This window comes from Clupea harengus, chromosome 15 (genome assembly GCF_900700415.2).
Source record: "Clupea harengus chromosome 15, Ch_v2.0.2, whole genome shotgun sequence".
NCBI lineage: Eukaryota > Metazoa > Chordata > Actinopteri > Clupeiformes > Clupeidae > Clupea > Clupea harengus.
In genome coordinates this window covers 12,507,234-12,767,980 of record NC_045166.1, presented here as the reverse complement: position 1 = coordinate 12,767,980, position 260,747 = coordinate 12,507,234, and the positions used below count along the sequence as shown (strand labels likewise).

Sequence of the window (260,747 nt, the reverse complement as noted above, 5' to 3'; positions counted from 1 at the left end):
CCTAGTGAAGAATTTGGAAGAATAGGGCCCAAGTTAATAAAATCCTTAAGCTTCCCTTACTACGTGAAGGCCTATGATTGTTCACAACACACTGCTCTTTCACCTCAATTATTCACAGTGACTTGCCCTTAAAGAGAGAGGTCAAGTACGATGTTACATTAAGTTGTAAATTGTATTGTTCGCATTGTGATAATGCTTGACAGTGGGCTTGCTCGACATTTGGGGATGTTGATAACGCATACGTTTATAGCGAGATTGACAGGTCAACAACCAATCACACTGCTATGAATTGCTGACCGCTGTGCTAGCAAGCTGTTTACCTTGTGGGCAGTTACCTTGCTAACATGCTAATGTTATATAGATGGCTCAGATGCCTCGCAAATCACCTCAGATGTATATTTTGGTTATAAAAACAGGATTTTTACATTTACATTTAAAATAAAAAAGCCAAAGAAATTACATTTATGTACAGATACAACCATCTACGGACTTTGGTCCGCTATCTTTTTTTTTCAGTCTGTCTTTGGATATTATCATAAACACAATTTAATTGGGTAGCGCATACGCTGGAATATTTGCATAAATGCGATTTGACTGGCTGGCCCCCTGTGTTGCCGCTTGAAAAGTTGAACTTTTCTCAACTTTCTACCACAAGCAAAGCAACGGCAATGTATAACATCACTCCATTCAAAGTGAATGGGAAAAGTCTCCGCGCAGACACACACACCATCACTCCATTCAAAGTGAATGGGAAGCGTCTCCGTTGAAGCTCCCAATGCGTACGTTGCCTATCAGTAGCTGTAGTAAGACTGGCACTGTACAAGTGTTTGTATTACCTTCCTTTTTCTGACCATAACCACTCAAGTGTTCAAGCTAGCTGATAGTGACATGGTAAGTCAAAGATCACACACACACACACACATACACACACACACACACACACACACATTACAATTGCACCCTCTTTTCCTCTTTGCTACCTAACATTCTAATCAAGATTACTCCAGATCTCTCATCTCATCATCTGTTTCCACTCATCACCCAATATCTGGAGCAAGTAATCATGTGTGATGATCTACTGTGCATGACCAATAACAACAGTACATTACAGCACAGAGTACAGTACATTCCAGCTCAGAGTGCTTAGGAATTAGCACAGGCAGTACCAGCGCAGTACCAGTGCACTGTGTCATGGTTTGCTTTGGTTTGTTGTTGGGAAAGATTAAGCTAAGAAACACCTGTGTCTATCCATCTCCACAGGAAAGAACCGGAAGGCGTCACGCTCACGGAACTCCGGTGCGGAGCTGGGTGCCAACTATCCCACGCTGCCCCTGACCCGCTCCACCGAGGCCCTGCAGCAGGAGCGTGCCCGCAAGCACCCCGCCAAGCACTTCCTGTTCCACCCACCAATCAAAGCCCTGCGGGGCCTGGGGCGGGGCATGCGGGATGCCCGGCGCTGTGGGGTCATGATGCCCACCAGCCGCAGCTGCGAGATGCTGGACGGGCCCTTGGAGGCCCCCGACGGGCCCCGCAAGCGATCCCAGTCTCTGGGGGACCTGCTGTGGGAGCAGGGCTTCGACCAGCAGCAGAAGCCTCAAAGGGGAGCCCCTCCTCAGGAGCCAGGGGCCCATGAGGGTCCGAAAAATTGGAAGGAGGAAAGAGGGGGGATGCCCGGGGCACCAGCTGTGCCCGCTCTCCCACCCAGGCCTGCCGCCACCACCACTGCCACGTCTCCCAGCTCCCCTCTAGTATCCCAGAATACATTGTCTCCATTCCGCAAGAGTCCTCCAGTATCCCACGATGCATCTTTCACCTCCCCTTTCAGCTCCCCTCCCACCTCCCCTCCGCTGCGGACTCTGCCCAAGAAGGCACCGGTGCCCCCACCAGTGCCTGTCAAAAAGTCCAGGGAGCGCCTGCCCAACGGCCTACGCCCGCCTCCCCCCGCCCACCTCCTGCCCGCCCTGCCAGTCAAAACCTGCCCCAGCCCTCTTGAGAGTACCACTGTCACCCCCACCCCCATCTCCCCAACCCTCTCTCCAGAGGAGCTGGAGTCAGGCACCCCGCCGTCCGTACCCCCTCCCTGGCTGTCGGACTTGCCCGAGTCTGCTTGCCCGCAGATCCACGGCTCCAGGCCAATGGTGGCACTGAGGAGGGTCTCTAAGCTGGCAGACCTGGAGACACTGCTGGAGGAGAGGCTGGCAGTGGAGGGCATCGACCTCACCGAGGAACCCTACTCTGATAAGGTGAGACACGTCAGAGGGAATAATAATGGAGGGGGGGCAAATTGAAACATTATCTTTTTTTTGTCTTTTTAAAAAAAAATGTTTGTGGTACAAACATTTTTTTTCAGTATAGGTTACTTGCCATAGTGCATACCATACCTTAGTGCAAACAGACAAATAGATGAATGTATACGTGTCCCTTTACTCTTTTTTTCTCTGTGTCTGTCTCTCTCTGGATCTTATCCAAATGCATCATGGGTATGAAACTCATCTACATAGATTTAAACAAAGCAGTGAAAGTAACTTAAACCAGTCATGCTAACAATGCTGCCCACTGTAGCAATGACACTGCATAACCTCCCCAACACAATACTACTTCAATAATATGATATAACATAACATAATATAATATAACAATACATATAATATACAGTCATAGTAAATGCCATTAATCTGCTAAATGATAAAATACTATCAGTGCTAACTTGTGTGAGTACGCGTGTGTGTGTGTGTGTGTGTGTGTGTGTGTGTGTGTGTGTGTGTGTGTGTCAGCATGGGAGGTGTGGTGTGCCAGTGTTACTGGTGCAGAGGTACAGTGAGGAGCTGCAGCGCCCCCCGCAGGCAGTGTCCTCCACGCTGGATGTCATCCGCGTCAAACAGCTGCGCAAGGAGCACCGCATGGCCGTGAGTCAGTTCTTCTCACACGATTCACACACCCTCCTCAAACGATTTACTCACTCTCCTCAAACGATTCACTCACTCTCCTCAAACGATTCACTCACTCTCCTCAAACGATTCACTCACTCTCCACATGCGATTCACTCACTCTCCTCACACGATTCACTCACTCTCCTCAAATGATTCACTCACTCTCCTCACATGATTCACTCACTCTCCTCAAACGATTCACTCACTCTCCTCAAACGATTCACTCACTCTCCACATGCGATTCACTCACTCTCCTCACACGATTCACTCACTCTCCTCACACGATTCACTCACTCTTCTCAAACGATTCACTCACTCTCCTCACACGATTCACTCACTCTCCTCACACGATTCAATTACTCTCCTCACACGATTCCCTCACTCTACATGAACGATTCCCTCACTCTCCTCACACGATTCCCTCACTCTCCTCACACGATTCACTCACTCTGCTCACACTTTCACTCACTCCCCACAAATGATTCACTTTCCCACCACTATGATTCACCCATTCAACATAAGCAATTCACCACAAACGATTCACTCCCTCACCACAAACGATTCACTCCCTCACCACAAACGATTCACTCCCTCACCACAAACGATTCGCTACAAACTATTGACTCCCTCTCTCACTCCTCCTCTCTCCTCAGATCCCGTCAGGCGGGCAAACTGATGCCTGCCGCAAGCCCGCCTCACCATACCGCTCCGTCTCCGTCTCCGATTGGCTGGTGTCCATCGGCCTGCCCATGTACGCCACGCCTCTGGCCTCAGCGGGCTGTGATTCGCTGGTGGGGGTGCGCGCCCTCACGGAGGAGCGACTGCGCCAGGCCGGTGTGCGACAGGACGGCCACCTGCACTGGCTCCTACACGAGGCCCGTCTGCTCTCCTCGTAGCCTGCATCTGCGCCTGCGCCTCTGACTGCGCGTCTGCGTCTGCACAGGCCCACGTAGGTCAAGTCCAGACAAGGGCAAAGAAATGGCATCTCTCCTCTCTGTGTTCTCCTCCTGGCTCCTGCACAAGCTACTCCTCACTGCCCGTGTCTGCACTACTGCATCTACATCTGCGCCTGCGCCTGTACAGCCCTGGGTAGCGCAGCGCAGCGCAGCGCAGCGCAGCATAACCCCAGACTCGGGGTGGAAGGAATGGGGACCTCCTCCCTCTCTTCATCTGCCTTGTTATCATCAGTTATCCCAAGACAAGCTAGCAACCTCCTGTTTCCCATCCTCACTATGCTGGCTCCTTCCATTGGCCCGTCTGGGTCCAGACACACACAGTGGCGGTGACAGACACCATATATGCCGTGGGTGATCGATCAGAGCCAGTGCATCTCTCAGAGTTCATTGACCTGCCTTCTTTACCACATGTCGTGCTATACATACATCTCTGCAGTCGAGGCGCACTAAGGCCCTAACAGAAAGCACAAGCAGACCAAAAGGTGCCTCTGTCAGTGTTTCTTTCTCTTCGTTTGTGCTCAGAGTACATGGTAATTACCTTTTTTCTTCTCTCTTTCTTTCTCTCCCCACTCATCTATCATCTGATTGCCCAGGACAGATCTCTCTGGCCTTGACCTTTGACCCTGAAACACTGCCTTTGAGTGAGCAGCACATCTTCTGTCATTGCATGGGGTCGTATGGAGCCACACACTGCTGTCGCTAAGCACAGAAGCTTTAAAAAAAAAACTGAAACACTCTTTTGTCTCATAGCGGGGGTTAGCCGGGCTTCAGAGCTCAGCTAGTGGCGCAAGATGGCCGGGTCTGGGTAAGATCCTTTTTGGACCCTGCGGTGACGTTGGGGAAGAGATAGACACTGGCACATGTTATCACTGTGGGTTCCCTCCTTGGCGAACTGTGGAACTCAAAACACTCTGCCATCAACTGTTTGTGTGTGTGTTTTTGGTGTGTGTGTGTGTGTGTGTGTGTGTGTGTGTGTGTGTGGTGGTGGCCAGCACATGGCTGCCCAATAAGACAACATTATTCTTATATCAGCATTCAATAGCATTGTGTTTATTTAAAGGAAATAGTGTTATATGCCTTTATTTCAGGGTCTTGTATAAGATGTGTGTGTGTGTCTGTGTGTGTATGCGTGCGTGCGTGCGTGCGTGTGTGTGTGTGTGTGTGTGTGTGTGTGTGTGTGTGTGTGTGTGTGTGTGCGCATGTGTGTGTGTGTTAGAGAGCTTGGGGTTGACATATAGCCATTTCATAAGCTTCTACCTGTTGTCTGGAAGTGCCAAAATGTGCAGCTTTTTTGAGGTTATAATCTAATCTGAACTAATCAAAGATAATCAAATATTATTTCATCTAATCTACTCTAACACTTTCCTGTGTCTAACAGCTCAACACTTCCACTCTCTGGTCAGATGCTAGTTTCTCCACTGCAACAGTATGCTTTCCTATAGCTTCCTCCATATATACAGCAAGATGTGCATTTATATAGTATAACCACACTCAGTCACACACATCGACAGTTATATTATTAGGGTTCCCAGGGATACGATGGATGTCTGTTAGCACAGAGGCTTGCATTATCATTGTTGTTATTGGTTTGTGTGGTGTGTGTGTGTGTGTGTGTGTGTGTGTGTGTGTGTGTTTACTTGTGCGTGTTGAATTCTGCTTAGACTCCAGTGAAAAGCTATGCTATGTTCACTAACATGAAATGTAAGGAGGCAACACCCTTTAGATTCACCACCTTCTAAGACAAAAAAAAACAAAACTTCAGATTAGGAATTCCCATTTGCCAGGGTTTTCTAGACCCTTGAGATATAATGATGCTTGTATCGCAAATTGAGTGTGTAGAAAGAAGTAATTAGGAGAGCACGACACTCTCACAACACAATCTAGTCCACAGTTCTGACTAAGAGGATGAGAAGCTTGAGGTAACTGTCAGAATGTAGGCAAGGCAAAAGAGTGCTCTCGTTGCCATGGACACACAGGAAGTCAGTCGATGCAGGGAGGGATCGGGTCAGATCAGGGTCATGACTGACTGACCGCTGCCAGGAGTTCATTCAGTGTTTCAAGTCTACAAGCGGAATGAACAGCTTAAGCACAGAAGTCTTGCCCTAGTGCACAATCCTGTGTGATGGATGATTGACAGCCAAGTGACCATTAGCTTCTAAAGACTCAGACATCGATGTGTTTACAGAGTTATGGACCACAGCACACAAACAGACATCTGTGTCCATAATCTAATGCACACAGTTTTACAAAACAAAAAATGCTGGGTGGTGTGTGTGTGTGTGTGTGTGTGTACACGCAAGAATGAAGAGGGGGACTCTCAATCTAGTCTCCTTTCATTGATCAATCAAATATCAGAACATGATAGTTGTAAAAAAAAAAAAAAAACATACTGTTACTGTAAAATGCACTTTAGCAATGACATTTTTTTATTGTTTTATATATAAATAAAATGCGCAATTGGCATGAGAATTTGCAGCCCTTTGACAAGCTTTTCATTCTACGTCAGTTAAAGAAAAGAGAAGCTTCCATAGTCAAACTGTCCCTCAACCTCACAGAAAAGGATGTAATTTCCTAGTGCCAAGCCCCGGATGTACAAATTTGTAATTTTGTCATTAATTAACATTTTCCTCATTAATTACTTTCATAAATATTTTGTCTCATTCCCCATTTCTAAAGCCTAATTACATATATGAAATAATTAACATATGTTGCACATTCTGTGTATGTGATTGATATTTAAATAACTTATTTGCTTTTCATATGAATTGTAATTAGTAGTTGTATTATACCTAAAAAACAGCAATACCATTTTTTTTGTTGCATATTGCAGGTGTGAAACTACAGTATCTGCGTACAATACCTGTGTAAATATCATTTTATCTGCATTCAACTTCATGACTGTCTCTCAAGTTTTTTTTTTTTTTTTTTGCTTGTGTATTGAAACAAACAACAAAAATGTTCTAAAAAGTAATTGTCACTGACTATAATAAATCTTTTTCTCTGCTCCGCTGCCTACTGTTCATATCTTGAGATCTTATGAGTGCGAGAGAGAGTGAGAGAGAGCGAGAGAGAGAGAGATAAACCAATAAAGACCTATTTTGTGAAGAATGCTAATACCAATATGCAGGGGCGGTTTTGGGCATGGGCGAAGCGGGCAGCGGAGCGGTTTTCTATTATCTATCATTAGCCTGGGTACCAGACGAACTTAGCCCCGCCCACAACATTTGAGGTCTGGAAGTTCGGTCTGGCATTGCTCCTTTGGGGAGAAAATATGCCTGACCAAAAACTTGACCAGACCAATCAAATTGTCAGGTCGGGCTTTATACGATGATGGACAGATGATCAACCGTAACGTAATCAACCACGTCACTTGGGTTTAATTCGTTTTCAACAAACATGGCTGCCGCTGGAGAGCTGAGATGTAGATGTGTAGATAGAGATGTTTTAGAAGACATCGACAGCGCATTAATTTTGAAAGAGGAACAAAGAAACGTGATCAAGGCATTTGTCGATCGAAAATATGTTCTTGCCGTCCTTCCTACGGGATTCGGTAAAAATTGAATTTATCAGCTGGCCCCGATGACGACTAAGTTGCTCTGATTGGTTGTAGCTCTATCCAATTGAGCGAAGAGGCATTTTTTTCCTGGTTCGGTTGAAACACGCCCCATAATCACAGCCCAATGGAGCAGTATCCAGGGATGCAAACAGCGCGCTTTTCGGCGCCTCCCGCTTTTTTCACGTCAGTTTGGGTGACTTGTGTGAATCGTGCAGATCCCAAGAGTTTTTTTTAAGGGGGGGGGGGGGCTGATTATAATTTTATCAACAGTAATTCTGGATTTCCTCCACCAAACAAGTAAATAAGAAATAAGCAAATCAGCAGAAATTATTTCCCAAATCCTCGAAAGCTGTTGCAATGGAGATTTAACGTTACTTTCTGTTTGAAGATAAGGTAGCAGATAGTGTTGAAGAATGGGTTACTTGAATTGGACGACTTTAAATTAATATATGAAATTGAACAACATAAGCACCTATACAGATAAAATAAATCAACAAGGATAGCAAAACCGATTGATAAGCATAGAATGAGAACGCCAGAAGGGCAGGCAGGACGTCAGAAGACCAGACAGATCGGTGACACAGGCTGTTTTTTTTTCCGTTATATATGAAGGCTGAGATATTCATAACATTTTATTCAGTCTTACTGGTGGTCCTTTTGTAATACCAACAGGTGCACTTCGTTGTGGATAAGTAAAGCCTATGTACTGTTCCCGCTACATGTTTAGCATAACATAGCATAACTAGCTATGTTTCTAGATAACTGTCTAACAGCTGTTGCCTTTCCCACGAGACAAACATTTTAATGATGTCAAAAGTTCAATACTATACTGTGTTCGTTTCCATAACAACAATACAAGCAATATACATTTGCTGACCTGAATAAGCAGAGGGCAGAACAGCCTATTTTTCTACATTTTTGTAGTCCCGTTAATCTTTTGTTTGGCATGTTGGTGAGGTTATTTAGAGGACCATTTCTCAATGGGTTTGTTTCTTAATGAATGTTTGTTTATTAATAACTTATTTTTCAACAAATAACTCAATTATAATTACAAAGAGGGAAATTCGCAACTCTATCGCAACTTCCAATTGCTCCCGCAATTGCATCGCAACAAACACCTAAAAAATACCGCAACTTTTTGGAAAAGCTCCCGCGAAATCAGAACTTTTAGGCCACAACTATCACAAAAAAGGCCTGCGATATCCTGGGGGGACTGCATTGTGAAGTGGTGGGCCCATGTCATGAGTTTGGGGAAATATCCAGCTCGGAGTATGGCTGCAGTGCTACATGCTTGTCTGTGCAAACTTACTTGGCCAATAAACCTGATTCTGATTCTGAAAGTGCCGAGAAGGCCAAGACTACTGCTCTGGCCAAAGAGAGGCAGACACGTCTCAAACATGTTAAGAAAATGAATGCAGCCAGACAGAAGGCCCTGGATACGTTGCAGGAGGTGGCCAGGAAGAAGAATTTTCAGAATTTCATTTTACTCTATGTGCCTATAGGGGTGGGCCGGGGATGTCAGGGGGTTGGTGGCAATGTAAGTATATGGATATTTGCCGCGGGGCGAGGGCTTCAATTACCTCTCTCTTTTTTGACCATACATGTGTTTGCATCCCTGCTTCTTGCTATGATGCTGGCTATGCTTATACAACAATAATTCGGTTTTAACTCAACAAACACGAGATCTAATTTCACCATAAGATTGTGCTTTGCAACAAAACTGTTACAAGTACAGTTCTTATTTATTTCCATCATTTGGGTTAACGTTGGGCCCTGTAATTAGCCAACGGAATGTTCATATCTTCTGTAGGTAGTTTCAAAGACAAACATTTTCCATTTGCTAGAACTCTATTTCGTGACAAAGTATAGTTTACCAATCATAACTTAAAGTGTGCCATGCATAGAATTCGAGGCAGTAACCAAGCAGCTAATTGTTCCTCCCTGAAAGATTTATTTAAGGTTAATTAAGGTTAATATAGCGTCTAATGACAGATATTTAGCATGTAAGGCAGTAAGGGCATGTTTATTTAAATTTGCAATTCATGGATGTTTGGAGGGGGTCTCGCCCGGGGTGTAATTCCATGTAGAACCGCCACTGCCAATATGTGATGTAACCCAAGTAACTTTTGCCGTTCCAAATGTGTCCAGTAGAGGGCACCTGCTGCAAACTGATATTGCAGAGAGCGTCACTTGACTGTGTGTTCTGAATGAGGTTACATATAGGTTACTGATACATTAGCAAAATCAGGCCTATGGTGGCGCTCCAAAATCAAAGTAAATCATTCACAGAATATATCAGGCTTGCTGGAAAAGAGCAAGCCTAGAAGTATCCTAGACCGGGGAAAAAAGTATTTGAAATTCATCCTACTACCTTTAAAAATATATCAAATTCACATACTTTATCATGTTTGATATATTTCCATGCCTGTCTTCATAAATATTTCATGAGATATTGAGGTATTTTGTAACCTTAATAGTTAATTGGGCAATGTTACAAGGCAATGTGAGATATGCATCTGTGCAAGAAATGAGAAACACACACAGACACACCACAATTGTTTTCACTGATAATTAATTATAACACTTAGCCCTAAGGAACACAGTGCTTTATTGTATTTCTGTGTTTATATTCCTGTCTTATCTGCTGCCTGAATAAGTGCTGCGGAACCAGCTTCTCAGTCACCCTGATGGGAGAGGAAGCTGTAAGGACGACGGTTGTCTTCCAGCCACTCTTTATCTCTCTTTTTCTCCCTCTCTGTGTCTCTCATTTCTGTCTGTCTGTTTCCCTTCCTCTCTCTCTCTCTCTCTCTCTCTCTCTCTCGCTGTCTGTATCCTCTTGAGTGTGCTCTGTGTCTTTCTCTGTATCCCTCTCTTTTTCTATATCTCTATCCATTTCTCTCTATCTCTGTCTCCTTTTCGCTCTCTTTCTCTGAGATAGTTCCTTCTCTCTGTCTCCTGGGTAAATATTTAATCTAATGGTTCCTCAGCAGTAATCCTGCTTGACGATTGGCAGTCTGGTTGAAACAGGCTGTATGTGAAACCCTGGTTCAGTAGTGATCCATTCTTAAAGGTGCAGTCTGCAATTCTGATCCCATACACTTTTTTCTCAAATTCAGCTAATTGCTCCTCACAGTCCTAAAGCAGTCTGTTCAGCGTTAGCGGTCAAGAAGCGGTCACCTCTGGTCCTGTAAACAGAAAACATAGTGGCTCGGACAGAGCCATAAATAATCCCAGCCAATCAACACACATGCTTCAGGAGCACGGAGGGGAGAAGTGTAATTTGATTGGCTGTTGAGTTCAAATATCAACAGCCTTTTGTAAAACTGAAACTCAATCGTGGGCCATTAAACATCATATAGGGTTGTTTATAATCATTTTAAAAGTATGTTTTGTAGGTAGCAAGTTTTTTATGGCCCATGGTCCTGTAGAGAAGATATAAACAAATCTGTTGTTCCCAGGTTATGGACTTTGAGTGGTCCTCCATTCTTGTTTTAGTTTTCTCTTGTAAACATATTTCAAGTATGCTTTTTTACTGAGCACTGTCTATATTTGATTCTTCTTCCCACCACAAGCATGCATGCACGCACGCACAGACACACACACACACACACACACACACACACACACACACACACACACACACACACACACACTTCTCCTCACATTCTAATATTAGTTTGTCAATGAACCAACTTATTTCTGAAGAAAATTGCCTCAGAGGGAATGGACAATTAAGTCCTGTTTTGTGCTTGTGTATTGAATCTATGTTCCATTCTTTACACACACACAAACACATTATTCATTGTCAAAACAAAGGGGTGATGCCTCACTTTCCTGGACCAAATCAAAGGGGATAAACACAATGATTAAATTGATGGAAGCAGACACTTATTGGCTATGTGGGACAAAGATGTGGGATTGCATATTTGTATGTGCATATGGGAGTGTGGAATGGTTGTGCATGTGTGATTGCGTATATGTGTGTGCATGTGATTACATGTGTGTGTGTTTCTGGGTAGGTGTGCAAGAACCAAGTGTGAGAGTATATGTGTATGTCGTATATGCAGTCTGTTGCTTTGACACAGACAATGTGTTCGTGTCTATGTTTGTCATCGTATTTACAAGGCAAGTTGAGGACATTAAGGTTCCTAGCGACTAAATTGTAATTGTTTCAAATCACATAACAGGAATGGAAACACTTTACATAGGCACTTAAAGCTTTTTTCGTGAGAGAGAGGGAGAAGAAAAGGTGTGAGTGAATGCACATGTCATGGTGCACCAAATAAAGACCTCTTTTGTAAAGAATGCTAATAGTCTTATCAGACCTCATTGTTGCATTACTATGTGATGTAGCCCAAATAACGTTTGCAGTTGTTTTGGATAAAAGAGTCCAATGCTTACAAAACCATAATTACATGAATCCATATCAGAGAAGGTTTGACCTTGAACAAGACCAATCTTGACCTGTCAAGCCTTTACTCTCTACATGCTTAATAGTTACACACTGTACATAATGTACATACGATACATATGACCTACATGTATCTTCATTTTATTGTGCGGTGTGATGCCCTTATGGAATCCATCTTCCTCTAAGAGACATGCCATGTCAATGTGTATTAGAGACACTGTAAGATCTGATGAGAGCTTTGAGTTTCACTTTGACTCAAACATGTAAGATGAAGGAATCATCCTGATTGATGTGATGCAGGGCTCTGGTACCCACAGGGATGGGGGGTGGTGATGGGGGTGGGAGAACTGAGAACCTGTCAGTACCAGGCATCAGTGGTCCCTTAGTGATTGAATGGGGTATTAGATGGATAGATACACAGAGGTGCTAATTAAAATGACATTTTCACCGTATCAGATGAAATCCTCCTGCTATTCCCTGGCAGATCGTAGGGTCATCCTTCCATATCCACATAGAGAATTAAAATGACGTCACTTGTGTGCGCTGGTTTTATTCCCTTTATTTTGTAAATGACTTTGACTGGCTTTAGCCAAACCTGCTCTACAGCATCTAGAACACCTACAAGTCAAAAGCCCTTATGAAAGATACCCTGCATCTCCAGCAGCTACAGGCCAAAAGCCCTTATGAAAGATACTCTGCATCTCCAGCAGCTACAGGCCAAGATGGGGGAGCCTGGAAAATAGTCTTATCAAATAGGGATCCCTCCCTGGTCTAATTTGTGGCAGTTAAGGTGTCCTTGATATACCAGAGTTTGAGAACCGCTGTGCTAAATAATATTTGAACATGCCAATTACAGTGCTGTTTTTTTTTTACAAGTGTATTCACCTTGAACTAAAAATAAAACTGACATAAACAAAAAGTGAAAGCTGGTTTACACAATGAAACAAATGGCACTAACACAATAGACTGTAGATGAAGCGCTAACGTTAGCCGCGATGCTGTTGCTTGGTTGAGATTCATTAACGTTATCTTCACTCCATAGCGCTCAAAAACGTGACATTCCTGCAAAGTTATTGCATGCAGTATGGACAAATGTTTCGGAGTAATGGTAGTTTCCCCCCCCCCCCCCCCCCCCCCCCCCCCTCTTTGACGAAAGAGACGTTTTGCAAGCACTGCAAGTGGCCCTGTGATCACCTTTTTGCGTGAAATATAACCACACTTTTGAACGCCGATTCCCATCCCTATGAAAGATACCCTGCATCTCCAGCAGCTACAGGCCAAAAGCCCTTATGAAAGATACCCTGCATCTCCAGCAGCTACAGGCCAAACGCCCTTATGAAAGATACCCTGCATCTCCAGCAGCTACAGGCCAAAAGCCCTTATGAAAGATACCCTGCATCTCCAGCAGCTACAGGCCAAAAGCCCTTATGAAAGATACCCTGCATCTCCAGCAGCTACAGGCCAAACGCCCTTATGGGAGGAGCCCTGTGTCTCCAGCAGCCTGCATCCTCAGCATGTGAGGTCAGCACTTTTCCTCAGTGGGAATGCATTTGAAGTGCATTATGTATTCAGTCACATAACACACATACAGTAAGAGCAGCGTGTGCAACCCCCTCTGCGTGTTCTCTCCTGACAGCGGAGAGCCAAGGAGGCCATTAGAGGTGTTATTATCGGCCTTGACATCTTCACAGGGGGATATTGCACAATTACAGCGCCTCGTTTCTCCGGTGGCACCGCAACTCTGCTGGAGAGACAGTTAGACAGGGCTTCAGTCTCTTCATCATCTAAATGCTAGACATTTTTATACATCCTTGCAGAAGGATGGCAAATGGGGATATTTGTGTGAAACTGGCCTAACAGAATTCCTGACTGATGCTACAGGGAAATCATTAGCAGGCTAATTGGCCTCCCTTCACCACAGATGGTGCGAAGAAGAAATGTTTCCTCAATGGAATATCAAAACACCTACAGTGCATACACTAGGTTCCATTAACTGTGTCAAATGACGGGCAACTTAAAGACTCTTCTTTTTGTGTGTGTATATGTTTGTGTTTTGAGTGAAATGAGAACCAGTTGTCAAGAACATGAGGTGTTCACAAAGTTGCTCACAGTGTCAAAGTCATATATATCAGAAATATTGATTTTTGGAGGGTATTTTTGGATATCTAACATGATATAAAATGTGATATTTAATATGATCGGATATTTATTTTAATATGAAATGATCGAAAAGTGCAGGGGGATAGGGCAAGGGAAGCAATAAGCCCATTATCTAGTAATTATTTAGACACAAATGGAAAATAACAGGAAATAACCTGTACAAAGCATGCCTGACAGAGCCATACAAAAGGATTAAACCAAGAATTAACTCTAAATGCTGCCCAGAGCAGCTCTTAAATGTGTCAATAGCACTTTTCTATTTATAGAAGCAGGAGCTCTCAAATATAATGCAAAGATAGATCTATTTGTGAGCTTCTGTTACTCTGTCAATTCTTCAATTAGAAGGAGTCTCCATTCTACGAAAAATTACAAAATTGCTTGTCCTTGTGCACAAAGGCCCATTTTGCATCAAACCTTTCATACCAAGCTAAAGGCCATTGAAGAACAAATATGTAATACAATTACTGTACAAAATCATAAAATGAACATGATATGTCATCAGAGATTAAGGAAACATGCTAAGCTGAAATATTGGCTTCTCCGACAACATTGCTACAGTTAGTAGCTACAGAGCGGAACATCTGTTCGTGTTTTTTTGCCTTGGTGATTCCGCCAACTACCGACACAGATGAAAAGACAATCTACAAGATCATATTTTCAAGTTACTTTATCAGAAACAAAACGGCTACTTGTCTCCCTTTCATACCTGGGGTTCAAGGGTGTCATCATATGAGGCCTTTGGTTTGGTTAGTGTTCATCTTTTCCTCTAGCTCACCTTTGCTCTGACCACTCAATCAAAGGGCCTCAGCAAGTCACCCACACCTAAGGGCCTCCAAAGGCAGAGCACAGAGTTGCTGGGGACGGTCACAGCATGGACTTTCCCACGGTTTAAACACTACTGTACTCACTGTTCTGGAAGGCTTGGTATGCCTTTTATGAAGGCTGTGCTGGAACAGACAAAGACAATGAAGGCATATCCAAGGGGCATAACAACAGCACAGGGCCTCAGGATTGTTTCTTTCAGGGAGGTCTGCCACTGTACCGGTTCATTGCTGGGACCATGAAGGGCTGCTAGAGGTCATAAGCCCCCTACCCTCATCATAGAGGGGCCTCAGTGAGCAGAGCGGATGCTACAGGTCATAAGCCCCCTACCCTCATCATAGAGGGCCTCAGTGAGCAGAGCGGATGCTACAGGTCATAAGCCCCCTACCCTCATCATAGAGGGCCTCAGTGAGCAGAGCGGATGCTACAGGTCATAAGCCCCCTACCCTCATCATAGAGGGGCCTCAGTGAGCAGAGCGGATGAACACTGGCAGGTTTGAACTCACTTAGTGCCCCTGGGCAAACACATACATGGCACTGTTACAGTTAGAAAGCTATGTGCAGGGCAGGTAGAGGTGGGTAAGGCACTGTCCCTTGGGGTGCCCTCCTTGGTTATAAATCTACTGTATGCGCTCAATGGATCGAGGCCATAAGAAATTAATGGACGAGGTCCTTTAAAAAAAAACTCTGCAACACGAGGCAAAGGAGGCATGCCTTGGGTCTCGGCAGTCAGCCTACCACACTGAAAAAATCTGCAGCAGATGTTCAAAAACCATATGGAGAGTTGTCACAGGATCTTAATTTGTACGACTGATTATGCACCTGTATGCAAAGTAAAGAGCACATGTTCTAACGGGGAGAGAAAATAAAAGCCGATATCTTGTTTTTCTTTGTTTATGTTGAAGGATTTCTCTCATTCTCTCATTAGGATCCAGCTTCAACAGTGGAGGGGCTGATGCTGATGCTGCAGGTGATGCAAGATTATCACCATGACAGCGAATTAACATGTGACATATCCTACTGCATGTAATATGATAAAAGCAGTCATAACAGTTACTGATAATGTAACCCTAACACCGCAATATTGTTCAACTCAGACTCTAGAGTTTCTGTAGAATATAGAGTTTCTGTCTGTCCATCACTAAGGATAAGGGGTGATTCAAGTGATTTAAAATGTGTGTAATGCAAGTCCCACACAAAGGCTGAACAGCTGAGAAATTGCCTATAGGTTTGAGAAATGTCAATCCAGCAAGATAATACTTGAGCTTCACAATAATCAACTCTGTGCATACCTTTAGATGTTCGTATTTATGTTCGTATTGGATGTTTGAGTCAAGACACTGAATGCTACCTTTTAGGCCCCCTAATCCACCTTCCACTGTGTGATTATCTATTGATTTTGGTGACCCCATGTCGGTTACATCAGGTGACCTCCAGTCTAATCTAGTGCTTTTGTGACAGGGACATACAATCCATTTGCCATTGGAATTTCTTAGAACATTTTTTTTCTTCTAAATGCTTGTTTGTTCTACGGGGACTGTGTCATTTTTAGAGCTGCCGTGCACAGCACAAGCAGCGCTCACATGCTGGTCCGGGTCTAAGTGGTCTGGAACCGACAGAAAGTACGCGCTGAAGAGCTCGCCTACAAGCAGCACTGATGGCAACAATAACCATCCTTATAATACGGGTAGATGAAATCAAGCATTCTGATTGGTTAAAAGGAGGTCACGGGGTGTACTGTATTGAGCCATAATGTACTGTACAGCTGTTTACATTTACCTGAGCGTTCCATATCAGTGCGCACTCAAAATATACTATCTTAGTTAGAAAAAAAAATGCCGGACCAAATATCCGTAGATCATCGTATTTGTACCTAAAAGTTTTAAGTTTTACTTTTTTTTGCTTAGATTTTTAGAAAGTTACCGAGAAATAGACACTGTACAATATAAAAACCCCATTATTGTAACTGAAAAATACGTCTAAGAGGATTTGCGAGGTGTATTAGCCACCTATCAAAGGTTAGCATGCTACTAGCCGTTAGCGATTAGCAATTCCTCTGTGTTTTTGCAAAGTATCTGCCCCAACTTTCTTTTCCCGACATTTACATTTATCTTGTACATAATCCATCCCCATAAACCGGAGGTTTCAAGAGTAGAGATGCCTTTCAATATGCAGTTGCAGGATGGGTGAACGACACCAAGATATGGCATTTGGAGACAAAAACAATATGTATGAGATCACAGGACATGTATCCTGGATCTTATCAAAGCTAACCGTTCCTGAGCAAGCAAGAGTGCCAATATGGGCTAACGAGTTGTAGCCAAATCGGGCTTCGCGTCGGGCCTAACAACACCCTTGAACAGTACATTATTGACGATACAGTACTGCCTCTCGTACCTTATTGCTTAATTAATCCCTGCTTCTGCGTAGGAAATTAGTTGGTGATTTGCCATATGGACCTGTTTCTCCTCTCACTACAGTGATTCTCATCCCTCCTCTGCACTAACATGCACTGGAGTGTTACGACAGACGTCAGTGCCAATTACATCACTTCACTTGTAAAAGGGTGAAATCTCAATCTTCAATCTTCAAACTTCTTGAAACACCCGTATGAATATTCATAGCCAGTCGTAATCCACAGGGGATATTTAAGTATTATCTAGGGGTTACATTCACACATCAAATCTAGTGATTAGGAAATGCACCGAATGAGTCATTTATGTATACAGTGCCTTGCATAAGTATTCACCCCCTTGAATGTTTTTCCCTTTTATTGCTTTTATAAATCAATCTTGGTCAATATAAATTGGCATTTTTTTTTTTTAAATCACAAAAAATCCCTCTTTAATGTCAAAGTGAAAACAGACTTCTACACAGTTACGTCAATTAAATAAAAATATGTAATGAAAAATAAGTGATTGCATAAGTATTCACCCCCTTTAAAGTCACTGACCTAATTCAACAGAGGTCCAGCCAATTGGTGCTAGAAGTCTCACAATTAGTGAAATGGGGATCAGTGTGCAGTGAATGTGTCTCAAGTAATTGTAGTATAACGACACATGTGTCTGGAAGGTCCATTCACTGGTCAGTATTCAGTAATCAGTATTCCTGGCTACTGTTACACCAGGAAGACTAAAGATCACTCCAAGCAACTCAGAGAAAAAGGTTATTGAAAAGTATAAGTCAGGGGAAGGATAAAAAAAAATGTCCAAGGCACTAAACATCCCCAGGAATTCGGTTAAATCCATCATCAAGAAATGGAAGGAATATGGCACATGTGTAAATCTGGCTAGAGCAGGCCGTCCCCACAAATTGAGTGACCGTGCAAGGAGACTAGTGAGAGAGGCCACCAAGACACCTATATCTACTCTGAAGGAGTTACAAGCTTCAGCAGTTGAGATGGGAGAGACTCTGCATACAACAACTGTTGCCCGGGTTCTTCAACAATCAAAGCTTTATGGAAGAGAGCCACTGTTGAAATCAATAATTAGTATTAGTAAGTATTAGTCGTATTGATCCACGCACAACTGTTTTAAAGCCTAACACTCTAAGACTGCTATTCTTTTCAGATGTTTCATGATATCGCTCATTAGAGACAGAGTAAACAACTAAGACAGTTAATGCAAGTGTAAGGCAACGGAGGTTAGAGCAGATAAGAATGAGCCTTTCACTAATGCAGTGCCCAGATCATTTACCAAGACACACACTGCAGTAAGCATCTCACTCCAAGAGGCACACTGCAGTAGGCATCTCACTCCAAGAGGCACACAGCAGTAAGCACCTCACTCCAAGACACACACTGCAGTAAGCACCAGAAATGTTTCCTCTCCACCTTCTCTTTCACCGCAGCACAAAGGAAGCACAAGTCCCTTCCCACAAACACCCAGACTTACCCTCAAAAGCCAGTAGTGCTCATATGAACATCTGGTCAGAAGAACCCCTCCACACTTGCATCCAAGTCCCTGCGGTCATTGAGCAGCTGTGTCTTACGGTACCACAATCAGTATGGAACCACAATTTATTGAGAGTCAGGGAAGACAAGCAAATCCAGCAATTGCATTGCAACTCAACAATGCTAACCATACAACGACAAGTTATGGTGTTTACCTTATATTTGTGTTTCATATAATTCAGCAATAGAGGCAGTGGTATAGGGAACATGTGCCACACCTAAAGGGGGCCGTTAGTATGGCACAACGTTTTTGATACATCACTTGCCTCAGGTGTACTGTTGGTTTTTATAACATGTTTGCCAGCAGACAGTACAGTTTACCTTTATCTTTCATTAATGCTTGTGGTTGTTAGGAAGAAACTTGGGCCAATAGTTACATTTCAACCGACACCATTCTTTTGTTATCTCCACTGACATATGGTACAACGGGGGGGATACATTTATACAAGAAAAATGGAAGGCAGATCAGTGGTAGGCCTATATGGAAATTTTACAGATTAATGCTTTGCATTCTAATCATCTGCGTTAGAATCACATGTTTTTGTGCTGAATCTATGCAGCATGCGCATCAACCTGCCTGAAGAGCAAGGAAGCAAAGAGTGCCTCATGGACTGATGCTTAATCTCTGCCTGCAGCCACAGCTGTACAGCTGGAGCGCTCATGTGTATTTCATATATAGTCATTCGGTGAAATCCGGAAATCCAGGGATTAACCAACTCTTGAACAGACCCATCCTCCTGCATACTGAGTGCTGGCCACCAGTGTTCTTCCTGCTACTGCCATGTTGATGCTTTTCCAGGGTTGTTGCTACTGTTAGTACTGGTGCTTTTCCAGGGTTGTTGCTACTGTTAGTACTGGTGCTTTTCCACTGCTGTTGCTACTGTTAGTACTGGTGCTTTTCCACTGCTGTTGCTATTGTTAGTACTGGTGCTTTTCCACTGCTGTTGCTATTGTTAGTACTGGTGCTTTTTCACTGTTGTGCTACTGTTAGTACTGGTGCTTTATGCTGTCACAACAGTATCAATTCTTGTGCTTTTTACAGTCGCATACTTCAGAACACTGTGTACCGGTGCAGTACCTCAACAGTAACTTTACACAGACATACTTTGCCATTCTTCCACTGTCTGTTGCCTTCAAAAATGCTTCATGTGACTTTTGTTTATATGATGAATCACACACACACGTGGCACACTTCAGCAGAAGAGCTGTACTCTTCTATGCATGGATGCTCTCCTAAGTGTGAATCCATGACTTCTGTAAAAAAAATACAGAGGCACAAACTGGAACGCATGTGACCTCTCTTGGAACGCCGTGACCTCTCTTGGAATGTTAATTCATTGGATTTTCTTTAAGGATCTGGGATATTTTCATAGGGGTACTGAAGAATGTATTAGTTTGCTTAGGCCAGCTTTGCCAAATCCTCCTCTTTCATCACAGGGGGACACAGAGGCCAGTGAGACAGAACACAGAAAAACGTTCCATGAAATGGGACAAATGTGCAGGTTTACACTGGAGCATGTTAGAAATAATCACAAGTCATTTCCAGTCAGTTGCTCCTAATCTCACCGTGCCAACAGAGATTCAAGATCCACTGATTTTCCACTGAATTCCCCTCTGGACCAATAAAGGCCATCGATCGATCGATCATCTCTCTCTCTCTCTCTCTCTCTCTCTCTCTCTCTCTAAGGCGACTGGGGCAAGGAAAAACTCCCTTTTAACAGGAGGAAACATTGAGCAGAACCCAGCTCATAAAGGGGGACCCATCTGTAGAAGTGAAGGGAGGTGAAGAAGAGAGAAACAGAAGCTATCTATCTATCTATCTCTCTATCCATCTACTTCTCCATCTCCTCTATCAATCTATCTACCATGAGCCACGTTATTTCAATTGTGGACTAGAAAAAAAAAAAAAAAAAACATTTTTGGATTTGGATTGTTTCCAGGTCTCCCTCAAATATTTTTTCCTTTCCTACATGTAATGCTTTGTATACACCCGGAAGCCACCTTACCCAATCACCAGTCCAAATCTTGTTTCTTGGTCACTGCAGTAATCATGCTGAAGGAGTACACAAGGAGTACACGCTCTTTCATCAGCAGATTGCTTTACCGTGCCATGACCCTGAAATGGGGCCCCAAACCATAACAAACGGATATACCTAAGCCACGGTGGGCTGGAAGGGTCGAGCCATAATCCTTGGCTTTTCTGTCACTTTTCCAGTTGTGTTTCTAAAATAAGACAACTGACCTCCAGAGTCCTGAGGAGCTTAGGTAGATTGGTTTGTTATGGTTTGAGGGCTCATTTTATCATCACATGACTGTGAAGTTAAGACTCCATCCTCCACATGAAACCAGCCTCAATTGAGGGCTGCCATGCCAAAACAAACCAGGGCTAGTAAGCTCAACTCCTCCTTCTTTATTCAATTCCTGTGAAAATCGTCTTATCATGGGTCTTTTGTTGATGTCATCTGATAGCAAACACTACAAACACAACAACTATGAAGTGCCTTTCCTTAAAAGTCCTAAGCAATACTTATATACATTTAAATACTCCCTGAACCCATTCAGCAGCCTTTAGTGTGTATTAAAGTGCTCCCTTAATCTGGAAGCGGACCCCCTTAATTTTGCCATCATATGCTGGCAACCCCTTGATTACCTCATTACTGTATGGATAAGTGTGTTTAATCTGCCCCTTGACATGTTTGCAATTAGGGGATTTCTATAACAACTCTGCCCATTCAAACTGTTTCTGTCAACAACTAACGTGTGAGAGGTCTGTCTGCCAGCGTTGCTTGGTGTTTCACATAAATCCCCATGGGCACTTCTCCAGCCTCAAAAGAACATGTGCTTCAAGTAAAAATTTCAAGCCAATGTTTTGCTTTTTTGGGGGATTTTCCCACTGGAACAACCCATTTACCCTGGATGCTTAACATTTTAAAGGGGCCGGATTTTTATTCTGACATTTCATTCAACTCATTTTGAACCCTCTCCCCTTAAGGGAAATCGGCGTCTTGACTGATGACCCAAACACGAAAGCAACTGAAAACCCTGCTGCACAGGTATGAATGCCATTTGCCATATTAAGGATCCCATTTTTATATTCATCACATTGTGTTACTGTAGTACAACAGAAACACATGAGATGCCCCCTGACCATTGAGGACCCTGCTTTGTGAACCTCCCTCAGAGCGTAGCCTGCACAATCCACCTGTTGCTGCAGTTCCAGTGTAACTCAGGGAATCTGGTATGTTTTGTTCTTCACCTGATGACACCTCCTCCTCCTCCTCCTCCTCCTCCTCCTCCTCCTCCACCTCCTCCTCCTCCTTTCCTTCTCACCTGGCTCGCTATCTCGCTCACCATTTCAAAAATTAATCTGAGGGTTTGTTCTGTATGAAAATGGAACAGGAAGGTAGAACATGTTATCCTCCCTTCTCTCCTCCTCTTCTCCCACCTTAACTCCTTATCTATATTCCATTAAATATTCACCCTTCCCGTCTGAAAATACATCGCTATTCAGTATGAATGCAAACAATATAAATATGTATAAATCTATACACATACACAGAATTCTGACACATCTATATGGTTGTGACACCATAGATGGCAGACTCCATTCTATCATTCATTTCAAATGTAACAGTCCACAGCTAGATGATGTCAAAACATATCAGTTAAGTGTGTGTGTGTGTGTGTGTGTACATGGATGTTTGTGTACGAGTGTGTGTGTGTGTGTGTACATGGATGTTTGTGTGCGAGTGTTTGTATGTGTCTGTGTTTGTGTTTGTGTTTGTGTGTGTGTGTGTGTGTGTGTGTGTCTACAGCCCAGTTCATCACTAGCAGTGAATATGTTGTCATCAGCTCTCAGATCAACATCTTTAAATATTGTTGCAGTACAGTGATGTCTGTTTTTCTCTTCTGCTCACGGGTGAGTTACAGTTCTCACAAGTGTGTGTATACATGGTGTACACACGTCTTTAAATATTGTTGCAGTCCAGTTCGTTTTTCTCTTCTGCTCACGGGTGAGTTGAGTTACAGTTCTATCAGGTGTGTGTGTGTAAATAAAAGATTTTGTTTCTGAAAATCACTACAACACAATTCTGGAGGGTTTATTAAACTGATTTGTGCATCATAAATTTAACAGATTAAAAAGGCAATTTAGGGAGTGTGTATTGATGTATTTAAATTAAGGGCAATTACTATAAAAGTACAGTACCAGTCAAAAGTTTGGACACACCTTTAATTTTTTGGAGAAGTGTTTTCTTTACTTTTAGTATTTTCTACATTGTAGATTAAAACTGAAGAAATTTAAACTACGAAGGAACACATATGGAATGATGTACTAAACAAAAAAAAGTGTTATCTACCATGTAGAAAATAATAAAAGTAAAGAAAAAACTTTTCCAAAAATGAGAAGGTGTGTCTAAACGTTTGACTGGTACTGTATATTGCATTGCAGGTACATGTCAAAGAATTTTAACATGTCTTCTATTTTCTAGTGATTCAGATTTGTATCATTCATTTTTTTTCAGCTCTTCATCGTCAGATTTTTGTTATTTCTGTCATTTCCAACATGGTCTGGTAACAGTGTGAAGTGAACAGTCTGCCTTAGTTTGTTTTGAACTTGCTTTCAAGCCGTCTCTAAGTAGGATACAGTGGTTGCTGCTGTGCTGCCGATGTGTTTGTTTATCTTTCTCTTCTGAGATGAGTTACAGTTCTCCCAGGTGCATGTGTAACCGGACAGGTTGAAACGTTAGACCCTTGAATACACAACAATGAATACACAACAATACCAACAATGTGTTTATGAAAAGGTTTTATTGGTATTAACAACGTTTAAAACAGGACTGTCATCCTATAAAATACTAGCAGAGGAAACAACACAAAAAGACAACTCATCAATTCACAATTTGAACAGGGTGGCTAGACTAGGCGCCGACAGTGGGAATGGATATTATCTGCAAACCTGTAAAGAGGGCTATAGCAATCTAACCGACCATGTGGTAACCCTATAGTGGTAAACGTCAAGATGTGCAAACTTTAAGCAGTGATCCCCACTGAGATCAGTCTGTGCAAAACATGCAAACACTACAACACGGCAGTCATTATGAGCAAATTACAAGGAAGGTCAACACTGTAACTGTATGTACAAACATGTAAACAATGACACTGCAAACGTACGTGTCAGCCGTATGGCTGCCTCCTTAAATTTAGGAATGCCCAGGACACAGAAGTACCAACAGTATTTAATTATAAAAAATAGTTTTATTTGTATAAAAGGTTGAAGATATGTATATCTTTAAAAGAAGTCTTTCAATAAGTTAAATGTCCACAAGGGAAACCCAGTAGCGAGCTGGCAGACAGCTGGGGTCCAATTGCAGTCAAATAAAGGTTGACATCTGTCCAGTGTGGATCGCTTGTTGTGCCGTCATGGGCGACGCCCCCCTCAAGACGATGGGCTTCTCCGGGGATTCCCAATGACGTCAGTCACGGCCTCTCGAAGCAAGCAGTCCATGCACCACAGTAAAATAAACAGTTAAAACTCAGCCAATGCAATAAACAGCGCAATGGGGTTTAGATGGAACAAATACTTCCCTTCACGCTGGGTATCGTGAGCGTTGGGATATTCGCCACGTTGGCTTCTCTTGGTTCCGACTTCGGTCATTGGAATCCTTTCGGTCCCAACCCGGAAATGGCCACCAGCAGACCTCGGATAGTCAGGCAAAGGATCAACGTACCACAGGCCACGTACACAGTAATAATGACATATAAAAGTAGGAGGCAAAGCTTACGTTCCTTTGCTCAGGAATTGTGAGCCTTGCTTATTCCAATACAGCTCTCCGTGATGATAGCGTGTGCTGGGTTGCTTCCATCCGTTGCAGCCCAATTCCTTCCTTCCTTCCTTCCGTTCATTCGTTCGTTCGTTCGTCCGTCCGTCCGTCCGTCCGTCCGTCCGTTCGTTCGTTCGTTAGTCTCGGTTTCGCTGTCCCCGCCGGGCCTCCAGTAATCCAGCAGCTCCCTGTTTATATACCCCACCTCCTTGCCCTCGCTCCCGTCGATAGGTAGGTTACTAATGGTCCAGGTATGTGTCCAGGTTCAAGCAATGAAGCAATCAGTGAGCCCCAAGGGGAAGTCTGTGTGGTGAACAGTGTTCTATGCAATTTCACACGGTGCACATTAATGGAGGATCACAATACACACAGTGAATACAAAAAGGGTGATACATTTCATAAGCACTCAAAAAGGCACAGCACACAATAATCACAGCAAGCTAGATACACACTAAACCATTCACCTAGTCCCAATAGGCTGACAATTACCCCCCCCACTTTGAACCTAGTCGTCCCGACTAGCACGGACTATACCGGTCCGGTTTGTTACCTTGAGTGGAACGGGTGGAGCGGCGCAGGGGTAGGTCGTTGGTACCTTGGAGAGCGGCAGCAACCTGGGGTCCGGACAGCCCAGGATCGGCGCTGGCTGGCGCATCTTGGACGGGGCTGTCTGGCCCATAGAGAGGATCGTCAGGTATTGCTGGGGGCTCGGGCTCTCTTGGAGGTACAGGTCTTCGACCATAAAAGGTCAGGGGCCAGTAGGTCCGCCTCTGGTTTATACTAGTGTCACTCTTGCTTGCGGTTTGCCCTGGTGGTGGTTCTGGCTCCGCTGCCATTTTAGGTTCTGGGGGGAAAGTTGAGATATCCGTCACCGCCCCCACCGGTCGTCCCGCTGCGGTGGGGGGTTCTGAAAACCCCTTGAGGGCTGCTGCCGTTTGGAACAATTTCTCTGCACATGACCAGCCTCCCCACAATCCAAGCAGATGGGTCGGCCTTGTGGGTCCCACTGGTACCTCGTCGCATGGCTAGGGCCTGCCTGTGTTGGAGGAGGCATGGAGTGATGTCGTGGTTGTTCCCAGGGGCTGTCCCATGGTCGGCTCTTGGAAACAGCATGTCCCCGCAGCTGCTCTACTAACTGCGTGCCAAGGGCCTTCACTTGCTCGGACAATTCCTGCTGCAGTTCATGGCGCAACTCTTCCTTCCAATCATACATCTGCTTGTGGATCGGTCCAGCCGGTTCTTTCCTCCTTTTCGTTCCGGTTGTTGCACAGGAAGAAGTGGCTCTTGCTGCACTTACCTGGGCTTCCTCGGTTCCACTTCCCAGCTCTTCCTCTAGGGCCCGGGCTTCTGCAGTCACCGCTTTAAACCCTTGCAGAGGCTGTCGACGCAGGTAGCGCTGTAATTCTGTTCTCACCGGACCAGTCTTCATGCCAAGCACGAACTGATCCAGTGGTGCCTCGTCTTCCTCCCCCGCAGCCTGTCGGTCAAGCCGTCGCCACTTTACATGACATTCCCTCAGCCGGAGAATGAAATCCCCCACCTTCTCATCAGGGCTTTGGCGGCACTTGAAAAAGGCTGCTCGTGCTTGCGCTGTGTTGATGGTTTCTCCATAAAGGTCCTTCAGGGCAGAGAGAATGTGGTTGCCGGTGTTGCGTTGTGTTGCATCTAACAATGCCACTTCGTGTCGGGCTTCTCCTTCCAAGGCGCTGAAGATGAAGTCAGCTTGCTGTTCGGCAGAGAGTGGTTGTGCACGCAGCATAGCCTGCACCTGAGCACGCCATTCCCTGAATCGCCGCCGCTCTCCATTGAATTTGGGGAGCCAGGGGGCGCTGTAAAACCAGGGCATAATTAAGGGTGAAGACGGAGTTATAGGTTCACAGACTGGTAGGTCTACTGGGGTACTTGATCTATCGGGCGAGCCCGAGTGGTCTTCTGTGTCACTGGGCATCCTGCCGAGCTACGCCAGAAAAGAGATGTCAGCCGTATGGCTGCCTCCTTAAATTTACGAATGCCCAGGACACAGAAGTACCAACAGTATTTAATTATAAAAAATAGTTTTATTTGTATAAAAGGTTGAAGATATGTATATCTTTAAAAGCAGTCTTTCAATAAGTTAAATGTCCACAAGGGAAACCCAGTAGCGAGCTGGCAGACAGCTGGGGTCCAATTGCAGTCAAATAAAGGTTGACATCTGTCCAGTGTGGATCGCTTGTTGTGCCGTCATGGGCGACGCCCCCCTCAAGACGATGGGCTTCTCCGGGGATTCCCAATGACGTCAGTCACGGCCTCTCGAAGCAAGCAGTCCATGCACCACAGTAAAATAAACAGTTAAAACTCAGCCAATGCAATAAACAGCGCAATGGGGTTTAGATGGAACAAATACTTCCCTTCACGCTGGGTATCGTGAGCGTTGGGATATTCGCCACGTTGGCTTCTCTTGGTTCCGACTTCGGTCATTGGAATCCTTTCGGTCCCAACCCGGAAATGGCCACCAGCAGACCTCGGATAGTCAGGCAAAGGATCAACGTACCACAGGCCACGTACACAGTAATAATGACATATAAAAGTAGGAGGCAAAGCTTACGTTCCTTTGCTCAGGAATTGTGAGCCTTGCTTATTCCAATACAGCTCTCCGTGATGATAGCGTGTGCTGGGTTGCTTCCATCCGTTGCAGCCCAATTCCTTCCTTCCTTCCTTCCGTTCATTCGTTCGTTCGTTCGTCCGTCCGTCCGTCCGTCCGTCCGTCCGTTCGTTCGTTCGTTAGTCTCGGTTTCGCTGTCCCCGCCGGGCCTCCAGTAATCCAGCAGCTCCCTGTTTATATACCCCACCTCCTTGCCCTCGCTCCCGTCGATAGGTAGGTTACTAATGGTCCAGGTATGTGTCCAGGTTCAAGCAATGAAGCAATCAGTGAGCCCCAAGGGGAAGTCTGTGTGGTGAACAGTGTTCTATGCAATTTCACACGGTGCACATTAATGGAGGATCACAATACACACAGTGAATACAAAAAGGGTGATACATTTCATAAGCACTCAAAAAGGCACAGCACACAATAATCACAGCAAGCTAGATACACACTAAACCATTCACCTAGTCCCAATAGGCTGACATACGTGCAAAAATGCAAACAATCTGGCACTATAATAGCATGTGCAACATACAAACAGCTGGAGGCTAAATGAGCCAACAGGTAAGATCACCACATAGTATTATAACACAGAGCCCTAGGTATGAAGATAATCAACATAAATATGGTGACACTGCGGGCAGCCAGTAGAAAGTCTAACCACAATTTAAAATACACAATTCCCTACTCTAACGGGGGAACGGATTCGAAGGCCAATCACCGTTCGACAGTACTCACGGCCCAACCCACGGCCTAGCCAACCGAAGTCCAAGAGGAGGTTGAGGGACAGATGCGAGCCTGTCGGCCACGCCTACGAGGCACTGACGTTGTTCCCCCGTGCGTTAGCAGCCCAGCTCAGGCTGGGGAAGCAGGAAACTATAATCCACACCAACAATAGTTCGTCTCGGAGTAGTCGTCCACACTGCTGATGGCGTCTGCTTCTTCTGTTTGCTGGGGAAGTGCAGGAGGTTTATAATCAAACGCAACAAAATGTAATGATCACGGTTGAAGTTGTTCTTACACACATAAAGCAATAGCGGGGCTACTTCCCTTTATGGCGTGGAGTTGAGTGCGTTGAACAATCTGGTGAGGCTTGGAGGCACCGTGCTGACCGATCATCCAGGACTCGGGGAAGAGGGCGGCTGGCTCCGGATCTCGCCTCCGTGTGTAGAAACCGTTGTGGTCCGTAGTCGGGTGCGAGCCTTGAGAGGAGATCTTGGTTTGTTCTTATGCTTTTACCCAGCCAATCCCGTAGGTGGTCAAATCAGCCCGCAGATAAGGAACACCTGTAGAGAGATGTCACACAAACACAGACACAGCAAATACACAGAACGAGATCGGCTGTCCCGCCCCCAAACATGTGTTCAAATGAATGACATTTACTCCCGTTACACATGTGTGTAAGTGAGAACTCTCATCTCATTAAACTCTCAAACCCTGTTCATCGTGACATTATGAATCTTAGCTGCTGCTGTAAGAACAGCCCATTAGTGAGGACGGCTACTGAAAAAAGGGATGATAGATATAGACGCTCTATAAAGTCACAGCAGGCTCATGTAATGTGATGTAATGACTGTAATAAATAGACCAATAGCCATCTTTATGGATGCTTCGAACATCACAGTCGTTACAGTACCTGTGGTCTCTATTATATGAAAATCATAGCAGAATGGAAACAAGTTGTGAAAACAAAATGAATCAACAACAATTATTAATTTACCCAAAGGAAAATTAATTTCCACATTGTGGGCATTTATTTGATGGGCTGTGAGAGGGTGCCCTCTGGCAATCATCCAGCACCTGCCCCAGTGAGCCTCATAAGGGGCTAGAATTATTCAGACTTTATTGTCACTGCCACTGGCGGAAGAAAAAAAAAAGATAAAGTCCTTGTAGAATTACCTTCAGAGTCCCTCTGGATCAGAGGTGTGTTCAGATTTACATAACTTCTAGCCGTATATACTGTTTACGACACCTCACAGGCTTTCAATGTCAATGAGCAAGGCTTCTAATGCAAACAGGCCTGACAACCTTTTGTTGTTCTGTATGATAATCAGGTTTCTCTGACTCGCTGCCTGCGATGGTTCTCAATGGCCTCATGGATTTCCCATACTATAATTGTTTACAGTTTGCTTCCTGGCCCAGGTGTCTGAACAATACCTGTGTGGGGACCTTTCTTTTGTTACCATGATAAGGTTTTCCCATTGTATGGCATTTTAGGGCAATAGCTTTGTACCTAAAGATAAAAAATCACCATTCTAGGTGTGAATCTGCTAATACCAGTCAACATAAAAAAAAGCCATAGCTACAGGTCTGGTGTGTGTAAAGACTGTGTTGACTGGTATTAGCAGATTCACAGCTAGAATGGTGATTTTTTTTCAATTTTTTATCTTTAGGTACAAAGCCATTGCCCATACAGATTTAGTTGAACTGGACACTAAGTCCATGGTCAGCTTTTCTTTCAGTCCTGCAGCTTCAAGAGGAAATATGGGATCTGTAGACTCTTCCTAAATGACGTCTTGGCATTCATGACTGTGTGTTGGGATACCCTTCCAATATCCATAAGTATGGCAGGCAATTTGGCTTACATTCCTGTCCTCAAGTGAACCTTAGAGTTAATTGGCTCACCTGGAAGGACTGTGGGCCTCGAAAGAAGGCAATTGAGTTCTTATTCCCCTGGAGTCCATTTGAGGAAGGAAAACAGACTTTACGACAAAGTGCCGTGATCCGAATGACTGGAAGTCAGCCCTGTTGTCTGCGTGTGTGTGTGTGGGGGGGGGGGGCAGAGGGCGGGAGGGATCCTCCATGGTTGTGAATGTGAGGAACACATTTCGGTGGATGTAACCTTACCATGAAGAGGTTCTGGAAGACCTTGGAAGGCAGCCAAACTAATCGCTGTCCAAATGACCCTGGCTGGGTTTCACAATAGGCTTAGATATAGAGGGCAAGCCACTGTTCTGTACAGCGAAAGCTACTTCAGAGCTAATTAGAAATTGTGTGAGATTTTGACCCCCCATCTTTAATAAGGGAGGGTGCAAAAGCAATCATGTGCACAAGGAGGTTTGCCACTGACCCAACATCTTTGCTCACACAGCCCAAGGTTTAATCACACATGCTGGGTGTGTGATCATAGGGTGTTCAACATCACCCATCCAAGGGTTAATACAGTGAACACAATGAAGAAAATCACTTCAATTACACTCTGCGCACATGAGTGCAGTGATGGAGCAATCCTCTATTAATAGAGCACCCTCAGTGTGTCTAAAGCAGAGAGACTTTTCTGAGAGACAGTTCATCAGACTTAGAAAGAATAACATTATGGATGTCAAGCCCCCTTTTAGTTGGGTTTAAAGCTTACACACAACAACAACAACCTCTTCTAAGACCTGTATTTGTACACAAAAGGGCAATTAGTGTGTGTGTATGTGTGTGTGTGTGTGTGTGTGTGTGTTAAAAGCACGTTCCTAATCATTTCAGAATTTTTTTGTGTATTAAGTAACAAGCCTCCATGTTCTATTTACATTTGTATTGTAATATTCTACCTTTAGAAAAGCTAACATATTAATTATTACATTTAAATATGATATTGTTTTTATTGATATTGATTCTGGTGTAATGTCTGATTAACTTACTAACATCACGTAGACAAAAACTGAGTGAATTCATCTACTCTACTGATTGCAAACAGTTGTCTCAAAATGGCCGATATCCCAATAGATCTAACAAGCTGGCAGCTTCATAACACAATTGCCATCACGATTACGGTTTCAATGGTCGTGACCAATCACTGGCATCACTGCCAGTGTGATTGCAGAGCTTAACTCTGGAGCACTTCTAAAGGCATTGATGTCATGGATGAAGATCTGTGTCTTCTACCAATACAATTTTTCTCATGGCCGTTATTCTACTGCCATCTGCCATCAGACACTCATGGTTGTGCTAGTCTCATGGCAGTTCAAAGAAGCCAAATATTGATTTAAGTCAACGTGTACATAGTTCCATGATTGCTAGTGAACATTGTGATGTACAAGCATTTATATTTTATTTCTACTTCATTGTATATTTGTTTTCACATGATTATACATGTTATTTTGTCATGTGGTCGATTGGTGTTAGTTAAAACACTGTTTAATTAAAACTTTTAATTTGATGCATTAAGAGGTTTCATGCCAGGTCATAGGGTTCATAGGTTGGGAGGTGATGGCGAACTCGGAAGGGGATAAAACATGTCCGGAAGTATCGTTAAAAGAGAACATGCCTTGGAGATGTGCTTTGGGGAGATGGAGACGGTCTGCGTTTTGGCCACATGCTTGGGAGAGACGCGGAGACGGTCGGTGTTTGTGACACATGCCTAAGACACGCGGAGACGTTCAGCGTTTTGGGCCATAGGCCTTTGAGACACGGAGCCTGCGGCGTTTCATTGGCGCCGGTTTTAATTTCACATATACTGACCGTCAGAGTTTTTGTGCGCTCATACAGACCGTGAGAGTTTTTTTTTATACAACGGTCCAACAGACGGATTTCAGTTTGCCACACGGATTAGAACGTGCTTTGTTTTGAATGGACATAATATCCGGAAAACAGGCTATCGAAATGGACAATGGACAATGGCATATTTGGTGGTCTGTATTATGTTAAAATTGTTGAGATATTTTTGTTTGTTTTGAAAATAGAAACTGTTGAAAAGATGCATTTGAGTTGATACTTTATTTGATGGTAAAATACATAAGGAAAACACGTAACAACATACACACACCTTTGATTGTTGGGTTGGCTTTGCAAAGGGATGTTTATCTAGATGTCTACCCACTGTTATTGTAAAAATCAGCAACCTAGCAACTGTTGGCTTATCATTGGGGATGTTCTCCTCAGCGGTGGTATGTAGCGAGGGTAGGGGTGTAAAGGGGAGGAAAAGGACTGAGTGAGAACAATAATGATCTTGGAGGGAGGGGGCTCCTTAAGGGAAACAACTATTGATTCCTAGGGATCACCCGCTCACTGCCAACACAAGCCAGCCTCCCAATATTTATGTTTACATTTTAGTTCTAATCGACCGGATCTAAATTCCAGCCTACAGCTAATGCTGTGTGTGTGGCTCAAGATCACAAAGACCGCAGAATGAGGTATACAGACGAAATGGATTCCCTTCTCAAGTGTGACAATTCAGAACAAGATTAGTCATTTTGCTTGCATCCTACTTGAACGCTACACGTGAGAAAGAAAGAAACACACACACACACACACACACACACACACACATCATGGCCTCATTTTATGCAGAATGCTTCCACGTGGGGAGAGAAAAAAGCAATCTTTCACATCAGCGGGAGTTTCAAGATCGAACAAAGCACTCTTAAATGCATCTTACATCAGAAGCATTAAATAGGGGTAAAAATCAATGACTGTGTGATGACCTCCTACTGTAAACACACACGCGTGCGCGCACACACTTTTACCCATCTGATGGATAGATGGAACCGCCAACCCTTACAGGAGGACCAGGGAGACGAGCAGTGGCTCAGGTCTCTCACATCCATTCAGCCATCCCCTAACACCCTCCCCCCCACACACACACACCCACGCACACAGGCACACCCTCCCCCACTACCACACAAACGCTGGCCCACACAACACCCATCCTCAGCCACAAATTCACCCAATCCTGCATATCAGAAACGCCTCAATAAATTACACGACTACGAATTGGTCACAGGGGACAGCAATTAACCTCTTTCTCCTTTGTTGTCACATGGCACTGAATTTGGAGCAAGCTCTCCAAGCTCTGGAAGGCTGGAAAGGTCAAGCTGCATCTCAAGAGCAGAGCAATGACAAGATCATGGGTTTGGTGACCCGGAAGAACAAATACAATGACAAAGATGTATATCTGTACACTAAATGACTGTATGACTAAATGGCTGACTGCTGAATGACTAAACTGAAATGTACCAGTGTACCTAACCTCCAAAGAGCGTTTGACCTTCACCGCAATTCTGAGCTGCAATGCTCATCCAGCAAATACAATCCATCGCTGGTAGACCATGATAGCACTTTGCTCAGAGACTGAAAAAATAACAATGACAACTAACCACTTTTAAGTTTTCAGCATTTCACTTCGAGTGAAAATGAAATAAAAACACCCGCTGGTGTACCAAAACAATACTCCGAACTCTATCACAGACCCTCACACAGAGGCTTACATCCTTCAGCCTTCAGCCTTGAACACCAAGGGTTTGAGCAGCTTTTTGTGAAATCCAATGAATTGCTCCTCATGCTTCTCTAACGGTCCTTCCTGTGCCTGCATTCAAAACAAAACTCCGGCATTTCCGGCTCTGTAAATGGGAAACACAAACTGACTCGGGCCAAGCAATGCACAATTCCAGCCAATCAACATGCTGCTGCAGGAGCACAGAAAGAATGGGTATAATTTGATTGGACGTTGAGTTCAAATATTAACAACCTTGCGTCAGAATCGGGTAATGTACCTTCAATTGTCCAATAATAAATAGAGATCTAAATGCACCACAGGAGTGTGGAAACCCCGCTTAAACTGTATACGCAGAGGTAGACAAACCAAGCACACCAACATTGCCTTTCCTGTGTGATATAACTGAGGTTATTAGCAAACTAAACAGTCAACAGAGCTTCATGTTAAATGGCCGTTCATAAAAGATACCTGTACCAGAATCAGTATGTTAGGGGGTCAAAGTTAATTATAAGCCTCAGTGAGTGTAGCATTAATAAAAACCCAACACACACATGACCTTGAATGTTTCCTTTCCATTGAGGAATCACTGAATGATTTCACACACATAACAGTGTGTGTAATCACACACGCACGCACACACACACACAGACACACACACACACACACACACACACACACATCTTCCCTTTCCTCTGACATGGGGCACCTTTTACCCATGATGGGTAATTTATTCCATTTCCCATGGACAGCACTGTTATGCCCTGGTTAACAGCAATTATCATGCCACAATCAGTGGAATGCTTTTGAGGAAAAAGGGCAACACTTTCGGGTTTCCAAGCCAGTATTTTGGCTGTTTGTAACATTTAGTGACACACCTCTCAATTTGAATTATACACAGGAAAATATGTTAAAAACCTTGTGCTATTGGTTGGGGACTTATCACTTATCACAACAACAACAACAAAGCTGCCATCATGAGCATCTACCAACACCCTCTATACTCATAATGGGTTAGGACCTTAAGTAGTCTGCCAGCACCTCAGCCACAACCACTGGCCAGCTTTTTCAGTAGCCTCAGACAACTCCTTTAAAGCTCCTTTGAGTGTCCATCCTCGAAAACCAAAATGACCAACTGAAGAGTTGTGGTTGATTTAGTTACAAAACCTCTAACACCTATTGCCACTGATGTAGTGTGCGCTTGCCAAATTAATTCCCTCACTTCCACCACCAATTCTGAATTCTTTAGCATCTACATAGGGAATTGTTAACTCATTAAAGTAAATGCGCTCACACTCAGAATAAAACACCATGCACACAATTTCAGTTAATCAGGCAAGAAGGTCTTATCAATAGTACTGATAGCCTTGACAATTAATTCTCTAAGCTCTGAAATCTGTCCTCTCAGACTGTCGTTCAACTTGTCGATGGGTACATGAAGTCATTTTTGCCATCGTCATCATGTGATCCATATAAGCTTAGATGGGAGGTAACTGCAGGTATCTTGCAGATTTTCCCTACCAACAACCATTTAGATGTTCTTATAATTACCTCGATTGCCATGGTGAAAGCCAATGGTGAAATGATACATCCAGCCATGATACCAATCTCCATGTGCTGCCAAGATGTGGTGTAGTTACCGGTGTTAAAGCATAACTGAATATCCTCAAAAAAGGTCCTATCGCTGACATCTCAGTGACCTGAAAGTAACTGAATGCCTTCCACAACAGACTGCATGGCACCGATTCAAAGGCACTTGCCAAAGATCCAAAAATACAACATGGAGATCTCTGCAGAGAAACATCCAGAGAAATCTGGGATTCCTGCTTTCTCACAACAAACATGTTTTCAATATGAAAACCACTATTTTAAACCTAGCATAATTTCATAGCTAAAGGTTAGACGACAAGTTGACGAGATGGATATGTGTGAAATGCTATCATACATCATTTGTTTACACAACCCGGGGTGGAACAATCACTTGAAAAGGGAGATTAATCAGTACATAAGCATCATATTACTCAGCATAGATTTCATATGATTTTGATGTGATGGTATCTTTGTCTTTGTTTAGAAAGCATAGGCAGACTCTCAAAGGGTCCAGCCTGTTTTGATGCATTTTTCCTCTTTCTATTGTATTTCCTTCTGAAAGGTTTCAACTTGTGTAATAATGTTGTTGTTGTCATTAACTTCATTCTATTGGTAACCCTACGAGTTGATTCAACTTATTTCTTCATGTTGTGGTTGTCATTATCCTCTTTCTATTTGTAGCTTTACTAAATGTACTTCCAGTGAGTGATTGACAGTGGTTTTTATCTCTGCTCACACATTTCCCACAAATCATTCGTCCTTGTAGCCCTTCATTTTTGTTCAGCCAGAGAAAAGAACAAATTGGAAAGAAATGCAAATGGGAGGGAAGTCACAATATTGATTTGATCTGTGATTTTCTCCCGCTTCCTTCACACGTTGTGAGGCTGGATGCAAAACAAGTTCACTGAGTGTTTTCCAGAAGGGCTGGGAGAAGACGGTCTTTGGTATGAACCCGTTGACCAGGTAATCCACTGAGCTTGTTATACTGCCTGTCTGGCTCTCAGCAGGCCCAGGCAGGACGGGCTTCTCACATCTATACATATAATATTGCCACCATCAACATGTTTCTCTGTTCCTAATCCCCTTACCCCTGTAACAGTAAACCTTTGAGCACAGTGTATACCCACTAAACTGGTCTTGTTTGTATCATGTATTTACCACCGGATGTCTGTATATATATTATGTACACCTACCAAATGCAGGATATGTACAACACCTGTTGTTTCCCATCCCCTTCTGCCACACAACCCTCCCCCATCCCCCCTTCCTATCTCCACCCGGCCGACCTCAAGCAGATGGGTCCCCCCTTATGTGCTGTGGTTCTGCTTAAGGTTCCTTCCTGACTAACAGGGAGTTTTTTCTTGCCCGTGTTGCCAATGTGCTTGCACTAAGGGGGTTCAGGCTCTGGGCTCTGTAAAGCGCCTAGACACAATTGTATTGTTATGGCGCTATATAAATAAAATTGAAATTGAAATTGAAATTGAAATCTGTATGCCGCAGGAGACGCACAGCAACGACGACATTAGACATCAGAACCTCAGGCCTCTCCAATCGGCTCACCGATTCCGGTCCACTGAACTTCTCAGGACTCAGTCGTGGTATCTTTTTATAGTTATTAGGTAGTTGGCTTCGCCAGAGCAAACAAGAGTTAATGGTAGTTATGCTCTCCATAGACAAAGGGTCTCGCAAGAATTACTAACTATTTTCCTCTTCTAACCTGGCCCCATAATCATATAGATTACACGTACGTTGACCTTCAACATAGCCACACACGCAGAGAGAAGACTCAAACTACTCACTTCTAATGGGCTAGTTATTTGTCCTATATCACATGTATGTTAACGACTGTGCACACACATGCGCACAGAACTAACAGAACAAAGAAACACACACCCACATTCTCTCTGGCAGCGTACACTCAAGCACACACGCTTACACACACACACACACACACACACACTCTCCCTCTCCTTCACACACACACACACACACACACACACACTCCTCTTAAGCTCATTAGTTAGGTACATCTAGTTAGATTACATATTGAGTGTTTTACTTCTGATGATTTTGTAAAAAAAAATGCTTTTGATTGTATATGCTGGTTTCATTAATTTAGCACAAGACTGAATGCTGCCAACTTCTTCTATTCAGAACTCCTAAAACCTTTACTAGCTATTGATGAGGTAGTTTGGTTTTAGTTATTCATTTAACCATTAATCACAGTTCTAAACTGACAGATTAGTATATTTTATGAGACCGATTTATGACTGATCTTTATTTTGACCACTATAGTAGATCCTTAGACTTTGTGTGGCGCCCCATGTGATCAACTTGATTGATCTGCTGTTGTGTTGAATGGTTGATACCTATCCAATCAGGGGAAATTGTATTGGTGCTGTTGTCAGGATAGTACCAACATTATCTTGGTGGCCCTCATAAGGAGAGTATTACTATGCATGCACAGTTGCACCCATATTTTTCTGGCGCCCATCCACAAGGTAAGCTACCTACATTATTCTGGTGCCCGTGTGAGGCCTGCACCTATTGTACCGACAACACACACTGTGACAACTGTCAATCAAACCGTGCCGATGTAGTGAACTCTAGTGAACTCCTCTGTACATCACAAAGACTAGACTTATGAGGTGTTTACGAGCCTGAAATACAAATGATTCTTATTCAGTTAGATAGACTTGTCAAAGTTATAGGTTGCCTCTCAGCGTTGGTATTATGTCCCACATTGGCCCACACAAACATACTACTCATCCCACATTTGGTCAGTTTGCATCTGGTCACCCTAACACACGCTACACCAAAAACAACCACTTCCTGTGGTGTTTGTTCATCAAGGAATCTATACACCTCTACAAGTTATGTCATCACTGAGTTCCAATTCCCCAAGCATTTATAGAAGCCTTTGACGACTCCTTCCAGTGTTCTAAGGTTGCCCAGTGACCAGAGGCATCTGAATGACCTCTTTGTACAATTGGTGGTCTCAGCTGCACATCACCAAAAAATTAACAATGTCCCAACACAAAGAGACCAGACTAGCAATGGAATAAGATGATGATGCCTTTGTTAAGCTCTGGTAAAAGGGTTTGACATTGGAGGTCTCTCTCAATATCTCTCGAAGAGCACATGTGCTTTCAGGGGTGTAAATCTATCTTTAAAAGATTCCTCATTTTGAACCTAAAGGGCAGCTGACCATTGCCATGGTGCGCAAAGTGTATGTATGCATGTGTTGGTCATGGCTTCTCATGCACATTAGTGGGGTGGCTGTGTGCCTGTCAAACCAGGTCTCAATCATTCTACAATTCGATCAATGATGATCAAAGATTAACAATGACGCAAAGACTTTGAAGGCCTTGAGTTTTATGCTAGGCCTGACATCAAAAACAGGGCATTCAGGTGCTTTTAAAAAACAGCACAGTTGCAATGTATAGCATGAAATATTTATAACCAAACATAACATGAAAAGGTCTTACGCGTACGAAAGATCAGACAGACAGACAGACAAATGTGGGCATTCTTTACGTTCATTTCATCTGTCCACACCTGCGATAATAATTTTTTCACTTGAGATCAACTCAGCGAAAAGTCTTTGATGTTGTCATAGGAAGATGTGAAGCAGATGATTTGATGATTAATAGTGTACTTTTCATGAGGCTTCAGGCTTAAATTAACTTCAGGAACAGAGAACAGCCTTTTCTATTTGAAAAAAGCAGTGCTGTTAAAAAATAACATTGCGGTGAACACACCACGGTCAAATAATCACCGACTGATGATGGCACCCAGTCTAACTCTAAATGGGTGACATTCTGCCACTTGCCACACCTCTCATTGAAGATGATTATATATAACGCTGACTGTTTTGTATAATCTTTGGGTCACGTTAGAAAATAAAGGGTTTTTCGATTATCAATTTGTCTGTGGATTTCCAATTTCATGGCTGAGTTCATGGGTGCTGTCGGTAGGAAAAACGTATGGCCAGAGAATGTGTATTAAAACCGGATGTCGTCACTTTAATCCGGTCTCTGGTTGGATAAAACTTTTCAACAGAAATGGACAAGGACCTTTGATTTATTCTGTAGGAACCATGCCGATGCCTGACTTTTAATGTTGTGTGACGTTGTTGAAGTTCAAGTTCAACATTAATAGCAATTGAATGAATTACCCTTGTGTCGTGTAATCGCTAGCGGTAAATAAACGTTAATAACTTGAATGACTGATTAAGGATATATGTTACACATCACAAACACATGTAATCGATGGGTTTTGGGGGAAATTAGGTAATTGGTTAGCTTAAATTGCAGTATCTTAGGCGAGCTAATTGACCTGGCTAGCTATAGCGGAATTAACAGTGCTAGCTTTGTGTTTGGTCATATAGCTTCGTAAAAGTTCGGTTAACAAGTCAATTGAGCATTAAGCCACCTGACTATAATGGGTCTATTCATATCAGCATGCTAACGTTAGACTTATTAGCAGCGAGGCTAGCTAGCTACTATGTGTTCCAATGGATTGTTGGTCTAAGCGTTAGCTTCAGTTAAGACCTACGTGTACCACATGAACAACTAAACGAGTCAATGTAGACATATAAAAAGTTGTGTAGATAGCTTTATTCACATAAGCCATATAACTTCACAAAAATAATAATAATTTAAAGAAAACCGATCGTTTGCATGTCAGGCGATCAACACAACTTCTCAACTAAAAAGTAAAGGTCCTTGTCCATTTCTGTTGAAAAGTTTTATCCAACCAGAGACCGGATTAAAGTGACGATATCCGGTTTTAATACACATTCTCTGGCCATACGTTTTTCCTACCGACAGGTGCATTTGTTTTTCTTAACTGAAAGTGACTAGAATTCTGAACACAATCTCTCTGTCTTAGTTCCTGTGGTTGTGGCTCAGGGATGCTATCAGGAAATGAAAGTCTGAAAGATTGTGTATTTCTTAAGAGTTTTTAGCTCCAGAAGCATTTTGTCTTCCAAATAGTGACCTGGGTGAACACACAACTATGCCCCCTTTCCCACCACCCATCACCTCCTAAAACTGCACTGAGGTACAAGTGTGTGTGTATGTGTGTGTGTGTGGGGGGGGGGGTCGCCCTCCTTTAAACATTCAATTCTGGCTGGGGAATCCCCCTGCTGTTAGAATTGCTCACAATCCCAGATTGTTGACTCCTGTGCCACCTTCACCTCTGCTATGATCAGCCAAGTCTCTTTTTATCAGTGTACGATTCAGGAAAGCAGGTTAAACATCTATGCTCAGACAATGCAATCACTACAATGATTAATTATCATATTTTTTATTCTTATAGGAAGAAATTACATGAATAATAGATTTTTGAGGCAGTGCGTGGCATAAATATTGGAAGGAGTTATTAACTGAGTTTGAATCAATGACAGCAGGACTCAAAATTGCTTGCATGATTTCTTCTCTGTACAGCTGAATGCCCCTGTCACACACACACACACGCAGTTTTATGTCTTTGGGGGTTAAGGTAGGACCGTCAAAAATGCTATAATTTCAATGATGTATTACGTTTCCATTTATTTGACCCTGACTGGCAATTCTTGCCAAAACACTCAGGTGTTTTAACTTAAAAATATGAAATAAAACAACTGAGCCATGCTATAAAGAAACAAAAACAAACTGTTTGTCTATATTTGTATTCATATATGCATAAGTGGTTGTGCTAAATCTTATGACCTGTGACCCTAAAAGCAGATTAGATAGGATCTATTGCAGGGGTACTCAATTAGAAACCCAAAAGGTCCACTCGCCAAATTTCCATTCAGTCCAGGGTCCGGAACAGTGACGGTCTAAATCCAAAAACATAACTCCAACAAAAACGTTCAAACTATGCACAAAAGGTGATGTGGTCTGGCTTTATTTGTGTGAAAGGTGACACCTTTTGTGTGCTTAAAACTTGTTTTTGACCATATTCATGGTTGAAAAGGCAGACTCACAACAGTATGTTGAGGTATGCACGCTCTTGTTGTGTGGCTGATCTAACTATTACACTGCATGTTGCTTGGTATGATGATTGCAGATGGTTTCTGGACCTTACCTCAGAGTTCTGGGGGTAATGTTGTTCGAAGTGTGCATGCTATGTTTCATAGTGACGTTTCACGTTACCACTTTTGACAAGGGCAAACGTCTCGTTGCAGATAAAACACATCGGTTTTCTGCTCCCCACTGGCAGCACAAATGCATACTTGTCAGTCCACCCTTTCTTAAATTTGCGATTTTTGGAATCAACTTTTTGTTTTTGTCGGGATTAGAGCACGCCATGATTTTCGTTTGCTGAGAAACAGATACCGTTCACAAATCGATCTGCCTGCGTTGTTGCCATTGACACACACAACCTGCGTGACCCACAGAGCTCGCGGCCAACATTGAGTGAGTTGTCATAGTGATGTTGTTATTACAGCTCCTGATTGGACCTCTGGATTGGACACGGAAGATAGAAACCACATCGAGTAGGAAAAAAATGTATAACGCGAAATCACGCACCAATAAAAACTGGATTGGATCATGATTCAATTAGAATGTTAATTTTGGCTTCGGTCCAAATTTGATTGCGTCTGGGTCCGGATCCGGACCGCGGTCCGCCTATTGAGTATCCCTGATCTATTGAATGACATGATTGAATGCTTTAGATTTCCAAACAAAACAATTAGATCAGAAAAGCACCAGGGTGAATGGAGCTCTTGTCAAGCTGTTACTGGGTTTCAAAATCAAGTAATCAATACTCGAAAATAATTGCTGGTGAACTTTGGAAAAGGTCTTAGGCCTTACATGTAGACTAACCTAACAACTTCTAACAAATCAATATACAGTGATTTATAGCAATATCTACATTTTTATGCGTGCATTTTAACAAAAAATGACTCACAAAATCCACTGACCTTTTCTTTACAACTTTAGCCTGCTGCTGGGAATGTGGAAACTCTTCAAATGGAAAAAAGCCTTCTAAAACCAGATAAACTATTTATCTCAAATTCATTATCAGCTACCCAGAAATGGGCTTATCACTTAATGCAGCATAATATTAACATGGACATCGTACATCAACCAGAGATATGAACAAGTATGAGTTTTCCTGATCTTCTGAACATCTGAAATATAAAAAAAAGATCACATCTGAATTCCAACCCTGTGAGGGAATGGCTATGTATGGAGGGCAAGTTGTCATAAAATGTACTTACAGACCCCCATCATTTTAATTTTAAGAGAATGTCACAGTGATTTACAGTAACAGTTATCTAAGTGTTTGATAGGCGTCCTCATGATAACGATACAGTAGAGCTATACAGCATTCAAATGTATCACAAGAGAGACAAGAGCAAGTACAGAATTGACTGATATGAGTCACAAGTCAAGTCAAACTTGTATAGCGTATTTAAAAACAACAGGAGTTGTACCAACACACACACATATACAGTATATGTAAATATATGTGTGTGTGTGTGTGTGTAAAATGGTTTCAACAAATAAAAATGAAAATAGGGAAGCAAAATCTCAAAGTGATAATAAGAGAATGGATAGGAGAGAGGAAGTATTGAACCTTGTGGGACTCCACACGAGAGGGGTGCTACATTTGAAAATATGCCATAGTTGTCCTACTAGATAAATAAGAGTCACAACTGAAGTGCTTCTCCTTTTACCCCAACTCAATGCCCCATCCGCTCAAGCAACACTGCAAGGTCCACTGTGTCGAAGGCAGCTGGCAGATCTAAGAGAGCCAGAACTAAGCAGCCCTTAGAATGGCCTGAAAGCAGCAGGGTGTGTAAGTGAGTATGAGTGTGCCTGTCTGTCTGAACATGAGTCACAGCAATTCACAATAACTGTGTTTAAGCGTTGTTGAACAACATTTTTCGATAATGAATCTGGTAGGGCCACATGACTAGATTAGGAACAAAAACACATGTTTTCCTCAAAACCATCACTGTTTCTTGAGTGTTAGATGGTGTAGAGACACCAGAAAATTATAGATTATACCAGATTATATCTGCCCACTGAGAGGTAGAGGGCTGCATTTATCTGGCAAAGCATTGCTGCAGTGGTTACATCAGTGATTACTGTCAGTTACATTGTCCTCCAGTCATGGGTAGGAGGTTATGTTGGACATCTTGCGTTGAAGCATTGCATAATGGGAACACATTAAACAGCAATCTTTCAGCAACAAGCGGTGGTATTGTCCTTATCCTCTGACAATCAATCTCTCTCCCTCGGCAGTGATCAGTGTCCCTCTCCTTCTCTTCTCGCTCTCTCATTCTCCGTTTGGGCACTGTACTCTCTTCCTGCCTCCCACACGACACTGAGGACACAAAGGCCTCAATATGGGGCCACTTGAGCACTGAAGCATCTAGAGACAACACTTACAGTGTTTGGAAAATGTTGTGTACGTAAATTAATGTAATCCCGGATGGTGGTTGATATGGCAGAGCAGGGATTCGTCATTGTTGGATCTGATAAGCTTAAAGAAAAATAAAAGACAGATGCAGGACTACAATACCACATGTATGTCAGGCTCCATTTAGCCACCTGCAATACAGAACATGCAATTGTAGAAAACACTGGTGCCATACCACAATCTCCAATGTACGTCATTTAACTACCTGCAATACAAAAATGCAACCATAAAGGACAAAATGGCTTATGTCAAAGCAAGGCATCACTCCCACTACTAAGCTCTACATTTCTTCTTTGTACAGCTGAATGCCCCTGTCACACACACACACACACACACACACGCAGTTTTATGTCTTTGGGGGTTAAGGTAGGACCGTCAAAAATTCTATAATTTCAATGATGTATTACGTTTCCATTTATTTGACCCTGACTGGCAATTCTTGCCAAAACACTCAGGTGTTTTAACTTAAAAATAAGAAATAAAACAACTGAGCCATGCTATAAAGAAACAAAAACAAACTGTTTGTCTATATTTGTATTCATATAGTGGTTGTGCTAAATCTTATGACCTGTGACCCTAAAAGCAGATTGCATAGGATCTATTGAATGACATGATTGAATGCTATAGATTTCCAAACAAAGACACACTCACAAACACATCTGCCTAGCCAATGTGAGTTTAAACAAACTTCAGAATGAGCCAACAGTGGGTGGGTGGGGGGTTTGGGAGGGTAATGCTAATTCCATTCAGGTTTCATATAAATACACTGTGCTCAGCACTGTATTTTTAGCCATAGACAACCACAGAGAGCACAGACCCTTACTTTACCCTTCAGCAGTTACCATGACAGTGGTGGGTTTAAAATGTTGAATGTTAGAATGTAGAATACACTTTATAAATATCTGGGTTCATCAAATGAAGCATGGAATTTTACAATCTTACATTGTTGATTAACGCATTCTTTTATTAGAATGTTCAAAATGACACACACAATCAACACCCAGCCACGGTTCTTCCTTGTAATTAATTTCCGCCCCTTACAAGAGCTGCGCCCAGAATGAAAAATTACTCTGACCTAATTAAAGCTCTGTGTTTCACGGTACACGATGTTCTTTATTGGGCGGACGGAAAATGTGTTGTTGCACTCAGTTTTATAAAAAATGCATCCTCCCTTTGTTCTGTAGCGTGATCAGAGACCAAGCCTTGGTTGGGGTTGTGGTTACTGCAACAGTGAAGGATTAGTGTTAATTCACTTCACTCATACAGAGTATTGCAATTATCAATGCAGAAGAAACTGTTTAAGATGAAGCTTTGAGGTTGGTTCAACCGATTTACTGTCTTACAGTTACTGGTTTACGTGCTTACAATACTGATGTAACTCCACTGCTAAAGTAGGGAGAATACCACTGTTACCCAATATCGTTGTGTATTCTATGCTTCTCATTTTATTGTTTCAAAATGTGTTTGTTTACTTTCTAAAATCATTGGAGCACTCCTTTTTAATCACGTCCGAGTCCGGAAGCTTGCAACATTTAAGGGTTGGTACTGAAATCATGGCATGTGATTAGCTATATATGCATGTGTGTGTGTATACACACACACACACACACACACACACTCCCTCTCTACTTCAGGTGCAGAGCACTCTGAAGATCTAATTTTCCTGGATTTGTCAATGTCAGCCCCTCCTTCTCCAAAGATACTTGAAAGGAGTTTGCTATACGAGCAAGGTAACAATGGAGGAGGGCTGTGACCCCAACCTCTGGGATACAACCTATATATCCCTCCTGCAGGGGCATAACTATAGGGGGTGCAGCAGGTGCACCTGGGCCCGTAGCCGGGCCTAAAGATATACACGCGTCGCGTGAGGGGCCCTCCCACTCCAAGTACAGCGACAGGCGTAGCTCGACGGACCTCTTGCGTCAAATTTTCTCAGATATGCTGGTGTTCAATGTAGCGCTGTTTTTAAATTGGTAGCAGTGTCAAATTCTAGTTATACACTTGAAAAGGCAAACTTATCTCAGTCATGGTTGTTATTATTTTTGGGGAAAAGTAGCAATTTATAACAAAATCATATGCTTATCCTACATACACTATAAAAAACTATCAAAAAACTATTCAATGAAATGAATAAGTTCTTATTTTCTTTAGTATTTTTGTGATTAGCAATGATGATAGCTGGGTAATATGTATGTTGTTGTCCGATGTCAAGTCTCTATTTGATCATGTGACAATACAATACGGGGGAAATTTGGGGAAAAGTAGCAATTTATAACAAAATCATATGCTTATCCTACATACACTATAGAAACTATCAAAAAACTATTCAATGAAATGAATAAGTTCTTATTTTCTTTGGTATTTTTGTGCTTAGCAATGATGATAGCTGGGTAATATGTATGTTGTTGTCCAATGTCAAGTCTCTATTTGATCATGTGACAATACAATACGCTATAGTGAAATCAATTTGAAGGTCTGATTCGAAGGTCGAAGGTCTAGTAGTTCATTGAGCACAGCACAACTTTACTCGTAACAATGCCTTTTAAGCAGTGGAAGTAGAGTGGAAGTAGAAAAGGGCAAGAGAAAAAAGAACAGGAGGAGAAGGCGGCAAAGCTGCCTAAATTAGATTATTTTGGGTTTTTAACTAGCCCGTCAGCCCACGGAGTCAGCAGTGCAGCAGTTCAGCTGGGATCAGCATCGCTGCTTCTGCCCTCAGTGGTGTGACACTCAGCAACAGGGGCGGACTGGCCATCGGGGATACCGGGGGAATCCCCGGTGGGCCGACGGGGTTGGGATTGTCCAAAATACCGGCCCACTGTTTTCTCCAACCGGCCCACCCTCTCAGATCGCCGGGAGAATTTACAGATTCCCTATTACTCAGAACACGTGTAGTTTGCTCTAAAAACTTCACTGTAATAATAGCACTGACTGAAATTTCTAGTCCTCCTCGCGATCTGTATTCACACTCATGGTGCTTATTTTTCGAAAATAATTCTGAAGTGTCTTCTGAAATGTGTTCTTACGGACTTCGGAAGTTTAACGTAAGAAAAGATCTCCACCTTATTAATGTACGCCTGAAAATGGGTTCTTGAAAAAAAATGGGGCACGCAACCGTAGTGAAGTGTGCAGTCAGCCCTAGCCTGATTGAAAACTCTGGGCCATTTACGGCTGTTATTTCGCGTTCTGAAATTCTGGTCTAAATTCAAAACGAATCCCACATGAGAAAACTTTCATGAATGCCCTAAAACATCATTAGTGGAGTTCAAAAGAAAGCTTTACTCATCTAATCTCTTCCGTCAGTCTAACTTTGACATTTAATAACAGAAAACAATCACTCCTACATTTTATTTTATTTATTTTAATTATTTGTGGCCTTTCCTGTTATTGTATATGTAAAGCACATTGACTTCCATAAATAAATACATAAATAAAAGTTACCTTGCCTTGCCTACTCAACACTTGCGTCACTGGCTAGCAGACAAAGTTGTTTTTGAGAGTGAGAGCATGTCATCGGCACCAAAACGCAAAGGTGGCAGGGAGGGAAAAAAAAGGTCTGGAGGAAGGTGCATCAAAATATGCAAAAATCTCTGATTTATTTGGGAAACCACCGACTGTTGACAGTGATAAGAAGGTAAGTGGTTGACTTGGTCAATGTTAGCTTGCTTTTCACAGATGAGGTAACGTTCCCTACAAGCTAGCCTAGCTAACGTTAGGTAGATAAATGTCCAAAATTGAGACCGTTATGATCTGGTAAAATAAGCAAGCTGGCGCTGTTGTCATCATCGAGATTATCTATTTAACATGTTAGCCGTAGTTACTTGCTTACCATCGATGAGCAAGCTATCCATGGTGGTAGTTGTAAAGAGGGAAATCTTATCATTTCTAATAACTTAAGTTAACCAGCTAGCTTGTTATGCTAAAATCACCGTGTTACACACAACACTTACATTATACACAATGTTAATATGTTATCTAGATTGATGATTCTGCTGCTAGAAGCAGCAGCCAGGGGCCCCAGAGCCAAGATAAGACCCAGGGTACAATGTACACCTAAGTTACAGTTTAATATACAAAAATAGTGTATTTCAATTCAGCACATGTATTTAAAGTATATTTATCTAATACACTTTGAGTGTACTAACCAATAGTGGAAAGTTAAGTACAAAAAAGTATACTTAGTACACTTAAATGTAATGTACTTAAGTGTCGGTTTTTTCCCACCTGGGGCACTAATATAGTTTGCTGATAGTGTTGTGTCAATGGTTTAACATACTTACATAATAATCCCTATTTACCACTCATGTAGGCTGAAGATGACAGTGACTTTGACAGATTCCTTAAGGCTTTGTAGTTATACCGTACGTACAGTATAACCATCTGATACTAGCCCAGAGTTAAGCATATTCATCTAGCAAACTATACCTACCTTGGAGTGTTACAATAGCCAGTATCATTTTATTCCATGTGTCCATCCAGGCAAATTGGTGGATCCAAATGTTATTAAAAAACAAACATATATGATGTAATTGCTTTGTAATCATCCAAAATAATGTTAAGTGTATGAGTATTTTTCCAAGTAGGCCACTGCACTGACTGGTCGATACGTGCGATGCATTGAGTGGGCAGCGCGCCGTGTACTGACTGGACAGCGCGCTGTGTACTGACTGGGCAGCGCGCCGTGTATTGAGTGGGCCGGTCTGACAGTAACTCCCGGGCCACTTTTTTCCCCCAGTCCGCCCCTGCTCAGCAACCATGCAACAGGTAACCTACGGCTATTGTGAAAGATATACATTTCAAGACAAGTTATAGCCTACATACATTATGGTAGGGCAGGATTACTATGCTACAGATTGGGTAATTAGTGGTCGCTATTATTATTACTTTCTAACCATTTTTACGGTAAGAAATGTTCCTGCTGAGAGTCAGACAAGACTTAGTTCATTGTGTACATGTCAGCCGTATGACCCCTCCTTAATTGTACGAATGCCCAGGACACAGAAGTACCAACAGTATTTAATTATAAAAATAGTTTTATTTGTATAAAAGGTTGAAGATAATTTATATCTTTAAAAGCAGTCTTCCAATAATTTAAATGTCCACAAGGAAAATCCACTAGCGAGCTGACAGACAGCTGGGGTCCAATTGTAGTCAAATAAAGGCTGAGATCTGTCCAGTGTGGATGGCTTGGTGTGTCGTCATGGGCGACGCCCCCCTCAAGACGATGGGCTTCTCCGGGGATTCCCAATGACGTCAGTCACGGCCTCTCGGAGCAGGCAGTCCATACACCACAATAAAAGAAATAGTTAAAACTCAGCCAATACAATAAACAGCGCAATGGGATTTAGATGGAAACAACTACTTCCCCTAACGCTGGATATCGTGAGCGTTGGAATATTCGCCACGTAGGCTTCTCTTGGTTCCGACTTCTGTCATTGGAATCCTTTCGGTCCCAACCCGGAAATGGCCACCAGCAGACCTCGGATAGTCAGGTAAAGGATCAACGTACCGCAGGCCACGTACACAGTAATAATGTCATGTAAAAATAGGAAGCAAAGCTTACGTTCCTTTGCTCTGGAATTGTGAGCATTGATCATTCAAATACAGCTCCCCGTGACGATAGCGTGTTCTGGGCTGCTTCCATCCGTTGCAGCCCAATTCATTCATTCCTTCATTCCTTCCTTCCTTCCTTCCTTCCTTCCTTCCTTCCTTCCTTCCTTCCGTCCGTCCGTCCGTCCGTCCGTCACGGTTTCGCTGTCCCCGCCGGGCCTGCAGTAATCCAACAGCTCCCTGTTTATATACCCCACCTCCTTGCCCTCGCTCCCGTCAATAGGTAGGTTACTAATGGTCCAGGTATGTGTCCAGGTTCAAGCAATGAAGCAATCAGTGAGCCCCAAGGGGAAGTCTGTGTGGTGAACAGTGTTCTATGCAATTTCACACGGTGCACATTAATGTAAGATCACGCAGTACACACAGTGAATATAAAAGGGTGATACAGTTCATAAGCACAGCACTCAAAAAGGCACAACACACAATAATCACAGCAAGCTAGATACACACTAAACCATTCACCTAGTCCCAATAGGCTGACATACACACCCATCGCTTCTGAAATATGTAAGGTTGATTAATTAGCGTTTTTTTTAGACGCGGTTGCGGAAGTAGGGAACCCACTGCCAGTCTTCATCACAAGCCTGTTGGCCTGAATGGTGCCCATAGTGTATACTGATTTGTTTTCTAATGGAGATCATTTCGAAACACTGTTCATGACTTAAGAATATATTAATCAAGTGCCTTGTATTAATAATGACCTTGTATGAATCATGTGCTTATGTAAGCAGGAACATGGCTTTTCTGTGTTTCTTTGTGTGTGTGTGTGTGTGTGTGTGTGTGTGTGTGTGTGTGTGTGTGTGTGTGTGTGTGTGTGTGTGTGTGTGTGTGTGTTTGTGTGTGTGTGTGTGTGTGTAACTGATGCCACTTAGTCTGCATATATGTAAGAGCATGTTTGGACCAGAGGTGATAAGAATGGTCCAACTGTGCTTCTTTCGACCTTGTGCAAAACCGACATCCTAGCATGACAGAAAGCATAGTAAGATGACCTCGGACGTCAGAGACCAACCACGTGGTTATCCCTGCTGACAAATTGTTGTGGCGTTGGAGAACGCTAACTTCTTAAACCTTGTGTGATGTGTTTAATTTTGCTTCTCAACCACAATTGAAAACATGTCCCGAAATAGCTGAAGCAGGACGCCTGAGCAGGGTCAAGAGACTTGCTGTAATTCTCAAACAAGTTTTTGTTGGGTTTACACCCCGCACTCGACCGGGTGAGCACATGACTATCATCTGGCTTTTTCTTGAATGTCTTTTCTTGATGAATGTCATGGCCAAAAGGCTTCTTTTTCGACACGGATGAGAGTAATAAACATCTACCACCTTTCACTTCGCACTCACATTATAGATTGAAATGCAGGCACTGGAGCACCAGATAACCCAGACCTGCAGAACAGAGAATATGTAGACAATTACAGACAAATGACAGAGATGACTAAGTCTTAAAGTGGGCTGGATGTGCCAGGAAGTCTACATGCAAGCATGAGTGGGTCGTAACACAGAGGAGAGAGAAGGAGAGAGGGTGAAAGGTCAGAGTATTCATTTGCCTCATTACTGGAGTACAAAAGGCTACATGACATAGTAATGAAATTGTATGTGTGAGGATCTGGAATAACAGCTATCTCTATAGCTGGGTTTCCATCTAACTCATTCACATACTACATTTCTCAGCACCATACTAACATGGGTTGTTCATCATGTAGAAAAGCTCCAAATTGTTTGAAGCAGAAGCATGCAGGAATGAACAACATTTTCAAATATGCTTTTGTAGCATTCTAGTTTGAGATCTTCAAATAAATTTTGATAGTATGCGGACATTCATTCGTACTAGCCTCGCACATTTAGTTCCCACACCTGCCCTGTGTAGTTCTGTGGTCGGTGTCAGAAACCCAGCGAAAATGTAAGACAAGCTTTTATCGCCATAACTCCTTACAGCTGCTAACCTAACTGCTATTTTGTTTGTAGTTCCCCGAGGAGGGAAAAAGGGTCTACCAGTGTCAAAGTGCACATCCGGAACCTCACCCCTCTATCTTGTGGTGTCTGCTTTGAAGATCTGAATCACCTCAAAGTTAATTTGCTCTTTGTGAAGTCTGTTGTGACCAGGCAAAGACTAAACAGACCATAGAAAGGACCTGACTCATTATTTGGCTGGTGGCACTGCAACTCCTTCAATACCACCATAAGGAGGCTTGAAGTAGTTGCAATTTAACATCAAGGCTTATTTTCTGAAGTTTTCTGCGCAATTTATGCAAATAAGAAAATATGAAGCAACGCAAAAATTTGGTTAATTGCTGATTTTGTGTTGAATTTGCAAATTGTTGAATTATGAAAATGTGGAGGGACTTATGAAAGCATGATGTGTCCCAGTACACAGACATTGGCTGATGCATGGCATGGCTTTGTGGGTTCCGTGACCACATTACTAATACGCTTCTGTTTGCACGGCACATCCTGAATGACAATCCAATCTGTTTATAAGCGGCCTATGATTTAATAACAACAGTCAGACGGAACACTTTACCCAGTTAATGTGCTTTGAAGTTTCTCTATGAGCTTGGACTGCTGTGGGCCTTGGACCGCTGTGCTGTTTGATGTGTATTGAATAAAAATAAATAAATCACAACTTTCATTGAATTCAGCAAAATTCTCCTCACGCTCCTCTACCTGTCCATTCAGTGTGTGCGCTCAATAAAACGGTGTGTTTATGCACAGTCATGGCTTGGTAGAGGAGAAGCAAAGTGGCTTACACCAAGCAACACTATTCAACATGGTGCTTCAGGAGCATGTAAGGGCTGTTGAGCTCAAATATCAACAATGTGCCGCAAAAAAAACGAATAGCAGACCTCACCTTACACCTTAAACACAACAGGTTGCCTTGGGTACAGCATGCATCAGGTAGGAGAGCTGGTCAGAGTTGCTCTGAACCTCACATTTAGCCTAAACTAAACAATCGAGACATAGTTGCTGTTTTATTGGTCTCTGATCTTTGGTGTGTCTAACTGATATTGATGGATGTTCCAACCATCCAACCAAAACCAACTGTAGGTCAAAAATAATACAAAATCTTTTCATCAAACTGTTAACCAACTATGCAAGTGAGCAATGCCTTCCACACCAGCTGCATTCACCTCGCCTGCGCCAATGTACCGAGCAGCTAGGGCTCCATAGTTGCCTAGATACAAAAGAGTGTTCTGGACCAAGATCTTTTCCAAGGCCTGCCGATTGCTGGTTGATCCAACAGCTTTGACTGGACTGGACACCAAAAGATTGATGGTAATTAGCTAAAGAGGCTATCGGCAAACAAATCTGTCTAAGAGAGCAAATTAGTGACAAACTGCATCACAGGTGTCGCTCTCAAACTCCCTGGTCAAATGTGTGGCCTGCGCCTGAAATGTGAGAAGAACAAAGCTCATTGCACATTCTAGAGCATTTCATCTTACCAACACTTGCAAAGGAGGAATTTATTGCAACCAAACAAGACATGCTAAATACCGTGATCCTGTGTACCATTTGTTGTTTGTTTGTATGAACATATTCCCCCAGATACAGAAGCGTGCTGCTATTATTCTAATTCTTCTTATTTTTATTTCCATAGCAACACAGTAAGGACCATTCATTCTGTTGGTCTTAATGTGATGCCAGGTTGATTATGAAAATCATTAATACAATTTGATTCTGTCTGCCTGCTTTGTCGGACAAAATGAATGAAGACAGTTCACCAACCCAGTTGGTCTTAGAGATATTTTCCCACACCAACCTTTTGTGAACATTCATGCATTTCTACAAATATTTACCCACGCAACCTTTTGTGAACATTCACATTTCACATATTTCATGCACATTGCTTCAAAGCACTTTACAGAGCCCAGTGCCTGAACCACCTAGAGCAAGCACTTAGGTGACAGTGGCAAAGAAAAAATCCCTGTTTAAGAGGATACCGAGGGTGGCCACGCAGACATCAAAAGGGGGGGCAGGGGGGGAAGGGAAGAGAGAATCAGATGCAAGCAGATGAATTCATACATACATCCAAAAGCCAGGACAAAGAGACATGGAGAAGCAGCTTTTAGTTTCTATGCCCCCGTCTTTGGAATACTCTGCCAGAATACCTAAGAATGGCTGAAACGGTGGAAACCTTTAAACGTGCACTTAAGACATATCTCTTTAAATCACTCGCTGTAATGTTTCTGTTTATTTACAGTATCCCTGGAAAATCTGTGTCTCTTTGCATGTGTTTGTAACCCCCCCCCCCTTTCCTTCTGTGAGGCGCATTGTGTTACCTCCTGGTATGAAATGCGCAGTTAAAATAAAGTTTGATTCGATCTGATTTGATACATCAGTCAGGTCGGTATGATGGGTATACAGTGTGCTCATAATTTGTTACTATTATAAGGATGAGCAGAGATATGAAGCGGAAAACTTTATCAGTGATGGTATTCATTAATATTACAGTTAAACAGGCTGTGACAAAATATGTATATAAAAGAAGCAGAGTAGAAATTGTACATAACAGTTTGGTGCGCAGTTGTAAGCAGAGGGCTTCTTCAAGTAGATTAGGCTGCATCCCACAGTGGAGATAGTCTAGAATAGGTTGGGAAGAAAAGAGACAAAGTGAGTGGACAGATCTAGGTTGTCGTTGTTTTGCATTTGTTTGGGCAAGGGAAAATGCAAACAAATACCATATAAATGGAACACGCAAATTGTACAGTGTAATAAACTAAAAAGAAAATGCAATAACGAAATATCTTACTGGGTTACAGTTAGTGATAGCAAGATTGGATTGGATTGGATTGGATTCAATGTATTGTCATTGCACAGAGTACAGGTACAGAGGTAACGAAATGTAAAGAAAGGATGAAAGATTACAGCATAACATGAGGGGAGAGAGGAGAGAAAAACAACCCCCAGACTATGCTCCTAGAGGAGTACAGTGTGGGAACAGGAAAAAAACACACCTCAGCACATAAGCACATACAGTACATTTTAAACACGACTTGCAACTTTACAGTCTATTTAAGTGTGGGATCTAGGTTTTAGTATTTTCATAGTAATTAGGCTTATGTTATATTTCATGGAAATCATAGCCCCTGCTGGATTAATCAAATCAGAGTTCTCTACACGTTGCTGGCTCCATCTCAATCAACATGCTATTATCACAAATTCACGACTCATAATACCCAGCTACCTCAAACACTGCCAATAACCCATGCATTACAGAGAAATAGTCGAAGCGGTGTGCCAAAATTGACCCTTTTCTTGAAGCAGCGGCTCAACAAGGCTTTGGACGTCACAGGTGACGTCATTTCGCCAAAACAACAAAGCCTCAATACAGAGCTATGGTTATGGTTAAGTTATTTTTCAGATACCTTTGTCCAAAGCGACTTACAAAACATTAGCGAACAGTACACCATAAAAATATCAATTTTAAATACAAATTTGAATTTAAAACAATCAATGAATAATAATAATAATAATAATAATAATAATAATAATAAATCCAAGTATTCCAACTAGGTAGGTCAAAGACAACAGACAGTCATCAGAGAAGAAAAGTGGTTCAGAGGGTAAATAGCGCTAAATTATTTACATTTAGTCAAATTATGACATTTAAATAAGCGAGAGTGAGGGACCAGATTCAGATACAAACAGTTAAAAAAAAGTGCAAAAGTGGATGTGCAATGTGCAGTGTGCAATGTAGTGTGTGTTAACATAACACAGGCTTGAGGTGTGGGGGCGGGATAAGTATCCACGTCAGGTGGGGGTCCCGGGCCTTGTTAATAAGGCCAAAGGCAGCCGGGAAGAAGCTGGTTTTGTGGCGTGAGGTTTTGGTCCTGATGGACTGCAGCCTCCTGCCGAAGGGAAGGACCTCGAAGAGTTTGTGACCCGGGTGGGAGGGATCGGCCACAATCTTACCTGCCCGCCTCAGGGTCCTAGAGGCGAACAGGTCCTGTAGAGATGGCAGATTGCAGCCAATCACCTTCTCGGCAGAACGGATGATACGCTGCAGTCTGTCTTCCGTTGTTTTCACTCTGCACTCCACATGGTACCCATCTGAAAGTAAAGCATATCGCATGCCCTTCATAATGCTCATCAGAGTGTTTGCTTTGTATTACATGCTCAGTGAGAGGCAGCCACACATTGCCAGTCAAGCCAGAGCCCTCCCTGTCTGTTTATACACCTGCAGCCAGGTGGTGACCTCCACATGCTTATAGTGTTACGGAGATGCTCACAGAGTCCCCGTTGAGGTAGGTTAGGGTGCTCTGTTCCTGCAGTATTTTCTTATCTGAAATCTGAAGCTGGTTAAATCACCACAGAGCTAAGTCTGCTGATGAACACCTTCCAGTATGTGGGAGACATTTAGGGTGTTGATTGCAATCATTTTGGGCTAATGGCAACCAGCTGTGGGCTGTGAGCTCCTTTTATGGACTCTCAATTGAGACGGACGGAGAATAAATGGCGAAGAGAGAGGGAGGGGGCACACAGCTCAGTGGAAAGGGCACGCAGTTGCGTGAGAAGCTCTAAGCTTCTGTCCTTTAGTCAGTCAATCATTAATCATCATCATTATCAGTCGATCAATAGCTGTGTTTCTTTCCAAAGCTGTTTACTATCTAACTCATACACATGAAACCATAAATTCAAGGAAGTCATGAGGAAGAAACAATCTAGAGGGCACCAAATAATGCCATTTTCTATGCAGAATGCAGATTTCACTCCTAATGATCTGTTCCATCTCCTTCTCTCTGCCCGTCTGCAGAGGGATGGTGCTGGCCACCGATACTGTAGCAGTCAGCTGCTCTGTGGGTTATTCTGAGCTCTCTCCTTTTTCTGTGATCAAAGGATTTATTGTCCGTGTAGGAATGAAGTAATGCAGTGAATAAAGAGGTTTGTGACGTCATGCTAATGCGATGGGTGCGCATTCTTTCTCGCAGTTGATAAATGAGGAAGATTATGACTCCCAAAGCGTTTTTCTGAGACAAGTTTATTCCTGTATTTTGAAATGTGGTGTGAAATACTATGACCGTTTTGCAAGTTTCTAATTTTCCGTTAAATGGTTTTGTAGGTGCCATATGCACATCTAATGATTTTGGGATACAGGCCTCACTATATAATTGTTTATGAAAGGTATTTAGTATTAAGTTCATGATTTGATTATCGTTATTTATATTATTGTATAGTATATGTACTATTTAGTATTCATTCATTTCATGATTTACCTCCATTGATATATTGATTGATAATAGGTGCCTGTAGCTTTAAGGGCATTGTTTTGGTTTAACTGCGCTGCCGTAGCTAGGCAGTATATGACCTGTGGATGGCACGAGAAGTTAAGGAGTCTCACGGTTTTTCTGACCGTGTCGTGTCGTGTCGTGTTGTGACGTGTCGTGTGAACTTGTTAAGATAGTTAGTCAAGGATACATTATAAGTTTTACATTACATTAGGTGGATTATTTAATGTTTGTTAATGTCTTTGCTACAAATAAATATTTAAAATTCATCTACATTGGAAGACACACCTTTTTGGAAAAGAACACGCGTCAGCCATAGGCTCCACTACGAAAATAAGAAGAGTTTTATTGGAAAACCCTACATTCAAGTCAGAAAAACCTTCATCTCCGGGAGGAAAGTGGACTTTGGAAAGGACAAGGCTCGTGGAAACTGGACTGCTTCAGGTTTTCATTAATCATCTTTCAAAAGCAAATGGTCATAGACCTGAGGAGGTGTGGATAAAAGCCATGCTGTTTGCCCCCAGAGGAGGCTTGCATTCTCACCATGCTTTGGAGGCTGGTGAACACCATGCGTTTGGTGCCGGTGCTTGGCACTCACTATTTTACCCTGTATTTTTTAATACTATTTTTGTACATTCTGTGGTCTGTCTCTAATTTATGTTGTGGCTCACGAGCCGGGTCGTAACAACAGGTAATAAGTTATTACTGACTAGTCCAACAGAAAGAAGTTGAGGTGGTGCCATAAAGCATTATTGTTACATAGTGGATTACCAGCAGCAACAGGCATATTGTGGCAGTGGCACAGACGCCATTCTCTGTATTACAAGTCAGTGTACCACCAAAATGATTTTGAAGCTGTTTAAGGTAAAATTGTTGCATAATGTTACTTTAAGGCTTGAACTCAAACCTGCAAGAGACAACTGGCACATGTGTGGCAGTGAGCTGTACAGGGAGCTGCTTGTATCGTGGCCTCATGCCAGACCTCCAGAGACTCTCCGCGCTGCTGTTGAAGGAAGTGGAAATTGATGGTTGCTAAGAGACCTCGTTTCATGTCCATAAGGAGGGGGAGAATGTTAGGGCCGACGACACTAGAAAAGGCATGTCACTTATAACAGTCTTGACTGAGAGCAGAATATTGGAGGGCGGAGGAGGTCCAGGAGTCACTGGTTCAAATATAGGTGACCAGTATCTATAGATGTAATTACAGTGCATTCAACTGTATGACTAGGGATATTAAGAGACACCTTCCATACTCTAATTTGTTTTCTCTTTCTTTTCTTCTTTCCTTCTTCCACTCTTCTTTCCTTCTTCCAATCTTTTTTCCTTCTTTCACTCTTCTTCCTTTCTTCTTTCCTTCTTTCACTCTTCTTTCTTTTCTTCTTTCATTCTACTCTTCTTTCCTTTCTTCACTCTTCTTTCCTTTCTTCTTTCCTTCTTCCACTCTTCTTTCCTTCTTCCACTCTTCTTTCTTTTCTTCTTACCTTCTTCCACTCTTCTTTATTTCTTCTTTCTTTTTTCTTTCCTTCTTCCACTCTTCTTGCCTTTCTTCTTTCCCTTCTTTCTTTTCTTCTTTCCTTCTTCCACTTTTCTTTCCTTCTTTCACTCTTCTTTCTTTTTTCTTTCCTTCTTCCACTCTTCTTTCCTTTCTTCTTTCCCTTCTTTCTTTTCTTCTTTCCTTCTCACTCTTCTTTCCTAGCTTCACTCTTCTTTCCTTTCTTCTTTCTTTTCTTCTATCCTTCTTCCACTCTTCTTTTCTTCTTTCACTCTTCTTCCTTTTCTTCTTCCTTCTTCAACTTTTGCATTTCATGCACTGGTATTTCCTTCAGGAAATGCATTTTCTAGTTACAGTGCATGAAATGCCCTGTATTGTTATTCCTAGGCTTCTTATTACAGTGCATGAAATGCCCTGTATTGTTATTCCTAGGCTTCTTATTACAGTGCATGAAATGCCCTGTATTGTTATTCCTAGGCTTCTTATACTTCTTATTACAGTGCATGAAATGCCCTGTATTGTTATTCCTAGGCTTCTTCTTCTTCTTCTTCTTATTATTCTCTTTACCGACTTCTGCGCTTAATTCAGCTCGAACCGCTTAACTTAAAAACTTCGTTCAAACTTTGGCGCGTAGGTCTTGTAAAGGACACTTATGCTATGTATTTTTCATTTTTCTAAACTTTATACTTTTTAAAATATTAAATAAAAACGAATACAAATTTTCCCATTGACTTACATTGGGCCATTATGACATCATAATAGGGTCATTAAACTGGCTTGCACCTGTGCTTCACTGACACCTGCGCCAAGGTTCCAAGGCTCCTCTTCTCTCTGTCCCTCTCCATTCAACTGTATAACTAGGGAATACTAATAGACACCTTCCATACTCTACTTTTTGTTCTCTCCATCTTTCTCTCTATCCCTCTGTCTACTTTCTCTCAAACTCCATCTCTCACACTCAATTTTCTCTCCTTTCTTCGTTCCTTCTTCCACTCTTCTTTCCTTCTTCCATTCTTCTTTCCTTTCTTCTTTTTTTCTTCCACTCTTCTTTCTTCCACTCTACTTTCCTTTCTTCACTCTTCAATCCTTTCTTCTTTCCTTCTTCCACTCTTCTTTCCTTCTTCCACTCTTCTTTCCTTTCTTCTTTCCTTCTTCCACTCTTTCCTTTCTTCACTCTTCTTTCCTTTCTTCTTTCCTTCTTCCACTCTTCTTTCCTTTCTTCACTCTTCTTTCCTTCTTCCACTCTTCTTTCCTTCTTTTACTCTTCTTTCCTTTCTTCTTTTCTTCTTTCACTCTTCTTCCTTTTCTTCTTCCTTTCCTCAACTTTTGCATTTCATGCACTGGTATTTCCTTCAGGAAATGCATTTTCTAGTTGGACATTAAAGGTACAGTCTGTGATTCTGACGAATGATGGCTAGAATAGTGTTTGACTCGGTCCAAGCCACTTTGTTTCCCAATTACAGAGCCTGTGTATGAACACCAGATAGCTAGACAATTGAGAGAAGCAATGAGCTGAATTTGACAAAACATTTATTGGATTACAATCAAAGACTGCATGTTTCGCACCTTTTTTTTCTACTGCATAACTGAAGAGTAGAATCTGATGCTTCCTAGCTTGTTCTTTGTCTTGTTTGTGTATTGGATTGGAGGTGTATTGGTTTGTTTGGTGTTCAGTGAACTTATGTGCATTATCCGTAAAAACAAGTGTAGTGTACAATAAAACTAGATCTCCAAAGCTCCCACAGACTAGCTCAATTTATTTTGCATGGGGGTCGTGTAAAGGACAGCCGGAAGATCAGTAAAAGGGTTAGAGTTGAAAGCTCATGAAATGCCATAGATCAAAGACAGCGGCGAAAGGCAAGCATCAAAGGGTTCTGTAAAAGACCACTAGCTGAAATAAACACAAAACACAACCAATACCAGATGATTGGCGCGATAAGGGGTGTTGGAAAGGTAATTTAAAAAGTTTTGAAAGTTTTAAAAATGTCCTTGTTTTTTTAAGTTTTCAAGTTTCAAGTCTTTTATTGTCAGATGCACAGAACAAAACAGAGACAGACTGGGCACTGAAATTCTTAAGACAAGACACCGCACAGCAACCTAACATAACATAACATACGTATAAGTACTCTGGACATAGATTACACATATGATAAACATATAATAATCCTACTAAATATACAAAATAAATATACAATACAATATGCTAAACATATAATAACCTATACTAACCTAATAAACCTACACTAACCTAAAGACAAATCAAGTGTGGAAGTAACAGGTAGTGCAATATTACCGGTAGTGCAAACAGTAGTTGAAAGCGACAGTGTGTAAAGTGGCGAGTGAGAAAGTGGCGAGAGTGTATCATTGTCCATTTAGAAGCCTTATGGCCCTTGGAAAGAAACTGTTCTCCAGTCTCGAGGTACGAGACCGAATGCTTCGGTAACGACAACCAGAAGGCAACAGGGTAAAAAGTCTGAAGGATGGGTGGTAGCAGTCTTTTAAAATCCTGCCAGCTTTTCTTAGGCATCGTGTATGGTAAGTATCCTGCAGGGCTGGGAGCTCCTTGCCGATGATGAACTCAGCAGTCCTGACCACACTCCGTAGGACCTTGCGGTCCTTTGCTGTGCAGCTCCCATACCACACTGTGATGCAACCAGTCAGAATGCTCTCTATTGTGCATCTTTAGAAGTTAGTGAGGATGACGGAGTCCATGCCAAGCTTCTTCAGTCTCCTCAGGAAGGTGTTTCCGGGCCACTTTGACCACCTTGTCCGTGTGAGCACACTAGGTGAGATCATTGCTGATGTTGGGGGCTGAGCCACACAGCCCTGGGGGGTGCCTCTGTTGGTGATCACTGTGGATGAGGTGCGGTCACCGATTCAAGATCCACTTGCTTAGTCCCAGGTCTACGAGCTTGGAGACGAGTCTGGAGGGGATGATGGTATTGAATGCTGAACTGTAGTCAATAAACAGCATCCTCACATACGTATTCCCTTTGTCCAGGTGGGAGAGGGCGGTGTGCATAGTCAGGGCGATGGCATCGTCTGTAGACCTGTTGGACCGGTATACAATCTGCATAGGGTCCAGGGTGGGAGGCAGCGAGGAGCAAATGATTGATTTGACTAGCCGCTCGAAGCACTTCATGATGGCAGAGGTCAGTGCTACCTGGCGATTGTCATTCATGCAGTCATTTAGCCCTCTGTGCATGTAAAGGTTCTGTATAAAAGTTCAGATTTCAAGACCCAGTCCAACTGTGAAAACAAACACATCCTCACCACAGCAATTTAGTGCAAACAGTTGTTCACACTGTTTTTTTTTGCTTTTGTCCACTGTAGAATCAACTTGCACTAAAGGTACACATTTCCTGTGTGTGTGTGTGTGTGTGTGATTCCCAGGAATCAAACCCATAACCTTGGTGTTGGGCTAATGAAATAAACCTACTCAGATGTTGATTGGGAGCACCTCCCAGATTCGTATTATTTCAGTAAACAAACAAGGCTGACTTCAGTCAGTTTATTGTGGCACAAACGACACACACGTGCATTTTTAAGTGGGCGCACACACACACACACAGGCCGAGGTCGCAGTGAATTTTTTCTCTGCATTTTTCCCATCCCGGACTGTCCTCAGGAGCAGTGGGCAGCCTTTAGGCGCCCGGGGACCAAGTCAAGTGATCCGTCCGTCTTGGTCAGGGACGGACAGGAGAGTGTTCTGTTCTTCTGCATGTTTTTCTGTTGGGGTTCTTAGTGGAGGAAACCCCTTGTGAACACGGGCAGAACATGCACATGCAACAACTCCACACAGAAAGGCCAGGGAGATAGCCCACCTGAGCACTGAAGGCCTGGGGAGAACCTGCCCCCCAGTACCAACAGCACCCCATGCGGGAAAAGAACCCAGGACCTTCTTGCTGTGAGGCGGCAGTGCAAGCACCGGAGCCACCATGCCACTAATTGATTGCTTTGGGACCAGTGCAGGCAAAGACATTATTTCTGGACAATTTCCCCTCAGCTATTTAATTCATTTGCAAGTGCAAATAATTACCAGGGCTATTAGCATGTAAATGTGATGCATAAGAGAGTTGCCAAAGTGGTAATTAATGATATCATTGGACATAGATATTCTCTTTGTTCTCACTTATCACAGGCTTACTTAAGCAAATGGCCTAAAGTGTGCCATTTTAATTGACTACAGCGTACAACAGCCTGTTTACATGGTCAGGTCATCATTCAAGGTCACATGGAAATAGATGTTTATATATAAATGTTTATGTCCATAGTAGGGCTGTCAATTTTGTGATTAATTAATCTAAATGAATAGCATATATTAATTTGCGGTGAGAAGCATTTACAAATTGACATCGACATAAATTGACTAAATAAAACAAGCCTTGATGTTTACCACACATGCACACAACAAATACTTCAATGAACTCTATTAAATTTACAACACATTTTCTTTATTCCTGATTAACCCATCTGATAGGTTGTCTAAAACTTTCGAGCTAACACATTTAGGTGATGTTAACATCAGACTACACCAACTAAAGCACTGATGAAATCATGCTGGCTTGCAAACTTTTGTCACCCAAAAAAAAACATTTCTTATAACATAGCATTTGACCAAGACGAAGCAATGTTTTTTTTTTTTTTTAAAGGAGTCATTTGTATGCCCATTTTTCCACAAGTTGAGGTCTTAATGAAATGTCTGTATGAGACTTTGGTCAAAATAGGACCAAGCAAAATAGCACACATCTCATCCTGTCAAAAACAGCCCTGTTCAGAGCGACCTGTTTTGAGTGCCTGTTCTTTTAAATGCTAACGAGCCAGCTCACCGGGTCCAGAAAAACCTTGTCGAAGACAAAAACATTTTTTACAGTTTTTTTGTAAATAATCCAATTGCAGTTTTGGACATTTTCACTTTTTAGTATTAATATTATTTTCATTATTATTATTTCATTATATTTATTATGAAGGCCTTTAATAGACAATTGTATTTGTTATTTATGGTTCGCTCGTTGTATAATGGCTGTCTGTATTGTTTGACTTTGTGGAATTTTCGATAAAAGCTTGTAACACTCACAGAAAGTTGGTTTAGCTTTCGCTGGCTTTGCTGTGCATTCTCCCTTGTACTTTGAAAAGTTCACTCTGAATAGCGGCTCACCAGCTGATGTTTTTGCTTGGGGATGCCCAGCAAGTGCAGGGCTGGCAGGTAGTGTCTTTGGAGGAAAAATCATACTTTTATATATGTTGAAGAGCATGTATGTACGTATATATCTGTCATCTGACAGACCATTATCCTTGCACTCCATGCATACAACATGGAGTAAAAGCAAATCAATCTCAAATAAGCATTTGACGAAATGTATCCCATTAGAACTACTATCATACTGTTTCACAAAGTTTAGGTACAGTAACACTTACCCCGCTCTCATTACCCTAAACATCTCAGGATTGACTGCTGTCAGCTCTGCAATCAGAGCTTGATTGATAGTTGTGTTTCGTTCCACCTTCATGCTGATATAGGCATCTGCCTTTGTAGATCCACCTTTGACAGGTTTGAGGACTCATCATGTTATATCTCAAGATTGACTCTTCAGTTCTAACTGAAATAAATGCACAGAGAGATACATGCATGCATGAATAAAAAAAATACAGCACACAACTACCACCAACACCAATACATGAGGTTGAGTTACTTTTAGGGCCTTTTAGGACTGAATCCATTCTAACCTTAAAGGGACATTATGCAGGTTTCTTAACATTTGGAGGCACGTTTTTTAATGGAATTAATTTTCAAAACATCCTCAAATTATTTTTGATTGCATATGGGTATATAACAAACCCACCTGTCGTCACCACCTGCCGCCCAGGCTATTTCCTGTGCAGTTTTGTGTCATGGCCCAATCAAACTGCAAATATGTAAGAACAACATAATACATCAGTTAGCAAGGTAGCTAGCTGTTATTGATGTCTGCAAGGCATGGCTATTTTGTATCTTGGAGTTCCCAAAAGCCCTTACTGTTGCTTTAAATAAACCATTCAATTGAATATGATTATATGTTTATATCAAGTTGTGTGGCATTTTATACATACTATTAGGGTTGCAAAATGGAAACTTTCCATGGGAATTAACAGGAATATACGGGAATTATTTATACTAGGGTTAGTATAGGGACAATGGGCCTCATTCTCGAACATTTTCGTGTCTTCTTAAATATCTTCTTTGAAAGACCAACCTAAGATAAGATCTCCGCCGGATTCATGAATGCCTGGACATTTTTTCTTAAACCGCCAGTGGTCTTATCTGTGCACTGATTCTTAAGTTGAACATATGTTCTCGTACACCTGAATTTGCATATATAAATGCCCTGCCAGCTCCTTATAAGGGCATAGCGACGTGTGCAGAATACACAGAATCCACAGGCAACGAGAAAGAAACTTGGGACTGATCAAAATAATGTCAAAGCGGAAAGCGAACACCAGTCTGTTATGCTGTGTAGTGCATGATGGGTTTTGCGCGAACTTTACTGGAGCGACTTTCAACATGTAACCATCACGTCTACAGCTTGTATGCCTAGTGCATTCTGGGTAATGCAGTTCACTTAATCTTTACATAACATCACACGGATACCTAACTTCACCGGTGCAGAGGTGGAGGTACTGTTGCAGAATATAGATGTGTCCATTCTATTCCACTATGGCTATATCCACGCGATTAAGTTTAGTCTTTATTTATTCATCCACTGCCATTTGCAGTGTTCGTGTAGTGATTTTATTTATTTTAGGACATCACAATGCCTCGTAGAATCATGACTATAAATGTGAAACGTAATTGATTATGATAAAAATATTCTCGTATTCTATTTATTTAAATCCGAGGGTGTCTGTAGAATGGATGTGAACGCAATCACCACGATTTCTCACAAATTCAGCCCTATAGAACATGGCTGCACTCCAATCTGGCTGATTCACAACTGCCATTTAGCGTTATAGGCTAACTTTTGCAAAAACATTTTTTTTCAAAATTTCCCAAATTCCCGAGCTTAACTTCCCATGGAAAGTTTCCGGAAATTTACCGGAAACTTTCCGCCCCTTTGCAACCCTACATACTATACACCTGTAACGTAATAACTTGCATGAATTATATAACCAGCACATACATACAGTACCTCTTCTGAAATCATCAGCCTTTGATATCTTTCTTCTACTTCTTGTCCTTCTTTTTCTTTGGCAAGAGGTCTGACTCTGATGTATCTGAGCTGGAGTGGTTTGAAGTCATTGAAGGCTCAGCTACGAAAGCCTGCTGGGATGCTGTAGGTGTCCGATAAAGTGGCTGTTCAGCAACTTCAGCTTCTGAAGTTCTTAACAGGCACTTTTCTTACATTCTTTTTTTCCTCCAATCGTCACTGTATCAATCATGGTTCAGTTACTGAGTAAGAATTATTTCAGTTAGTATTAATGATTGTTCTAGGATTTATCTCTGATGATGTTGTCTGGCTTTTTTTCTTTTACTTTTTAGGACTTATCACTACAACTGCAATTGTGCATGTTAATAGATGGACTATGTTCTCTATGTCCAATATAAGCAAAAGTTCCAACTCCAAACATTTCGTATGCTACTCCTATGACTAACGCTACCTCTGTCTATGCTATTACGAGTTATATAATTTCAGGATCACATAGCCACACTGTACGTACCACAAGTTGATATTACATTTTATATTTACCTGAGCCAACACTAACTAAATTATAACTGAATTAGCTGAGAAAAGCTCAAGTAACGAACTTAACTGCCAAAGTGCTGGACGGAGCTTGCAACGTTTTCCGTTGGCTTACTTTACCCAAGCCTTGATGAAGTTAACATTGCATTTATAGTGCTAGGCAAACGTTAGCCCGCTAGCACAACCAAATTGAGTAGTAGCAGGTTACTTTACAATGAAAGCCAAGCGCTGTATACATCAGAGCTGTTTTTAGCTGGTCATTTACAAATTCTTCGCTTACTTTTCATTCTTGCTTGCATGGCTTGTCATGACGGTAACAAACGTAACAAGACTGCCTTCTTCACGCACATCTGTCTGGTGCTGTTCTGTCCAGTCTTTCTCATCTGTGCACACAGGCCATACTTTAAGCACAGCCACCCAGAGCACTCCCCTAAACTGAATACGAAGCTTAGGTGGATCTTGTATATCTTCACTGTTGCCAAAACGTCTGACGCAGGGTTGCCAGATTCACTGCTGTCCACTGTTCCTGCTTTTTCTGACGTTAAGGCAAGCACTGAGTTTGTGAGTAAATGAATAAATGTCTTACAGAATAAACAACTTAATAAATGGACAACAACACAGGTAAATAATACATTTGATAAAAAACGTGAAATTGTGTATCTATTTTAAAAAGTAGAATTGAAAGTTGTGTGAATGAGAGGCTACATCACCTGTCTTATTGATAGTCACATTTTTTTTTCAAGAAACCTAGTCTCTTCAGTATAATATTAAATTGGAATGATCACAGGAAGTGCATTGGGTGTTTAAATTCAGTTTAGTGTAAATTTAGACAAAAAACTGGCAACTTTATTGGGACACTTGTGCTACCTCCTGGCCTGATGCTTTGTTGGTCTAGTAGTCAAGCTGAGAACTTCACGCATAGGGATGTTGCTTTTATGCATTATATTTTTCAACATCTTTGTTGAAAAAAGCATGAATTTGACAACAGTGATTACTTTTGGTGATTCAAAACCCAAGAAAGAGGACTACTGCAAGGCTCAGAAAATGGCTTCAGAAAAAAAGGACTGCTAGCAAGAAGGATGAAATGTCAGACCTACAATCAAGATGAAGAAAAAAAGATGATGGAATACATCAGACAGCTTTCAATGGTGGGTTGGGTCTGGTAATCCAGACATAAAAGCCAGAGGAAGAAATTGCAGCAGGTAAAAAGAGGGTCACTCTTTCAGAATTCAAAGATTACCTTGTCCTCATGGATGACATTTATTTATCAGTAAATCTACAGTGTTATCCTTGCAACTACAAAATGCAGTAGGCCATTTGCCATTAATAACAATGTATGTAATTGTTGCTACTAGTAGCAAGTAGGGTTATATGTTATTCCCTTCACTACCAAGTTTGCACCTCAGACAACTTGACATGATGCAAAATGGGATTGCAAGAAGTTCACAAACTCTCTCCAAGATGGCTGCAACTTTAACACATTTTTTTAAACGTACTATGAGTCGGTATAAGAAGAAGACATGGGCAAATGGTTGGAGATGCCAGAGAATTTGCTGCTAATGTCGAAAGCAGCTTATGTCATAAACGTAAGGTGAGCTAAGAGAGGATATTTGAGAGTTGTCTCTATCACCATAGAATATAACCTTTATAATATAAATAGAATAGAATAGATATATAAACCTTTTTTCTGCCGCAGGCAGGTGGGGCTATGCCCTATTTCCCTGTTGCCTGTATCTGTAATTAGATAGATAGATAGACAGATGGATACTTTATTAATCCAGAGGGAAATTTAGGTCATCCAGTAGCTTATACACTTATACACTTATACACCTCACCGACATACATACATAAATCACGTATACATAGGGAGAACATGTTCACATGGAGTAGGGGTGTTCACAGATACAAGAATGGGTCTGACCCTATGGTACAGAATGCAATGGTTGTGACAGTGTCGATGTCCAGGAGCAAAGTGTTCTTGTGCTGCTGGTGTGGATAGTGCAAAAAAAAATAGTGTTCTTGTGCTTGTGTGGATAGTGCAAAGAGCAAAGTGATAGTGCAGAATATATAAGTGGTTAAGTCTGTGCATGGGGCTAGTAGAGCCAGTAAAGGGATGGACAGTGGGTTGGTATATAATGAAATTAGATGAGATGAGAAGGGGAGGGCACACTGAGGTAGACTCATGCAGGGAAGACCACCCCCCCCCCCCCTTCTGCGTGGCGTTATGAAGCTGAATGGCCCTGGGGACAAAGGACCTCCTCAGCCTGTCCGATGAGCATGACAGTGACAGGAGTCTGCCACTGAATATGCTCCTCTGTCCATTGAGAGTTCTGTGTAGTGGGTGGTGGACATTGTCCAAGATAGTTAGCAACCTACTCAGGGTCCTTCTCTCCGCCACTGTTGTGAGGCAGTCCAGTTCAGTGCCAACAACAGCTCCCGCCTTCTTCACCAGCCTGTCCAGTCGCCCCGCATCCCTCTTCTTTATGCTGCCTCCCCAATTACAGTAAGAACAGACATTTAAAAACAACAGGCATACTTAACATGAATGATCTTGTATAACTGTTTATAAAAGTCTGTGTCATTGATCCACATCTTTTTATTAGGGTTCCTCCGTCAGGAGGAAACCTATTGTTATTGTAGGTATTATTAGGGTTCCTCCGTCAGGAGGAAACCTATTGTTATTGTAGGTATTATTATTAGGGTTCCTCCGTCAGGAGGAAACCTATTGTTATTGTAGGTATTATTATTAGGGTTCCTCCGTCAGGAGGAAACCTATTGTTATTGTAGGTATTATTATTATTATTCTTGTGCCATTGAAGTCAATGGCAGCCCCTAGAACCGTATGGTAACTTTTTCTGAAATTTGGCACAGTCATTAAGGACAGTCCCTTCTTCACTGACACCAAGTTTCATGTCTCCCACTAGACCACACTAGCGCCACCAACGGGTCAAAGTTGGACTTTTGTTAACACTGTAACTTTTGAACCGTTTGACCGATTTTCAAAAATGAGGTACCATTGGATTCCTTGGATCAAGACGAATTCAACACACCCTATGGCGTCAATTTCCGGTTATATAGATTTTCCGCAATTTCCGGTTTTATCAAAAACCTTTGAAAGGCCTCCACTCCTACAATTTTTGTCAAATCTTCTTCAAAATCACCAGAGATGATCTTCAGACCAAGCCTCACAACATTTATCCAACGGAATTTTGATCCTCACAACCGTTTGTCCGGTACAGCCACTGAATTCAGCAGAAAAGCCTTCAAACAGGAAGTGAAGTCATATCTCAGCAAATCTTTCAGATATCAACACCAAACTTGGTAAGCACGTGGGAGACACTACAACATGTTCCCATGTGCAAAGGCAACTTCATATCTTCAAAAATGATTGATATAAAGCAAATTGCATTAATCGCTAACGCTAAAACAATGCTTTACACATTTTTCATTCAAAAAGTGATACTCTGATTCAATCACAAGTTCATATGAAGACACTTGAGAATGTTTAGTACACAAATCTGAAAAAAAGTTGACTGTAAGATGAAAAGTAGATTTTTGGTGAATATTTGAAACATGCATGCTTGGCTAATTGCTACCACCATTTCCAGTGTAATGTCTCCCTCTCTCCTCCTTCGCTCCCCGCGCGGCTTGCCCCAGTTCTCACAGACACAAACTTCCACCTGACACACCAAACACTTGGCAAGACGCACACACACCATTTCATGACATTGTGGCCTGACCAAGGCCCCGCCCCCTCCTTAGCTTGAAGCCTTGTGGATCTTGACAGTATTGCATTTCAAATTGAATATCCCATTGGTAAGTCTGCAGCATGGATTTTTCTATACAGTGACAAATTGTGCAGAATATACATTTTTCCCTGGTTCACAAAGTCTCAAGAACCCATAATGTCACCAGCATGGATATTTCTCGACAGTGAAAATTTGTGAATAATTTAAAAAAATGTCTTCAAATCAGCCATTGATCCAATTATCTGCCCAATGTTGTGTACATGTATGAAATACATGTCAGTGTCATGTCAATTTTGTAATGATTGGAATGTTGAGGAGGAACCCGCCATTGCTGCCTGCAGCTATATTTAGGGTTCCTCCGTCAGGAGGAAACCTATTGTTATTGTAGGTATTATTATTATTATTCTTGTGCCATTGAAGTCAATGGCAGCCCCTAGAACCGTATGGTAACTTTTTCTGAAATTTGGCACACTCATTAAGGACAGTCAATTCTCCACTCACACCAAGTTTCATGTCTCCCACTAGACCACACTAGCGCCACCAACAGGTCAAAGTTGGACTTTTGTTAACACTGTAACTTTTGAACCGTTTGACCGATTTTCAAAAATGAGGTACCATTGGATTCCTTGGATCAAGACGAATTCAACACACCCTATGGCGTCAATTTCCGGTTATATAGATTTTCCGCAATTTCCGGTTTTATCAAAAACCTTTGAAAGGCCTCCACTCCTACAATTTTTGTCAAATCTTCTTCAAAATCACCAGAGATGATCTTCAGACCAAGCCTCACAACATTTATCCAACAGAATTTTGATCCTCACAACCGTTTGTCCGGTACAGCCACTGAATTTCAGCAGAAAAGCCATCAAACAGGAAGTGAAGTTATATCTCAGCAAATCTTTCAGATATCAACACCAAACTTGGTATGCACGTGGAAGACACTACAACATGTCCCCATGTGCAAAGGCAACTTCATATCTTCAAAAATGATTGATATAAAGCAAATTGCATTAATCGCTAACGCTAAAATAATGCTTTACACATTTTTCATTCAAAAAGTGATACTCTGATTCAATCACAAGTTCATATGAAGACACTTGAGAATGTTTAGTACACAAATCTGAAAAAAAGTTGACTGTAAGATGAAAAGTAGATTTTTGGTGAATATTTGAAACATGCATGCTTGGCTAATTGCTACCACCATTTCCAGTGTAATGTCTCCCTCTCTCCTCCTTCGCTCCCCGCGCGGCTTGCCCCAGTTCTCACAGACACAAACTTCCACCTGACACACCAAACACTTGTCAAGACGCACACACACCATTTCATGACATTGTGGCCTGACCAAGGCCCCGCCCCCTCCTTAGCTTGAAGCCTTGTGGATCTTGACAGTATTGCATTTCAAATTGAATATCCCATTGGTAAGTCTGCAGCATGGATTTTTCTATACAGTGACAAATTGTGCAGAATATACATTTTTCCCTGGTTCACAAAGTCTCAAGAACCCATAATGTCACCAGCATGGATATTTCTCGACAGTGACAATTTGTGAATAATTTTAAAAAATGTCTTCAAATCAGCCATTGATCCAATTATCTGCCCAATGTTGTGTACATGTATGAAATACATGTCAGTGTCATGTCAATTTTGTAATGATTGGAATGTTGAGGAGGAACCCGCCATTGCTGCCTGCAGCTATATTTAGGGTTCCTCCGTCAGGAGGAAACCTATTGTTATTGTAGGTATTATTATTATTATTCTTGTGCCATTGAAGTCAATGGCAGCCCCTAGAACCGTATGGTAACTTTTTCTGAAATTTGGCACACTCATTAAGGACAGTCCATTCTTCCACTCACACCAAGTTTCATGTCTCCCACTAGACCACACTAGCGCCACCAACGGGTCAAAGTTGGACTTTTGTTAACACTGTAACTTTTGAACCGTTTGACTGATTTTCAAAAATGAGGGTACCATTGGATTCCTTGGATCAAGACGAATTCAACACACCCTATGGCGTCAATTTCCGGTTATATAGATTTTCCGCAATTTCCGGTTTTATCAAAAACCTTTGAAAGGCCTCCACTCCTACAATTTTTGTCAAATCTTCTTCAAAATCACCAGAGATGATCTTCAGACCAAGCCTCACAACATTTATCCAACAGAATTTTGATCCTCACAACCGTTTGTCCGGTACAGCCACTGAATTTCAGCAGAAAAGCCATCAAACAGGAAGTGAAGTCATATCTCAGCAAATCTTTCAGATATCAACGCCAAACTTGGTATGCACGTGGAAGACACTACAACATGTCCCCATGTGCAAAGGCAACTTCATATCTTCAAAAATGATTGATATAAAGCAGATTGCATTAATCGCTAACGCTAAAATAATGCTTTACACATTTTTCATTCAAAAAGTGATACTCTGATTCAATCACAAGTTCATATGAAGACACTTGAGAATGTTTAGTACACAAATCTGAAAAAAAGTTGACTGTAAGATGAAAAGTAGATTTTTGGTGAATATTTGAAACATGCATGCTTGGCTAATTGCTACCACCATTTCCAGTGTAATGTCTCCCTCTCTCCTCCTTCGCTCCCCGCGCGGCTTGCCCCAGTTCTCACAGACACAAACTTCCACCTGACACACCAAACACTTGTCAAGACGCACACACACCATTTCATGACATTGTGGCCTGACCAAGGCCCCGCCCCCTCCTTAGCTTGAAGCCTTGTGGATCTTGACAGTATTGCATTTCAAATTGAATATCCCATTGGTAAGTCTGCAGCATGGATTTTTCTATACAGTGACAAATTGTGCAGAATATACATTTTTCCCTGGTTCACAAAGTCTCAAGAACCCATAATGTCACCAGCATGGATATTTCTCGACAGTGACAATTTGTGAATAATTTTAAAAAATGTCTTCAAATCAGCCATTGATCCAATTATCTGCCCAATGTTGTGTACATGTATGAAATACATGTCAGTGTCATGTCAATTTTGTAATGATTGGAATGTTGAGGAGGAACCCGCCATTGCTGCCTGCAGCTATATTTATTATTATTCTTGTACCATTGAAGTCAATGGCAGGCCCTAGAACCGTATGGTAACTTTTTCTGAAATTTGGCACACTCATTAAGGACAGTCCCTTCTTCACTCACACCAAGTTTCATGTCTCCCACTAGACCACACTAGCGCCACCAACGGGTCAAAGTTGGACTTTTGTTAACACTGTAACTTTTGAACCGTTTGACCAATTTTCAAAAATGAGGTACCATTGGATTCCCTGGATCAAGACGAATTCAACACACCCTATGGCGTCAATTTCCGGTTATATAGATTTTCCGCAATTTCCGGTTTTATCAAAAACCTTTGAAAGGCCTCCACTCCTACAATTTTTGTCAAATCTTCTTCAAAATCACCAGAGATGATCTTCAGACCAAGCCTCACAACATTTATCCAACAGAATTTTGATCCTCACAACCGTTTGTCCGGTACAGCCACTGAATTTCAGCAGAAAAGCCATCAAACAGGAAGTGAAGTGATATCTCAGCAAATATTTCAGATATCAACGCCAAACTTGGTATGCACGTGGAAGACACTACAACATGTCCCCATGTGCAAAGGCAACTTCATATCTTCAAAAATGATTGATATAAAGCAGATTGCATTAATCGCTAACGCTAAAATAATGCTTTACACATTTTTCATTCAAAAAGTGATACTCTGATTCAATCACAAGTTCATATGAAGACACTTGAGAATGTTTAGTACACAAATCTGAAAAAAAGTTGACTGTAAGATGAAAAGTAGATTTTTGGTGAATATTTGAAACATGCATGCTTGGCTAATTGCTACCACCATTTCCAGTGTAATGTCTCCCTCTCTCCTCCTTCGCTCCCCGCGCGGCTTGCCCCAGTTCTCACAGACACAAACTTCCACCTGACACACCAAACACTTGTCAAGACGCACACACACCATTTCATGACATTGTGGCCTGACCAAGGCCCCGCCCCCTCCTTAGCTTGAAGCCTTGTGGATCTTGACAGTATTGCATTTCAAATTGAATATCCCATTGGTAAGTCTGCAGCATGGATTTTTCTATACAGTGACAAATTGTGCAGAATATACATTTTTCCCTGGTTCACAAAGTCTCAAGAACCCATAATGTCACCAGCATGGATATTTCTCGACAGTGACAATTTGTGAATAATTTTAAAAAATGTCTTCAAATCAGCCATTGATCCAATTATCTGCCCAATGTTGTGTACATGTATGAAATACATGTCAGTGTCATGTCAATTTTGTAATGATTGGAATGTTGAGGAGGAACCCGCCATTGCTGCCTGCAGCTATATTTAGGGTTCCTCCGTCAGGAGGAAACCTATTGTTATTGTAGGTATTATTATTATTATTCTTGTGCCATTGAAGTCAATGGCAGCCCCTAGAACCGTATGGTAACTTTTTCTGAAATTTGGCACACTCATTAAGGACAGTCCCTTCTTCACTCACACCAAGTTTCATGTCTCCCACTAGACCACACTAGCGCCACCAACGGGTCAAAGTTGGACTTTTGTTAACACTGTAACTTTTGAACCGTTTGACCGATTTTCAAAAATGAGGTACCATTGGATTCCTGGATCAAGACGAATTCAACACACCCTATGGCGTCAATTTCCGGTTATATAGATTTTCCGCAATTTCCGGTTTTATCAAAAACCTTTGAAAGGCCTCCACTCCTACAATTTTTGTCAAATCTTCTTCAAAATCACCAGAGATGATCTTCAGACCAGGCCTCACAACATTTATCCAACAGAATTTTGATCCTCACAACCGTTTGTCCGGTACAGCCACTGAATTTCAGCAGAAAAGCCATCAAACAGGAAGTGAAGTTATATCTCAGCAAATCTTTCAGATATCAACACCAAACTTGGTATGCACGTGGAAGACACTACAACATGTCCCCATGTGCAAAGGCAACTTCATATCTTCAAAAATGATTGATATAAAGCAAATTGCATTAATCGCTAACGCTAAAACAATGCTTTACACATTTTTCATTCAAAAAGTGATACTCTGATTCAATCACAATTTCATATGAAGACACTTGAGAATGTTTAGTACACAAATCTGAAAAAAAGTTGACTGTAAGATGAAAAGTAGATTTTTGGTTAATATTTGAAACATGCATGCTTGGCTAATTGCTACCACAAGTTCCAATGTAATCTCTCCCTCTCTCCTCCTTCGCTCCCCGCGCGGCTTGCCCCAGTTCTCACAGACACAAGCTTTCACCTGACACACCAAACACTTGGCAAGACGCACACACACCATTTCATGACATTGTGGCCTGACCAAGGCCCCGCTCCCTCCTTAGCTTGAAGCCAAGGCCCTTGTGGATCTTGACAGTATTGCATTTCAAATTGAATATCCCATTGGTAAGTCTGCAGCATGGATTTTTCTATACAGTGACAAATTGTGCAGAATATACATTTTTCCCTGGTTCGCAATCTTTGGAGGAACCCGCCATTGCTGCCTGCAGCTATATTTATTATTATTCTTGTACCATTGAAGTCAATGGCAGGCCCTAGAACCGTATGGTAACTTTTTCTGAAATTTGGCACACTCATTAAGGACAGTCCCTTCTTCACTCACACCAAGTTTCATGTCTCCCACTAGACCACACTAGCGCCACCAACGGGTCAAAGTTGGACTTTTGTTAACACTGTAACTTTTGAACCGTTTGACCAATTTTCAAAAATGAGGTACCATTGGATTCCCTGGATCAAGACGAATTCAACACACCCTATGCCGTCAATTTCCGGTTATATAGATTTTCCGCAATTTCCGGTTTTATCAAAAACCTTTGAAAGGCCTCCACTCCTACAATTTTTGTCAAATCTTCTTCAAAATCACCAGAGATGATCTTCAGACCAAGCCTCACAACATTTATCCAACAGAATTTTGATCCTCACAACCGTTTGTCCGGTACAGCCACTGAATTTCAGCAGAAAAGCCATCAAACAGGAAGTGAAGTGATATCTCAGCAAATCTTTCAGATATCAACGCCAAACTTGGTATGCACGTGGAAGACACTACAACATGTCCCCATGTGCAAAGGCAACTTCATATCTTCAAAAATGATTGATATAAAGCAGATTGCATTAATCGCTAACGCTAAAATAATGCTTTACACATTTTTCATTCAAAAAGTGATACTCTGATTCAATCACAAGTTCATATGAAGACACTTGAGAATGTTTAGTACACAAATCTGAAAAAAAGTTGACTGTAAGATGAAAAGTAGATTTTTGGTGAATATTTGAAACATGCATGCTTGGCTAATTGCTACCACCATTTCCAGTGTAATGTCTCCCTCTCTCCTCCTTCGCTCCCCGCGCGGCTTGCCCCAGTTCTCACAGACACAAACTTCCACCTGACACACCAAACACTTGTCAAGACGCACACACACCATTTCATGACATTGTGGCCTGACCAAGGCCCCGCCCCCTCCTTAGCTTGAAGCCTTGTGGATCTTGACAGTATTGCATTTCAAATTGAATATCCCATTGGTAAGTCTGCAGCATGGATTTTTCTATACAGTGACAAATTGTGCAGAATATACATTTTTACCTGGTTCACAAAGTCTCAAGAACCCATAATGTCACCAGCATGGATATTTCTCGACAGTGACAATTTGTGAATAATTAAAAAAAATGACTTCAAATCAGCCATTGATCCAATTATCTGTCCAATGTTGTGTACATGTATGAAATACATGTCAGTGTCATGTCAATTTTGTAATGATTGGAATGTTGAGGAGGAACCCGCCATTGCTGCCTGCAGCTATATTTTTTTTTATTTTTGCAGATCAGCAGTGTGATATAATTTAACTCTTATTACAGAAGGGCCGAGGGAGGACATCCAGAACATGGACCCGAAAGGAGTGGTTCCTTTGCATACTAGGAGTCAAAAATTGACATATGAACTCACTTTATTAACGCATGATATCAATAGGAAATGATCCATGATGATGGATTTAATTAAGAGTAAAATAATATGTGACTCAGTGTGTTAATCAGATAGACTCCTTATTAATGGTTGACGGTGTCTCAGTTTAGTGTTACAAGAAGCATACAAAATAGGTTTCTGGAGGGAGCATAAGAACCACAGTATTGATTTGTCTGAACGTGTACAAGGAAAACTTCAAAGGGTTCTCCGGTTCTGTGAGGAAAAGGAGGATGTGAAAGAACAGGAAAGGCCACACAGTCACAGCATGTGTATACGCACTAGCCTGCGCATAAGGTATATATACTTCCATGCTTTTTGTTTGTTTGTTTGTTGCGAGCACACATCCGTGTGTCAGCTCTTAAACACAAAAGAAAACTTCCATGTGAGAGGAAGCTGAGCTCTGAAGGTCACAGTATATCACCTAAAGTGTGCCTGTAAGACTCAGAGGTCGAGGTACATGGAAACATATTTGAAACAAAACTCCCGAGACTCACCTGGCAACGTGCTTGAATACTCAGACATTAGGTGCTACAAAGCCTGCCCAGAACATGGAGTATAGTGTTATCTAGTCACACCTGATTTGACAGGAAATGTTGGTGTAGCGTGAAAGATATATATTCATTGGCAGGTTAATTGATTGATTGGACTGTATTTGGAGCTGTCACTGGACCTGGTCTGGTCTGGTCTAAATTCAGCCTTGATATGTCCCTGGTCTGTCTCAGTTCTGCAGTTTCCTCCAATGTAAGCACATAGGCTTTCTGTGAGTGCTGCTCATTTGCAGCTCTTTTGATTACTACCTAGTGCCTTTGGTTCATGAAGTAAATAATAAGGGTGCGGTCATGGTACATTGTAAAATATGCCATGGCCACAGCAGTTGATGGAAGGACACGAAAGGGAGAACATCCTGTGTGCATTCACAGTATATCTCTGACCTTGAGTGAGTGCCCTAATGACTTTAGAGTATTTATTATAAGGCCCTTTACAAAGCTTGCAGAATGCTCTATTGAATGCAAGTAATGCTCTACATTCGGCAAGTACCCCGGAAATTAATTGTAACTTGAAGTCAGAAAGTAACATGCTACGCACCTGAAACTTTAAAGTTGTATTTGTGTGAGGAACTATTTTTTTCTCAGCACAAGCCATGTAATGGCAACCAAATCATTAAAAAATAGACATTAGGCCAGTAACTGTATAATAAGCAGGATAATGTATAGTCTTATTGTGTTGCACATCAGAATCTTAGTTCGTCCTGTCAGAATTTATTTTTCAAGAATGACCGGCAAACTTTACATTATCCATTACTTATTTGTAGGTTTGACCAACAACTTTAGTTATATGCTCAACCATTACTTCCATTTTTTGTCTTTGGCTTCTAACACCTGGATGGTGATATCCAGGGTTTATGTCTATCTTGCTGCTAATATGATGAATAAGCTGCATTGATTAATAGAATATCATAATGTGATCAATAAACAATAGTACACCATAATGCTGTAGTGCATGTGACATGTGTAAAGCCCCAATGCTTGCATAGCATCATGGCTCAAATCCAGTCTGTGTAATTTCTCCGGAGCCATACCGTCACTGTCCTTACTCATTATTCTCTCCTCTGTCTCTCTTTTTCCTGCTCTGTGTAACACCGAGTTAAAAACAGGTTCTGAATTGCATCTGTGAAGAACATTGATAAAGATAAAGGTTGTTGGTCTAAGATTAGTTGACCACAGAAGGACCACAGGTCAAGCCTTCAATATTGACTCAGACTGCAGCTATGAGGGATGAGCTTCTAAAGCCTATGATGGCAAATATAATGAAATTCATGTATCAATAAATCAATAAAGAAAAAACAGGATTATACACTAATGTATTACAGGATGACCTGCTGCAGAACATCAATGCTTGAAAAAACATTTTGTCTGTGAATATTTACAGTTCACCTTTGGTAAACGCAAAGCTGAGCCAACTGGATTCTTGTCAGTGTAGATGTCTGCAGTGCTGACATCAAAAAGCACCCTATTCTTCTCTGCAACCATTTACAGGGCTGTACAGTAAGTGCTCTTTGGTGTCTTTTGGACACATCGGAACACGTGTTGACCACAGACCCGGGCGTGCACATATATGACATTTTTGCTTCTTTAAGCCCTTTTACGCATGTGTTATCGTGTGCTTGTGTGTTTGTCTGTTGGGTATCCTGTGCGTGTTGCATGTGATTGTCTCAGTATCATTTTAAAACATTGCAGACGTGCTCGTGTTGAAAATGTGTCTGTTTCAGTATGGAGTCCCTCTACCTTGTTTCCAGGTTTCCAGGATTAACTCTTTTCACGTTTTTGACAACAAACTGCCCCAGGGCTGGATAATTTGCAGTTGTGATGGCAAAAACACTCACTGTTATGACAGGTCGCAACAGCCGTGACACTCAGCTAAGACGGAGTGCCTGAGAGCTGTTTGTTTTGAAGCTAATTTTCAATTAACATTCATGCACCTCCTCTTCTCATCATAGTCCATTTGGTTGTGGTTTCGTTTCAGCTTGATTCGATGGAAATAATCATATATTGAATGTTAGACTCCCACATTTTCCCCCACAATGTCCTCTGCCACATTTATTACATTTCAGATATTTTGTTGAATGAGAATAGAGCTGACGACAACTGGAGATCCATACATTCACTCAGCTTTACGTGAGGTGGATTCATTGTTAATCAAATTCACTAGTCAAGTACCTATGTTGTGGCTGTATCTGTCTCAAGCTGTTCCACAGGGTGCTCCAATATGTGTACATATACAACACAATACAACTGTAAGGGATACTGAGTGGGGCTTTTGTGTATTTGGGGATAATTAAGATGTGTGACATCCTGCCCACGGTGAGTTCTGCGCAAAGCCCCTACCACCCAGACGAAAGCCCCCCTTGTCCCGATCATGACGTCATTTCCCTTGGAAATGCTCCAATTAACTTTCTGAAATTACCCCCTTCCACCACAGGGATTCCAGAATGTGTCGGTGATGGTAGACACCTTCACCAGATATGCCTGGGCTGTACCAACGCGTGATCAATTCGCAACAACCACAGCAAAAGTATTGTGGGAAAATGTTATTCGTTTTTTCGACTGCCCAAAACAAATGTATGCCGACCAGGGTCCTAATTTCTAAGCAAATGTGATGCAACAGCTCTGCGCCTTGTACGGAGCTAAGAATACTCATACCACTCCCTATCACCCCCAGGGAAATGGGGGTTGTGAACAAATGAACCGCACTCTTTTGCAATTGTTGGGCACCTTGGAAAATGACAAGAAATCACAGTGGCCATCTTACCTCCCAGAATTGATTTTCTTGTATAATAACACTGTACATAGCGCCACAACTCACACGCCCTCTTATCTTCTTCTCGGGTGGCACCCACGGCTTCCACTTGATGTGGCCTTGAACCTCACCCCCAGAGATGTCAGATTCTATACCTGAATGGGTGAGTGCATACCACCGTCGATTGTCTTATGCTCATCATACGGCACAACAGCAGGCAGAAAAGGTCAAAGCACAGCAGAAGAAATTGTATGACACCTGTCCTTTTAATTTGCCTTTACTTCCTGGGGAGAGGGTTTTGTTGAAAAGACGGGGTGTTAGACCTCATGGGAAGCTGACCGATTACTGGGAAGACAAACCATATGTCATAGTTAAACAACCCAATGTTGACATACCCGTTTATGTGGTAAAATCTGAAAAAGGGCAGGGTAGAGAAATGGTGTTACACAGAAATCTAATGAAACCATGCCCTGTATCTGTTAAATCTAACAAACTACCCACTGTACCATCCCCAGTAACCAATGTTGAGCCACTAGGCTTGTTGTGTGGTAATATGTCTTTTGCAGGTCCATCAGCCCTCTTGTCAGGCAACACGATGCCCGATCCAGTGGACAACACCACCACCGCGCCTTGCTGAGTGATGACCGCTCCTCAAATGATCGACCTGCCACATCTGTGTTATTTGGGGATAATAAGATGTGTGTTTATTTACATGTGCGTTACGGGACTTTTAACTTGATATGGCCTCGCGGCATCTATCTTTTAGTTTCCTGCAAACTGCGGTTTGGAACGGAAGTAACAATTAGTCCAGGCAAAATAGCGTTTTAGCGACTAATTGTTAAATTATTTTTTTCAGCATAGATCATTTCTATGAGGTGTCCAGAACAACATACTAAAAGTCCTAAGAAATCGTAGTTGAGGAAATATGTTTAATTCTCATCAATCTGAGATGTTAGCTAATAATGCATGGCAAAAATACACCTCAAAAATTTTATTTTTTCCTTTACTCCTATCAAAATGAAACTTTACACAATGAAAGTACCCATGAAAAGTAACATTTTTGTATTACAAGTTTCTTTTGAAATTAATTTGAAAATTAACATCAGAAGAGGCAAACATGCTGTCTTTACCAATTACAGAAGAAGAAATCAGAGAAAATATCGTAAAACTTAAAAATAATAGATCTCCAGGTAGTGATGGTTTCTCAGGAGAATACTACAAAGCATATGTGAATGAGCTGACCCCAGTTTTATGCAAAGTTTATAACTATGCACTAACAAAGGAGGACCCGTCTGGGTCGTGGTCAGAAGCAATAATAAGTGTCATCCATAAGGATAATAAAGACCCAACCCAATGTGCATCCTATCGTCCAATCAGCCTCTTATGCGTAGATCTTAAAATACTTACCTCAATTATAGCGAAGAACTACATACATAAACTTGTGAAACCAGATCAGACCGGTTTCATTAATAATCGCCAGGGCGTTGATAATGTCAGAAGAGCCCTGAACTTACAAGCAAGTGCAGCCAAAAGGGATACTCCTTCAATGCTTCTCAGCTTAGATGCTGAGAAGGCATTTGATAGGGTTGACTGGACCTTTCTCCAGCAGACCCTCAGATATATGGGCTTCAATAATGCATTTGTCAAGTGGATTGGTATATTTTATAAAAACCCTAGATCCAAAGTCAGAGTAAACGGTCATTGCCCCAACTTCTTCCCCCTGGGGCGTGGTACCCGCCAGGGAGATTCTATGTCCCCCTCTCTATTCGCATTGAGCATTGAGCCACTAGCAGAATGAATAAGAACCAATCCCCTCATACAAGGCATATCCGACGAAGGAATGATTCAACATAAACTAGCTTTATTCGCAGATGGCATACTATTATTCTTAGAACACCCCATGGTCTCTATTCCTGCACTTCTAAATAGCTTAAATCATCGGTTCCCAAACTGGGGTACGCGTACCCCCAGGGGTACGCGAAGTGGTTCAGGGGGTACGCGGGGAGAAAATTTCCACGATAACAGAAAACGGACGGAATTCGCAGAATGTACCGTTTGAAACAGAATTGCAACTTTCAGACGGAAACATAATTTTGTGCATCAAAATCACCCAAATTCCCCTGTATTTTGTCCTGCAAGGCTGTATTTCTTTCTTAAAAACACAACAACGATCGCAACGATGAACAAGCATTAATTAGAAAACAAAACCACTGAGAAAATGTCACGTCTGTGCTGAACTCCGCTCCGGCCACGCCCCCTATTCAACACAGACCTCCGTAGCCTGTCAAATGAATTCTCTGTCTTCTGTTCTGTCGATGGCTGGCAAACAACAACCTTAGAAGGTTTGGGTCAGTTGTGGCACATATTATTCACTCATTTTAAGCCATCAATCTACCTCTGGGTGAACAAAATGAGCCGAAACGGATTAAAACGGAATTAAAATAAAAGGTGAAAAGGAAAACATTTTTTTTTCAACGGGTGGGGTGGGGGGGGGGGGGGTACGCAGCTGGAGATTAAATGTCTGAAGGGGTACGGGACTGTAAAAAGTTTGGGAACCACTGGCTTAAATGATTACAGTGCTGTGTCAGGATATAAGATCAATGCAAACAAATCTGAAGCCATGATGATAACTGGTGAATGGTCTTCACAATTAGATGAGTTGGTCTCTTTCAGGAGATCTAAGCAGGAATTTAGATATGTGGGTGTTATTCTCACTCCAAAACCAACACAACAATAACAGACTGGTTAGAGAGATCAATCAAGATCTTACCAGATGGGATGTATTGCCCTTGTCACTTTTGGGTCGGATAGAGTCGGTGAGAATGAATATCCTACCGAGACTCCTTTTCCTGTTTCAATCTCTGCTTATTGTAGTTCCACAATCCACATTTAAGCTGCTTGAAAAACGTATATCTAAATTCATATGGCAAAACAGGAGGCCCAGAATCCGTCTGAAAATATTGATGACAAGCAAAGAGAAAGGAGGACTGGGTCTACCTAATCTAAAAATGTATTACTGGGCAGCCCAGCTTAGAGCAATAGTGGCGTGGATGGTCAAGGATGAGGAGACTGGGTGGGTATCTATTGAACAGAACTCTTTACCAGGGATATCAATATCTACTCTTCCATTTCTAAGTCAGCAGTCTCAGAAAAAAATCAAAATAGATAACATATGGGTCAAAAACACACTAAAGGTCTGGGACAATGTCCAAAAGCAACTAAAGGGGTCTGTAGCCTTGTCAAGGGCAATGGCCATACTAGGAAACAGAGTTTCTCCCATCTTTGGTTGATAATACCTACAGAAGATGGGCTGAAAAGGACCTAAAAATTATGAATCAATTATTTGATGGAAATACTTTAAAATCTTTTTCACAACTCCAAGACAAATTTTACTTGCCCTCAAGTGACCTATATAGATATCTACAGATACGACACTACATTACAAAGCACACAGACTGGGATAGTATTAAAAGAGACCCTATTAATATTGAGATCCACTTCATACTTAGTTTTCAGCAAACTGTGTCAACAAAACACCAAGTGTCTTGTATGTATAAAAGGTTAATGATAGACACATCAGATAACACTTTACATATTAAAGGACAATGGGAAATGGAACTTAACACAACTATAGATGATGACACATGGGAAGATATTTGTACTGCGTGTCACAAGGGGGTTGGTAGTCAGATGTGGAAAGAATTTGACTGGAAGGTGAAGATAAGATTCTTTAGGACTCCTCTGAAAGTATCAGTGTTTAAAAATAATGCCACTGACAAATGTTGGAGAAATTGTGGTATGGTTGGGGACCATACCCACATATTCTGGGATTGTCCCGTGATACAGACATACTGGAAAGGCATCAAGGAAGAGTTGGAAAAAATCTTTGGGACTGATATTCCCCTGGACCCTTTGTTTTTTTTACTGGACAAAACACAGGAAGAATTGTTTACTAAGGACCAGTGCTATATGTTACATATTTTGTTGATGATTGCTAAAAAATGATTACTATTAACTGGATGAAGCCTAGCCCTCCTACAATAGCTCAATGAATACAAAAAGTCAGACAGGTCAATACAATGGAAAATCTTACTGCTATCCTTCAGCTAAAAGTACCTATATTCGTACGAAGGTGGACACCTGTCATTCTTTACCTGAATTAAGAATATCAATCCGCCTAACGTGTGATGTATCTCTGTAAAATGACCCTACTGTATGTATTCAACGTATGTGATGACTAAAAGCCCAACCGTAAGGTGTTTTGTTTTGTTTTGTGTGTCTTTTTATTTTATGATTGGTGTTGAAAAATTGCCTGTAATGATCATCATGGGCAATAAAGTTAAAAAAAAAAAAAAGGAAGGGAAACTCGGGTGACAGGGCGCTGCTTTTGACTGGGAATTGCGAGAGTCGGGAGAGCAAGCCGGCAAACGCCATTACACCTTGATGGGTGAGCTTGGTATCTGGTAACAGTGGTAACAGTGAAGGGATAGCCTACCGTATGATCCGGGTCGCTGTATTTTGACTAAGTGACAGGCGACGCATAGTCCCGACCCTCGCACTTCCCACCTGGGTAAATGTATTCTTTCTTTTTGTGTTTTCTTTCTGTCTGCTGGCTCTATTTCTAAACGATACGCTGCGTAGCCTGCCACTGCATACACGTCTCCAGCCCACCTCGCTGTACACGTTTGCTGTGTTGTAGCCCAGCTCAGGATATTGTTGTGTGTTATCTGTGTGAAGAGACTGGCTCGTTTAGTTCACATTTTTTTGTTGTGATCTTATTGATGGTTTTCATTTACTTTGCTTTGATTAATTGATTTGATTATTTTCCTTTCACCTTTTGTCTTTGGGCTTGGAGTCAGTTGTCTTTGCTGTCGGTACTGCAAGCAGTGTTTCCTATTTCTATACAATTTTACTATAGGCTTGTTAATACATTCCTTTATTATTGTATTTGCCCCTTCCGCCTGTGTTTATTGGCCACTGAGGTACCAGATCCCTAGAGATAGATTTAACATTGTTACACAATTTGTTTAGATTTAACATTGTTAACATTGTTACACAACATTAGCAGGATTATTTCAGTGAGGTCACCTTTGCCCTACTCCCTACGACCTTGGTAGAGGTAGGTTTACTGCCATGAAGGAGATGCTAAATTAGGGGACATTGGCAGTCATACTGCATTGACAGTTTTACTATGCTGAAATGTAATGATTGATGGATGGATCACCTTTTTCACAGAAATTATCCAACATATTCTATTATAAATTAGTTATTTAGACTTTTGTAATCATTTGTTTTAATTCACCAAGGGAGACAGGAGAGAGAAAGAAACAGACAGTTTATCCTGAAGAGAGAGAGAGAGAGTCAGGAGGAGAGGCGAGGGAGAGAACAGGTAGGGTTTTCCCGAGCAGGTCCTGCTAAATGTATCTCTAACCCCTTTTTCCCGGTGTTCTAACACACTGAGGTCACACTCGTATAGCATAAACAGGATCCTGGGTTTCTAGCTGAATGATGATGTGACTGAAATTCCTGTCTACCAGTTAGAGCTAGAAAGCTCAGAGGTTGATAAATGTAACTATTGTTAACTAGCGTGATGCCTCCACTGAAGAATTACTTAACCAGTGTTCCTGGTAGAAAATATGTAACTCCCCAGAACTATTATTAATGTTTACGTTCCTAAATTAGTGACAGATGCAGCCTATACTAACTAAAGCACTTTACAACCATGTAAGGGACTTTGAACATAACAACATTTATTGTTCCCTTGTTTGTTAACTTGTAGAGGGGGTTTTGGTTGAATATGGATTCAGAAACACAAAAACAAAACATGTATATGGGCCATTCTACCGAATTGGTGCAAAGTCAGGTTGGAAATATTTTGAAAATGTTTATGTTTTATTCCCAAAACTTTGTCCGTTTGTATATTGAACCATATCTAAAGCACACATTTCTAGTAAAAGAACCGTCAATTTTTATGTTGTATTTTCAGAATGTGTTTCCTCTCCCAAAAATTGTCACTACCGAAACATAGTAATACACTATGGTAAAAGAGTATTATTATTAACTTGTTCAGATTGTGTTTCCTTCCCTTCTCTGAAGAGTATTTTTTGGTAGTGACCATTCTTAAGGTTACACACTGATTTTCAGACTTTGGAACACAGTTATATCAAAAGTATGGGATCTAGCTACTTACCATTCAGCCATGAGGGACAGGGATGCAGTATCACTGCCTGGTTATAAATACAGGGGTGTGGCTAAAAACCAGGCTCAGCCAATGGACTAAAACTCCTGTGTTTCGGTAGTGACATGAAAACTATGGACATGATTTTTTGAGCATAGTTTCTTTTTTTTAAATTAAACCCACAATAAATCTAAATCTTCCAAGTTCTGTTTAAACTTAATCATAAAGATCTTTGAAATTAGATCATTGAAAAAAATCAAAAAAAATTAAAAAGCTTTATTTACAGAAATTGAAATTTAGATGTCAGGGTTGGGGACAGCTACTTCCCAATAGAAAGTACCCTATAAATGATGATTTTGTATATATTTAGCTTATCCCTATCTCATTTAATGTCTTGGGTTTAAATAGACCATAACATATTCTTAGTAAATATCTATGTCTAAATACGTAATTGTTTTGTAAAAAGTTTTTCTTGTTGTGGGACCACACTTTGCACCAATTCGGTAGAATGGCCCATATATATACAGTCCAGCGCATTAAACATCAAATGCACACTTCAAATAAGACTTGGTGCAAACCTCTTTCATACACTTCATGAAAATGAATTGAATACTAGATGCTTGATAATTTACAATTAAACACCACAAGTTTATAACCACAACAAGTTCACCAATCAATTACCTTTTTTTTGTCCAAAATAAAATATCGATTTGTCTCTTAAAGGAACACAGTATGCAATAATATATACCAATACCCCATATGTGACAGTTCAAATGAAAACAGAATGACAACTTCTTATCCTAACCAAGCGCTTGGATACTAAATACGTTGGGGCCCAGTCGTCTCGTTGGTGCACATTGTATAATCCAATAGTAGTGAACTGTGTCAGTAGGCTAACCAAATAGTTTGCGCAGGCTGACCAGGTGACCAGACGTCCCCGGTTTCCGGGGACAGTCCCCGTTTTTTGTGGCCTGTCCCCGGAAATGTCCCCGGTTTTCACTATGACCAACAACAGACCCGGGATACAAATAAAAAAAAAGAAAGAAAGAAAACAATGACCAAACGTTTAGTTGCGTAGCCTACACACCATGGGCTCAAGCAAGCCAGCCAGCAGCCAGGGGGACAAGCTCTAGCTCAGAGCTCAAAGATGTTCTAGAATGCCCATCTTTGTAGTATTTTGATTGGTGGAATATGCAGCGCGGTAGAATCTTTACCCTAAGCTTCTACTTTTTTTATTCAGAGAGAGATCGCGTCCATTCATTTATTCATTCAGCCAGCTAGCTCTGGCAAATCGAGTACAGGACAGGATAGCATTGGGATAGGCGATTAGCGAACGGTGTCTATTGTAAGTGTTATTGTTTATCATCTATGTCATATTATTTAACGTATAATATGTATGTAGCCTAAGATCTACAATTTGCAACAATGTGAGTGTTAAGCAGCAGCTATCTGTAGGTCAGGTGTCAGCCACAGCTCTACTTGCTAACTAACTTTGTTAACTTTTTAACATTAGCAGTGATACTAACTACAGTACTATGGCATTTCAGTTTCATTAGTCTGGGTTACTATTGAGAGGTAGTTAGCAACTTGTCAATAAATTAAACCACTTGAAAGCAAGAAAATACTCCTTGAACTCGCTTTCCGTACATCCAGTTGCGCTTCCCGCTTACGTCTGTCTTGTTGTTTGTGTGACAATGACCATAAAGTACTTTGAACTTTGATAGTTCGGTGGAAGCAAAAACAGTCTCACCAGTTCAATTTTAAGCAGTGGGTTTCAATGTGCTAAAATCTTAAAATGAGTCATGTGCTTAGGCTACATAGATAGACAATTACAGGTAGTTTGGAATAATGGTAGGCCTACATTACTTAAAAACAAACACAAAAAAGACACTAATGAAATTTCTTTTCCCCACATTAACTTCACATATTCTTTATCAACAAATATGTCAACTGGTAGTGTGTCACAGAACTTACTATTTTTTAGATTATTCAGATCTCCCTCCCTCACCTTGACATTGCTTGGATTTAATTGCATTTTTGACTGAAATGTATTTTGAATCTTTTTGTTTGTTTGTTTCTTAAATCACTTTTGGTATAGTTATACCGAAAAAACTATTCCAAAGATCCTGGAGTCTATGGGCCTGATCTGTATGTTCATAGTTCCAGCTGATTTTCACACAGAATATAGGAATACAATGCATTCAGTTGCCTCAATGGCCTTAACATTTTCTATGCTGGAAAAACCTACACCACCCATCTGTGTAGACCAGTCACTTATCAGCCAAACACAGAGGTTAGGCCTACTGCAAGGAAGCTTGTGCATGACGTCAACAAAGTTCTTATCACTGATATTGGTTCTTATTATCTGGCAAAAGGTTGTTACCTTTACTACTCTTCATTTCAGCCACTTTGTGTTTAGTTTTAAGAAGAAAACTCTTTGTTTGACATTCCCCTTGCGATTTACAAGAACAAGGGTAAGATAAACTGCTTTTATGAATAAGGGCCCAGTCAGTGTCCCCGTTTTTTGATTACAAAGACAAAAACATGACATGTTTTGGAGGTGTTAACGTGTCTTAACTGAAAATGTCCCCTGATTTTGTCTCAGAAATCTGGTCACCTTATGTTACACAGTCCCGTGTCGCTTTCCTTTCAAAGTCAGATTACTCACGCAACCTCGCGCTGAAGATGGCGAAACTCTCGCCAACGGAAACCATGCAGTAGAATGATGTCCAGTCAAGGCAAACCACGGGTGCAGCAGGCGATGTAGACTACTAGGCAGAGGTGTAAAGTAACAATTACTTTTACTCACGTTACTGTAATTGAGTAGTTTTTTTGTGTACTTTGTAATTTTTAAGTAGTTTTTTAAATCGGTAATTTTACTTTTACTTAAGTAGATTTTGACTGAAGTATTGTACTTCGCTACATTGGAAATTACATCCGTTACTGAGTAAAAAAAAAAAACATAGTTCAAGGCAGGAATCGCGCACCACAATGCTCACTGCAGTGGTGGATGCTGCATAGAGTGGATGATGGAGTCGATGCAAGGCACCAGTACGGTGCCGAGTCACGAGAGATAGATATGGAGGAAGATGATAGTGCGGACTACCAACAAGCTGCGGACCACCAACAAGCTGAAGCACCGAACTTTCCGCCAGTTGAAATTAAAGAAGATGAAGAAAACCCGTGGCCACATCTCAGCAAGCAGTTTGCCTTCCAACGTAAAAGAGGCAACAGCTATATGCTGTGTAAACTGTGCCTAATCCGTCAGTCAGAACTTTCTGCTTATACAAATTAATCTTCAAATCTGCGCAAGCATGTGTTGGTAAGTACAGTATTTGTCCCTTTCCATTTGTAGTTCAGACAGCGTTTTTGTCATTTAGTTAGCTTTGCTCCATTAAGCAAAATATGCGTTTCAGACAGTTGGACAAGTCAATGTGTATGTCGTTATCTGCAATTTATCACGATGTTTAGTCAGATATTGATAACGATAAGTGGTGGCTTTGCAACGTGCACGTCTTTCATGTTCATGCTAAGGGGTCCCGGTTAGCAAGAATTGAGGATTATGAATTGTGATGCATGTAGAAATAGAAAATAATGCTATAATTCTGTATACTGTAGGTCTGTCATCTCAAGTAGCTATTTATAGCTATTTCTGTGTTATGATGCACTCTTGAATCTTGATGGCAGCTCAATACTTAATTGTCAGAAATGTTGTTTGTCATTCTACAGGTCTAGTCTATGTCAGACAACACCTTGACCGGATGTTGGAGGCTGGAGCAAGTTGGACAACATTCATCAGATGAAGATGATTTATTTTCCTCAATGAAGTCCAGAAGGTACAGGGGAGTTAGAAGGGTACCTAGCCTGTGTCTCAGTCAATATGGATCTGCTGAACGCCTTTCAGAATATCAAAAAACTGTCCCTGAAACTCAATACTGGCCTACCTGCCTCGGCCGCCTGCGAGCGACTCTTCAGCTGTGCTGGATTGCTGTTCAATGCAAAGCTAGCCCGGATGAACTCTACTCATCTTGAAAATCAGTCTGCTGCTCAAACTCAACAAGAAGTTTTGTAGACTAATGCTCTAAAGGTGGACACAAGTAAAGTAACCCAAGTTTAAGTGGGGCAGCGGTATTTTAACTTTTTATTTTAGCTGTCATGTCTTGACATGTCCTCCCAAAAGTTCTTAAATGTTGTGTTGACATGTTTTAATGTTTGACATGTTTAATGTCATTTGCACTTATATTTCTAAAGATTCTCCTTTAATAAAAAATAACTAGTTTTTGTATTGGATTTATGACCCCTTGTCCTTTTTTGCACTATATAGGAGCGGCCCCCATCAAGTTGTTGAAAGTAACTAAGTTAACTTTTACTTAAAGTACATTTTAAATGAACTACTTTTTACTTTTACTTGAGTAGATTTTTAGATGGGTAATTTTACTTGTACTTAAGTAAAATTTCATCAAAGTAATTGTACTTTTACTTGAGTACAACATTTCAGTACTTTTTACACCTCTGCTACTAGGCCGCAAGGTGAACCACGAAAAGTCCTTTAGAAAATGAATCCCGCTCCACAGGCGTGCATCTACACAATATTTAGTTCATAAAAAAGAAAGACTCGTGCTTAGCTACCAAAAAAAAGTTCGTCGGCTGACTTTCCAGTCGATTTTTGGTGCGTCTATGTTTTATGCCGAACTAGTTTCTTCGGAGTGTAATAGGATCTTGGTCGCGAGTGCCGGCACGTTTCGACACGTGATCATTGCTACACCAATAAGATAGCTGCTTTTTGTCAAGATGGCGTTCCACCATGCCTTCATCGAGCAGTACGGAAGACGAAGAAAATACACCGGAATGTCTTAATAATTTTAAAAAAACAAACATTGTTTTTGCATATTACTTCAGTCAAGCACGAAGAGGTACATTATTTCACCACTACACGATGGAATACATACAGGACAAGCCTACAAACGTGGCTCAGCTCTGGAGGTGCAGTACCACAAAGGCTGTTATAATCAGTACACCAGAGAAAGAACAGTAAAGTTATTTATTAAATTGCATTTCAAGGAGCTACTAACTTAACATTATATAAGTAAACATTCAATCTGCAATTCTGTTGTATGTGCACACAATCACAACCCTTATTCATTTCTTTCCTTCTCATTTATATGTGTTCTAGGAATGAGCCCACGTTTGATGTCAGCTATAAGTTATTCTGTGAGAGGATCATTCGCCAAAGGCTGCTTGTCAACCAAGCAGGTGCAGAGAATGGGCCAGCTGAGGAAGGCCTTCATTGAACTGGCGAAAGCAAATGAAGGTCTTGATGCTTCAAACTACAGGTAACTGCAATGCATTTTTCTCTCAAGTCTTATTATTTGTCATGTGCAAGTCTAGCTTTACACAACATGTGTGTGACAGACCTGAGAAACTGTTTTTAAGTCTTGCTGTTTGCACAGACATGTTGGCAACAAGGAGAAGGTGTGTGTGTGTGTGTGGTGTGTGTGTGTGTGTGTGTGGTGTGTGTGTGTGTGTGTGTGTGTGTGTGTGTGTGTGTGTGTGTGTGTGTGTGTGTGTGTGTGTGTGTGTGTGTGTGTGTGTGTGTGTGTGTGTGTGTGTGTGTGTGTGTGGTGAGGTTTGTGATGCTATGTGCCTTTGTTGGACATCTTTGGTGTTAAATGTGCTGTATGGCAGATAGGTTCTAGCCTGTAATGTCTTGTACCACCTCCACCACTCTCTGCTTTTCATGATACTCATGTGACTCTTAATTGTCACTGTTTTGTTGTGTTGCAGACAGGATATGTTGAAGAAGAGGCTGACTCGTGATTTCCCCCATCAGTATCAAAAACCTAGAACGGTCATGTATAGAGCTGATGCAGGGTCACAACGCATGCAAATCTTTGGCCCCCAACCCAATGGAAAAAGTTTCTCTCAGAAGGAACAAATAAGGAAGCACTTGCCAAATTCCTGTATGTTGTATGGAAAAATGCAGACCTTACAATAGTGGGCAAAAACCTCTGCTTGCACATACAAATCAATGTCACTGTGTGACTGTTAAGGAGGGTGTACAGTCTGTTTGTGTTGTTGAAGACCTGCAGTGTGATCATGAAGAATGTGACACAAGGGTGTTTTTACATGCACAACATGCTGCACGGGAGCATAAAGCTGTCATTATCAAGAGCTCTGACACTGATGTGGCAGTCATTGCTGTAAGTGTGCAGACAGATTTGCCATGCAGTTTATATGTTTTCACAGGGACTGGCAACAGGACACGTATCATTGACATTACCAAGGTGTCATCAGCTCTCGGAACCAGTGTGTGTTCAGCCTTGATCGGAATTCACACATTCTCTGGGTGTGACTCCACAAGTGCCTTTTATGGCAAAGGAAAAAGAAAGACATTTTCTGTTGCATGTGAGAAAGATGAGTACCTAAAGGCTTTTAAAAGTTTAGGTACTAACTTTAACTTGGAGCAGTCAACATTTGCACTTCTTTGCCAGTATGTATGCCACTTATATGATCAGCCAGCTGCCGATAATGTAAATGAAGCTAGGTACAAGGCTTTCTGTATAGCATCATCAGCCTTGCCAGAATTATGCATTCCCCCTACTGCTGATGCCCTCCATCAGCATTGCAAAAGGGGAAACTACTAGGCTGCAATAATGAGGTCCTGTCTCAAACTAAATATAAGTGCTTCATCACCTGCTGGATATGGTTGGCAAATAGAGGATGGGACCTTGCACATCACCTGGATGACCAGAAACCCTGCCCCTGACTGCGGCTGCAAAGGTGCCTGTGAGACAGGCAGATGTTCCTGTTTTTCTGCAGGATTGTGTTGCACAGACTTATGTCGTTGCTGTAATTGTGCCAACACAAAAGAAACTGAGGAACTGGAAGATAACTGTCCTGACACTGACAGTGAGGACTGAGTGTCCTTAATCTGTTATTTCTTATTTAGTTTTGTACAGTTTTATATATCATATTTCATATTTTTCATAAAGATTGTTTTTATGGTTCATCAGTGTTGTTTTCATTTGTGAATGAATGAACGAACGAACGAACAAATGGTCATTGGTATAAGTACAATTACTGCCTTTTATTGATACAAGGAAGGAGGTTTTTTTGTCACATACATAGAAATACTTACGTAAAGCATGTAGTGAAATTTCGTTTGGTGTTAAGCTTTTTCTGTGCGAGTGTGAAGAAAGAAAGATCAAGAAATATTTTTCATAAATAGCAAGAGGGAGTATAAAGTGCAGTGTGTGTACAGTCCATGTGCAAGTGTGAAAAAAAGTGTAATTGCTGTTTATATAGTCATTGTGTGTGTTCAGGATACGGAATGCTTGAGGAAAGAAGCTCCTTCTCAGTCGCTCTGTTCTGGTCTTGTAGCAGCAGAGACGTTTGCCTGACCTCAGTGTTTAGAAAAGTCCATGGTCAGGATGTTAGGAGTCTTTTACAATACTTTGGGCCCTGGTACGTAGTCTTCTCTTGTAGGTCTGTAGGGAGAGGTGCTCTGATGATGCGGTACTGCTGTCACAGGCTGTACAGTTCCCATACCAAGTGATGATGCTGTCAGGACACACAGCTGATGGGTGCTGATGCTCTGAACTTCCTCAGCTGACGTAGGAAGTACAGTCTTTGCCTTGATTTCTTCAGTGTGTGCTGGGTGTTCACAGTCCATGTTAGATCGTCAGTAAGGTGTATTCCCAGGTATGTCAAGCTTGATCTAAATGACTTAACATAAGCATAACATTATCGTATATTTGCCTCATTGTTCTTCTTGGATGCGGCTATGTATACAGCACTATTTAGAATCCATTTAGCCCACTTTTGAGGATGTTCGGGTGTTTTCCTCTTGATCGGTAACGTTGAATCTAACCACGGGAGCCGCCATCTTGCCATTCTGTTGACAAAAAGCAGCTACCTCATTGGTGTAGAACGATCACGTGTCGAAAAGTGCCAGCACTCGCGACCAAGTTCCTATTACGCTCTGAAGAAACTAGTTCGGCATAAAACATAGACGCACCAAAAATTGACTGGAAAGTCAGCGACAAACTTTTTTTTGGTAGCTAAGCACGACTCGTTCTTTTTTATGAGCTAAAGATTGTGTAGATGCGCGACTGTGGAGCGGGTTGAAACGAAAACAGTGTTCACCTTACGGCCTATACTCTCGCTTTGCGATATTTGTTGTCCTCTCGTCCGGTATTCTTCCGCGGCACACTCACGAGCAGCAGCGTCTTCTAAAGCGTCACAGTCCAGGCTCACAAAGCTAGCAATGCTTTCGAGCAGAACTTAACTATGGCAAAGACCACGCTGTTGGTCGGAAAACCCAGCTTCACCGTCGATGAATACAATTATTACTCTTAGTAATATAGACAAAACAAATATACTGCACATACAATTCCTAACTACTGTATAATATTTGGGCCAACTAAACGTTTAAGTCTCCAAACATTAATGGTTTTAAGCTGAACAGAAACGTAGCTGCATCGTCTCCCGGTCTTAAGAAATTCTGGGATACTTAGCTCTAAAGGGGGAAATAGTATTTTGAAAGAAATGTATAATCTAAGTTCTGATTGACTTACATTCAACCACTATGAATGAAAGAGAAAACAAATTAGTTTTAACATAGAAAGTTTAAAATAATGCATCATAGCTAGAAGCTAAACTAAAGAGTTCTGGGAAACTGAGTCCTGGCACCTGGTTATAGCTTAGTAATGAAAAAGCAGTAGGACTGTCGCAATAAGCACATTTCTAGAGAGCCCTACATATCATTTATCCCTCTTTCCTTTCTGTCATCTTATGTTATATTTCCTTACTAGTCTAACTCTTAAACTCTCTCATTCTCTCTTTCTCTCTCTTTCTCTCACACACGTACATACTCCTGTTTGTAGTAAATAAATTAATTAATTGTTAACCAAACTCACTTGTCAAGTGCCTATGTTGTGGCTGTACCGTTCACAGGCAGACTCCCTTGACCTCTTTATTTTAAAAGTCCTGCCTTTGACTTTTAAGTAGCCTACATGTGGGTCTACTGTCAAGAAGGAGATGCTAACATACATTTTAGAAAATTAGGGGATTCTACGTTGACAATTAAATATTAATAAATGTAATGATGGATGGATAACCTTTTTCATAAACATGGCAAAATAATTCAATTGATGGATTAGTCATTTAGACTTTTGCTATAATTAAAAAACATTTATCCCTATTTTTGTTATGTTATCTTAACTTAACTTCCTTGCTAGTCTACCTCCTTAAAGTTTTTCTTTCTCTCTATCTTTCTCTTTCACACACACACATTGTTTGCACAGTTTATTACCTTGGGAACACGAAAGTATTGCCAGTTAATGCAAAGGTATTCGATTTATTTATTTATTTAAGCCTAGGAAAACACATTGAGGAATAAGACCCTCATTTACAATGGTAATATTGCAAGGGAACACAAACATTGCACATACAAACCATCACCTTAACCCTTAGGGAACTACGTAACGTATTGTAGTCTGCTTGCTGTAATGGTCTCCAAACCCACGTTTTCATTTGGGAGGATCTCCAATTTCCCACAGTAGGCTCTGCAGACCTAAGCACGTCATTTTCTATTTAGATACAGGCGTTCAGAGTCTGAGGGTAGGGTATGTGTGGTCATTTCAGTGAAGCAGACCATCAAGATAAGGACGCAGTGTGATCATCTGAATTGGATTAAAAAGGGGAGAGTACACTCCACCTGGTCCTCTCTGCAGCAGCACTCCGTTTAAGTCAGATGTTTCTGACACAAGCTGCAAGAAAGCGGCGTCTTGAAGCTTCAGTGCGCTTCGGCTTTTTTTAGATTTCTACTTTCGACTTTTACTCATTTGACACAGTTGACAGCCTTTGGGAATTGGCTTTGCGAACTTCATCGCTGCCTTTGGATATTGTATGAACATTTGAATACACAAGGCTGTAGTAGTTATTTCTAATGGATATCTACTCATCAAAATTGTCATATCCATTGGATATCGGAGTTGGCGCTTATCTACTCATCCTTGGTATGTGCAACGTTACTATATCTAAGAGTAGTATTATTATAAATCCATAAGCATAAGATAACGCAGTAAAGGAAGTAAACATATACAACTATGCCATCTGTGAACATGGGTTAGTTCACAGGCTACATTCTTACTTTCGCGCAAATTCCCTGTTCTGGCTTCCCTGGCTAAATTGAGATGGGCAGATTGCTTTTAAATATAAGGTGTTTTATTTAAGACTGCTATTTATCAGGTTAATCAATTTGAATAACTGACATTGCCGCTCACAGCTAAAAGTAATTACCTGGTAGCTTGGTAAGAAGACAGATATAATGAGCGCTGCTGTCATAATGCACAATGCGATCATTAAGAAGAATTTTTAGCTTACAGGTTGTATGAGTACAATTTCCTACTTGCATGCAATTTCTAGGTTGACCAGATGCAAAAATACCAAATGTGGGATGAGCAGTAAGTTTGTGTGGGACAATTTGGGACATTTTTACAACGCTGAGAGGTAACCTAAAACTTTGATATTATGTCTATCTTACTGAATAAGAAACATTTGTATTATGTCTTTCGGATCGTAAACACCTATACTTTGTCTTCTAGTCGATTCCACAGCACAACAGTTAGTCCATAAAAGATACAGGCTACAACTGTTGCTATTATATGAAAGATATGATGAGCACAGTGATGTTTGTCATCCTAAAGACACACTCATTTTGCAACGTAATATGTCTTTATTGGTAGACATCCAGCATGCATCGGCCATTACAGGCTCGTCAAAGGCATCTGTCCTTAAGTAAAGCAGCAGGCATCATGCAGCTCAACCCTGCCGTATTTGAACGGCAGTGCGCACAATGGATCCAAATAGAGACCTTTAAAATAAAAATAAAGTTGGGGGGAAATTAAACACGGGTTTAAACCGAGGCTCTTACAATTGTTCTAAAAGAACGCAAAGAGTTGCCTTCTTATCTACCATAGTTGCAACGTTTGGGTGACATAACAGGATGTTCAACGCACCACCGTTTCCGTGAAAATAACGTTTAGTCGGGGCTAAATTATGCATAAAGGCATAAGGGTCTCATGTGGCGGGTAAGAGAATACGTCCATGTCTGCGGTACATTATTTCAATATGCGGGAAACTGCTGTGGAGTACAAGCGGGATACCTGGTCCCAGCTGTTGGTAGGACATCATTTGGCGAAGAGCGTTATGACACACAATCATTGCATTGCAAGCTGCGTTTTGGTGGGTTAATGGAGAGCCCTGTCGTAACAGCCATCTCCGTCACCAAAGCTGTTTTACACCATGTCCCAGTCCCTCTAGGATCTTGGGAGGGTTTGTTATATACATAATGTAAAGAGTTCTGTACTTCATATATCGGTTTCACTTCATTAAATTGCATCTCTTCGTCAGCTTTGTATCTAGATCTAGATACAAATATCCAAGAACCACAAAGAGCTGCATGTGAAGAAGATATGCCACATTCAGGTGGATCAGAGAGCCATCCATGTCCCATGGCTGAATAAGCCCTTGAAAGACCTCCAAGACCTTTGCTTCAATATCCCCTGTCCTTCTCCTAAAGAACTAAATCCACGCCTGTCCCCACCCCCCTGGAAATCGGTTTCACTTCATTAAATTGCATCTCTTCGTCAGCTTTGTATCTAGATCTAGATACAAAGCTGACGAAGAGATGCAATTTAATGAAGTGAAACCGATTTCCAGGGGGGTGGGGACAGGCGTGGATTTAGTTCTTTAGGAGAAGGACAGGGGATATTGAAGCAAAGGTCTTGGAGGTCTTTCAAGGGCTTATTCAGCCATGGGACATGGATGGCTCTCTGATCCACCTGAATGTGGCATATCTTCTTCACATGCAGCTCTTTGTGGTTCTTGGATATTTGTATCTTGGTGGTGGCCATGGTAACTTAGAGTTCCCTGTGTGTGCTCTCTGATTGACAACAGAATGTCACTTTCTCCATTCTGATCTGAACAACGGCAGAGTTTGGTGGTGAGACTGCTCTTAGCGAGTAAACAACTAAAATAATAGGGGTTTAGCTTCTTAAGGACGAACACAAACAAGGACAAACACAACTAAATTAAGTCATTAAGTAATTTAAAACGTCACCCCTGAGAATAAGCAGAACATAAATAAATCCTGCAGATACAAACACAGAATAAAAAGAAGAAGAAATGTAGATGAGGCTGGGGGAGCTGCACAAGCGGCAGCACCTCAACCATGAATGAGTCCTGAACGCCCGCGTTCGGGCGACTCGGGTTCAAATCCGACTAGGCGGTAATTTCCCGATCCCTCTCTCCATCTAATTTCCTGTCTATCTTCACTCTCTATCTGTTTAAAGGCAAAAAGCCTAAAAATAAATAATAGAAGTAGATGAGGCCGAACCCTCTTGTATTCAGCCTTATACAGCCTGTCATGTATGCATTAACGAGTAAGAATAGTGTGAAAGGTGTAGGTTTAACATTGCTGTCTACATGTCTAAACTGGGCTTTTTAAAATACAGTAAACTGAAGACGCTGGCATTCTGTGCTGGTTGAAATTAAAAGTTTTACCAACCGTCAAAGATTTACAACTGAAATGTATGCTCAGGATAACAACATGACGATGAGAAGACTTCAGCTAGGTTTGTTTTCACGGTTGTTCAAACTGTAAACAAATGATAATAATTAACAGGCAGGGCATAAATAGACACAAATAAACAGTTCTTAGAGCTATAAAAGACGTGACAGTCTGCATAAACAGTTTCCCAGCTGTTGTCTTTACAATTATCCCTCTGTCTCTCTGCCTCCCTACGTTTTCCCCCTCGTTAAACAAACACAAGTCAGAGGTAAGGGTTAAAGTCAAACCAACTCTGCCTTGCTGTGAAAGATTTACAACCACAAATCTAATGTTCAGGATATTAAGAGCTGTCCTGATGACGGAAGACTCAAGAAGAGTTTGTTTTCATTCAAACTGTAGCACAAGCAACTTATAATTATAGACAGGGCCATAAATAAATAACACTGAAAAACTATGAAGAGAAATGCATTCAAATAAAAAGCAGAATGTTCTCAATAAGCTCTCTGTCTTCCTGTCCCTCGGCCACAGCCGTTCTGTCCATCTCGGGGAACCTCCTGGTCCTCATCATGGCGGTCAAGCGCGCCTCACACATGAAGCCAGCGGAACTCCTGAGTGTCAGCCTGGCCATAACGGACCTGGGCGCCGCTGTCTCCATGTACCCGCTGGCGGCCGCCTCGGCCTGGAACCACCACTGGATCGGCGGCGACGTCACGTGCCGCTACTATGCCTTCATGGGCTTCTTCTTTGGCGTGGCCAGCCTGGCAACGCTTACCGTCATGGCTGTCATCCGCTTCATCGTGTCCACCAATCTACAGTCTCCCAGTGAGTAAGCCAGCACAGGGGCGGCCTGCGTACGGAGCTTTTGCCATGAACTGTGATGTGGCCATGAATGCATTCATACTCTACATGTTTTGTTAACATGACCTGTAGGCTCATGAGCTGTACAGAAATGGAAAAGTTGACCTTGGCAAAAGTGTGTGTGCATTATTTTCACCTGTAGAATGAAGCCTACAGGCTCAGTGAGCAGTACAAAGTTGTGCATGAGTAACAAGAAAGCTTGACAACATTGAGGCCACACAAGGGATTGACTATTTGATTCGCACCTGTGGATTCAGCTTTCTGCACATATTGTATTGTTTCTATACTTTTAAGCTTCACACAACACCTCATACCATGGGGTCTCTCCACACCATCCCTTACATTCCTAATCATCTACTTTCAGAACAGTTTGTGCAATGTTTCCAATATCACCCGCTTTTTTACAATTTACATTTAGTAATTTAGCAGACGCTTTTATCCAAGCAACGTAAAAGGGAGAGAACAATCAAGCTACGAGCAATAGATATAGAAACTGCCTTCTGTTGGATGAGTTCTGATTTATGTGTTTCTCAATATTTTGTATCCCAGCTGCATGGAGGGTATTTTGTATCCCAGTCTGCGCAATTTTCTTACCATTTGTTTAGAGGAATGCATCCTTTGGGAATGACTGAATGTCAGTAGATCTGGAAAAAGGCTACAGTTTGAAACTGAAGCTGAAGTGCACACGATAGCCTCTGGTTTTACCTCAAGGTGACCAATTTTGAGCAGAAGAGGGGAAATTACAGAGGGTGTTTGGGTCAGACCACAGTGGTTGTGAGCCCAAACATTTGAACAGTAACAATTGTATATATATATACTGTATATGTATATAAATAATATTAGTGTATGTAATAAATATATAATATATATATATATATATACTACTGTTACTGTTCAAATGTTATATATATATAATATTAGTATACCAGTAATATATAAGGTGTGTGTGCACCTTATTCCAAATCCATGTCCCGTCTTGTGATGTGTTCCCCCCAGAGGAGAGGGTGAGCAAGCGGAACGTGAAAGCTGCTGGTGGTGGGCACGTGGCTCTACGCCTGCTGTGGGCCACCTTCCCGTTCGCTGGCTGGGGGCAAGTACGGGCCGCGAGCCCTTCGGCCTGTCCTGCACGCTGGCCTGGGGCCGACATGCGGAACGTCCCCCACGGTGTCGTCCTTCGTGGTCCAGCATGTTCTCTCATGAACCTGGCCATCCGGCCATCATCATCATCTCCTGCTACGCAGGCATCGTGCTCCGCCTGCGCATGACCTTCAAGTCCGTCAAAAAACTGCAACCACATCCCCAACACTCTCAAGATGCAGAGGAGACTCATATTGTGAGAATCACATTTTTCATTTGTATTTACGTTGAGTTCCTGGGCAGATGCAGCAAAGATGACTCCCCAACACACACGCACACATAACATGTATACACACACAGCACACACACACACACAACCACAAGAGCCTCCTTCACACTGCCTTAAAAGGTACAGGAAATCACGTAGCCTAAAAATAACTCGGCTAGAAATAATTGGGCTAGAAATAATTTGATTTAGCTTAATTGAACATGCATGTAAAAGTGAAGAGAGGCGTGCTGGTTAGTCCCTGTGGCTGCCCATGCTAACACCCCACCCACCAATCCACCACCCCCCCCCCCAGCACACACACACTACACCAGTCAGAGAGGGCAGGAAGGGCAGCTCCACCTTCAATCTTCCCTACACATGGGCTCTGAAGGGGCCATAGGCGAGCATTACCATTAAAAGTAACACAGAGAAAAAGCAATGATGTTCAGTTTTTAAAAATTAATTGACACCCGTAACGCAGGTTGAGAAAAGGCTCTGCGGTGAGCGCTTTCCCCAAGCCCATTTAGACACCACACACACACACACACACACACACACACACACACACACACACACACACACACACACACACACACACACACACACACACACACACACACACACACACACACCAGCATCTTCCACATTGCGTTTTTGTAGTATGCAGAATAGCCTTTACGAGAAAAAACATGAAGAGCTACAAAATAGGCAATGAGATGACCTGAGAAAAACAACTTTATAGATTGCCTGACCATTTCAGACAGTGTTTGTAAATGACATATGGTTGACATGACTACCAACTATGTCTTTTCCCCTGTAAGACAATGCTGCTTATTTCAATTCTGACACCTTACAGACTTTGCAAGCAGTTGACCTGAGTTCAACTCCTGATCACTGCGGGTTGTCTGTGCGTTGCTTTGGATAAATATGTCTGCTAAATACCAGTCTTTTACCTTTATACCACATAACTATTTACTCATATTTACGCATATTCTTTTGCATTACACAACTCTGGTATGGTTGTCATCCTTGAGCCCTGATGATATATGAGTGAGTAAGAAGTGTACTGATTGTGTTGAAATTAGGGCTGTCAATCGATCATTTTTTTTTTACTAATTAATCGCACATTTTTAAATTATTTAATCGCGATTATTCGCGATTAGAAGTTTGTTTTTCTTCTTAAGACTAAATCTTATAAATAAACAAGTAATCACTTCAGACATCGTGTATTTTAGAAACTGTTGTTTAATTGTATTTTTTTTAACACAATGGTGCCCCTCGACGGTAAATCGTAAGAATTTCCCCTGAAGCAATTGAAATCACCTCAATCAGCCCACTGTCCTGATGGGCCGACAGTCACCGGCAACCAAATGGTAACCTTTTCACGGACTGGTCTAGTTATTTTCCTAGAGAAGTCATGGAGTGTGGGTTGGCGATCATCTAACCTGGGACTGCTTTCTGTCGGGTGCTTTGCATTAAGGTGATAACTTCAAGACGAGCTGCTTCTGTGATAGCTAAATTCAGCTTGACAAATGCTACATACAACTTTAGTTTTGTCGATTGTTCCGTCATTTTGGCTCTTAAACAGAGACTTTCCGCCCAACAATCCCTCAGCTCTCTCCATCTTCAACTACCGCAGTGGTTCTCAAACTTTGTCTGTCATTCCCCACTTTGAACAAGGGGGGCTATTCAAGCCTCACCTGTCCCTCATCGCTCCCATAAAGTGGTAGGCCAAGCCCCCTACTTACGGGCTACATTGCCCGAGGGGACACAGGTTCAAGTCTGGCCTGATCCCCACCTCTTCTCCGCCTCGCTTCCTGTCATAACTTCATGTCCTATCCAAATAAAGGCATTTAAAAAAAATATATATTTTATCGCATTTATCGCATAGATTAACGCGTTAACGCTGACAGCCGTTGCAAGAACACGTAAATTAAAAGAAAAAAAAGATTTTCCAGTTAGCACATGTGAATAATGTGAGTGCTTTTGTCATTTTTGCGATGGCTTTTGTCTTCACACAAAGAGCAAGATTTTAATATTGATACAACATACAGACTTGAGCACTATAGTAAAGTCTTGATGGAACTCCATCAAGCTTTTAATTTTTTTGGTCATGCTTTTTTTTCTTCTTTTTATCCCTTATCTACCTACACGGCAATACCCCAACTCTGTCTGTGGAATTAATTTAGAGTGCACTGTGTGCAGTGTGATGGTCTTTTGTCCTCTACTAAGACATTCCAAGGCACCATCAGTCAGAGTTTTGCCTTAAGGCTCATCCTTGGACCGGCTACGCCTTTCTACCACTTATATGAGCATGAGCGTCCATTGTTGAGCAGAAATTGATGTAATTTCCTCGCCACAGCCGGGAGGACTGCTTCAATGGACACCTTACACTTGTGTATTCTGCAGGACCATGCTATTTAATCAAACCGGTGTGTGTGCGTATTCTGCAGGACCATGCTATTTATTCATAACCAGCGTGCGTGCGTGCGTGCCTGCGTGCGTGCGTTTCTCCCACAAACTATTCCTGTGTTAGAAGAAGAGCGAATGTTCAATGCTGTAGCCAAACGACTACGCTGTGTAATTTCGAAATCAGATTTTCCCCTCTTTGTTGTGAAGACCTTCCACTACGCAAATGAAAAGATTAGACCCTTCGTGGTTATAATTACCTTTTCATGTCACACCAGCAGATATTCCTTCTCTTCTCATCATTCTCCCTTTTCTCCCCCTCTCCATTGCTCTCTCCATCTTCCACCCCTCCCCCTACTCCCCCCTTTCTCTCATCTCTCTCTCTGCATCATTCTCTTTTCTCACCCTCTCCATTGCTCTCTCCATCCTCCACCCCTCCCCCCTACTCTTCCCTACCCCTCCCTCTCCTCCACTTCCCTCTCTCCTCCACGCCTTCCCTCTCTCCTCCACTCCTTCTCTCTCTCCATCACTCCTTCCCTGAAGAGTCGACATGTCCAGTGGCTTCAGCTTCAACCCCCCTTAGCCGACAGTGCGCGTATTAGTGGAAATGAGTCTGCTTAGAGTTAATAAACACATGGTGTGACTGTGGTGTGAATCTGAATGCATCCTCATAATCACGTATAGATGTTGTACAGTTACACTTATTTACATTACAAAACGACATACAGTATGATAGATTTTCTTCATCAATGTGTGCTCCTTTAAACTCATGGCTGGGAAGTCCTTCAGATCTGTTCTCCATCAGAGATATTAAGAAAAGCATTTAGCATTGCTGAAATATGCAGTTAATGTGCTTAACGTTCTGGAGACAACTTATTGAACTTTGGACTAGAAGTGTGCGGGAAATGAAAGATAATAAGAATTGAAGTTAAGTTGTTAGTGATTGCTAGACCTTTGTTAGACCTTTCCTAAAAACATTGGCCTCACAGTGAAATGTTACTTTCAGGTTTCTAAGAGGAAGGTGACATCTAATGGTGTTCCTTCCCCCTGCAGATCGCCTTCATCATCAGCATGGGCTTCCTAGGTAGCTGGACACCCTACGGCTTGGTGAGCATGTGGTCAGTGTACCAGGACAGCGCCTCCATCCCACCACTGGTGAGCATGCTGCCCTGCCTGTTCGCCAAGACCTCCACTGTCTACAACCCCCTCATCTACTACGCCTTCAGCAAGACCTTCAAGGCGCAGGTGAGGCAGATGTGCTGCCTGTGTGGGCGGCCCACCGCCTGCCATCCCACCAAGGGCGACAAGGTCACCAACACCATTTACACGGTGCGTGAGTTACGGAAGCCCTCAGAGCCCCAGCCACAGCCCCGCCTGGAGCCCAGCATGGAGGAACAGGTGGAGGAACGGCTGCCCCTGGAGTACAAATAGCGTTTTGGGGATAGTGGTGTTAGGGCCAGCCACCCGGAGGCGAGAGCAAGACAGAAGCCTAGGGCTGGATTAGCAGAACAGGAGAGGGGGCAAAAAATAAATGTGTATTGACATGGAAAGCTTTTCAAATGATCTCCACAGGGGAGTTTCTTTTCTTTCTCTCAGTCCTGTGAAAAGCTGTGAAAAATGGTGTATGAAGTATGAAGTGTATGAAGGACATCTGGATCATTTCTGTTTGTGTGTTTTTTCCATTAATGAGGCCTGCAGCTTTACAAAGGCAGGTGTCCTAGACATGAGGGCAGTTACATCCTAACAGAGGCTTCCTTTGAATGTGAGGGGTAATCAATGACCTTTGGGTCAGTAATTGACAGCAAGGTTGCTGTTGTGTGACACTGCATGCATCCAAAGACTTTTGGGAAGTTAGTGAAGAATATGGTTTCCATAGTTTCATGGGTGACATTGTAAGGTCCAGTTTACACAGATAGAGTCTTTTTCCCCAAAGAATAAGTGCCTAAGTTGAGTGCAGACAGCCTCCTGATGTTGGGCAGAATCTATCTGGAGAGAATTGCCAGCCCAGGAGGTCGAAGCAAGGAGAGAGAGTAGGAGAACAGGGAAAGCACAAGAGGAAAAAAGAGAGAGACTTTTAGGGAATGGAGGGAAAATGGGCAGGACAATCAATCCTACCATAGAAAATGTAGCTACTTTTTGTTTTTGCTTCACAACTTCTCTTCATCAAAGAATCACAATATGACAATATTATTTTTTATTTATTTATTAGATGACTTTATAAACAGGGTGGTACTTTGTTTTGATGCAACGTTATGTAATGGTAAAAAAAAGTGTTTCAAAATACAAATACTTGACAATGTCACTAAATCTAAACTACATCTTGTGATGCTGACCATAACCTAACCTTAACCATACATCCCTCAAAGACCCTTTGATTTGGATTTATAATTATTCATTTTCATTCATTCATTTTGTAAACACAAAGACCCTTTGTTTTGAATTCATAATTATGGTCAGAGTCAAGAGATGGTTTGTTGATTAAAATTAAGTCTTAACAAATACATCCTAACTGGATCGGTTGTGGCCCAGATGGTTGCTGACTCTGGGACACATCCAGCCCTGATTTGGCGCTAATCCCCTGGATTGTAGATTATTGCTCGCAAGCTTTTGTTATATTTTGGTGAGTATTGCTCTGTGTGACAGTATGAGTCATATGAATAAACCTGGGTAAAACTTTATTTAAACCCTGCTTCATAACACTGACAGCCATGTCATAAAGTTGCCAGACGCCCTGTCCTGTCATCATGACAGGTGATGTCCAATGACTTGACTGTGTCGGGTTACTGATTATCGATAACTGTTATGACAGCTCTCAAGATTTGAGATGTAATAACAGCTCATGTCATATGCCACTAAGCTGTCATAACATTATACTGTCATGAAATGTACTGAATATATGGTGACATGACACTGTTCCGTCCCTGAACACTTACTATTATAATTACTTGTGACAGCATAAGACATGTGCTATGACATGGTTATGTCAGTCTTGTAAAGCAGGGTTCAAGCAAAGTGTTACCCAAATCACATTAGCAGCGTCTCATAAATCAAGAGGATAGATGAGACTAGGAGCATGTCTTGCTCTCTCACATTTGAGGAAACAAGCATGGCGAAACTGAATGTTCAATATAACACTGAGTTCTCCAACCATCAAATCTTGCCGCAGTCTGTTTATGTCAAATGCAGTTTATTTCTTTAAACTGAGGTGTACTTTGTGCCCTCAAAGCAAAGCCATAAAATTGGTAGTTCAATTTCGAAGGAGTATTTTATCTATACTCACCGCAGTCAACGTCATCTGTCATTGTTGGTGAAACATGAGTTTTGTTTTACAAAATTTGTTTCCTTTACGTTACAAATTCAGATGGATTGCACAACTACTTCATGATACAGCTACCTCTTGGCTGTAAATTATTTATTTTTTTAAATAAAAAAAATAATCCATCTGACCCACTCATAACTCATGTTTCATGGAAATTAATTATTTAACCTCAGATCACTATTATATTCATGTACTGATCCCCAATATTTGGATTGCCGTCTCATTGGGTTTGGTGAATGAATTGAAGTAACTTCATTTATTATTTTTTTTTAATTCCGCGTGGACGTTTCAGGCCTTCAGCCTGCTTTTCTGGCAGTCATGTCAACACATTGTTTTCTTTATGTTCAGCACTAATAGTGATAGTAATCATTCTATGCATTTGGGTGGATTTTATTTCTGTTTGTGGTTATGGTGTGTGCCATTTTTGGTCAATAGATGTGGCTGACAGTGAGATGTTTATGGCCTATTGCTCTGAGTAATTGTTGCCTCGCTTACAGTATTAGCTCTGACACGATTCATTTTTAAAATCATCTCTCCAGTTATACATCCGGCTGAATTAAGTAATAATGCATGCTACCTGTGTGTTATTATGGTAAGTGGCAGAGATTCATCTATGATGTGGCAGTGCTCATGGCAATGTATACCCATTGCTGTGCATAGTTGTTGCCTGTGTAGTTGTTATACAAAGTGCAACCCTCCCCCCACGAACACTGCTTAACCTGCTGCTCTGCAAGCTGATCAAAGCCAAGGGTTGCCAACTGTCTTGGCAAGAGAAGGAGCACCCCATCCAAAGTGTCAGCAGGTGACACATTGCAGTCAGTTAAAGAAATCATGATAAGACGGTGTGCAACCTGGAAAGGCATCCGGGTTGCAAACAGTGTGGTACTTTTCTGCTCACACGTGGCCCTTTCTGCTCACACGTGGCCCTTTCCTGTAAACACATTTCCTTTAGTTTACTTTCGACAAGATGCCAAAGTCCTGAGAATGAACAGCAGAGCTATGAACATGAAGTATTTTTTTATCTATCAGTATTATCTGAAATCTGCACAATTCAATGCATACCTGCAAAAACCCTACAGCTTTTACTCTCACCATATAAGTAAATATTGAGGTTTTCATATCTTGTTCTTGTTTATCTTGTTCTTCTGTGTTTTTGCCCTTTATGTTGCATTTTTCTTTATTAATAGTTGTTTCATTGGATTACAGGCCAGGAGCTAGACTATATGAAGGGCTCAAAAGCCTTCTCTTCAGACAATAGTAAATATATCATTTAGATTTAAAGGTGAGGTTAACGGTTATAATCCAATACTCTTTTTGTTAAATTCAGCAACTGTTTTTCTCACTGTCCTTTAGCTGTCTGGGCCATACACTATTCCAGCTAATCAATACTTGGCTTCTGGACCACCAAAGGGAGGGGTGTAATTTGATTGGCTGTTAAACTCAAACATCAACAACCTTTCGCCAGAATCGGGGACTGTATATTTAATGATCAGTGAGAAAGGTGTTTAATCTCTGCTGAGTTGAGGTTTGTGAGGTTTTGACTTCAGGATGTAATGTCACTTTTGAACAGGAAGTCAAGCAGTTATTTTGAGCACTCTTATTGCAAGTGCCAAAGCTCCCAAATTGGATTACTATAACTGAACGGATTTGGCATGTGTAAAGTTCCATGAATGCATTGGTCATAGTATTGCCATGGTCATAGTATTGAAGGATTGAAGTTGTCCAAAAGAACTCTAATATAAAATCCTATTTTGTCTAAGTTCTTTGCTTTCAATGTCTTTGAGTTCACTAACGTTGGAATGTGTCTTGTGTTTCACAGGGTTGTTTAAGGAAACGGGTATGTTCTTAGCCTTGTCTCCCCTGAAAGTTTAACATTTTGTAATTCTATTATAAAACATTTCAAATGAATAAATGTGTGTTTCCCCATCCATAGTTTACTAGAATGTTCACCATCATATAAACATACTCAGGATTGTTGGCTTTTTAATTGGTAGTATGTGGTATGAAGACATACTCGTGTGCATTGAGAAACTTGATGCCTCACTGGAGAACTGTGTCGAAAGTGACACTATTCAGATAAACGTTACTGGCAAAACTATTTTTGTTGTGATCAACATGTGCGTTCTGTGTGTTTTAGCAGGTCCAATATTGTACAAATGTTGAATGAACAGAAGTGGCATATTGTTACGGTGTTGCGTTCTGACCCAGTAGGGCACATCAGGCTTGCATGGATTTAGAGAAAATCGCCGGTACTTTCAATCTGGTTCTCCCCATGTCTGTCGAATGTGCTGTTCCAGCGTGTACCAATTTATCCAGACATTTGTAGATAGTGCCAGAACATGATGCGCTACTGTGAACTCTTAATTCTCTTTTGAAAGTAAGTTCCAGTCTTTTCCACATGGTGTGTCCACAAATCTGTGTTTGCAAAATTCCAGTGTGATGTCTGCATCGACCGAAACGTGAATGTCTAATTTGCCGTAAACAAATAAAAACGGTGGATAAACCCCTTGGGTTCCTTGGTGATGTTTGCTTGGAAGTCAATATATCTGGTTAAAACATGTTTTTGTGGATTTTACAGCAAACCAACATACTATTAACCCGTGTGACTAACATGTCTCCTGGTCCTCTGTAGAATGACAAACAAGGAGGCTGTTAAATTATATTGATACTCTAACACAGAGCAACACAGTGTGGACTTTAGACTCATAATTTAATGACTTGAGACTCTCTATACACACGTGAAACAACCTTTGATGAAACATTTTACGTCATTGTATACCGATTTTGACAATGTACAGCCCTACATTTGTACCGTGACAATGGTGACAGAAAAGCTTTTCAAAGTGAAATCACTGTATGCTTCTTGCTTTACAGTAGGCTTGCGGGCTTTTACACGTCAATTATTTTTTTCAAAGCCATTTTTTGTTCCACGCAGAGGTTGTATTTGACTGAGCGCAACAATACCCTCCACCCCCTATTCTAACGAATTCTTGGATTCTGAGTGACTGTAGAGATATTCAATTTTATAAATTTGTTGTCAACAGTTTATCGTTAGCTCTGAAGTATGGCGTCAGTTTAGTGCCAAAACTCACACATGCGAGGAAACGTCTATTCGAGTGAATTTCAGGTTTTCGCAAGCGTGAATTTCTTCTGCGCACTCAATTTTAGCAGCCGCGAGAAGAAATTCAACAACTGCGAGCGCAGAGACTGACATACTCTCTCGCGAAAACTTGGTCTGCTCGCTCGAATTCATCATACGCTCTCGCGAAAACTTTATCTGCTCGCTCGAAAGTATGACTTTTGGCAGTGTGTGGGCGGTTTTGGCAGTGTGTGGGCGGGAACCAAAGGAGAACGGGCTCTTTTCTGATTGGTCTTGCTTTGACAGCAGGAGAGTCATATTCACGACAACCGTTTACCAAACTCTGTTAAGTAGCTACATATGTCTTTGTATGGTGAAGACTGATATTTAACGACATTTTGAATAAATACTAGTGGTGATTGTAGCATTTGACCCACGATCACTTTATTTATTCCTGGAAAAAGAGTCAGTTCTTGTGACATAGTCGCTGTTATGCCAGTAGGTAACATATCTAGCTACTAGCTAGCTTTAGATTCCTGCGCTAGCAAGAAGCCTTTGCTTGCTAACTGTTGAAGCTAGCTCTTGCTGCTGAGTTTTCAAAGTTGACTTCAGTGTTTTAATGTAATTTATTCCATGGTCCGGGTGTTTTCACTGCTTTTAACTGCTAGCTACAACAGGTAGCAGGCAAAGGCTTCTTGCTAGCGCAGGAATCTTCTGAGGCAGTCAGCGGAGCTCTAGAATCTTAGATCAGTAGTAGACTAGCTAGCAGCTAAACAATACAATTTAATAACATGAGAGGACAAGTCACGTTCGCAATTGCAAGTTCTAACTGTAAGAATGATGAACACATTCAATAGAATGAACTTTGTGACTGAAATTACTGTTGTTTACTGTGTAGTGCTCAACACTTAATACTAGCAGCAAGCTTAAAGATAGCTAGTAGCTAACTATGTTACCTACTGGCAGATAACATCGACTGTCACGAGAACTGACTCTTTTTCCTGGAATAAATAAAGTGATCGTGGGTCAAATGCCACAATCACCACTAGTATTTAATCAAAACAGCTTTAATGGGTGCCGTTACTTCGGTTTGTCATTAAATATCAGTTTTCATATGTAGCTAAACAGTTGTGATCGTGATCGTGGGTCAAATGCTACAATCACCACTAGTATTTATTCAAAACGTGTTTAATGGGTACCGTTACTTCGGTTCGTCGTTAAATATCAGTCTTCACCATACAAAGACATATGTAGCTACTTAACGGAGTTTGGTAAACGGTTGTCGTGAATATGACTCTCCTGCTGTCAAAGCAAGACCAATCAGAAAAGAGCCCGTTCTCCTTTGGTTCCCGCCCACACACTGCCAAAACCGCCCACACACTGCCAAAAGTCATACTTTCGAGCGAGCAGATAAAGTTTTCGTGAGAGCGTATGATAAATTCGAGCGAGCAGACCAAGTTTTCACGAGAGAGTATGTCAGTCTCTGCGCTCGCAGTTGTTGAATTTCCTCTCGCGGCTGCTAAAATTGAGTGCGCAGAAGAAATTCACGCTTGCGAAAACCTGAAATTCACTCGAATAGACGTTTCCTCGCATGTGTGAGATTTGGCACTAAACTGACGCCATACTGAAGTTATGCAGTGTTTGGAACTGGTGCAACATTCTTTTTCAGACTACCACGCGCTCCACCTCTCCTATTTATACAGGCCACTGAGTGGCAAAGCACCGAACTTGCTAATCTGAGAGTCAAGTTACAATAAATATTTGAAAGAATTATGATGTTCACATGAAATACGGGCTTTCTTCTATCCACAGTCATACATTTCAAATAACCACAGGCCTTTTGTCTTTTTTCCTTGTGTTCAAATATTTATTCAGATGCATTTTAAGTCATGAAAACAAGACACCTTTGATTTTTTTTTTTTTACAATCTACTCAAAAGTTTTCTCTCACCATCTCTAAATTGGAGTTTTCTTGATATCTCACACTACCAGTGATATTGAATACATTTTAATACAAAGGAAAAAACTTAAACAATCAAATCATGTGGAAAGTTGAGGTGATTAATAATTTCCCTCCTGCAAAGTGAATGAATCATTAACTGATCTGACCAAATCACACACAAACACAGAGAGAGACACACACAGGCTCCAAACCCTTTGAAACCCTCTCTCCCTTCTTCTAAAAAGATTGCCCTCCACATAGTCACACGTAGTCAGAACAGACTCCTTAGGTCTCGCCTAAGAATGAGGAAAATGGAGCCCAGTAGCAAGACTGCTCATGAAGATTCACTAATTTACACAAAATATAGAGCAGACACTCTCCATCTTACTAACACTCCTCTCTCCTTTGAGATGGACAACCTACTTGGGCAGTTAAGTTAAGAAAATAAGGGTCTTTAAAGAAGCTATTATTCTTAACAGTGCATTGTCAGAATACCAATGTTTGTTTCTCCATTAGCTTGTCAATGTGTCTTGATCTTACGGCTTTGTCTGACTTGAGCAACCCTGGCTTTGCCATTCTATCGCAAATCGATACCATAAAGGTTGTTGTAGACAAGTCACATCGATGGGGGTGGGTCTAAGAGCTTTTCAAAGACAGTACAGCACAGGTGGTCAGTAATATTGAAGTCTTAAGTTGTTATTTGATTGATCTTAAATCCCCAAAAGATTCCTTTTTCCTCAATAGTCAGCCACTAAAGATATGTCCCGACATGACCCTTCCGATGTGTCAGGCAGGAGAGTGAGAGAGAAGTGGCAGGTTAGGAAAAAGGCACTGGGAACACTGACACTCCTGACAGCTATCAACATGAGAGGAGTTAGTGCTATTCTAAATAGTTAAACACAAAACACATTAGGGAGGTTGATGCTGAAAGCGGTCGGACTAGACCTGGTGTGGTTCTGGCCTGACACAGATCAGACCCAGATGTTTTAATAGGTGGCGGAAGCCATTGGGTCATGAGGTTCTGAAGAGGAGATGATGGAGGAGGAAGACGAAGACGAAGAAGAAGAAGAAAGGGGGAAAAGTAGTCAATGAATATGACTGACTGAGGCCAGGTCTTGTACAAACAGGACATCAGACTCAGCTGTGGTGTGGGACATCACTGTATTATAAACAGGACATCAGACTCAGCTGTGGTGTGGGACATCACTGTATTATCTTTCCAGGGGTTCCCACAAAGGGGGGCGAGGCACACAGACAAGGAGGAGGAAGAGAGAGAGAGAGAGAGAGAGAGAGAGCGAGCAAGAGAGAGTGTGAGAGAGTTTAAGAAAGTGTGGGGGGGGTCAGAGATGGGAGGGAGGGGGGGCAGACAAACACAAAGCACACAAGTGAGGCAGTTGGTGAGTCAGCCAGACAACGAGCCGGAGGGGAGAGGAAAAGAGAGAGAAAGGAAAGGTGAAAGAGAGGGTGACAGAGCGAGGGAGACGGATAGAGAGAATTGCCTCTCGTTATTACTCACGGCTTTCACCCGCCATTCCCTTCCCCAGACGAGTGGACACACACACAGACATAAGCCAGGAATCACAGGACACAACGACTCCGCGGGGCACTGGTCGTCTCTGCCTAGCCTCCACACAATGATAAAGCGCAGACTCAATTCTTTTTTTAATCTGACCAAAGCAACTCTCTTTCTCCGCAGCGACTGCCCCACTAAACCCACGGCAGAGGGCACCTTCTTATGATCTTATGATCATCATCTGATCTTATGTCAAGTTGCTGTACAAGAAATGTTTTGTTGTGGAGCTGAAGAGAACTGGCCTTAAAGACATGTCTAATTTTGACATCAAACACAGAAAATCCTCAACTGTATCAAAAAGCACTTTCAAGCATAATATTAAGAATTACAAAGAGCAACACCGAGTCTTCATGTATGAGAGAGTTTAGAACAAACAGCATATTCAGTGTATCCTCATGATGACTACAGAGTGTGGATTTGGATCAGTGGAAAGAAGAAAGTTTACAGCAGCCTCAGTATTACTGTTTCATCCCCTGATGTTACATACAAAAAACTCAAACTTTTCCCTAAACACTCGTGTTAAAAGGCCACAGCAAATTCCACCCGTTTAAAAATAGCCCGCTTGTTTACATGGCCTGTCGGTTCTTCTCCAGACTTTTCTCGATGCTGTCGACGACCTCCACAGCTGCCTGCGGGATTCTGGTTCCCGGCCCGAAGATGCAGCACACCCCACTCTCGTACAGGAATTCATAGTCCTAGAGAGAGAGAGAGAGCGAGAAGAATAGGAGCGACAGACAGACAGACAGAGACAGACAGACAGATAGACAGATAGAGACATAGAGAGAGAGAAAAGGTACAAGTTAGAGCTAATGTGGCCAGTACAGTGTATATTTCCTCCTGTTCTCATTCACAGTGAGCTTAGGTCAGTCTTGGTCGCATTGTGTAAGAGGGAATGGCTCTCGTGTCCTCATCCCACCCCTGTAATAGTACGCATATAGATGTAATGACAGCCATCTGGGATGACCATGACATGAATCCTTGGCAGATTTCACATAACATAAGCATAATGGGGGGGGGGGGCAGAGTGGCACACGGTCACGGCCCACAGATTCCGCGTGTGGAGTCTTGATTATTGAGTGTTAGTAGGATGTGTGGAGACACCGACGGAGAGGTGCTAACCTCTGTTTGGCTTTGTGATGGGTGCTGCTTCACAAACTGATTGAGGGCTCATGGGAGGTACAACATCCCACAAATCTTCTAGTTTACCAACATAAATAAAAAGGTCATTTGGAGCTCAGGAGAGAATAAACCCAGTGGATTTCAAGCTGGGAAAACACTGTTTCTGAACGGTGCTGTTGAGCGTTTCACTTGTACATTACAACTCAGTTAAAGGGTGGCTCTAAGAAGGCATCTCGCCCGTCACCGTGGAAACTTCCTCTCCACATCGCATCACTAAACAATGCATATGACTGAGTGGCCTCTCTACTTCCCAAGATGGATTGCCAGAAGCTGTGTCTCAAACACTAAGGGGACAATAAGTACAGCGATTCTGCATCGTTCTAGTTAACACCTCTCCGCCAGTGTCCACACATCCTGCCTTCCTACAAACACTCAATAATCAAGACTCCACGCTATGGGTCTGTGGGTCGTGACCGTGTGCCACCCCCACCCCCCATTATGCTTATGTTAAATCTGCCTAGGATTCGGGTCATTGTCATGGATAGATAAAGAGAGAGAGAGAGAGAGAGAGAGAGAGAGAGAGAGAGAGAGATACAGAGACAGATCAGGGGGTGTTGGTGGAGGACAAGGATGGGAGAGCGATAATGCACACTTGACTGGGCAGGCTGGGAGGGTGATGAGAATGAGAAGTGGGGATGGGGTTACCTGGGGTGGGATGACTCCGCCGCAGATGACCAGGATGTCCGGGCGGCCCATGTTCCTCAGCTCCTTGATGAGCTCGGGGACGAGGGTCTTGTGCCCAGCCGCCAGCGTGCTGACCCCGACACAGTGCACATCAGCGTCCACTGCCTGCTGCGCCACCTCCAAGGGCGTCTGTCGCCACGGCAACAATACGAGGCCAGCAAACAGATCCCAGGGTCCAGAGCAGAGAGCAGACGTGTCCAGACGAGTCGAGCAGGAGAAGACGAGGAGAGAATATAAAAGAGGGAGCGAGAGAATGATGGAGGAAGGGAGGGATGGAGAGAGAGACAGACAAAAAGAAAGACAGAATGAGAGGAAGAGAGATGGAAAAAGAAACAGGAAAGGAAGAGAGAAAAACGGATAAAGAGAGATAAAGTGAAAATAAATTGGATGTGGGGAGAGTGAGAGGGAGAGACAGAAAGGGAGATATTGGTGAGATTGCCAGTCGCATGCGAGTTAAGCTGCAAACAAACAGACTGAAATGTCTTGCTTGATCTTGCTTGTTCCTGCGCGTGGCTGCTGTAGATACTAGGGCTGCCAGATTCCCATGCAGGTGGCATTAGAGATAGATACAGTGGGGAAAATAAGTATTTGAACCCCTGCCGATTTTGCAAGTTTGGCCACTTGCAAAGAAATGTGTGACTATAATTGTAGTAGTAGCTGTATTTTAACAGTGAGAAACAGAATATCAACAAAAAAATCCAGAAAACTGCATTTTATAACATTTATGACTTAATTTGCATTTGATGCAGAAAATAAGTATTTGAACCCCTAGCAAAACATGACTTAGTACTTGGTGGAATAACCCTTGTTGGCAAGCACAGACGTCAGACTTTTCTTGTAGTTGGTCACCAGGTTTACACACATCGCAGGAGGGATTTTGGTCCACTCCTCTTTGCAGATCCTCTCCAAATCCTTAAGGTTGCGTTTTCAATGGGAGGGAATGAGGGAATGAGGTTCAAGCCCAATATTCCACGTTACATGGCCCCATCCATAGTCCCCTCGATGCGGTGGAGTCGTCCTGTACCCTTGGCAGAGAAACAGCCCCAAAGCATAATGTTTCCACCTCCATGCTTGACGGTGGGGATGGTTCTTGGGGTCATATTCAGCATTTTTCCCCCTCCAAACGTGGCAAGTCGAGTTGATGCCAAAGAGCTTGATTTTGGTGTCATCTGACCACATCCTGTCTCTCAATCCTCCTTAGAATCATTCAAGTGTTCAATGGCAAACATCAGACGGCCCTGTACATGTGCTTCCTTGAGCCGGGGGACCTTGCGAGTGCTGCAGTACTTCAAACCATTACAGCGTAGTGTGTTGCCAATGGTTTTCTTGGTGACTGTGCCAGCTGCCTTGAGATCATTCACAAGCTCCCCCTGTGTAGTTCTGGGGTATTTCTGCACCTTTCGGATGATCACCGATACCGCTCAAGGGGATATCTTGCATGGAGCCCCAGACCTAGAGCGATTGACTGTTGTTTGGTGTTGCGTCCATTTACGAATAATCGCACCAATAGTTGTCTGCTTCTCACCAAGCTGCTTGCCGATGGTTTTGTAACCCATTCCAGCCTTGTGCAGGTCTACAATCTTATCTCTGATGTCCTTGGTCAACTCTTTGGTCTTGCCCATGGTGGTGAGGTTGAAGGTGTGAAGTATGATTCTTTGGACAGGTTTCTTTTATACACGTCACCAGTTGAGATCAGGTGTACCTTGTTAGGCCTAATGAGGACTAATCTGTGTGCTTCTTGGGCACATAACTGGTCATTGGGAGCCAGAATTCTTGCTGTTTGCTTGGGGGTTCAAATACTTATTTTCTGCATCAAATACAAATAAAGTCATAAATGTTATAAAATGCAGTTTTCTGGATTTGTTTGTTAATATTCAATTTCTCACTGTTAAAATACACCTACCATTACAATTATAGATTAACATTTCTTTGCAAGTGGCCAAACTTGCGAAATCGGCAGGGGTTCAAATACTTATTTTCCCCACTGTAGATAGATGGATACTTTATTAATCCAGAGGGAAATTTAGGTTGACTTTTTTATAGGGAGAAATAACAGGATCACATTAGGAGAGGGGAGGAGAGAAAACAACCCCCAGACTATGCTCCTAGAGGAGTACAGTGTGGGAACAGGAAAAAAAAGCACATACACTCACAATAACAACATTACAGAAACATGACTTGCAACGGGGAGGGGGTGGGGGATGGAGGTAAACCAGCGCAAACAAGCAGCCATCTGGTCCTGCTGCCATGATAGGCGCACAGACAGCCCCGTCTGTCACACTTGGGGAACGAAGCAGGCGAAGGCGTGGGATGTGGGTTGTGGGGTGGTGAATGCATATCTGTAATGTGTACGTGCGTGTGTATGCATGTAGAAAGTTCGTGTATGAGTAGGCCTGGATTGTCGCCTTCCCCCAGGCCCAATCAGACAGATTCTCAGTTCGCAAGATTGTCGTTGCCATGGAGACAGCCTTGAAAAGGTCCTGGAAAGAGACAACAATCCACAGGTGTCTGTGGAAAAGAAGGGAATGCAAGAGAGTCTCACTGCAGCGATCTTCAGGGGAGTTGTTGTTCCAGCAACGGCCTTGGCCAAGGCCCGTGCTGGTTGAGGGGGCCGAAAGCAGATAAGATTGGGGTTGTTTGGTCTTGGGAGTAGGCGCCAATTTGCTCGTCTACTCCTATTCCGTCCGGTCTCCGAGTTGCTCCAATTTCCTGAATAGGTAGATGTCTTCAATCAATGTCCTCCACGGAAAGGGCCGCCAGGCACACGACTCGCCACTTCTCCCACGCGTCCATCGAGTAGCCAGCTGCGAACGTTCTGGCAGGACAGTCAGGTTCCCCCGAACCCAAGCTTCTCGTCGAGAAGATGAGATGGTGTCAATTGCGTTGAGACCAGTTGATCAAATCCATAGTTTTTAGTTCGAAGAGCGGTGCGGAGAGAGTCTCTCAAGTATAGGACAAGACAAGACGATAGGAGCCAAGCAGGGAAGGTCAGGGGGAGGAGAGGGAGAGAAAAATGTGACCGCCTTCGAAGAGAGCCAAAGAAGATCTTGGAGAAAAATGCGACCGCCTTCGGAGAGAGCCAAAGAAGATCTTAATATATGCTTATCAGAAACATTTTTAAAGAAATGTTCCTGTGTTTACAAACGGCTTACTACTACTGCACTGGCTGCAAATGACAGGGATGCAATAAAATGGCAGACACACGCCATGAAAGCCAATACCACTACCATCTGGTGATATTTTATGTAATTTAGACATAACAGTGCAACTAGGAACCCTTGACTATAAACAATTGTAATACCAAATACAAATTTATATTCGATACAGTTAAAAACGTAAGTGTTTTTTTTTTTTTAAAACAAACTTCATTGACTTAAGTTAGTGGTTAGACGGTCAGAGTTTAGAAAAATGATATAAGCACAAGACCACCCAAACAGCCAATGACACTGGCTCAGAATAGGCTCTGATCTGTCTTGAATCCCATCCGGTTCTTGTCAGCGTCCAGCCTGGGAATCCACCTCTGAAGCACCTGTTTGTACTTCTGCTAAAATAGACAGGTCAAATTCTTTTCTATCTGTTTTAGAATCTATGTCTATCCATCTATCAATCAAATCTACTGATATATATTTGTGCTAAAATGCCATAATAATTACACAGTAATGTCAAAGCTGTACCAGTGATCACATCTACTTCTCTTGTCCCTGATGACTCACCCCTTTAATAACTGAACGGTATTTGAACGGTACAATTGCTTCTGACAGTCACACACATATAGATGGCTATTGAATAGGTACCAGATAGCAGTGGCTTCAACACTCTCTGGCTCTATCATCTCCGTGCCTCAGCTTTTCTGTCGTCTGTCATCTCTGCCCCCAGCTTTTCTGTCGTCTGTCATCTCTGCCTACAGCATTTCTATCTCCCCATGTGTATACCCCATCACTGTCACTCTTATTCCAAGACATATTTGTGCGAGAATTCCATTTTAAATCTCACAATCGTTAATAGGTAGTTTGGGTTACTTCTGCCACCTGTTTACCCACATGTGGGTAACAAGACTGTCAGAAGCAATTCTATGGTTCAAATAGATGCCGTCTCCATCCATCAACCCATTCCATCTCCACATGAACATAACCCCTTTCATGGCAAATCCCCATTTATATTCCACCAGATATTTGCGCTAAACTACCATAATAGTTCATTGTTAATAATCAAAAATAATCTGTCACTATTCCCTTCATCATCGGTTAATTCACACAGACAGTGTGGGATATCACACCCTCGTGTGTCTGCTTGAAGACACCCTTTATCCATGTTTAAAAGGCAGATGACATGTAGTGACGTAGGGAGGCCATGTCTGCCAACATAAGCCACGCCTGCCCCTCAGTTCAAGCCCTCTTCAACTCACTGTGAGCACCTCAACCTTGCACCACCTCTCTAGCTCGCTAGATAGTTTTAAATGTAACAAGTGAGCAATTCCTCTTGAAGCAGTTAAACTGTTCCATTGGGATTTGTTTGATAACATCCTCTATTGGTGTGTCGACTTTCCGCAAAAGGTGCTGTTTTTGAGAGTTATTTGCAATACGTTCGAAGTGTGGCGTGTCTCCAACAAGCTACTGTTTAGTTTGAATACCTGTTGTTTAGAATGAGCTTGCTTCCTACAATTGACCACAACAAACACAGGCGTTCGCCCCGGTCATCAGGGTTGCGTTTTAAACGCCTGCCTTGGTTGCCCAGGAATTATCCACGCTCGAATAAGATTGGTGCAGCCTGATGTGTTTTGTCAATGCTCGACTCACGAACGGCATGCGTGACAAGCTGCCGTTGAGCACAACCCTCTCCTCTCCGAATCCTTAGATACGCCTTGTTCCTCTCCTGCATAACCTTGTATTTTTATTTTCCTAAGCCACTCACCCTTTGAATACTTGAGTGGCATTAGAGCAGCAGAATTCACTGTCATCAACAGTCTTTCAAATTCATTACTTGTGGGTAATGAAAGGCTTCTGCAGCGTATCTCCCCATCTCTGTCCCCAAGCTGTCAACTCCTCAATCACATGCAAAAAGCTTTTCGTTGACAACCGTCATTCTTATTCCATTATATTTATGCTAAAGCATGCAAAGACGATCAACAGTTGCAATGTTTGGACATCCATCTCCAAGGCATCTGGAGGTGTTTTTTTCTTGAGGACTCATTCGTCTCCCCCAAATAGTGTTGAATTCTGCTGGCATCTATTCTACATGCCTCCTGCATTGAAAGGTGCCATTTTAACGTCACATGCTAATTGGTTGACATGTTTAGGTGGTACTAACTACATGTAAAGTGTATAGGAAATGGGAGTCTGAATCAGGCATACTGCAATGTTTTGGCATTACAAAAATAGACCCTAATTGGGCGCTGCTGTCAACCACAGCCATACCCTACAGAAACGCTCTCAAATGAATGTGACACAAATTTTCTATGAACAGTATTTGTACGAGGTGCCATCAAAAGACCTGAATTGTGGCGCGCTGATATTTGGGCGCTCCATCATGACGATGCACATGCTGTTCATGGCCGACTGTCAATCTTCAACCCTTTGTACTCACCTGTCATAACAATTTGGGCATCATCACAAAGGTATTCTTGTAGAGTTCATGGAAGTGCTCCACGACACTAATCTTGTACATTTCAATGCGATATGTGGGTTTTTGATAATGTTTTAATAGACATTTTCTCTGGCTTACACAGTAGTCAAATCGCTTGTTCAGGTCATTTGTCAAGGTGACCAGCTCCTGGGTAACATGAAGGAGTAATCATATGAGAGCGAGTCGTATTTGGAAACATGCAGGGAGGCTTAGCCATGTGAGGAATGTTTGGATTCCCCTGACACCATGGTGTGCCGACAGAGAATGACTACCAGCTTTATCTCAGATGGTCTATCTGTGTGTGTGTGTGTGTGTGTGTGTGTGTGTGTGTGTGCGTATGGAGAGCAAGTCTGGGTGTCTGTTTAGCAGCTCTGAGAATCATACGAAGCACAAAAGATTTTTTTTTTAAAAAGCTAAATCTTTCATTTATGAGAGAACAGTTTGAACTGTTGACACATTTGGTCCACTTTAGTAGGACATGAGGTAAAGAAATGCAGAAATGAAATGCAGAAATGCAGTTAAATGTAACCGTGAGGACGGCCAATAGCAATGCAAATGGGCATGGAAATGCTATTGCTCAGGATCATTTAAGAGCAACCACAGGATTAGAGAACAGTAGTCCAATGCCATGCAATGTTTTGCAGTCTCTCAAACATGGAAGAAAGAAAAATGATGCATCAATGATGCGTTTTGAGAGACAATGCGTTTTTGTTTTGCAGTCTCTCAAACATGGAAGAAAGAAAAATGATGCATCAATGATGCGTTTTGAGAGACAATGCGTTTTGAGAGACAAAAGACTTTACAGAAGTTAATGTAAGACGACCTTGTGAACTGACAAAAAAAGAGGAAAGGTTTCCATAGCAATAAACATCAGCAGGTTCCCCCAACACAGAGGGAGGTTGTGAAGACTGTAAAATGTTTCTTACATCCATTCATTCATTCCTTGCTTAACTGCTCACCTGGAAGAGTGGTCCAATGTCAACATCAAAGCCCAGATCAGCGAATCCCGTGGCGATGACCTTTGCCCCCCGGTCATGGCCGTCCTGCCCCATCTTGGCCACCAGGAGACGCGGGTTTCTGCCCTCGTGGCTTTTGAAGTCCACAACCCTGAGCAGGCATTACAACAGCATTGCCATAAGAATAAAGAAAGCACACAGGAAAACGAACCAACCAAAAAACAAACAAACAAATAAATAAATGAAAATCACTTATGACAGCTCAGTGCTTTGTTATGAGATTTATGAAACAGTACTAATACAAAAATAAAATCAGTTATCTTTCAGTTTGAAGGTGTTGGGTTATCATCTTTCGAACATGGTGTTTTCTTTTTTTTCTGATGAGAAACTAATTTTTGTTTCTTCTATTCTACCATGTATGGTATTTGAATAATATTATTATAGTACATGAATATCAATTATACGACAGTATAATTATTTAGCTTGGCTCCGCTAAGTTTTCGTCGTGATTATAGTCTGGGGGCTAAGTAACAAGACATTGAAGTGAAAAGTTTGTTTGAAATGTAGAACAATTTAAAGCCAGAGCAAGAACAATGTGTAAATGTATTCATCAAGGCTAAATAAAGTCTATTTACCGCCAATGGGGTATGGGAAGAGGCTAATACATCAGCTTGCAACGTTAGTGGCGAAGAAGGAAGTAAAGCAATCCCATAGTGGTCAATGTCGACAGGTTAAATTAACCCGATGTCTACACCCATTAGGATGTAACGTCTGGAAACAATCCCCAATGAAGCGTGGCCAGGCCCAATCTAATCACAAAGTGAATTTGGGTCAGATTATACCAGGCTACTAATTACCCAATGCATACAGGCTTCTAATTACCCAACGCATACAGGCAGAACAGATGGGTGGCAGGTGGCACCGGCTTCAAGTCTCTCTTGGTCTCTCCTGTCCCCATCTCTGTTCAATAGTGGTCAGCACGACCATAACATCACTTCTCACAGCCCACCCTACTAACAGTCCATGCCTCAGGAGCCAGGTTTGGTGTTTTTTTGCAGCTCACATGTTCACAAGAGCAGGCAGGAACGGCACAGACAAATCCATCCCGTGTCCCGATCCACCTACGGGCTTTTTGCAGGCAGGAGAGGAGCTGAATATTACAAAAAAAAGTTTTTCCAGGAACAGGATTGTGACTATAAACTATGCTGATTTTGGGTATGTCTGCACATGATTCGTGAGTGGAATTGTTACGATCTTCTGATTTTCCATTGCCTCTCAGGCCCACCCTGGCCTTTTGTTTCTTTTGGATTTTTTCCCGAGCAGGATTAGGACAAAATGTGAAAGAGGCAAAATGTTACATATTTTTTGTGTAAAAAAGGACTGAGGAATTCCATCCCGTGTGGACCTCTAGCCCCCATCTCTGTCCTTCTACAACCAACATCGCATAAACTCATCTTTTTCCCGGCTAACCCAACTCTCACTCTGAATCTGGCATCAGTGTAAGCTTCTCAAAACACATTTTATATCACTTTCAATCCACTGCCTCGCTCTCAATGCATGCTCTTTTTGAGGCTAGAAAACAGGCCCGCGGCCTTTCTCAGAAGCATTCCATAGTTTACTTAAGAGTTCCCATGCAGGCATGATAAACCGAAAGAAGAGAAAGAATAGTCCTATCCCATCTAAATATTACTTTCTTAGTTTGGTGTCCATGCCAAACTAAATGGGGAAATTCACCAGTCATCAGTTACTAGGGAATCATCAGATCCATGTTAAACAATGTCAATGTGTCCAAATGCCCAATAAACATCTTCTAGATTCACGGGAAAGACTTGGCATTACAAAAATAGACCCTAATTGGGCGCTGCTGTCAACCACAGCCATACCCTACAGAAACGCTCTCAAATGAATGTGACACAAATTTTCTATGAACAGTATTTGTACGAGGTGCCATCAAAAGACCTGAATTGTGGCGCGCTGATATTTGGGCGCTCCATCATGACGATGCACATGCTGTTCATGGCCGACTGTCAATCTTCAACCCTTTGTACTCACCTGTCATAACAATTTGGGCATCATCACAAAGGTATTCTTGTAGAGTTCATGGAAGTGCTCCACGACACTAATCTTGTACATTTCAATGCGATATGTGGGTTTTTGATAATGTTTTAATAGACATTTTCTCTGGCTTACACAGTAGTCAAATCGCTTGTTCAGGTCATTTGTCAAGGTGACCAGCTCCTGGGTAACATGAAGGAGTAATCATATGAGAGCGAGTCGTATTTGGAAACATGCAGGGAGGCTTAGCCATGTGAGGAATGTTTGGATTCCCCTGACACCATGGTGTGCCGACAGAGAATGACTACCAGCTTTATCTCAGATGGTCTATCTGTGTGTGTGTGTGTGTGTGTGTGTGTGTGTGTGTGTGTGTGTGTGTGTGTGTGTGTGTGTGTGTGTGTGTGTGTGTGTGTGTGTGTGCGTATGGAGAGCAAGTCTGGGTGTCTGTTTAGCAGCTCTGAGAATCATACGAAGCACAAAAGATTTTTTTTTTAAAAAGCTAAATCTTTCATTTATGAGAGAACAGTTTGAACTGTTGACACATTTGGTCCACTTTAGTAGGACATGAGGTAAAGAAATGCAGAAATGAAATGCAGAAATGCAGTTAAATGTAACCGTGAGGACGGCCAATAGCAATGCAAATGGGCATGGAAATGCTATTGCTCAGGATCATTTAAGAGCAACCACAGGATTAGAGAACAGTAGTCCAATGCCATGCAATGTTTTGCAGTCTCTCAAACATGGAAGAAAGAAAAATGATGCATCAATGATGCGTTTTGAGAGACAATCACTCACGGACTTTACAGAAGTTAATGTAAGACGACCTTGTGAACTGACAAAAAAAGAGGAAAGGTTTCCATAGCAATAAACATCAGCAGGTTCCCCCAACACAGAGGGAGGTTGTGAAGACTGTAAAATGTTTCTTACATCCATTCATTCATTCCTTGCTTAACTGCTCACCTGGAAGAGTGGTCCAATGTCAACATCAAAGCCCAGATCAGCGAATCCCGTGGCGATGACCTTTGCCCCCCGGTCATGGCCGTCCTGCCCCATCTTGGCCACCAGGAGACGCGGGTTTCTGCCCTCGTGGCTTTTGAAGTCCACAACCCTGAGCAGGCATTACAACAGCATTGCCATAAGAATAAAGAAAGCACACAGGAAAACGAACCAACCAAAAAACAAACAAAAAATAAATGAATGAAAATCACTTATGACAGCTCAGTGCTTTGTTATGAGATTTATGAAACAGTACTAATACAAAAATAAAATCAGTTATCTTTCAGTTTGAAGGTGTTGGGTTATCATCTTTCGAACATGGTGTTTTCTTTTTTTTCTGATGAGAAACTAATTTTTGTTTCTTCTATTCTACCATGTATGGTATTTGAATAATATTATTATAGTACATGAATATCAATTATACGACAGTATAATTATTTAGCTTGGCTCCGCTAAGTTTTCGTCGTGATTATAGTCTGGGGGCTAAGTAACAAGACATTGAAGTGAAAAGTTTGTTTGAAATGTAGAACAATTTAAAGCCAGAGCAAGAACAATGTGTAAATGTATTCATCAAGGCTAAATAAAGTCTATTTACCGCCAATGGGGTATGGGAAGAGGCTAATACATCAGCTTGCAACGTTAGTGGCGAAGAAGGAAGTAAAGCAATCCACATAGTGGTCAATGTCGACAGGTTAAATTAACCCGATGTCTACACCATTAGGATGTAACGTCTGGAACAATCCCCAATGAAGCGTGGCCAGGCCCAATCTAATCACAAAGTGAATTTGGGTCAGATTATACCAGGCTACTAATTACCCAATGCATACAGGCTTCTAATTACCCAACGCATACAGGCAGAACAGATGGGTGGCAGGTGGCACCGGCTTCAAGTCTCTCTTGGTCTCTCCTGTCCCCATCTCTGTTCAATAGTGGTCAGCCACGACCATAACATCACTTCTCACAGCCCACCCTACTAACAGTCCATGCCTCAGGAGCCAGGTTTGGTGTTTTTTGCAGCTCACATGTTCACAAGAGCAGGCAGGACGGCACAGACAAATCCATCCCGTGTCCCGATCCACCTGCGGGCTTTTTGCAGGCAGGAGAGGAGCCTGAATATTACAAAAAAAAGTTTTTCCAGGAACAGGATTGTGACTATAAACTATGCTGATTTTGGGTATGTCTGCACATGATTCGTGAGTGGAATTGTTACGATCTTCTGATTTTCCATTGCCTCTCAGGCCCACCCTGGCCTTTTGTTTCTTTTGGATTTTTCCCGAGCAGGATTAGGACAAAATGTGAAAGAGGCAAAATGTTACATATTTTTTGTGTAAAAAAGGACTGAGGAATTCCATCCCGTGTGGACCTCTAGCCCCCATCTCTGTCCTTCTACAACCAACATCGCATAAACTCATCTTTTCCCGGCTAACCCAACTCTCACTCTGAATCTGGCATCAGTGTAAGCTTCTCAAAACACATTTTATATCACTTTCAATCCACTGCCTCGCTCTCAATGCATGCTCTTTTTGAGGCTAGAAAACAGGCCCGCGGCCTTTCTCAGAAGCATTCCATAGTTTACTTAAGAGTTCCCATGCAGGCATGATAAACCGAAAGAAGAGAAAGAATAGTCCTATCCCATCTAAATATTACTTTCTTAGTTTGGTGTCCATGCCAAACTAAATGGGGAAATTCACCAGTCATCAGTTACTAGGGAATCATCAGATCCATGTTAAACAATGTCAATGTGTCCAAATGCCCAATAAACATCTTCTAGATTCACGGGAAAGACATCCTGCTTGATCCGTTGGCAAAAGGTACGTCTGCATAGCTTTACTGAGCTGTTTCAATATAAGTAATATAGAGTAATTATAGAGTAATTATGAGAGTAATTATCTCCCATTAGAGACCCAGATGTGCTTAATTTATATTTTAATATGAATTGTGTTTTAATAAATATATAATATTATATGATATTATATTTCATATTTTAGCCTTTATGTCAAACAAAAAATATGAGAATAGGAAGAGGAGAACGTGAGTGTGAATCAGGGCAGGGAATTTCACCTGTGGCATGACCGCCATGGCCACTGATTTCTGGCCTTGGTGCCCTTGTGAATATAGCATGTTCCTTGCAACTGTGGCCTTGGTGCCCTTGTGAATATCGCATGTTCCTTGGCAACTGTGGCCTTGGTGCCCTTGTGAATATCGCATGTTCCTTGGCAACTGTGGCCTTGGTGCCCTTGTGAATATAGCATGTTCCTTGGCAACTGTGGGCCTTGGTGCCCTTGTGAATATAGCATGTTCCTTGGCAACTGTGGCCTTGGTGCCCTTGTGAATATCGCATGTTCCTTGGCAACTGTGGCCTTGGTGCCCTTGTGAATATAGCATGTTCCTTGGCAAACTGTGGCCTTGGTGCCCTTGTGAATATAGCATGTTCCTTGGCAACTGTGGCCTTGGTGCCCTTGTGAATATAGGCATGTTCCTTGGCAACTGTGGCCTTGGTGCCCTTGTGAATATCGCATGTTCCTTGGCAACTGCGGCTTTGGTGCACTGCATGTTGTTTTTTTCTTCTTCTGAGAGACCAATATATAACATTAGCAACACTGCCACTGTGAATCTATTCGCTGCACTAAATTGCACAAAAACGCTGTGTTTCCGTCCTTGTTATGCTTTAAATACTGCTACATAGTTAGTCATCTAGGTAGTCAACCCCCAGAGACAGTGACGGAGTTGGCCTACTTGTGTCTAAGTGGCCTCTTACCGTTTGTGGGTTACGGAGATTTCCTCCAGCTCCCCGAACTCGCTGCGGTAGGCTCCGCTCACCATGCGTGTGCTGGCCTTGTGTTCTCCGAATACAGTCTTCATGGCGTCAGTGATCTCTCCCACGGAACACCTGCGGAATGCACAACGTTGTCCTTAATGCAATCCCTCTAAAGGAAGACCTCAAGACCTCTCAAGACTTGACCTCCATCTCAATCCATGACATTGGTTGACTCCTACCAACCTTGTCCGGGCGGCCTCCACAGCCAGCCCCAAGAGGTTGCCATCCTTGGTGCGAGCACATTCCTCGATGGCCGTCAAGCATCTCTTCACAGCCTCAGGGTCACGAGTCTCTCTCACCTGCGCGCGCACACACACACACACACACACACACACACACACACACACACACACACACACACACACACACACACACACACACACACACACACACACACACGTCACAGTGTTTTTAATACTGGAGGGGACGAGGACAGATCTGAGTGACTGAGTGAAATCCGTCCTCTCACATTAACCTGTATGACCTTGTATATTGAACTTATGAGTAGGTCCTGTCCGTTCTACTATTGTCCATATACATTGTGTTAATCAGGCCTACAAAAAAACATGTTTTCATTTAAATGATTTTCTTTGAAAAATGTCCAGGCAGAAATATAGTACAGTATAACAGTATAATATTGTTTTCGATTTCACACCAACATTTCAAAATTCAAAATTTCTATAAGGTGCAGATTACAACAGCACAACAATAGATTATAATTCGGTTACTCTGAAAGTTTGGAGATTAGGGAAATGTATCATCTTGTGTTGCCTACTGTAAACAGCACAAGATCATTGGTCATAATGCTTGTGCTAGATTGCTCAGCTGCGTACTAATGCTAGCTCCTGGGCTAAGCCCCCCAGTGCTGGTGCTGGATGCTGGGCTGTACTGTTGCTGCTTTTGAAACATTTAGCCAGCTGCTTTTAATAGCATATGGAGTAATGACTCAGTGATTACTACAATTACTGCTCATTCCCCATTAATTAAATATATTTGTTTTAATTACTCGCTAATTTAGCCAAGAACGAAGGTGCTTCCACACGCCGACTAGTGTGCGTCAGCCTGAGATTCAACAGTGTATAAATAAAACATGTTCAAGAAAGGTGTGTGTGTGCACGCTTGTGTGTGCGTCTACTGAGCCTACTGATGCACGAGCACAAGTGTTCACCCCTATACAATATTCTGTCAGCTTCCTCTTTTTAATTGTTCTCCCCTTCCTTTTATCCATAACAGAGATAGTCCGCTCGCTTAGATGACACATGCACGCACGCATGCACGCACGCACACACCTTAAGCCATCGGCTGCATACCAGTGTACCTAGAGCTCAGCCTAGGCTATTTTTCCTGGAGTGAAAACAGACCTACAGTGCCACCAGGGGTGTTAATGTCTTTCTGAAATATATTAGGAAATGAAATCCTCATTTTGACCCAGAACAAATTGAATCCCTGGTGAGGAAATCAGCTCACCTTGGGCTAACAGCCACAACCCACTGAGGAAATATGAGCAGCTAGCGTAGCACATACAAGACTGGGTGGGGTGGGGGATGGTAGGGGGATCAACACCTTTCACATCTGGCCATCTACTTTCAAGGAACTACTTTTCAACAGCAAGCAGCAGCTACACCATAATGGACCTGCACGAGATGGTGTTAAAACTTAAAAGACATTAAAGTGTTTGTGGGAGCATCGGTTGCATGACTGTGCGGCCCTTGTCTCTTATTAGATTTGAAACCAGGGTAGTAAATGTGGATTAACATGGTTCAGTGTCAGTTTTATGATGTCCAATCAAAAAACAACCCACATGAAACTAGTGACCTTGTAACTAACTTCAGAAGACGTTACGTTAGCCTTGTGTTTCGCTTAAAGTAACATTAAGTTACAATTCTACCTTAAAATATCAGCTTGAAAAAAATTGGGAAATGACTGCGCTCTGTAGGATTTCTGAAGCCGCCCGGTCCTGGGCGGAAGTACTTGCTTTCTGGCACTAGTCACTATCGGAACAGCTTTTACTCGTTGGCGAGAGCTGAAAGACACATTTGGATACAAATTCGATTCAGAGCTAGCCATCTTTCTGCTGGATTAGTAAGTAGTTTTTTGCTGTCCTGCTTTGTCTTGTCTTGCACTTGCTTGATGTTTGACTGTGTTAGCAAAGTTGTTGACTTGCTAGTTTGTCATAAACGAGGTTTCGCTAGGTTTAGTCGCTAGGGGGAGCTCCAAGCCAAAAACTCTGTTGTGCTGCTTTAAATAGCTCCAGATAGCTAGATCCCTTTCTTCTCCACTACGACAGAATAAGAGAGTCCTTGTCCAAAGCTGAAGTGAACCTCTGGTCCACACTGGCCCAAATAAATCCAAAACTGACAAGGAATGTACCCTTGCCACCCACACTCACTTGGATGCCCTTTTCTGCATTTCTGTTAAGAGAAGTTGTAGTTGAAGTATTTGAACTACGAATTATGGGATAAAATGCTAAATCAAGACATTCCACCTTAAGTCTTGTAAGATAATTCTGGGAGTACACAGGACTGCTTATTAATCTATCTTGCAGGGCAGAACTTCAAATACTTCAACTACAACTTCTCTTAACAGAAATGCAGAAAAGGGCATCCAAGCCCAGATGAACACCATCATAGAGCACAATGTTTTTGCCATAGAGAGGGGAAGTCAACTCAAAATGGCCATGGCATGGCAAACAGATGAAAGATAAAAAAAAGAGAGAATAATAATAATACAATATAAAAACAATCTTGCTGATAATCAAATCAAACTTTTTTTGTACACGCATTTCATACCATGAGGTAACACAATGCGCCCCACAGAAGGCAAAAGGGGGGGGACACAGATTTTCCAGAGATACAAAACAGGAAATGACGTAACTAACCACACTGGCCACACTGGATGGTTGAATACTGACGCCAACTTGAGACCCAGGGGAATCGGGTGGACAATGGACCAGACCAGGCTTTTTAAATTTGATTAAACTGGTTCAATGTTTAGGCAATCCTGGAGATCATCCCTTTAGTTACAACACCAAGACCTTCATATTTCTGACTGTCTTCCAGTGCTTAAATGGAAGACGAAGAGGACCTAATAAAGTGGTAGAGCGATCATACCTTCAGCTTATCAGGGCCAGCTTGTTCACGGGTTGTTGCCGTGCATACACACTAATACCAATCGTGAAAAATTCACTAAATCCCTGACCCAGGTAGGAGGATGGAGATTCATCCAAGACTGAGATCTTGTAAAAGCACCAGTGCCGAGGCGTCAGGGGTCATGCAGGCAATAACCCAGAAGCTCTCATCAAACAGGAAATGAGGATCACTGCCAGGGCATCGCTCAAAGCTTTCGCTTCAATGGCAGCCAAAGGCAAGACTCAAAGCTTTCGCTTCAATGGCAGCCAAAGGCAAGACTCAAAGCGAAGCAGGGCCATTCTTCTTGCTTCATTTTAATGCAGCGCATGTCACGTCCTCATCCATGTACCAGTGTCGCATTTGCATGCTTTTACCAAAGTGACTGTAGCACAGCCATACTTTTTATCGGTACGTGGGCACCCTAGGTTTCGTACCCATGACTTTGGTACCGTTAGCACATTGTCATACAAGCTGTGTTATGATTACTTCATTTATCAGATGTCTTTATTTCAAAGTGTCTACACTACAGCATATGTACATTTCATACCTTATATGCATTTCTCCTGCAGGTCATCGCCAGGATCATGTGAGGTTCTTTCACCTAGCATTTCATAATGCCATAATATATGCACTGGTTCAACAAGTACATTCATATACACAGCTGCTTAACCTTAAGTGACTTCACTGTTCAGTTTAATAGCCAGAAGCACTGCAGAGCATCTCCGCATCACACACACACACACATAACAGCCTTTTTCCTATTTTGTTATATTTGATTTGATTGAGTTATATTTGATTACTGCATGTAGGCAAGCACTTCTGACAAATGGGAAAAAGAACCGGAAAAAAATTGCTACACAAATCAGATCCAAGCTGTCCAGCTCGGTGAGATGTTGCAGATGACTGCATGTGGTTCACTGCACTTTGTGACCCTGTGTTGCTCTTCCCCAAGCAGAAGTACAAGCAGAGCGTGCGGCTACAAGGTGTCCTAAAGAGACCAACACATTAATCTGACAATCTCACGTTTAGCCCCTGTTGTGTGTAACAATGCGTATTCTGAGTAAGAGGGAGAAACATTCAGACTAAATGCATCGTCATTTGCCTTCTTGTCATAAGAGCGGTCACCAATCAGTGAGAACCACACTGACGACAAATTATCACAACGGCAAACATGATTAGAGCTCTATGGGGGGGGGGGGGAAACATCTTGCCTCATGACACCAAGGTAAAGATCCTCTGCTTCGGCCCACTGAAGCAGGGCCCACGGGGCACTAATTAAGTTTTATTACATTACTGAAAAACAATAAAATAAAAATAAAAATCAAGCCTTTAAGAGTCACACTGCTCACTATCTCCAATCTTGAGCATCACATTTTGAGCCCAGAGTGCCTTTTTTCCCCCCCAGCCCGCTCCTGATCTTGGCTGGATAAAGCCAGCACTATGTTCGCTAGCCCGAAGGGCACCCAAAACTAAAAACAGAGATAAATTCTGTCTCTTTTTAGATTAAAGGGCATCTCCCAGGCACCAATGTGGTTTGGAGAGCCTAGATGCATTGTGGTTTGGAGAGGCATTACGGTCCCTAGACACTCCATGATTTTTTTATGTTTTGGGGGGAGGTAATGCATATACACCGCGTTCCACATTATTATGCAAATTACACTTTGCTCAGATTTTCCTAAATAGTAATGCCACAGTCAGTCAGTATAATTTCAAGTCATCAACTGTTAAGAGTATAATTCAAATGTTATTGAACAAACCTCCCAATGATAACAGTATTTTTTTCAAAAATAAAAAACTCAAAATGCAGTGTTTCAAATTATTATGCAGAGTTTCAAGATATTTTATAGGTTGTAAAGAACTAAAAATTGTCATTTGTTGAATTAGCAGCATTAGGTCATATTTACTGAAATCAAAAAAAGTTTTAATCAAAAAACATCTTAACAGGTCAAGTTACATGTTAACATAGTACCCCTTCCTTATTTTGCCTTTGTCTGAACGAAATCGCTTGTGCTGTGAATCGGTGACAAATGTATTCACCGTCCGATGATCACGCACAATTCTTTTTGGAAATATCCAATGTTGTGATACCTTGACCAAGGTATTGCACTATTTGCCGCTTTTCAGCAGCAGAGAGATCCTTTTTCTTCCCCATTTTGCCTGAAACATGTAGGCTTGCTTAATAATGTGGAACATCCTTCTTAAGTAGTTTTCCTTTGATTGGGCTCACCTGGCAAACTAATTATCACAGGTGTCTGAGATTGATTTCAATCATCCAAATAGCCCTGAGACACAATACCATCCATGAGTTTAATTGAAAAACTAAAAAATGAATGTTTATGACCATTAAATCCAATTGTAATGTAATGTATTTGTTGTATCCCTTTAAGCACCGTGAATTTGTACCTGGATAACACAGCTTCGAGAAATCCCATTACTTTTTATTTAGTAACCAGAGTTCGACACAGACACAGAGTTCCCCTCTGCATCGAGGGCGTTTGCACTCTATATATAAAGCGCTAATAACAGAGGCACACACAGACAACTGAAAAGGTGTAGTACGCGATTCTAATTCAAAACAGTATTTGTCAAATTCAGTGAATTGTTCCTCAATCCTTGGGCTGTCCGTGCACTTAAAAAAAAAAAAAAAAAAAAAGTCCTGACTCTGGAAACGGGAAACAAACATAGGGGCTACAACAGACTATTTACAACAGGCAGCTAATTAAAAGAGAGATGGTAATCAGTGATGGATTCATTAAGAGCGTCGCTAAAAAGCTTAATGGAAATGGTTATTGAAGTTAATGCACATGACACATCACATCAGTCCATTAAACCCTACCAGTGAAATGGTGGGTGGACTAAATTGACCATTAGTGGGGGTGGGGTACATAATGTGGGGTTTGTGATGACATGAATTTTAGGATCACACACACCCTAAAGAAATCCTGTAAAACATTTGTATCTAACCAGTCTGACACATTGAAACAACTTCCCTTTTGTTTGGATTTGCTTGTTTCTATTTGAATGCTCTGGATTGCAACTGAATAAAGTTAATATATACAACACCACTGTTCTATTAAATCCTTGCAGTCAGATGGAAGGTTGATTCACAGACACACACACGCAGACGCACACACACTTAACAACTGACCTTCTGAAGTTTCTCAATCTGCTTATTGCGCACAATGGTGTTATCGATTGCCAACACCTCCACCGTCTCCTCTTTCTGCAGACGGTATTTGTTCACACCGACAATGACCTCTGACCCTAGAAGGGATTAGGAAACACAGGAGAGAGAGTACGACATCAACGACACTCTGCTGGGATAAGGGATTCATCTACTTGTGAATTATAGTGCGTTGTCAATACTGGGGATTAGGTTATACACTACATTTTTCATGAAATTGAATTCCTCTAGCTGTCTGTCCAATGTGTGAACTTACACAATTCCAAAGCCATCAACAACAATATGTGCTCATGGTCCAATGTTGCTTCAGGAGCAAGGAAAGGTTGGGGTGTATTTGTTTGGCTGTTGAGCTCATATATCAACAACCTTTCACCCGGTTTGAGGACTGCACCTATACATATGTTCCTATTCCTGACGCCTAGATACGGAGTCAACTAGGCAGTTGCTACAGTGCTACAATATTTTGGCTATTTTAATTTGGTAAGAGGAACCATCATGATCAGCTGTGTCTTTGTCTTTGTCTCAGTAAGCTTTCTCGTTCTTGACACCACGGGGAAAAACACTTCTTTTCCAGGCAGACGAAGTAACCTAGGAGCCTTTCTTTTAGTTGGTGCTTTGCCCTGTGACGGGGCACCTGAGTGACCCGCCACTGCAGCATGTAGGCTGCTGCCTTTACTGGACTGGGTGCTGGTGTTTTGTGTGTATTTTGCGTGTTTGGTGTTTGTGTCTGTACAGTTCATATGTACGTTATCCAACCCACTCTGTTTAAAATAATCACTCAAATTCAATGTCTTGTCATAAATGTTCCGTTTATTTAGTTTACCAAAACATATCGTAATATCACTTTGCATTGTCCGTCTTACCGTTGTTAGTGTCGTCTTGAGTCTGTTTGTTTGGTTGCGTGAATATGGCGCAACCAAGCGCGAGTTGTAAAACTAACTCCCGGGTTAACCCGAAGTAATTGTTTGGCTATGCCGTCACAAAGCCGTAATAACTACCATGGTGTAGTCTGTCTTGCCCAGCTGTTTGGGACATTGTTTGTTTACGTATGGCTGCTGTGAGCCACAGGTGTTGGTGCCTGGGCCGATGACACACCTGCCGTTTAATAATTGGCATGAGCCAATTGGAGGTCGTGTCTAGGCTACTTAAACGTGCCTTTTCTTTGTTCGGGAGAGTTGCCTGGTAATAGGACGTAAGTCTTAGGGGCTCTCGTGTGAACTGGTTATCTTGGTCCTTTTACTTGCCTTGTTTTGTTTCGAGAGAGTGATCGTGTTTAATAAGGCGTAAGCCTTACGAGCTCTCACTGACCAGCTAATGTGGTCCTTTTTATACAGGTAGTCGACTATTTATTGTGCATATTTGTATTATGGCTATGATGCCAATGATGCCAACCGCAAAGCTATCCCGACATTTAACATTCCCTCATAACTCTTAAAAACTACTTCATGAGATGTTCACTAGATGTTAGGTCTATAACCTCATCTTGGAATTAGTTTGAGATGGAGAATTCCAGAACGTCAGAAAGGCTTGCACAAAAACAACCGCTATTAAGTTTGCAAAGCTAGCAAGATTTGATCAGTGCTTGTGTTGGTGTAGTATGACATTACCTAAGTAGTTAGCTAACTATGTGATGGGTTAAAGAAATATGTTCTTCATTAAATAAAGTTAATTGAGGTGCATGTTGCTTGCCATTAATGTGTCGTGAACATCACACTGCCAAGGCTTGTTTACTTTGTCACTTCATGTTAATGGAAAATCTGACTGATTTTTAAATGCTTTTCACAGCACGTCATATATGTGATTAATTTAGATTAATTAAAAATAAAGTCATTCATTAGATTCATTTTTTTAATCGCTTTAACAGCTGTAATTTTGATTCATAGGCCAAAGGCGCTGGTTTATCTCAAGGGCAGCAGCTGACGTTGAGCACATGAGTGTGATAAAGTACAAATCTGCAGCCCTTTTCTTCTCTGAACCACCCGCAGGTGTCTCACAGCCATATCTCACTTCAACACACATTTGACTGAGGGGGGGGGCGTACAAGCCTGTTCGCCCCCCATACCAACCCATAGTGGTTACTGATATTTTCTTCACGCCAGCAGTCCAAGCCACCCACACACACACCCACCACAAAGACAAAAATTGTAAAATGTAAGATTCAAAATTCCACGTTATATTCGAAGGACACACACACAGATCCCACAATCCCCCCACGCCGCCACCACCACGACACACACCCTGAATACTGAGACCATTGCTGTGCAGCTTTTCAGGTGGGTGCCAGCCAGCCAGCCACAGATGTGTGATAAGGGAGCATCTCCATCAGGCTCCGGGGGGAAAACAAGGCCATGTCCTGGGTGAATTTAAGTGTTTGTGGAGCTGGAAGACTGGTGTACGTGTGTGTTTGCATGTGTGTTTCTATGTGTGTGTGTGTAAATGTTTGAGGAGAAACAGCAGGCAGATGACTGTGGAAACTACTTGCAAACAATCAAACTATTCGGATAAGAGGATAATGTGGGTAGGTGGTGTGTGTGTAGAACATCCAGATGATCAAAGGAATTGAAGTAGGTGTGTGTGTGTATGTGTGTGTGTGTGTGTGTGTGTGTGTGTGATGGTTGTGTAAGTGTGCTGTATCTGTGCATCGAAGTATGAACTGACATCAAAGGGGCGACACGCCTCAGCAATTCAGTAAATCATTCCAGCAGCTTCTCCATCTCTTTTTCTCAACATGATGGAGGCCTTAGTGGTCTTCCAGCTCAGAACACAATGTGACCCTAACCCTAACACACAACATGGAGAGGGAAAGCACACTGAAGAGTAAATGTGTATACTCTAAGTGTATGTATGTATGTATATGTGCAGCGCGTTAGTGTGTGTGTGTGTGTGTGTGTGTGTGTGTGTCTGCAATGTGTGTGCGTGCTTGCATGGTGTGTCTCCCATTCCCATTAACAATAAAATGGTGATGTGCACGTTCACTGAAGCGCTGATAGACAATGACCCAGTGAGTTATTTTAGCCTGTGAAAATGTGGAAATGGAAATGTGGTCACATCACATCTAATAACCGGCCAGCAGGACAGACCGTCATGGCACAGAGTAAACCAGGGTAATTATTAGAGCCAGGCGAGAAAGCTCTTTTTATTTCTCACAAGAACGATTTTATAAAACGCTGCTGCCGTACTCAGTTAACCTTCTCTCCAAAAGCGAAAAAAGGTCCAGACAGAGGAAGAATATTTCATATATATTTTGCATATTGACACTTTTCACCCCTACGAGAGGCCATCAATCAGTCGGTTGACTGCTTAAAAGCTGGTTTGATTGGCTGTTGAGCTCAAATATGAACAGCCTTTCGTGAAACCAAACCCGAAATATGGACTGCATCTTTAAGGTAGTCATGGTTAAACAGTGAGTTCATAGAGGTCAACAATAGGATGTTTAAGATCAAGATTTTGTAAGGCTTGGCAGAACCATTAAACCAATAAAACTGTGATCTATATTTTCATTGATATTGATATCAGATGTTAAAATCTGGTGCCTAACCCAACTATTTTTGGAATCGGTAACAACAGAAGAAACACCAAGGCAGAGGCATTATTATGCGCGGATTGGATAAAGCATCCTTAGCCTGAGACCGAAATGGATCGAATGGACCAAAATTATTTTCATTTAAAGAATGGCAAGTGTGTGGCTTGTCGGCTGCCCATTATTGGCTTTTTTTATTATACTTTTCAGGCTATCCCACAGTACTGAGGGTGCTGCATGGCTAAAGCATAGCCTACAAGGGCTATATCTACGGTCACTTTCATTCAGAATCCACAAATATAAGATTACGTTAAAATTTCATTTAGGCGAAATGTTGAAGGCAAAAGAGGGGGAGAAAATTGATTCTCAAATTGATGATTTTAGTCTAGACAGCTTTCATATAAAAGGTAACTTTCTAGAAGGCAGTGGTAAGAAAGATAACCACTGAAGGTTAAAAGCATGACTAAGTTTGGAAATAATATCAGGATTTGAAGGAATATTCCAGATTTTGTATGTCTGCTTAGTGCGTCTCCTCATCTGAGCTCGCTGTCACGGAAGAGTGGGTGGGTAAAGTGCTGATTCACCCACACCCAATCATGAAGAATCAGAATCAGCTCCCATTTATGTCAATTAAGAAGAAAGGAGCGGTACTGAATCAGCTTCCATTCGTGTCAATTAAGATGCATCATTTTGGCTTGCACCAGCTATTTTTAGAATCGGCACTGAAAGATATAGTTGGGGCTGGGTAGAAATGCTAAATGGAATATCGGCATATTCCGACAGATTTCCCGTGAAAACACCATTGTTATACTATAATATAACAGACCTCTATTTTAGCTATGGCGTTAGTTACGGTTGCGTGATTTTAGCAAAGAACTCGATGGAATGCCGGTCTGATGGATAGGGTGTCGGTTTATTCTCCGTAACAGACCTTGAGCACACACAACACGGTACCATGGAGAGAGAGAGAAGGAGAGATTAGGAGATATGGTCCATGGTTTTAGTTTCCTTTCTTTGTTGGCTTTGTCTTCGAAGGCTGCAATGTCTCCTTAATGCTCCTTGTTCCGTTCTATCACCACACGTACCGGTTGGTGTCTCTACGATGTTCTTTCTCCAACACAACACACTCAGCATACAAGTTATATTTTAGTTATAGTAAGGTGGAATACACAACTTAGCCTAATGGGTGTGTCTGGGGGTCTGGTTCAAGTATAAGTTGGGGGCATGATAGGCATGTGGTCTACCTATACATGAAAAGGTGTCAATGTCAGCAGACAGGGAGGGTCTTGCTGACCATTTGTGTTAATGAATGTGGCGTGAATGTGATACATTCTTGTGGGGGAGGAATTCATATGCGTTGAAAGTATATGAAAACCACAAATACTCTTCAGCACCAACAGAAGAAACTCCAAGGCAGAGATAAAAGATGTAACTGATGACATAAGACATAACTGTATTTACATGACGCCATGGAGTGCTACCCTGCAGTGACATTGAATGTGCTTTTGTTTGGAGACCCCCCTAATGAGGATTACCGGGCTGGGAAGCGTTTACACGTCAGACACATTAGACACGTCAGACATGCCCACATGCATAATAGGATCAAATTCCTCTCATGAAGGGACTGAAGGGTAATCTGCACTTGTGATGCAAGGACCGCTTTCAGGATAAAGGATCACCCCCCTCCTGCCTTAGCTTATACAACTATTGTGGTTAATTATATTTGCCTAGCAGTTACTTTCAGATAAAAAATAAAAAATAAAAAAAGCATTTGACGTCTGCGTGTGTCAAAGCAAGTAAAAAAACTGGAAGAGACGTGCTTGATGTTTCTCTGTTGATGTGATCAGTTTCAAGTGAGTTTTAAGGTGTTCTGCTCTTATTTTAGTACTGTTTTGGTATTAAGTCGACTTTGGAAAAATAAATATTATTCAGAAATGAGAACATTTGTGTTTTATGCAAACCTTTTTGACTTTGGTACTCTAGTGCAGTATTTGTATGCTAGGATGTTGATCAATAGATTATTATGATATGCTGTGCATGTATTAAGGATCTGGTTATTGTTAGGTGAAAATTCACATTAAAGTTTACCTCGGACTACTGAGTATAAGTGTCTCTTTATTCAATATGCAGATCAGGCTCACTCATGTCTTGGCAGACAAGAGAGAGGCAAAGTTAAAACACATCAAACAAGGTTTATATAGGTTGAAGTTGGCGTTCTCTGACGCTAATGCACTATCTGGCAGAGATAACCACAGGGGGGGTTTCCACGTCCGAGGTCATCCTCGCCCTAGAATGTGCAGAAAACAATTGATATACTATGCTTTTTGCAAACAGTTCATCTTGTCAGCTCTCGCTTACACACACACACAGAATGTATACTCTTAAGCACACATACAGAGAGAGAAAAGCCATGTTTCAGCACACAAAGGCATATGATTATAGAAAAGATTTTACTGTGTGGATTGTAACTTTACCCAACTCTCGAGTTGTGGTGTACCAGAGGCGGTAACTTTAACTCTTGGAGGGAGAGTGTTTGTCCGTGACACGTTTAGGCTTTGTTTATTTGATTCAACAGTTAAGCTGTTGTTTATACATTTAACCAATTCAGTTTTCTACTTTCTTAATCAGTAGATTTTAGTTGTTGTCTTGTGGCCTTTTGTAAAACTTGATTTGAGTTTTAAATTCTTGATTTGCTAATATACTTCGGTTTTGATTGATCCTTTTGGTTCATGTTTACTTATTTCTTATTTCTCGAGGACGTAATAGTGTCACTTGGTATACATTATGCAGTATACTGAAAGAAATACAACGTAAAGACGAACAGAAAATTAACCACATTGTTAATCCATTCTACACTGCATCATATTAGTCTACTGATCAGAATGTTGGCATGCCTGAATATGTCCATTTCCACCTAGCCAATTAAGAATCTAAAATGATTTTATATATTGCACATATGGTACCACAGATAGTATAAAACACAAACTATCATTTCTGAATAAGATTTCTTTTTAAAAGCCAACTAACTAACCACTAAAAGAAGATCAACACAACTGAAAACCCTGATATGCTACAACAGAAAAACCTCAAGGACGTCTCTACCAGTTGTATGCCCACTTTAACACACCCCAACATCAAATATGCCTTTTTAAATTCTGAAAACAGCTGCAGGGCTAATCTAGTTAAGAGTGTTATGCGCTAAGGGTAATCTTATTTTGAAAGCGGTCCTTCAATCAGAAATGGTATTAAAACAGCATTGCATATCAATACGGCAGGATTCTGAAGAATATTAGTGTTTTTCATATACTTTCAACTCATGTGAATCATTCGCCCACAAGAATGTATCATATTTACATTAAGCAAACTGGTGCCAAAGCCTACGCACATTGAGACACCACATTCATTAACACTGAAATGGCCAGCCAGTCCTTCCTGTGTGCAGACCTAGGTAGACCCCGTAATGTTCCCCTTGTTCAAGGTGTAAGGTGGGGCGTTTTAATCAGACACACCTTTTATGTTAAGTTGAGTATTCTACCTACCTGTTACTGAAAGTGACTTGTACGCTATACAGAAGATCTAGAATATTCTCTTTGTGGGATTGCTGTGTGGAGACACCGGCTGCCACGTGTGGTGGTGAGAACAGAACAAGGAGTGATGTTGGGAGATTGACGAAACATCGCCGCCTTTGGAAGACAATCGGGATGCAAGGCCAACACAGAGGAGACTTACAGTACACTATGGACAACAGATCCTAATCATCCTTCCTTCTCTCTCTATCCATCGTAGCGTGTTTTGTGTGCTTCAGATCTGTTGCATACGCAGAATAAACCGACACCCAAACCAGACTGGCATTCAATCGAGTCCTTTGCTAAATCCTGCAACCGCAACTAACTTCATAGCAATAGAGTATAACTAGCTGTTATAAAATAGTATAACAGTTGGTGTTTTCACCCGAAATCTGTCATAAAACACGACGATATTTCAATTCCCACGTACACATCTGAGACATTTTATTTAGGGATAAAGTAAAGGAATATTTCACAATAAAAATGTGAATGGCAGCCATCTTTCAAAATGATAATTTACGCACACAAATCTGTCAACCAACTCCGTTAGCATCTCACACTTAATTTCAAAACACTCTTGTCGCGTTCAACAAACTGCGCTGTTTTCTATTCCCCAACAAGTTAAGCATCCTGTGACATCCCCTGCTCTCCTTCACCCAAAAGAGAACCTGATCATTTCAATCACCTACTACAGGAGTATTCTGTTCTGCTTTCACACGCACAGGCATAACATTAGCACTCCTATGGGAGTTTAGCCTCCAAGACTATTTATCATAAGCCCTAGGCCTAGATGTTAGAGTTGGTAACCAAGGCAGGTCTGTATTTGATCTTGCTTCTATATTATCTCCACTCTTACTCAATATTTCTCCAGTGGCATTACTGTCTGTGTCTATGTGACCTGCAAACAAACATGGAGTGGCAGAGGCTCGAAGTATTTGACTGGGCGCATGCATGCGTGTGTATGGATGTCAATGTAAATATATGCATATTTAGAGTTCAATTAAAACATGTCTATTTTCCAGATTATGACATTTTGACATGTGTTAGTCGCAGTCGTCACCCTGTTCTCTTTTTACATCCTTTGCACACATTTACGTACTATTACATAGCGTGACATACGGACGCAACTTCAGAAGTCTGTAAAAAGTAGTAATGTAAGTCATGAAAGAAGCCATGTTTATATTGAAGGAACCAGACATTAAGATTTAGAGTTCATAATGATATACCATAGTCAATAATTCAATACATCTTATATAGTTGTAATTATGCTGTTACTTGGACTTAGGCTAGAATGTAAGCATTTCTGGGTGAATATACTTATGATGGTTTGACCTGAGTGAGGAGTGAGGTGTGATAAGTGGTCTCACTCCCTTCCCCCAGGTCAAATGAAAGTGCCTTGTCTCCCAGGCCTAATGAATAGAGGGTGACACCCCTTGTTCTCAGAGAGCATTTAACTGCAATCCTTCAATGGATAATCAGATGAGTCTAAGGTGACGCTTTGAGTGGAATTTCAGGCTTTGTCTCCCTTGGAATGACCACCATTGTACAAGATTAAACCGGTTTCATGATTGATCATAAGACTGGATCTCCAAATATATGGTATAAAATATATACTATCAGAATCCATCTCTAAATCTATAGATTCTAAAATGTTCTATGTGCATTCCTTAAATTAAATGGTGATTTCTTTCTTAACTGTTGTGATGGGAGCACGTGTGTGTGTGTGTGTGTGTGTGTGTGTGTATAACCTAAGCGTCAGTACCTGAGTCAATGCGTGCCTGTCTTCGAGCTGCACACTCCTCGATGCGGAGTTTGGGGATGCCCTCTGCCACTGCCCGTGCCATGCCTCCCATCTCCTCAATCTCGCTGATGAACTAGAACATGAACCCAACAGAACACAAAACAAAACACAGAGACCGTGTTTGTTACTTGACTGGTCCTACTGCTCATTCTTCACCTGAAACTAAATCGCCTGAAACTGGGGTAATCTGGTTAAGTGTGTCAAGTCTGTGTGTTAATGCATCTCACCACATCTGCATTTGGAATATGAAATGGGAGTGAAAATGACAGCTATGCCTAAGATATCAGGACCATGTACAGACCATGGTCGACACTTCAAATTCAGAGTACAGCATCAACACGTTTCCTGCAGGTGTTCAAAGCTGATACATCAAAGCCAGCCAAGTGGGAGAGTGCAGGTTATTATCCTGTCGTTCTTGACAGCATATAGGTCAGGGGTGTCAAACTCAAATACACAGAGGGCCAAAATTAAAAACTGCGTCCAAGTCGAGAGGCGGACATATTCAATATTTATTGAAATTCTTTTTATGTAAACATGAGCTTAAGTTTAACATAGGCCTATTGAATCTGGGACAAGCAGCCTAAAGCTTTGGCATATTAGTTATTGCCTATAAACACAGATCAAATTTAAAAATAAAACAAACATCAGTGGCATTCATTTCTTATGCCTCGCTTTTCTGCATATAGCAGGCGCTGCATCTGTGGTCAGTCCCAAAAGTTTGTCCCAAGGCAGCCCCAGTTAATTTACACATTTGGATATCTCTTTAAATAAATTTTACTTTCCCCGTAGTTGTGCCATGCATTGATTTAAATCCCAAAAGTTCCTCTATAACCCACAGAGTTGAGTCCACTCCACGGATGAAGATTGACAGCTGGGCAGTATCAGATGTGTCGCTGCTCTCATCTACAGCAAGGGAGTATGCAATGAAATCTTGTCCCTTTCCCATCAGCTGTTGTTGTAGATCGGTGGCAAGGTCACGTACACAATCAGCAATGGTGTTTCTGCTCAGGCTCACATTTAAAAATGCTTGCCTTTTATCAGGGCACACGATGTCGCAAACTTTTATCATGCAGTTCTTGACAAATTCTCCCTCGGTAAAAGGTTGCGCTGCTTTAGCGATCTCCGCAACTACAATAAAGCTGGCCTTCACAGCAGCCTGTGATTTGGCTTTTATGAACACAGTCTGCTGTGACACCAGCCTTCTTTTCAACTCCTCTACCTTCTGGAGCTTCTGTTTCATGTCCAGATGTTTGTACTTGTCTTGGTGTTTCGTTTCATAGTGCCGTCTTAAGTTATATTCTTTTATTACAGCCACATCGGCTTCACACACAAGACAAACAGGTTTGCCCCTTACATCGGTAAACATACAGTGGGGAAAATAAGTATTTGAACCCCTGCCGATTTCGCAAGTTTGGCCACTTGCAAAGAAATGTGTGATCTATAATTGTAATGGTAGGTGTATTTTAACCGTGAGAAATAGAATATTAACAAACAAATCCAGAAAACTGCATTTTATAACATTTTATGATTTTATTTGTATTTGATGCAGAAAATAAGTATTTGAACCCCCAAGCAAACAGCAAGAATTCTGGCTCCCAATGACCAGTTATGTGCCCAAGAAGCACACAGATTAGTCCTCATTAGGCATAACAAGGTACACCTGATCTCAACTGGTGACGTGTATAAAAGAAACCTGTCCAAAGAATCATACTTCACACCTTCAACCTCACCACCATGGGCAAGACCAAAGAGTTGACCAAGGACATCAGAGATAAGATTGTAGACCTGCACAAGGCTGGAATGGGTTACAAAACCATCGGCAAGCAGCTTGGTGAGAAGCTACAACTATTGGTGCAATTATTCGTAAATGGACGCAACACCAAACAACTGTCAATCGCTCTAGGTCTGGGGCTCCATGCAAGATATCCCCTCGTGCGGTATCGGTGATCATCCGAAAGGTGCAGAATAACCCCAGAACTACACAGGGGGAGCTTGTGAATAATCTCAAGGCAGCTGGGACCACAGTCACCAAGAAAACCATTGGCCACACACTACGCCGTAATGGTTTGAAGTACTGCAGCACTCGCAGGGTCCCCCTGCTCAAGGAATCACAGGTACAGGGCCGTCTGAAGTTTGCCAATGAACACTTGAATGATTCTAAGGAGGATTGGGAGACAGGATGTGGTCAGATGAGACCAAAATCAAGCTCTTTGGCATCAACTCGACTTGCCGCATTTGGAGGGGGAAGAATGCTGAATATGACCCCAAGAACACCATCTCCACCGTCAAGCATGGAGGTGGAAACATTATGCTTTGGGGCAGTTTCTCTGCCAAGCGTATAGGACGACTCCACTGCATCGATGGGACTATGGATGGGGCCATGTAACATGGAATATTGGGCTTGAAGCTCATTCCCTCATTCCCTCCCATTGAAAACGCAACCTTAAGGATTTGGAGAGGATCTGCAAAAGAGGAGTGGACCAAAATTCCTCCTGAGATGTGTGTAAACCTGGTGACCAACTACAAGAAAAGTCTGATGTCTGTGCTTGCCAACAAGGGTTATTCCACCAAGTACTAAGTCATGTTTTGCTAGGGGTTCAAATACTTATTTTCTGCATCAAATGCAAATTAAGTCATAAATGTTATAAAATGCAGTTTTCTGGATTTTTTTGTTGATATTCTGTTTCTCACTGTTAAAATAAACCTACTATTACAATTATAGATCACACATTTCTTTGCAAGTGGCCAAACTTGCGAAATCGGTAGGGGTTCAAATACTTATTTTCCCCACTGTATATTCTGCCCCCCATCTCTCTTGGAAACCCCTGTTTTCAAAGTCCACCTTTTGTTGGTCAATTTTTTGGGGGGAGAGAGACTAAGCTAAACTTTGACTTCAGGTGATGAGGCTGCAGACAGTGGGGCAAGGGCTCGCGCTTGCAGGCCTAAATTGTGGCAATGCATTGTGGGACTTGCAGTATTAGTGGTGCGTGCAACATACCGGCAGCCGCGGCAGGCCATCTCGGATAGACATTAGATATTATCTGGCCGGCCAAATCACCGTGGCCCATTCAAATCAATGGAACTTTTTGCAACATTCAGAAAAGCCGGCAGGCTGGATGAAATCGCTTTGCGGGCCGGATCTGGCCTTGAGTTTGACACATGTGATATAGGTGATCTCTCCAGGTCTGGCTGTCTCTTCAATTCTTCTTGGATATTTCTGACAGTATGTAAGGGGAGCAAGTTCTGCTGGGCCCTGGCATTTTAACAGGTTTTTGAAGACCAAAACTCCACAATGCAGCTTTCAACCCTAAAACCAAAAGCAAACTTTTCTCATATTTTCTCATAGGGTTTGGCAGTTCTGGGTCACCGGTATCTTAACCGGTAGTGCCACTTAAAAAATAAATCCACAAATCCCCTTGATGCCCTTTGAAGCTAGCAGCAGGTAGTAGGTAGGGGAGTGCAATTAATTGTAAAATTATTGTCGTCGTCATGTCTAACCTCTAACTGTGCTAAATTCATTAGTCATGACACATTAAAAGGTAGGATAGGCAATGTATTTATTTCAGAAGCATTTTTTGTTATATTTCAATCATGGTCAATTTAAGTTGGCTTTTTTGACAAAAACATTCACAAAAAAGCCCTCTTTTATGTCAAAGTGAAAACAGATTTCTACACAGTTACGTCATAAAATAGCCTTTTCTCTGAGTTGCTCAGAGTGTTCTTTTGTCTTCATGGTGTAACGGTAGCCAGGAATACTGATTACTGACCAGTGAATGGACCTTCCAGACACAGGTGTCGTTATACTACAATCACTTGAGACACATTCACTGCACACTGATCCCCATCTCACTAATTGTGAGACTTCTAGCACCAATTGGCTGGACCCTATGTTGAATTAGGTCAGTCACTTTAAAGGGGGTGAATACTTATGCAATCACTTATTTTTCATTACATATTTTTATTTAATTGCCATTACTGTGTAGAAATCTTTCACTTTGACATTAAAGAGGGCTTTTTTGTATTTTTTTTTGTCAAAAAAGCCAACTTATATTGACCATGATTGATTTATAAAAGCAATAAAAGGGTAAAACATCCAAGGGGGTGAATACTTATGCAAGGCACTGTATATAATAAGGATCATCCTCCATTTGACAAAATTTGAGTTCTCAAACGTATCACAACACAAATCGGTTCGCCAGCGCCAGCAACCACTGATTCCTCTTTGTTTGTTCTCCTTCGCCCAATTGGCACCAAATTCAAGCTGCCACTTTAACGTTTCTAGAACCAGTGATGTCCGTTCTGGGCTACCAAAGAAACATGGTGGCACAACATGGCTTGGAAGATGACCTGCTCCTATGTAGACATTAAGGTCTCAGTCCAAGCTAACGAAAACACAAATGTCCTTTTAACAGATCATGATATTTGACACAAATGCTTACTGTCCCAAAGGCATTTGAGCTTAAGTGGTACTTTGAAACCTGCCAACACAAGGAAAATTATCGCAGAATTGGTGTCAACGACACAAACCTGCAAAATGATCATGATATCCATTTCAGGTCATATCCCCCAGTCATACATACGTGGGCATCTGGTACCGCCTCACTCACCTTCAGTGCAGCGTTGTAGACATCATCAGTGAGGGCCTCCATCATGTGAGAGCCGCCCCATGGGTCCGCTACCTTGGGGATGCCGGACTCCTCCTGGATGATGATCTGGGTGTTGCGGGCGATGCGGGCACTCTTGACGGTGGGAAGGCCCAGCGCCTCATCAAAGGAGTTGGTGTGGAGGGACTGGGTGCCGCCGAACACGGCCGCCATGGCCTCGATGACCGTGCGGACCACGTTGTTGTATGGGTCCTGAGGAGGGACAAGGTAAGTTGTAATTGTAATATAAATACAATACAATATTTACGCAATAGTCATTGAGCTGATGATACTAAATTCGCAAAGGTTACTGAAATACATTATGGGGGGGTCGATGGTGCGCATGAAATTGAATGGTTATGGATGGTAGATGAATAACTTAAAGGCTTACATTGTTTTTCCTCTATAATGCAAAACATACCAAGAATGAGTCACATTGAACTACTCAAATGTTTCTGTGTGACAGCACAATGGGTTTCTAAGGGCTCAACCATCATTACAGCTCCTAGCTGTTTCACAACGTCACTAGGGCAACTTGTAGGTGAGACCTTAATAGAAAAAGCTTTTAAAAACCACATCACAATTTTGGTGTTCTGTGTAGGGAAAAAGGATTCGTCAACATTAGTTCATGTCAAAAGCTCCAAAGATTCCCAAACTAAAAAGTCTTGCTGGGTCAAGATCATGTGTTAAGACATGAGCTAATGGTATAACTTGCTTCATTATCAACGGCACTTTGGATTGGCTCACTTGTTGCACATACTCCCTGCAACCAGTAGATGTCACTACATGTACACATTCCAATTCCTCCACCAAACAGGCTGAGGAGGACACCCTAAAGTTTCTCATCATAAACCTTGAAATTAACTTTTTCTATCCTTCTTCTGCAGTCCATAACCGAAGGGAGGCGCTCTCCTCTGAGTGCTCACTCCAGCACCACACGGTAGGCCAATAGACTACAGGCACTAAATGGGGTGCTACGTCAGAGAACGGAAGAGAAAGCTTATACACTGACAGTGTACAAACAGTCATTTTCTACAGTTGCCTTACAGTTATTGAGGTATATGAGGTATATATAGCTCCTCGACAAATAACAAAGATGTGTCCAGAGCCGCAGTGAATGTAACGCCTCCAGCAGTGTATGACCGCAACTCAACAAAGGTGGACAGTTTCAGAGGTATGGGTGGAAGCCGTAGAGAACTTTGTAAAAGTTCAAAAGTTGAATACTTAAGGGCCTTCATGATGAACCACACAGAACCTCTGTGCCAAAGCTGAATACTTAAGGGCCTTCATGATGAACCTGGATTGCTGCTTGACTACACTGGACCCTCTCATCGTAGCCATGCATTTCTGAGGCCACGGCTGTGCTTGTGCAACTCCCTTCGCTGACACATCGGACTGACTGGTGCGGTTACCAAAAACGTTCTTCCAAAACTTTCAAACTCTGTGCCACAAACTGAGCCTGACAGTAACCGCACCAGTCAGTCCGATGTGTCAGCGAAGGGAGTTGCACAAGCACAGCCGTGGCCTCAGAAATGCATGGCTACGATGAGAGGGTCCAGTGTAGTCAAGCAGCAATCCAGGTTGTTGATGTTTCTTAACAAGTAGTTAACTAGATAGGCAGCCTAGTCAGGGCCTAACTCATCAGCCCAGTGAAGTAGAGAGGTCTCAGGTATCATAATGTAGCAAGGTAGATATATTCAGGATAGTAATAAAAGAACATTTGATAAAAAAGCACATACTGCAACAATCAAAAAAATTCTTATGCATTTTACTACATTTTGTTAGTAACAAAACAAATGTAAACATGCCAGACGGAGCAGCATTGAGCTCGCCAGCGTCCCCTTACAGGTTGAGCTGTACCTGTTCAGTGAGGGACCATCCTGAGGTCTGGCAGTGGGTCCGCAGCAGCAATGACTTGGCGTTCTTGGGCTGGAACTTCTCTTCGATCAGCGTGGCCCACAGCCGCCTTGCAGCCCTCAGCTTGGCAATCTCCATGTAGAAGTTCATGCCAATGCCCCAGAAGAAGGATAACCTGCGGCGTGACAACAAAAGGAGCAGCCATGTCATTGTCTTAGGTTACTGATTAGAAAACACATCCTTAATTACCTAACTGATTCACACAGACTGTAACTGAGTATGTCTAGACACGTCACAAATTTAAATATAATTTACAAATCACTTACATCTTCCTTTCGCCTTTTGATCCTCGGCTGTGATCATGCACAGCCGTTGACAGAATTTTCGTTGATTTGAGTGTTGATTTAACAATCTGACTCTGATTTTAAAACATTGGAGAATCTTTAAAACAACACTGACCTGGGTGCAAACTCATCAATGGTCAGACCAGCTGTCAGCCCTGTTCTGCAGTACTCCAACCCATTGGCAATGGTGTAGGCCAGCTCCAGGATGGCATCTGCTCCAGCCTCTTGCAAGTGGTACCCACTGATCGAGATGGAGTTGAACTTGGGCATGTTCTATAAGCACAAGCATAAACTTTTACATGTACCAGATTAATAATTATCACAAAAAGCTTGACAGCATTCACCATGTTGAAAACAGACAAAAAAGCAACTACAAGCACAGGAGCTATGATAATTTAACTCAAAATTCAAACAAGAGGTGTATGTCTTCAGAAGAGCACAGTCCTTTCTCCTATGAGGAATGGATAAAAGTGAACAAAATGCTATTGAAACAGTATATCTATGGTCGTTTAATTTGGCTCAGCATTTTTACTAACTATACTTGACTGTATCCATACCTGGGAGGTGTAGGCGAATATGTCTGCGATGGCGTGCATGGAGGGCGCAGGGGGGAAGATGTAGGTGTTGCGCACCATGAACTCCTTGAGGATATCGTTCTGAATGGTGCCGGTCAGCTTCTCCTTGGCCACTCCCTGCTCCTCGCCGGTGACAATGAACATGGCCAGTACGGGGATGACCGCGCCGTTCATCGTCATGGAGACAGACATCTTCTCTAGGGGAATGCCATCGAAGAGCAGTTTCATGTCCTCCACTGTGTCGATGGCCACACCGGCCATGCCCACGTCGCCATGGACACGCGGGTTGTCTGAGTCGTAACCGCGGTGAGTGGGGAGGTCAAATGCCACAGAGAGACCCTGCTGGCCAGCTAAGACAAGAACAGATAACCAGATTCCATGGAGGCTTAGAGCAGTTGAGTATGAGTAATCATTCAGGGAAGCACATTCAGTGCATTGTGAATGAAACATTAGTTATATATTTCACATTCCTCATCATTTGACATTACTGGATGAGCACTCAATGGTTCACTGAAATAAGGTGCATAAAACCTCCAAGGTCATGGCTCTGATGTTAAGAGAGGCCAGGCAAAGTCAGAAATATCTGCATACGTGACTGTAAAACAATATGTTTTGCACCATGCTCTATAAATGAATGTGAATGTGTGTCTGTACCTTTGATGTTGTCCCTGTAAAACATGTTACTTTCTTCCACTGTGCTGAAGCCGGCATACTGTCTAATCGTCCAGGGCCTAGACGTGTACATGGTGGGGTAGGGTCCCCGAGTGAATGGGAACACCCCTGGGAGTTCATCGGCACTCTCCGTCGAGTCGACTTTTGTGTACACAGGCTTGATAGAGATGCCCTCCGGTGTGCGCCAGATCAGGTCCTCTGGGTTCTTCCCTTTCAGCTGCTTCTTGGCCAGGTTAGCCCAGCTTTCGTGCAGCTTCATCTCATCGCGCCGTGCCATAGCGGTTCGGAAACGTCTGCGCTGGTAAGTGTCCAGAATGGGAGCGACTGGACGCGAAGCCCCCAATAGTCGCTGGGCGGCCAAGGACGCACACGCCTTCTGCGCTGTCAACATGGCTCTGCGTTTTCACAGACAAGTCCAAAATTAACATTTTTTACACAGCTGTGGGAAATTGTAACACGCTAGATACAGACAGAGTAGCGTAATACATTATCAACCAATATTTACAATCAAACTTAAGTTATCCCAAACTAGCTTACTATATGAACAGGGATTTGATTAACGTTATAGGAACCTGTGTTGGATGGTGTGGTAAACCAGGAGCGCTGTAAGAGACGCAACATTTTAAATCATATTAATTAGAACTGAAGGATTGTTCATTGGTTTGCATAACCACGCAGCTAGCTAACTTGTAGATGAGGAAATTCCACTCCCGATAGCATGTAATGGACATTTTGCTAGGTGCAACGTAACAGCAGTTTGTCGACCTTGCTACGTAACAGGAACAAAAAGAAATGGCAATCAAGGAAACATATTTGGTGGGAAGCTTCATTAACAAAACACGACAGCCCCAAACGAATGTATACTTTTTCCGAGATGTGGAAGCAAATGTTCACCAAGTTTGCCAACTACGGATTATCGTTAGCTCCAACTTTGCCATCTAGTAGTACGCATTAGCCAACCTTGACACCCCTTTGGATGTTTACAGGCACGTGTACTTGAGTAAGATACTAAAACAATGGCGAAATTCTGCTAAATGCATATTTTATTGCCTATTCAAGCCTTGTTAGTGATTGTAAAAGCTAAAATTCTGACCTTGTGTTTGTTGGGCACCTGGTAAGTGTTCTGGACAGGCGTTGAGAGCTGTATCCAATAAGAGTTCACAACAAAAGTCACCAACCAATCATATTCTTCCAATTCTTCATCGTGTGTTCAAGTGGTGCTGTGTATGCGCAAGGCTGACCTCATCTGAGGTGGAGTACGTACTGAAGAGTTATAATGTTTGCCAAATGAGATTTTCAAGATTGACAATGTATTTGTTGCCTTTGCTGTGCAATAGAAACAAACATTTTAATGTTAACAAAATTAATATTTAATGCCCCTTTTTTTGGAAATTTCTGATCCACAAACACCTTATCATAGCAAAATATCAATTTGAGCAAGCTTTTGTGGCGTTAAGTCACACAACTCACTCATTAATACAACAATAATCCTTGTGTATGCACTTGATCAGCAAAATGCCTCAGGATCAGACCTTGCAGAAAGCAACCAAGAAAACAAAACAAAAATCACTGAATTCTATTATTTTGGCCCATACTGTATTTCATTGCTGTATACCAAAGTGCTGAGTATCCAAAGTACTGAGTATCCAAAGAGCTTTCTTGCTTTCCTCCCCAATGTATCATATAACTACAGAACCATCCTGTTGATATTGGTGGGGGGAAATATAAAAGTTCAAAATTGAATGAGCCGTACGGAGCTGGTCCAGTGTTGTCAGTGATCAACAGATTCCATATCTTGTGGCCACAGTCACGTTCCCACACCTTAACTCTTGGCCACAACTTAACTATCTCATTCTCACACCTTAATACATTTTGGCCACTCATGGCCAAGCAATATGAACTTGTGGCCACACAATAATATTTGCCCCGTATACTGTGTATACAACTATTCATGAGACAGGAATGAAACCTTGTGTTATCTTTGAAATCATTTTTTATTTTGTTTTTTAATTCAAAGTTGTAAAAAAAAAAAAAAAAAAAAATATCAAAATAAACACTTATCTCTCAGATCTCCTGCGCTACTACACCTCCAACTCTACAAATGAGATGGTCTCTCTGAATGACTATGTGTCCCGCATGAAGGAAAATCAGAAGCACATTAACTACATCACTGGCGAGACAGAGAACAGGTGGCCAACTCAGCCTTTGTGGAGCGTCTTTGTAAGGCTGGCCTGGAGGTCATCTCTACATGATTGAGCCAATTGATGAGTACTGTGTTCAGCAGCTGAAGTAGTACGATGGAAATAATCTTGTGTGTGTAACCAAGGAGGTACTTGAGCTTCCAGAGGAGGAGGGAGAGAAGAAGAAACAAGAATCCTGAACAAGAAGGTGGAGAAGGTAAATGTTGCAGTACATCTGATAATAATACTTAAGGAATATTTCAGTGTTTCAGTATAAGACATTTCTGACATCAACCAACATCTTTTTTCACTCATACAGGTCAACGTCTCCAACCGCCTGGTGGCTTCCCCCTGCTGCATTGTGACCAGCACATACGGCTGGACGGCCAACATGGAGAGGATCATGAAGGCCCAGGCCCTGAGGGACAACTCCACCATGGGCTACATGACAGCCAAGAAGCACCTGGAGATCAACCCAGCACACTCCATCATAGAAACCCTCAGAGAAAAAGCAGAGGCTGACAAAAACGACAAAGCAGTGAAGGACCTGGTGATCCTGCTGTTCGAGACCGCCCTGCTCTCCTCTGGCTTCACGCTGGAGGACCCACAGACACACGCAAACCGCATCTACAGGATGATCAAACTGGGTCTGGGTATTGTTGACGACGGCTCCCCTGAGGATGACATTCTTCTGCCCAGCGAGGAAGACATGCCAGTTCTTGAGGGTGATGATGATGACACTTCAAGAATGGAGGAAATTGACTAAGATTTAATGTATCGTTTTATGTTTGATGTTATAATACATGTATATGATTTAATGCAGTGACGTGCGGTGAGGTTCGTGGCTGGTGAGGCACTGACTTTTTCAGAGTCAAATTTACAAATACATAAACCCAATTTAGTAACAGCGCCTATTATCGCCCGAAACCTATTAACAGCCTCACGCAGGTACATGTTACTTAATATTGATTTCTATATCAACCAGGATAACGGATTTTAAACACCATACGCTCCTACCCAAAGGGGGTATTTAACTTGTATGTGTGCAGAAAAATGCAGTACAGCGTTATTTAGTGTACTAGACAGCGATTTATTTCTGTGTGTACAAACCCTCATGGAACGAACTGAACGAATTCGATTTCGCAACGAGAATTTGTGAGGGTCATAGAGCTTTCCATAGACATATATACAGAAAGGCTGTTAATGGGTTCCACCTCCTGTATCAGCTAATTTTGCGTGTCGGTCTACACAACGGAGAAAAAAACTGAAAACACGTTTCAGTTGAAATCCAAACAAGTTACCAGTCCTAATCTAGACACCCACCGCTACTGAAATATGTAAGATTGATTGATTAAAGATTTTTCGATCTATAAATGTTTTTATTAGCTGGGGCGTTAATAGGCGCCTTTACGATAGAGCATCTAAGATCACCATTCAATTGGCAGCTTTCACATTGACTACTAGTTGTTTTTCATATCAGCATTCTTTACGCACACATAGGTAAGGTGCATACAGTAGGCAGCTGCTAGCTTGTGATGAACTCATGTGTAAATATTATGCACTCATGAATATGAACTCCTGAATATGAACTCTTTCTTACGAAGTTGCACAAGCACCCTGAGGGTTTCTACCTTTTCCCATTATAATTTTAGGAGTTAAATCGAGGAGACTCTAACATCAGCTAGATAACCAGCTATCATTTCATGCAAATTGAACTCTTCCGATTAACTCGTAAGGTTATTAAGTGTCCTTAGCTAGCTAATTAGCTAACGTAGCAACAGGATAACCATTGCAACCAGGAAACACAACTTACCTACAATTTAAGTTTAATTTCTCAAAATCAGCTCACCAATAAAAAGCAGTCTTGGGTTCCAAGTGATCATAACCACTTGAGTGATGTTAAATGGCTTCACATAGACATAAAACAATCCCAATAGAAATAATGGGAAATCAACGGAGCTGCCGCTGTAAGTTCAAAACCAAATGTATTCTTGAGGTTCCAAACATGTTCAAAGCAATTTGGTTTTGAATGTGAGAAGTCGATCGAGTTATCTTCTGTCCCGTCGCTTGAAGCATACCTTTTAACTCCGGCATTGGTCTCCCATTATTAATCATTTCACGTTTGGACTGAAAGTCCAGTTTTGAGAACTGCTTCAGCTTAGCAATAAAATCTTCCATTTTCGCCGTCAAGTAGAAGTGTAGAAGAAGAGCAACGTTTCCCAGCATAACCCCGACAGGTGCGCTCTCGCACGCCCCCTTCATTGAGGCAGAGGTACTGTGTGCCTCACCTACATGATTTTTCAATGCGTTTTGAGCTCAGCTCAAAGGTTCTACGCATGCGCACGCATGCGCAAAACCCAGTTTGGAGCGATTGCGCAATCCTAGGTGAGGCACTGCCTCACTAGCTCCCATAGACAATACATGGTGCCTAACCTGACCGCACGTCCCTTGTTTTCTCCCGTCTATTTGAATAGGACATGCGCAAATTCAGCGAATTCAGCGATTTTGATTATAAAAATGCTCGAAATGATTGGAATCATGCAGAAATTACACCTATACCACAGATTAGTAGAGAAATATCAATATTTATTTTATTTTATAATTTTTTTTTTTTTTTCAAGATGACAGGCTCTGCCTCACCTGCCTCATAGGACCGCACGTCCCTGATTTAATGTTTAATTGATCTTTTGTAGATTCTCTCTAAATGTGAGTAGGTCAAATTTTACCATTTGATTCAGTAACCACATATAACATTTTTCATCTCTCTCTCTCTCTTGTAATTCAATGAAACATTTTGGTTGTACTGGAACAAATTGAAATAGAAATTCTTTTTACAATTTTTTCAAAGTTTATTTTTGTATTACCATCATTTTTTATAAAATCTTCAGAACTGAAAATGTTTTGAAAAACGAGTACGCTTTTTGTTTAATGTCTAGACCACAAGATCCTTCACCAGTGCTGATTTCCCCACCCAGTTTCCACCTCCACTTCCTCCAGTATTCCACAGGGCATTTTCAAGATCCATATTCAGTCCTTTTTATCACAAATAAGACAATATAATGAAGTAGTTTCGCAGGGGTTTGTAATTGTTTGTAAAACAAACATACGCTAATATGAATTCATTTTAATACTGGCCTTTGATACTAATTTAAGTGATACTTAAGTTTTAGAGGCTTGATACTCTATTACACATCATGCAAATAGCTGCTCTGAGAAACATAAATGGTTTCCTAGGACTCTGTAATAAGAGGCTAAAAGATGAACATTGCACAGTTATGTAAGGAGACATCTTAAGAGACATTCGTCAGCCAGTCATTTTGCACCACACACTGGTATACTTAAGCATGTCTCACTAACTTCCAGAACACTTACCCACCTGTTTTCTGTAATGTGTGAATTAAACAGAATTTTGACTTTTATTGATACACCACTAATTAATTAAGTAAAGTCTAGGCTTAATATCTCGCCGATTACATAATTTTGTCACTGGTATGATTCACTGGCCACAAGATGGCGATAAATGTTATATTTTTACAAAGGAGTCAAGCCAACCCCATTCACTTGAAGTTAAGCTGCTACTAACTTCTACTCTTAGGCTACACTATCAGTAGGGACATTACACAGACATTTCATGCACCCCATACCTGGTGCATCTCAAGTGCCACGTTGTACCGACATTAATATATACATGCAACAACATTTAAAAATGGGCTTAATAGTAAACTCAAAATTCTACCATGTTCAGAATTGCCACGGCAACAGTAAAGCACACATTTCAAAGTTCCAAGTATCTTTATTAAGAGTTGATCAATAAAACATAATTTAGCCAAAGCTCTCCATGTTACAGTAAATTATTTGTTCCTGGCATTAACTCATTATGCAATCCTATGAGCATTCGCAGTGAGAGTATATGAGGGATATATATATATATATATATATCCCTATATATATATATATATATATATATATATATAAAATATTTTATAGGTAACATAGCAACATTATCATACTCTTTCAGCAGGACAGTGTTTTTATCAAAAGTGGCAATGCAAAGAGTGGTTGTTAATGCCCCCTACAAGACAGAATATTGGTTTATTACGTCATACCACAGTATTCAAATACAGTAAGGCAATGGTATAGAGATGTTTTAATAGATTATGGTGTTGATTTATTTGCTCATTAGGATCATTTGCATATAAAAAAAAATACAACCTGATACATAAAAAAAAAAACATTGAAGTTGGCCAAACATATCATTAACAAAGAAGCCAAACGATGGTAGTGGTGTGTATAGAGTTCAGGCAGCACCTATATGATGAGGATGGCAATGAAGCAGAGTCCTAATTTAAAATGCTAGAAATCAATGCAAGGAGTTCCTTGGTGGCTTAGTTTGAGGAGGGGGGGTAGGTAGGTTGAGGATGAGAGGGGGGTTAGGCGTCACTGGGGCCTGATGTTTGTCTTGTTCTTGCCCCCACGACCGTGGCCCTGCAACAGCAGAAACAAATGAAAAAAAGAAACCAAAAAAAAAGAAAAAAAGCACCTCACTCAAGCTTGAGGAGCTCCACATCGAAGATGAGGGTAGCGTTTGGAGGGATGACTCCGGGGTGACCTGTGGCGCCGTACGCCATGTCTGGGGTGCAGGTAATCTTCGCTCGCTGACCCAGGCTCATCTGGAAAGGGACGAAAGAAGTGTAAGAACTTGCTTATCAAAAATTATAAGGAGATATGGCTTAGCCAGCTTCTCCACCATTGATTCTCTACACTGAGATTCTCAGCAACCTAATTATGACTTTTCTTCTGATCACTGTTAACAATTAATAATTAGTATAATTACAAGGTGCACAGTTTGATAGCCTCGCCATTCATCTAGTTTACAAAAGGCCCATTCATTCTTATGTTCTCTCAGCTCAGACAAATTAAACAGGGTTAGAGACTACGAGATTAACAACTTGCATTGCATAAAGCTATGCAGAGCTTGAGGTTTGAAAGACGCCCCATCCATCTGGTTGATAAAAATGAAAGATGACCAGTGACAAAATGGCCCCTTCCACAAAAAGAAGCAAAACACACTGTGTTTGTTTCTGGTTTGGGAAGACAGAGACTAGAGATAAGGGTAGAAACAATGGAAAAGCAGATAAACCTGCGCCACTCCTTCCTCCCAGCCCTTGATAACCTCCTGTCGGCCGATCTTGAACTTGAAGGGCTTGTTTCTGTCTCGAGAAGAGTCAAATTTCTTCCCATTCTGCAGCATCCCTGAAAAAACACAGAAACAGACACACCGCTGTTGTAAATGTGCCACCGACAGCAGAGACTTGTTTCAGAATGTGTATTGTGCTTATACTTATACGATTAGTATATACATTTACAGATAGTTACTTGATGTTTTTTCTCATTCTTACATTTTTAATAACACTTGGTGGAGAAACTTATTATGTTCGACTCAGAGCACAGTGAATTATGTGACATGACAGTTAAACTGTGTCACCATTATTCATTCATGGAGTAAAACTGTGTCCTAAGAGTTTCTGGTTAGAGTTATGACACTCTCTCGCAAAACTAGCCTGTTACCTAGACTAGCATAAATTGTTATAGTAACAAAAGACACTCAACTGCTTTTTGGAACAAACGCTGCCAACTACCAATAAAGCCCAAAACATTGATGCTAGCTCCACATTAAAAGCGCTCAGTGGGAGATTTACGAATGCAACGCAGACTGGCCACCATATTCATTCAATATGGCCGCCGCTGAGTGGTGCACAGTGATATTTTCTATAATGAATTCATTCATTATTGGTAGTTGGCAGCGTTTGTTCCAAAAAGCAGTTGAGTGTCTTTTGTTAGTGTTAATTAATTAATCAAAATGAAGGCATTATTTTTTTTCAGCACTAGCCACTGCTCAAAACTCTTTAATTGAAAATTGATTCTGGGTTTTTGTTGTAAGATAACTGAGAGATAGGCACAGGAAAAGTGCTAAGTTCTTGCATCCTTCCACATGACTGACAAAGTAGGAGCTCCCCTGAAAAGATTACACACAAAAAAAATGTCTGATGACGTAGCTTCACATGCCCTCTGGCTACACCGATCAGTCTATTGTTCCCGGTTTCCCATTTCCCACTAAAACGAGTGCAGGAAATTTGCTCGCGAGTCCGACAGACCTTCAAACATGAGGAAGCAGACGGGACAGAACTAACAAGAGGTCCGGATAGACCCAGCCGCAAGGGCGAACAACGGTCCAGGCCTTTTTATCAGAATCAGTGGCTGCCTCTGAGCCTCCGTGATCCAAATGAACAAAAGGAATGTGAAACATGAAACATTGGCCTAATTCACCGGATCATTCTGGAGCTTTTAACTAGGTCACCTCTCGCCTCCATCAACACTACAGGGAGAAGTATGAGAGAGAGAGAGAGAGAGAGAGCGATAAAGAGAGGAGAGAGAGAGGAGTGAGAGAAAGAGCAAAAGAGAGAGAGCAAGAGAGGGAAAAAGAGGGGGGAAAACGGTTTGGGATGACAGCGAATGCGCACATGCAACGTCATGCTGGGCTCATGAGCTTTGAATAAGCAGAACTGCCACTTCGGCCACCAGAGGTTACAGTCCCCTTCCTGCTCCCACTCTTGAGTCCTCAATCTGAGTCTAAGCAGTAAGATTGCTCAAGTACACTACCATTTTGGTACCCACATACAATACAATAATGGCTTTAAATAAGCTAGGCTACATGCAGTAACACCATGGGCAGTCAACCGTAAAATTCAGGTCACCAAATCCCAGGATAACATTCTGTGGTTCATGACCACAGAGGGGTCAGGGTCAGTGGCGAATCAAAGGGCTTTTTAGCTTCATGTTAAGGGAAAGCCTACACATTTTGTGATGTCATTTTGAATGCATGGCTCTTGTCCCATCATTAATTCTGACTGGAGCTTCACACAGCATGCAGACATCAAAGATGTTCAGCTTTCATGAAAGATTGGAAGCTTCGAGATGCAACACGGCCTCTGGGAGTCTTTCAAAGACACAGCAAAGGTAACAGTGTGGAAGAACTTACCATCAGGGCAGGGGATTCTGCCTCTTCTGTCAGGATTTTAGCTAATCATTTTAATGCCGGATTTAATACTAATAAATGGATATTTGTAACCACAGGATTGACCAGTACATTCTATTTATTACAGGCTTACTGCTTGGCTACGTGGCAGCTTAGAACAGCTGGTAAATGTGTTACATCAATCTGTCAAATCAAATCCACATTTTCAAATACCACAAAATCGCTTTTTTTTCAATTTTATAACCAGAGGTTGTGAGTAACTGTTGATATCAGTATCAAACTAAGCTTTATGATGCAGCCATAAGAAAAGGCAGGGCCTTTGTTTTCAGAACGCTGATGTAAAGCGCTTTGCTAGCGCGCTCGAACATGGCCACAAGCTGAGAGCACTGAAGGAGGAGTGGGTGATGACTCAAGAACTGTACCCTGATTTTCTCACCCTCTCTCCCCCCTATACTTAGAAAGCCACATGCTTCCAAGAAAGCACCCTCCCACTCATTTGAGCCCAGTGGGACACCGTCCAGCTTTAAGAGCCATTTGGTCATCCAGTGAAGCGATTACCATCTGCTAATTCTCTCTCGCTCTCTCTCTCTCTCTTTCTCTCCATGCCTCTCTCTCTCAGACAGACGACAAAACATTAAATCGTCCTCAGACATTCTGTCCCAGAACAAGACCCTTGAAATCTTCCACATGTAGGCCAAGGCATGATTATGGTGTTATTAATATGCTCGCGGTCCTGTCTACATGAGAAGAGACTTGCGCAGTGGGGTGGAGGGGTGGGGTGGGGGGATGACAGTGGGGCATCCTCCCCCTAGAGGTGAAAAGGCCTGGGATTAGTAACTGAGAGCATCAGAAAGTGGTATCGCACCACATACTACGGTATGCCTACCCAGAGAGGATTATTAAAAAGACATTCCCAGACACATTGTATCATAGCAGGTCTGGGCCGCAGTTGTGGCACACTGCAGCCCAGACGAGTGCACTAAGAGCCTATGCTCAACTCAGAGCCACCCTCTCGCCTCCTCCACCCACCGCGCCCCTCTACTTGGGCCTAGTAAGACCTTGATTATGACAGAAACATAAATACAAACTAACTATACCAATGCTACGATCTTTAGCTACACTGTTTACCTGAAAGTAACGCATGTCGTATTTATGCGTGAGGTCTAGGGTTGGGACGCACAGAGGATCAACTGAAAACAGCTGCATAATGCTAAGGTGACCATATTGTGATTTTCAAAAGAGAGGAGGCCCTGGGGACAGGCATCTGGCGTGGAGTGGCACTGGTTACTCCACTTTCCCCCGTGTCACCAAATCATCACCGGTTATTTCGGATGTTACTCAGGAGCTGTATAGTCGACACACTCCCTTCCCTTTGCAGAGCCCTCATGGGAGCTATCTATCTCTCCTTGTGTTCTATTTCTCCCTTGCTCCATTTCTCTTTCCTTCCTTTCACTCTCTCTCTCTCTCTTGTTCCACAGCTCTCTCCCTCCTTTCATTCTCTCGGTCTCTCTCACTCATCTCGTTTCTCTCTCTCCTGTTGTTCTTCCCCACACACTCTGTCTAAATTAGTTTGACATAAATAATTGAGGTGCTGTGCCTTCTTCCTAGCCATGCCCCCTATCTCTACCCCACTGCCCTCCCAGACGAGCGCAACGGGTCGTCCACTCCGTGTCTGTGGGGAACGCGAGTCGAGCAGGCGACTATTTTTAACCTCCCGTTTACTGTATCTGTCTTGCTGGCCTGCCAATCCTGCCGGCCCTCCGTGCACCCAGATGTAATCAGATCTCTACCCATGGCCGCCTCCCATAGACATGTTAGCACATTATGGTGCTTTAAAGACGCCGTGTGTGTGTGTGTGTGTGTGTGCTGTCTCTTCCTGCCTGTCGTTCGTGTGCATGACAAAATAGGTCGAAAAGACGCGGCGGCGGTGGTGCAGGACACACACAGCTGAGGAAATGGCTGACTGAGGCTTGGGCAATTCAATATGTTTGCAGTAAATGCATCAAGGATTTTTAAACTGCGGGAACAGAAAGCGCATGGTGATCACAACAAAGCACTAACGACTGACGTGGCTCTGGTGCTTTCCAAGCGTTGTTGTTGGGACTGCTGGGGGATAATGGAACAACTGTTTGATTTAACCTCCCAAAGACATGTGGTCGTCAAGGCTGTGTGTGCGAAGCATCTGGTGGTTAATGCCCATGCTCATGTTAATGTTCATGCTTGCACGTCTGCCCTCTAAAAATACATAGTCCGACGGCCACTCAATTCCATTCACACTATTAGCCCGTTGGCTAAATTTAACCTCACTCTGCTGCAGTCCCTGAGCATGTGCTGAATGGCCGACGGAGCCAATGGCAATCTAAACAGGAGTGCTTCTAGCTCCCATTCTGCTTTTTACTTCCTCTTTCTCTCTCTGTTCTTCCCCTCTTTCTTTTTTCGTTTTTTTCCTGCACTCCACTCGGCCTACTAACTAAGTGTCCCCTCAACTCCCTCATCCACACTTCGATCAGTACTTACACCACAGTGATGCAAAGCCACTCATCATTGTGTCTAACCTCGAGAGGAACATGGCTAAATTGCTACCCAACTGACAGCCTGACACATGAAGACACAATAATTACCGGCCAACTAGGGGTGGGCGATATGGCCAAAATCTTCTATCACGGTATTTGTAATTGTATATCACGGTTACGGTATACATCACAGTTTATTATAGGTAGGGTGACCAGATTTGAGTTTGTGAAAAAGAGGACACTTCAGCTGTGGTGAAATGTGTCCACAGACATAGGCTATACAGTATGATCTGCTTTATTTATTGACCCTTAAGAACACTAAGGTGCAGAAACAATACTGCCTCAATAGGATATTGGCCTAAGCAATAGTGGTCAATATATGCCTACTTTGTACTGAACGTTTCCATTGAATGTTTAAATAGTAAGATTTAAACAAAGTGCATGTAGTGGCATTTAGTCCAATGCTTGTGTGGCTTTCAGTGGTTCTTTAATGTACTTTCAGAAGAGAAATCAAGTGTTAACTTTCTTTTCAATGTTTGTTCATATGTTAACGCAATAATGATGAGAAAAACATTTTCTTATATGGCCACATATTAAAATAAGAAAATTAAGAAGTTGGCAATTACACATGACCGCTTCAGCCCGTTGCTGCGACGTGCAAACGTCGCCGCAACATTGGTGAGGTGAAGCCTGTAAACAAACACAAGCAAACGATGGAGCTGCGGGTTTTTTTGCATAAAAAGCACGTTTACATTTCTCAACCGATTTCACTGAGTCGTTTTTTTATTCAAGGGTTTATGATCTAGGTGGAGTACCAAAACAAGTTGTCTCCACGTTACTTAGAATCTCGACAGTTATAATCGCCATAGACATATACCTACGTCTATGATAATCGCCATAGACGCTCACTGTTCTTGTGCTCCCACTTTAACTGGAAAAATGGAACAGAATCTGCACATAAATGGCTACACTAGACACTTCAGTCCATATTTTTCAGTAGATCTTTCAGTAGAATCTTTCGAGGAACAGTCGAGGATTACTCAACAAGTAGGCATGATAGTCCTTGCAGGTCATGTGCTTAAAAATTGTACTAGGTATCGTATTATACGGCTCTTCAGAATGTTCAAAAAAGTTCAGTTGATTTGAATGGGCCACCCCAACGTTCGCAGGTCTGTAATTTCTTTATATTCACTGCTGCGAAAAAGTAATGACCATCATTGGCAACGGGTTTTGTGCTTTAATTCACGTCTTTCATATCATATCATTCCGCAAGTAGTCCGGTCATTTAACGTAACTTGAAGTCAGCAAGTAATGGGTTGCTACGCAACACCTGAAACTTGAAAGTTCTATTTGCCTGAAGAACTATTTTTTCTAAATGGAAATCACTAAACGGCAACATAATCGTTAAAGAGCTATTTTGGAGGAACGTCTTCTATCATTTTGGCGAGTAACTGTAAAATAAGCGGGATGATGTATAGTTTGGAGGTCATTATCTAAAAATAAATCGATTGGATTTCAAAATAAGAGTATACCGCGGTTGAAACGGTATAGCCAAATCTCTCCCGGTAGACACATTTCTACCGTTGCACGGTATATACCGTCATACCGCCCAGCCCTACGGCCAACCAAACATAAAACATCCCTTTTGGGAACCAAAGTCCACAAAGACTGTGTTTCAAAATCAGCAAGATGCACGATATCAGTGTGATTAGATGCCGTCACTTATTTTAAATAAATAAGGACAGGGGCGTGGTGTGTGTGTGGGTGGGTGAGGGTGAGAAGGGTGACATCACCGGTGCGATGCCGAATCCCCAGTCGTTTGGCCGTCTGGAAATGTGACACCGAGCTGTGCTCTGGCACCCACATTGCCGTCTGAGCGCTCTGCAACGGTCAGTGCCATCAATCACAAAAGGGTTTGGCCGTAAGAGAGAAGTCTCACTTATTATTAGTGTTGCCATTGTTATTTATAGAGCTGACAGAACCAGAGGAAAACCAGAGGGTTCCTCAACACCACAAATAGGACTGGCGGGAAAGCGTACGCTGTCTGTTCATTGAGGGGTTAGGTTAGGCCGCGACCACTGGCCTAATCGTTATTATTAAAGGCGCAGTCTGTGATTGTAATCCAACGCACTTTTTTTGTCAAATTCAGCTAAATGCTCCTTATAGTCATCGAGCTGTTCGTTATGTGTGTGTTCACAAAAAAACCTCTGGTGTTCATACACAGCCCTGGCTCTGTAAATGGGAAATAAACAATCCCAGCCAATCAACACATTGCTTCAGGAGCATAGAACGGAGGGGTGTAATTTGATTGGTTGCTGGGCTCTAATATCAACAACCTTTAGCCAAAATCTAGGCAGACTCTACCTTTAACGATCACAGCCGTGTTATTACTATCAACAAAACACAGCTCACAGTATCTTCACCAGTAAAAATCACCTTTACCAATTCAGACACTGCTTTTATCGTCTCTACATAGTCAGAAAGGAAAATGTGTTGCTATCAGACTTATATATAACAGGATGTGGCCTGAAGGTATTATCTCAGTAGTGTACAACAGTCTCAGCAGCACGGCCTGAGAGTCCATCTTGTGCCGCACCATATCCTTGCAGACTTTCGTCTTAAAGAGGAAAGATAAAAGCATCCGCCCAATTATGGCATGCTCTCCTCGGGCTCTGAACTGTGAGTCAGTTTCACATTACAAGAGATGAACAGACCTCAATCAGGAGGATATGAGGCGCCCCACTTCTTCATCATTTCCCAGTAATGCATCCCCACACTGTTTAACGCTGGCTGAGACATAGAGTGCTCCTTCAAAGAGAGGATGCTTTTACTGTAAACCATGCACAGAACATTTCTGAAAACCCCTTCGGCACTCAGTATTCAATACATGCAACATTGCCACCGTTACCAAACGCAAATGCAGCACTGAGAGTCAAGCCAACATCACACAGAACAGGCAAATGATTATCTGCCCACCAGACTGCATGCGTTTTTTCCCCTTTATCCTCCCAGAGAGCTTTGCATTGCTCAGGATTACAGCTAACGCTAACCATAAGTTCACACAGAGGCCTCATTCTTTTATAAATGCTTAACGACAACAGCTGTGGACAGATCTGGAGTGCATACTGGGGAGGGCTCGAGCGCGAGTAACTCAGCTAATGGGGTCAGCTCCACTGCAGACCTCAAAAGACCAGCTCTGCACACCTTAATATAGTGCTGCGGAACTGAAAGTGGGACTGTGGAATAGCATGGGAGTAGCATAGCAACAGCAACTGCCCTCAAGATGCCTGCACTTTTCCTGAAGAGAGCCCTGTTCTGTTTTTGTGAGATGCTGGAGGGACAGAAGGACATTCGCACTGTTACAAAGACAATGTAATGCCTATCTGTGCTGTAAAAGGGGATCACAAGCAATGCAAACTGTTCAGACCAGAGAGGTCTGCAAGAGACAGTCATGTCTAAAGTCAAAATCTCATGTCTTACGACAAATTCTATAAAATGGTTCAGCATAGTATGCCTTACTTTTAGTTGAAATGATTTAATTTCCATTATAAAAGCAGGTAATTATTATCTGTTGAAACTCAAAAAGGTTGCATCTGGGTCACTTGCAGGGCAGAGGAAAAATTAGAAGGGGTGGGCAAACTGGCACAAATAGTGACACATTTCCTCTCTGCTTGTTCATTTTCACGTCTGCCTGTCTCCTCCTCTGCCTGCCAATTTGCGCATCATGTTATCAACCAGCCCTGAGTCCTCGTTCACCAACGTTTGCATAAAATCGACCTTGAGCTTATGCCTCTGTGTTTCTTTCCTATTCAGGGGATTTTCATCAGCTCTATAAGGGAAACATATGTACGCCTGTTCTCGCTGCTTAACCACAGCGGAAGTGAGGCCAATCAGAGAATAGTAATGCATTTAAGACTCCTTCACGACGATTACCCATTACAGGCTAGAGATACGGCCTGCGTTTTAGTCTATTGGCTGTGTTTATCTATATTTTGGCACAAACACAAATGGTCGCAAAGCACAGCACCAGGAAGACTTCATCCATTCAGAGATTGACCACCCTCATATCTGATTAAACCATCCCCATTATCTTCTGGTAGCACAAAAACAGGAAAACTTGGTGCACATTTACAGGGTCACTGTGCATTCGGTTGCTAATGCATCTTATTAGTTGTGTTCGCCTGCAAAGGAAGGGGGCATGGTCATGGCAAATTAGAGAAATGTAATGAGGACTGCAGAGTTATATGAAAACACAACAAATTACAAACTCAAAACACATTGATAGAATGAAATGCAATCTCATTGTAGAAATTAGGTTTCAGAACTGAGTCAGGCTATATGGATGGATTCGTCATGGCGACTTATTGTTTTCAGTGAAGAGGTAAACCACTATAAGAGCAATGTGATGAAGGTTCTGCTTTTCAAGTGCCATGCCTTTCCAGGTGTTGCTAATGGACTTAAATGGCATTTCAATGGTGCATTCCAGGTAATTTCTCCTCTTACGATTGCATTACATCAAAATTATCTGATACGCCATACACATCGGACCTTCCAGTACAATCTATCTGAGAAAGTCGTCAAATCTCTGTTCCCATCATACTGCATCTTACAGCAAACACAATCTAGTAGGACTTTCACTTGGGGATTTAAAATGCAGTCAAATTCCACAATAAATGTGGGCCACTGGCGAAATATCTACCAAAGCAGTAAATCTAGGTCGCAACTGGTTGACTGGTTTATTCAGCTGTCAAAAAATAAAAGTGCTTCTTTCTGTTTGTTTTTGAAAGGACACATTTTTCTATCACACTATCCCTTAGGAATGTCTTTTGATTATTTCATAAGATCCTGCTACTCAAAACACTCAGTTGGACTTTGTGACTGTCGACCTGTCAAGCCTCCATCCCTCTTGTGGGACACACTGGATGCCTATCATACCACACTTGGCTGCAGGGGACATAACATTAAGGTAGGGGACTGAATTACATTTAACAAGCTCTTGCATCTGTGACCTTCCATCCTTCGGTTTCTCAGCAAAGGTGGTGAATAATGACCGTGCCAGTTACACACGCCTACTGGAACATCTATATACTTTTGTACGATGCGATTTTATACGATTTATTTGCAAAGATTTGGCCGATGCTTACAAAGCCAATTTACAGTAGAGGGAAATGTTAAATGAACTGCATTTATATAGCGCTTTTCTACTCAGAGCACTTTACACAGACATCAACCCATTCATACACCGATGGCAGAGGCTCTTTTCTAAGTAGCGGAGGGGTTGGGGCTTCAGTGTCTTGCTCAAGGACACCTCAACACTTGGAAGGAGTCGGGATTGAACTAGCAACCTTCCGATTACTAAACGACACCTCTACCTCCTGAACCACTGTCGCCTCCGTACTGTACTTCAACCCCATGACCATTAGGGGTGGGGGGAAAAATCGATTTTTCGATTTCTCTCGATTCTCTCTAGAACGATTCTGTCTCGATTCAGAAAAGTTCATAATCGATTTTTTAATAAAAAAAAAAAAAATTTTTTTTTTTTTTTTTACACATTCATTTTGTGTTGAAATGCAAGCTGCATCAATTATTGCATTGTTCATAGAAAGTCATAATTGTGACAAGGACACACTTTTTCTCTAATAAAAAAATTGATCTGTTGATTTTCTTTAATTATCAAACACAAAGTAGGAAGTGATTTGAGACTCAAATGTTTTAAAAATCGAGATGCATCGATAATCGTTTTATCGGTTTAGAATTGATAATCGATAATCGGCTTAGAATCGAGAATCGGTTTAGAATCGAATCGTTGACCTCTGAATCGGAATCGAATCGAATCGTGAGGTGCCAAGAGATTCCCACCCCTAATGACCATGGTCTTTTTTTCCACCTTGCACAACCAGTTGAGCCATCGAAGTTGTGTAGGCAGCCTCACAGAGGAGCAAGTTATAGGAATGGGACTGTCATCATTGCACAAAGGTACAGTTCTATGATGAGTTTTAAATAACTGAAGCGATTATGTTCATAAGTTTAAGTTTAGAATATTTGGCAGACGCTTGTGTCCAAAACAACTTATAAAACATTAAATAAAAAATAGGCACAACCCTCAAATACACTGGCAGTGAGGAGGGCGGGGTGGAGTGGGGAGAATAATACACTGAGACGGAATGCTGGTATCCACATCCTGTTTCCTGTCTCCCTCAGCTCTCTGGGAGACACTGAGGCTCCATGAAACAAGACGTCCACATGAGCAAGGAAAAAAACTCTCGTCTACCTTTCACAAAAGAATCAGACGGCTCTCAGAATTTCTCTGGTTTTAGCATACCTATGTAATGGACAACACATGTCTGCCCCTTCTTTGGAAAGGTCCTTCCTGCAAACAAAGACAGAAGAGAAAGACAGACAAACATAAATATTATATGTCTGGTATGAGGAGTACCAGTGATACCAAATGCAAATTCAGAACTGGCTAGAAATATGAAACTACAGTATCAAGCTGTTGGTTTAGCATGTCCCTAGGGTAATCGTTCATAGGTTCACCATGGCAACATGACTGGTGCAACTGTTACATGCAGGTCTAACTGTAGCTCTGGCACACGATGCTTTGCAAATGTTGCTCAGTCTGCAAGGCTCTCTGAAATGGTTGTCAAGAGGTTGGCAATTTAAACTGTTGAACCTGCAATGCAGCTCACCCTGCTGAGTACACTTTAGATATGGTGTCTCCTCTCTCCCTCTATCTAACACACTCTCTGTCTCTCTCTTTTACTGAGTGAGTAAAAGAGTGCCCTGCTGCTCTTTCAATCATCTGGTCTGCGCACATCTAAAGGAATGTATGCTACACTATACAGAGGAGGGGGTGGGATAGTGTAACACTCAAGACTCTGCAAGATCATTAAGGAGACAGAGTCATAACATGTTAATTATTTATTCTGGCCTTAGCAATGCACATCGCATGATTTAAGAGACTGCTTGTTTTGAATGGTGAAGCTGTACAATCAGTCACAATTTAGACACGGTACATAGGACTTAAAATACATGTCACTGCGAATCCAACTGGTGAATGCACTTGCGCTCATATGACATTAACATTAACATGCGTAGAATGGAGTTTCTTGTCCTGCACTTAATTCATGTTAAATTAATCATCTTGGTCAGCGTTCTGGGTCACAAATTTGTTACCAGGTCCATCCTGTTTTAGCTGGCCAAGTAACCCTTACAATATACTGCAGGTTCGAAATCTTATCAGTGTTAAATGATAACTAACCAAGAGTTAACATAGATCCAGACAGATAACAGCCATCTGACTTCAACCTAACTCGCGTTAGTTAAGTAATACATTAATTAACACAACTTGGTAAATTAGATGGCTAGGACAGCTAGCTACAATTACCATTTATGTCAGGTAGGTGAAGGTACCCTCCGGTCTGTCAGACTGATAAAGGCAACCAAAACAGTTAGCAAGTTTGTATATTTAGATGTAACTTGAGGTGAAATTCTAGTAATTTAAACAATTAAGATTATAAACACCAAACGTGTATTTGTAACTAGTTAATAACTGTTTTATAACCGTTCCTACTCATCTGCCATAATTGCTTATTGTTATCTATCGTTATATAGCTTATAGTTTAACTAACGTTGGCTAACAGTGATGAATTAAACCGTCTCTGGTCGTACGCATGTATATAGCCAACGTTAGTTACACCAAAACCAGAGATATTGTAGGACTCTGTCATAACAATGTAGTGCTGCGGTTACACATGGATAACTGGGACGATCTTGTTATATCACAACGTTAGCGTTTGTTTCAATGTCTGATTTGGCTGGCAAGTTAGCTAAACTCAAAGGCAGACATAAACAATCATCTGCAAAATATTACAACCCTCAACCCAACGTGGATTAATGCTCGCCGGCTTGCTAGCGTGCTGGCTGGGTTCCGACTAGCCAAAAGGTATGCAGCCAGGCAGCTATCGATTTTGACCATAGACATTTTGGCTAACTTGCAGTAAAATTGTACCCAATAGCGGTATCCCCACGTGAAATCAATCAAGCTTCAGGAAATTGCAGTGACAAAAGCAGCTTCACGCAGCAACTTACCATCTCCTGGAGATATTGTTTCAACTTCCACACCCATTATGGTAAAGCGTTGGTTCCTTGACCATAAAATACAGTAGGCTAGCTCCCACGCTAGTGATTTGGCCGGGGACCCCAGCTACAGTGATACCGAACACCCCGCCCACACAGCTCTGTTTAAATCACCCACTGACCAAGCAGAAGGGGCCAACTACAGTTGACATTTGGAAACAAACCCTCCCTCCTATGGCTATATCCCTTCAGAATGGACTTGCAGAACAGTGGTGTTCAAACTAGATAGGGGATCAGGTTCCCAATTTGTTAAAACAGGATATAATAATACTGTGTTCTGTCGATACTAAGGCACACAACTACAAACATACAAAACATTTTTACATTATGATTTTATGCTATGCTTACGAACTCACCAAACGAGCACATTTTACCGTGCAAAACAAATCCTCTGTTTATGGGTAGAACCCATAGAACCAAATTTCTCCTCAGGTGTTTGTATTTAGAACTTCAAGTTTGTACTCATTTCTGAAAATGTACTGTGGCGTAATATGTTGAATGTTTATAAAAATGCCAATGGTTATTTACCGAGTCATGCAACTAAAACATGGACAGTGTCCCATTAGAAAGCTGAAGACCTGCATTCCACTAATATTTCTGCGACCCCAGCCCACCATTCTCTTATTCATGGTTCCTGGATTGACAATATCTTCAACAATAGTTTGCAAGCAAAAATATCCACCAAAGTTCAAGATATCAGTCATATGACAAACGGAGTACTTAACCTAACAAGACATGAAACGGTTTAAACCCCCCAAATGTTTACTGAGCTCTTACCCGCTATGCGCCACCACGTGGTCATTCTTTTTGCATCACGGGCAAGAGATGAACAACAATCCCCACAATGCACTTCAATGTTTACGTGTGCGTTTCCTGCCCGTCGCTGGGAAACGTGAATGTTTGAAAGGCACATGCGTTTTAGTGAAGTCAAATCGAACATAAAAATAGGCACGTTTAAACGTGGAATATGGAAATGTCATCAGACTTATTAAAATCTTGACCGTATTTTTTGTGGAACTAACGTTTTTTTTTCACGTTAACAACGAGGACTGTCGTTAGCGTAAGGTTACCGGTCAGTTGAACTTTGTGGTTGCACGATGCTTCCTTGCACCTTGACTTACTTGTAGTGTGAATGTAGCTACCAGTAAAACATACTTTCTTTTCCAATTCTGACACTTTCGTAGTTCTTGGCTAAACCAGTTTAGGTATGGCTTTGACCCAAGGCAAACATAGAGAAAGTAGCCCATATCATGTATTTTCTAGCTAACTAGCTAGCTATCATAGTAAGCTAACGTTGGCATAGCTAGCTTTCCTAGCTAGTTGTGCTGTTATATTTTTTTGATTCTGTGGTTGTGACAGGTGAGGTAAGTGAATTAGCTTGCTAGTTGACAAATACAATTAGGTTCGCCCGTGTTTGAAGCAGTATCCAATTACTTCTTGAATGTTTACAATTAGCTCATACCAAATTCTAGTTTAAGGGTAGTTAACATTTTGTCAGTTACTCTTGTAGCGTGCACTGAAGTTAGCCTTTCGTTTTTCCATTCTGACAGTGTTTGAGGACTAACTTCCACATATAGCCTGTCAGGCGAAGTATGTGTAGGGTCATGTCATCCTAATCTGCTCAGAACTGAGTGCAGCCTCCTTTACACCGATGGGATTAGCCATCCCGTGTCTCCAATGACGAGGAACAGGCTTTGCCTATTCTTAGTATGTGGTGGAAATCCTTTGGCTGCGCAGGTAGCAGAGCAGTTAGGGTGAGAGAAAGTCTAGGCCAATTTTAAACATAATTATAAATGTTACTGACATTTTTTCAAGTCTCTCTTGATTTGTTTAAATTGGTGCAATGAGTATGGAGCTTGGGAAAGCAAAACTCCTGAGGGCTGGGATAAACTCCCTGCATCAAGCAATCCACCCTGTGCACGGGATAGCTTGGACTGACGGGAAACAGGTTTGCCTCACTTCTTTCTACTTCGTCAACGGGGAGCCGAAGTTTGGTGACACCAATGTCATTGGGCAGTTTGAGCACGTCTTCGGGCTCTTCTGGGGCCCACTATGCTGCTCCGAGTCTCCAGCCTTGCTCGCCGTGCAGCACAAGAAGCACATCACCGTGTGGCAGCTACAGCTGAGCGCCCTGGAGCAGAATAAGCTCCTGTGTACGCAGACCTGTGAGATGAGCGAGCCATTCCCTTTGCTGGCGCAGGGCTGCGTGTGGCACCCCAAGCTGGACATTTTGGCTGTCTTGACCAAGCGGGACACATCGGTCCTCTTCTCCGTGCGGATTGACAACCGCAGGGTGAAGGCTGACATTAAAGGCAGTGGGCTCATTCATTGCGCCTGTTGGACTAAGGATGGGACCAGGTTAGTGGTAGCCATAGGCTCTTCCTTGCATTCGTACATCTGGAACGACATTCAGAAGAGCTTGGTAGCGTGCTCTTTCTGCCCCATCTTTGATGTGGGGGGCTACATTTGTGCCATTGAGTCCACAGATGATGCCCAGGTTGCTGTTGCCACAGAGCTGCCTCTGGACAGGATATGTGGCCTGAATGCAGGTATGTCTTTCGAAATGCCTTCAGACTCAGACCAGTTGCCTTCACCTTCCCCCATGGTGATGTTTGAGGATGACAACTTGGACCCAAGGAGGAAGTCTTTCGACTCTGACAGATCCCTGTCTTTTGGCTACAACTCGCCTTCATCCGGTGGACCCATGGATCTGACCCACATTTTGGCCAAGCACAGAAAATCTGACCCCAGCCCGCTTATCCATTTGAGAAGGCGAGACACTTTGACAGGATCGGGGCAAGACTCATCACATTTGATTCTGGTGACGTACGAGCGCAAAGTTACTACCACCCGCAAAGTCAGCATCCCTGGCATCCTGGTGCCTGACATCATAGCCTTTGACCCTCGGAGCGATACGGTGGCCGTGGCCTCCAACACCTGCAGCATGATCCTGGTGTACTGCATCACAGCCTCGGGCATGCCCAACGTGCAGCAGATCCAGCTGCAGCAGAACGAGAGGCCAAAGGGCGTGTGTTTCCTTAGCAACAAGCTGCTCATGCTCATGGTGGGCCGTCAGAAGTCCAGTGACCCGGCCTTCCTGCCCTCCTCCAACACGGACAAGTACATCCTCCGGCTCACGGCCAAGGAGCTGCTGTTAGACGACGAAACGATCCCACCCTCACCCCAGCACCGGGCATCCCCCGTGAACTCTCCAGGGATTAGGCGCCACTCGGAGCACTACTCTAAAGACGGCAGGCTCAGCGTGAGGGAGCTCATTCTCCCAGGTGGCAGCGTAATCCCCTGTCCCGGCAGCAGACAGAAGCTGGTGGAGGAGATCGACAGCCCCGGAGCCAGCTCGACAGACTTCTCGGACCGCCCCGACTCCAGCGCCTCGTCCGTCACGGTCGACGCGTTCGAAATGGACCAGATGAGTCGCATGGCGACTCTGCCCGTAGGCGGCCCAACGAGTCGAGAGTCCAGCCGGCCTGGCTCACCCCGCTTCGATCTTTCTGAGAAGTTCCTGTCGGAACCTGCGCCAGCAAAGAGCAACTGCTTTTCCAAAGACAAATCTTCGGAGCAGCTCTCGCAGGGCATGGAGAAGATTTTTGCCAGATTCGCTGAAGTGCAGCAGTCCTTGACAGAGATTCGGGACTACGCACAGAATGGGAGGAAAGCTGTAGTGAACTATCCTTCGTGTGCACAACCACCTTATATCAACATTACATTTCAGGTATGTTAACATTGTTTTATCTATCATCAGTTATGACTTTATTGGTTGGATGAAATCAGAATGAATATTATGTTGCTTTTTTAAATCTAAAAGTGTAACAATGATTGTGCATTGAGAATTGTTTTTTGGTTGGATGTGTAAATAATTAATGGCATGGATCCGTCAGATATCCGTCATATCCATCAGATGTCGAGATTACTCCTAAAGAGGATTAGAGATTTCTCAGTCAGTTCCAACGTTTGCCTCGAGACTTTCTCTGTTTATTGCTCGTAAACCGCCCTCCGCGTTCTTTACTTGAGTGTCAGCTGTGGGTGGACACCTGAAGGAAAATCTCCTTTGTGAACACACGCCGCCCTTGACGTACTTAAAGAACAGTGTCAGCAGGTGTCAGATTGGGCAGACGCTGTTGCCCTTGGTCAGGCTTCCTTGAAGGTGATGGTGAGGGTGAAGCGTAATCCCCCCTCCTGTGTCTCAGTATGTTACTATAGTTACTACCCTAGTTGTAGTACTAGAAGTCAGTATTACTGACTGGGACCCTCCCATCTGGAGATAATGACCAGTATTGGACAAACTACTGATTGTAACTATGGATTAATGTTGATGTCTGTCCATATTTCATTTTTCAAAGCACTCTCTGACAAGAGCTTGAGCCACTGATTCATGATTATGAATCCAACATAAAATTATTCTTAGAATGTGAGTCCGTGGAATTCAAGTCAGTTCAATTCAGTTTGATTTGTATAGGGTTATATAGCTTCTAGAACACAGAGCCTGAATCTGACGGAGCAACTGTGGCTAGGAAGGACCCTTTTAACGGAGAGAAACCTTGAGCAGACCCCAACTCACAAGGGGGGACCCATCAGCCTGAGGCAGGCCCAGGAAAGGGATAAAGTGTGAAGGGGGTGGAGTATAGGAATAGAGGAGAGAATATTCACAGTGTAGAAGTGAAGTCTATTGGACATGCTCTTTTAGTTTGAGTCCCCATTCACCCCTCTCCTCCTCCTCCTCCTCCTCCTCCTCCTCCTGTACAGAGGCAGCTATCGGAGAACGTGTTCATAGACGAGAGGAGGCCTGTGCTGCTGTGTGATGGGAAGCTGTGCTTGAAGATGATCCAGGAACTCTTTAGTCTCACTGTGGTGGAGATGCAGCATGGTGAGTTACTGCAGGGGGAGTAGGATCGACTGCAGATCCACTGCAGTACAGTAGGAAAACCTCTGACTGCTAATTTTTCATTTTTGTTCTGGTATTTTCTTTAGTGGGCTACCTGAGTATACAGAAGGATGCACTTTTCATTGTATTGATTATCTGTATTGTATTGATAAGTATTGACTGTCTCTTTTTGTGTTTCTGTGTGTGTTTTTGAGACCCACAAAAGAAAACAAAACACACACATACAAATGCAAAATGAGCAATCTATTACTCCCAATCAAAAATAGCTTGACTGATCTCAAATTAACCTTTCACTTAATTCACTACACCCACATGTCATTGCTTAAAAATGGCAAGCACAGTATGTTTTCTTTAGGTAGATGACTTGGTGCTGCTAACTTAATGAAGTCTAGTACACGTTATGAAAAGCCATTCATTGGCTATGACGGTAAATCACCGTTTAGATGTTGAGCTTTTCATTAGCGTAATGCAAACAGAGCATAGGAAAGCTACAGTTCAGATGGCCGTTGCCCAGAAAGCCCACTGTGTCAATGTGTTCACTTAAAAGCTTATATTCTAAACTGATTTCCCCCTAATGGATAAGTGGATATTTGAGGGTGTTGTCACAACAGTAAAGATATTCAGTGCCTACAATCTCTTTTTTTAACTCTGAAACATCAAATGTGGCTATTTGACCTTCATATTTCTTCTGGTAAGTGAAGTGGGAGTGGATGGGGGTGATTATTGACACAGCATTGTGTGGGAACGAGTTGTGTGCTTCAGTTAACAGTTTAGGGCAAAAATAGGAGATGAGTAAAGATGTTGATTGGATTTGAGGACTTAAAGGGAAGCGGCTTACTGCTTCACTCTCATGCGTTGCTATGGCTCATGCGAGAACAAAGGGTAATTGCACACAATGAGGCTCATTAACTTATCTGTACAAATGAATGATGGACATGCCAAAAATTATCATCAGATTTTATAAATATACACAGTTTTAAACGAGTGTGTATGGATCAGGAGGCACATGCATTTAGTTGTCAGTTAGCATAAGACATGCCCTTGATATCTCTTCATTGATTGGTTTTGCCGGGCTAGAAGTGGCACATTGAGATGAGAGTTGAATGTTCGGTATATAATCATAAGAAGAGCTGATGCCAGCAATGTTGGCTTTTCCTTTCACAAAAAGGCCACATGACAAAAGCACCACTCAACGGTGCCATTTTCTGTTTGAATGTGCCGTGCTGCTCCGACCCCCACTATCTTGTGGCTTTTACGACTTTAAACCCATTAAACGTCCCAGTTGCTACATTTACATTTACATTTAGTCATTTAGCAGACGCTTTTGTCCAAAGCGACGTACAAGGGAGAGAATATTCAAGCTACGAGCAATAGGACCTGGTGTAACAATAAATAAATACTACTTTACATAGGAAATATAACAAAATGAAATAAAAAAAGAAAGAAAGAAGTGCAGAAATGTAACTGCTGTAATTACAAGTTACGCACTAGTCGAAGTGCCAGTTAGGATGGGAAGTGCTCTCTGAAGAGTTGGGTCTTCAAAAGCTTCTTAAAGTTCTTAAAGTTGCTCCCTCTAACCTTTGAAACATATTCCCCCATGGCTGTCCTCAGTCGCATACTGGGATGCTGTCCCTGGCCATTGAGGCACGTTTCACTCTACTCTCCATTCACTCCCACCAGCCTTTAGACCAGAATCTTCATGTGTCCCTTCTCTCCTTTCAGTTACCAAGTGCTACTAGCAATGTGTTTAATCTGCCTGACTAGGGCTTGGAATCACCAGGTATCTCGCTACAATTGAATCACGATTCTTGGGTCACAATTGTGATTCTGGGATTAATTGTGATTCTGAGATTGATTGCAATTTTGCTGTCATTTTGTTGTCATTTTAGCTAGTGCTGACAACCATAAAATGATTAAAATGATGTAAATCCTTCGAATTAGTAGGAGCGTTACATTTACCTGCACTGACGTGACCAAGAAACTAAAATGGTATAACCTATATATTTAGTGACTCAACATGTAAACAAAGAGATCAGTTAATAGCTTCTGGAGGTACATTTTTCTTACAAGATAATAAATTACGTTTAGTCGCCAAATCGATTATTTCAGGCACCTTTAATCCTGAGCGTTTGTGTGGTTTTCTTTCAGGTCCTCTGTGGATAGTCCTTGTTGCCGACGCAGAGGGCTTCGTACCACTGACGTTCAAGCATGGCGAGCAGATCACCATCAGGAATGGGAAGAGGAAGTTCCCTTTGAAGGGACACGGAGGCATGGACGACTCGTGCTCAGAGAGACAGCTGGCCGGCTTTGGAGAAAACTGAGAAGCCAACAAACCAAACAAACACACAAGAGTCCGTTCCCCTTAGAACTTTTGTCTTGACCGAAGGTTCCCACCTCTAAGTTCTGATCAGAATGGTAGGAAATGTGGGAAGCACTTGGAAGACCTGCTCCTCATAACATATCAAAAGTTTATTTTCTTACACTCAAAATAAAAAAATATTTTTTGAAGGTTATGTGATTGAACGTTTACATTAGATTGTTTTTACTACAGAGCTGTGATAGGCATTTGGCTGTACATTCAAGTCAATACAAGTTGTTTGTTCATTTGTTTGTTTTAAACATTGAATGACCGTACTGGAGTGCCTGCTCATAGCTTGTTGGCCAGTAGTGTACAGCTTATGTTTTATCCGTTCAGGATAAACCTTTCATGTTACATGATTCTTCAGGATTAATAAATTATATTTGTATCAACCACAAATCAAGTTCTGATTTGATCCCAACTACTTACACACTGCTGAAAAGTAGTATCCCTATTCCGCATTACGTAACAAAGACTGAAGTGAAATAAATAACAATTATCTCATGATGGCAGATCACAATTTCTTGTAAAAGTTGTATGTTCATATTAAAAATATATATTATTTAGTTTTGTATTATTTAATGATGTAATTTCCCAGTATGGGAGAACTATCCAGATGAACCCTCTGAAACAAAATCTAGTTAAATGGTTAAATGGAATTAGGCATTGGGGACTAGTGTCTTAAACAAGGCTATGGCTTGAAATTATACAGTATTTCATTATCGAAGGTAAAAACAGAATCAGAAGCAGAATACAGGTGCCCATTCTAACCTTGACAGCTGAAAACCCCCACACCCACCCTTAGTGTTCTCAGAGATCACATGATTGACAATCAGTTTATTGATTTACCAGAATTGATAGGTGTGAGGACTGTATAACAAGAAGTAGCTGAATCTTCATAATTAATGGTTATATCTTTAATCCAAGATCATAATACAATCCTTGTGTAATAATAACAACCCACCTTACAAGTTCTTGTGAAAATACAGAAACAAACTTAAAAGTTTACACGAAAACATGATCTATTGGTAGTATTTCTGTTCCACAGTGTAATATACACTAATACAGCCCATCCCAGCTGAAGACTGGAATGTAACAATCCTGTTTTTAGTTCAGTAGCTAATATGCTGCACAGGTTATCTCCTAGGGACCTGGGATGGATGCCCTATTACCTTCCTAGAGGGCTTGCTTTTCCAAGAACTGAAACTTCAGAAGGCAAAGCACCTGTGGCAAAGGTCAACGCAAGGTCACCAACTTGAGTGGTGACCAGTGTCCCCAAGGATTGTTGTCAAGTTTTGCTGACATTTCCAGCAAGAGTTTAAAGTAATTTAAATATTGAAGTATGATGTTACATGGTTATACATTGGGGATTATAGGAGTCAACATTCCTGGCCTTATAGTAGCCCTACACAGACTGCAGCCTGAGGTTTTCTAGGGCCAGCGTGTTCCGAAGTCGTACGTCCTCACTGATTGGGTACAGGAGAAGAATCATCAGTCCCGTCACAATGAAAGCCACAGGTGCTGCACCAATCAGAAGCTTCAGTGTGTATGCCACTGGAGGGGGTTGCCGACATGCTCCTGTGTCATAGCCCGCAAACCTGTCGTCATGGGGACAAAACATTTGGTCAAACGTGAGCACAACAGTCAGAATCACCTTCATAATTTTTTAAGGGAACACATTAACAATGTACCAAAGGCAAGCAATGGTGCGTGTCTTAATGCAAAACACAATTCATGTGTCATAGTATATTACCATTAGATATGGATGAACCTAACACAGGGCACGATTTATTGTACAATTTTAATGTTAATAATGTTAATGCAAAGTTAACGCAGAGTTCAGAAGGGGAAAATCACTGACTCACTCCAAACAAAGTGTTGAGACTCCGAGTGAAATTCCGGCAGCAAACTTGGTGAAGAACACGTAGAAGGAGTAGAAGATGGCCTCGTGTCCCTTGGAGAAAGGGTTCGCCAGCCTAAAGTCATCCACCACATCAGGAAGCATTGACCTGGACCACCGCAAAGACCACAGACAAGAAATCCCCTGTCATCACTTACAGCTCTAGCCATGGCAACAGTGAACACAGTCCAGAAAGCTCTATCAAACACTGGTTGCAACAGTAACGTGTATCAAATCATGTCATGTGCTTAATGTATATAGCCAGTCCCCATTACACCAAGGGGAGCCCCTTCCTTCCCAAAATAAATACCCCACATCCTTTTATCCCTGTCATTTGTGAGGTAGGGGAGTTATTAGTGCCGTGGTTGAGGAGCAGAGACAGAAGCATTAGGGCAGATAAACACAGAGATGGAGCTCCCTGCAGAGTTCTATACAGCTCTTCCCCTTCATGTGCATGACATCACTGGCACGTCTGAGTGGGGCACGATGCTAATGACAATGTTACTATAGCCATTACATGCATGACTGGCAGCATGGCCGTAACCAGTAGGAAGCTACCTACAGGCTTGATTCAAATTACAGTTTCTCCTAACTTGGCCTTTGACTTCTGCCATCAAATTTTAATGTTTTTGTGGGAGGGTTGAAGGGGAGGGGGATGGGGTGGGGATTGGGCAGCATGTGTTCTTTTGGGCAGGTGTTTGGCGGTTACCATGGCAACAGCAGTGAGGCGGCGACACTGAGGCCAGACGAGACGGCCACCACATAAGCCACGACCAGGTTTGGAATGAAGACCAGCATGACGGTGAAGGGCATGATCCACTGTAAAAGAAAGACAACTACACATGAGGATATGTTGAGTAATTATATGTCTGTCAACTGTGATTTAGGGCCTTGGATGAACATATAAATCTCTCCAAGTGAAATGTCCCTCAGAGAAGTACATGTAAAACCAGTATTGTCCACAGCAGGGCGACACTGCCTAAGCAATGTTGTTTTACTGCAATGATACAGAGTGGTTTTGGGACCTATCAGGGGTCTGCAGTTTAAGAGACACAAAGCCCACACATAACCAAGAATACAAAATATAAAACCTAACTTAATAAAAAATGAACTGGAATTGAGCTATACATCTTATTTAAAAAAAATGTGAAACATCCTTTTTAACATCCTTTTCAATTTTTTTTTTTATAATATGGCAAAATAGAAACAGTGGAAACAGTATTCCCCATTGAATCTACATATTTTAACCAGACCCTTTATTCTTATGTCACAACTGTGTAAACACGGTACCTGTCTGAACATATTGTTTATCAGTGTCTCTGTCCCAGACAGAGATGTGATGATGTGTTAAATGTTGCATGTTTATGCTGTCATCAATCTCAGTTCCCATGTCCACATGAGGCTGGGCTGGGACAAGCTGCTGGGTTCCCCACAGTCAACACCACCAGAAGAACTTAAAAGCCAGTCGCCGTGCTTACCGTGATACCACAGAAAGCTGCCATCTTCTTGCCAAACCTCTCAAGGAACCACTGCCAAAACGGGATGCTCACCACAGCCGAGACCTAGAGGAGGCAAAGCGACAGAGATCTTTTTAGGGAAAAATTGCGATTGAGATGTGTTTAGTTCCTGTTTGCTCTGTTCTGCCCCTCAGCACCTTGAGAGCCGTGTTCGGTAGTGTAACGTAAGACGGGTCCACTGACTCTCTCTTCCATCAACCCCGGGCCTCATGAGGTCAATGTCCAGTAATAGCAGATCAATACACTCGACCAGGCCATGACGATAAGTAGTAGGCTAGCTGAACACGTTTGTAGAGAACCGTTTCTTAAGATAGACCAGATAGGCTGCTGCACTCTTTGTCCTGATATTTTGGAATGTGTACGGTACATCTGTATATAGGGTTTTGAGAATGAATTCTGTGCATACATATGTGCACCACAACTCATCATCGTGACTTAAACAATCATATTGATCTCTACTTTATTAACCCTATTAAAATTCATTAACCATATTCAGAGTGTTTTTCATTGTCACCAACATTATCGATTACACTCACTGTATAATAAAACCGCTATAGTCATCATATCAGTGCAGTCAGTGATGGGTAACATACCTATGTATAAATAGGGATTTGTATTCATAGAGTGATATATATATATATATATTATATTATATTCTCACCAGAATGGTCAGAACAATGTTCTGGAAGTGATCTCGCAGGTCCACAGCGTAAGTGCAGAAGAGGACAAAATTACTCTGCACCAGCTGCAAATGAAACACACGATCAGAAACTCACACACAAATGAACACGTGTTAATGCTATCCTGTCATAGTGAGAACTTCATAGTAATAACAATCCCTTTGAGGTGTCAGGATAAATATCAGCTGCAAAAGTGAAGCTGGAAGATATTTATTTTTTTGTCCTTTTTTGTTCTGACAAACTAGACAGTCTTTGTGGGCTGGAAGAAAGCTTTTGGGTTTGAGAAATGCTACTTTCAAGCACACTCAAAAAAGCAATGTGTCTGCCGCTGATCAACTATAACTACTCTGGATCTCAGCATAGAGAGAGAGAGAAAGGAGAGGGAGTGTGAGATGGTGTGACAAACGGACAGAGAGGGAGAGGGAGAGGGAGAGGGGCAGAGCTAGGCAGATGCTGAGAGAGAGAGAGGGAGGCTGAGAGACACTGAAAGAGAGAGAGAGAGAGGGAGTGAGGCTGAGAGACACTGAAAGAGAGAGAGAGAGAGAGAGGGAGGCTGAGAGACACTGAAAGAGAGAGAGAGAGAGGGAGTGAGGCTGAGAGACACTGAAAGAGCGAGAGAGAGAGAGAGGGAGGGAGGCTGAGAGACACTGAAAGAGCGAGAGAGGCTGAGAGACACTGAAAGAGCGAGAGAGAGAGAGAGGGAGGGTGGCTGAGAGGCACTGAAAGAGCGAGAGAGAGGGAGGGAGGCTGAGAGACACTGTCTTACCTGGATGGCCACAGATATGAAGAGGAAGGCTGCTGTTAGCGTGAGGTAGGGCCCATGGCGCATCACCAGCACAAAGCCCCTATAGAAGGATATCTGTTTCTCAGTCTTCGGTGCATAAGGATCTACAATGTACCGTAATTGTAGGTATTTAGTGAGGAAATTTATCACAGATCATTCAAAACATTCAATACAGTCAAAACAGGCCTACTACTCCCCTTACATCAAAGTACTTTTCACAATACAGTGATATTAGTTCAATTTGGATACGTTTTATACAATATCCTCATCATTATGGGTAATGTTATGTAACCTTTATGTGACGTCTTGTGAGGCTTAATGTCAGTGTGCACTTGTGTGTGTGTGTAGACCTTGCAGAAGACAGAAGTGTCCTTGGGAGTTACTGTTACTTGCGTAATGGGATTATTGTGAAACATGAGTATGCAGTAAAGGTACACACACATACACACACAGACAGACACACACAAGTCCACTGCGCATGAACTAAAGCTAATTTAATAGCAGTGAGCAAAATCCTAAGCGCAAACACGGGTGGGTCAGCGCAATGCTCCCATACACCACGCGATAGCTTTAGTTCATAAGCACACACTTTTATTGTCACTTGTTGCCTGTCAATTAAATTAGGGCCCAGAGACTCACCATCTTTCTCTTTAACTCCCAGGAACATCACCACAGTGCAGATCAGAAATATCCCACCAATCACTCCTGCTGCGATCATGTAGACCTCTTTCTGTGAAGGAGGAAGAAGACCAACGTCCAACACCTTCTTTAGACAAAGGGCTCAAAGGAAGCTCATGTCTTTATTATACCAGTATATAATCCATCACACCATCTTTTTTTCCTATCTTATTTCAAATGCCATGCCGTCGTTGATGGGGAGGAAGGATGCCAAAATTGGAACTGTCCCCAAAGAAAGAGGAACCTTTCGCTTGACTTCAGATCACCCCCCTCACCCCACTCTCCCCTCCAGCCCTCCAGCCATCCCCATAACAGGAACTGCACTTCCCTAAACAACCTCCGGCTTGTTTGCTGTTTTTTTATCCACAGGCCTGAAGCTGCAGACTCCTCGTTATTTATTCAGATCAAACGTTAGCCCGGCCGACGTTTCCGACAGGGTTCGGTCGCGGGCGACCAGGAGGGCACACCCAAACAACACCCCCCTCACCACCACCACCACCCCCATCCTTCAACTCGCCTCCTGCTCCGGCTCTCTGCCGCAGCGGAATGTGGCAGTGCCCGGGCTCACAGCAGAGGGCCGTGGCCTAGTGGGGAGCGGCAGCAGCCGGTGGTGGACTGGGTTTGCCTGGCTCCAAATAGCTGTGGCTGGTGGCTCGGCTCCCACGACCGCGTTTCATCTGTTTCAACTTCCTCCCGACTGCATTCACACACACACACACACACACACACACACACACACACACACACAAAGATACACATACATACACATAAACACACACACTCACACACATACACACACAGACAAACTAACAAATGTCCACACAAGGATACACACACAAACACACACACACACACACACACACACACAAGTGGGATCAGGGCTGAGGCTTTACCTTCCCATGCTACAGGAACTGGGAGTTTTTCTGGGGTTGTTTTAGGAGCCAAACATCAACCCCCAAAAACCAAGTGGACCTCTGATGGCTTCAGGCACGCTGGCCTTGGGTGTAAGGTGCACATGCATCCCAACACACCCTGTTCTACCTCGTTACTGAACTTCGACACAATTTATGTTTGCGTTTGAGTTTATATGGCTAGACTGTGTGTAAACATACTGTGGACATTCCCACACTCTTTTAATGCTTATGAGCCATGAAAATAGGCACACAGGTGTCAGTACACAATGCCATTAAGGCAGGGAAACTAGGAACTGTAAACATAGCAAACAAGCAAGGATGTTTCAAGTGCTGTGACATGACATCATATTCACTCATAAAACTCCTTAACAAGATTAGACCGCGTATTCAGATGTTGACAATTCTGAAAACCAGAAATCTAAAAAACTGAAAGCAAAAAATTAAAAAAAGGGTTGAAGATAAGACCATTAACAGGCAGAACATGGAAGGAGAGGAGGAGCAATTTACTTTGAGTGCTCAGAGCTTTCACAGGCTTAAGGTGACCTTGTCATTCAGCATACCCCAGAGAATAGAGGTTTCTGAATGTAGAAGGTTGGGCACATAACGGCTGACATCCGGCCCTGATTCGGCACTAATCTGGCCCTGATCTGTTCCAGAGTCATCTGCGGCCTGAGTGGTTGTCACGGTGACACGTACCGCATGAGACAGGAAATCCTGTGAGAGCGCCAGGCTCCTGACGACCTCGGCACCGCTGCTGTTGCCCAGGTGATTGGCGGACAGGTTGTGATGCAGGCAGTGCTTCAGCGTGTGGGCACTTGCCACGATCTGACCCTGGATGGCAGCGCCAACGAGAGTGCCCAGAACCTCTGCCGTCATGCCTGTGGAGAAAACACAATGGAGTCAAACTGCTGACTGTAGGTAGGAATTAAGCCCAAATTCGTAAAAATTAGAGCGGCCATTTGCTCAAATTGGAGCCAAGTTCTACATAGTGCGTGCATTTTGGAGCGTGCGTAGTAAAGAGAATATTCTTTTCAGGTCATGTTGTAGTTCCAGGTCTCTTGTGAAGTCCATGCCTTTTACAGTAATTGAGTCAAACACTGTGAGACATTTGTGTGTAAATGTCTCCAAACCTACTGTCTCAGCCCTGTGACACCATAAATCTGCATAGCCACTGCGGCAGTGTATGTGGTGTAAATAAGGGGTGCGTATGGTGGAGACGTACGGTAGGCCGTGGCAGTGTATGTGGTGTAAATAATGGGTGTGTATGGTGGAGACGTACGGTAGGCCGTGGCAGAGTCCCTCTCCCTCTGGTCGGTACTGAGGAACATGGTGAGGGCAGAGTAAGGCACGTGGAAGCACTGTGGGGAACAGGAGAGGAGAAAGAGCAGAAAGAAGAACATTGAACAATTTCTACTGCATAAGAATATCAGTTTGATTGTATTAGGACCTAGACTTCCATTGCAACAAGACTCTGTTTCCCAACAGTACCAGAACATCCCAACAGAGAATAGGCCTATTCATCATTTGATGATGATCCTAGCACCAACACTGTTGGCCCAAATACTCCAACTTACAGATTTAAAAGGGCTGTAAAATGTCAAATGAAAAAAGCGGAGCAAGGGTTAGGGCAAGGAAAAGAGGAACCGAAAAGAACAAATAAACGTGGCATAAAATAAGCGGACACAGTTTACAACTCAGGGGCGTTGTTTCCCTCATGCCTGCCAGCGTGTGTTTTTCTTTCTGCTTCCCTCTCCTTCTTCATAAACATTTTATTTTTGGACTACTTCTGGAGCGTCATCAATATTAATCGCCTCAGGTTCCGTTCCGGCCAATGAGCAATCGCCTCATTTGGCCTACGAACGCCACCTTGCCCAGCGAACTGGCGAGCGATTCTCCGTCTTTCTCCACTTTGTAATTTACACAACAACCATGTCAGCGTTGTGGCCAACCGATCGTGCCAGAGGACTACAAAAATAAATGGTCGAGGGAAAAGCCTTGCCCAGTCTTTCCCTTTGTGCCATAATGCGAAGGCATGTCATTTGCGAGGCCTCGTTGCAACGCTATTTATGTCAGTGTAACCATGTCCAGTTTCGGAAGCAGCGCTGTTGCTACGTCAAAGGAAACAATATTTCCTGAGACATGACAAGTGGGCAACATTACCCCTGAGTTTGTTCCCTCCTCTTGTTTTTATTGACAGAGGCACACAACATTAAAATGGGCTGACAGCTGTTGTTTCCCAACCTCGCTGGTATAAGACAATGGCCCAAGCTAAAACAGGCAACTAGCATTTAGCCAATCTGCTGGCGAGGCTCACCATATACTTATCAAGCAGTTACACTGACTTATCATTATAGTGCAGCATACTGTGGCTAGCATGGGGCTCTCTGCTGTCTTTCACATGCCAGTGGGGTTTTGAGAGCACTAGCAGTGGGGAGAGACTCCAGCCAGACCTTAGTGATGGTGCAAAACAAAGATAAATCTCAGCCCGACCGCATTAAAAGAGGACCGACTGTAAGGTATTTTGATTCACTGACGTAACTTTAGTATAAGTGAGTTGTGGCCCCCAAAATGCTCTCCTATCCCCTGGTGGTCTGGCTGTGGCTGCAGTAGATGGGATCCATGCAGAAATGTCTGCTTATCTCCCCTCTTCCTGTTGACTAAAGGAGCCTTTATCTACAAAGAGCAAATTGCTGTTCCTGAGGGGCTGTTGGTAGTTTGCTTTATTGGTTGTTTCAGTGAATTGAGGAAGAGTCAAAAACACAGTAGACAAGTGGCAAAGATAGCCAGGTTTGTTGGAAGATCCCGTGCATATATGCGCAAACACTATCTCCAGGGGAATCAGACAGGACAGATAAGTCTTCTATCTCCGAGGAAAACAGAGAGGGAACTTTCATTTTCTCACCAGTTAAAATACACTGAAAACACTTTAATTAAATGATACGCTGCCACAGGTATGATGTGAACCCAACTCAGGAAGGGGGGGGGGGGGGGCAGCCTTAACAGAAGTTGACATTGGAATGAACCCACCCTGTTAATGACAGTTCTTTATACGAAATGCAGTTTAGTGCAATTTAGTGCGAATGCATAGATTAACTCCAATTCTGAATTAGATGAATTGCTTTAGGACTTGAATATGAATATGAATATATAACTTGTGAACTGTGGGAAACAAAAGGGGGAGGAAAACATACTTGGGAATGTTACACAACAAGAAAAGACAGACTGCTCATTAACTCTGAGGGGGTATCAGCTTACCGCGATGAGGGTCTGGTAGAGGCAGTAGAAGCCTAGATACCACATGAACTTGCTGTTTGCGAAGGGCGGGACGAACCAGAGATAGAAGTAGGACACCACCACAAAGGGAGTGCACCCCACCATCCTGAAACATGAGAGGGACCATCAAGTCTCAGCCCATAGACACTTTCCATCTTACATTTGCATCATATTTAAAGTAAAACTGTAATTATTTATTCAGTTCTCTTGTCTTTATCGTTGTATGTAATTACCTTTTTTTAATGTTTTGTTGAGTGTAATCTATGTCTGTGTATATGTGTTTTGGCACAGTGCTTTTATTTTAATTTTTATTTCTTTTATTTTCATCATCATCAACACATTCTTTTCCTTGTTGTTTCTACTTCTATGTTTAGTACTAAAAAATCTTAATAGGCCAAATAGGCCAAAAACCTATTGGAATTGAATTGAATTGAATTGAATTGAATTGAATTGAATTGAATTGAATTGAATTGAAGTGATCGATCATTCCTCCCCACTATTTGGTCGCACTTGCAAGCAGAGCTAAATGACGTGGATATCTATGCAGCTGACATGACAAGACGCAGCAGAAAGAGAGACAACAAATTTGGTCTTTTGAGACGACAGTGATGTGTGCTGTCTATCTGAGGACGAACTGTCCCGGGGTTTCTGCGGACATGACAGCAAACCCTGAGCGTAATCCTCTAAACCACAGGATCGCTCCTAACACCAACGGCCTTCAGGCACACAGGGATGCGGTAGCCTATGTGTCTCCACTGGGTGGATTCATGCATCTTTGCGCATCTTTTCAGGGAGTGGGAGAGGATGCTGCTCCTATGTATAATGCAACCCACTGCTGACACAAGCCCTGTGTGTGCTGGGATGGGGAGAGGGCCAGTTGCATGGCTGAAGTGTAATGGAGGAGGTCTGTGGTGGTGTGACCGCTGGTGAAGCTGACTACTCAAAGAGGAGACAATCCACGATGACTAATTTATCACCACTGAAAAGCTGTTCAGCGAGTGACTTCAGGCCTGTCGCCACACACACACGCATGTGTGTGCGTGCGCACACACACACACCACCACCGCCGTAGAATTCCACAAAGGCTGTGGAGGAAGGCTAGCCCCATGTATGAATCAGAGAAATTTCCCAGAACTCTAAAATCTCTAAAACCGTGGTGGAGCATGTACGTCATTCGCTAAACACACTTGTTTGTGTTTTTTCCCAAGCTCAAAAGCATCATCACTTATTATAGCCCTGCTGTTGTTCAGCGAAATCTTCCCATAACGCAACACTGCTGTTAAATGACATATCCCATGATGCCCCACTGGTATACTTGCAGGACGGCAAAACAAATCCTGTGAGGATCAGCACTCCTCTTTCAAAACTGTGATGGTGACATTTAGTCAGAATCTCAATTTCTTTGTCTACTCGTCACAGATCACCTGAAGGGGGCTGAAGAGATCTGGTTAAAAGGTCACGCTTTCCGGGGGCACTGTGGCGCAAGCAGTAGCCCCGACCATATACGGGCTTGAACGCCCACGGCGACACGTGTTCGAATCCGCCTCGCGGTCACTCCCCACTTCTTCTCTTCATCTCATTTCCTGTCCAAACCTTCTCTGTCCTATCTGATTAAAGCCCAAAAAACTAAATCTTTAAAAGAAAAAAAAGGTCACGCTTTCCTAACTGACCTCATCCAGCTTTAAAGGTACTGTAGCCATCCAGACTGAACCCCGGTCCTATCATTCATTTCCCCTGGGGTTATGATGGGAGTGTGTGTGTGTGTGGGAGTGTGTGGGGGTGTGGGGGTGAGATAAAACAACAGAGGGAAGCAAAGGACAAAAGCAGAAAGGGAAAGAGAAAGGAAAGGAGAGAAAGAGAGATGTAGCGGCCAATTCTGGCACTGTCCAGGTCCCCCGGTTGCACTGCGAGCCATGCCTGTGATTGTCCAGCCATACAAAAGGTACCAATGCAGAGGGGGTGACACAGAGAGAAACACTAACAGAGAGAGAGAGAGGGAGAGAGAAAGAGAGTGGTGGGGCTGTTTGAATGGCCTGGTTCGAATGTTCTGTAAGATGGCTCACAGGATGTGATGCAATGCCTATAAAAAGAGACCAAAGCCCCCACCTCACTGACACCCCCACCCCCAACCACCCAACCACAAACACAAACACAGAGATACCAGCAACCTCCCAGCCCCCCTACCCCCCCCCCCCCCCCCCCCCCCCCCCCCCCCCCCAAACACCAACCTTCCATCAAGAGTTTCTAGAATTGAACCTATCTGTTTAGAGGTCTACCCTGTCAGCAGATCACTGATAAAAAACAAGTCTATGCATAATGCTACCTTCTGCTTGTAAAATCTATTGACGAGGGAACTGGAAAAGGTAGCACAGACTCCAACAAATGGAAATCATCCAAAGCCCGGCTGAGTATTTAGCCTCACAGTTTGTTTGTTTAACAAGTACATTTAAATTCATTAAGTCATTAAACGTGGCTTCTAATTAACATTTACATGTGAGCGCTTTTACTCCTATGTAATTTGTATTAAATTGCACACAGGCTACTAAAAATATCAACCTATCATTTCAAATGTTTTTAAACCTAACCTAAAAAACGGTTGTTGAAATGTCGTTAAAATGTTGTTAAAACCTAACATGTTACTTTGTTTGCCATAAATAAATAACCTAAATAACACAGAACACAGTTGGGACTTTCCCCCTTAAGACGGAGAATGAGAACAGCCCTCTATGAGATTAGCCTGGTGTGTTATCTACACCTTCCTGAGATAGTGCAAAGGGACACTATGACAACAAACCCATGGCATTCCCACAGGAATGAGGCAGACATGATCAAACAAGATGCCCAGGACATGAAACGCTTAACAACTTCCTCTCTCCGCGAGTGTGATGTAATGCCCTATAAGAGTGTACATTCTCGGTGGGCCTGGCTCCATACTGGAACAGATGAGATGTTACGAAGTGTGTGTTACAAAGCTAGTGAGTGCTATAAACATCCCTTAGTCATCCATGTTAAATATTTTGGGTAGGTTGTATGCAGTTTTATGAAAGTAACTGTGTGCCATAGATTAAGGATGAGAGGCATATTATTGCTGCATATGAGGCTTAAGAACTGCTTCTTTTTGTCCAAGTAACCTGAGGATTGGTTCAGCTTTCAGATAGCCTGAATGCATTTTAAGTATTTGTGTCTTTGTATGAAGTTCGGATTCATCTTTTGGCTGGGTTACGTATGCAATTTTATGGAAGTAATTGTATCTTAATCGTAAGGATTTGTTCATCTTTTCATATCGGCTGCATTCCCTTCAATTCAAATATTATATTGTAAATTGTATCTTGTATTAAGGGTTTGGTACATTTTTTATGGGGGAAAAAGGTGGGACTTTTTACTCACCATGGCATCAAGCGTCCAATTTTAGTCCATCTGCTTTTAGTGATGAAGAAGCCAACGACGGGATCCGTGAAGGCACCCCAGGCCTTGCCGATGAAGAGGACCATGGAGGCCTGGAAAGGGTTTATCTGCAGGTGACAGAAGGTCGGTCACCAACCCCCAGAGGAAGCCATTGAACAGATAACAGACAAAGCCAGTTCCCCTCGAGAGAGATTAAATGGATAATTCATCAATTTCTACTTTAACAATTATAGAACCCCAACTGATAATTAGATTCTTAAAGAAATGCCTCAGGATGAATAGATGACATACAGAGAGAATTCTAGGTGATGCAGATAGAATTCTGAGCTGTTACCTGGGCAACGTCCAGCAGGAAGATCTGCAGGAAGAATGCAGTGGCACTTCCTGCGACCTGATTGGGTGCTCCTCCGATGGCGAAACATATCTTACTGCTGAGCGAGAGCTTCTGTTCCACTGTGGTCTATGAGAAAACAGAACCTTGTCAATAATGACATTCATTATTATGATTTCGGGTATGTAGGCAGTCACTCAATATGTACACATATAAGACTATATAACTTATATATACATATATAAGACTTCAATCAATTATCTCAAAAGCATGAAGAGAGCTTGATAGATCTGTCAAAAAAGGTTAGATGAAGGTTGCGTTTTTGCATGAAGTCACAAAATTACAAGTCTCTGATGTTAATTAACCACTGGAGATATAATTACAGATCTGGAAAAACAGAAGAAATAATTGAGATTCCTTGATAGGTTTTGATCATTCAAAGATGTGTGACAAAGATGACTGAAGAAGATACGGTTTCACTTTGGCCTTTAAGATCAAGCTTGTGAGAGACCTCAGCACAGGCACTCAAACCCACAAATTACTGGAAGATGAAGGAGAAGGTTTTTGGCGGACGTCTGTCGAGACGCCACAGTTCTGATGCTCACGGCTCTGTTAACTCAGCAATAATAAATCAAGGGGGTTACATCAAAGTCCGTTACTTCACAGAGATCCTTCTAGAACTCTCCAGGCATGTTAATGACTACCCCGTGGGTGTTCTTAAGATGATATGAACATCATCTGTCTTTATGCTTTGTGAAAGTTGCCGTTAACCCACCCCGATCCCCCTCAACGGCACCACCCTCCACACCCACTTCAGACTCCCCCACCCCACCCTTAAAATGAGTGACCGTTCGATGGCAATACCTTATCATCAGACCCCTCCCCCCACCATTTAGCCATTATAAAAGGGCTGTTCTCCTGGTGGGGCCGACAGTGTTGTTGATGTGTGAGATAGACTACCGGATCAGAGAGAGAGAGGCCTCTGGTTGCGCTGGGTTTAGGCTGTGGTTATCAGGGAGACACAGAGGAACACACACACACACACACACACACACACACACACACACACACACAAAAACACACATAATTTGGTCTCACCCACCATTGGAAAAAGCCTAGGCGGAGGCCATTCCCAGTTCCTGTCAGCAATGTCCTGTTTGCCATCTTATGTGTGTTATTCAGGTGTATAAATGAAGTGCATCTATTTGTGTTTTCCGTATAATAAATGCTATTCACACACTAAAGAGCTGCCTAACCTATGTCTGGGAAGGCATTTCTGTGGATACGTATGAGTAAATTTGGTATTTGGTGGTTGTGTTGTGGTGTGTGTGTGTGTGTGTGTGTGTGTGTGTGTGTGTGTGTGTGTGTGTGTGTGTGTGTGTGTGTGTGTGTGTGTGTGTGTGTGTGTGTGTGTGTGTGTGTGTGTGTGTGTGTGTGTGTGTGTGTGTGTGTGTGTGTGTGTGTGTGTGTGTAGAGGGAGAAAGTGTTTATATGGGGGTAGTCATTACACATTAAAGAACACCCTAACCACCCCTCTGGAAGCCCTTCTACTTATGACAGGCCACAGACAGCGAGAGACAGACATGCACTAAAATCCAACACACACACACACACACACACACACACACACACACACAGAGGCACGGTAAACCTCCAGCCTTCTCCCTTCATCTCCCAATAAATAAGCACATCTTCTCATCCATTCGCTTCCACTGCATTGAAAAGCTGTAGCCTCTCTCTCTCTCTGTATTTCCTCTTTCTCTTTCTCTTTCTCTCCCTCTCTCTCTCTCTCTCTCTCTCTCTCTCTCCCTCTCTGGAGACCCAACCTCTTAAACCACCCTTCAGGGCTTTTCAGGCTGAGCTCTCAGAACTCCAGGGGTAACCACCACTAAGGCCACTGTGTGCTGCTCCATCCCTTTCTTCAAAAGAAACTGTAATTAACTGGTTGATTTTCTTTTTTCTTTTTTTCATTTCCCTCCTTTTTTTCTTTTCTTTCACTGTTTCCCTCCTCATCCACTCATAAAAAATGAATGGTTTCAACATTTACAATTACCAGGAGGTTTCCATGTAATCGTTTAAAATATGGGGAATTGCTTTGGTGGCCGTTCAAAGAGCGAGATAGAGAGACAGAGAGAGGGAGAGAGAGAAAGAGAGAGAGAGAGAGAGAAACAGATAAAACAGAGAGAAAGTGATAGAGCAACGAGGGCAAAAGAGAGAGAGAGAGAAAGAGAAAGCTACACACTCAAGTCAGGTTTTACTCCCTCACCACTCTTGAATGCCAAACTTATTAAATGGCCAAGGGTAAATCAGAGGACCTAGAGCAGTTCTTCCAGTGGCACACAGAACACACTGAGATGCTAAAATGGCTGCGACGGCTACAGCCTTGCCTTGCTCGAGTCTCTGGAATGCTGCTGTGTTTACCTCCAGCTACACTCTGGCACAGACACAGGTGTGCTCACTGTGAATTCTTTGTTTGTCGTGGGTACCGCACGTTCAAAGATTTGGGAGATAAAAAATCTCAGCGAAAGTCAATTTAATTAATTTTGTTTACATGGCACTTTGAGCGGCATAACTGTCTTAAGGTGGTTTACTTTTATATTATACTTAAGTTGCTTAATATAGTTAGGTGCTGTCTTGTTAAAAAATGACCGGTAAGAAATGATAGTAGACAGTAAGGACCTATTTCAGTTCAGATATTGGCCTCAGATGCTTTTCTCAGATTCTTATTCTGACCTTTTTACATCCTTATGTTTTAGATGGCAGTAGCATTTTAGAAACGTTCTATTACCTTCACCATTTTCAAGCAGGAAGTATTGATGACTAAAACAACGAGCTTTGCAGTGCTCGATAATCAAAGTGAGTATCTATCAGTTATTTGTATTTTCTAGCATGAGACGTCAAGATGACAGCAACATTGTCTTGACATTTTTGGATAATACTGAGGCATTGCATTAGTCTGTCCCAAAGCATTTCTGCAGTGCTTGATAGATTACACAAGCATGCTAATATCAGCACAAGTCAAGAAAAAGAAGGGTACTTCCCTTCTCACCAGATAAGAGTCGACCAGACTCTTATCACAGGAGACATAAACAGGATATCCTCTGGTGACTGGGCAGCCATTATTGAGTCTACTGTGCTACATAGCGCACAGTGTAGCTAAGCTCCCACAGCATGGAGGCCATTATTGAGCCCACTGTGCTACATAGCGCCCAGTGGAGCCAAGCTCCCACAACATGGGCGTGGTTAGACTGCACAGCTCCTCCACTTCATATTCTGTAAATATCTTTAATATTTAATTTTTTGAAAATATTTTTTACTTTTTACTTTTTATATTTTTTATATATTTTATATATTGTTTTCCTTATGTTCTGTAGTACTTATTATGATTTTATGTTTATTGTTTGCACCAATATGTCAAAGCAAATCCTGGTAGGCGTAAACTTACTTGGCAATAAAAACTATTCTGATCTGTTTCTGATTCTGATTATGAGAAACCTAAAACTCAACGGGTCCCCATTCCGTTCACGATGGCTATGAAACACACACACACACACACACACACACACACACACACACACACACACACACACACACACACACACACAGACACACACACACACACAAACAAGCACCCTGACTGTGACAGTTTGGGTATTTCGATGAAACCCCAAAACAGGAGGCTCGCCGACCACCTTGGAGGCGTGGAAGTCCACATCAGTCAACATTCAGGCAATGCCTTGATTTGTCCCACTCCGATGAATGTTTTAACTTTAACATTGCCGTTGTCTCTCTCAGCAGATTGCTATGTGCGCACACAGGCTGGGGGACAAATCTGGTTAGATAAAATGATAAGCAGTTTAAAGGTTTATCATAAGCAGGATTTGTCCTTGCTGTTTTTTCATTTGATGTCACAGAATGACTTCAGCCAACCCTGTTATGTAAATTCATGCACATAATGTTCCCATCAAAAAGCCTCACAGTGAATATCTTAAATCATAGAATACCCAGTATGCTATTAATATCAGGGGTTAAACTTAATGTGTCATGAAAAGGTGCAGAAATAAAAGAAAGCGGCACTTGCAATCCCAGATGTTTCCACTTAGTGGACATACAGTGAAACAGATTAGGAAACAGAAGTCTAATGCAGTCTTAAGAGATTAAAACCGCACAAACACTGACGTGCCAACACACCAACCAGCATGGCTCACCAGGCAGCATACCAGAGCACCAACTGGAAACCTCAGCAGCCCGCCGGGACAGGCTGAAGAGAAATCTCCAGAGAGCCGTTTATTTTTCACACTCTGTAAAACCCTAAAACACACACACACACACACTCCCTCATTAGTACAGCAACATCTACCGTCTCAGTGCCACTGGAACAGCCATCATCTCATCACTCTGATATGTCCCCTACCCTGCCTTACGGCTACTGTAGCATCCACCATCTGATTACCATTAGAAACAGTGAAACATCCTTTATCTCCTTACTACTGAATCATCCACCATCTGATCCATTAGAAACATTAGAAACATCCTTTATCTCCTCACTACTGCAGTATCTACTATCTTATCATGACATTACATCAACTATTTCATTACTGTTATGTAGACTAAAACTGTCTCTACTTTAATACGTCCACAATTTCATTAGTATCACTAACATTAGAAACATCTATTACGTCATCACTAGGGAAACATTTACCACCTTACCACAGCAAATCATCATCAATTATCAATCATCAATTATCAATAACATTATCAAATCCATCTGTCATAACACACGGTCACAGAGCCTCATCTCCCTTGATATCCCCCTTACAAAAACTAATATAGGTAAAATAGCTTTTAAGTTCTTTGCTTCCCATAAATGGAACACTGTTCAAGTGGAGTTGAAACTTACCAAGTATTTGTCTGTCAACCAATTTAAGAGCCTTTTAGATGCTAAGTATGTGCCTCAATGCTGTTGTTTTAAATGATTCTCTGACTTAATTATTTTTACTTTTATGTAATTTTTTTTTATACTTAATTTCTGAGTTGTTTAATGTGTTTTGTTTATTTATTTTGTCTGTTTTGTTTTGTTATGGTTTGTTTATTTATTGTTGTATGTATTATGTAGCCTCAATCAGGGCATTGCTGCAAAAGAGCCCTGTGCTCAGTCAATTCTCCCTGAATAAACAATGATGATGATGATTCACTGCTTCAAAACTACTGAAATGTCCTCCATAATTATCAGTGTTGAAGTATTCACATTACACATTACCATTGCAGGATTCATAATGTTAATTCAACTGTAATATTCACTGTCTCATCACTACTGCAACATCCTCCATCTCCTCATCGCTGAGACATCACCCCTCTAAATCCTACTGTCTTATTTAAACAGAATCAACCCGCTTCTGACTCTGTATGTGTTCTGAACACACACACACACACACACACACACACACACACACACACACACACACACATACACAGTCAGGGGGGCTGTTTGTGGGGGCTGTCCTTTTTTTAATAAATATGTGCACCCACCATGGATGCTGGTACCCCGGGCGACTTTATGTCATATACAGTAAGCGCAGTCACTGACTATCTAATGGTGCTAACAATCTAGGTATCCCTACTGAAACATCATCTCATCTCACCATTAGACAGTAACGTGTAGGTTTGAGCTCAGCTGAAATACCTGCCCCCAGCGATCCCATGCCCCTAGAGAGCCCTGCTGACGCTATCATGAGAAGACACACAATGACAGCAGGGGCATTAATGCATTCTCCATACATAATTAACATACACTAGCAACATATTCCCCTTGAATATCCCCTTGGCTTGGCATCCCAGGGCCAAAGAGTCTATAGAGCTTGACAGCTTCTCTGCCTTCTTAAGGTGCCCTGATGTGACTAGCGGGTGACAGTCACATTGCAGAGGTATACTGTTGGATAACATCCATCCAGAGAAAAACATTTTATCACTGTTGCCATCACATGTTTGCTCACGTTTAAAAAAAAAAAAAATTTGAGTGTGTGTGTGTGTGTGGTCCATCAGTTTAACAGTTTTATCTGCTATAAAAACATAAACACACACACACACACACACACACACACACACACACACACACACACACACACACACGCACACACACCATTGATGCCATGGGGCTATGAGGCAGGTTTGATGCTGAATTCTACTCTCATATCTTAACTATAGTCTGACACATCAGAGAACCACAGCTGAACACATTTTTCCAACTGTGCAACACAATTCATGACAGCTCCCACTGAAATCATCTATGTGGACAGGCTATTGACGATGACAGATGCCAATTCAATCAGCAAGGGTTAATCTTCTGAATGTCACTGACATCTTGTTTCAAGTCCCATGTTCCACAAATGTCACACAGGTTAATTGGGTTCGACCCTCAGTTTAAATTCCTACTGATGACAACTCTGTCTTTTCAAAATAGATTGAACCTATGTGGTTCAATCTGTGGTTCTCATTTATGCATTAAAGTAATTTATAGCCACACAGTATCATAGTCCAGGGAGGTAAATCCTGCACATCTAGTGATTCTAGTGACTCACACTCTTCCATACCCTGTTCATGTTATATGATTTGTTTATTCTTTTTACTGATACGCCTCAGTGTATTTGATCGCTGAGCATTGGAAGCCCCTGGGCAGTTACAGTGGAAAAGGCATCAATAAGCATTCTATTAAGTAAGCATTCCATTAAGTCAGCATTCCATTTATTCATTAAAACATACCATTCCACATATTTTCATAGGCAATGTTCCATCTGCCGTGCCACAACCAGACTCTTCTCATCTCACACATATACAGCGACATACTTGTGGTCGAGCTTTGTTATCTTTATTTCGGACAAGATTTCGTTTTTTTTCCAATACCGTTTTCTCTCAAAAAAAATACTCCACAGAAGTTAGTGTTCCATTTTCACATAAATCATCACAAAGGTGTTTTCCGCATTTACAGCTAAAATGGAACAATAATCTATCCGCCAGTGCAGTTTCACACAACATCCACTCACCAGTGCCATTTCCAACAGAAACAAATCCACACCATCCATACACAAACAAACAACAAAACAAACAACAAACAAACAAACAAATAGAAAACACTCTGGCTAGCTGGAATCTTACCTGGAGTGGGACTTTGGTGAAGGGGGTCTTGGGGTGCTGCAGCATGAGCTTGCCAGCCTGTGAGCTCTCAGCGGCCGCTCTCTCTCCCTTGGCCATGGTTCTGAGAGTGACAGGCAGGCAGACGGTAGTGGTGACTCTTCCCTCTTCCTCAGCCACAGCAGCGGCAGTGGCAGCAGCAGCAGCAGCAGCAGCAGTGGCAGACTTCTCCACCTCCATTCACATGCTGCCCTGAGGGTTCTGGCCTGGAGCCAGAGAGGGGAGGGCAAAGTCACACACACACATACAGTTACACAGAGAGAGATGGAGAGAGAGAGAGACACACACACACACACGCACACCCTTCTGTCACCTAAACATCTGCCACAAGCTCTCTCCCTCCTCTGGCAGATCTCTGAGGTCCCACTCAGCATGGCCATTAGTAAGCTACAATGATGCTTTTAGTTTGCTGCTTGCTACACTCGCAAATACCAAGGATGCATGCTTTGAGGTAAGGGTGAATCTCAGAGAAATGTCATGCACAAGGTCAAAAGAGCAAAACGTCAAAATATCAAGCAAATATCTGCAATAATGTAAAAAAAACAAAAAAAAAACAAGTACACTTATTTCCTATTCCTATTTAACGCAGAATTCACATATTTTATTTGCGCATACACACTCACAACCCAAAATGTTCTACGTTGTGAAATATTTACAATTTTATTTACTGTCAATATTTCGCGTAATAAACCAGTGTGGCGCGCGCGGAAGACTAACCTGGGTGATGGGAGAGGCTCACTGCCAGCGAACTGGGAGTTTGTCAGTCGGCGCGCTGCGGGCTCATTCCAGAAGAGCTAAAGGAGACTGCAGAGGCTGACGGTGCACATCCAATTGATTTTTTTATTTACACAGAAAAGGCAGAAAGTGCTCCTCCTAGAGGAAAATTGTCGGAACCCACAAAAGGGACATGAGAACGTTGACCTGACTAGACTACACTCAACCTGCGCAGAAGTTGCAGAGTCTGTGACTGCAACGGTAATCAGCGATTTTTCACAGCTTGTCTTTATTTACAGACGTTAAAATGACCCAAATGTCACTGAGAATGAGAAGAAACGGTTGAAAGGAGCTATAGGGACTAACTATAGCCTTGTTTTTGTCAGAACTTAATTCAGCGCGTGGGAGAGTGTACAACAATCGTTCATCACTTTCATGAAGACTTACAAGAATTTGGAGTGGGTATAAAATAAAAAAGACCACAGTCAGAAAACACCACGGAAAAAATGTATTCTTTTTGACACCCCATCCATTCCCACAAATAAATCTGCTCAGTTGGACCACCACATCTCCACCTGGTGACTGACACCGCTTCTCCCCCAGTCAGCGGCTTGCAGCTGACTCTGGGAGAGATGTGGGCCTGATTTGGCAGTGATCTGCCAGGTCAGGGGCATAACTCTTCCAGAATCAGCTCGGGCCCCTAAATTCCTAACATTCAGTTAGGGCGAATGTCTGTTATTACTTCTGAATAACCCGGTATCTGAAAGGCGACCATATGGGCTGCATTACGCGTGTCTCAGGTAGGCTATTGGTAAATCATGCGTGAAAATGAACTGCAACATGACCGGGCGGAGCATGTTCGTTAGGCACACGTTTCCATCTGGGAAGGGCCAATTCCATTCGTGCCATGTCTTATTAACTGTGAGGCCAAGGAAATGTATTCTGTGCGTCTAGGAGCATGTTCAAATGGCACAAAGCCAAGCCAGGCCACCGCTGGTCGGCTATGTAGGGTGGATCGAAGTAACGTTTTACAATTCCCCCCCCTGTCTTTTTTAACCATAAAGTGATGAATTGTTTCTTCAGCGTACTGCTATTGTGATCCTACTCGCAGACATGAAGCTATTTCGGCACGGCGCATTCATCAGCTCGAGAGAGCTTCTCCAGCGTCTGAACGACCAAATGTCTCCTCTGGAGTTTTAAATATTGAAGCTACTTAATGGTGTTCTTACCCTCTTCGCAGCAAGATATAAAATGGGCCGCATGGATATGGTTATTTAATGAACCTACCCTGTGTCAAGGACAAAGAGCACATTGTCAGTTGTGTTAGACCTTTTGGTTGCCTGTGTAATGAGACACAACATAATGCATTCGAGGCATGTCATAAAGTTCACAGCAGCAACTCATTTTGTTTGGGTTCCTTTATAATTGCAGGCATTGTTCCTCCAGAAGAACGCAAAAAGAGTGCATGATTTCTTTGTCTGACACAGCAGACAATAAATACCCCCATAACATTAGAAAAAAACACCCCACAAGCAACTAAACAATCAAACACATCCCAAGATAACGCCATGATTTTACATATTTCCATTCATTCTTCTTTGACATACACAACTTGTCTTATATTGCAGACTGGACACATACTTAAAGTTTTAACATTCCTTGCTGTTATTGAAGCAGGCTCAGCAACGCTCTCCAGTGCTATTTGTGTCTGTTTCACATTAAGGTTGTGTACACAGTGTGATACAAAGCCGTGGCTAGGTGCTAACTCCGCACCACATCAAGGGAAGCCCTGTTGATGACCTGCATTTGACAGTCCTCCGACTGAAGTGAAGTCCTTGTGTAGCATTTGGGGTTAGGCAGGGAAGGGCGTGGAACAAGACAGGGCAAGCGCTAGAAGACTGGCTGGGCTGCTGGCGTTGGTAGTAGAGGATATGGCCTGAATACTTTCTGTTTGTGCATGTACATGTGTCTGTGTGTGTCCACTTGAGCAGCATGTCCACGAAGAATAATGAATGGAACAGAAAGAAAGAGAGAAAGTGAGAGAGAGAGAGAGAGAGGGAGAGAGAATCGACTGAATTCAGAATATCTGTGCATCATCCCTTTGTCTAGGGAGGAGGCTGGTGTGTGGGAGACAGACATGGGAGGCAAGTGAGAGTGGTGTTGGTGTGTGTGTGTGTGTGTGTGTGTGTGTGTGTGTGTGTGTGTGTTATTTGCTGGTGCCTGGGAGTCAGGAATGTCCAAAGGGGGCGTGTGTGTTAAGGGGCCTCTGCACGATGACGGCGTTGCTCAGGTCGGCCTCCTCCAGGCTCAGGCTCAGGCTCCCCTCCGTCAGCTCCCTGAAGGGCAGAGACGTGGTCAGGATGAAGGGCGCGTCCGTCGTCTGGGTCTGACCCACAAAGTCCTGCACGTCGCTGATCCTGTGGACGCCAGGTTTATGTTAAAGCAACACTCTGCAGGAATTGACCACTTTTTGAGGTATGTTTTTATAGGCGACTAGTTTTGGCATCATCTTCAAATTTGTTTTGCTGGTATAAGGTCATGAGGACAGATGAATACATCAAGCCTTCCAGGCCCTGCACTGTAAATTCTGTGATCCAGGATGGACCTCCGCACGACTATATAAGAAAGGCTTTCACAGCATGACAATGCCAACCATTTTGCCAAAGACATGCCTTTTTAAGTAGCGCAGCTGACTAGTTTTAGTTTGACCAAAACGCCTTCCTGCTACTTTAAGACTGCATCGCACACTTTTATTCAGGGTCAGTTTTGCACCTGGTTCATTTGGTGCCTGGATCAGATACACACATTTATGCATGGCCTCTCTTGTAACTGCATGCTATGTGGTGTGTGTGTGTGTGTGGTCCCCCTCTGTTACACACTTGTGTGCTGAGTGACTGTTGGCCAATTAGGTAATTGCCTTCATCTTTTATACCAAGCACCAACCACTGCTCAAGTTGACTTTGGGTGCAGCCAAGGGAAATATCAGTAACTTTTCTGCCTGAATTTACACACAAAACAAACACACACACACACACACACACACACACACACACAAACACACACACACACACACACACACACACACACACACACACACACAAACAAACACGTGCTCCGAGACTGCATGCTCTACAAGAACTTCAAAGGACTTCTCAAAAGACATGCTGGAGTGAAGACTACAAGGCAACAGAATTATTTTTTTGTAACACTCCTCTTCAACCACAACAGTAACATCTGCGGTTGGTAAAGTACGATTCTCTCGTGTTTTGTGTCAGCATGCCACCCTTCCAGATTACGCTGTTATATAAATGCAGCACGAGTATTACGCAACAGCTCTTAAGCCTAGCTTCAGTGCACCATCTCAGCCTATATAGCACAGCGAGCCTGATGTATAATATATGCCTCCATATATTACTGCGCTGGGTTATATAACGCATCATCATATGGACCCTTGTACTTCTGAGGAGAAAAGAGGATAAGGGATTCAGTACACGAGGCTCACCAGTAACTAAACATCCATTAGGACGGAACATGGGCCAAGGGGTACTTTGAGTTCTCATGCCAGAAGATAAGACCCTAAAGGGTTCAAACTTTTAACCAGGCTGGAGAAACTGCTGAAGATCTAGATTCTTGTTTTCTTGTCTTTTTTTTTTGTCTTGTTTTTTGGGACACCTTTGGACGTATTTCTATACGTTTTATAATCAACCTGTTTTACTATTTCAAACCTTACCACTGTAACTGGGCCATTTGAGAGTGATGAATGACCATATGATCATGACCTCATTGTTCAGAGTGAGAAAGGGGAGGATGAAAGATTCAGTTGAACAGCCGTTGATAACAAAAAAAAATGTAGCCTATATAATTGGGACATGAAGGATCTAGAACAGACCTGGGCAAAGTGCGGCCCAAGGGCAATTTGCGGCCCGTTGGCTGTCCCTGTGCGGCCCGCGGAGGTCAATTGTAAATTAGGAATCAAACGTAAATACCTGTATTTATTATACGGCTCTTCAGAATGTTCCAAAAAGTTCCGTTGATTTGAATGGGCCATCCCAACGTTTGCAGTTTCTTTATATTCACTGCTGCGAAAAATGTATGACTGCTGTCATTGGCAACGGGTTTTGTGTGTTCTAATTCACATCTTTCATATCATTCTGCAACGCAAGTAGTCCGGTCATTTAACGTAACTGAAAGTCATTGAAACTTGAAGTCAGAATGTGGGTTGCTTCGCATTTGCGTGAAGAACTAAACGGCAACAAAATCATCAAAAAGAGGTATTTTGGAGAAATGTATTCTATTGTTTTGGCAAGTAACCGTATGTTTGCGGGATATTTTTTTTATTTCCGTAGGCCTACATTCGTGCGTGTGGGCGTGCCTGCGACCATTTGCGCTGATTAAAAAATGATATTACTATTATTTGTATACTTATACTATTGCATTACAAGCTTGCTCTCGTGTGTGTGTGCCATGTGTATTGGTCGTCTGGGAACACCTTTAATACTGCAAAAACATGCTCATTTTCAAAATCGTTTTGGTGAATGTTGATTACATGTTGATTAAATAATGTTGGCGTTTTTACTATGCCTGCACCACATTTTTTTGATAGCCTAAATGCAACATCTACTCTTACCAGTAGCAGTTAATCAAAACCATACAATTTAATGTTTTTTTATAAAGAGATGCAACTTATATTGAGCAGAATTGAGTTCAGCCTATTGGTCCGGCCCTCCACAACACTCCCACTATCTCATGTGGCCCCTTGGGGAAATTAATTGCCCACCCCTGATCTAGAAGTAAGGATCTAGTAGTAGCGCCCCTGAAGACAATTCAGTTCAATTCATTTATATAGTGCCGTTAACAACTGACTTTCTCACAAAGCGCCTTAACCCCCTACAGCAAGCACGCAGGCGACTGTGGCAAAAGAAAACGCCTTTTAACAGAAAGAAACCTAACAGCACTGAAGAGCGTACCGGTGAGAGAGGTTGAACTTCTGCACCAGGCGCCTCCCGTCGGCCAGCCAGATCCGCAGTGAGGTGACAGGTTGGCCATCCTTCAGCTCCACGGTGGGCAGTGGAGGGTCGCTGGCGTCCTCGTGCACGGACCGGGACCTGGCCACCACTCTCGGAGCCACACTGACAGGGTGCACATGAAAGGACAAGGTCCAGGTCAAGGTCAATCAAGCGTGGGTTATTGAATATGAGGAGACCCATCTAACTGTATCAGTGATTTGGTACTGTGTGTGCTGAACAGAGAAATGGGTCAATCATGGTATAGAGGATCGTGCATATATGCACATTAATCACACAGATTCATTTGTTGTGATTGTATGTTGAGCAAATCCCCCTTTTCCATAAAATGAAGCACAGAAATCTGTAAATCCATGCCACAACCACACATGGCTATTCTATATGAAATCACTTTACCTTCTGTGTGAGTATAAAAGTCGTATTAGGCAACTACGACAAACATTGGGCTATGCTTTGATTACATATGAATAAACTCAGATTAAATGCACACGCATGGCAATGTACACCTAAATAAATATTTCACATGACATAATATGATTAATCTTCGTGTTTTTTCAGAGGCATCTCACAATCACAGAGCTGAGGAGACACCTAGTGGTTACCTCAGAAACAACACAAAACTATTTATTTTATTTTGATACCAGAGATGATAGCGGTCTACATGGCTGAATGTGTAAGATACAGGACAAAGAATGTTCTATCAGAGGGTTCTGAGTAGAACATTTACAGATTCCTCTACAGAGACGATCAAAAGAAATCCTAGCAGTTTTGACTAAATCTTTTCTTCAGAGCAGTGACAAAAAAACAACAAAAAATATTTTAAACTTAACTAAATTAAATTAAATTAAATTAAATTAAATTAAATTAAATTAAATTAAATTAAACTAATTATTGCAGAAAAAAGTGATTGAACTGGCTGAGATGAAAGTGATGTCTCCTCACTGTTAGTACTGTTAGCTAGAGAAAGGGTGCAGACTCTAGTATACTATATTCTAGTATGGTATTCAGCTTCTGGTAAGTTTTAGTATACATGTTAGTCACTGTAATTCTGTCAGTGTAAGCATTTGTATTGCATCAGCTAAAAGAGCCGATTCATTTGGTTTGCTCATCTTTACTGTGGGGGCGGCTGATAAAATATGACTTAGCCTGCATGACAAACAACATGTGACAGCTGAGAACAAAGCTGCAAAAACTGGCATCTGCCAAATGTAATTTTCTCCTGCTGATAAGAAATCAACATAGAATCTCCACTTTAAATGTTCATGAAAAAAGAGGTTCCTTCAAAAAGATGGCTCCATTCTTGAGAAAGTCTTTACCTATTGTGGCTAACCTATTGTAGTAGAGGGTAAAACTGCCTATTGTATCTTGAATATCAAACGGCAGTAATGCCTGTCCAAAATCAAACATAGTTTCAGAAACCGAGAAATATACGCACCAGCAGACTGAATCTTACCTGCCTAGCCTGTACCCCCTCCCTGAGAATGGGTAGAAGGTCTTCTTCCTGGGGACGTACATCTCATCTTTCATGTCCTCCACATTCACCTCCAACTCTTCCTCTCCTGCTCTACATTCCAGTTCCAGTGGAAGCTCCCTTCAAAACACACACATACACACGCAGTAGAGGATACACACTGATAAAGTTTTAGGTGTGTGTGTTACCAACTTAATACACTAACTAACACTAAATACTAACTGGCAGACCTGAGTCTTGTTCTCTGGGTACTCAAAGCATACATGTAAATATAACAGTAGAAGTGTGTGAACACTGAACCAATTTGTATGAAACCATCATAATGTCATCACAAAATAATTAGAACCCCTTGTGTTATAACATCATGTAATAACAACTCCATTTAAATGGGACATTCATCAGCTAACTCCTGATGGTTTCACCCTCTTAACAATGTATTAGTTCTGTTTACACTGACTTGCTGCTTTGGTGATGAAACCTTCTGTTCAATCTTTTAACATTAATTATATTTGCGGAAGTTGCCCCTTTTCAACCACGGATACTCCAAATGAGTCTCATAGCAGGCCACTCACCCTCTCTTGATGGCCTCCAGGAACTCCTGGTTCTCTTCTAAAGTGTAACTCCGGAGATCTGCATCATTTACGGTGAAGCCATCTTTCCACAGCCTCACCACCATCTCTACCTGGAGGCAGAAAGAGTAGAGTAGTTATATATATATATAACACTTCCCAGAACTTGACTTCCTTACCACCAAATTTTCCAAACAAGGACAGTGTACAGGCATTTCCGGATAAGGAGACTCTACCAACCAGTATCTATATATTATTGCATATACATAATACATATTATTATTACATATTACATATAACACTGCAATTTTTTTTTTATGTTAAACACGCTAAGTGTTTTATAAATAGTGGACCTGACAGAACCTTCCAGTTCCTAAATATTTATCAAAACTACTTTTTAAAAATGTATATAAATGAAGGCTCTTGAAATCTGAGGGTATAAGAGGACCTTCTGATTCCCTGAGGCAGCACTGCTGATCTTCTCCACCTCATCCAGCAGGTCCTCCACTGAGAAGCTGTGCCTCATGGGCGGCTGTTCGTCATCATTTTCAGCCCCCTCACACCTGACGGAGGAAAGAACGTGGTACACCTCAAAGGGTCTACTGGACTATTGACCGCAGTCTAGTTAAGACATAAAAGGCTTTTAAATATGTTCCAATAGCACAACCTGTAAAAAAAAGTACTAGTAACACCAAGGTCAGGGGTTCGATACCCGTTGGTACACATACTGATGATAAAGAATGTTTATCTTTCCTATGCTGTAAAATGTTGTAGATAAAAAATAAAAAAAAATCTGTCAAATTAACATGCTTCTTCAATGTAAATTGTGGGAACGTTAAGGTAATCATTCAATGTACTGCCCACCACAGTCACGAATGCAAATCAACTTTATGGAGAACTAATATCGAACTTACCACAAGTCATCTTTGACCACTTCTATCGTATCAATATCTTTCATAATGTTTTCTGGTGTCCATCTGAAAAGAAACAAGGGAAATTATCAAACGCGACTCTCAATAACTAAACCAACATCACGTGGTTATGTAAGGCCTACAGCCAACCACAAGTTATTACTACTAAGTGCTGCATATTATTAACATACCGTATATGTTAGGGGAAAAAAAAGATATTGATATTGTAACAATGTACTAATATGAAATAGGTCTAAATATAGTTGTTTTCACATGGTTTTATGTGACAGAAAGAAAGACCTGATAATCTTAAAATGTTGAGACCTATATTCGGAATCGATCTGAGTTGATGGGCCACCAGCAAAACATCCGACATAATACATTATTTAGCTAACGTTACTGTTAATGTCATTAGACATAAGTCACGATCTGGAAGGAAAGCTATTCAAACGCATGTTACCAAGAAACAGCTGTTAATCTAACAACATCATGATAATTATGAGTCAAATGAACCAAATTACAGTGCGACAAAATTACATAAGGTGTGTTTTCAGAAACACGCAAGCGCAGCTGGAGAAATAAACGCTAGCTAATGCTAGTTTGCAAGCTAGCACTACTATACTACTGTCCACTTTGTGAGAAGGTGTACTCTCTTTTTCTTTTTGTACGCTACTTGAAGAAAGAAATATCATTATTCAGACAGTAACAACTTTACCTGTCAGTTGTTTCTCGCAAATCACTCAGATGTTAAGCACATTAAGTTTCTGGCACAGGCTTCTTTTCTCATCACTGCTGGCACTGTACGTCAATCTCGGTGACGTAGGCGCACCGTCAACTATGGTAAGCAGAAGGGCCCGAAATGTGTGAACATTAGGGGTGGTCGTTTTCAACTTGCACCCCTGAACAACACGCTCAGTCATGGAGACTTGTAGCCTATTAGATATTTTCTAATGATAACAATGTGAAGGAAACTCTTTGTTTGACTTAAACTCATATGGCCTAAACATTATCGCAATTACGGTGAAGTTCGTCCAGAAATTGCAGCTACACCCATTAAGCCTACTCTATAGATTCCTTAAGGTTGACGTACAGGGCGGAATAATCACGCACTGAATCTATGAAGACAAGCAATAACAAGTTCTCCAGCAATACGTTTTCCATGGCTGGTTGGAGTTTGAGTTGAGATGGATCATTGATCATGGCTCACGAGTTAAGAGATCACCTTTTGATTACTTAACATTAATCTATTACAGGTGTAACCTTGTGCCAGAGCATTAAATGGTCATTCCGGTCGATTCCATTCCACACTCAACAATCGGTTAAATAGATAAACAGTCCATCGTGAACATATGTATCCACTAGGGGGCAGCACTAAGCCGTCAATGGCCTGACTAGCCTCGTCAGTTACAGTAATACCCAGTCTATGTCTACGCTGAGCTGTGCACAATATGTTTTGTTAGAGAAAAACAAAGGGACACAGCCCAAATGTAATGGAAGGAATGCTAGTCTTACAGAGGGAATATTAAAGCATAGCTAGCGCCCAACCTCATGGCACAATAGGCCAGTTTTGTATGGGGGTGTCCAGTGGGTTTCCACTCATGCTGAAAGTGCTGAAGTGCAGACAGTATCATACTTTCATCAAAGGCTTGTGCAGAACTTGCACAGCAGACCCCAATATCAAGGGCAGCAATCTTCATTAGCGTATGTGGTTTTTTTTAAGGTTAAACATTTGTAATTTAATCAGATTTAATTTAGCATACTCATATTTTAGGGCCAGCGTTTTTCATTAATTTATTCTTGATGTTAAATATTACCAATTAAATCAGATTTAGTCTCGCATAATCATATTTTATTAGGCTACCAAATATTAACAGGCATAACAAAACATTATTTATTTCATACTGTAGGAAACAGTGAGAAAATTATTGAAAAATGAATGAAAAAACAAACATTACATAGTATTCAAATGTTGTGACCCTAAAATGTATAATAATAACCCAAGCATGTACATGTCTATAAAATCAACATCACTGTAAATCTGAATTAAACAAAGCTATCTATCAGCGAAAAAGGCAAGTGAAACTGATGGGCCACAAGCGTGTGACCTAAACAGGATCCATTGGCTTAAGACCCATCATCCGATATGGGCCACTGAACACCACTTATGGCAGAAGCCCAGACGTGCTGCTTAATATGCAGTTCATCAAGTGCAGAGGTAGTGGAAGTCGTCCACACCGTTCCAGGAGTGTGCTGTCATGCAAATGAGAACGCTTTCACTGAAGATGCTTCTGATCACACGGATTCCTGCCATCATCTTGCCACAGTGGAAGCTGATACACGAGAGAGAAACTGTCTCCACTGGGATTGTGAAGTGATGTGGCCAGTGAGTGAGTGTGGGTGTGTGTGTGAGTATGTGTGTATGTGTGTGTGTGTCTGTGTGTGTGTGTGTGAGAGAGAGAGAGAGAGAGAGAGAGAGAGAGAGAGAGAGAGAGAGAGAGAGAGATTGTGTTTCCTGAAGCCAGAGACAGTGGGAGACTACATTTGTTTATGCATTAATAATTCACACGTTTCATGATAAAGACAAGAGCAGAGCATGAGGAGATAAAAGCTGAAAGTAGAACAAAAGAACAAAAGATGATGAGTGAGAGTCAAGACTGGGAGTGGAACAGACAGCATTGAAAGAAAAGAGACAGAAAGAGATAAAGATGGAAAAAGGAAGAATAAATTAATGCAACAAAAGAAAACCGAAAATAGGCTGTTGATTAAGAAACAGTCGGCAGCACTGCGGGATACATCATTATACAGATTGTTAAAGGTCTTTTGATGACAAAGTCTTCACATTACAAACTCTCAAAATCATAAAATACTTTTTTCTCTAGGGATATACTTATTAAGACATAATGGTTGTGGCCTGACCTGTGAGTGTTTGGATGAAGTCAAGCATTCATTTCTGTGCTGTGTGACCAAGAACCACCTACTTTAAATAGAAGACAGTCATATTGAGTGATAGGCAAAATGACGTTACATGTGACATTAATGAAGAGGCAGTTTTTTCACCTTTTAGACAAGTATGCCTATTATTGTTCCTCAGGAAATGTGTGAACTAGATTGCTAAATATAAGTTTGATTTGTAGTGCACTGATAAAAAACATAATCACGTGTCACTCCTTAAAACCCCTTATAGTTATTTTGCAAATAATCTATGAGTATGACTGACAAGATCTAGAAAGCCTTGTCTCTATTTGTATGAAATAAATATCGTCCATCTGTGCAACTTGCGGGTGGGACAGTTTTACCTTACATGAAGACACTAGATAGATTTACAAGCTAAATAGATAAATGATAGATTAACACATTTTTTACAATAATGGTCATCAAGTGATTCCATACTGAAGACTAGCCAGGGGTGTGTTTCTCAAAAGCATCATTGAATAACTGCTGTAGTTAAATGATAGAGGGACTCTAGTTTTGAACACTCTCTCTCTCCGTGGTTACCACAGTGGTTGCTCAACAACGCTTTCGGGAAACACCGTCCAGACCAGTGTTTCAAAAGAGAGTCGACTCACAGAAAAACATCACACACCCTTTTCTTCCTTCTGTCGCCACGCACTGCCTGGAGACAAGGCCTCTGATTGGTGGAGGTGGTCTACCGTTAAGTCAGGTGGATGATGTGTAAATGGCCACCAGCTGTGAAGGAACTCTGGTCAGCTGTCAGACATCAGACAGTGCCACCATTAGGACGTCCAGACAGGACCGTGGCGCTCCAGTCTGGCGGTTATCACAACAACAAAACCAGGACAGGTCCTGAACAGGACAAGGGACGTGCCAGGGTAGGGATCTGATTGGCAGCGGGGTGTGGTTGTGATTGGGTGGTGAGCGGGGGTAGGGTTGGGTCTTCATTGGCTGTTGCCAGGTGTTTGTGCTCCAGGATGCATTGGAGGCCTATTAAGAGGCCAGGCGGGTCATCAGAACTGATTTATTAATTATTCAGGGGAGGGGGTTAGAGACAGCAGAGGGCAGACATACCAGATGACCCTTACGACTGTTCAGGGATTCAAAGTCTTGGCAACAAACAGATGCTTCTGTCTCTTTGTCTTTTCAGCAGTCTGGCAGAACCATTTTTGCTTCCTTTTTATGCGAGGGTCATAACGACATATCTTGAATCACACCATGTGGTTTCCTGTTCTGTCAAACTCCCCTGTTGGTTTTCTCAGAAACGACTGAGTTTCCCACCGTGGCTAGGAGTTATCAGCACAAGCTCAGTATGCTGTTCAGCTAGGCTCTGTTTGTTGTGCATTTGCAGATACATTTGTCTTCAACACATGTGAACTGGGAAGTATTCAACTGAAGAGAGCTCAGGCAAGCTCCTGCAGTTTAGTTTGAACAACAAAACATAGGCTGGACAATCACTTGATGGGAATTTAAAAAAAACTACACAAACTGAAATTTCAACAGTTATTTTTCCAAAATTATTCCAAATGTAACCCAAAATCATAACTATGAATTTCCACGGTGTATTGTTAATATGTGTTAAAAAAGAATGTTATACTCTTTCCACTTGTATCTGGTTAGTGTGTCTTAAAAATGTGAAAACAAGCTTTTTTTCTCTCTTTTTTTCACCCCTCGCTGCAGAAAGGTTTTTGTGAGCCACAGTGTTTATCCATGAGGGATGTTCTGAGGTCGTCTTGGAGGAATCAGTTTGATGGGCCGAAAAAGGCTGCGCTAGCTGGCTTCTCAGATGCCTGAGCAGAATAATTTTATTTAATAAGCCGTCAGAGCCCTGCTCTCTGTGTGGCCAGAGCAGACAGAAATAGAAAACAAGCACCGTAAAAACGAACACACTTAAATGCACACAGAAGCACACATGCATAACTGACCAAGTACACAGATAACACTTACACACACACACACACACACACAAACACACAAACACACACACATACACAATTCACATGCTCGCACGCTCTCTCTCACACACACACACACACACACACATACACGCATTCACACACACACACACACACACACACACACAGATATATACACACAATTCACATGCTTGAACGCTCACAAACACACACATACACACACACACACACAATGCACAACATATTGTACTTAAGTTTATCAAATTTAAATTTGAATTATAATTAAGGAAATAACTTGCAGCAAGTCTCCATGGGTGACATGAGCAGCCTCTTTTCTTTTTTTTATCACGAGAGATAACATATGATTTATTCACAGCAGGAGGTTTTCCAAATCTCTTCTGAATTAAGTATGTCATTACTTGGGGAAAAACACTCATTTCTTATGCATGACAGGACAGTCATAGAGGATCAGTGACTGACAGGTGAAGGGAATAGTCTGCCCTTCAAGTACACACCACGCATGATTTTTTTCACTGAAGAAACTGGGAATGATTCACAGAGGCAGTAACTTGGGCTCCTCCAATTTTAATAATTCCCTTGAATAAAAACATGCTTCACAGCAGTTGTAGTAAAGTAAGTTTTGAATTAGATTTATGCCACCAACACACAGTAAAATATTCCACATTGCATTGGACTGTAGATCAACTCACCCAAAGCAAAGGCTATCTGACAGTCAAAAGTATTATCCATAGCAACTAAAATCTGGACCTCCAATAACTATTTGCCCAGTCTCATACAATGTTGGGACCAACGCTAGCAATTGTTTGAGCTTCATATAATATCATGAAAGACATATAATCATCATATAATCATTTAATATTATGCCAGAATTAGGAATAATTATATATTTTTCCATCAGCGGTCAATGTCACTTCACTCATGTATATGCCTGTGTGTACCAGTGGGAACAAAGAAAGGCAAAGAAAAATTAAATGGGAGTCTGAAAATCAATATTCATAGAGAAATGAACCGAATGATTGCTAATTAGTGCAAATAGGCTCCACAACATGAGCCCAGCACTGACAGACTATGCTTCAATTCAGCGGGATGGTGCATCCCCAGAAAGACGGAAATGAAGTGCCTCCAGTAGCTCTCAGTCTTAGCCTCCTGAAGTTTCATTCACCTGTCAAATGTCATAGATTTCCCTGATGTCAACCAGCCTTAGAAATTACGAAGGAAAATATCAGCAAGTGAAATGTGCCTCACCACCAGTTCCATGACAGCAACTATTCAATAAAAATAAAACAAAATCGAAATGGTTTCTATGATATCTGGCTGTCTGGCTGTATGCCCACACATTGTTGTATTCTTGCCTGTAGGGGTGGTGTCTTGTCTAGTCGCAATCTGTCTAGTAAAATGAATCTGCTCATTCTGTAGGGGTTGTGGTCTTTCTCTCTTTCCTTCTCCTTGTTTGCCTGTCTATCACTTCTCCACCTGCACAATGCAAAGTGTGTAAACATGAGGAGGTAGTAGATGATGGAGAGGAATGTTCATCTACTCATTTAAATGTGTCATTCCACAACAAATTACCAATATGCTATATATATATATATATATATATATCAGTGCAAAACACTACAGCGGGGGTTGAAGGTACTCTTCAGGATGTTCAGAAAGGATGTGGGTGTATTACTTCCTTCCTTGCTTAACTGTTCTTTAAGGTTGTAATCCCCGTTGACTCTTTATGAAAGTTGACGTGGTTGAAAGTTGACGTCTTCAGTTGACGTGGTTCATAAAATGCTTCTCAGCAGTGCAGCATTTCCATGTGGTCACTGACTAACCTCTCACTGCCCTCACAACTCACTCTCCACATGGGCTGACCGGCAGGGTAACCCCCCCCCCCCCACACACACACACACACACACTACTGTGCACTCCTGCTCACCCTTAGCCACAGGGGATTAACTGTGAAGTTCACCAGACTCACTCTACTGTTGCCGGGAGTTACTCATTCTCTGCCTGCTTCTTCAGTGCTGAGACCTGGAGCTATTTGTTCTCTCTACCACGCTTGATTGGTTTTAATGATGCCCCACAACAAGAAGGTCACAAAGTCATGCGTACGTATTAGTGAATGTGTAGGCGTTCAAGAATACTTGGAGTTATTTTTTTTCTGTTTCACTACATTTCATCTGACAAACTACATCAACATGATGCACGATTTTCCAAAGATGCTGTCAATCCAGCCAGATAAGGGTGAACCATTTTCAGCACATCACAACAGCAAAACATTCATGTGTTGTCTTAGTCAGCACGCTACTGATGGTGTGTTCGCTTGATTAAAGGTGTAGTCCACAGTTCTAATCAGAAACTGCACTTTTTGTCAAATTCAGCGGATTGCTCCTTATGGTCATCTAGCGGTCTGTTCAGTGTGTGTATCTAAAAAAAAACTCACACACAGTCCTGCCTCTGTAAAGGGGAAACAAAAACAGTGGCTCAGACTCACACAGTCTCACACACACACACACACACACACACACAGACACACACAAACATGAAAAAATGTCTGTTGAGCTCAAATATCAAACACCTTTCGCCAGAATCACGGACTAGATCTTTAAGAGACAAATTGTCTGATGACACATCAACACATTTTTCATCACTCACTGCTCAACCTATATTCACAGTACCTTCATTAGACAATACAATACATCTACTTAAGTGATATTGCACAGGGGTGTACTTACTTCTGGTGTATACTGTGCATGCTATAATCCAGTTTATTAACTATAGGCTACACTGTGTGTGTCTATGTATGTGTGTGTGTTCGTGGACGTTCCCATGTAAGCACATGGAGCTTGTGTGTTGTGTGCGCGCGCATGTTTATTTATTTGTTTGTTTGTAATCATATCTTTATTACTTTTCTCTCCAATTCGATTTTTCAAAATTAAATGGTTTATTTTTCATGTACTACAGCTACAGTTAATATTGAAGTGCATTTTAAACTATGCTGGTGATTGGTGATTGGCTGGAATAGTGTATGGTTCCAATGTTGGTGATTGGCTGGAATAGTGTATGGTTCCAATGTTGGTGATTGGCTGGAATAGTGTATGGTTCCAATGTTGGTGACTGGCTGGAATAGTGTATGGTTCCAATGTTGGTGATTGGCTGGAATAGTGTATGGTTCCAATGTTGGTGACTGGCTGGAATAGTGTATGGTTCCAATGTTGGTGATTGGCTGGAATAGTGTATGGTTCCAATGTTGGTGACTGGCTGGAATAGTGTATGGTTCCAATGTTGGTGATTGGCTGGAATAGTGTATGGTTCCAATGTTTGTGATTGGCTGGAATAGTGTATGGGTCCAATGTTGGTGATTGGCTGGAATAGTGTATGGTTCGGAGTAGTCATTCCACGCCAAACGTACCAATTTAAGGACATTTCCCCACTCGACCGTCTCAGATTTGGCTGAAAAATGTCAAGGTTGTTCATACACTTCTTAATAGGCCCAAATATTAGCTCTCTACTCCCAATAGTTTTGTCACAAAAAGATGTTTTAGGGGGGAGGGGGTGCCAGTACTTAAGACACTTTTTTAGCAGCGTTTTCTGAAGAGCCATTTTCAAATTGCTATTACTGTGTATGAACAACCTTGAATTTTTTCAGCCAAATCTGAGACGGTCGAGTGGGAGCCATTGTCCCACTTGACGTGGAATGACTCAGTATGGCATTCAGTTTGATTCCCATTTACAGAGCCAGGACTGTGCAGGAACACCAGAGTTTTTTTGAGTACACACACAGCTACATGAATGTGAGGAGAATTTCGCTGAATTCGATGAAAAGTGTAAGGGATTATAATCAAGGACCGTACCTTTAAGTGAATTGGCTCCCTTGGCAGAAGTAAAGATCTGGGCTGTGTCGGATGTTCAGTTGCAGATGTCAGAAGCAAGCCCTTTCCCCTACAGACTAATGACTGCATTGACACATGCATTTCAGAAGTATGATTCAGGAAGTACATCAGATGGAACAGGAACAGTGTGACGTACCAAAACTCAACACAGTGTAACGTACGAAAGCTAAATAAAGGCCTGGTGTTTTACCCAGTGGTTGATACCCAGTAATACACGTAGGGACACATACAAGATCAAAATATGTACACTGAACACAAATATAAACGTGTCAAGTTTTGGTCCTTGGTTTCATAAACTGAAATCAAAGATTATATTATTTGTCAATGCTCACAAAAAGCAAATTCACCCAAATTCTGTGCACAAATTCATATTAATAGTCATGCGTCATTATTAGCTTGGTGTTATGTATTATTAAATGATTTAGTATATGAACAGTAACTATGTCAAAATGTGAAGGAGCAATAGTAGCTATCCAAGTGGTATCTTTATGGGAATTTTACAAAGTGATATTATTTAACACAGTAACTTTATTATGAAAAAACATATTTAACTTTGATTGCTGGTGCAGTTCCTTTTTCGCTTATAAAACCTACCTGCTGCCAGATAAATTGCTAACAAGTGTGGCATCAAAAGCATGCATCTGAAAAACTAAGCTGTTTCTTCTTTTTAAAGGCTATTACACACTATTACACATTATTACAAACTATTATAACACACAATACAACATACAATTCAACATGAACACGATAATATACAAACATATAAACCTATTATAAAATGTCAAAGTATCAAAGTATCAGTTATAATATTCAGTATGTTCATACATTAACGGTCATTTCATTTGTATGCCAGGAATTGTCCATTAATGCATATGGCATCTGCTCGTGGTCCATTATTTAAGCTACATATATATTCATTAATCCCCTTGCCAGTTAAAATCATGGCACATGGAGAACAAATGGTGCTGATCATGATGATGTTTCTCAATAGGCAACTTTCTGAACAATTGCTATGCATTTCCTTCATCGGGTGAACAAAGAACTTGATAGGAACAGACATGATAGAAAAAGCGTGTCTGGTTTGGGGCAATAAAAGCCTATTCACAGCACAAGTAGCCTCTCAGCAAGAACCCCCTAAAAGCCACTCAACGCAATAACTGTTAACTAGACATTGTGTAGATGAGGAGGGGGACAGCGTTGGGTCCAAACATAGAAAACGGGCATTTGGCTTGAGGCAGTTCACATCCTCTGGGGGCAGGTTTCAACCAGCAGAGAGATCAGTAGAGTTCAGTCGCCTTGTTTTTTGGTCATTCAAGCCTAAACAGCCAACTATACAGTAGGAGTGCTTTCCACAGCACCAAAGCCTTGATCCAGCAAGGCCGTTATATCTGTCAGCACACCTCCTTCTTGTCGGTCTGTAGTGCAGTTTGGCTGAACATCTGCTCCACGCCAAGCGGCGGTGTGCAGGGCTTGTCGGTATCGTGTGCAGCGATGATGGCTCCGTCCGAGGAGTTGTTCATCTTGTGCTGGCTGCTGTTCGAGGAGCGCTGGCGGATCACAGTTCGATCGCGCAGGCTGTTGAGGCCACGGGCGATCTCCCGCCGGATGTTGTCGCTGGACAGCACGTAGAGGATGGGATTGACGGCGCTGTTGACGGTGGACAAGCCCAGCGAGATGGTGTAGGGAGTGTAAACGCAGTTTTCGAAGTGGCACGGCTCCTGGGTGAAGTGGTAGGTGATGGCCCGCATGAGAAGGATGACATGGTACGGCCCAAAGCACACCAGGAATAGCAGCACCACCGCCACCGCCAGGTAGCGCACTTTCTCCTTCTGGGAGTGCCGTAGGCCCGTGCTGGCCTGCACGTTGACCAAGATGGCGCGGTTGGTGCTGGCAAGCACAGCCAGCGGTGCTGCGAAGCCCACGAAGAAGCGAGCATAGTTGAAGCCCGTCACGCTCGCCGTGCTCTGGCCCGGCTCGAAGCAGTGCCGCGCGCCGCGGCCCGCCTCGCCCTCGGGCATGGTGAAGACGGGCATGTGGCCGAGCGCCACGACCAGCCACACGGCGGTGCAGATGGCTGCGGCGAGGCGCTGGCGGCGCAGGCCGCGCGACTCCACGGCGTACACCACGGCCACGTAGCGGTCGACCGAAATGCAGCAGAGCAGGAAGATGCTGATGTACATGTTGTTGAAGAAGATGTAGCCCGTCACCTTGCAGGCCAAGGAGCCGAGGGGCCACTGGTGGCCACTGTTGACGTAGACGACCCACAGCGGCAGCGTGAGCAAGTAGGTGAGGTCGCACAGCGACAGGCTCAGCAGGTATATGCCCAGCACATTCTTGCGCCGCACCTGCAGGAAGGTGAGGTAGACGGTGGCCAGGTTGGCCGGCAGACCCACCACGAGGACAGTGCTGTAGAGCAGCACCAGAGGGATGCGGTCCTGGGAGTACGGCGCCTCGCAGGGCGACGCGGTGCTGTTGTTGAGGCCGGTGGTGACGGCCTGGGTCACGGTGGGCACATGCATGATCTCTGTGGTCCGGGAGAAGGGAGAGAGACAAAGGTTAAAACAAGAACTAGATATACAGAGGTAACTTCAAAGTCATGTGATAACTGGTAGAGTTAAGTGCCAAAAAACACCAGGGGCATCAGTTCAATACCCACACAGGAGCAGACATTCTGATGAGAACATACATTCTGCTCTGTAACATATGATAAAGGTGTCAAGTAAATGTCATGGTCTTACTACATTCATGTGATGGCTATACAGTGTGGCTTTCTCGGCTTTAATGACGGTAAACCGTTCAATGACCATAACAGTCTAAACTCAAATGGCTGTCATTTCTAAACCATTATATAAATACCACATAAAGACCACACTTCCTCTATAGCCTCAGTGTGCACATGGTAGTTTGTGTGATTTTCCGAGTGAACCATATAATCGGCCACTCTTCAAACTCTAGCAAGGGTTCTCTGGTTTCCTGACAATACTTCACTCTACTACAGAACAGCACAGGAACAGAAAATGTGTCACTGGATTTTTTTATTTATTTTTGTAATGATACTTCTCTCTAGATATTAACACTCGGTAATTCCAAAATGGGCTATGGTTAACACCATGTAGGGAGAGTCCCTTTAGTAGTCGCAAAAAAAACAAAAACAACACTCATCCGCGCCCTCGTCCTAAGCTCAACTAAACAGCTGCTGAAATATTCAAGACCCATCTCCAAAGAGTCGGGGCAAGTCAAGGAGCAAGTAGAAGAGGAAGAACAAGCCCACCCTTTAGCAAACTGAGCATACACTTGCATAATGACGTGTCCCCCAGAACAGGGGGGGGAAACATGACCCCTGAAGCAGAAGAAGAAATGAGGAACAAGATATCAAGAAATGAGGAACCTAGCTACCAGTCAGTGTGCACTTGAGACAATATATCTGGGAGGTTCTGGCCAAATGGGATGCAACTGCAGCTTAATCTCCAATGTCGTGTCACACAAGGCGTAGAACATGTGTGAAAAGAGAACCGAGCCAAACCATATGAAGCACTGGATGAATTCTGAAATGTTACAGGCGCACACACAAGGAGTCCAGACCACTCATGCTTAATGGGGTGCCATTGTCTTCATTGTCTGATGTGTCCTCTTTCGGGACACACACGCACACTGGCTGCGATAATTGAGACAAGATGACTCTTTCGGATCAAATAAAAACCCTTTCACAACTTGTCGCCTCTCATTTGGGTCAGTGACGATACCCGCTCAAGACCCATTTTCACACCACTGCTCTTGCCGCTCCAGGCAATTCTAAAACCCAAGGGCTTCTCCATAAGCGCTTTCTCTCGTATTAGTTCATACGAGCAAACTGTGTTAAGAGGTATAACTGGGTCGTATCCATTAACCTAACTGTCTTGATTATAGGGCTACACCTCTTCACATACATGTGATTCAAATAAACAATACACGACTATAACTTGAACAACAATTCATTTTAAAGACAGTTGGTACTGTCGACCATTTAGCCTATATTTCTTCGAGTCATTTACGATTTTGTCCATGATAATTATTTTAACGCACACTGTCACGAAGAGTCATCATTAAAAATGTAAATCCTCTTTATTTACACTGATTTATAGATGATCGCACAGACCCACCCACCTCCAGGATGGGGGGTAGTAGGCTACAGTTGCTAGTTTGCTGTATAAGTCTGAATTATTAATTACTGTCCCAATATTTCAGAGGAAACGTGTTTCCAAAACAATGCTACCGACCTGCCATACCAGACGGTCACATTTTTAAAACTTCTTTTTTTCAGCGTCTGCAGCCCTCTGTGAAGACGTTTTGGGGTAGCCTAAGCTTCTATTGAACGTTTTAAGAAAAAAAAGTGGCACCACAAAAGCGCCGTTAACATCAACACGCAAAAACGTTACTACTAAGCAAAACAAAACAGCTAAACATCTTGTCCAACCCATGTTTTATTCAGTAACGTTGATAAAAGATGCTGATTAACAACAAAAAATGCTCAAATCCAACTAACATTACACTTAACACCACCTGGGCAAATGATATCCTTTATTAGCATACACAGGTATTGGTGGGTACAGAATCATTTTCGAAGTGTAAAGAATGTAGGCTACTCACCAAAAAATATTAAACAAAAACTAGTCCGTTTCCTTCTGCGATGTCCGTTCAGTCAGGTTGTCGTGAGATTCCATGCTTCCTCCACGCGTTACGAGGCGAGTGGTCATTTTTATAAAACTAAGATATGACTTGAACCGCTGTCACGTGATCATGGATAGAGACGCGTCCCAATCGTACATGAATGAACAGCAAGTGCACACACACGCCCATTATTTCGTGTACGCCAGTGATTCTGTGAATAATTCAGATTCACGATGTATCGTAGTATCTTCCAGTGCCATATAGACCATCATGGGTGAACACAGTTGTTTTAAATGCTTAAGAATATACCAGAACTTAATCATTACACAGTGCTGCTTTTTTTCCATGGAATATTGATTGTGAACCATCCCTTGCTTTTTAAGGCAATATTGAGTACATTTTCACATGGATTCAGGTAAAATAAGACAAAGCCAAGATAAGGGCAAAATGAATGGGGTATGTTTTTCATTTATGCTTCTATTTATACAAGGATGGAGGACTATGAGGCCAGGGGAAATTAAGGTGAACATAAGGTGAACACAAGCACCTTGAGACAATTGTATTGTTTTGGCGCTATATAAATACATTTTATTTAATTGAATAAGTAGAGGCATACTACAGTTTTCAACAATATGCATTCCCAAGTAATCCCAGCTATGGAAGAAAGCCATAGACTTTAATTGTAATACAGACTGCTTTCAGGTCTCCCGACAAAAGACACAAAGGGTTCACTGCTTCCTATCTGCCCTGGTGTGTGAAGTGTTATTTGAATATTTCAGTTGGCTATACGACATCATTACTCCACCAATCACCTCTCTGGTAATGATTAGCCAGTTTTGATAAAACCCAGAAGAGCCAGATAGCCAAGACCAACCACTCTCCATTGACTTATTTCTTTTTATTACATACAGTAAAAAAGCAGACAGATCAGGGAGACAATATGGACAAGACTAGGTGGACAAAATAGGGGTCTGATTGAGAGGAATGACAACATTAAGCACTTCCTGCTCACACTGCAGATTGGCAAGAAGCCACACTGATTACGAATGACAGAAGCAGCCAAACAAACAAACAGAAACAAAACAGGACATTTACAAAATAAAAATAAATAAAAATAAAACATTTGGCTTCTTCACAGCATGGGCATGAAGGCTGACCTCGCACGTCTCCACTGAAAATCTAGACGCAGTCTTTTTTCAAATTAACCACAGGTTTCCCCCCGAGGCCTCAGTTTTTCCATCGAATTTGCTGAAAAAAGAAAAACACGACAAAACATTATGCTATGTGCCAAAACAAACAATTTAACCCTAAGCTTTTAATCGAATAGCAATTTCAAATATCAATTGATTCGCTAGATGTTTTTATCCAAGGTGTATTGTTTTAATACTTACGTTAATCACATAAATGAAATAAACACTGCCTAGATGAGAGGCAACATTATCTAAACACTGCAAAGCAAGTCCTGACCCCTCTCCTCACCAGGTTGTTGAGGAGCTCCTCGATCTGGCGGTCTTCCGGAGACCCTCTCTCCACCTTCCCTCGGTAGGCAATCAGCTGCTGGCGGTCCTTCAGGTCCTTATATGTCTGTGGGAGCAACAACAATTTCATCCATTTCTAATGATTTTTGGCAACAGATGCTCAAGGTAAAGGAGATGTCCACTAATAGAATAGCTCGATGTGTTCTCCTTCTGTGGAGTGGTAAGACAATGCCAATGCCAATTTGTACGCCATGCCAGAGGTGTTTGACAGCACACAAACTCTGCTAACATTGCTCATTTCGCTATTTTGAACAACCGTCGCTTTGAGAGTATGTCTTTCCCATCAAGCCCCACGTAAACATAAGTGTTCACGTTTCTTCAATCAGATTAGGCAAGTTTATTTAGGTAGACCTAATTTAGGCCACCCAATCAAACTGACACCAAATGTTTAAATATTCACACAAACTGCTGTGACCCACTGAAATAAATAAGCAGGCCAAAGAATCTAAAAAAGGTTTCCACTATTTCCACTACTGACACCACACAGTTAATGGCTGTATGTGGTTGTGATTGCTCTATCTTTGGTACTTTGTTTTAATATTGAAAGAGAAACCCTCTGTGTCTGGACTCACGTTGATGATGACGCCGTGACACTTGTACTTCTGAGCGAGGCCGATCTTCAGTTCGGTGTCATCAACCAGACACAGGTATTCTTGAAGGACCTGTGAATAACAGAGACACATGTGTGACAGAGATGAGACCAGAGGTACACACACACACAAACACAAACATTTAGCATGAAATGACGGAGTCTCCTTCCTTTGATTACAGCTTTTTTGCCTGCTTCGTCACGATCATTACAATAAAATTCCTTAATACACAAAATCTTTAATACACTCTGGATCAACTCTCAATAACTATTCCTTGTTTCATAGCAAGCGCTATGTCCCTTCAGGGCATTAGGAGTGTATTTTGTGGTAATGGCATTTATGAATGGTTAGCTTTAACTTCGGAGTAGCTTTAGTAGCGACATTCACATCTGTAATGCAAGAAATTAATGAAGATGATAGTGGAGATTAAGAGAGGCTAGCAGCAGGTGGGGTTAAGTACCTGTACTGGTGCATTGTTCTTGTGTAAGATGTCCACCACTCTGTGAAATCCAATAGGAGACCTTTTCTTGCTGTAGCCTAGCCAATTTTTAGAGTTAAACAAACTGTCAACGTCGAACCACAACTTTAGTTTCGCCCTGGCACCAAGTGCTGTGAGGATATACTGCTTCTCAGAGATCTGAAAGACAACAGAGGACCTGAATTACTTCACAAGACTACTTTCACACTGTGATACTCTTGAACACTCATATACATAGGGGGGAAGAAGTGGGACGGAGTGCCCATTATCCTACTGGGGCAATGAAAAGCAACAACCGCCCTATTTAATATTATATGGAACAATACGAACAAACATACGTGGTGGTGTAAATTATGCAAGAGATTGGTATGTTCACGTTACCCTAAAAGTCTTCCTAATGTTGGCTGGACTGCTGTATGTTCCCTGTGAATGAAGCATAGGATGTAATTACTGTTACAGCATGTCGGGGGTCTCGCCAATGCCCCATATTCAAAGATAGAAATATCACACACACATTTATGCCCACATACAGTATATCAGACAAAGAGAGCTGGGGAGTGAGAGGCCAGCAGGTGCACGAACTCCCCCTAGTGGCAAATCTAGGAAATTGCCTAGAAGGGACAAATGCTTTTAACTGTAAAGAACCATGTGGATTCTGCTTGTATTTATGTAGCTTGACTTACGTCAGATTCTCCGTAGTGGTAAAAACAGGAATAGTACAATGTGGTGATGATGGGCATGTTCAAAATGGAGGCTTTTCTGGGGTACTTCTTAAATATCTCGGCATCTGCCCTTTTGTCATTTGCCTGCAGGAAAAAAGCAATCAATTCAAACATTGCATGTATGAAGCATCAAATCATATCACCATTATTGGTGACCACTTCAAGTAATTTCTAAAGATGTGTGAAGCACTGCCATGAATTTCCAGCCAAGCCAGTCCTACATGACTACACTCTGAGCCTCCTTTTTCATGATCAGAAAAAAACCTTTTTGAAAAGAAACTATGGTGTGGCATTAACAACAGACCATATCTTACCTCTATAATGATCTGCCTCTCCAGGAGAGTGTAGTGGTCTTGTACATGAGTGGAGTCATCGGGAGAGAAAGGAAGGCTGAACATGGAGGGGATGAAGGGAGTTAGAAGGGAGAGGAAGTAGGCTAGGCTGTCACACTACCAGTAGAGGAGATAAGACCACACTAGGGGAAAATCTCCAACATTGTGAAAATTCATTAACTTTTCAGATGCAGGGGGGCACTGTGGCGCAAACAGTAGCCCCGACCACATTCGGGCTTGACGCCCATGGAGGACACGGTTTCGAATCCGGCCCGATGTCATTTCTCCAGTCCACTCCCCACCTCTTCTCCCTCTCATTTCCTGTCCCACTCTTCACTAATCTATCAATTAAAAGCCCAAAAACAAATCTTAAAAAAAAAAAAAAAAGGTATCAAGACACAGTTGTCTTTAAGCTACACATAAATCAGTACTGGTTTATACTGATCATTTAAAGGTTATCCAGTAGAGTAGCCACAAAAGCATCATAAGATGGCATATTCTCAGTATCCTTACCTAAGGCAGTTTTTCAGGAAGTCTTTCCTTCGGTTCTCATCTTTGATGTTGAGGTGCTCCTTGTATTGCATAAGCTGTAAACAAGAACAGGAAGTGAAACTACAACACAAATCCATAAAAGTAGAAGTAACAACCACAATGTTCTGACACCCTGACGTGGGGACAGTGTGTTAAAATCGAAATTGAATTACATAACTGTAATGGTCACGAAAGTGTGATACAACTGGTCAAAACTTACAGCCATGTCCTCTGTCCTGCCAAGGGACCTTGAGGAAGATCAGACACAAAATTGGGACATTTGTTTTGTATGGTACATTAACACTGAATATTTTCACATTCACCTATTAAATGTCTGATATTAATAAGACCAAGAAAATATTTACATATCTGGGGTATAATGAAATGTAAATGCATCAAAACAAATAAAGAACATCTATGCACAACACATGTTCATTATTTATTGATATGTTGTAAAGCAACATGGCAATGCAATTACTTACTTGAGCAGCTCCACCAGCAGTCTCTGCTCGCCCATCTCTTTCAGGTAGTGCACATAGTGCCTCAATGCTACCTCCCTCTCTGCTAACTCATGGAAGAGAATCTCTGTAAAGGTAGCAGCAAAACTACCAGTTACTCACAACTCTCCAGGATTCAGCTCTGTACCTACACAGAACATCAGGGAAGAGCAATATGGATGTGTGCGAAAACTGAAAAAGTGTGCAAACCAAACATAACAAGCTTCAAATAACTCTGTTCTGTCGTGGTAGTAATTGCATTACACCCGATAAAGACCATTCAGAGGCAAAGTTAACTTCATTGTGTCTTTACTTGACTTGCATGCAACACAGTATACATTCATTACCCCTGATAAAATGCCTTTTACTACGGGTGCCAGGTAGGAACATAATACAATGACACATGAAAAACTCACCTTTACTTAATGATCTTTTCAAGTATATTAAGACCTGCAAAAGCAAATACATTACATGAGGAAACACAAATCCGAACGATATCGTCCTCAAATTGATTTTTGATATAACGGTATAAATGAGCGGAGTAACGTACAGCTGTTATGACGTTGCCATCATGGGCGCTCACTGCCTGATCCAGCAGCAGCATTTTATCCTGGAGGGAGCGGAATCTCTCCAGCGAGTACACCTACGAGACAGAATTAACACGCATCAGAATATATACAGTCTGATATTTCTGTGTCCATTCTGTATACATCTACCTTCTCTGTGTGTGTCACACACCTTGGTGTTTCAGGATTTAGAAACAGCAACTTTTAAAATGAAGTCACGACTTTGTAACCTTTCACAAGAGTAGAGTTGGTGATATGACAACTTATTCAAGAAATTAAAATACTTTCTTATTATCATTGAAAAGTCAAATTTACACAGGAAGTAATTTAATTATCTTATTACATCAATGAACCAATTACAACAGATCTAAATTACCCCTAAGACCTGGTGTGCTTTACACAGAGAACTTCTCTGTTCGGACAGAGCCTTACCTTCCCTCGCTGCATCCTCCGCACCGTTTCCTCAGGGTTCCAGTCACTGACATAGTCCTGTAAGTACAATAAAGCAATCATTCTTACATAGGTCAATCAACGAGCAGACTGCATTTAGGAATGGACATATGAAGATGTTGGACCAAGATGTTAGCAAACATCAGTCTGGATATTCAGGACCCAAAGAATGGAGATATTCCATCTTTTTGACATTTGGACGTACAACTTAATGCACCTTAAGATTCAAAGGCCTCAGTGCAGTGTTCTGTCTTAAGTGGGAGACGTGAACATGGATTAGATTTCTTCATTATGGAATCCCTTTGTTTTTTTCTTTCTCATCACATCAGACTTTTTTCCCTTTTTTTAACTAGTAAAATATGTTTCTATTTTTCACAAACAAAAACAAAAAAACAGCATGCTAGATTACGGACTGTATGTGGTCATTTGGGTAGATGTAAACTTTCTCCACAAAAAGCAGCATTAGGGAAAGGTTTGGTAGACTCAAAAGAATGCGAATTACTGTTCTATCTATCGACATGTCATCCGATGGCAAAGTTCTTATGTGGCATGCAAGACTGTCCCATTGTTTCTCAACCCACAAATTACTCTGAGTGAAAGGGATAGAGTAAAAAGCTAATTTGCAAATAAAGAGTACACTTCCAGGATATAATTTTGTATTGACATTATGACTAAGCATTTTGACAGTCTTGGTTAGAAACCATGACAAAAACCTTGCATTTTGGTGGCACTGACATATTCATAGATGTAATTATTTACTTCTGAGACATAACCTAAGCATTTTGAGTGAGTTATGTTATATAATCTATTGTGTGGTGCTGTTTGTACAAATTGTTTCGAGAAATGCACTTACTGAAAATGCTAAGGATGATTCAAGAGATGTACCAAAGCAACTGAGAGAAATTGTAATACTCAGATGTGTGAAGTTTACTGACATTGAAAATTAATGGACAAAAAACAGTCCATACTCATTAAACTGTACATTGTGTAAAATATAAACATATTATACTCAACAACACATAGACAGTATCATCAACTCTTATTGATGATCTGTGTCGAGGATAACTCATTGATGATCTGTGGCTTTTCCACCTACCTTATACTCTGCCTTGGGCTTCCGTAACTCTGGGGCATAGACCCTTGTAGAGGTCTCAGAGATAGCTAAGACATAACAAGACATATGTCATGTTTTCGTTCTTATTTTCAAAGTTTCAAATGTCAAAATACTGTGCAAATACATAGGAACGACTTCATAAGGACAAGAGGATGTAGAACTCACATTCTGAGAATGATGGGAATCCCCCAGTTCTGCTCTTTACTGAAAAAAAGATGCACCAAGGATTAATAACAGAGGACAACTACTTACAACAGTACCAAATAAACAAACAAATAAATGAATAAATAAATAAGCACCCTGTAACAGATTTCCCTAAGTAGAGCAAATGACGACATGCACTATTGCACTTCACCAATACAAAGCTAACTTTGAATACAGGCAGGACTTTCACTGAAAGGAAAATACATTTAAAATCTCCCTGATCTCCAGGTTGAGGAAATCACTCCATGTACTGTACATTCTGAAAGACAAATTAAGAGAAATGTATAAGGGCCTCCTTGGCACAGACAGCCCCATACTACCTTTGAATAACGAGCTCAAGGAGTAGCTAGATCCCTGTTTTGGCAGCGAAGGGGCTGTGTCGATCTTCGGGAATCCCTGATCCCGTGCCTCCCCCGTTGAACGGATGCTTGACGCTGTCTCTTTGACGGACCATGATATGCCTGGAAGCCATACACATGCAAAGAAACCCATGAACCCCTGAACTGTTTGATGCAAGGGTTGTTGAACCTGGCTCAAGCGACGAAATGTGTTCCATCTTTTAGGCCTCCCTTGCTCTGCCCTATTGGTTTTAACTTGTATTGTAAAACCACTAATGGGATGAATCATTCAGGCATTTACAACAAACATACAAAAATATGTGTTACTACTTACAGCCAACACATGTGTTACATGTAGTGCAAAAAATCGTCAAATATCCAAAAGTCCATGGAAATCAAACAGAAGAGGGAATTTATAAATGTTGAGAACTCACAAATGGTGACTTACTTCCAATAGGTTCTCCACTCCAGCTGACTTTCTCTACATCATCATCGTCGTCGTCCTCCTCATCTACCAGGCCACGAATGCTGTTCACAGCCTTTTTGGATTCCTTTAACTACGAGAATGGAGAAGCTCTACTTATCACACGATAAATAGCATAAATTCAACTATCCATATGAATGAAGAAGCATTGGCGATAATATGTGGCTGTTTGTATAACGTGATATTTACCAGGTATTCCTGGTTCCACAACTCCACAATAAAGTTACAGCGCAGTACGCAACATATCCACACCCTATCTCAAAGAAATGTCATTTAACGTTACACTACAGCGTCTTTACCTTGTTAAAATCGTCATCCTCGTCATCAAATGTAAATGCTTTGAATTTCGAACTGTTCCAGTACTCGTCCTCATCTGGTTTGCCTCTGTTCATCTGCAACAACACGATGTGGTAAACTCAGAATTAATGGACAGTGGTTAACAGGAAGATAGTGACAGCTGCTGGTACAAAACATTGACATGCTTTCATATTTTACCAATGACATTCATTCCATTCAAACGACAGACTAATTTCGGGTCATGTAATTAACTGACAACCCAATTGTAACTTAATAATGTTGACATTTTTAAGCTGTTAGGACTGCTAACCTGCTCGTCTGGAAACAGCTAACTTCACTATGCTAACGTTAGCACCTGGGACTCATCACTATCAACCAAGCCGATAAGTTGTTGAATTCTCCAAAACGTCAAGGACAGATTCAATGAGCAATCGGTATTATAAACAACTGCCAACTGCAACGAAATAGAAGTACAGGCTCAAACATCATATTTACAAGCAATCTGGTTACCTTTCGAAATCCTTTACGATGTCAGAGACCACTCCTACAAAACATAGCTGCCAAAGTGTTGCTGGGAAATATAGTCGACTATTCACAACTAACACGTTATAAAGGACACCATTGGTACGAGAAAAAAACTACAATTTCCAAAAAACCCTACAAACGCAAATGAACGAATATGCGCACGGATAAAAGTCTTCAAACATCCGATACATAGCGATAATAATTATCCTTGATCTAAGGAACATGAATCAGAATACTAGTTAGGCAAGACTGATCTAAGGCTACTTCAAACACATAATTTGAATGTGTTTTAAAACAACTTACAACATTCAAGTGTGACCTGATAAGTGTCATATTGCAAAAAGCAAAACTACTATAGGCTATTTTGTTATTTCTTTCACGAAACAATTTTGACTGGGTAACAGTACGCTAATATGGAAGCTAAATCTTTCCACGAGGTTAGCATTTCAATGCGTTAATAACAAAATGGTAAAAGTGATTATTAATAGTCCTCAAGCGATAATAAAAAATAATAATAAACTTTATTTGTATAGCACCTTTCATACGAAGCAATGCAGCTCAAAGTGCTTAACAGCAAATAAATAACATACACAGTGATCCACATAAAAATAGACATCAAATAAATATAAAACATAAAATCAGGGATAGAGTGCATAACGAATTTAAGATAAAACTGCAGAGATATAGTTAATCTAACCCCTTAATATCACGTTATATCACGATGAAGTTCAAAGTTAAACACATTTAATATATATATAGTGCGAAGTCGTAGCTAGTTAAAGGCTAAGGTGAAGGCTAAGATTTTTAAAAGTTTAGCGAGCTGGCTTCCCTTTTTACGGCTGTTGGTGGGAACCTCCAATAAACCAGCATAAGGCAAGTATTTGACAAGGGAGTTTGCAATGTAACTGGTCGTAGCCCATTAAGGGCTTTGTATATAAGGAGAAGGACCTTAAAATCAATTCTAAATGTTAATGGAAGCCAGTGTAGAGCAGCTAAAACTGGATGTTAGTTTGAAATACACCGCACATTGCAAACTACTCTTACTGTTCCAATTTTATTTCCAGACAAATTAATATATTTTGGGCATTTTTTTCTTCTCTTCTAACATCACAAATGGAACAATATAATTTGCAGGGATTCAAAGATGTGTTTTATTACGCTGAAGAACGGGCAACTTTTGATTTAGACAACTTTTTTATATTCATTACTAACTGTATAAACAGCTGCCGACTTTTTTGTAAGCATTTAGGAATGGACGTATGAAGAGGTTGGACCAAAGACCCACGAACACCTGAGATTTCTAGCAAACATCGGTCAAATTCATGAGCCAAAGAATGGAGATATTCCATATTTTTGGCCATTTGGACTTGCACTTAACACTTACGTATTTGGACGTACAACTTACTGCACCTTCAGGCCTCAGTGCATCTTCGTTTTAGAGGGGAGACGTGAACATGGATTGGATTTCTTCATTATGGAATTCCTTTGTTTTGTCCCCTGCTGCCAACTCAGAGACAGCCAAGACCAATGCTGACTATTCACCGCGAGGTCAACCGCAGTCCCAACAAAATGGCATGTCTCCCTCCCCTGGTGGACATGCAAAGGAACACCATTCAGGCCACAGGCACTGTCCGCAACTGCCACCGCTTCCACGTAACCCGACCCAACTCAGCACCGACCGTCCTGAGACTCCCGATGAGGACCCCCAAACAGTGGCGGCTCCTGAAGAAATTCTCAGGGGGGGGCAATTTTTTTGATAATGATTAAGGCGACCCATTCAGTAGGTACATTAAGTTAGCTGATTAACTCGTACAGCAATACCTTTTTGTCCACTATTGGCAGCACACAACAGTAATATGTCCCCTCTTGCTACATAGCTAGAGTAGCAAGTTACAGGTGGAAAGCTATGGAAGAAAATTGCATCCAGGAGCCTTCATAAGCAAACATGATGTGGCTCCACATTAAATTATCCCACTTTTTCATTATCCACGTGTCTCAAATGTTGTATGATGTAACATAGCTTAACAGGACACATGATATGTCCAGTAACAACATAAAGAAGGAGTAACATAAGTCAAAACCAACAATATTTATTGACTGATCTTGAAAGTATTGGCTTACAAAAGCAAAATAAGTCATCACATAACAAATTATCCAGGGTTAGTGCAAGAAGCGAACTGTGAAACACACTGTGAAACCTATGAAAAGTGACAGTGGTATATGAAATACAGACCGCGTTAGCCACTTCACGACCGCGATTTTCTTTCGTTCAAATTCTTGGATGTAGGATTTCCCTCCCTTTGTAGAAACCTGTTGAATCGATACATTTGGTCTAGGAAGTCCTAATTGTTTTGTTGTCAATGTATCTTCATTAGTACGCCGACTAAAAAGGAGTTTCTGTCAAAGAGCGAATCCAGTTATTGCACTGAACAGGGGCCATCTTGACAGAATATGCCTCTGTCGAGCTGTATGACGTTCGTATAGGCTTTTACGTCCATTACTTATGACACGACATGGAGCGGCAAGCCCTCCCGGAAGCCATAGAGAATGCATTGAGAGCTCTGTTTTGTGAAAAAAATGGATTTAACATGGGAGTCAATGGGAGAGGTCTGGGGCGATTTTCATTTCGCCCCAAATCGCCCCAGAAGGGGCGGGGCCATTTGAAGCACGACTTTAGGCTGACTGAATGACTGTTACCTGATTCGACAATGACATACAGAGGCAGATCAGACTGTCTAGTGGTAGAATCCGACAGAAAAAAAATGATTACATTTAAATTTACATGTCGTCATTTACGCGACTTACAAGGAGATTGCGTTTATACATCAGGAGGTTTTTTTTTTTTTCCCCTTCCTTTTCCCCTAGGCAGTGCGTCGCCCCAATCGCCCTTATGGACAAGCCGCCCCGGCCCCCAAATAATAAACTGACCAACATCCCACATTTTTTTGTAGACATCAGAGCCTAGCTGAGTGATAAGCCTCCTACTGGTAAGCCAAACCAAGACAGGATGCTACCACGGCGAGAGACGACCCTTCTGCCCCGAGCTGGTTGTCCTTGACAACAATCCGCTCAAGAGAGGGCCAAATCAGATGCCAGTGGTCCAACAATCAGTCAGGCGTTCACCTCTGGCTGCCCAGGAAGGGTCCACCAGGTGCCCCCTGCTGCCAACTCTGGGACAGCCAAGACCAGTGGTGACTATTTGTCGCAAGGTCAACCGCTGTCCCAGCAAAATGGCACGTCTCCCTCCCCTGGTGGACATGTCAAACCGCAAGCTGCCCCCGCTTCCACATACCCTGACCCAACTCAGCACCGACTGTCCTGTGACTCCTGCTGAGGACCCCCAAATAATAAGCTGACCAACATCCCAATTTTTTTTGTAGACATCAGAACCTAGCTGAGAAATGAATGGTGATAAGCCTCCTACGGGTAAGCCAAACCAAGACCGGATGCTACCACGGTGAGAGAGACAACCCTTCTGCCCCGAGCTGGTTCTCCTTGACAACAATCCACTGAAGAGAGGGCCAAATCAGATGCCAGTGGTCCAACAATCAGTCAGGCGTTCACCTCTGGCTGCCCAGGAAGGGTCCACCAGGTGCCCCCTGCTGCCAACTCTGGGACAGCCCAGACCAGTGGTGGCTATTTGCCGCAAGGTCAACCGCTGTCCCAGCAAAATGACATGTCTCCCTCCCCTTGTGGACATGCCAAAGTACACTATTCGGGCTCAATTTTTTTAGGACGAAGCTGGACTGCGTAATTGAACCAAAGATATCGCCAAAGATGCACATTAGCCAATAGTGTTCTCCTCTGGGCGGCGATAGTGTGAAGGTTGATTTAGAGCTCGCTAGACCCAAAACTGTTTTGGCGGAAATGTGGAAACGGAAGAAAATTCCAAGATGCTTATAAGTTGACTACGGATGTTGAAGATTTGAATGTCTCTCGGAGTAAAATTATAGTGCTTGTGCAGACATACTCTCATCACGACAGAACTGTGATGCTTTACATAGACCAGCCTCGAGACTGACCAGTACAGTCCTCAACTAATAAGCCGCAGAAGAACAAAATGTTCTAGTCCTGGGGATAACTAACGAGTTGGACATAACAGAACCGGAGACCCCTGACACCTTGTATGCCCGTCGCCAGATGCTTGGCTAATGAACCATCCTACCAAGATCTCCAGGCAAACGTGATCACAGCCAACAAGACCCGCATAAAATCGGTGCAATGACATGAGGCTCAGAAATGGAACGGTTGCCACTATGATAATTTTCTTCATGTCTTTCCTTACCCTATCTTGCTATACATCGTGGCAGAATGGCAAAGGTTCCCGCGATGAAACAGTCATGCTGGCATATCATTGACGTAGCGACGAGCACGAGCAGAGAACGAGCTTCTAGCAAAGGTCTTGGAAAAGGTTGTCATTCTCCAGCTACGTGACCATCTCCACTCCCACCAGCTTTATGAATCCTTCCAGTCCGGTTTCAGACCTTCCCATAGTACTGAAACTGCTCTGATGAGGGATGTCAATGACCTAACAGCACGAACACAAGCGTAATTCTAAATCCCATTAATTTCTGTTGGGAGGCAATCTATTGTGACGTAGACCAGCGTTTTGGGCGTAGCAAGCGTAAAAAGTTGGGGAAAGTTTAATACTATGCAAATGAGGAGCGTTTTTCCCCGGCAGCGGCCAATCAGATTGTTTGGTGTTGTCTCTGACGGTTTGAAAAGTGCAGGACTATGGCATAGTTTGATCGTTTAATTTGCTTAAAAGAAAGGCTTGAATGGCCTTATTGTTGTTCCTGGTATGTTAGATATTTAAAGTGGCATTATGTAGGAATTGCCAATCGCTAACGAGATGCTAGCGGCTAAACCTAGCGAAACCTCTTGAAATTTGCTTACTTTGACACTATGACAAACTAGTGAGTCAACAACTTTCCTAACACAGTCAAACATCAAGCAAGTGCAACACAAGACAAAGCAAGACGGCAAATAAGCTACTTACTAGTTCGGCAGACAGTAGTAACCGGGTGGCTTCAGGCAAAGCTACATAACGCAGTAATATGCCAACGGACCCTGGTATGGCAATGGAACGGAGGCGATTCTCCATATTAAATGTCATTGTAGCGCCCCAATTTTTTTTAAGCTGTTATTTTAAGGTAAAATGGCTAATCCTAACCCTGAAATCCAAATTCCTACATAATGCCACTTTAATCCTGGGCTTACTTTAACAGAATGACAGTGTTGAAATAAAGACAAGTGACTAGATAGCCTACTAGCTGGCTAGACTGCTTACTAGTCCAGTCTGTTATGCTATTTCCACACGCTGGGCCACGCCCACTCAAAGCGATGGAAGCGTATCGTTACGCTGGCATGTGGTCGTACTGTAAGGTCGTCAGACTCTGGTTCCCCCAGTTTGCTAATCTTGCTGGATTTAAGTGCTGCTTTTGACACGATGGACCATAGCGTCCTGTATCGGCGCCTCAAAGAGGTGGGAATTACATGCACTGCCCTGGACTTCTTTCATTCCTACCTCACAAGACGGCAGAAAAATGTTGCCCTTGGCAATCTAACCTCCAGCATTAGATGCTTTACCTACGGTGTCCCCCAGGGGTCAGTCCTGGGGCCCCTGCTCTTCTTAATTTACATGCTGCCCCTGGGAAAAATACTTCAGAGCCATAACATCCAATTCCACTCATATGCTGATGATACGCAAATCTACCTCCGAACTACACCTGACAAACACCTTGCACTATCCCGGACTCCCAAATGCCTGGATGACATCCAGCACTGGATGAGCAACAACTCCCTACAGCTAAATCAGAAGACATTCTTATTGACGACCCCCATCAAACAAAAAAGGCCGATATCACCCACATCACCATCAATGGTCACCCCACTCCTCTCTCCTCACTTGTCACAAACCTGGGTGTCAAGCTGGACTCATCATTGTCCTTTGATTCGCACATTAAATCTGTCTGCCAAACATCATTCTACCACCTGAGAAACATCTCAAGGCTAAGACCCTCTCTACCCAAACATGTTGCAGAAAAGTTAGTGCACGCATTCATCAACTCTCTGCCCTAGACTACAATATATCAGGAAACTGATGCAGGGCACCCAGGGCCACCTCCACTAGCAAGCCTGAGGAGATCCGGAACTGTAGAAGGGCAGGAAAGAGCAACAGGAGGCCCCCTCTCCTGCCACCCGAGCAGTTTAATTGCAAAGAGCTGGCCAGCCGAGTGTCCCAGTCCCCACCCAATCACTGTCGCTATACAGCCGCCCACCAAGACGGGAAAATATCAAAGGTCATGCCATGGTTCCAGAGCAAGAATTGTGCCGCTTAAAGGCCGCTTTGCCAACACTAAAAATGCGTGAAGTTGTATCACATCCTGTGAAGGCGTGAATAAACAGCAACTGGGAACACAAGTCCCTATCCAGGACTTGTTTCATCTCACTGATGTTGTACACTTTAGTAGCTTTGGACTTGTCTGAACGAAAATAGAGGCCTCTATTTTTCGTCCCAGCATAGTAGAGGAGAAGAATGAGTAAGTCTGTATCCTCCCCTATCAAGGTTGTGGGCTGATGTTCTGAGGCCTTGATTGCAGCTTTGACAATGTCCACGTCTGCGTCACCTGATGCATTGATAACAGAGCAGCCCTTCTTCTCCAGCTCCTCGGTCATAAGATTGATAAGTCCTTGTTTGTTGCAAGATCTGGTAAGGAAATAATCCTTTCTTCCCACAAACTCAGTCTCTGCATTGAAGTTAACAATAGGGTGAGTGTTTTCACCACGTCTCTGATGCGTATTGTCTTTGATGGATGGACCTTCTCTATAACCATCAAAAACGACTGTTGCTTTACCATAAAGGCGTATGGTAAAGTCTGCATATGACTGTGCAATGGCACCGTAACTGTCACCCTTTTTCCATGCCAAGCGGTGAACCAGGGAACCACCATCAAGGACATAATGCTCAGTTGGTGGGATGGAATCCAGGACCGTTTTGTTAGATTTCTTGCTTGAGAACTCAATGACTGCCTGCGCTAGTTGGGGCTTGTTGGCTTTAAGGAAGATTTCCTTGCCTTCGAACAGGGCTGCAGGAAATGAGCAGAGCTCATAGCCCATTACATCTTCCAGTGAAAACTGCCCAGTTTTCGACATGATCAGGAACCGTTGGAACAGCAAAGCAGGATCAATGGTTCGGTCTTGGGCAACTTTGACGGTGGAGTCATCTGCAAGGGTTTTTGCCCGGTCTTTCCGTTTAAAGGATATTCCAAAAACAGGTTTTCCAATCATATTTTCAATGATCTCATTGCCAACAGTCTCAAACTCATGCATGCCTCTTTGGCAACAACACCAGTTACAATGTTTCTCAGAGATGGGTCTGGAGAGAATGGTGTGCAAGTGCTAAGCTTTTCCTTGATATTTTCTAGATCAGAATGATCTCTTTTCATCCTTGCTTCTGCGGATTCTCGGTGCTGCTCGCTGGTCGTGTAGGTAAGGTCATTGAATTCCTGCATGGCGTTGTTGTATTCAGATGTGATGGGTGTAGACATGGTCCACAATGCTTGCATTTCTTCAGTCATTCCACTTCCATGGATCAAGCCTTCACTGCTTTTCAAGGATCGCATCAATGTCTGCTCGATGACAAGGTCAGAGCTAAGGCCTGCCCAGTACTGGTTGCTGCGGCGGATCACATGGAAACCCCTGGAAAACTTGTCATGTACATCAGGGTGTCTAGTGTCAAGTTGGCACATTTCTTGGAGGTAGAAATATGCTGATTTCAGGTAGTTGTAGTGCCCAGTGGCAGCAAATATTGGCAGACAGTCCAACATTGTGCGCAAGTGCATCTTCCAAGATCCTGTACGATCTGCTTTGATCAGAGCTCGGGCTGTCTGCAGCATCTTCTGATAGTTTACCCACAGCCGGCTGGTTTTTGACCTTGTGCTAAGGTCTGACCTCTTCGTGTCCACCTTTTCCTTGATTTTGTTCAGCATATCTGATGCTGCAGCACTCTCCAAAGTTGTTTCTTTCGTTACTGTTGACTGATCATCTCAATATCAATGTTTTCCATCGAACCGTGGGACAAACATCGTGATACAAAACCAAATTGTGAGTTTGGTGTACCGTTACAGTTCAAGTTTTCAAGTTCAAGTATTTATTTGTCAGATGCACAGAAAAACAGAGTCAGACTGGGCACTGAAATTCTTAGGACAAGACACCGTACAACAAACTACCATAGCATAACATAAATAACATAACATAACATATAAGTACTATAGAACATAGATTACACATATAATAAACATATAATAAATCAATCTACAAAATAAATATACAATACAATCTGCTAAACATATACTAACCTAATATACCTATACTAACCTAAAGACAAATCAAATGTGCCTGGTTTCAGGTAGTGCAATATTACTGATAGTGCAAACAGTGCAAAAATGTAACGTGTAAAGTGGCGAGACTGTATCACTATCCATTTAAAAGCCTGATGGCCCTTGGAAAGAAACTGCTCTCCAATCTACGGGTGCGAGATCGAATACTTCGGTAACGCCTACCAGAAGGCAAAGGGGAAAAAAGTCTAAAGGATGGATGGTAGCAGTCTTTAAGGATCCTGCCAGCTTTTCTGATGCATTGTGTGTGGAAGATGTCCTGCAGGGCTGGGAGCTCCCTGCCTATGATGAATTCCGCAGACCTGACCACACTACGTAAGACCTTACGGTCCTTGGCTGTGCAGCTCCCGTACCATACTGTGATGCAACCAGTCAGGATGCTCTCTATAGTACACCTGTAAAAGTTAGTGAGGATGACTGATTCCATACCAAACTTCTTCAGTCTCCTCAGGAAGAAGAGGCGTTTCCGGGCCGCTTTCACCACCTTGTCCGTGTGAACAGACCAGGTGAGATCACTGCTGATGTTCACCCCGAGGAACCTGAAGCAACTGATCTTTTCCACTACGGATCTGTTGATGTATAGGGGTGCATGCTCTTCCTCCTGCCGTCTCCTATAGTCCACAATCATCTCTTTTGTTTTGCTGATGTTAAGAGAGAGACAGCCCTACAGTAATAGCCCTACAGCCCTAGTAATCTCATAAAATCATGTATTCCATGAGTATATAATTATGCCAGTGCAATTTAGACAAGTCCAATGAATTCATAGACCCAGAAAACATGGGGTTAGACACCAAGATTACTTGGCTAGGTAAAAAAAATGAAGGAGTTAGGATATTTTAAGGACTTCCTGCCCATCTTGGACGCCATCTTGAAAATTACAGCTTTTTAGTGGTCAAACTTTGGTAAACTTTTAGTATGTTACTAAGGACACCTAATACTACAAGAAATAGCTGAGAAACCTTTTGTTAGAATTTTTTTTTCTATCTACAGTACGTCAGTGTTTTCAAAACTTTTAACAGTCCCATACCGCTAGGCGCTAGGGTGTGCTATAGCTCCCCCTGGATTAGCCATAGCACCCCCAAGAAAATAATGGTTTATTTATTATTGTTATTTAATTTCATTTTGCGATATTTATTGTGTGATAATAATATTTCACTCACAAAAGAAAATAATAACAGATTGAAATGAACCGATTGTTTTAGACCCAGAGCAACCATTCTGTAATAACCTTTGACCCAATTTTCACGTCCCACGCGTGAACGTTGACATTCCCGGACGGTTGAAGGAGAAAGCGAGCTAGTGCGCGGTAGTTTCAAGTTACCATCAACAATGCATCGGTTTTTGCTACCTAAATGTCCACATTTGGAAGAATCATTGAGAAACGAGAGTAACGTAGAAGAAGAAATGCCAGGGGTATCTGATGTGGATTTTGAAGAAGAGGAATGTCGTGGTAAAGGAGGTCAACCCTCCACCACTACTGAGGGTGCTAACCATGGTGCTAGCAGCATTGGTGACATAAGCATGAACGCCCAGGTTGGTCCGAGAAGACGAATACTCCAGAAATATCCAACTCTCATGTTTGGAGTCCAACAAAGGTTCTATGTGATTATTGATGATCGTGAAGTTGAATAATATATACTTTTTTAACGCATTTCTGACTCTTTTAGTTAATTATATCTGCTATTCTAATTTGCCCTCTTTAGTTTAAAATGATATGAACTATTTGTGTTTAGATTAAGTGTAGTTTAATTTGGCTCTGTCTGACATGGTAGTGGTGACCTGGTGGTCACCTGGCGCCCAACTTTAACCCCCATTGAAGTAAGTGAAATATTTGGGATTGCGGAATCTATAACATGCTGCATGCATTTAAATGAACGCGGCTATGTGCGCATCCGTCAGAAGAAGCCTAATGATAATAATACAATCGACTTGTATATCGCTTTTCACAGACCCCAAAGACGCTTTTGAGAGCAAATATGTAAACAGATGACAGACGATATGGTGGGGAGGTGTTGTAGTAGAGAACCATGTGACACATAGGCCATCACCCTCATTTCATAGCACCCTCAGTAAAACGCTGAACTCCCCCATAGCAACTGCAGAAAACAATCTCTGGCGCCACTGTCATGCCAAATAGTGTCTGACTGCCAAATAACGTCCAGGTGACGTCATATTGGCTTTCGAACGACTCTTGAGTGTCCGTTGCTATACCAACGTTAGCATTAAGTAACCAGGACACTTTTTGGCATGAGTCAGACGCTCAAGTGTCGTTTGAAAGCCATCAGTGTTATTTATATTTCTTACATTCCTCTCTCGCGGGCAGTACAGCTACTTTTTAGTCGCTTAATATTGTGCCTAAACTACATTTTTCCTGGTAAATGCGTACGCGTACCCCAGTTTGGGAACAGATGCTGTACGTCAACATTCGCAGTCAATACCGGTACTTTTTAGTCACTAAAAACTACTTTTCCCCCGGTAAATAAAGTGTTCCATTTTAGCCGTTTACATCATCATTTGCGAATCAATTGAAATTCGTTTTATAAAAAGAAGAAAATGGAGAAGGAAAAAATAGTGATATACGGTGCTTGTTCATCTACCTTTTTAGCAAGCCAGCCAGTTATTTTTGCTAACATCTTAAATAATTTAAGATCTACCATTATTTGTTGATATAGACCTATTTAGAAAGACTTGGTAGCAAGCAAAATAAAGATCTCCTTGTCTTGTAATTTGCCCTTGTGACTACATCCTACCCTTTTTTTGTCAGATCCACCCTCAATGTCTTTTAATTTGTTCTGGTGTCCTACCAGTTGTGCTCTATAGTTAAAGGTGGTGCAAACAATTCCCTGTTTTGTGAAAATGTAAAAGTGGGTGCCGTCAGATATGTCTAATAATCACAACACATTAAGGACTTTCTTGAAGCAGCACAATGGAGGAATTGCTAATCGCTAACAAGATGCTAGCGACTAAACCTAGCGAAACCTGTTGAAATTTGCTTACTTTGATACTATGACAAACTAGTGAGTCAACAACTTTCCTAACACAGTCAAACATCAAGCACATGGTTGCTTTGCTTGGTTTCTTGCAAGTAAAATACAGGCAAGCCAGTCTCAGGTAGCGAAATATAATGTGAGATGCTCTGAGGTAAATCGTGTTATGAGGTATTTAATGCCGCGCGAGTCTGTGACTGCCAAAAAGTGTCCGGGTTACCTAATGCTAGCGTTGGTATAGCAACGGACACTCAAAGAGTCGTTCGAAAGCCAATAGGACGTCACCCGGACACTATTTGGCATGACAGCGCCACTGGATGAGGCTCTCCTGATCAGATGCCGGTAAGGCAGCAGGCACAGCTGAAAAAGGGATAATGTTAGAATTACGCTTCCAACGCTACGCACCATATGGTAAGCGAACGGCGATGGTCACGCTGTCGGTTAAGGATGCGTATTTCCACTGGGATTGGTGGTAAAACTGGAAGTGAGTACGTAATTCCGGTCTCTGGTTGGTTAAAACTTGTCATCTGACCGGAACGGAAAATACGATACCTATTACCAGGACCTTTTTATTTTATCCTTGAGTAACCGTGTCAATTGCCTGACTTTTAATGTTGTGTCACATCGTTGAAGTTCAAGTTCAACATTAATAGCAATTGAATTACACTTGTGTCAATGTTTTTTTTGTGAAAACGTGTTAATTGGTTAGCTTAAATGACAGTATCTTAGGGAAGCTAACTACCTAGCTAGCTAGCTATACGGTGTTTGGTTAGCTCAAGCTAGCACTCTCAGACACACACGAATGACATTTCACACGGTTCATTCTCGCAAATGCTGCGAAACAGAGGTTAATATCTCCCCATGCTATTGCAATAACTCATTTCAATAACATGTAGCATGATGCATACAAGGAGGTGTTCAGGGGCTTAGCATTTGTAGGCTATTGCATTGGTGTGCTACATTGTTTTGAATATTTTGCATTGCGCAGTGTTTTACGGACAGTTAGTGCCGTCACTTTGTGAAATGAGCAACAGACGTTAAACCCGATGTGAAATAAACAGTCAAGCCAAGACGGCAATTCATTTATTTACGCTAACTTGTAACTATTAATAGCTTATTTGACACGGTGTAAAAGTTTGATTAGCATGCCGGTTGTGTGTTTGGCCATATAGCTTCGTAAAAGTTTGGTTAACAAGTCACTTGTGTGTTTAGTAGTATGACTTCGTAAAAATTCGGTTAACAATTCAATTGAGATAACTTCAGAAATAAACGATCGTATAAAAGTCAGGTGATCGACACCATTTCTCAAAGAAGGTCCTGGTATTATCCAATCAAACGGAATAAGGTTCCACTTCCAGTTTTACCACCGATCCCACCGGAAATACATATACTTGACCGACAGCTGTCACGAAACAGAAAAACACGCTGAGGTTCGACGCATGCTCAGTTTTGCCAATTTCTTCTAGCATGAGCCAATCGTCTTTTAGTTGGCTACTGCCATCTACTGTACTGAAGTAATCTGGGGAAAGCAAATTTCAACAGATTTCGCCGCTAGGGGGAGCTCCAAGCCAAACATTCCTTAGTGCTGCTTTAATATAACCACTGTCCGCAGCCGCAAGCTGCCCCCGCTTCCACATACCCTGACCCAACTCAGCACCGACCGTCCTGTGACTCCTGCTGAGGACCTCTTTTAGATGCCCTGTCTGCCCTAGACTACAATATATCAGGAAACTGATGCAGGGCACCCAGGGCCGCCTCCACCAGCAAGCCTGAGGAGATTCGGAACTGTGGAAAAAGCAACAGGAGGCCCCCTCTCCTCCCCAAGGAGTTTAATTGCAAAGAGCCGGCCAGCCGAGTGACCCAGTCCCCACCCAATCACAGAAGAGCCCTCCTGCCGCTATACAGCCGCCCACCAAGACGGGCAAATATCAAAGGTCATGTCATGATACCCCTAATTGCTCCTGATGTTCAGTGTGAATGTAAAAATGTAATATGTATATGTAAGTCGCTTTGGATAAAAGCGTCTGCTAAATGACTAAATGTAATGTAATGTAAATGGTTCCAGAGCAAGAATTGTGCCGCTTGAAGGGACTCAATATCCTCTTCTTGAGTGGCGGCCACAATGACTACACCCATTAATGTTTTATGAGCAGCTCATACTTGCTTATACATCTAGGATACAAATATTTCAAATAAGTACATTTGATGTCAAATAACCACTTCCAGAGAATTGACCTCAACTGTTTTGAATGCTACGTTAGCTGACCTTGGGTGAATTGGTTTACGCTAGGTCAACTTTAGCTTTCTAAGGTTATCCAACAAAGCAGGCTAGCTAGCCTAGCTATATAGCTACAATGCCAAAGCCAATTAAGGAATTCTGAAATATTCTGCATAATAAGTTACCACATTCAGATGAAAAAAGCTTTCCTTATAGCTCGTTTGGAGTACACGCGGACTCTCCTCACTTTGAAGATAAAAGAAAATATACTCAATCAGGGCATTGCTGCAAAAGAGCCCTGTGCTCAGTCAATTCTCCCTGAATAAATAATGATGATGCTACTGTAGTGACGCCATCCTAACAACAGTCAATCAATCGATAAATTACAATATGAGTAGTTATCTATTCTGTATGACCGTATTTGTCTCCCAATGTAACCCACGATTTCCTAAACTAAACTTTTAAGTGATCATTTGCTAACTTTTTTTCAAACGTATGCAGTCCTACATACACCTACAAGCCACTACAAATGCTGTTGGGTTTAACGAACGGAGATGGTCATGCTCTCAAAACGGCATGTCGAGCAAGCCGTTTCTGATGGGAATATACTGTGTGTTTAAAATGATTAAGATAACTGGACACCAAAATATTTTTAAAAATCATCAAGTGCCGACAATTCACGTTATTTTCGCCATGTCATGTCCTTTATCTCAGCACTGACTGATGCACAGTTGACGTTACCCTATATTTGTCTCTCGGGTGAATTCTGAGGAAAACCTATCGAAAATGTCATAATAAGGATAACGTCTATCATGGTGAAAGTAGATACAAATATTTCAAATTTGTACATTTGATGTAAAATAACCACTTCCAGATAATTGACCTTGCCTGTTTTGAATGCTAAGTTAGCTTGGTCAACTTTAGCTTTCTAAGGTTATCTCACAAAGCAGTCTAGCTAGCCTGCATAGCTACAATGGAATACACGCTGACTCTCCTCACTTCAAAGATAAAAGAAAATATAATGTGTGACACCATCCTAACAACAGTCAATCAATCGATGAATGACAATATTAGTAGTTATTTATTACTATGTTATCTATTCTGTATGACCGTATTTGTGTCGCAAGGTAACCTACGATTTCCTAAAAGCTTCAAGCTTTGAAGTGATCACTTTCTAACTGTTCACAGCTAACGTTAAGTTAAAGGCAAAACAGCATTTCCAAAAACTGTCGCGCTCTGGCTGGTCTAGGTGAAATGATGCAGTGAAACTTGTTTTTAAATGTACCGTGACAGCGCCTCTAATGGAACTCAGGAAGAAAGATGGCCCTCCAGTGAAAGACTCCATGAAGGCGGACCAGTTATCTGTGCGTTGACACACAAAGTATTATTTCTCTGTCACACAAATCCAGGTAAGTATGTCAAAATCTGCCACAACAAGCCAGGTAGTAGTCACAAAAGAGTACCAAGGGCGTTTTTTTATCGTTTAACTGCATCTCAGCAGACAGAGTAATTGGGCTTTGTAAATGCAGACAAACCGGACATAAAATCTTCCTATGTCTTAGTTTGTACAACCATCACCCAGGTCATGGAATTAACACCACCAATTATTTTATATAATATATTTCACGTTACACAAGGCCCTGTGACATAGTTCTACACATATAGCAAATAGGATTAATATTGTTAGAGTTGAAAAAAGAGGTCGGAAAATAAGAGGGAAAACAAAAAAGTTTACAGGACGTTTCTAGTAAACAAACTGTGCCTGTACAGATAACGTATTTTCAAATGGCAAATGTATCATTAATTCTCTGAGATGAAATCCAAATCAAACCAATACTATGCTAAAATGGGTCTTGTTCTGTTACAGTTTGGTACTGCAGCTTGATTGTCAGAGAGGGACAGACCCTTTTTCCTAGTTATATAGAATTTGGAAGAACACACGATTTAATTTCAGTATTTCTGAAAATGAGACCAATGCATGTGCTGGGATTTAAGCGAAAGAACATAACATGTAACTATTCCTCATCAAAAAATAACGCTTGGAAAGGCAATTTATGATTTATTTAAAAAAAAATAGGCGTATAGCGCCACGCAGTGGACATTTGGCTTTATTGTTTCAATTTCATATGTCACTGTTATCAAAATGTGAGTTTCTTTTCAACAGAGTGAAAACTCAACGACTCTCTTTGTAAATCCAAGTCTGACGTAGCGGTGACGTAGGTGATCAAGTCATTATGTCACAATGGGGTAAAAAGTGGAAAGTGGACATTTATTGGCATAATCTGATTAACAGTGAACACATGCGTTTGAAAGTGTTAGATAAAAAGCTATTCTTTAGATTTTTGGTGGAATTGATTTGTTTAGACACGTTTTGTAAGGTTTCAAAACCAAAGACAGAATAGTATTTATTATTTAGACGCCTTCTCCTAAGCAACTCCTAATCAACTCTTGGCAAAAAGGTAAGCATATGTAAAAAATAACATTACTTACATAGCTTGCTAAAAAATCGAAATGAAATACACTAAATCCTTCTATGCAATTCCCCCTTTTTAAGACACCAGAAATATGAATAATAAGAGGACTCCAAATGGTAAGCCAACTCAGGCCAGGCTGTTGCCGCGGCGAGAGAGACGGCCCTTCTGCCCCGAGCTGGTTGTCCTTGACAACAATCCACTGAAGAGAGGGTCCAATCAGATGCCAGTGGTGCAACAATCAGTCAGGTGTTCACCTCTGGCTGCCCAGGAAGGGTCCACCAGGTGCCCCCTGCTTCCAACTCTGGGACAGCCCAGACCAGTGGTGACTATTTGCCGCAAGGTCAACCGCTGTCCCAGCAAAATGGCACGTCTCCCTCCCCTGGTGGACATGCCAATGAACATCATTCAGGCCACAACCACCGTCCGCAGCCGCAAGCTGCCCACACTTCCACGTACCCTGACCCAACTCAGCACCGACCGTCCTGTGACTCCTGCTGAAGACCTCACCTCTTTTTGATGCCCTGCCTGTCCTAGACGGCAATATAACTGGAAACGGATGTGGGGGCACCCAGGGCCACCTCCCCCAGCAAGCCTAAGGAGATCCGGAACTGGAGAAGGACAAGAAAGAGCAACAGGAGGCCCCCTCTCCTGCCACCTGAGCAGTTGAAATGCAAAGAGACGGCCAGCTGAGTGTCCCAGTCTCCCACTCTGGCACTCATTCAGGAGTTGGATGAGCGCTCGCCTTCAACCTCCAAGGCCTCTTCACCCACCCAATCACAGGAGAGCCTTTCTGCCGCCGTACAGCCACACCCCACAGCAGGCCCAGCAAGACGGATATAAGGGTGACCCAACCTCGGAGCCAGGGGAGCATTCTGGGATTTAGAGTCGAGGAGACCGAGAAGGATGCACAGGAACTGTAGATTCCGGAGGGTATGCTGTTGCCATGGTTCCAGAGTTACGGTCGTGTTCCTTGAAGGGACCAACACTATTCTTATCTAGAGAAGGCTCAAGTTAATACACACTTTAAGTTGAACTGATATGTCTTCATTTCAACATTGTCTTCAATTGTTTTATAGTTGTCTTATCAACAACCAACTTTACTTAAGTGGACAGTGAGATAATATTAACACTAAAGTTGAGTGCTGTTTAACAGTACTCTAATAAAAATAATATCACTGTTTTTCCATTCAATGCTTTTCAATTATCAATGTATTTCCAATAAAGTGCTTGATAGCCAGCCATCTGTTGCAGTCTTTTTTTATAATGGTACACACACATGCACATAATTATACGGTATATCTGTCATCTATATCCAGGTAAAAGTCTAAAAAAAATTCACTTTAAAAAAAATTCAATTCAACAGTTAAGCTTTGTAACTGTTGACAAACCTGACAAAAATTCTCCCTTTGTCTGAGTTTACACAGCTATCACCAAGGTGATGGTCACAGCAAGATCACTGAATGTATTCCACTCTTAACAGGTTGTTAATTTCCACCTAAAATTGCATACCTAAATTCCAAGGCCTACTTTTCAGTCTTAGGCATAAGATAGATAGGCAGATTTCCACGTCATGTTACAGAGAACCCCTCAAAATATGATAAAATACAATTTGAGTACCACATTTGCTATCTGAAATGTCAGAAAGATGTTGATAACCATCCCAAAATGTAGGCGCTCCCTAATTTTTTTTCTTTTAGATCTAGATTACTGTGAATTTGAAATTGGACAGGTCAGTTTTTTCATATAATTGTGTGCCAACAAGGGGATGCAATCACCTGAAAAAATGTGGAACTCAAATCTTATCCCATTCCAAAGTTATTCAAGTTAGAAGAGGACTAATGGGTGACCTCTTCCAGTGCCCAAAACCTCTCCAAAATGTAAATGCAAACTACACAAGAGATAAAGTGCCATATTCACTGTGATGTATTCACACCCTAGACAATTCTAGGTGAATATCAGACATGGTGTGTTCATATACTGTAGCATTACTAGAACCGAGTAAGAGGCAAGGCACAGAAGTTCTTATCTGTTCAAAAAAAAAAAAAATCAAATCACACAAATAGGAAAGAAATAACTATTTAAATGTATTTGAAACTATATACATTTTTGTCCATGGAGGCATGGTTTATTACGGAAAGTCATTCTTCATTTGTGATGTCCCCCATCATGCCAGTCCTTGAAGCAGTTTCGAGATGGCACAGAGTAACATGTTGTGCAGTAGACTAGGGTTTTATCCAGTTGCCTGTTTACAAAGTGCACATTTTCTACTTCCAGTAGTAGCATCAGCACCATAAAAAGCAGGCAAACACATGACTTCTTGGCATGGCTGGATGGCTCTGTTTCAGGTTCATCAGTATGTGTTGAAGCTTTTGAAAAGTGATCCCGTTCAAGCTGCAGAGTTTCTCTGAAGAGCTTTTGTGTCCTGCCATTTAACAAAAAGTAAATGGTCACGCCTGTACCAGCGGATGGTGCCTCTGTCAGCATTTCTCGGAGGATCGTTTGTTTTTGTTTTAGGATATCCTACTTGATTTGTCCGGATGGTGCCGCAAGCAACTGTGTGTTCTTTCCATACGTCTGTGAAAAGAGTTGGGCTCATGTAGAAATTGCCTGTAAAGAAAAATACTTTGTACCCACGGCCAAGGAAAGGAAAATCCAGTAGTGTCATAACAGAATCATAGCACTGGCCATGGTATTCTTCCCCTCACGAAAAAAAAATAAATCCAGGTGTAGCCATTTGAGGAACCACCCAGAACGAATAATGTATAGCCCCATTGGGTGAGTTTGTCTTTCATGTATTGGTTTGAGGCCAATCCGTGCTTTAGAGGCTGCCATCCTTTCATCAATGGGCAGTTCTATTCTGGGGTGGAAGAATGTGCAGCATGCAGTTAGTATGTCCGTGTAAAGGGGTTTTTATCTTGAAAAGCTTGTCATGGTGTTGGGTTCCCTTTTTTTCATATTCTCTTCATCTTCTTCAGGATCGCATAAATATAGACACCAAGAGATGGCAAGGAACCTTGCTTTGGTCATTACTGACCGTGGGAAGCCAAGGCTGTAACCGTGTTTCTGGGACCAGTAATCAACGAGTGTCTTCAGTTTTACAAGGCCCATGTGGATAAGTGTGTATGAATCCATGAAACTCACTAACTGTGAGAGGGACCCAGGTGAATTTTGGCTCCTGCTTTTTTGCCCTCTTTTCAGCATATTTTCCACAAAAGATGTGACCACAGATGTGCTGAAAAACAATTGAAATAGCTGGAGTGGTGAATATGTCGCTGTTGTGATGAGCTTGGGTCCTGGTGCCCTCTTGGTTGAAAAGGAAGGAGATTAGGTTGTTCATCATTATCAGTGATATCATGCCACTTGTCCTCATCTTCCACCACAGAGAGCTGAGCTGGAGCACTGGTATTACAACATACAAACAATAACAGTATAGCTGTCACTTCATAGAATATACCATGAAATGAAAATAATAAGAAATAAGCAGCTTTAGGCTATAAGCAATCCATCCCATTCCTTTTTTTCCCTTTCCTATTTTACAGCTCAGCCATTTACATTTTGCATCTATTGTGGGTAGGTGGTGATTCATAATTCCATTTAATAAGTATGAGACGTCTAGCTAAAAGAGAGGTGAAAGACATAATTCCATAAAGGTACAGGGGAGTATTTGTCCCGGGGGGAGCACTAAACAGGGCCGTAAGAGGATCAGAAGGAACGTCCACACCAGATATATCCTTAAAGGATTTTAAAATGTCTGTTCAAAATTCAGATAAAAGAGGACACGTCCAAACCAAGTCAGCAGGCGATTGTCCACAACGGTGACATGCGTCACTTATGCCAGGGAAAATCCTTGCTAGTCTAACATTACTATAATGAATGCAATGTAAAATCTTACATTGTATAAGACTGTGTATGGCACATATTGAAGAAGTGTGAACTAGCCCCAACACAGTCTCTCATGTCCCGTCCGTCAGCACCATTGGCATATTACACAAACAATGCAAATCTGTGGTTTGTCGAGCTAGACACATTAATAAAATAAACAAGGTTATACTAAACACCAAGCCTCGCTTCAATCCTGTGTTCATTTATTTGAAAACATGGATATGCCAACGAGCATACATGAACACACAATGAATGATCTATAAGTAACGTCACTCAAACTATTTTGTGAATGTAATTCAGTGTAAATGTAAAGTATTGTGTGTGGAAGTGTGTGGGGACTGTGTGTGTCTGTGTGAAGAAAGGCTTCCACTTAATACCTAAAACTAATTATCATGAACCTATTACAGAAACCTAAAACATTACAAACTGCACATTCATTTCGGATAGAGATTTGTTTTTTAGAGCCAGTTTTGTATCATCAAGCTCCAGAAAAAGGTTTAGGAAGACCTCAAAAGTGTGCTTGAATTCCTTAGCGTATTGAAGATTCAGAGCATAAATGAAGCCAAGAATCAAATCAAATCAAATCAAACTTTATTTGTACGGCGCATTTCATACAAGGAAGTAACACAATGCGCCTCACAGTAGGAAAGAAAAGGGGGGGGGGGGGTTACACTTGTATAAAACACAGATTTTCAAGAGATAAATGAATAAAATAAAATAAAACGTACTAACCGCACTGCCACCGTAAAGGACTACTCAGCACGGTCATCGTCAAACTAAGCTGCTGGGGGGGGGGGGGGGGGGTTACAAACACTTGTAAAGAGACACAGATAAGTAAATAAATAAATAAATGTTACATTAATGTTAAATAAATACATTTTACAAGTTACAAAACACTTATAAAAAGACACAGATTTTGCCAGAGATAAATGAACAGGAAATTACGTACTAACCGCACTGGCACCATAAAGGACTGCTCAGCACAGTTATCGTCAAACTAAGAGACAGCTGCTGGGGGGGGGGGGGGTACAAATACTTGAAAAGAGACAGAAATAAGTAAATAAATAAATGTTCCATAAATGTTAAATACATTTTACAGTGAGTGATAAGCGAGATCAAAGAGGTATGTCTTAAGTGCATGTTTAAAGGTTTCAACCGTTTCGGCCATTCTTAGGTATTCTGGCAGAGTGTTCCAAAGGTTGGGGGCATAGAAACTAAAAGCTGCTTCCCCATGTCTCTTTGTCCTGGCTTTTGGAACTGTTAGAAGTTCAGTGCCGGAGGACCTCAGGGATCTACTGGGTGTGTACCTTGAGAGCATGTCTGTTATATATTCAGGTGCATGACTATGGAGTGATTTATAGACTAGTAGGAGAACCTTGAAATCTATTCTAAAACTAACAGGTAGCCAGTGCAGTGATTTTAATACTGAAGTGTGAGGCAAGCCTTTGGCACACTGCTGATGTCACACAGCACTTTTCCCCTCAATGACATTGCCGATGCGCTCTGGAGGTTCTTCCTCTTGGACACTTTCTTTGTGCAATCACAAAAATGTTCATGACACTCTTGGAAAGGTCCAAACCCACATCCACATCCTGATAAAAATAATGGTAATTTGTACATTTAACCATCTTTCAGTTTCAGTCAGTATGTAACAGAAGGGGATAACTAGGACTCTCCTTTGTAAAAAAAAGGCACATCCATGGTGAAAGTAGACACAAATATTTCAAATTTGTACATTTGACCTCGACTGTTTTGAATAGTAAGTTAGCTGACCTTGGGTGAATTGGTTTAAGCTTGGTAAACTTTAGCTTCCTAAGGTTATCTCACAAAGCAGGCTAGCTAGCCTGTACAGCTACAATGGAATACACGCTGACTCCCTCTTCACTTCAAAGATAAAATAAAATATAATGTGTGACACCATCCTAACAACAGTCAATCAATCGATAAATGACTATATTAGTAGTTATCTATTACTATGTTATCTATTCTGTATGACCGTATTTGTCTCGCAAGGTAACCTATGATTGCCTAAACTAAACTTTGAAGTGATCACTTGCTAACTTTTGACAATTTTTTAATCTTAACGATGACAGTCCCAGTGGCAGCTCCTGAAGAAATTCTCAGGGGGGGCAATTTTTTTGATAATGATTAAGGCGACCCATTCAGTAGGTACATTAAGTTAGCTGATTAACTCATACAGTGTTACGACCCGGCTCGTGAGTCGCAACATAAATTTGAGACAGACCACAGAGTTGTACAAAAATACCATTTATTTCTATAACACTAAAACACAGAGTAAAATAGTAAGTGCCAAGCACCAAAACCCAATAGTGTGCACACCAGCATCAAACGCCTGGTGAGCATGCAAGGCCTCCTTCTGAGGACAAACCGCATGGCTTTTATCCACACCTCCCCAGGTGTGGACAATCAGGCCAATTATGCCCAATCACCACCTAAAAGCTGTTGCACTGCCACTGCAAAGCCAGTAGGGGTGTAGAGGGGCGTAACATACAGCAATACCTTTTTGTCCACTATTGACAGCACACAACAGTAATATGTCCCCTCTTGCTACATAGCTAGAGTAGCAAGTTACAGGTGGAAAGCTATGGAAGAAAGTTGCATCCAGGAGCCTTCATAAGCAAACATGATGTGGCTCCACATTAAATTATCCCACTTTTTCATTATCCACGTGTCTCAAATGTTGTATGATGTAACATAGCTTAACAGGACACATGATATGTCTAGTAACAACATAAAGAAGGGGTAACATAAGTCAAAACCAACAATATTTATTGACCGATCTTGAAAGTATTGGCTTACAAAAGCAAAATAAGTCATCACATAAAAAATTATTCAGTGTTAGTGCAAGAAGCGAACTGTGAAACACACTGTGAAACCTATGAAAAGTGACAGTGGTATATGAAATACAGACCGCGTTAGCCACTTCATGACCGCGATTTTCTTTCGTTCCAATTATTGGATGTAGGATTTCCCTCCCTTTGTAGAAACCTGTTGAATGGACACATTTGGTCTAGGAAGTCCTAAATGTTTTGTTGTCAATCTATCTTCATTAGTACGCCGACTAAAAAGGAGTTTCTGTCAGAGCGAATCGAGTTATTGCACTCGAATATGCCTCTGTCAAGCTGTATGACGTTCCTATAGGCTTTTACGTCCATTACTTATGACACGACATGGAGGGGTGATCCCCATAGACTATGGTGATCCCTCCCGGAAGCCATAGAGAATGCATTGAAAGTTCTGTTTTGTGAAAAAAATGGATTTAACATGGGAGTCATGCTACGTTTCCATTAGGACGTTATTCGTCCCGCTCTCATTGGGAATGAATGGAGACGATATCCCGTCTGTCGAGCAACGGAACGTCTCCGCCTCCCTTCCAAAGTTGACGATTCTTGAACTCTATGCAAATGCAGACCAGGCGGTAACCAATCAGTTTGACGTGTGTGAGAATTGGCAGCTGAAGTTGTGCAGATGGGCGGGAGTAATCAAAAAAATCAAAGCAAGATGGCGGAGTCTCGGGATTCTGTTACTGGGAAATATTGTATGTGAATAAAGGTGAATACAGGTGTTTACACGACTTTTATATGTCTTCATCGACTCGATTTGTTGTTTATATACTACACGAACACTGTCAGGGCAAACAGAATATTGTAGGTCTTATCTGAAGCTCGCGACCATTATTGTTAGCTTGCTGCTAACACTTTAATTGAAAATCAATGTAGAAGCTAGCTGGTTTGTAACCTGTAGCCTCATCGGTGCGTTTTGCCTCTGGTATGTGTGATATCGTGATTTAACTGGCTGATATAAATGAATCAGAGAAAACAAATGAATGAAGGAATACATTTAATGGATAAGTAAATGAATCAGAGCATGAGTGACAGCCGCAACATCTATCATATTTCCATGACTTCACAAGCTAATCTGCTATATTAGCGCTGCACTGCAACCGAACTTGCTACTTAACAGAGAAACTTGATTTTTCTGACAATGCAATACCACCTGCCGATAATTCGCTGAATGGAAACGTAGAGTCAATGGGAGAGGTCTGGGGCGATTTTCATTTCGCCCCAAATCGCCCCAGAAGGGGCAGGGCCATTTGAAGCACGACTTTAGCCTGACTGAATGACTGTTACCTGATTCGACAATGAAATACAGAGACATGTCAGACGGTCTAGTGGTAGAATCCGACAGAAAAAAAATGATTACATTTAAATTTACATGTCGTCATTTACGCGACTTACAAGGATATTGCGTTTATACATCAAGGAGTTTTTTTTTTTTTTTTTTCTTTTCCCCTAGGCAGTGCGTCGCCCTAATCGCCCTTATGGACAAGCCGCCCCTGTGCAGTGCTACATAGACCTACAAGTACAAGTCAGTACAAATGCTGTTGGGCAGGCACGTGCACAGACATTTGTGCCACTTCTCCACTTATGTTCTCCATTCTCCTACCCTGACGCCGCAGTCCCTCATCAGCTGTGTCTGCTGCTTTGTTTAGTCTGATCCAGTAGTCAACTGGATTTTCTTTTTGCTTGGGCAGTGTGGTGTAAAAATCTTGCAACGGAAGTGATGATGAAGACTGACTGAAATATCGCATTAGAATGTCGTATATGAGATCTGGGTTCTGTTTCACATCAAGTGTGTCATCACTCCTCAGAGCTACTTTGAAGCGTCTGCCGTTTTAAAAACGCGTTTGGTGTGTTTCAGGGCTGAAACACACCAAACGCGTTTGATGAGCGGTGCGCCTTCGCGCCTTGCGCTGGAAAGTTGAGAATAGTTCAACTTTTAAGCGCATCTAAAAAACGCTAGAAAGACGCAACGCGTGGCGGAGAAAAGGCGCACACGCATGGCGCGCCGTACCATAGGAAACAATGCATTTGCTAGCGTCCCGTTTTTAAAACGGCAGACGCTTCAAAAACGCCTTGGCAAAGTGCGGCGGGCAAAACAGCCACAGGGGCACCAGGCTGTTTTTCCCGGTGCCTAGGAAGCGGAGCTGCGTGCGCAACCTGCCTGGGCCGAGTGTGACATTGATGAGCGGTGCGCCTCCGCGCCTTGCGCTGGAAAGTTGAGAATAGTTCAACTTTTAAGCGCATCTAAAAAACGCCAGAAAGACGCAACGCGTGGCGGAGAAAAGGCGCACACGCAAGGCGCGCCGTACCATAGGAAACAATGCATTTGCTAGCGTCCCGTTTTTAAAAACGCGTTTGGTGTGTTTCGGCCCAGGGGCGGACTGGGTGGAAAAAGTGGCACGGGAGTTACTGTCAGACCGGCCCACTCAATACACGGCGCGTTGCCCACTCAATGCATCGCACGTATCGACCAGTCGGTCACCTATTTTGAAAATTACCCACACACTTAACATTATTTTGGATGATTACAAAGAAATTACATCATATATGTTTTGTTTAATAACATTTGGATCCACCAATTTGACTGGATGGACACATGGAATAAAATGATACTGGCTATTGTAACACTCCAAGGTAGGTATAGTTTTCTAGATGAATATGCTTAACTCTGGGCTAGTATCAGATGGTTATATGTATAACTACAGAGCCTTAAGGAATGAATGTCAGCAGAGAAAGACCACACAATAAAGAAACTGGAATCAGAGGGTAGAATTAGTAGGAACCAGTGTCGGCTCCTGGAAAAAATTCTCAGGGGGGGCATATTTTTGATAATGATTAAGGCGACCCATTCAGTAGTTATATTAAGCGAGACAATTGTATCAATTTGTTGTTAGCTGATTAACTCATACAGTAATACCTTTTTGTCCACTAGATGACAAGTGACAGTGGTATATAGACCGCGTTAGCCACTTCACAGCCTGCTAGCCACGATTTTCTTACGTTCCAATTCTTGGATGTACGACCCCCCCCCCCCTTGTAGAAACCTGTTGAATGGATACATTTGGTCTAGGAAGTCCTAAATGTTTTGTTGTCAATTTATCTTCATTAGTACGCCGACTTTCAAAGAACGAATGGAGTTGTTGCACTGAATGTTAAAAATGGATTTAACAAGAGAGTCAATGAGAGAGATCTGGGGCGATTTCCATTTTGCCCAAAAAGGAGGCGGGGTCATTTCAAGCACCACGTTTGCCTGACTGTTGCCTGAGTGACTGTTGGCTGATTCGACAATGACATGCAGAGGCGGATCAGACGGTCTAGTGGTAGAATCTGACAGAAAAAAAACTCCTTTTCCCGTAGGCAGTGCATCGCCCCAATCGCCCTTATGGACAAGCCGCCCACTATACTGTAGAAATGAACAGTACAGAACATACGATGGGGTGTGAACATCAGTGCTATCAGTAGTGTTGCATGCTGGGTGTGTGATTGTGTGTGTGTGTGTAGGGGTGTCTGAGAGCGAGTGATGCAAGTGTTGAGTAGGCTAGAGCGATTGACATTTAATAACACCTAAAACTAAGTTAGACTTACGGAAGACATTAGATGAGTAAAGAAGACATAGAATAGTTTCAAAAAATAGGCACCATGAGTGTGAATACAGATCGCAAGGAGTAGTATAAAAATCAGTCAGTGAAATTAAGGGGCTTTTGGAAATAGAGTCAATAATATGTGTTCTGTGTAGCATAGAATAACGTAGGTGCCGGCGATGTTAGAGGAAAGGGCCGTTTGGTGAGCGGAGTGGGCCGGTATTTTGGACCATCCCAACCCCGTCGGCCCACCGGGGATTTCCCCGGTATCCCCGATGGCCAGTCCGCCCCTGTTTCGGCCCATAGGCTGCAGCCGTTTGGCCGGGCGCTCAGCACTCCATGAGCACTGAGTGGAGGAGGAGGAGGGAGGGGCGCGTAGGGCTTGTGAGCGCCGCGGAGCATGTTGGGGCGAAATTCTCACAAGAACTCAAATAAATGCCCCGTCATATATCAAAACACATTTGGGGGGAATTGATGACAGAGAGAGTCATTTTTATTCTTGAATATTGATGAATGAAGAAAAAATGTGGCTCCAGCAGAAGGGGCACTTTTCTCATCCAGGGCAAAAGGGCAGGTGCTTGAGCACCACTAGGGGTCTATCTGTGCACGTGCCTGAAAAGCATGATTAAATGTTTTCTTACTCGTGTAACCGTCAATTACATTGTGTAATCTAACTCATTCACAGACACATTTAAAACAATCTTTTGTCATTCACATAGATAGCCTCGTAGTTCCACTGTAGGCAAATTGCTGTTTGACCAAAATTAGCAGCCTTTGGATTGTGGATAGTTCTGTGAGAGGGATAAAAGTAGTAGAGGCAGAGTGTTTCTTTTTTGTCTTTCTTGATCATTTCATCCAGTGTTGTTTGTATGTCTACACATGCAGAAAGAGATGTTAGGTATGATATTAGTATTGTAAATTATTTTGGATTTTGGTTACTATTTGTGATACAACTTAAAGTTTGTATTTTTCCTGGTCTTAAAGGCTGCATTACATTTTTTCTTAAGATGTCAAGATGTGTAAAATATTGTTAATGTGATTCTGTCAGAATCACCCCGACCTACGTGTATCTACTTGACGCTAAGATTTTGCATCAACAGTTGATGGGGCTGCAAATGTGTAAATTTTAAACCTCTACAAAAACAGGGTTGCTAAAAGATTACAGGTTACGCCATGGTCATGGGCAACCTCTGCCATGTCTTTACCAAGATTGTTTTTGTTCCTTTAAAACATGGGGTAGCCTTAGATCTATCAAGAAATCACTATCAGGAAACTCAGGAAAGAGTCAGATCTGCAGAAAGTCTCTCTTTCACTTGCCAGTGTTGCAGTGCCAGCGCAATCTCCACAGAAAGAGAGTTTTTTTGGTCGACATTTGAAAAAACACGAGACTGTCATCTGTGTTTTTAAGAACTGCAATTTCAGCACTAACATTTATGGAACATTTGCCTCCCACAGAAGCCAAAAGCATACTCCTCACTCACTGCAAGACTTTAAAGAAGACCTGCTAAAGAGGTATGCAAGTTCTTCAAATACTTTAGAAGAATTCAGGATGGTGAACTGTCTAATACTGATGTGAGAGATGATACTGATGTGGGAGATCTACCAAACCTCATTGAAAACATTTAGGCTTTGTTGTTTCTAAAACTGGCCTGGCACTGTGCGAAGCCTGTACAACTCTGGGGGAAACACTATATTGTATTTTTACTGACTTTTGTAGTTATGGTACTTACTGAAACATTTCAAAAAATGTTTGTATTACAGATTGATTAATGTCGCAACCAGCTCCGAGTGATACTTTCAGACCATGATGTCCAGAAACTGACATTACCATCTGGAATCCCTGGAACAGTTGCAGAACTTCATTCAGTGGTTCGAGATACATTTCGGATTTCTGGGGATTTCTTTTTGCAATATGGCCAATTTGTTTATTTATAATTTGTGGGGCAATTTAAATTTGTGTTGTTGTTGTTTTTTCAAGATTTAAATATTGAGTGTTCAGGTCTGCTGAGTTCATCATCGGCAGGGAGCTCCCAGCGCTGCAGGACACCTACCACACACAATGCCTCAGGAAAGCTGGCAGGACCCTAAAAGACTGCTACCATCCAGCCTTCAGACCCCGCTGCCTTCTGCCAGGTGGTACCGTAGCATCCGGTCTCGTACCCGCAGACTGGAGAACAGTTTCTTCCCGAGGGCCATCAGGCTGCTAAATGGACATTGATACACTATCGCCACTTTCGCATTCGTCACTTTACATACACTGTCACTTTCAACTTACTGTTTGCACTAGCAGTAATATGGTATCAGAAATATTGCACTACCTGTTACTCCAACACTGGATTTGTCTGTAGGTTAGTATAGGTTTACTAGGTTAGCATAGATTATTATATGTGTATTATATGTTATATGTAAATATGTTAGTATTATATGTATAGGTTATTATATGTTTAGCATACTGTATTGTTTATTTATCTTGTATTTAGTAAGGTTATTACATGTTATCATTATATGTATAGGTTATTATATGTTTAACAAGTGTACATTATGTTCAGAGTAATTGTAATTGAAATTGTCTGACAATGAAAGACTTGTAACTTGTTACTTTTAAATACACAACTGCAACTCAAAATAAAAAAAGTTCATTGCCTAACAATTTTGTTGTTGAATTAATTAATTTCTTAAAAGCTACTACATGAACAAAAACATGAAAAAGCTAAAAACTACTGAAGAAAATCTAATTGGAGCAACTTCATTTTTTAAACGGTTGTCAACTTAAAAACGTGTGCTCATAATTATGGTAATTAAGTACATAACACTTAAAAATTCGTTTCAAATAATGTGGAAAAACTAGTTGGAACAACTTAATTTTTACGAGTAATCAACTTAAAAACCTTTGTCTATGCTACCAATTATTAAGTAAGTGGTAGTTAAAAATACCTTTGATTGTAGAGGAAAAGCTTATTCCCCTAACTCAATGTAGTTCGTTGGTTGAACATAATTTGTCATGACTCAAAAAAGATTGATGCAAACTGTTGCGTACATTTTTTGTTGTTGAGCCAAAGCATTTGTTTTTAGAGTTTACGATTCAACAGACTCACGGTTGGCATATACGCTAATACGTTAGAAAAAAGTTAACTCTAGTGTTAGACTAGCGATCGTTAGGTCGAAAATGATTACAAACTTACAAAGCACACAAACACTACATCTAAATATATGAAATGGTATAAACAGAGATAGTATTGTGAAAAGAAAATAATCACAAACTGACATGACAACAGTGTATCCAAGGATATATAATGTATTGGATAGTAACGGTGTCTTATGACATACAATGTCACAAATAATAACACTATCACGAACAGAAAAATGTTCACGAACTGACGTACCGACAGTGCATCTGAGGACATGAAATGTAAGAAACATTTACAGTATCTTTAACAGAAATTATTATGCAGCTTTTCAACTGTCAAATCTTCAAATGTCAAATATTGTGTTGATTGCGTCATAGATAGACAAATGTTCTTAAAGTGACAGTCCATATTCATTATGCTCAGACAGCACACTCTCCCCTTCCCGTTCTGTGTGGAGTTGTACAGCTGAATGGCCCTGGGGACAAAGGACCTCCTCAGCCAGTCCGTTGAGCATGACAGTGACAGGAGTCTACAACTGAATATGCTACTGGTGGTCATTGTCCAAAATAGTCAGCAACCTGCTCAGGGTCCTTCTCTCTGCCACTGTTGTGAGACACTCCAGTTCAGTGCCAACAACAGCTCCCGCCTTCCAGTCGCCCAGCATCCCTCTTCTTAATGCTGCCTCCCCAGCACACCACAGCATAAAAGAGGAAACTGGCAACCACAGACTGGTAAAACATGCACAGAAGTTTGTTGCAGACATTGAAGGACCCCAACCTCCTCAGGAAATAGAGCCGGCTCTGACCCTTCCTGTAGAAAGGTCACCTTCCCCAAAGTACTCAGTCAAAACTCACTCGTTTTTTCGCAAACAGATGCATGACCTGCCTGCAAAGATATCGGTGTGATTTGTTTCAACTACTTCAAAGTGAATGTTTATTTGCAACGTGTCCAAGATGGCACTTATCTGTGAGTTCTGATTCCTCCCTGAAGTACCTGATGTTTGTCCAAAATGGTCCGAAGCCTTCTTCCTGTTGCACCTCCCTTTTTGTTAAATATGGACAGCAGTTGTGGTGTGTATTTCTCAAGGAGCAACATGAATTTTGACTGTAGATGTAAAGCAGTAATCCTTTGAAACTCCTCTTGCACCTTAGAGACACAACACTAAATTACAAGGGAAGATCGGTCAAGAGACCCAGCTTTTGGAAACAGCCAGTGACATTTCAACACAAAAAACTATATTTATATAATATTATAATTAGTGCTGTCAGTTTAACGCATTATTAACGGCGTTAACGCAAACCCATTTTAACGCCGTTAATTTTCTTATCGCGAGATTAACGCGATTTAAAAAAATTTTTTTTAGATAAACATTCTTATTGGCCTTGCAAACTGTGTAGTAGGCTAACGTTACGGTTTGAGTGAATGGTGAGCGCGAAATGGATGATAAAAAGCTTCTGAATGGAAAGTTTACTTTTAAAAGTTGTGTTGTGCAAAAGAAGCGAGCTTCACTGTTGTCTGAAAATGTCAACAGGCAGCTGGCTGAAAGCAAAGAAGTAGTAGGCTTACCTTTTATTGGTAACCTAACTGTTACGGGTCATTGTTTCTGAAATAAGAAGCCTGACTGCTATGTTCCCAGCAAACTTGAAAAAAAGAAAATATTAAGCCATGGTTTAACTGCACTATAGGCTGAGTTAGGAAAGTTGTTGGCAAGCTAAGGTAGTAGTCACAAAAAAGTACCAAAGGCGTTTATATCGTTGAACTGTAGCAGACTAATAGGGTTTTGTAAATGCAGACAAACTTGACATCACATCTTCCTCTGTCTTAGTTCGTACAACCATCACCAAGGTCATGGAATTACCACCAATTATTTTATATAATATATTCCACTCTAAAGTAAGCCACTTTACCTAGGGCCCTGTGACATATTTCTACACATACAGCAAATAGGATTAATATGGTTAGAGTTGGAAAAAAGAGGCCGGAAAATAAAAGGGAAAACAAAAAAGGTTTACAGGACCTTTATAGTAAACAAACTGTGCCTGTATAGCTTACATATGTTCAAATGCCAAATGTATCATTCATTCTCTGAGATGAAATCCAAATCAAACCAGTGTTATGCTAAAAGGGGTCTTGAAAGTTCTATTACAGTTTTGTACTGCAGCTTGATTGTCAGAGAGGAACAGACCCTTTTTTTATAGAGTTATAAAGAATATAAAGAGAATTTGCAAGATTG

The 260,747-nt window shown here is 42.1% G+C and overlaps 10 protein-coding genes across 20 annotated transcripts in view; 4 read left to right on the top strand and 6 right to left on the bottom strand.

Moving 5' to 3' along the window:
* sash1a (SAM and SH3 domain containing 1a) overlaps positions 1-7,146 on the top strand; it is a 188,082-nt gene extending 180,936 nt beyond the window's left edge. For 6 of the 8 annotated variants that reach the window (XM_031582001.2, XM_031582000.2, XM_031581999.2 and 3 more), the window contains 3 exons: positions 1,261-2,243; positions 2,775-2,906; positions 3,584-7,146. In XM_031582001.2, coding sequence (XP_031437861.1) covers positions 1,261-2,243; positions 2,775-2,906; positions 3,584-3,826 — 1,358 coding nt within the window. In that variant the 3' untranslated portion in view covers positions 3,827-7,146. Of the gene's footprint in view, positions 1-1,260; positions 2,244-2,501; positions 2,716-2,774; positions 2,907-3,583 lie in introns of those variants that run through there. The other 2 variants (XR_004165296.2, XM_031582003.2) reach the window with 2 other exon arrangements.
* An 87,609-nt stretch (positions 7,147-94,755) lies between these two features.
* opn8b (opsin 8, group member b) lies at positions 94,756-106,454 on the top strand. The gene is given in 7 exon segments (XM_042709978.1): positions 94,756-95,733; positions 98,817-99,110; positions 100,143-100,243; positions 100,246-100,425; positions 100,427-100,479; positions 100,973-100,991; positions 103,954-106,454. Coding segments are annotated over 7 exon segments (1,095 nt in total). The 5' UTR covers positions 94,756-95,663; the 3' UTR covers positions 104,332-106,454.
* Positions 106,455-111,143: 4,689 nt separating this feature from the next.
* Positions 111,144-151,612, bottom strand: mmut (methylmalonyl CoA mutase). 2 transcript variants are annotated; one of them, XM_012824756.3, is made up of 13 exons: positions 151,506-151,612; positions 150,395-150,807; positions 149,723-150,090; positions 149,281-149,438; positions 148,825-148,996; positions 146,929-147,177; positions 142,283-142,394; positions 133,399-133,514; positions 127,306-127,421; positions 127,063-127,194; positions 124,269-124,416; positions 114,637-114,804; positions 111,144-113,507 (listed from the first exon to the last, which is right to left on the bottom strand). In XM_012824756.3, the coding sequence occupies exons 2-13, from the start codon at positions 150,801-150,803 to the stop codon at positions 113,379-113,381; spliced, it is 2,277 nt and encodes a 758-aa protein (XP_012680210.1). In that variant the 5' UTR covers positions 150,804-150,807; positions 151,506-151,612; the 3' UTR covers positions 111,144-113,378. The 2 variants fall into 2 exon arrangements, with proteins under 2 accessions (XP_012680210.1, XP_031437871.1); XM_031582011.2 differs by lacking the exon at positions 151,506-151,612 and adding an exon at positions 150,985-151,470.
* A 182-nt stretch (positions 151,613-151,794) lies between these two features.
* LOC105897713 (heat shock protein HSP 90-alpha 1-like) lies at positions 151,795-153,432 on the top strand. Its single transcript, XM_042709948.1, has one exon. It carries the CDS (start codon positions 152,984-152,986, stop codon positions 153,356-153,358), a length of 375 nt encoding a protein of 124 aa, XP_042565882.1. The 5' UTR covers positions 151,795-152,983; the 3' UTR covers positions 153,359-153,432.
* Positions 153,433-156,365: 2,933 nt separating this feature from the next.
* On the bottom strand, positions 156,366-171,006 carry fkbp1b (FKBP prolyl isomerase 1B). 2 transcript variants are annotated; one of them, XM_031582032.2, is made up of 4 exons: positions 170,637-171,006; positions 168,464-168,511; positions 157,733-157,845; positions 156,366-157,262 (listed from the first exon to the last, which is right to left on the bottom strand). In XM_031582032.2, exons 1-4 carry the CDS (start codon positions 170,647-170,649, stop codon positions 157,134-157,136), a joined length of 303 nt encoding a protein of 100 aa, XP_031437892.1. In that variant the 5' UTR covers positions 170,650-171,006; the 3' UTR covers positions 156,366-157,133. The 2 variants fall into 2 exon arrangements, with proteins under 2 accessions (XP_031437892.1, XP_012680234.1); XM_012824780.3 differs by lacking the exon at positions 170,637-171,006 and adding an exon at positions 170,233-170,489.
* Positions 171,007-171,142: 136 nt separating this feature from the next.
* On the top strand, positions 171,143-178,105 carry LOC105897803 (WD repeat and coiled coil containing). Its single transcript, XM_012824783.2, has 3 exons — positions 171,143-174,010; positions 175,042-175,162; positions 177,329-178,105. Exons 1-3 carry the CDS (start codon positions 172,124-172,126, stop codon positions 177,499-177,501), a joined length of 2,181 nt encoding a protein of 726 aa, XP_012680237.1. The 5' UTR covers positions 171,143-172,123; the 3' UTR covers positions 177,502-178,105.
* A 336-nt stretch (positions 178,106-178,441) lies between these two features.
* mfsd2b (major facilitator superfamily domain containing 2B) lies at positions 178,442-200,199 on the bottom strand. The gene is made up of 14 exons (XM_031582016.2): positions 198,927-200,199; positions 198,174-198,415; positions 191,025-191,150; positions 190,673-190,797; positions 187,268-187,391; positions 185,292-185,370; positions 184,709-184,890; positions 183,060-183,150; positions 182,403-182,524; positions 181,618-181,701; positions 180,918-181,001; positions 180,149-180,258; positions 179,405-179,548; positions 178,442-179,137 (listed from the first exon to the last, which is right to left on the bottom strand). Exons 2-14 carry the CDS (start codon positions 198,387-198,389, stop codon positions 178,945-178,947), a joined length of 1,680 nt encoding a protein of 559 aa, XP_031437876.1. The 5' UTR covers positions 198,390-198,415; positions 198,927-200,199; the 3' UTR covers positions 178,442-178,944.
* A 127-nt stretch (positions 200,200-200,326) lies between these two features.
* Positions 200,327-207,742, bottom strand: ubxn2a (UBX domain protein 2A). Its single transcript, XM_012824784.3, has 7 exons — positions 207,614-207,742; positions 206,902-206,964; positions 206,436-206,550; positions 205,991-206,100; positions 205,401-205,538; positions 203,891-204,052; positions 200,327-201,340 (listed from the first exon to the last, which is right to left on the bottom strand). Exons 2-7 carry the CDS (start codon positions 206,943-206,945, stop codon positions 201,151-201,153), a joined length of 759 nt encoding a protein of 252 aa, XP_012680238.1. The 5' UTR covers positions 206,946-206,964; positions 207,614-207,742; the 3' UTR covers positions 200,327-201,150.
* Positions 207,743-216,176: 8,434 nt separating this feature from the next.
* gpr132b (G protein-coupled receptor 132b) lies at positions 216,177-221,104 on the bottom strand. The gene is made up of 2 exons (XM_042709947.1): positions 220,295-221,104; positions 216,177-218,192 (listed from the first exon to the last, which is right to left on the bottom strand). Exon 2 carries the CDS (start codon positions 218,185-218,187, stop codon positions 217,060-217,062), a length of 1,128 nt encoding a protein of 375 aa, XP_042565881.1. The 5' UTR covers positions 218,188-218,192; positions 220,295-221,104; the 3' UTR covers positions 216,177-217,059.
* A 94-nt stretch (positions 221,105-221,198) lies between these two features.
* On the bottom strand, positions 221,199-229,053 carry vipas39 (VPS33B interacting protein, apical-basolateral polarity regulator, spe-39 homolog). Of its 2 annotated transcripts, none has more exons than XM_012824706.3 (19): positions 228,967-229,053; positions 228,459-228,551; positions 228,124-228,232; positions 227,658-227,798; positions 227,299-227,337; positions 227,116-227,180; positions 226,002-226,058; positions 225,554-225,646; positions 225,420-225,453; positions 224,989-225,091; positions 224,727-224,754; positions 224,489-224,562; positions 223,958-224,033; positions 223,605-223,727; positions 223,303-223,344; positions 222,904-223,080; positions 222,426-222,515; positions 221,795-221,899; positions 221,199-221,563 (listed from the first exon to the last, which is right to left on the bottom strand). In XM_012824706.3, the coding sequence occupies exons 2-19, from the start codon at positions 228,549-228,551 to the stop codon at positions 221,543-221,545; spliced, it is 1,470 nt and encodes a 489-aa protein (XP_012680160.1). In that variant the 5' UTR covers positions 228,967-229,053; the 3' UTR covers positions 221,199-221,542. The 2 variants fall into 2 exon arrangements, with proteins under 2 accessions (XP_012680160.1, XP_031437878.1); XM_031582018.2 differs by lacking the exon at positions 228,967-229,053 and adding an exon at positions 228,767-228,953.
* Positions 229,054-260,747: the final 31,694 nt, after the last annotated feature.

Bases quoted from the DNA above. Each gene is read 5' to 3' on its own strand.
- mmut (XM_012824756.3), bottom strand. From the start codon at position 150,803: ATGTTGACAGCGCAGAAGGCGTGTGCGTCCTTGGCCGCCCAGCGACTA. The intron at 147,178-148,824 runs GTACAGCTCAAC...GTCCCTCCTCAG, and splicing joins GATGGTCCCTCACTGAACAG to GACCCATACAACAACGTGGT. The intron at 113,508-114,636 runs GTAACCCCATCC...CTCTCTCTCTAG, and splicing joins GCGGAGTCATCCCACCCCAG to GACTATGAATTCCTGTACGA.
- mfsd2b (XM_031582016.2), bottom strand. From the start codon at position 198,389: ATGGAGGTGGAGAAGTCTGCCACTGCTGCTGCTGCTGCTGCTGCTGCC. The intron at 187,392-190,672 runs GTGAGTAAAAAG...CTCATGTTTCAG, and splicing joins ATTGGACGCTTGATGCCATG to GATGGTGGGGTGCACTCCCT. The intron at 182,525-183,059 runs GTGAGTCTCTGG...GGTACATTGTAG, and splicing joins GGGAGTTAAAGAGAAAGATG to ATCCTTATGCACCGAAGACT.
- vipas39 (XM_012824706.3), bottom strand. From the start codon at position 228,551: ATGAACAGAGGCAAACCAGATGAGGACGAGTACTGGAACAGTTCGAAA. The intron at 225,092-225,419 runs GTGAGTTTTTCA...CTACCTTTACAG, and splicing joins GAAAAGATCATTAAGTAAAG to AGATTCTCTTCCATGAGTTA. The intron at 222,516-222,903 runs GTACTTAACCCC...TGTTATTCACAG, and splicing joins AGAACAATGCACCAGTACAG to GTCCTTCAAGAATACCTGTG.
- LOC105897713 (XM_042709948.1), top strand. From the start codon at position 152,984: ATGGAGAGGATCATGAAGGCCCAGGCCCTGAGGGACAACTCCACCATG.
- fkbp1b (XM_012824780.3), bottom strand. From the start codon at position 170,269: ATGGGTGTGGAAGTTGAAACAATATCTCCAGGAGATG. The intron at 168,512-170,232 runs GTAAGTTGCTGC...CTTTGTTTGCAG, and splicing joins AACAATATCTCCAGGAGATG to GAAGGACCTTTCCAAAGAAG. The intron at 157,846-168,463 runs GTATGCTAAAAC...GTGTTTTTTCAG, and splicing joins ATGTGTTGTCCATTACATAG to GGATGCTGCAGAATGGGAAG.
- ubxn2a (XM_012824784.3), bottom strand. From the start codon at position 206,945: ATGAAAGATATTGATACGATAGAAGTGGTCAAAGATGACTTGTG. The intron at 206,551-206,901 runs GTAAGTTCGATA...TTCCTCCGTCAG, and splicing joins GTGGTCAAAGATGACTTGTG to GTGTGAGGGGGCTGAAAATG. The intron at 206,101-206,435 runs GTCCTCTTATAC...TTCTGCCTCCAG, and splicing joins CTGCCTCAGGGAATCAGAAG to GTAGAGATGGTGGTGAGGCT.
- gpr132b (XM_042709947.1), bottom strand. From the start codon at position 218,187: ATGCATGTGCCCACCGTGACCCAGGCCGTCACCACCGGCCTCAACAAC.
- LOC105897803 (XM_012824783.2), top strand. From the start codon at position 172,124: ATGAGTATGGAGCTTGGGAAAGCAAAACTCCTGAGGGCTGGGATAAAC. The intron at 174,011-175,041 runs GTATGTTAACAT...CCTCCTGTACAG, and splicing joins ATATCAACATTACATTTCAG to AGGCAGCTATCGGAGAACGT. The intron at 175,163-177,328 runs GTGAGTTACTGC...GTTTTCTTTCAG, and splicing joins TGTGGTGGAGATGCAGCATG to GTCCTCTGTGGATAGTCCTT.